The sequence below is a fragment of the Pseudopipra pipra genome, chromosome 27, assembly GCF_036250125.1.
Source record: "Pseudopipra pipra isolate bDixPip1 chromosome 27, bDixPip1.hap1, whole genome shotgun sequence".
NCBI classification, from domain to species: domain Eukaryota; kingdom Metazoa; phylum Chordata; class Aves; order Passeriformes; family Pipridae; genus Pseudopipra; species Pseudopipra pipra.
Window position 1 is genome coordinate 3153488 of NC_087575.1, and position 283803 is coordinate 3437290.

The following is a 283803-nucleotide window of genomic DNA, read 5'->3' on the forward strand; positions in this document are numbered from 1 at the left end:
TTAAGCCCAGAAAATTAGAAACCGGCCTAAATATAGCTGCCCAATGAGACTGGGAAACGAAAGGAAAACATCCTTCCAGCCGCCTCTCCCGCCCACCCGCCCGCGCTGGCAGGGAAATAAAAGCCAGAAATTCCCTTTCAAACTCCGCTTCCCCCGTGCACGAGCGAAGCGTCGGGGACCCGCGCGGGGGAGAAATTCCATCAGAAACAGAGCTGTTTGCAGAGAGGTTGGCCCCGTCCCCCTTCCCGCAGGTCCCTGGGACGCGGGAGCTTCCTGCAGGACGGGGAAACCTTCGCTTTGCTGCGAGGTGGGAGAGTGGGGAGCCGGTTCCCGGGACCGTGCTGGGAGCAACTGGGACCAGCCAGAGCTCTGGGGGGTCCTTGGGCTGACACGGAGCCAAATCTGCTGCAGCTTCTTCTCAGCTTCTCATCTGGGAGAGGACAACAGGAAAAGGGAGGGAGGGAAGGAAGGAAGGAAGGAAGGAAGGAAAGAAGGAAGGAAGGAGAGAGGGAAGGAGGGAATATAAATTTCTCCCTTCCTCTTTGAGACCAGCAGAGCATTAAGACCTCATTTGCTTGGCACAGGGATCACCGAGTCCCATATGGCACATCTCATCCAGCCTTAGTAGACTGTTTCCTATTTTATAGTCTGGATAATTTAACCCACTTCAAAAAAAAGCTTCTCTCCCCGCCCCAAGCACAGCAATTCCCCACAACACTCACACTCCAACGGGGCATAGACCTGCAAAGAGCCACCCTGGGGGACAGATCTGGGATTTTTTACCCATGGGATCATGTCGAGGATCATTCCCCTGTTAGATCCTACAGGACTTGTGCACACACACGTTTCCTCTGGATGGACTTTTCCCTAACAAGGCAGTGGCTTCATCAGGGAACTTTGCTGGACCACAAGCACTGGAGATGGTGCTGGTGAAGCATCACTTGCTCATGCCCATAGACAGTCTCAGCCAGCTGCCACCTCCTGGGAGGTGACACTACTCTGGCCTCAGTGCCTTAGCCTGGCCTTGTGCACGAGCTCCTCTGGTGAAGGGAGAGCCAGAAGAGCAGCCAGGATGGAGAGCTGCAGGCGGGCTCCCTCCTCCTGGGATACAGGCTGCCATGGTAATGAGGGCTGGATAAATATCAGGCATCAGTCGGCCATAATCCCCCTGCTGAGGAAAGCAGGGTGGTGGGTTAATGACAGCCCTCAGGGCTGGATCTTCAGCTGCTCCAGGAGGAGAGCAGAGAGGGATCCCCTCTCCTCCCTGTCGTTCCTCCAGCTCAGCAGCCCCGGGCTGTGTCTTGCCACACCACGATGTTCTGCCGTGGCCCATTGGAATTTATGAGCCCATTTCCCTTCTGCCTCCCTCTCTTCCAGCTTCCAGGGCCTATGAGGACAAACCCAAAAGTGGTGACGGGCTGAGTGACACCCACAAACGTGGCATGGAGGGTCCGAACGCCAGGTCCGGAGTGACTCAGCTTCCCAGGGACAGCAATACCTGAGTGTCTCAATTAGCAGCAGCTCCAAAGGAGGTGAAATGACTAATGACTAATCTCCCCACGCTGTTCCAACCAGTTTTGTTCTCATTTCCTTCAGACAAAAAGCCTCTGCTCCCTGCTCTGGCCGGGGAGGAGCAAGTATAGTGATGGCAATGGCAGGAATGGGGGTGGTTCCTGCTCATGCTGAGCTGCCCAAAAGGGCATTTTGGTGGCAGGTCCTTGGGGTGACCAGGCTGGATGGGACCTGAAGCACCCTGGTCTAGTGGACAGTGTCTCTGCCCATGGGAGGGGGTTGGAACGAGACGATCTCTAGGGTCACTTCCAACCCAAACCATTCTGTGATTCTATAACCCTGAGTACAGGGGAGGTAGGATGGGGCCACTGGAGCTGAAAGGGACTTTGGGATGCGGCAGGGAAAGGGATTTAGGACTGATTTGGCTTAGTCCTGCAGGGATCCTTCTGTGTTGAGCAAGGCACAGGAGCAAGCCAAAGGCAAGCAAGAAGGTGAGGATGAAACCTCCCTCGTTGCTCCCACAGGGTCCAGCTGGTGTTTGGGAAGTCACCCTGGGAGGTCCCCCACTGTGGTGTGGCTTCTCATCAGCTTTGGCTCATGGTGGGGAAAGCCAAACCCCAGCGTGGGCGTGAGTTTGGACCTTCCATACGGAGTGGGTTACATCTGCGGCGAGGCTGTTCGCAGCATCCCACTCAGCTTTTCCTTATTTAGCCCAGTCCATATTTATCCCAGAGGCTCCTCTCCCCACAACAAAACCTGTCTCAACCCAGCTATCCTGGCTCTCAGGGTGAACTCCAGCCCCACTGAGCAGCTGGGCTGGGAACATCCCTCCTGGAAATGGAGCTAGAGGAGAATCATCTCCTGGGTTATTTCCTCATGAAGAGATTTCTGTGTGTAACAAACTGTACCAGCACCAGGCATGAGGATGCTGCTGCCTTGATCCACAGTACCTGCCTTTGCACCCAGTCAGGCTGGAGCACAAAGAGCCATTTTTAGGCTTGGAAGCTCGAAAGATTCATCAAGATTTTATAGCTTTTGCTCTGCAGTTATGAAACAGTGACCACAAGCCAAATACCTCTGTCCTTTACCTTCCCACAGCACCGGTGACTTTGGTGCAATAGAGAGCGAACCTCAGCCTGTCATTTTTCACTGCAAAGACAGAATTCAGCCCGTAATGTTCTTGATAAAGCAGAGTACCGATGACACAGCTGAAAAACATCAGCGGAGCAAAGAGCGGAGAAAACTTCCCTGGGCTTCCATATGGCACCGCTCCATCTTGGACCGTGTTGTTATTATATTTCATCCAGCTTTAGCTGCTTTCTGTGTTATCTGACGCGGGGAAAATGTTGATGGGAGGACTCCGGTGCAGGCACTCGGATTTCTCTCCCGCCACATTTGTATTCTCCCCAGGACTGCGCCGTTTTCAAAATGTTTTGTTAAGTTAATTTGTATCCGCAGCCACTTGTGAATTTTTCAGATTATTTGATCTGTAACTGAACTAACATGAAGAGTAACTATTGTTCTGCAGGAGCAGGCGGTGCCACAGCGTCTTACGTGTTTGACGTGTGCCCGTCTTCTAATCCCAAATGAGGTCCCCAGGCACCAGCAATGCTGCTGGAAACCAGTCTGGGGATGGCACTGGGAGCATCCCTGCACTGCTCCACCCCTCAGACCCCAGGCAACACCACCCCCAAAAAACCCCTCTCTGGGAGGCATCTGACTCCACTGCAAATTACCCCCGGTGGCAAATGGTGCCTCAAAGGTGCTCCTGGCAGACCAGGGAGCTTCTTCGTGTCTCTCATGATGTGTGATTTTTGGGGAGCACCTGAGAAGGGCAGGTTTGCTGCAGCAAAGACTGGGTTGGACAGGGGTTGGAGCAACTTGGTCTAACAGAAGGTGTCCCTGCCCATGGCCGGGGATTGGAACAAGAGGAGCTTTAAGGTCCCTTCCAACCCAAACCGTTCTATGATTCTTTGAGCCTCGGTGGGTGCTGAGCTTTGTGGCCCACCCCCTGCCTCTGTTTGCTTAACACCAGGGAGGGGTTTTGATTTTCTGTATCAAACTTGGCAACTCTGTTGCATTTGGGCCCAGAGGCCAAGACTTGTGCTGGTGGGCAGCCCTGAGCCGGCCGGACTCACATGAGCTCCCCCCATCACCCCATCAATGGGAGAATTCATTCCTCACTGCTTTTCTATGGAAAACAACATGTTAAGGGCTTGGAAGCAAAGAGAAAGCACAAAGGTGGAGTGAAATCTGATGGTGAGCTCAGTTTTACCCCTTCCTGCTGCTCCATCAGCCTCCTTCTCTTGTCACTGCTGCTGTGTGGGAGCCAGGATCCAGTGGGATGACAGCAACAGAGAAGCTGTCTTTAAATTCCATTAGGAGATGAATTTCTGTCTCAGAAAGACCCTGGGATGAGGCTTTTTGAGTGATTTCTCAGCAGCTGCTGAGACCTTCCCTGGGAGGTTATGGCAGGCTCTGGAAGTCGGGGTTTGGTCGCTCCCCCACAACTGACCTGCCAAAACGTTCCAGTGAGTTGGAAGGAAATGGGAATTAAACAGGTACGGCCCCATTTGGCCTCTGGGAGAAGCAGAAGCAGCAATTACCATCTTTGGCCCCGGGTCACGGCGCAGGCTCCAGGTTTATGGATCAGCACCTGCCCGTTCAACCGGCAACGACCCGGCATCGATCGTGCGCCGCGCTTGTTCTTCGACGTGTTGTTTTGCCAGCGTTAATTTAAGAACTGAATTCAAATGCCATCAAGGGGGAGATCAATAGCTTTTTTCATGACCCACCAGTGACCGTGTCTGGGCACAGCGGCTGCAGCTCAGACTCTCTCTTCACGCAGCTTTTAGGTGGAGTGAAACCCTGCAGAAATAAAAAAGCTCGGAAAAGAAGTTGGGAGCAAAGTTGGCTCCGGCACAAACCCCAAGTGTTAAGGTCAAGGCCAAACCATTGATTGCCTTAAGTGATGGGAGGTGAGTGTGGGGTCTCCAGGATAGGGTTGCTAAAAATTCTTGTTACACTTAGGAGGACTCACAATATGTGTCCGCATGGGCTGGACCACATCATCGTGGTGCTACATGGCTCTGAGCAACCTGGGATAGTGGGAGGTGTCCCTGCCCACGGCAGGGGGTTGGAACTGGATGAGCTTTAAGGTCTCTTCCACCCCAAACCATTCTGTGATTCTCTGATTCTAGGAAGATGGTGACATGATGGTGTTAAGATGTGATCAGCCTTCCAGGGCCTAAAGGGGCTCCAAGGGAGCTGGAGAGGACTTTGGACAAGGACATGGAGTGACATGACAAGGGGGAATGGCTTCTCACTGCCAGAGGGCAGGGTTAGATGGGAGATTGGGAAGAAATTCCTCCCTGGGAGGGTGGGGAGGCCCTGGCACAGGTTGCCCAGAGCAGCTGTGGCTGCCCCTGGATCCCTGGAAGTGTCCAAGGCCAGGTTGGAGCAACCTGGGCTAGTGGAAGGTGTCCCTGCCCATGGCAGAAGCTTGGAATTAGATGGGCTTGAAGGTCCCTTCCAACCCAAACCATTCCATGATTCCATGGCTGTTTCACACTGCAGGAGCACTGCAGAAGCTTCTCTGCACCAACCACTTGTGAGAAGACGTTGTCATCCGCTCTGGCAGACTGATAAAAAAAACCCAAACAGGCAGGATTTTGGGGGCACATCTCCACAGGCGCCACGTGCACCTGAAAACTCACCCATTAGTCATGAGGATGGGCAGGAATTGCACATCCCTGCAGTCATTCATGGCTTTATGGCAAGTCATGAGATATTTGGTATTTTCCTTCAAGCAAACAAAAGCAGATGATTAAGGAAGAGGCGCAGCTTGCTCGCTTCCAGGAGGAAGACAGCTTGCAAAATGCAACTCTCAGAGCTTCAATAAAACTCCAGAAAGCAAATAAACAGCCTGGCTGAGAGGAGAGCGCTCCCAGCTCCCTGAATTTTAAGCCAGAACTGGGATTTTTGGGGGGAAGAATGGGGATTACCTCCTGCAAAACTGGCACCAGTGAAATGTCAGGAGAGCACGGATACTGAAATTCATGTCACAGCCCCAGTCTGATTTTTCAGGCTGTATAGACACCAGAAAACTTCCAAAACTTTGAGTGGGAAACCATTTCCAAATGGGAAAACAGAAAGAAAGCAGCAGAATTTCACCCTTCTTCTAATTTTATTTAATTAATTTATTTTTTTATTTTTTTTTTTCTCATTTCTAAAGCCATTTTTGCCTAAGGCAGTGTGTTTATACAAAATGCCTCACTCTCACAAGAAAATAATAATAAAGGACTATTCGCAGATGGAAAAATATTCTGTCAGAAATTTCCTGGCCACCTCTTCAATTCATGCCAGGGCTTTGAAGGGCTACAAATGGCTGTACAGCAGCAAATTTGGCCACTGAGGTTTTGAACCGTGGTGCAACAGCTCTCTATGCACAGGATTTAAAACCCCCCACTTATTTTATACTTTTCCACACACAACTATCTCTCTGCTATAAAATATGCATGGAAGCATCGATTGCTGTAGTGATCAAATACCTCCCCCTTCAAAAATACAGCCCCATCCAGAAACACCAGCGTCCTAATTAAGAATAGGTTGGAGAGTTGAATTGCAAATGAGTCAATCCCTTCCTCCAAAAAAAAAAAAATAAAAAAGGAAAAATAATAAAAAAATAAATATCCAGTCAAGCAAGACCAGAATGGGCTGGTTAATAATTGATATTTACATTTCTCCCGTGTCTGATCAAAGGATTTGATTGCATGACAAATGAGGAAATTACTGTAAAATATTATACATCCATTAAGGACAGAGATGCAGCTGATAGGACGTGGGAGCCCTGGTGATGTGGTGTTTGCCACCAGGCCCCGAGGCTGGTCGGGAAGGAGCTGGGCTGGGGGGGAAAGAGGATATTTTTCCGGATGTGGAAGAAAATCAGCCATGGATCCCTGATTTGTAGGAGATGGTATGGGAAGAGATGGGAGTGGGTGTCTGGGGCAGAGCCTGGGACTCTCTCAGGAGATGAGAAGGTGGGGCTGGACCCCACAGCAGCATGGTGGGCACCCCGTGGCAGGTCCTGTGGGTTCCTATGGGCTTCTCTGGACTCCTGTGGATCTCTGTGGGGTCCTGTGGGTCCCTATAGACTCCTGTGGGGTCCTGTGGGTCCCTATAGACTCCTGTGGGGTCCTGTGGGTTCCTATAGACTCCTGTGGATTCTTGTGGATCTCTGTGGGGTCCTGTGGGTCCCTATAGACTCCTGTGGGGTCCTGTGGGTTCCTATAGACTCTTGTGGATTCTTGTGGATCTCTGTGGGGTCCTGTGGGTCCCTATAGACTCCTGTGGGGTCCTGTGGGTTCCTATAGACTCCTGTGGATTCTTGTGGATCTCTGGGGTCCTGTGGGTCCCTATAGACTCCTGTGGGGTCCTGTGGGTTCCTATAGACTCTTGTGGATTCTTGTGGATCTCTGTGGGGTCCTGTGGGTCCCTATAGACTCCTGTGGGGTCCTGTGGGTTCCTATAGACTCCTGTGGAATCTTGTGGATCTCTGTGGGGTCCTGTGGGTCCCCATAGACTCCTGTGGGGTCCTGTGGGTCCCTATAGACTCCTGTGGGGTCCTGTGGGTTCCTATAGACTCTTGTGGATTCTTGTGGATCTCTGTGGGGTCCTGTGGGTCCCTATAGACTCCTGTGGGGTCCTGTGGGTTCCTATAGACTCCTGTGGAATCTTGTGGATCTCTGTGGGGTCCTGTGGGTCCCTATAGACTCCTGTGGGGTCCTGTGGGTTCCTATAGACTCTTGTGGATTCTTGTGGATCTCTGTGGGGTCCTGTGGGTCCCCATAGACTCCTGTGGGGTCCTGTGGGTCCCTATAGACTCCTGTGGGGTCCTGTGGGTTCCTATAGACTCTTGTGGATTCTTGTGGATCTCTGTGGGGTCCTGTGGGTCCCTATAGACTCCTGTAGATCCCTGTGGATTTCTGTGGGGTTCTGTGGGTCCCTATAGGCTCCTGTGGATTCCTATGGATCTCTGTGGGGTCCTATGGGTCCCTATAGATTCCTGTGGACTCCTGTGGATTTCTGTGGATTCCTGTGGATCTCTGAGGGGTCCTGTGGGATCCTATAGACTCCTGTGGACTCCTGTGGATCTCTGTGGGATCCTGTGGGTCCCTATACACTCCTGTGGACTCCTATGGATCTCTGTGGGGTCCTCATGAGCTTCTATGGACCCCGTGGTTTCTATGGGCTCCTACGGATCCCAGTGGGGTCTATGGGTTCTACAGGCTCCTACAGATCCCTGTGGGTCCTATGGGTTCCCACGGGCTCCTGTGGACTTCTAAGTGTCTCCTTGGGTTCCTGTGAGCTCGGTTCTATGGGTCACTCTGGGCTTCTGCAGATCTCTGTGGGGTTCTATGGGTCCTTATGGGTTCCTATGGATCTCTGTGGGTCCTATGGGTTCCCATGGGCTCCTGTGGGAATTCTAAGTGTCTCCTTGGATTCCTATGAGCTTCTGTGGACCCCTATGGGTCACTCTGGGCTTCTACAGATCTCTGTGGGGTTCTATGGGTCCTTATGGGCTCCTATGGATCTCTGTGGGTCTCTGAGGGTCCCCCACGAGCTCCTATGGACCCCTTTGGGTTTTTTCTGGGTCTCTCTAGAACCCTATTCAGCTGTATAGGCTCCTGAGGACCCCTACAGGTCTCTATGGACCCATATGGACCATACAGGTCTGTATGGGCCCCTAAAAGACCCCTGTAGGTCTCCTATAGACCTTTATGGGCTCCTACAGATCTCTGTGGCTTCCTACAGATCTTCAGGGGCTCCTATGGATCCCTGGGGTCCCTATGGATCCTCTATGGATCCCTAAGGTCCCTATGGATCCTCTATGGATCCCTAGGGTCCCTATGGATCCTCTATGGATCCCTAAGGGCTCCAATCCTTGGAAATGGCCCTTTCTTTTTTATTTTATTTTTTTTTTTGGTTGGAAGGTTCTTCCACCTCCGAGCATTTTCCCGTCATCCCTTCTCCCACTTTGTATTCCAAACCCTCCCATGACCAACAAACCGTCGGCCTTTGGCCCTGCCCTCACCAAACCAACCCTTTTTTGCCCGTTTTCCCAAGTTTTTCGCCATTTTTTACATTCGGTCCCCAAATTGGATTCGGGATTGGGAGCACTGCGGGCTCCAAGGAGCACCACAGGGGGATTGGAATGGAAAGAGGTGCCATGGTGGCCTCAGGTGGGTGGGAAATGGAGAAGGGGAAGGACAGGAAAGGGTTTAAATATTGGGAATATATTAAATATGGGGAATATATTGAATATGGGGAATATATTGAATATGGGCAATATATTGAATATGGGCAATATATTGAATATGGGCAATATATTGAATACGAAGAATATATGAAATGTGGGAAATATATCGAGTATGGCAAATATAGTTAATATAAAAAATATATTAAATATGGAAAATATATGAAATATGAAGAATTTATTAAATGTTGGGAATATATTAAATGTTGGAAATCTATTAAATGTATTTAATATATGAAATATGGGAAATCTATTAAATATGGAAAATAGATTGAATATGAAGAACATATTAAATCTGGGAATATATATTGAAGAATTTATTAAACATTGGGAATACAGAATAGGGGAAATGTAGTGAATATATTGACTGAATCAAATAAGGGAACTATATTGAATATTAAGGACTTATTAAACACTGGAAATACATTAAATAGGGGAAACACAGTGAATATAAAGAATTTATTAATAATTGGGAATATATTAAATGGGACAATATATTGAATATATTAAATATATTAAATAGGGGAAACAGAGTGAATGCAAAGAATTTATTAATCGTTGGGAATATATTAAATATGGGAAATATATTAAGTAGAGGGAATAGAGTGAATATGTTAATTATATTAAATATGGGAAATATATTCAATACAAAGATTTTATTAAGCATTGGGAATACATTAAATAGGGGAAATACAGTGAATATATTAAATATATTAAATATGGGAAATATACTGAATGTGAAGAAATTATTAAGCATTGGGAATATATTAAATAGAGGAAATGCAGTGAATATATAAATACATTAAATAGGGGAATATGAAATAAGAGAATACATTGAATATATTAATATGGGAAATATAGTGAATATACTAAACATATTAAATATGCAATGTATTCTGAACGTGAAGAATACATTAAACATTGAGAAGACATTAAATAGGGAAAATAGAGTGAATAGGTTAGATACATTAAATATGGGAAATACATTGAATACGGCAAATTTACTAAATACTGGGAACACAGTAAAAATATTATATGTATTTATACATTATATATTTATATATTATATATTCATATATCATTTAGAATTATATATATTGTATATTATGCAAATATTTGTATATATAATATATTTGTAAATTTTAATATATTTATATATAATATAAATATATTTATATATTATATATTTATATATTTATTTATAATATATATTCTATATATATATATTTGTGCATGATATATATTTTTATATATTTATACATAATATATATTTTATATATTTTTATATATTTATATACAATATATATTTTATATATTTGTATATTTATATAACATATTTTATACATTTTTATATATTTATATATAATACATATATTTATATATATTTATATACTTATATTATATATTTGTATATTTTATACATTTATATAAAATATATATTTTTATATTTTTATATATTTATATAATATGAATATCTTTATATTTTATATATTTATATATTTATATATCATATATATTTATATATAGTTATATATTTTTATACTTATATTTTTATATTTGATATATTTATATAAAATATATATTTATAAATTTTTATACATTAATATAAAATATATGTATATATATTTTTATATATATGTATATAATAAATATTTCATATCTTTGTATATTTATATATAACATATATTTTATACATTTTCATATATTTAGATATAATATATATTTTTAATATTTATATTCTTATATTATATATTTATAATTTTATACATTTATATAAAATATATATTTATATATTACACATCTCTATATTATATATATTTGTATATACTATATATTTGTATATTACGTATATATACAGGGGAAATATATCGAATACAACAAATATATTAGGAGGTCTTCCATACACTGACCACATCGGGGGGGGACCTCCCCCGCCCCCCTCCCTCGCGCCTCCTCTCCCCACGTGCGCGCGGCCCCTTTAAGGCGCGGCCCCGCCCCGGCCTCGGCCCGGCGGTGACGTCAGCGCCCCCCGCTCCCCCCCCGCCATGGATTTTTTTTTTGGGGGGGGGGTGTCCCGCCCCGCGGTGACGTCACGCGGCGGCGGCCCGGGGAATGACATCACCTGTGCGAGTGGCCGGCGGCGGGCGGGAGCTCGCGCCGCAGTGTCCCCGCGCCGCGGCCCCAGCGCAGCCGCCGGGCGAGGGCGGAGGGACAGCGGGGAGGAGGCGGAGGAGGAGGAGGAGGAGGGGGAGGAAGGCGGTGAGGGCGGCCCCCGCGGCCCCTCGCAGCCCCTCCGCCGGCAGCATGGGAGCGGGCGGCCGCGCCGGCAGGTAACGGCGGGGAGCGGGGATGGGGGGGGGTGCGCGGTATAGCGGGGCTCGCTCTGTGCGGGCGGGTCCGGGGGGCGCGGGCGGGATGCGCCGGGGAGGGGTCGCGTTATAACGGGGCGCGATGGAGGGGGGTCGCGGTGCGGCGGCGATGGGCGCGGGAGAGGGGCGCGGGGAATGGAGGGGAGGGGGTCTAAAGGACGGCGTTATAGCGAGGGGGGCGGCCGGGGGGCTGGTGGCCGGGGGTGCGGCCGGTGGCGATGGAGGGGGGGTCGCGTTGTAGCGGGTGGGTGGGTGGCACCGGAGAACGGGGGGCGTGTTATAAGGGGGGGGGGGGGCGTATGGGAGGGGTGCCGCGGGGGGGGAAGGGGCCGCGCTATAGCCGGGGGTGCGGGGAGGGGGCGCGCCGGACCCCCGGCACGTGCGGCGGGGGGATGCGGGGAGCGCCGGGGCGGCGGCCCCGGGACCGGGCGGGGGCACCGGGGTGCGCTGGGGACCGAGGGGGTGCAGCCCAGGCGGGGGGTTCTGGGGCACAGCCTCTGTCCCGGGGCGCGCCCCGCTCCGTCCCCCCGCCGCGCCGGGATGCGCCCCGGCTCCGTCCCACGCTCCGGTACCGATTCGCTCCCCCGCGCCCCCGCTCGCTTTAGGACCCCCAGCTCCCCACCGTTCTCTTTCTCTCGCTGCCACCGCGTCCCCTGCCCCATCCCCGCGTCCCTCCGGCCGCCTCCCACCCGCGGTCCCACTGGGAGCCCGGTGCGGGGCGCGGCCCCGCGGGGGATTTGAGGAGCTCCGGCGTCACCCCCGTGCTCGGGGCTGCGCTCCCGCGGGGCGGCACCGTGGGACCGCCCGTGCTGGCGAGGGGTGGCCGCGGACCCGCGTCCCCTCTCGGTGGCTTCTCCGGCTCCCGGCGCGCCGGGATGTTCTGGTGGCGGAGCCGGTGCCGCTCCCGGAGCAGCATCGCCGGGATGCGGGTGCTGGAGGAGCCGTCAAAGCGTTCCCCAATGTGATGCCGCATCCTGGGGACACTGCTGTGTCCCCCCGGGGTGTTGCCCGCGCCCACCCCAGGCACTGGTGGCACCGGGGGTGCCTTGTTCTCCCACCATCTCTGGAGCCCGCTGGCCAGTGGGTTTTGCTCCACTGCCCCCAGCTGTGTGCTGGCCCAGTTACGGTAGCGTGGAAGGGACACGGCTTATCCCAAAACCACCCAAGTCCTCATGTTGGGGAGGGTCCCCTCCCCTGCGCTGGGGGGGGCTGCACCAAACCTCCCCCTTCTACAAGAGGCAGCTGGCTCCGGGGCTGGGAACAGCCTTGGAGAGTCGCAGGGGGACGCTCCTGGGGTGACAGCAGGTGGTGTTTTCCATCCGCCCTCGGGGATTTCAGCTGAAATCCCGAGCCTTGGGATCATCCCACGGCAAGCGAGAGGTGGCCCAAGAGCCCCTGTGTCACCGACCCAAAATTTATCACAGGGAGGGTGAACTGCCCCCCCGTTCAAATAAGAGTAATAGTGTCTGTGCTTCCCCAGGAGAATCCAATTCCAGTCCCTCCTGGGGAAGCAAATGGTGCAAGTGTGGGATAAGGGGAACAGTGTGGGTGTAGAGGTGACACCCGTGGGAGGGCTGTCGGCTTCTGCAGGGACAGGGATGGGCGCTGGACCCCCTGGGGGCAGGGAACAGCTCCGTTCTTGGGGCGCTCTCCCTCTCCGAGTCCCGGAGGCTTTGCTCCTGCAGAAACATTTGCTGCGGCTGGGAGGAAAAAGCAGTTTGGGGTGAGGGGTTCCAGCCCTTCCTCTGAGTGGGAACACCCTGCAGAGCGAGGGGCTGTGCACCTGGAGTGTTCCCCATCCTCTCCCCAGGCAAACCCCCTCTGGATTTCACAGGGGATGTTCCCCGTGGGCACTGGTGCTTCTGCTCCTGCCCGCAGCTCCCGCTGTCAGCGCTGATCTCAGCTCCGCTCGGGCAGGGCAAAATATTACAGAATTATATCATTTTTTCCCTGTGAAGTGTGTTTTGGGGGTTGTGCACCTGCACCAGGCTGGGGGAGCTGCTTGTGTGACCCGAAGGGGCAGCGGGGGACAGGGCTGCTTGTCCCTGTGAGAGCCCCCAGTGAGGGGAGATGAAGTTGGACCTGGGTGCTGGGCACAAAGGCTGTTGGGTTCGGCAAGGCAAGGCATGTACCAGTACAGGGACCCTCCTGCTCTTGCCAGGGGGAAGGTACCCCCCTCTGCACACCCGACAGCGGGAAAACTGTTAATTGTTCCCTGCCAGATTGACTTATAAATTAACGGGTTTGCTGGCACTCTCCTCCTCCTTCCTGTGCGTGGTAAGGGCCCATATTTCAAATGGGAAAAAGTCATAAATACTTTGAGTAATGCAAGAGGAGCTTCCAGCTGAAGCTGTGCCACTGAGGAATGTGGGGGGAGAGGGGTCTCCTGCAGCAGAGCGTTCGTTCACTTGGGGATGGGGTGATGGAGGTGATGGGGCAGGAGACCCTTGAGTCCTGTTGTAGTTGTCTTCTGGCATTGGCCTCACTGGCAGGACAGGGTCAGGTCCTTTGTGCCCCCCAGGTCTCTGTTGCCCTGTTCCCTGCTGCTCACGGGGTTGAAAAATGCAGGTTTGGTAAATGAAGCCTCTTCCTGGGGTATCCCCTCTGTCTCATCCCGAGGGGAGTGGGTTTGCTCTGCCTTTCTCTGGATGCTAAGGAATCACTGGTGTGACACTTACTGTAAGGAGAAGAGGAAAACTGTGCCTTTGCTCTTTCTCCAGGAGGGTGGATTCCTGTTAGACCCTTAATTCTGCCGCTGCTTTGCGGGGAGAGGTGGGAATGAGGGTGAAGAGATACCTGAAGTCCCCCTTTGGCCACGCGCTGGGGAAACGGAGGCTGGAAGTCTTTGTGGTTCCTCATAGCACAGGAACAGCTCCTGCTGCCAGGCTACCCCAGGGGTTCAGGCCGTGTTTAGAGACCCCAGAGCTGTATTTGAGGTGGGAGACTCCCACCCGACGCTGCTTTGAGGGCCGTGTCGAGGTGGATGCCCTCTGCGGTGCCCGGCGGGGCGGTTCACCAGGGTGAAGGGCCCATCCAGCTGCTCCTCGGTGCAGAGTAACTCCGGGTAGTAAACTCATGTGCTGAACTGTTTATGCTCCTTCCACGTGGCAGAGGTTGCGTGGGCGGCGAGCGGAGCTGCCGCGAGGGATGCGAGCCGCGGCCTGTGGCCTCGCGCCGCACGTGGGTTTGATTTGAACTCGCTCCGTTCCCGACTGAAACGGTTTTTCTTTTGCATTGCAGAGATAAAATTGCGAGTGTAGGAACCCGAGATAAAGCGAAGCCAGATCTAACCCGAGTCAGTGTGGGCAGTGCGAGCGGATGGTAAGGAGAGAGGTTATTCAGTTGCATTAAAAAGATGCTGCTAAGTAGTTTAATCCACAGTTGCTGAACTTTGAGCTTTAAATTCTTCTTATGTGAGTTGATAAGAACATGCATATTATTCATAACTCTCTCCTCAGAAAAAGGAAAATCTGCAAATGACTTCTGTTAAATATCATTGCTTCAGCAGCGTGAAAAATGTGCCTGACTTGTACTTCAAATAATCCCTTCCCTTGGCCCAGCTCCTTCCATCCATGAAGCTCTTGGCTTCCTGCAGAGGGAGTGGGGTCGGGAGCTGGGGCTTCACTCTGGGGTGATGACTCCAGGCAGGACCCCCAGAACATATATTTTACTTTTTTTTTTTTTAGATTTGCAAACTGAAGAAGCCAACCAGGCTGGGCAGCTTCTGGCTATCTCAGTATTGGTTTTTAAAAATTGTGGTCGATTTTAAACCCATGAGCCCTGAAGTAGTAATGCTCAGGCCAGCTTCCTTTCTGCAAAGTTTATTACACAATAAGCTGAAACAATCTGGAGGCTCTGTTTGTTAGACCTTTTATTTTTTTGCTCTTGTCCTCTCTTTCTGATTATTTGCTTTATAACTTGACCGATTATTTTTTTTGCCTTGACATCAGCCCGGCAAACTGGAAATTGTCTTTTATTTTCCCCATCCTTCAGCTCATAAACCCTCTAGACTTCTGAGTCTGATCCAACATAATTCTTTTGGACTTTTTATTTTTTTTTCTAGCTTGGGTATCACTGTCTTGGCTTAGTAATTTATCGAGCTTGGCGTTCCCTTTGCAATAGCTGCCTGTGCTGTCGGATTATTTGCTTGTCTGACAAGCCCATGTCCTACACAGATGGCCGTGTCCCACTGCAGTGCCAGCATCCTCCAGAAAAAGGAATTTCCAGAGCCATGTTGCCTTCTTGACATCACTCCGTGGGGAGCTGGTTGGGAGGTGTGAGATTCTTTAAACTTTATTTATTTTATTTTTTTAATCTGTGAAACCTCTTGACTCCCGTCCTCCCACCAGCTCCCGAGGGCAGGTGCCCGGTGCAGCTGCCCAGGGAGGTGCTGCTGTGGCAGGGGAATGGGATAGGGATGCAGATTCCCCCTGGGTGTGAGCAGGGAACACACCTGAGCTCTAAAGGAGGAGCAGATCTGAGGTGTTTAGGGATGCTCTGCGCTGTCTGTGGAGACAAAGGAGTGATAATGAGGGTGAGACAGCCCAGCTCATGGGGAAGGGGGACACACCAATACCCAAAGCTGGGATTTCTCCCTGCTCCTGGAGCTTGCTGGCCCCTCAGGGACATGTGTCCCCCACCACAGAAAAGCGAGGCTTCGCCATATCCTAACCCTGCTGTGGCCCTGGGCTATTTGGGCCTCACCTGGGTTTGTGCACTGTGAGTATGGAAAGCTTTGGAGACGGCCTTTGTGCAGCTCCTGGTGTAGCAGTGTGGGAATTTGGGAGCCCTGTGCCATGGGCATGACTAGCCCTGGGAGAGATGGGATTTTAGCATCCTCTCTTCCATGTGTTACTATCAGTCAGTAACATTGATGCAGCGTGAGTGTTGTCATACAACTGAGGATCCGTCAGAGCGTCCGTGCTCCAGTTCCCTGGCAACATTTGCACAATTTGAGAGGGCTGCTCTAGATTAGAGAGCAGATATTAGTTTGCCTAAACAGGTTTAAAAACCTATCAAATTAAACTGGGCCAGGCAACTCGTACAACGCGCACACCTAAATTGGTTTAACATTTGCATAAATCAGATTAAATCAGGGCTGTGGGGTGGTTTAGGTTAGGAAGCCTGTGGCTGTTTGTGCCCGGCTCCTGGAGGTCTCTGCTCCTGCTGCCGTGTCAGGGCTGGTTTTGCACAGCAGCAGCTGAATCCCATGTTTTCAGCCCTGTTTCGTAGGTGAGTGCTCTGTCAGTTGTGGTTTACACCAGGCCAGGGGGCTGCAGTTTGGCTGTGGCTTTGCAAGCACCTACACAGGGACATCCTAAGGAAGGAGGAAACCTGAGGGTCGAGTGGCTTCTAACGGTGTGATTTGGAAGGTGGGAGGGTGGGTGGCAGCACTTGGCTGCAGGTTGGGCGTTGGGATCAGGGCTGATTCAGCTGCAGCCACAGTTTGCAACACATGGTGGGGTTTGCAAGAAGGGTGTCTGTCTCTGGGGGGGGGGTTTTAAGCCTGTTGGGGTTTGAGTAGTGAAGTGTTTGTGTGTAAATCTGTACCTGGGGGGCACAACACCTGGGGGTCCTGCCTCTCCCACTGCTGTCTCTCTGCATTTGTCCTGGAGCATCTTGGACATGGTCTGCAGGGATGTGATGGTGGGAATGTATCTGGTGTCCTGCTTCTGAGTGTTGAGCTTCCTCTAGTCAGCCTGTTTACGAGCACAACAGGTAAGGTCTGCTCAGACCTCAGGAATGATTTGCTCTCTGTCCCTGCTGTGCTCCTGGGAGGTGGGGGTTTACAAGCCCGATGGAGGTGTGAGTTGAGATACATCAAATCCTTGCTCCAGAAATGCCCTGGCTTTACCTAATGCTGTTTTCAGGGGTTTCCCCCGCTTTCACTGCTGTTTATGGGCAGTGACACGACGGGATGTGGAGTTACACGGGGTAACTGCTTGCTCTGGGTGCAGAAGGCACAAGGCTGGGGGCAAAGTGCTCTCCATCTTCCTTGCATGGAAACACCCAGCTGGGATGGCACACAGGAGGCAGGAGAGGGAGGACATGGTGTGTGTGTGTGGCTTCTCAAACTGCAATAATCCCATGTCGGGGAAAAATAGCTGCCTGTCTGGAATTTAGGGCCGTTGTCTCTTTGTGGTGCTGGAGTTGAATCCCGCTATCTTCCCCTCTGATCTGTTGCTCAGTTGTTTTCTTTGTGGTGTCCCTGTATCCAAATCAGTGTTGTGAGTAATTCCACGGCTGATTTAAATCTGAAAGGTTCTTTCCTTTGAAGTCTTGACCGTGCTTCCCTCCATTTTGCTGTTGTGAAGACAGCAGCGATGGACACACTGCCTGCTTCCCTTCCGACGCACGCGTGTGTGTGTGCAGCAAAATCTGCGGGAATTCGGGATTTGTATATTTTTTTTAAGCTAATCATCAGCTCTGACATCATCAAACGTTTGCTCTGGTTCCTGGGAATCATAGATGGGTGCTGCTTCGGGCTTGCACTGATCAAGGTTTCCCTCCTGCTGTGTCTCTCCTTTGTTTCCTGAGGTGCTGTGGCTTGCTGGCAGTGACTCTGACTCTTTCCCTGCCTTGCCTGTGGAGGTAGTTGGAAGCTGAGCAGCAGTTTCCACTCACCATACAAAGTTCTTGTGTCCAGCATTGTCAGGATATGTGGGAGGCAAAGGCAGAGCTGTGTCCTGCTGGGAGCTCCGAGGTGGGGTTGGCAGGTGGGGGCCGAACCTTCCTTCTCTCCCTGTGGGAAGGGATGTGCCCGGGATTGAGGGATGGCCCTGCACAGGCAGGAATGGTGACAGCAAGGATTTGGTGTGAAAGCACATCAAAGGCTTTTTGGCAGGGCCTGATGTGATAGGACAAGAGCAAAGAGTTTTAAACTAAAAGAGGGTTGATTTAGATTGGATTTAAGGAAGAAGTGCTTTACAATGAGGGTGGAGAGGTCCTGACACAGGTTGCTCGGAGAAACTGTGGCTGCCCCATCCTTGGAAATGGCCAAGGCCAGGTTGGACGGGGCTTGGAGCAACCTGGGATACTGGAATGTGTCCCATTGGGTGGTGGAATGAGATGATCTTTTAGGTCCCTTCCAACCCAAACCCCTCCACAATTCTATGAAAAGGGTTTCTCAGGATGCTGTGGTTTCCACCAACAACTGGTTGTTCCTTGGGATTGTTCCTGTCCCCTCTTGGCTGGTGAATCCAGGACAGGGGCTGAGCACTGCAGCCCATCACCCCCACCTGCAGACAGGTACCCAATGGGTCACCTGGGAGCAGGCAGGGTGTTGGTGGTGCTGTCTCCTGGCCAGGTGTGATCTGACCAAACTGAACACCCTGCAGAGAGCAGGGGGATGCTCTGGAGACCCAGAGACCCTGGGGCAGGAATGATGCAGAGGGCTGGGCATTGTGGCAGCCAGTGCAAACCAGTTCATGAACCAATGGTGCTTCTGTTCACCTGGCCCTGACATGAGGTGGCCAGCAGTGGCATGGACCTCAAATCAACCCCGTGGCATTTTGCACTGGACCATCACAAGCCACAGCACAGGAACCTCCCAGCCGTGCCCTTCCCTCCAAGTCGCCATTTTATTTTTCTTAAACATTTATGTATAACCGTACACTAACCTATAAAAATTAGTTTAGGATGGCTGCCAAGAAAATCTCTGCGGTGCCTTGTGGGTAACTCCCTGTGAATTACCATAAAAGCTGTAGTGTGAGGCTGCGGTGGCAGTTGTGAGGATGCCAGTCATCGTGCTCTGTATTTAAAATTCAGATGAATGTGTAATGCCTCCGTGGCTGGATTGCAGCAGCTCGGAGCGTTCCTGGTGTCCCTGCCCTGCGCTCTGCTCCCACTCTTGTTTCTTCGTGCCGCCTTACGTTCTCCCGGCGTTTTGCCTGATTGTAAAAATGCAACAGGTAGCAAACCGTGGGCAAGCCACGCTGGGAGGGAGAGTGGTTTCTGATAGCTTCCTCCCAGGAGGGCCCAACCTCCTGCTTCCATTGAGCCGGCGGCAATATTTCACTTAAGGGAAAAGCCGCTCCGTGACCCTTCACCTCCACATCCTGCACGAGCCATGGCCCGTTTCCGAGGGCGCTCTTTCTGGGTGTGCTTCACGCCAGGACCCGAACTCGGAGCACTCTGCACAGGGGATGCCTCACTGCCATGCTGGAGAAGGCTGCAGTTCCCTCGCCATTGAGCTGGTTGGTGTTGCTGTTTCTCTCCGTGCCCTTGGAAATCCAAAGTGCTTCTCTTTCTCCGTTGCGCTGCTTTCCCTCTGGAGCCGTGAGCCAAGGTGACTGTGGGTCTCCGAAGCCGCTCTGCTCGGCGCAGTGCTTGGCAGAAGGTGGTGCTGATCTGCTGGGCATGATGGATCATTTCATTTAAATTTTTCTGAAATGTAATATTCATCTCGGTGTCACTGTCCCACCTTCATTATAGCTCACTGATAAACATCTCTAATCTGAGAGCGATCCGCACCCTGCCAGACACTGCCTGGGAATAATGAGCCCATCTTTGGAGCCAGGAGAGGGTGTCTCGGGGACGTGTCCCTGCTCTCCTGGCCCTGGCCCATAAATAAAGCAAGAAGCAAATCTGTTTTTCCCAAGTGTGTTTGCATGTGGCTGTTTGGTTCAGGGCTCTAAAATGGTGGTGACTGGATATAACCTGGTGTCCTCGTTAGTATCCAACAGGGATTTCTGGATGCAGCCCCTGCCCTGCCTGTGGCTGGGGGTTCAGGGCAGCACCCCGATGAAACCCCCCCACGCTGGGCAGCTGGGCTGCCTTTTCCACACTGTGGTAAATCCCTGCCACTCTCCTGGGTGGATTTCAGCAGGAGGGGATGCAGCTTTCCCTTGGCTCTCCTGGGGTGCTGGGTTGACGATGGCCCTGCCTGTGGCAAGGCATGTGCCATGTACTGTTTTACCTTCTCCCTGCGAGTCCAGAGCAAGCACAGGAGCTGGCAGGACCCAACCCAGTCCCAGGAATGGTTCAGCCACAGCAACTCAGTGGGATCCTGGGGGCACAGGCTGATTTGTGGGGGCACAGCTACAGTGGCCTCTGCATCCCTGCACTGCTGACATCCCGGGAGCATCCATCGCAGTGCTGCTCGTCTCGTTCCTCTCCTGCTTGGTTTTACACCGAGGAAGGGCTGCTGCTTCACAGAGCTCTGACTGTGGGAACTCAGGGTCTGCTATCCCCACCCAGCATGGCTGGGTGGGTCAGTCCACCCCAAAGCCCTCCAAAGCAAAGGTGGCGTCTGCTGTGCTTGGGATGGATTTTTTTCCCCTCTGTGCAGCAGTGGGAGATGGAGGCTGCTGGTCCCACATGGCATTGGGACTGCCCTGCTGCCGCAGGGAGAGTTTGTCCTTTGGGGAAGGAATCATCCTTTGGGGAACCAGATCCTGATCATCTCCAGGGTTTTGACCTTCAGCATCAGAACCTAAACGTTGTGAATCCCCAGAAGCCTTGTACAGACCTGACCTCTTGTGCTGCTCTCCTGGAAAAGGTCTTTCCTCTCCCTGCACCTCCACTTGTGCCTCCGCTTCCTCCTGCGTTTGACCCAGAACAAGCGGAATTTTCCACTGGTTTGGGATTTCCTGCCACCTCTGTTCCTCTCTGGCATCCAGGCCTTGAGACTCGCAGCCTGTTTCTGTGGTATTGCAAAACTTGCCTGGAAGAGGAAAAATCCCTGAATTTGGAGTCTCTGAGCACCATCCATCCACACTGACTGGGAAAGTCCTACACTCAGAGCCCCGATGAGGACAGCCGAGCAGGATCCCTGCTAACTCTTCCCCTGGAGGGGGGGGAGTTGTTGCATTGTGCTGATGAGAAGTTTTAGATTCTCCAGGAGCCCAAAGCATGGCTTGGTACCTTTAAAGGCTGAGGATGAACCCACAGTTGTGCTCTGACTGGGGCTGGCGTGGGACAGGACGAGCCACCATCACTGTGTGTCCCGATTCCTTGGGAGAGGGATGAGGAGGAAGCTCTGGTTGCCACTATCACATTTCATCTCCTCGATTTTAGCAGACTGACCTGTCTGGAGCTGCGAGGTTGTGTTTCTGGCCCCCAGGGCTGCTCGTGGACTACGTGCCCCAAAGGCTGTGCTGCTGGTCCTGTAAGGGGATCTGGGTGCGGCTTTTTGGGAAAGACCACAGACCTCCTGTGCTCTCAGCATCTGCCCCCAAGCAGCAGGATGGCAGCTTCCATGCTTTATTCATTCATCCCTCTGCAAAGCAGCTTGAAAACCCCTGGGCTGAGCAGCTGCCCCAGTGGTTTGGGTAACACGAGCATCCCTTTGCTTCTCCTCCTGGTGGAGGTGACGCGGGGGACGTCACCCATCCGGCAGCACCGAGATGTGCTGGTCTAAAAATAGGTGTAAGGTTGCTTTGAAAAGGGGAAAAGAAGGGAGGTGGGAGGAACTAAAGTGTTTCTAAGAAGTAAGAGAGAAAGGTGAATGAAATCCTTCATGGCCCTCGCAGCTAAGGCTTCTCATCCCGGCTGCCTCGGGGAGTGTAGGTGTGGGGGCTCTGATCGGTGCCCATGTGGGTGCCATGGGCCTCTGGTGTGTGCCCAGCCTGACAAGGAGCTGGATTTTGGGCTGGGTGAGGAGTAGTGAGGAGGGGCTGAAGAGAGGACATGCAGTTTTCATGCCTGGAGGTGGATTTTCAGCTGGCAGGGTCTTCCTGGTCCAGGTGTGACTCACCTTGGACATCGTCCCCAATGTCCTGCCTCGTCCTGTGTGTTAGTTACTGGGCTGTCCCCTCTTATCAAGGGTGGGTGATGAGGTTGGGTCTCTCCTCTGTGTCTAGGGGAGCTGGGAGATGGGACTGGTGAAAGGAGAGGGGGCAGTCAGGTCCTGTCTGCCCTGTCTATGGGTGCCTCCTCAAAGGGGAGAGCTGGCCGTGTGCTCGAGTGCTTCCTGCTGCTGGAACAGCCTGAGCTGAGCACACGCTGATGGCTTGGGAAGGGAAACTGTGGGAAAAGTGCTTGCCCAGAGCCTTTCTGCCAAGCACTTCACAGAGGACTGTCCCTGAGGGGTCTGTGCCCTGGAGCCACTGTCCCCATGGTCTGTCTGGGTCAGCCCACGGAGCACGTAGGCTTGGATTTCACTCTTCAAACCCTCCCAGAGCCAGGCTGTCATTAGGCTGCATTGTCTTGTAATGGGATCTCCCAGCCTGATGCTTTGTTCTTGACTTACCCTTGACTTTTTCCCATGTCTTTGAGCAAGTTGTATCCCTTATCCATACCTCCATTGCTCATCCTCCATCCTGCAGACAGATGCTCTCGAGGCAGGGCTGCCCAGCAGCGTCCTGGGCAGTGTGTGTCCCCTGAGAGCCTTGTTCTCCTGCGGGACTTCTGAACCTTCTCATGAGGAACATTTATGGATGGCTCAATTGCAGGGTTTTCTAGGAAGTATCAGAGGAGTCTGTGATGCTGGACTCACCCTTGGAACACCCTGCAGAGAGCTTTAATCTTAAAATAAAATCAAAGCAACGCTTTCAACTTGGATTTTTCTTTGGAAGTCACTTTATTTTAAAACCAATTTTTTTTTTTCTGAGTAGTCCTTTAGGAGGGAAAAACCCCCATATCGTGAAATCTTGCCTATGTAAATGATTGCTGGGCTTCAGCTTTTTGAAGTCACAAGATGGCTGCGCTGCTCCGTGCCCTCGTCAAAGTGGTGGCATTGCAGGGAGTCCTGTCTCTCTATCCCATTCCATCTGTATATGCATCTCCTGGCTCTGTCTGTAGGCTCTGGATGCAGCTAATAGGAGCAGGAGGGTGTGGGACAGAGGTACCTTTGGTCATAGAATCCTAGAATACCCTGAGTTGGAAGGGACCCACAAGGATCATCAGTCTCTGGAAGTGTGCGCTTTGGCACAACTGGGCAGGAGCTGGGAAAACCCTCGTTACTGCCACTCCAGGGAAGGTTTGGGGGCTCTGGGGAAAGCTTTGGGGTGGGCAGGATGGGATGAGCCAGGAGAGCTCGGTGCAGTGAGGGGTTGGAGTGGGTGGCAGCAGACGGGAGGAGGCGGTGAAGGAACGCCGGGTGCGGGAGCGGTGGCGGAGGGGCCCCGCTGCTCAGCTTGGTGCCAGCTGTGCCACCCTTCCCAGCAGGGCTCTGTGCCACAGCCACCCCCTCCCAGCAGGATGCAGGGAAGCTGCCGTGGGAGTGGGAGCTCCCTGCTGCTGCGGGAGAGTCCAAGCTCCATCTCACCCCCACGGATGCTCACGGAACGTCTCCCACGGATGCTGCGGCACCGGGCACAGGGTGGGCGGCCGCTGCTGAGCCAAGCTTGACCATAGCCCTGTCTCCCTGTTCTGTCCTCCTGGGCTCTGGTCACCCACCACTGCCTGGCTCAGGCCCCCCTGGCAGTGCTTCTCTTGGTTTCTGTGTTCCCATGTGCCCCAGAGCCAAACTGGAGCAGCATCCCTGCTCTGCACCTTCTGGGGCAGAGAAGCCGGCAGCTCTTCCCACTGCTGGCACCAGGAATTGCTCAGGGAGTGTGACAGGCCGGTGTGGGAAGCAGCTTTTGGTACCTGCTGTGCTCTGGGATGGGACTTGGGCATTTTGGGACAGGACTGTGAAATCCCAGCGTGGGCTCTGGTGTTGCACTGTGTCGTTGTGTTGGGGCTGGGGCTGGGGCTTGGACCAACAATGCGTGGGAGGGGTGGGAGATGCCACAGCCAACTGTGGTGTTGACCCCCTGTGCTGGGGGCTGTGTGTGAGCAGAGGTGCCTTTTGGGTCAGAATCAGCCTTTTGACATTTGGGAGGCTCCAGCCCCGAGATGAGGCTGGGGCTGACGCAGAACCATGTCAGCAGCTCATCTTCTCCCCAGACTCCTGCAGTTACACACCCAGCCGGAGCAGTGTCTGCAGCAGAACAGCCAGCAGGGGTTTGGTGGCTCTGGGGACAGGCGGACACCGACCGTGCTGGTTTCCAGGCACTTCCATACCTCGCATAGCTGGGCCCTGTGCCGTGGGGTGTCCTGTTCTGCCTCACCTCCGGCAGCACCGGGGCTGTAACTGTATGTTCCCAGCAGTAATTCACCCGTGAGGGGAGGTCTCAGGTTCCCTCTGGGCTGGAGGGGTGCCCGGGAGCCGCAGTGCCCGTGGCATGTCCCGGCGGGGAACGCAGCCCTGTCTGTGCCCGTGGCCTCTGTGACTGGCTGGTGCTGTGCTGACACAGCTTTTGGGTCTCTCCAGTTTGGAGGAAGGGTGTCCTGAGCACTGCTCATGGGATGACACAGCAGGAACCCTTCTGGACATCTCTGCTTTGAGACCCAGCCCGGGGGGAGGCAGAGGATGTAGCAATGCCCTCCTCTGTGATTCACTGGCACATGCCTGGAGCTTTCCCTGCTCCTGGTAGGATACAGATGGCTCTGCCATGCTTCCAGTGCTACCACTGTGTCCTGCACTGGTGGGAGATACCCTAAATGGTGTGGGGAAAATTTGGCTTTGTTCATTCAAGCTCAGGGAAATGTGATGGTCCCAGCTGGCCCCTGAGTGCAGGGGAGTGGGGTAGAAGGGGCTTGGGGGGTCAAGGGGAGCAAAAGGGGCTTGTTTGCAATTGTGGGTGGGTGCTCATGCTCTGGCACTGGGCATTAACATCCCTCTGTGCTCTGCTGAGAGCTGGTGGGACTGGGAGCACTGGGTTTATATCTGGAATATGTGTGGGCTGGTGGCCTCCTTGTCCCCAGCAATGACAGTGGCCCCATCTGCCCTGTTCCCCTTCCCTTCTGACTGTGCAGGGGTGGCTCTCAGAGAGCTTCTCCCGACCTTTCCAGCTCTGTGCCCTCAGCTGCCACCAAGTGACACGGTGACATTTCACGTCTTGAATGTCTGAGCAATTTCGTGAAGAAAAAGCCAGCAGAAATGAAATGCTCTGGCTTTTTGTCTCCGACAAATTGGATTTGTTAACCTGAAGATTCATCTGTCAGCTGGCAGGGCCCCTCTGCAGCTGGCAGCCGATGGGACAGTGGGAAGAGGAGGGAAAGTGTGTCTGGGACACGAGGAGGAGGAGGAGGAGTGGTGTTGCCAGCAGTGTGTAATATTTGCTGCATTTTCAGCAGTGCATTTCTGGAGGCCTTTTTGGAAGAGATGGGGCTTTGCATCAGGCATGGGACAGGGACAGCTGAGCTACCAGTGCTGCAACCCAGCCTGGTTCAGGTGGCAATTGCTCTTTCTCTTACCTGAGACAGAAAAGTGGGGTCTGTACCTGCCTCCCTCAGTTGGGTGATGCTGGTTTGCCTCAGTGTGCTACAGTGGCAAAGCAAGATCAGTCATGGAGCCACAGAATGGTTTGGGTTGGAATGGACATTAAAGCTCATCTCATTTCAACCCCCTGCCATGGGCAGGGACACCTTCCACTAGTCCAGGTTGCTCCAACCTGGCCTTGGACACTTCCAGGGATAGGGCAGCCACAGCTGCTCTGGGAAACCTGTGCCAGGGCCTCCCCCCACTCACAGGGAGGAATTTCTTCCCAGTCTCCCTCGAACACTGCTCTCTGGCAGTGGGAAGCCATTCCCCCTTGTCCTGTCTCTCCATGCCCTTGTCCAAAGTCCCTCTCCAGCTCCCTTGGAGCCCCTTTAGGCCCTGGAAGGTGCTCTAAGGTCTCCCAGGAGCCTTCCCTTGTAAATCCCTTCTCAGTGCAAACCCACGCCCGGGCGTGTTTGGACAGGGCAGTGCTGGGGGAGCTGCCGGGCTCGGCGAGCGCGGCCCTGGGCACGAGCCCAGCGTGTTTGCACAGAGCAGGGCCCCGTGCCCTGGGGGGGGAGGCAGGCACCGGCCTGTACCACCACCCTGCAGGACTCCACATGTGGTGGGCAGTTGCACAGGACCTGTTTTTCAATAACATGTGCGTATCATGTTATTTATGGTGTGTGTAGGCATGTAGGAGAGGCCCCCCCTGGTCCCTTCTGCTGCCGCTAAGGAGCAGGAGGGAATGTGTGTGTGCAGGGGGAGGTCATTCCTTCTGCTTTCAGGCTCTGTTGGAGAGCTCTGTTCAGACCCAGTGCAGTTTAACCCTGCTCAGGGAACGGGCATGAGGAGTCCTGGGTCCCTGGAGAACTGCACAGTTGCTTCCCTGCCATTCTCTTTTATTCTAAGAAAGAAGGAAAACAAACAAAGAAGGCTTTCCATGAAGGAGCCTGCGTGGGGAGAGCCTGTGGAAAGCCAGCTCCCTGCCCAAGGGCTGCCAGCAGCCGCTGCTGCCTTGAGCTTTTGGGGACCTGCACTAGCCCAGGGCTGCTGGTGGACTTGGTGATCTCAGAGGTCTTTTCCAGCCTAGTTGATTCTGTGACTCTGTGGTGCTGGAGCTGCTGCTCCCACTCTCTGTCCCTGCATCCCCTCGGCTGTGGCACGTTCCTGCTGCAGCTCCCTCTGTCTGTGCCGTGTTCCCGAGCAGCTCCCTCTGTCTGTGCCGTGTTCCCGACCCTCGCCTGTCGCCGGCAGTGGTTTTGTTGTAAGCCCTCGGTAGATCCATTACTGCCCACGTGGTCCTCGTGGCAGCTTCCAGCCTGCTCTGGGCTTTTGCAGGTCTCGCTTGGCTGCTCAGCAGGCTCCAGTGTGGGATGGCTCCAGGCTCTGGAAGACTCTCCAGTGCTGCTCATATGGAAAACAGTCTCAGTAACCACAAAGAATGGAGATGGTGCTTAAAAAAAACACAAATAAAGGTCATCTGTAGGGGCCTACGGGATGGGGACAGCGGAGCTGCCTCGCGTGGTTTCTGCTGGGGTTGTGTGAGTTGAGAAACCCCTTCCCATGGGGATGTTGTTGCAAAGCTGAGCTGTGCAGGACGTGTCCCATTCTGTGGATGTCCTTGGACTGGGTGGTCCCTCCAGCCCGTGCAGCCCCAGGGAGATCACCACCAAAACACCCATCTGAGAGCCCCAGTGGTGTTTCCTCAGGAGGGCTGATTGGATTTTTGGTTGCACTAGTCCTTGTGCATCAGCTGCTGCTTGGAGCAACCCCACGGGAGGGCAAACAGCAAATCCTGAATCCTCCCACGTGAGCAACCACAGCCACTGGGACAGGAGAGGAACTTGAGCTCCGAGAGGGACCTGGGCACCTGAGCTGGCCACAGCTGGCTGCCAACCTCAAAGGGCTCCAGGAGGGCTTGGGCTCATGGCAAATAACTTGCTCAGGTCTTGGCAGGGTGTTTGAGGACTCAGCAAGGTGCTGAGCCACTGCCTGGTGTCTCCTGTGGCTGTGTTTTTCTGGGAGAACTGTTAGAGAGAGAAACATCTCCCGTGACCATTTGCTTGCCAATGTGCACGTTGCAGTGTTTTCTGTCCTAACATCACCCAGAAGATCCCCACGCCCTGGAGCACCAGGGACACACAACAAAGTCCAAGGTCAGGGGTGTTGTTTGAGGCTGAGGTGCCCAAACCCTCCCTGGGCTTCAAGCAGATCGAAGCTCAGGAATGGTGGGCAGTGAATCCATCGGGAATGCGGCTGCCAGAAGAAACCCAGTGGAGTGAAAATCCCTTTATCCACTTTCATGTGTCTGAAGTGCAAGTGGGAGACGTGGACTCGGCTTTTTCCCAATGCAGAGAATGTGGTGGAAACCTTCAGCCCAGGTGCTGGTCCCATGGTTGTGTGTGGCACCTCCATCTCCTTGATGTCAGGATTTGATGCATCCTGCTGTTTAAAAATAAACAGCGAGTTATTTTGGGCCAGGGAGGCAAACAAATCAACAGGCCAGTGGATTTCCTCAATCATCCTGGATGCTGCACGGGGGGAAAAAATTAATAAAGTACCTGCCATCCCCAGGAGTGATTTGTTAAAGCCAACGATAATGATGGGCAAAATTGAATGGCAAAATTGCTTATGAAGGGTTCCCTCACACCTGTGCTTCTGCTCCCTCTCCAAGGCATCACTATTCCTGAAAGTGCTGTGGTGGGAAAGGAGTTACTGATCTGCTGTCCAGGTCTGAGCTTTTCTAGTGTTAAAAAGAGCAGCGCAGGGCTCTCCAACCTCTCACTTGTACTCTGAGAATTGGGTTCTTTTAGGTGTTTTGGGATCCCTGAGAAATCTGGATTATCCTTAGCATCGCTGTCCTAGGGTTATTGTTCATTTCTTGGTGGGTTTGGGCCTTTGGAGGCCTTTCAGGACTTTTCAGGAACTGTGTCCAGCATGTGCCCAGTGAAAACCACTGTGTGTGGTGGTGGCTGTTGGAGGAAGGGTGGTTGGGAGCAGGCTCAGTTCTCTGCTTTGCTGCAGACCAAGCAACATCATTTTTCCAGTTCATTCCAGAACTTTCCCATCTGTGAAATGTGCACATGCAGGGCCATCCTTCATCAGGAGGCCAGGACGTTGTGAATCCAGGACAACCATGAACGTGAGAAGATGAAGCTTTCTTTGGGCTACTGAGAACTCCCTCAAAGGAGCAGCCAACATTACCTGGGCTCCTGAGGGCTATTGGCTGCTCTGTGTTTGCCCTCCAAAGGTTCACCAAAAACATTTGGCTTCTGACTTTGAGAATAAAACACATCATGGGAGCATCCACCATCTCAGTTGCAGAGCTAATGGTACAGGAAGGCTGAAGGAGCATCCTCACCTCCGGGTCTTGTCTCTGCAGAGCAAACCCCCTTGGGCACCTGGTGTCACGTGTCCCCTTCCCAACCACTGTGGCATCCAAAATACTCCTCCTGCAGCCTTGCAGCAGGGACTTCCCACAGCTTTTTGCAGTTTTGGAGTGGTGCCTTCCAGCTGCTGCCATTGGGTCTCCACGAAACTTTCCCTCTGGCCAAGTCTTTTCAGGAATATTTTGTGCCAGAGGTGATATCACTGAAGGGCCTCAAATCAAGAGAGATTTGGGGTTGTCCAGCTGGGAAACGGGTCTGTTTGTTTACTGGTTTAGTGCTGTGTCTTGCATTGCCTCAGTGGAGTATTAAGTGTGTAAATAAACTAACAGCAGGTTAAGCAGCCACGAGAGTAAGAACCAACCCCCAATACTCAGATGTGGAGGCCAGAGGGAAAGCTGAGCAGGTGAACATTCACACCCTGCACCTCGAGTGGACAGAGGTGCCTTGAGAAGAAACACCTTTCTCCCCCACCATTTTGGGTGATGCCCCATCCTTAACCTCATCCACAGGAGCCCTTTTGGCATCAGGGCGGCTGAAGGCGCTGTTTGCCACTCCATGTTTTGGGGTTTTTTTTTCTGTGATGAATGTTCTCCTCCCCCACAAAATCCCCCTCTTTTAGCTGTTTTCAAGTTCAAAGCAAGACGAGCGCGGCTCCTCCCGCTAATGAACCTTTACTGGTTGCCCCAGCTCGTGGGTGGGTGTGAAGAGCAGATCTGGATTTAGCTCACTGCTGGTGAGGGTTTGGGAAAAAGAGGAGGAAAGTCCCTTTGGAGCTTACAGTTGCCATAAGAGATTCAGGCTCTGTGGATGGGGAGTGTAAGGTGGTACAAAGTGGCCCTTGAGCTGCAGGTTTGACCCACGGTGGTGGATGGAGCTCCCAGCCCACTTACCAGATGTCTCACCAGGGTCCTGTCACAGCACCAATGAATATTTAAACCAAGAGTTGATCTGAGTTCAGAGCATTTAAATTAAACAGAGTGCAAGTTGTGTTTTTAAGCTGCTGGCGTCCTGCGGGCCCGTGGATGGAAAGGACCCAAGGTCAGTGGTGTCTCACCGTGGTGAGGCAGCTGCCCCTTTCCAGCTGGGTTCATTCTGGGGCTCTGGGTTCCCCTGTACTTGTCTCTGTGCCTCCTGCAAGCAGAGCCACACATGGTCTTTTTAGTGAAAAAAAAATTGGTCTTTTTAGTCCAAAGAATGTTGATCTGCAGTGATGGCAAATAAACTGAAATTTCACTGCTCTTGGAGGAACAGAGATGATGGGGATGCCTGTCTTCCAGGAAGGCCTCATCCCTGGACATGTTCAAGGCCAGGTTGGTTGGAGCTCTGAGCTACCTGGTCTAGTGGGAGGTGTCCCTGCCCATGGCAGGGGGGTGGGATTAGATGGTCTTTGAGGTCCCTCCAACCCAAACCATTCCATGATTCTGTGATCTGGTTCATGCTGGATGCAAGCAAGGGGTTGAATGCTCAGTCTCATCCTTATCTCATCTGCTTTCATCTCAGGGTGGTGGGTCTGAGACTGGTCTATCCCAAGGGATCCTCTCCAAGCTCCCTTTCAAGGGGTGGGTTGTGTAGGGTCTCCCAGCTGCCCCCATCCCAACGTGCAGGGACCTCACCACAAACACTCTCAATAATGTCGTGTGGCAGCCGCTGTGAGCGGCCCAGCCCTTCTCTGGCACAGAAAGGACAAATTAAATAAACATGCTTGATTGCTTAAACATTTGTTTTTTAAATTAGCAGCAGCTTTTTTATATTAAAGTCTGTGGATATGCTGCTGGGGAACACTTTAGCAAGTTGTTTTTTTCTTCCTGGTGCTACTTTTCCAGAGTGATTCGTGATTTAAAAACCAAATGCAAAATGCAGGCCAAGTTTGAGGTTTGATCCTGTAAAAGATGTCGATGGGAAGAAACTGCACTGCTTGGAGCTGTGGGGCCCTGTTTGGATGCGTGATGGGACAGGTCTTGAAGGCAGCAGCGTTTGCAAACATTGCTGTGCAAGTGCTGAAGAGAAGTGTCTGAATCACAGAATCACAGAACAGTTTGGGTTGGAAGGGACCTTAAAGATCATCTCGTTCCACCCCCTTGCCATGTGCAGCAACACCTTCCACTAGCCCAGGTTGCTCCAAGGCCTGTCCAACTTGGTCTTTGATAACTTAGGAATGGCTCAAGGTGCTTCATGGATGTCCCCTGCTTCTCAGGAAAAGTTTCAGTGATCCATAAGTTGTCCAAATGTTGAAATCTCCTGCAAGAAGGTGTTTGGAGGTGCTGTGTGTGGATCTGCAATTGTGTGCTTGCCAGGGAGTGGATCAGCAGCCCCTGTGCTCTTGGTGGGCTGGGCTTGGGCACCAGCTGGGCTTGGCATCTTCCCCTCCGTGCGTGGCACAGTCGGTGACCCTGTGCCGAGCTCTTCCCTGGCTGTGCCTCTGGTTTTATTTCCACTCTTTGGTCTCTCTCCTGTTCAGATGGCAGAGCCAGCCCAGTGTGAGGGTTACAGCCTGTTCAGCATTACAGGATCAGGGGGTTTAGATGCTGCTCTAATAGGAACCAGGGTTGCTAAATGGCATCTCTGGGAAGGGAAAATGCAGCCAGCGAGCAGTTAATGCTTCAGATTGACCTTGCTTGGAGCACATGGGGGGTTGGCTGTTTCCATAGGCTTGCTATCAGTGTCCTAAAATAGCAGCTGTCCAAGAAAATAACCCAAATAACGGAACGTGGATCCCTGTGTGTACCTGTAGGAGTGCTTTCCCTGCTGGGGCTTCAGGGTGTGGGGGCATTGCACATTAACCGTGTTCCTGTGATTGTAGAAAATAATAAATAGAGTTTCCACAATCCTGCTGGTTTCTCTGACATCCCTCTGGGTTATTCAAAGCTCCTGGCAGCCAGCTCAGGGACCAGCCTGACTTGGGGGAGCCCACAGGAGGACCCTGGGCTGGCGCTGCTCATTTTCCCTGTGCATGGACTCCAGGCCACATCCTTAATTTTTTAATTAGTGGATGCATCCCCCATGAGCACAGCTCCAGCTCAGCTGCCAGTGTCCATGCATGGATGGAGGATTGCCTCAGTCCTCTCCACAACCCAAGTAGGGAAAGGGATGGGGAGGCAGGGGCTGCTCTAAACCCTGGCTCTGTGCCCTCCCAAAAGGCAACCAGCAGTGGGTTTTATTGTTGTTTTGTTTTTACGTATTAAAGGTTTAATAAATGGAATTAAATACTGTGAAACTTAAGGTAATTAAATGTGGAAGCAGAAGGAAAAAAAAATTGTAAAGCATCCTCTGCAGGAAACTAATAGGCTCCATGCCTCCTTATCTTAATGATTTTCATAATTTAGCTGAATGCAGAGATAATGGATCTGATGAACCTTTCTGGAGCTGATTTGAGATTTAATGGGCGTCTTGCTGGGGGAGCAGGGTGGGGGCAGGTGCAATCAATGCGCTTGAGGATGGAGATGAGAGCAAGAGAGGCTGAAACACGGAGCCAAACGAGTCTTCCGTCCACGCTGAGTGCTCCCTCCTTCCCACCTGGAATTAACCTCGGAAATCATTTTCCAAGGCCACGTGGTTTCCTCCGGCTCCGCGCTGCCAGCGGGTTTTGCCTCCCTGCACAACCTCTGACCCTCCCCGGGCCGAGGGAGCTGCAAAGCCGGGATCATCTGTGTTAATCTGGTCTCATTGAGGCGGGATCAGTGAAACCACCTCGCAGATTCACTGTATTATGGAGCAGATTGAGGGACTTAGAGAGCAAATTTAATAAATATCATTTCGATATTACTTGACGGGAAAAAAAAATAAAAAAAAAGTCCCTCTGAGCGGCTGATGTTGAAGCACCCAGTGAAGGTGGTTAAGAGGGACGTGGTGCGTGTGGGGGTGAGGAAGAGGGGATGGGGACAACACTGGATGTGGATGTGGGGTGGTGGGACAGGGGGAAAGGATGTCCCTTGGGGCTGGGTCACAGCAGCACGTGTAAAAGCAAGTAGGGCTGAGTGTGCTTGGGGAAGGGGAGAAATGTGGATGTTTGCCCAGGGATGGAAGCAGGACCCACGTTTGGCTCTCTCAGGTGCAACCCCAAGTCCCCTGCTGCCTCCTTGGCTCTATCCATGGCGTGCACTGGGTGCTCCAGCAGCTTTAAGAGCAGGGCCAGATGTTGATGCTGAAGCTGACCCTGGACCAAAGAGCTTTGCTGTGTCAGTGCAGTGAAGGCTGCCTGGGATGCAGAGCCAAACCCAGGGCCAAGCCAGCAGCCCTCCCTGGGCACAGGGGTGGCTTCAGGGGTGGTGACAAAGCTGGAGTGTTGATATTGCTGCCAACAATTTGCTTCACTATGAGAGTGGTGAGACCCAAGAACAGGTTCCCCAGAGAAGCTGTGGTTCCCCCATCCCTGGAGGTGGTCAAGGCCTGGTTGGATGGGACTTGGAGCAACCTGATCTAGTGGAAGGTGTCTCTACTCACGACAAGGGTAGGGTAGATGAGCTTTAAGGTCCCTTACAACCCAAACCATTCTGGGATGATGAAGTTGGCAGGTGCTGTGTTGGTTTATGTCTGATTTGTGCTGGGGAGGTAGAACCGTGTGGTGCCACATCCAGGGAAGTTCTGGAGGCTCCTGGGACAGCTCTGGGCTTGGGGTTCCCATGGTGCCTTTGTGTCTCAGGGCTCCCAGTAGTTCCCAATGCCATCTTTGAACTGTGCTCTGACATGTTTGAAGCCTCTTCGGGAGTTTTTCAGTGCCAAAAGCAGAGCCAAGAGTATGAACTGGGGGGACATTGAGGCACCCGGGGTGTGACCCAGGGACCTGGGGTGGGAGCAGCTGCTGTGACCCCCACTCTGTGCCAGGTCCTGCTTGCAGGTGGGATCTTCTGTGGTGCAGCCAAGCCAAATCCTGCCAGTGGGGCCCAGGGAAAGCTCCGGCCACAGGGGAAGAAGGGAAAATGATTGCAGTGGGAAACCCCAAACCCTTTCTTCCAGGGCTGGTTGTGGCGAGTGAGGTTTTGGCTGTGCCAGGGCGTGGGGATGGGCACTGCTGCCTGTTGTCTCTTGTGGGAAGTGTCCTCAGATGGAGCACCTTCCCAAACCGCTTCCATCCCACGCCTGCACCGAGGACCCGTGGCAGAAGGTGCAGCACTTGCAGCCAACACACAGCCAAAGGGGCTGGTTGCCTTTGTCCCTGGCAGGACCCCCTGCCTGCTGGAAAAACACTTGGGTTAGGAGAAATGTGTGACCTCTTGCTAACCCCCTTCCCTTTTCCCTCTCGCTCTGCAAGATGTTAAAAAGAAGGAGGGGGGGAGAAGGAGGAAAAAAGAAAAAAAAAAAAAAACAGCCCATGCTGGGGCCAATCCAAGGAGGGTGAGAGCCGGGGACCATATCATTAAAATGCTAAAAATGAGCGTGCTGAAAACAGACACAATTGGGTATTTAAAGCTCTGAATGAAAAGAGTGTGTGTTAGCCGGCTTGCAGAGAGCCAGTCTCCCAGAGCCCCTGGAAAATATGTGGTCAAGCCCGCACCATTAACTTTTTGTTTCTGGTTTGTTAAAGTAGCTGTGAAATCCTGGGGGGGGAGACATGGACCCCACGTCCCTGCCAGGCCTGGAGGATGCCCGTGTTCTGCCAGAGGGGTGGCTGTGCCAGTCCCTTGATGTGTGTTGGGTAGTTTGTGCACGCCGAGCCCTTTGCGGTCCTGCGGCAATTTTTATCCCGAAATGGATAAAAAAATCACCCTCTGCATATGGACTTGTGTGTCCACTGTATCACCAGGGACCTCTCTGCCGCCTCTCCTGGGATTTGCACCGGCTGCTGAGGTGTGGGGTGTGTGGCTGGAGGGTGAAGCGGGAGGTGTGACCCAGAGCAGCCGCTGCTCCAGCCCTGCCTCAGGCTGGCCACAAAGTTACTCCTGGGTGAATCACCACCAAGTCACTTTGGGGCTCTTGTATCATTTGTTTGCAGTTTATAATCATCGAATTGTTGAGGTTAGAAAAGCCCTCTAAGATCATCAAGGCCAGCCATTCCCCCAGCACTGCCAAGGCCACCACTAAGCCACGTCCCCAAGTGACACATCCACAGGTCTTTTTAAATCCTGCCAGAGATGGTGACTCCTCCACTGCCCTGGGCAGCCTCTGCCAGTGCCTGACCATCCTTTTGGTGAAGAAATGTTCCCGATATCCAGCCTAAACCTCCCCGGGGGCCACTCAAAGCCATTTCCTCTTGTCCTAACCTTTGTTACCTGGGAGAAGAGACAATCCCAGCCCGGCTCCAACCTCCTGTCAGGGAGTTGCAGAGAGTGAGAAGGCCCCCCCTGAGCCTCCTTTTCTCCAAGCTGAGCCCCCCCCAGCTCCTTCAGCTGCTCCTCATCAGACTTGTGCTCCAGACCCTTCCCCACCTTCACTGTCCTTAATCTTGGACTTCTTAAACCTGGGCAGCTTGGGCTGCTGGAGGCTGCCAGCTCAGGTGCCCAGGGCTGTGCCAGGAGGTGTGAGATCCTCCAAAGTTTTACGGTGCCTTTTTTTTACATGAAAACGTGGATCTTTGCAGCCCCACTCCAGCGTGTTTCCTGCATCCTGCCTCATTCCTAGGTGGAGGCTATGGCCCCCGTGCAGCTGCAGGGAGGACGAAGGTGTGCGTGGGGTTATTTCCGTGCACGTACACGGGGTTCCCTCGTGAGCGCACGCAGAGGGATCCGCGTGGGTGCAAAGTGCCCCTAAAATGTCTCCTAGGGCAAGTATTAACTGCCAGGCTGGGCTGAGCTCCAGCAGGCAGGAACAGATGAATCAGACACTTAATGGTAAAATCAAACCCCTCGAAGTATTAAAAAACAACCCAGCTCCAGCGGGCTCCTCTCCGCTGACCCCGGAGCCCCAGCGAGAAGGAACGAGAGGGGATTTTAAACCAAACTGGGATTTTTTTTTGGGGGGGGGAGGGGGGGCCACCATATCTCTTGGCTGCCAGCCCCTCCGAAGGGAAGTTTCACCCCGCCTCCCGCGGTCTCGGATGTCAGGTTGGCAAGAAAAATCCCATCTGTTTTCAATCTGGATCCTCACTTCCATCCACCCAGCCTTTCTCCTCCCCGTGCTCCCCCGCTCCCAGCCCCCAGAGCTGGCGTGTGCACCAGGCAGGCCTCGGGGATGCTGCTTTTTTTTTTTTTTCTCCCTTCTCTTTTTTATTTTTTTTTCTTCTAAAAATGTATGTGGCCTCTTTTGCCCCCCTGCATTCCTCCCCCCTTCTCCGTGCTCCAGCACAGCCCTCTCCGCGTTGGGGCCTGCCAAGAACCTCTCTCTGTGCACGGCCCCGCTACGGTCGCTGGCTCGGAGAATTCCCAAATGACCGAGGATTTTCAACCCTGAGCTTTTTCCAAAAAAAAAAAAAAAAAAGCCCAGCAAAATATCTCTCTGTGTGGAAAAAGAAAAAAAAAATTAGGCAAAATCGAGATGGGAGGAGAGAGAAAAGAAGGAATTTTGTTGTTGTGATTTTTTTTATTTTCTGGTTGGTTCCAACTTTTTGGTACGGTTTGGAAAAGAGCGAGTACAGAGTGTTTTGTTCCTGCCCGGAGATAACAGAGCTGCTCTGAAATCCTATACAGAGTCGATGCAAAGGCGTATACGTTGCAATCGTGATATCCTAATCTCTGTCTGAAGAAACCCTTTTGTTGCACACCCCCCTCTCGCCGTTTTCTTTGCTGTCCTCTCACTCTGCGTTTATATCTTATTTAAACTCTAAAGTCCTCGGGCTAGGAATTACCTTCCCCCTTTACAGATGGCTGCAAGAGCTCAGCATGGCTGTGCAGCCCCATGAAAAATAAATGAAGAAGGTTGTGGCTTTTGTTGATGGTTTTATTTCCTTTATATATATTTTTTTTAGAGGTGAGAGTTTATCTCATCGCAGAGCCAGGCACAAGGTGGAAAGGATGAGTGGTGCCTTGTAGAGCCAATATATTGCCAAAAATCCCAAGGCAAGGGTTATCCCAGTGTCACTCCTGGCTGGAGTGGCCACAGCATGTCAGGGATGTTGGGGGGCCAGCGGTGCTCCTTGGCATTGGAGGGCGAGGGGCTTTTCCTTTTATTTTGAGGATTGCTGTGGAACAGGGCAGTGTGTGAGGGGACCCCAAAAGACCCAGTATGGGGGGACAGACCCCAAAGGACCTGGTATGGGAGGCAGGCCCCAAAGGACACAGGGGACAGAGCCCAAAGGGCCCAGTATGGGGGAGACAGACCCCAAAGTATCTGGTATGGGGGGAACAGACCTCAAAGGGCTCTATATGGGGGAGACAGACCCCAAAAAGCCCGGTATGGGGGGACAGATCCCATAGGGTCTGGTATAGGGGACAGACCCCAAAGGAACCAGTACAGGGGACAGACCTCAAAGGACCCGGTATGGGGCACAGGCCCCAAAAGCTCTGACAGAAGTCCAAGGGCAGGCTCGGGGTGACCCCGAGTGACCACACTGGGCTGACCGCGGGGCCAGGCAGGAGGGGGGCGAGGGGGCGAGACCCCCAGAGCGGGCAGTGGCGCCCGCAAAGGCTCAGCTCGGGGGTCCCGGGGGGTGGTCTCACTGTGAGGTTCCCCCCCACCGCGGGGGCTCAGCCCAGGGGCTGCGGGCCCTCCCCCGGGCCGGTGCCCCCCGAGCCCCCCGAGCCGCCCCCCGTCCGTGCCGCGGCTCCGCCCCGGCCCCGCCTCCGCCTCCCTGGGCCGGGCCCCGCGGGCTCCTCGGCGGGGTCGCGGCGCCCCTGGGCCCCGAGCGCCGCGGGACGGAGCGGGGGGGCCCCGCCGCTCCCTCAGCGCTGCCCCCGCGGGCACCGCCGCGTCCCGCGCCCCGCCGGCACCGCCGCGGCACCGGACGGTCCGTGCGATCGGAACATTTCGGTATTTATCGCATTGGTGAGGAGGGGAAACTGCTTCTCCCCCGCCGGGGGTGTCGGGGGGTGCCGGGCGGGCTCCGGAGGGGGGGTGCGTGTCAGACCCCCCGGCTCGGTGCGGGCGATGGGCAGCGGGGCTCGGCTGGGGCGAGGGTTGGGGGGCGGCCTTGGGGAGGGGTCCCCTTCCCTCTCCTCTCTCCCCTTCCTTCTCCCCACCCCTCTCCCCATCCCTCACCCCTTCCCTCTTCCGATTCCTCTCCCCTCTACCTTCTCTCTCCCCTTGCCTCTCCCCTCCTCCATTCCCTCTCCCCATCCCTCTCCCCTTTCCTCGCTTCCCACCCGTCTCCCCATCTCTCTCCCCTCTGCCTTGTCCCCATCCCTCTCCCCTCTCCCCATCCCTCTCCCCCCCCTTTTTCTCCGGCCAACGGCTCACAGGAGCTTTTTTGCTGCAAAACAAGGGGAAAAAAATGTAAACCCCACATCTCCAGCATCCCCCGTCTGTGCTGGGGCGCTCGCCTGCCGTACAAAGGACCAGCTCTCCAGCTCGCCCTCTTCTCCAAATTACCCCTCGTACTACGTGTTTTCTTTCGTCCTGGAAATGCCTTTTATTTTTTAATGAGTTGAAGGCGGCCCGGGGCCGCAGCAGTCGCGGATGCTCTCGGGGCAGGACACGGGCTCGGAGCCTTTAAGTAACGGACAGAATTTATTCACTGTAAACATTGCACAACTTCAGTGCTCCGTTCCCAGGATTAGAATATAACTCATTTTCTCGGCTTTACATGACTCGTTTGATAGTTATTAGGCTACTGCTCAAGCCCAAGATGCAGATTTGTCTAAAATATGTAATTTTAGAAATGTATGGGGAGGAGGGAAGTGCTCCATTTTGCTACGGGAACTGTGTAGCTGGAACTTTCTTAAGGAATAACCACATTTTATCTCTTTATTATTTTTTTCTCACTTTGGCAAAAGCAGAGAACTTTTCTGTTGCAGGTAACTTTTATGTCAAGGCTCTGACTTGAATTCTCAGCAGTTGGTCTGACTCGAGGCAGTTATAGGAACACTTGAAATTAAATTTAAATTTATATTGTTCGTTGGCGGAGAATTCTCCTGCAGTGAGGGAGAAAAGTGTAAAACTGATCATTGCTATATATGAAAAGTGGTTTCTAACATTAACATTATGGTTCTTCTCCTAAAAAAAATGGAAGAGGATTCTCTAGCCTGTGCTTTGTATAGCTGCATCTTGTTATCCTTTCGTTTCCCTTTTCCTGAAAACGTCACTTAGAGGAGGTAAAAAATCACAAATTCGAGTGCTCTGGGGTTGCCACACGTGGAACTGAGAAACATCTGCTGGAAAGAGACTTTCTGAGAATAACAAACCACCTGCACTGAGACATTTTTCTCCTCTGGTAACCAGCTCAGTGTTGGTCAGTGCAGGGCTGGAGCCCATGGCCAGACTGTTCCTGGCTGCAGAGATGCCTCTCAGCCCTGGTGTTTTCAGGGCTAATATTTATTTGCAGACTTACACTGTTGGTTGAGGTTTGTTTGGTGGGATTTTTTTCACCGAAAGGGAAGATGTGAAAAATGTGCATTGAAGCGAACGGGGCTGTTTTAACAGTTTCTTCGTGATTTACGTTTTCTCTAAGGCAAGGAGCGTCTGGAGGGGATTGGTGCCTTTGGAGCCGCCCTCTCGCTCCCTCCTTGTGGAGGAGTGTGTTGGGATGTGGGCTGGAGGCAGAGGAAGGCTGGCTGGGATGGCTGAGTGAGGTGGGACTGAGCTGGAGGAGGGGTCTGCACCAAGGACGTGGCTCCGCAGCTGCGCTTCCCTCCTTCTCCTTCCAGCCCTGGAGTGGAAACCATAACACCCGCCACCCTTTCGTGTTACTGCTCCAAGAACCAGCCAAGTAGAAGGGAAGGGAATGGATCGTTATCTTTCACCATCATGGGAGTCTGCTGTGCATCCCTAGTGCAGGGAGAGGTACATAATTCCCAGAAGTGTGGACGCTTCTTCCAAATCTTTCTGCCGCTCGCAGTGGAATCGAGGGAGAGAGGGAACGTCGGGGCTCCTGCTCTGCTGTCTGGCTGCTCTGCAGCCTCCTCCTGCAGCCAAAGCAGGGATTTATCAAAGGCACTGAAACCAGAGAAGGCCCAATTATACTTTTGACTTGGAAGAGATGCGTATCGGTTTTTTGGGAGGTGGAGGTACCAAAATAAACCGGCTGAAGGCTCAGTGTGCAGATGGAGAGTGAATTTAGTATCAGGTACTAAATTCCTGCAAGGGTGACAGTTGCAGCAGATATATGAGGAAATCCCTCATTACCCTGAAGAGCTGGAAAAGCAGGATATGGTGTTTTATTATGTTTCTTAACCTTGATCACAGCAAGTTTCAAACACCCTCTTTACCCTGGCTGTTGAATCTGCCCTGTGGGTACAGATTCTTGTACAGCAAAGCTATTTCACTAGATTTAATCTCTAAGGAGCGTGCCAGAAAAACAGCCTTTGGGGGAATGGCAATCTGCTGGCTTCCTCGTCTGTAAAATGGGAATAGCAAAGTGCAGCTCCTTGCTGGGAAGAGTTTTAGGGTCCACCAGTGGAAAGAGCTGAAGTTCCATGGGTTGAATCATTCAGCCAAAAAGAGAGGAGGCAGAAGCAGAGGCAAGGCTTGCCCAGCTCCTGTGGCTGCGATGCCAGGAATAGACCTGGTATCTCTGGTTTCTGCTCCAGCCTCCCTGTCTGTGTGGGCACGGGCCAAAAAAGAGCAGCCGCGCCGGTGTCACCCGGCTACGTGCGAAGGAGAAAATGGAGGCTGCACAATCCCGTCCTTGGCGCTTTTTTGGAGGCTGCCCTGCTGTGCCAGGTGTAGGAGTGACAAGTTGTCTGACACCGGCCGGCTCCGAGCTGGATTGAAGCCACTGATCCTCATTCCCTGCTGGCTTCTGTGCAGCCCTCGTGTAGGAGCAGCTCTGTAGGCGCTGCTCACCTGGGCTGAATTTTAACTGCTCTCCTGGAGATGAAAGGCACTCCATCCCATTACCGCTCCCCCCAAGCCATCCTCTGCCCTCTGTTTGAAGGCATTTGGAACCCCAGGTGTATTTTAGTCCCGTGCAAGGCTTTGTGTCCAGTGGCACCGGGGAAGTGTAATCTTGTTACGTTTGAATTTACATTTCATGCTGCGTTGGCGGGTGCGAAGAATGAACCGCTAAAATTGGGGGCTGTGGAAGGTGTGAGACACCGAGTTTGTTCAGATGCTGACGGTGGGAAAACATCTGCTGGAAAAGCTCTCTTTGAAGGAGCTGCTGCCCTTCCAGGACTCTTTGGTAGGAGTAATAACTACTGTGGTAGGAGAAACCTCCTGAATCAGGAGGCACCTGGGAACTGTGAACGTGCCCAGGCTGAGGCAGGGATGGAGGTCTGAGATCTATCAAACAGAACCCTACAGCACCTTTCATTTTTCCTTGTCTGATGCCGTTTCTGAAGTGACTTCTGGCTTTTGCATAAGCTTGTGTGCACTTGGGTGACTCTGGATTCTTAAAGAAGCTGTTCTGTCCTTCCTTTCTATTTACAGATCACTTTTATGGGGTGGGAATGGTAAAGGGTGTGCTTCCGTTTCTCCATGTACTGATTAGTGCTCTCGTTAGCACTTAGTAAGTGCATTGCAGAAATTCTTTATTAAATCTGAACAGAGGTAGATTTGTGGGGTGAAGCCACAGAGTGCTCCGTTTCACCACCAGCTCCCAGATCACAGGATGACTTACCTGCTAATTTTGACTTGCTGTCTATTTACGAGCAGGCAGCTGAGGGAACTGAGGCAGGGCCCCTGGTTATGGTAATTCTTGAGTAGTTCATTTGGGTGTAATGCCTCTCTTTACAGTTGGTTCTCTATTACAAACAGATTTTCTGATAATGGCACCTGTGCCATTCAGATGAGATCATTATTATAATAGCAGCAAGTATTGTTAGGGAATCGGGATGTGGAATTGATGTAGGATCGTTATAATGACAAAAGCAATGCCATAAATAAAATGATGCTGTAGCAGCAGCACTAAACTGGGTGGAAGAGGGAAGACTTCAGAATTCCCCTGGATTTGTGGCTGGGGTCCCTGCCTGTGGAGGAGGTGCGAATGTGGTTGTCAGGGGCTGTCCCTGCCACACAGGGATGCTCTGGGCTTGGGAAGGAGGAGGGAAACCATTAGCTGGAGCCTTTTCAGCAGCCAACCGGGGAGATTGTTGCAATTAATTAGTTGTAGAAACGGGGCGTTGCTCCCATCCTTGGGTGTTGCTCTTGGGTCAGCTCCATTAAGACAGATTTTTGGGGATGGCTTTCAGGGTTTAGCACGCCCAGCCTGTCCCTCCTGCACAGTGTTGGGATGGTCTCTGCCTGCTGGCACATTGCTTCTCCCGTTCCTCTGCGGGGAATGTGGGAAAGCTTGGAATTGCATTTGTGAAATAAGGATGGGGGTTGAGAGTGTTAACGGCCCAGTGGGACTTGACAGAGGAGGCTGATGTTGTAGCATGCCTGAATAATGGAAGCAAACTGAAGGAAAAGGGAAGAAAGGCTAAAAAAAATCAGTGCATTTGAAAAGTTACTGAGGGTGTGGAGTGGAAATTATCCTCCCCTCCACCTCTTTCTGTGAGCAAATCCCTGGAGATGGGTGTGTTGTCTTAAAGGCCGGGCTTGTGGTCTGGCTTAGCAAATACAGATAATCCAGATGGCTAATCTGGAGCGTGGTTTGGCGAGCAGAATCCTGCTGGCAGGCAGCGAGGGGGATGCTGGGAAGAGGTTTCAACAGTCGTCTTTAAACAAAGTCGTTGCTAATGCAGCTTCAGCAGCGTGTGGACGGAGCACAGATGTCTTGCTCAGGGTTTGATTATTTATTTTATTTTTTTTTTTAAATAAAATCCCTTTTATTTTCCATCGGTGACCCCTGGTTTTTAAATCCCTGATGCACGAGGGGGAATTATAACCCTTCGGTGGGCTCAGGGGTGGTGGTTTGTGCTTTGTCACCGTGTCCCTGGTGAGGGATGTGGCTGCTCCCTGTGCCCGGGGTGTGAGTGGCAGGGGGATGCTCCCTGTGCCTGGGATGTGAGTGGCAGGGGGATGCTCCCTGTGCCCGGGGTGTGAGTAGCAGGGGGATGCTCGGGATGCTGCTCGGGTTTTTGGGCTTTGAACTCACTTTTTGCCCGGGGCCCTGACGAGGGGTGATGGGGAATTGCTTTTTGATGCTTGGCCCTGCCTTTGTCAGTGGACATCTGGTGCCAGGATTGCTGCTGTCGGGGCTGGGGGTGGGCTGCAAGGCCAGGGAATTTGATGGATTAGTGTGGTTGGAGGGCTGGGGGAGGGGATGGGTAGGGTTTCAGCTCTTGCTGCAGGTAGAGAGAGAATTTGGGGATTAGGGGCACTTTGCTGCAAGCTGCAAAGGGAGGGGGATTCAGAGAGGGGGAAGGGTTGGGAAGAAAATAGTCTTTCCAGTTTTCCCAAAGAAATGACATTTGTTTGCTCCGTGAGGCAGCACAAGGGAAATGTGTGTGTGTGTCCAGAGCAGGGATGAAATAAATCCACGGCAAATCTGGTGCCGGTCTGTTCCTCCAGCTTTGTCACCCTTGGGAATCCTGGTTGCTTGTGCCTGGCCTCAGGGTCACTTGGTTCATTCCCTGCTGCTTCCTATGGATTCAATAACCTCCTTCTCTCCCCAGAGATCAGCTTAAATTAAAACTTTATCCTTTACTTAAGGAAGCAAGTGGCAGTCTCTCCCCATGCTCTGTTACAGGATCTGGGTAGTTTGCATGTCCCTGTCTTTCCCTGAGGTCACCAAATGGGCTGCACCTGGAATCACCAGCTTTGGAGCCACTGGAGCAGGAGGAGGGGGATGTGTGATATCATCTACCCCTGATCTCCTTGAGTGAAGGAGTAGGAAAGAAAATCCTGATTTTTAAAAGCCTCCCCCGAGAGCAGCTTTTTCAATCTGGGAAGGGGAAAATTGCTGGGTTTCCTGATGTAGGAGCAGCCTCCTGGGGATATTGCCAGGATGGATCAGCTTTCCTGGAGGTCTCTGTGCCCAGTGTCCGTGCATGGGTAGAAATGTCACTTGTCTGCCTGCAAGAGCAAGGAGGGTTGGCATGGCCATGAGGGCCACCGGGAACTGGCCAAAATGGGGACCTCGAGGAACAGCCACGGTGAAATCCAATCTGTGACCAGCACCGTGTTTGAGGATCAAATCCACGTGTAAAGTCTGCCTGGAAGATTTAGTGTCTGCTGGCTTTCCCTCCAGGAAATGCTGTAGCAGGGAGGTCACCTCTCCAGGAGGCACGTTCAGGCCTTTAATTCATGTTTTGGGGCTACACGTGTGTGCCATAAACATTGGGTTTGTTCAGGACTGGATTTGTTCCAAGTGGGAAGGACATGTGGAACATGTAGGATGTACCCTCCATGCAGCTCCTTTCCCCCTGTGCAGCAGAGACTCAACCCCAGCCAGGCAGGGAGTTCCCCCTTGTCTTGTAAAATAAGCCCTTCTGAGTGATTTTTAAACCCTTTTCCAGCAGAAATCGAGAAAATTAGAAGCCGGGAGGAACAGGAAAATCATGTGTAATGAGGGAAATGTTGGGACTGAGGTGAGGGAGGTACTGGAAAACATGAGACACTTGAGGAATGTTGGAGTGTTGGGACTTGGGGAGCTTTTGTCTTTCCTTGTGTTGCTGTAGCCATAATGTCAAGGCTGTTGAACTGCCTTTTGAATTTTGATTTCTTCTCCGTGTTGAACAAAGTGGTGGCCGAGGGCCATGGCAATGCAGGGTTTCTGAGGTCAGAAAGCCTTAAAACACTGGTCTGAAAAAAAAAAAAAAAAGGAGAATGAAAAATAAGGGATGAAGTTACAACTCCCATCCTGAAAATGTGTTTATTTGAACTTTTGCAGCAAAAGGCAGAAAAAACAGGGGGAGGGGGAGACGAGGAAAGAAGTGACTGTAAAAATGTGAGCAGGGAAGTGAACAGCTGTGTTGTTCTGTGAAATGGGAGCTGCTGGGATTCAAAGGATTATGGCACTAACCAAGACCTGGTGTTTGCACTGGGGCTGAAGGCTGGAGCCCCAAGCACAGAGGCAGGAGGACAAATCAGAGTCGGAGTGGGTCAGGTTGGAAGGGGCTCTCAGAGGTTCAGGCTGCCCCAGGTGGGTCCAGTCCTGATGGAGATGGGCCCTGGGACCAGGAAAGTTCCTTTCTCCCCAGCCCCTGTATTTTAGTGTCTTGTAGGTCCTCTTCTGGGACTGCTGCCTTGTACCTGGAGCATTGAGTACATGTGGAGGAGCAAAAACGTGGCTATTTGGCACCGTTTCTCCAGCATTTTCAGATTTGGTGTCTTGGATGCTCCAGGATGCCATAGGCAGGTGCTCTCTGCCCCACTGCACTCATCCAGCCCTGCTGCAGGTCCCCTGCCACGCAGTGGGGGCTTGGGAGTAGGAAAAACTTCACCCAGACAGGTAATTCCTCTGAAGCGTCTGCTCTTGGGTGCTGCCGGTGCTGGACTAGATGAATGGCCTGACGTGTTGGATGGTTCCAGCTCTGCCTGCCTGGAGGGGAAGGAATTGTAGTCCATTACCAGGAGTCCATTTCTCCTGCTGAAGGTGCAGCTCCCAGATCCTCCGAGCGAACCTCGCTCGTGTGCCATGAAACACTCGCCTGCCAGCGCGTTCCAGGGCAATATCCCGGCGTGAAGGATGGCCCTGCTCCCTGCTTTATGCACTGCCCCGAGAGGTGGGAACGTGTAAATAGCACCATCCCGGTGATTTAGCCCCGGGTAGGGTTGTGATTCAAGATGAATTTCTATCCCTGCTTCTCCCTCGTGGAGTAACTGCTCGCTATAAAGCAGGAGGGAACTGCAGCAGCCTGTGTGCTGGGGCTGTGCTGGGAGGATGTGGCTGTCCCCTCCTGTGTCCCCGTGGTCCCTGTGGGATGCAGGGTGTGGGTTTGATGCCAGTTTGGTCCAAATCCATGTCCATCCCTAAGCGCGGAGCCACGGCACAGTTTCCATTAGGCTTAATAGGGGAGATGAGTGGCGTGTTAAAAGTGGCTTTAGGTTTTATGCAAAGCCAATGATGCTTAAGAGAGCTGGGGGATTTTAGGGGTTTCAGCAAGTTTTGTTGGACAAAAAAATTCATTTGGAAGGGGTCTCGGGTCCAGTGTGAAATTTTCATGGAGGTCAAGGTGATGGGAGTGGGGGGTTTGTGTTTCACACCTTGCCACTCTGGGGAGGTGATTTTCTTCCCTCCTGCTTTGGGGAAAAGATGTCAAAAGTCATGAGAAAGACACCTTTTTTTTTTTTTTTGTGGCAAGGAATGGACATTAATATTAAAACTTTCGAGGATTTTTTTAAAAGATTAGTTTTGCTTCTTGACTGGTACCCTGGTTTAGATCTCCTATAATAGCTTTGAAAATGCAATTTTAGGCAAATACATAGAAAGATGAAGCCTGGATTCCACTCTGCCGTTTTCCTCACGATTTGCAGAGCTCTTCTAGTGCTTCATTGCTCTCCTGGCTCTGCCTGATGTCCAGGAGTTGGTTGTTCCTGAAAATGTAAAGGTCAGAGATACTGAGAATGGCTGAACCCCAAAGATTTGATCCCTGTTGGAGGCATTCCCTCTCCTCCTAACACAGACATTGTGTGGGTGCCTCCTTAGGGAATTCTTAAATCCACCTGTGTTCATTTCACTGTTTCAAGCTCTAGAAGTTAAAACATGCCTGTAATTTCTAGGGGAAAATATGCATTTGCTGTTCTTTGCCTGTGACCAAGCATGGTTTTGTGGATAGCCAAATAAAATTCTCAGTTCAAAGTGTTTCAGCAACGTGTTAAAGTTTATGGAGCATTTAACAAACTTTTTTAGTGTGCAATAGTTTATAGTGCCAGCAAACAGCCAAGTGTCACATCAAAGTTGTAGTCTTTTCTCACTTAATGGCTCAATGTTTAGGGCTTTTTTGGTTTATCTTGGGTGGCTTTTCAGCTCACAGCTCAGAATGGCTTTTACTTTCCTTTTTTTTTTTCCCCAGAAAAACTCTAAAAGTCAGATTGTGAATCCTGATTTAAGGCCCACAAGTCAAGCAGAGTGCTCGGATTTATTTTTGTCTTTAAAGAAAGAAAACCACCAAAGGCAAATAATCCCAGTGACTTCAGTGGAGTCCTCCACGGGCAGTTCCCTGCTGGGCTGGGAGAGCAGAGGAGTGAGATGGAATCTGCTCCCATCAAAGGCAAGGGGAGTTGGGCCGTCAACTCTTGCAGATCCCTAATGATTTTGGCTTTAAGCAGGAGCTGGGATTTGTCTCTGCAGCTGAACCTGAGCCCACTGACACCAGTGGGGCTGCACATTTGCTGCCTTTTGCCTGGATTTTGGGATTTCATCCTCTTCTGGGCTGGGAGAGGATGAGCTTCAGGGAACCCTGCAAGAGTTCTCCTCTTCCCCACTCATGTAGGAGAGGAATAAGGAATATACAGGGAGTTGAACCTCCTAGAGCGGCTGCTTCCATCGGGAATATCCTGGAGCTGGGGGTTGTCACTTCTACTAAATTTGAGCTAAATAGGTGTAAAAACTCCATAACAGTTTCTAGATAACGCATCATAAACCGTCTGATTTACTTTATTGTAGATTTAATTATGATAATGCACATACATATAATTATGTCCGCGCTCAAGATCTATTCAGTAGTAAAGGGTTTATATAACGTTATAAATAATGAAACCTGAGCTGTGTCAAGGGCTCCCTGTAGCATCCTTCATCACACCCTGCAAGTGGGAAGTCCACTTGCACACTCCTCTTCCGTGTGAACGACTCAGGGGTTGGATTATTGAGGTTTGGCCGTTTCCAAGAGGTTGGGGTGTGATTTCCATCACACGTTTCAGTCTTGGGCTTGCTTTGGAAATCTTCTACGGGGTGGAAGACGGAATAAAACGTCTTATTAATGCTGATGGGATCTGGCACGGGCAGCACCCAGCGAGTTGGGATACGAGAGGCACGTAAACAAATTCGAGACCAAAATAATCTGCCTGTTGAAGAAAACAAGCCAATCTGCAGCAATAGAATACGAGGAAATGCCATTTTGAGTTTCTCGCGACAAACCCTCCTCACGTTCCTCCCGTGATTTATGTAATTGCCGAATCGCTTTGATGGCTTGATGGAATTACAGCTCTGCATTTACACGATGGATAATCAATCAAAATAAACTGTGTTTACCCCCTTTGCTGCAGCGTGTGTATGAAACAGATACATCCGAGGGTGAATTATTCTCCGGCGCCGGCGTTCGCGCGGAGTTTCGGGTGTGATTTTGGGACCTGATATCTTGTGTGAACCTGACCTCACCTTGTAGGCTTCAAAATCACGCTGGCTTCAGCTGGGGCTGTAGGAACTTGCTTTTTCTGTGGTGCGTGCAGGAACATTTCTGCCTAAATATGCAGTGGGCTTGTTTGTTTAAATAGCATAGAAAATAAAACCGCAGCGAGGAGGGAGAAGGTGCCAACACCTGAGCTCTTTGTAAGGGCTGGGTAAGGCTTGTAGGCTGAAATTCTGCCTTTCTAGGCGAGCTTGGAGTTGGTCTTGGCTGATAATAAACAGGCTGTTCCATGCCTCATTTGCCGCACAAGTTATTGGAGTTTTAGTCTCTGGCTTTAGAAGAATTTCGTACCCTATTTACCAAATGTGCTGTTGTGAAATGTGGGAACCCTTTTTGTGCTGGGTTGCCGGAGTGAAAATTAAACCCAGGCTTTGTAGCGAGCGATAGCTGGGATAATGTATCCCTGGTTAATATTTGTATTTAAATAGAGGGCTTTGCAGGAGACGGTGCTGTTTCCTTTCGCACGGAGAACAGTTGTATCCTTAGTGAGTCTTTCCCTCTCGCCTACCCCCGTTTTCAGTCGGTTTCCCTGATATCAGGGGTTTTTTTAGGGAGGTTCTGGAGCTCGGTGTTTGTTTAAATGGCTTCCCCCGCGTCGCAGAGCCTTCGGTCCCTCCTCCACGGGCAAAACCTGCCAGATCCTGATGAGAGGAGATAAAATGGAGGGGTCGGGCAGGGATGAAGGCACAGCACTCGCTCCTTCCTCGCCGCAGCATCTCCGGCTCCGGGGTGGGATTTTGGGGTCTTCCCCCTGCAGGAAGGAGTCTCTCCCCGGAGAATCCCTTCTCCTCTCCCTCCTCGCCTCGCTGGAAGGGGATCACAGCTGCTGAGTAAATGTTAAGATAATGGTGTTATTACGGAGTAATTAGACTGCAAGTTATTGAATTAAAAGCGACGAGGCTGCCGGTGGTGCCGAGGAGGGAGAGGCCGGGTGGGAGAGCACCGAGCGGGGGAAGGTGGAGAGTAGAGAAAACCTAATAAATTTCCTCTTGTCGAGAGCCCCTCGCTGCCGGGACCGGGGACTGAGAATGAATGAAAGGGAAGCTCAAAGAGCTAATAAATAAACCATTTCCCTGAGAATAGAGGGTATAATTAGAAACCGTGGCCCTGTGGTTTTGTGTCTGCCCTGGGGTGGAATCTGCTCAGGCTGCGCCGTGGTGATAAAACAGGGAGACAATGTGCAGATGATGTCGCACAGTTGTTAACTTTTGAGGAGGGAGATGCTTTGTTCCTCTCTTTTTACAGGGGAAAAAAAATAATAATAATAAATAATTTAAGCTTTATGTTGCAAAACTTCAATAACTGACTATACCCTGGGGCCTCTCCATCAGCAACTCTGGCTGATCTTGCAGTTTTCCTTCTGTATATTTTCTTGGAGGGGAGGGTGGTTTTACACTGTAGACCTTAGAAAACTTCATTTTTCTTTTTTTTGTTTTTCCCCTTGAGAGAGCCAAATAAACCTGGTTTGTTTCTTCTTTTTTTTTTTTCTTTCTCAAGCTGAGATTTACCTACAAATTGAACATCTCTCATTCCTCTGCTGCGGTAACATTGGTATTGCTGTGCTGTTCAGGATGGTTTGCTGATTGATGGTACCCATTTTTCCAAGCTTTTATTTTGTCCTTACTGCTCAGCCCGTGCCCTGGAAGATCCCACCATCCTGCCTGGAGTTGGCCACAGGGGCTCCTGGTTTTCAGCAACAAACAGCTAAGATTTGCCCCAAAAGGGAGATAATGGTGGGTTAAACTCAGGTTTGCACTTGAGCTCAGTCTCCCCTTATGCCACAGGGATCCTCCATGAGCTTGGACAAGCTGCTGCCTCCTCTGAAGTGGTCACAGCCCCAAGGCTGCCAGAGCTCAAGGAGCATTTGGACAAAGCTCTCAGGCACAGGGTGGGATTGTTGCGGTGTCTGTGCAGGGCCTGGAGTTGGACTCCATGATCCTCGTGGGTCCCTTCCAGCTCGGGATATTCTGTGATTCCATTCTGCATCTTTGGGATGGGGATAACGAGTGTGATGGCAGAAGCACAGAATGTCACAGACTCTGCAATAAATGCAGCAGTAGCCATATACCAGGGATTCCTGGATGGAAAACCATGGGAGCATCAGAAGCTTTACAGTCCCAGGGAACAGAAGGAGAAGGGGACGTGCATGCTGCTCTCTTTGGGTCTGGACAGTCTTTAACAGCACCCAAAATGCACACCCAATAGATCAGGGTATATTCAGGAAACTAATACATGTTTGTCACGTGTCTATTACATATTCATTACATTTCCTTAATACATGCATATATGCTAATTATTTCTGTGCACTTATTTGGATATGAGTAGGGGTCTTTTGAGGGTCTTTCGTGGTCGTTTGGGAACATCCCATTCCCCAGATTTCCCTTTTTTTGGCTCTGGATCTTCTAATGAATCTTTTCTCCTTGAGGGGGTCTCAAATACCTGCTCAGGTCACAATGCACTTTGCTCTGACACACAACCCTTGTCCTTCTAACTAAGACATCTGCTGGTGCATATTACTCGCTGATACAGGTATCAAATATTATCGTGCTAAAGTTAAAAGAATTTTCCAACCTCTTCCCCCGCTTCTGCACAGGCTCCTTTTTAAAGAAATAGAACTTGTTTGGTAACACCCCCAGCGCTGGAGCCTCCTCAGAGCCACGGGCTGGGGCTGCACGAGGCCGAGGAGCTGCTCCTTTTGTTTGGAATAATCGGTGGATCTTTAAGGAGAGGAGACAATGGCTGGTGATGAAATCCGGGGGAGGAGGGAGGAGTTTTGCTGCCGTTCAGCCTCGGAGGATCTTGGGTGGCTCTGGATGAAAGGGGGATGATGTGCTGGGATGGGAATAGGACGGGTCTCCCCCCACGGGTGTTTGTGAAGATCAAGTAATTATTTCTGAGAAGCTCTTTGGTAGGTGTTAGAGAAATGTGGAGTGTTTACCTTACTTTACAGTCTAAAAAGACCTAATAAAATATACAACAGGAGTATTAACAATGAAACTATTTTGAGGATTATTAAGCTATTATAAAAGAATGGAAGGAAATCTGCCTGGCATTATGTTCTGTGCCACCAGATATTTAAATTAATGCCTTCCTACAGCAGCTCCTTCAGAAATCTTTAAGGCACTTAAACATCTTCAGTGAATTAGGTACTTAAATAGCTCTTCAGCATCCTCTACTCAGGTAGCACTGAGGGAAACTGAGGCAGGATGATTTGGCCTGTGCATTCCCCATGGGAAGGGTGAGGTGGGAATCTGATTCACATTTATTATTCACATGACCCTTTGGCATGATGGAAAATGCCCTTGTCCAGCAGTGCTTCCCACTGCCTGGGGGTACTGGACCATATTCCTTTCCTCTTCCCCACCTCTCCCTGCCCTTGTGGAGCAGAGCCATGCTTTGGGCACCAAGGAATTCCTTATGGATTTGCCTCTGGCTGAATAGATGCCGTGGTGGTATTTACAGCACTGCCCATGCCCATCTCAGGGAGGCCCATAAACCCTGATATAATGTTATTTACTTGTAAAAGGCAATTTGTAAAGATCTGTCCAGGGGCTGCTGTCACCATATCCATGGGATTTATTTCCTGTTTATTTATGGTTTGTGCTCATGGGTATGTGGCTCTGCTTTCCCATCACAATCCAAAACTTGATTGTCCCTTGGACTTCACTGTCACTTGCAGCATGAGCTGAGCAGGTCCCAGGGCTGCCTCTCTCATGCAGGTTGGTTTTTATTTTTGTTTTCTATTTTGGAGGATGGAGAGGAAGGTCTGTAGGCATGGAATCAACCTTGGCCTTAGAATTTGCTTCAGGAGGCTGCAGCTGCCAGGCTTTAGTGTGGAGCAGACCCCCTGCACCACAAACGTTGTGTGGGAAATTCTTGGCTTAGATCTGGGTTAATAAATGAAGGATTTCCTGGCTTTGATGGTTTGGTGCAGGAGCAGCTGATTTTAAGGGGTGATTTCTCCCTGGTCTCTGCAATCTGCTTGTGATGGGATTTGGGAACTCTTCTTCCTTTATGTGTCCTTACGAGCACTGAGTGTAGTAGGTCAATACCTGGAAACACTTTAAAAATCAGGTTATGGCATCCAGCAAAGGGCTGTGAGGCTTTAAATGTCTTCAGCTTCCAAAACCTGGCGCGTGCTCAAGATTTTTACTTGCTTTCGCTCATAATGATCCCACACAAGAGAAAGGCTCAGCTCTTCTCCGTGCTGGATATTCTTGGTGGAAGGGAACCTCTCTACCTTGAAAGGAAACAGGCACAGCAGACCTGCAGCTGAGCTGGGAATCGTTCCAGGATCTTCAGCATCAAGGTGCAATCCCTCGTCCGTTGAGGAGACCTTGAAACAGATCCCGGCACAGCCACGGTCCTGGGCAGACATCTGAAGAGTTGTTGTGGTGGCTGCTGACCCAGGGGTGCTTTCTTCAAGGAACAGTTCAGAAAAGGGACCTGAGCTGGTGGATTCCTTTGGTACGTGGAGGAACACGCTGTAGATACTCTGAAAAAAAAACCAAAATCAAATGGGAGAACAGGTAGTGGAGCTCTTTGAAAATTGTTCAAAGGGACTCTGTCAATGAGAAACTCCTATTTATGTTTCTTCCCTGCCTCCTTTCTTTTGTTGATACAATCTTGGAAGTGGGAGGAGGATTTACAAAAATGCTTGTGTTTTTAAGCTGCTGCCTCAGACACCTTTTTTCCCTCATAAATAGCGTGTAAGAAGCCGAAATGAAAAACGCAGAGAGCAAACATGGCACGGTCCTCATCGGACCCCTCCTCTGTCACTTCAGAACCTGAAAATCAGATTTGGATGTGTCATGAATGTGTCCCCACAGATGCACTGAGGACAGAGCAGTAAAACCATCGGTTGGACCCACCTTTGAGCCAAACCAGTGACTCCTTTAAAGGTCTGCTGGGACGGAACAGGGGTGCTCAGCACCACTGGGGCTCTCAGGGAGGGACCTCCGGACTCATCAGCCTCCAAGTCCTTCCTCAGGTGGACCCATCCAGCCTCTGGCTGGGAAGGATTACTTTGGTGTGTTGAAGGGCACCTAAAATAGCCCTGAAGCTGAAGGAAGAGGAGCATCCTTCAGCCTCCCCTGTGGTGGAGGAACTTTCAGACCTCCGTGTTGGAGCCCATCAGGGCATCCCCAAGGACGGCCATGAGGACTGTTCCAGCAGAGAGAGGGCAGCCAGCACTTCAAGCAATAAAAGTGAGTTTTTGGAAGGTTTTCTGCCTCTGGTTTCAGCAGCAGCAGCGCTGGGGTGGTGTGAGTGATGTACAGGCCTGGCACATGCAGCCAAGGGGAACCGAGGAAGCCGTGAATTTACTGAAATTAGCACTGAAAAAGCTCTGTGGATGCTGCTTTTTTCTCCTTCAGGTGCTCACTGGTTACTTGGAGGCTGTGCATAGGCTGAGCAATCTCAGAAGAAGGTTATGTCGGAGCAGACTTAGATTTTCATGTCAATTAACAAGTGAAGGCAAAACTTGTGGGGTCCCTTGGCTTCTCCCTCCCCACCTGGCTCATGGGAACTCCGTGTGTGCTTTGGCTGCTGGGTGATGCTCCAACAGGCTCACGCTAAAGCCACGCCAGCCCCGGGTTGGTGAGGAGCTGGGCTCTTAAAGGAGTGTTTTTACTGGGGATTTGCATTGGTTTGGCTGAACCATTTGCAAAGGTGCAAGTGAGCAGGGGAAGAGGGAATGGCACAGCTCTCCTCTGTGTGCTGGCAGGGTGATCCATGTGGCACACGCAGGCGGGGAACGAGCAGGCGATGAAGGACGTAATTACAGGGAAGGATGTGGAAACCAGTGCGCTGAAAGGCAACACGATCTGCCCAAGGTCGTGGGGTGGTGGAGCTGGGCTGGGAGCTCAGCAGCCCCGTTTCTCGTGCCCGAGTGCGGTGTCCAGGCCGGTGCTCCTGCCGGGAAGTGGTTTTGGGGTAGATTGCCAATACCTTTACCTTGATTTTTTTCTGGCTGTCGAAAGAACCGTAAAGGCCTGGAGGACTTGAGCTCAGATGACTGGTCTGGATGTCTCTCCCTGGAAGCTATGGAAAACAGCACTGGCAATCCTGTTTGAACTTGTTAGTTGACAAGTTAAAAGGTTGTTTTGACCCTTCAGGATATTGTTTTAAAAAAAAAAAAAAACCAAACCAAATATCTTTCACCTTCCTTCTCCCAGTTTTATGAGAGGGCCAAGCCAAGAGCTTTGTGTTTGGCAGTGGGAGTGTAATTACAGCAAGTCCAGGCGAGCGATTCTGCCCCGGGGCTGTTTCAGAGTTGGTTTTTGCTTCTCTTTTTTTATTTTTCCCCTCTCCCTGCTCCATGTTATTGTTCTCCTCCCTCTTCACCTCCCCACGCACGTGTGGTGCCGCAGCAGCTGCTGGACCCCACTCCTTCCCCCAGGACCCCACTCCTTTCCCCGGAGAGCCCCGGTGGGAGCGGGGCCTCTTGGCCGGGGGGACACAGCCCTTGCACTCAGGAAGCAGATGAGGCAAATTGGAGCTGGAAGGGAGCAGCAGCCAGCGGGATCTGCCGCCAACCCACCCCGAGCCATGGCAGGGGAAGGGCTGGATGGGGCCCAGCGCAGCTGCTCTGGCTGGGGGAGCCGGGCCCGGCGTCGGCCGCGTGTCTGTGCAGACGGAGCGGGGCAGCACCAGCGGGCACACGGACGTGGAGCTCTGCCCGCTCGGGATGCAGCTCCTCAATCCTGCTTCCTGCAGCAGGGGGGGCGTGCTGGGTGCTTGGGGAGCTCCAGCTTTGCTCCTTCGTGCTGCCCTGGCCCCGGGAGTGCCCGAGGCCAGGTTGGAATGGGCTTGGAGCAACCTGGTCTAGTGGAAGGTTCCACCCATGGCAGGGGGTTGGAATGAGGTGAGCTTTAAGGTTCCCTTCCAACCCAAACCATTCTGCGGTTCCGTAATTCTATTTCATGAGCAGAGAGGGTTTATTTTCTGGGTTGCCACTCACCTTTTGGAAAATGCCTGCCTCCTGTGCAGGCTTGTGTGCCTCGGTGTCTGTCAGCCCATGTCTGTCAGGCTCTCCTCTGGGAGCAGCAGGACAGGGAAAGCCCAGGGAGCAGCATGGCATGTCCCTGTCTTCCTGCTCTGAGCAGCTGTGGGTCTGTTTACACATCCTATGCCTGCTGCAATGATTGGAGTGTCCAAGGCCAGGTTAGACAGGGCTTGGAACATCCTGGTCTAGTGAAAGGTGTCCCTTCCCGTGGCAGGGGATGGAACGAGATGAGCTTTAAGGTCCCTTCCAACCCAAACCACTCTGGGGCTCTATGAAATATCAGACCTGTGTGTGTTGCCATCCAGGTGCCCACGGCAGTGTTTGGGGGGTCAGAGGTGTGTGTGGGTGTGCAGAGCCCCAGCTCAGTGCATTTTGAAGCTGGAGTTCTTCCTGCTCCCCAGCCCCGGGTCTCGCCCCAGATTTCTTTCACCTCCAGAGCTGTGCTTTGAGCCCTCTTGGCTGGTGGTGGCTGGAGAAGCAACAGTCTGTGTCCGGGACCCGCAGCATCGGCATCTCCTGCACCTGGGAAACGCCCTGGTTGGAAAAGTTCCTAAACCTTCAACTCCTCCTGGAGCTGGACTGCAGCCACAGCTTGATTTGTTGTTTTCCAGGGAAAAGCCAGTGCCTTTGGGGTCTGATATTCTCTTCTCCTGTGCAAGTGTGCCTTTCCATCTCATCTGGAAGACTGGATTTATCTTGGAATAAACTGGATGCAACCCCAGATTGGTTCTGCTGGAAGAGCAGTGATCATCAAAGTCCCCTTAATTCTCAATTAGTCTGTCTGCCCAAGGCTTTAAAATTGGTTAGATAAACCGCATTAGAAGTTAAATCTGAATTAACCTTTCCTTGCATAGGCGACCCCTTGGAGCAGCAAAGCTGGTTCCCCTTGGGGCAGCCCCTTCTTGGGGCCAAAGTGGGGGCATTTGGGTGCATTCCCCTCTCAGGACACCCATCACAGCAGGGCTGCTCCTCTTGCCTTGGCTCAGCCCTGCCACGAGCTGACCCTTGGCCAGGGTATTTTTAGAGAAGATAAGAGTGGTGGCAGGAGAGAGGGCTCTGTTCCAGGGCTCTCCGACTCTTTAATTATGTTTTTGGTCTAGAAAATTACATGGTTCCTGGAGCATAAATAGAGAACCCATGGAAGGTAATTGCACCTCTGGGTGCAGATGTGCTGGTGGCAGGGAGAGGCCTGTGGTGGAGTCCAAGATCAGCGGGAAGAGCTGCAGGGAGAGGGAGAAATGGGCTCCTTGGGGAGGCTGCACCCCCCTCGTCCCGGGCTCCTTGTGCCCTGTCCTCTCCATGCTGATTATGGGGGACCCACAGCCCTATAATGGTGGGGACCAGTCCTGTGAGTCACCTCACTGCCATTAGTCCCTGCATTTTTGGACCTCCTTGGGCCCCCCCGGGTTATCTGCAAAGATCATATTTGTTGTGTGGTGTGCAACAAGCCAATAATGACAGACCCGAGAGAGACACTGATTATTTATTTCAGAGTTGCCCAAGCTGGGTGCTCAGTGGGGTTCCACAAATCAAGCACTCCAACTACCAAAACTTTTTACTATTTATACATTTTAGCAAACAGAGGAATTAGCTTTGGCTACACTAATTACACTAACCAGGAATTACTTTGGCTACAGGTTGTGTAGTCCTCTTATTAATTAGGGTTCTATCTTCTATTGGTTAATGATTCTCTTGCTTCTCATGCTAATTAGTCCCCATGCTCAGTCTTTCTCTTCTTTTGGGTCAGGGATTTTCTTGGGTCAGTGGTCTGTGAGTTGGTGGTCGTGATCTCCCCCTGTCAGAATTACCATTTACCCCTTTGGAGCTGATTTCAGCACAATTGCAGAGTTGGCTTTATTAGTTTCTTCCTTATCTTGGGAGTTCTGCCAGATGTCCTTGTGGCCCGTAAATTATGCATTCTTTCTGTCCAGTAGTGGTACATCCTTCTTTCTAAGCTTTATTAACCTCCCCCTAGGTCTGAATCATTGAAGCACGTCCAGCCCTAAACCTTAAATAGGCAATTCTACCAGCAAGTCATTTGCTTCTGCAACACCTGGACATCACTTAGAGCTTGTTGGCTGCTCTCTGTTTCATGGGTTAAATCTCCATTCTTGATTAGGCTTGAAAGTTTACCAAGGTCAAAGATCAAAGAACATCCTTTCTTAAGGAAATTTTACTTATTCCATGTTTTGCAACACTGGGACCAAGGCTGGTCCAGGTTTACTGGAGATGGTGAAAATGTGCTCCTGCTTGTGGCTGCTGTGTGCCCTGACCTGTGTTTGGCTCCATGGGGAGGAAAGACATTTAAAAAGTGTTTCCATGTTTGTGCCTTCCACCCTGCTTAGGAGTGGGGAACCTGCAAGGAGAGCCTCAGTTTTCCCTGCATTTTCTTTTCCCTCAGAGCAGCCTTGGTTCCAGATGTAATCCAGAGGTTCACGGTGTGGGATCTGGGCCTCGACGTGCATCCCTTGTTGCTGTGTGCTCCTCAAAATGATGCTCTCATTCTACAGCAGAAAGGGCAAAAGCAGGAGCTTTTTCTTTTAAGTGCCTTTTTTTACATGGACAAGCTTAATATTTGGTGTGTGCTTTTCCTTTAAAGCATTAAATTAAAAACCACCCAAAGCTCTGTGTTGGTGGCGGTGATTTTCTGCGTGGTTCCCTCTCTCTTCCCTCTTTCCATGAAGAGGGATGGAGGATCCTGCAAAAAGAGGCAGGTGTGAGGTTGGGCTGTGCCATGTGTGCCCGGGAGGATGGCAGAGGGTTTGAATTGGCACTGCTGAGCATGACTGGGCTTGCAGAGCCGAGATCGAGGAGCCCAAACCTTCCTTAGGTGCAGAAACGCGAGCAGGAACCTGGGGTGACCCTGTCCCCACGTTTGCACAGTTCCCTGTGAACACACGAGGAGGTTTCTCCAGGTGGGACCTCATTGTTCATGCACTTCCCACCCCATCCCTGGGGTCCTGATGTTCTTGGGATTTGGAGCCTGTATTTATTGGGGGCGAGTCCAGCCAACTCTTCGCTTGAGAGGGAAATCAAAGGTCTTGATGATGGGAGGAAGCCTGGCAGCTGGAGCTGGGAGATAGGAAGGGGACTCTGGAGAAAACAACTGGGATTGGATAAGGACATTTGGGCTTCAAATCCATCTCCAGCTGCAGTTTGTGGAGCAGTTTTGCAGAGCCTTCCCCCAACCTCCCTCCTCTGGTTTAACCCTCCACCTGGCCTAGTGCTGGAGAAGGGGGATCTTCCCCCTCCTTCCTCACGGCTCCCAGTATAAATACACGGAGCAAAGCCGCCAGCTCTGTTTATTGAACACAAATAGAAGATAAAATAGTGGAAAACTAATTTTTTCATGCTCATTGGTGGGAAAGATTAAAATTATGCAAATCCTCGGCAGCGAGCTTGGTGCAGAGATAAGGGGATGTTCGAGTCAGCTGGCTGCCTGCTAATTCACTCATTGAAAACAAAATGAGCAGGAAAGCTGTGATCAGCGTCACCGGCACTCACGGGGCTGGGATTTCTTTTGCCGTGCTGGGAGGAAGCTGAACAAAGGAAACCTGGGTTTTTTGGAGGTGTGCAGGATCCGTGCGGAGACGCTCACCCCGAAATCACGTGTGTGGCCGGCGATTGGTGCCCGATGAGCTCCGGGGTGCAGCACCTACACCTTGTTCAGGGTGTTTCTGTCAATCTCCAGCCAGTTTGCAATGACCTGAAGCTCCCTGATGTGGTGGTTCCGGGGGTGAATCAGGTGAAATCTGCCATCTTGTTCCCTCCATTGAATCCCATAAGCAGCAAGGCTGGGAATTCAGTGAGAATTCCATGGGAAGCCACCAAATACGAGCGCTGCTGATCTTGGTACTCTTCACTGCACCAGTGTGGCTCTTGGGGGTCTACAGGAGGCAAAGTAGGGTTCAGCAGGAGGTTTCCTAACCCAGCACAAAGGGTTCTGCAAGGCAGGGGGAGGGCAGGTCCCTGCTGTGTGCTGGATCTGGGCTATCCCCCCACAATCCCAGCGCTGCCGTCGAGGAACCGGTGCCCATCTCTCCCACCCCTCTCCCCCGGAGATGCCCGCTTTGTAGTGGGAACCAAGCCTCGAAATTCCCCGTATGGGCACGTTAATTAATTTTTGCAAAGCAGCAGCGCTGGGGGGGTTTTCCCGGGATGAAAGGCCCGTGTGTGTGTCTGTGGAGGATCGGGGTATGCGCAGATGTGTTTGCGGTCAGGAAAAAGCGAGTGGAGCAGCAGCCCATGGCCCTCTGACTCTGGGTCTGACTCAGCCCTGAGCTTTGGCTGAAGGAAGATTTAACTCCTTCAGACCAAACTGAGCCTGTAGGGCTTGGAGAGCGTTAACTGGCCATCTCTCCCCTCCTGGAGAGATATTAGGGTGAATAGTGGGGTTTTTTGCTCGCTTTGCCCAGCACAGCCTCCCCAGTCCACGTTTACTTCTTGAGATCTCTCAAGACAATGCCAGTGCCTGGCACAGGGGACAGGGGACACCAATAAACCCCACAAACCAAAACCCTGAAGCAGCTCAAACTGCCAACTGCGCAAAGGCACCCATGAAATGATGACGGCTGCTCATTGTGCTGGGAGAGGGACCTGGTGCCAGCGAGTGTTTTTGGAAGGGTTTGTCTCACTTCCTGTCAAATCAATATTTATTCACAAATCTATTTGTTTGCTTTTGTCACTGAAAACTCTTGTGGGTTGTTTTTTTTTTTTTTTGTGTGTGTGTGTATGTGTTGTTTTGTTCCCCTTGTGTATTTTTGGCTGCACAGTGCTGGCGAGAGGGGCTACTGCAGCTTTTCCTGGCTCCGGCCATTCCAGCTGCTTCTCCTAACCCATGGTTTTCAGCCTCTTTTGTAAGGAGGGACCTGGCTGGCAGCTCTCCTCTGCCTGGGCATGGCTTCCTCCCCACTCCCCCCCATGTGCCCTTGGGCTGGAGATGATGATGGATTGGAAGAGGTTGACCTTAGTGAACAGGAACAGTGTTTTTCCATGGTAGCGTTATGGATCATGGTGGATGAGGGGTGTGATTTTTGCAACCAAAAATCACAGAATTGTTTGGGTTGGAAGGGACTTTAAAGATCATCTTGTTCCACCCCCTGCCATGGCCAGGGACACCTTCCATGAGACCAGGTTGCTCCAAGCCCCATCCAACCTGGCCTTGGACACTTCCAGGGATGGGGCAGCCACAGCTTCTCTGGGCAACCTGTGCCAGGGCCTCCCCGTGTTTCAGTGACAGTGTTGCTGCTGGCTCTGCACCTGTGTGCTTGTTCTTTCCTTCATCTCCAGAGCTGCAGCCAAAGCCATTGCTGGTTTATGGGCACGATGGGACCATGCTCAGGGTCCTGGGGTTGTGGAATCCATGTGATCCCACCGTGTGCAGGAGCTGCCTGGATCACCACGTGCCACGCCAGCCTTCCCCCAGCCCTGCAGTCCTACTCAAGTCTCCCGATCCCCACTAACCTTCCTCTTCATTTATTTTCCATTTTACTGTGAGTGAAACAAATAATGGCTTGGAGCTTCACCCTCCCTCAGCTGCTCTCCCCCTTCCCTCCTCCTCCATCCCCTGACTGATTCCCGACCACCCAGGCCCATCCCACTTCTGTGTTCCCTCCCTGCCCGACCACCCAGGCCCATCCCACTTCTGTGTTCCCTCCCTGCCCGTGCTCTCACCTCCTTGCTGGTTTATTTGCACTGCCATGGTGCTCAGTGTGGGGATGGGGATGCAGCACCTCTCTTTCCCTCCCAGCTTCCCCTCCCTGGCTGTTTGCAGAGCTCTTTACGCCTTCCAAAAGCTCCAGGATGGAGACGGTGCCATGATGGAGGCGCAGCCTTGGGCCAGGGAGATGCAGGTGGAACAAACCAGGGATTTTTAGCAGCCAGCCGAGGACCTACGATGCTCTGAAGCCCCCGGGGTGTGGGGAGAGCTTTGCCGCCTCCTGGGTTTGTCTTCAGAGCCCCATAGCTGGAATATTATTTATCTGCCCCCAGCCAAATCACGCAAAGCTAAATTGAGCTGTGGCAGGCGAAAGTGTGAAGCGTATTATTAGGAACAGGGAGCTCTTGTTCCACAGCTGCTGCTGCTGCTGCCGTTGGTAATTAATGTTTGAGGAATTGCAGATCTTCATTAGGAGAACAATTAGATTAACGAGAGAACTCGAGCTGAGGCTGTAGTGGGAAAGGGCTGGTGGGGGGAGGCTTAAAAAACAAAATAAAATCCCTCCCTGGCACCCTGCCTTGCTGCTCCGGAGACGTGCCGATGCTCTTGGAGGCACTGGGAGGAGACTGGTGCTTTCTTGTGTTGGGGAGGGAGCACGTGAGGGCATCATTATGGGGAGGAAAGAAGCAATCTATGATTGTCATAAATATTTAAGGCAGCCCAGCACCCGTGGCTCGGCCGCAGCACTGGGTTATTAGCAGAGAGAGCTTTGGGCAGAGGCAGCTCGGGGCTCAGCAAGGTCCTGGGCTTGCATCGTTAAAAGCTTTAATTGGTGTCCTTGTTGCTGGAAAGACTGACCCCTCCAAGGCAAGAGTGCCCTGGCCACGAGGTATCGCCTTCAGGGTCTGGGCTTAATTCAGGCCAACAAACAGGCCCGAAGTTGTGGGATTTAAGATGCTTTTTCACACTGTTTTTTCAGCAAGAGTTGTTTGGGGCTCCCCCCACCCCTTATTTTCTGCCCTGTCTCTGCCCCTGTGCTGGGTCCATCTGTGCACCTGCAGCAGCTCTGCCCTCACACGGTGTGGCTGGAGGAAGGTGCTGCCCAGCTGGCTGATGAGCAGGATGCAGCAGGAATTCACTCAGGATAAATGAACCGTTTAGAGAGGTTGTAAAATCATAGAAAGTAATGACAGAAGGGAGGTTGGAAGGTCAATTGGTCGATCTCCCTGGCCCAGGGCAGCATCGTGTCTTTGGAAGTCGGAGGCAGATCATGTCTGGCCTTCCTAAAAACCTGCAGGGATGGTGTTCCCATCCCTGGGCAGTTCCCTGGGTCCCTGCCTGCCTGGCTCAGCCCCAGATGGCCTCTCCCATGGAGCACCAGCAATACCCTCCCACTGGGAGATGCTCCAAGTGCCCCTCTGGACCAGCCACACTGTGCCCAGCTTCTGGTGAAAGAGATAAAATGGGGGGTTCTCAGCTCCTCTGGTTTTAGGAAATTTAAGCACAAGACACTGTGTTTTAGAGCAAGATGGAACCCCTGAGTGGTGCTGACAGGTCTGAGCTGGGATGGCTTCCACCTTCTACTGGAAGATGTCCCTTCCCATGGTAGGGCTCTGGAACAAGGTGATCTTTAAGGTTCCCTCCAACCCAAACCATTCTGGGATTCCAAGGTGGAGGCTGTAGATTGTCTCCCAAAAGCAGAGACAGTGGGGCTTGTAAATCCTGAAGGTGCTGTGGGGGCCTCAGCTCTTGTTCACCCACCTCTTCTCCCTGGTGCCGGGAGAAAGTGGGAAGTTCTGCCTTTCAGGGGACAGCAGATTTCTCCCTTTGGTAATGGATGGGGACAAAAAAAAGTTGCATTTCCTGGCGACTCCAGATGGTGCAGTGACAATAAAGGCATTTTCTGCAATATGGTGGCTCCTGCATGTCCGAAGGAGAGATTTGTTGTTGGACCCATTCCCGTTTGGCTCGATGCCTCCGAAGATGGACGAGTCATTCCCGAGCGCTGGCTGAGCAGGCAGAGGGGTCGGAGACCTTGGAAACCTCCTGCTCAGCACGAGGGAAAGCATTTGCTGTTCCAAGGCTTGTCCTGCTGAAAATGGAGGACACACTGCGTGCTCCTCCCCGGCCAGGCAGAGCCCAGTGCGTGCCGATGGTCCTCACCTGCCGAGTAAATATTATCACATGTTTAATTCATGGCCCGCTCCTCGCGGGCGCTGCTGCTGCTCGGCATCACAAAAACATTGCCGTGAACACTCAGCCAGCCTACTCGGAAAAAATCTCCCTGCCTGATCCTTGTCTTGATTGACTGCTGCAAAGACACCGAGATGATCTCAGCAGCTTGTCAAAAAAACCCCTTATGCTGGTTTGAAGTGAAATAGGAAGCGACGTGCCGAGCAGGTGGAGGCTTCTTGAATCCTGGGTAATGGGAAGGTTCTCCCATGGTGCTCTCACAAGCTCCTTTCCTACAGCCTGCTCCAGGAGGGATGTTATCAATCTCTAAATGCTTATAAATGTTTTAAACCGGCTCTGATGCGTCCCTGGTGTGGCTGGAATTGCTGTATCCCCTCCAGTGGAAGCAGCCACCTCTAGGCTGGGATGTCTGTTGGCCTGGCAGGACCATGAAGCTACAGCTGCTCAGAGCAGAAAGGGAGGAATATCATGTTTAATAGAAGTAAACCGGCCTAGGTGAGATCACAAGGGTGGTGTTACTCCCAGTTTCTGCCTATTTTGCAGCCTCTTAATTTTGCATCTCATATGGAAGATGAAAATGGCAGCAGAGCTCTGCCTGGCTGAGCCGCTTGGTTCGGAATCGCTCCTGGCTTGTGTCATCCAGGCATTGCTGCACGTTGGTGTGTTTTGTGGGGCTTCAGTCAGTGCACGAAGGTAACTCCTGGAGGCACCCACTGCAGCCAGGGCTCTCTGCAAAGATGTGACAAGAGCCAGAGGCTTCCCTAGACAGACAGCCCAGAATTAAATCGCAGGGAAAGCAAGCACGGAGCGTGGATGTGGCTTCCTAACCCCGTTGCTGACCTTGAGCAGTGCAGCCTAAGACTCTCTCCAGTCTGTTCTGGTGTCTGCTGGTCTGCAGGGCTCCACCAGCCCAAGCAGTGACCCAGCATCCTCCCAGCTTAGCTCTTAAATTCAGATGAGATCACGGCAGCAAGTGATGGATGGGTTTTTTTCTTTCTCTCCTCCTTTCTTAATCTCCCCTGGCTGGTGGGTCTGAGACACAGGATTCCTGCCAGAGCAAGGGAAGGGATTTGCTCATCTTCTGTCTTGCAAGCTCAAAACCAAATCCTCTTTATGGAGTTTAACCCCCTGTGTTGGCTGGCAGGGCTGGAGCGCCTGGCAAGGAAGTGGGGAGAGAATGAATGCTGAAGGAGAAGGCAGGGTAAATTAGAGAGGGGAGGCCAAGAAGTGACATTCCTGTGTCCTTGGTGCCCAAGGGGTGCACTCTGTGTGGGGCTTGATGGCAGCACACTTGATCCTGGGGTGGAAAAAAGACGTCTGGAGGCATTGATGGGCCGGTGGCTGTGGGAGCCACATTGCCCTGTGTCCTCCCGAGGAGGCAGCTGTGAAACCCAGGGAAGGCAGCACTTCCTAATAACCTTGATTAGCTTTCCTTGCTGGTCACTAATCAGCAGGATGCAAGCTGTGGTGATGAAGCCAGCTCTGCACTGTGGACAAAGAAAGACAAGCCTCTTTATCCCTCTTACTGCGGCTCAGGAGCCCGTCCTTGCTGGCAGGGGGATTTGAGCAGCCACTCACCCTCCTGTCTCATCTATCCCTTCCTCACACAACTCTCCCTCTTCCATGGGCTGTGAGGAAACCAAACAGCTCATCAGCCGCACTGTTGCCACAATGATTTTCATTTACCACCAGATAGCAATTAGGAGAAACTTTGCGTGTTTCCTTCACTACTTTTATTTCCTCTCATTTGTTTTTCACTGATGTGCAGAGCGTGTGTGCAGCTCCCTCCTTCCCCAGGGACTGCAGCAGTCCTGTGGCATCTCCCAGCCTGGCTGCCTGGGGGTTGGCAGACAGCAGTGACCATGAGATGTACAGGCCATAAGAAGGAAATTTCTTTCTTTCTTTTTTGTTTCCCCAGGCTCTTGGCTTGCCTGTAGGTGGGCTTGAGGTGTGGCAGCCTCTGGGGTTTAATTGCCTCTTCCAGAATGAGAAAGCAAGGGCAGTTCCTCTGCATCTCAACCATGGGTGACCCTAAAGATGATCATCAGGGAGTCACAGTTTCCTCTGTCTTAGTGTAAATTCAGAGCAGCTTTGAGATCCTCACCAGGAGCCCCCCTGGGTTCAGTGGGCTGTGTGGGAGCAGGGGCCTTGCCTGGCTCTGTAGTGGCTGGTTGGAATTTCCCAGGTTGTGGTGTTTTGGAGAGAGTTTGTATTTTGGTTTTGGTGCGAGGTATGTGCGTGTCATTCAGGGATTTTGGGGGTTATTTCCATAACTCATGTTACTGGGGACTGTGTGGGGATAAGAAATGAGCCTTGCAAAATCTGGGGCTGTTCGTTCTGCCCTCCCTGGAGGGATGCTGGTGGCGGAGGGGGGTGAGCTCTGGTGGGAGCCCCAGGAGGGTCCCACTGCCACCCCCTTCCTCAGCTCCCATGAGGCTGCCTGGTGTCGGGTTCAGGGGAGGATCTGAGGGCTGATGAAGATAACAAACGGAGGCGATCGATCAGCGATCGCCTGTAATGAGAAGGTCGTTCTTGCACGAGGGCTGGTGACATCCTACACCCGTCCAGCACTCTGAGCCGGAACTGATAAAGCACCCTCGTGTTCCTAATTAACTTTCTGGAATGTTTTTTCTTCCTTTCGATTTTTCATCTCTCTCTTTTTTTTTTTTTCCCCCGTTTTCTTTCTGCTCTGGCTGAAGGCTGGTGGAAGATGCTTTGCTTGGACACAAGCTCACAGCCAGCAGTAGGTGGGCAGGTTGCCTTACTTGGCCAAAGTCCTTCCTGCAGTGATGGACCTCTGTGGGGCAGGGACTGGCCTCCTGTGCTCCTGGCCTGGCTGCTGGGACTTTTGGGCTTTTGGAACACACTGCTTGTCCTCAGGAGAGAGTTTGCAAAAGACTTTTAAGTAACAACAACCTATTTTGTGAGAAAGCAGCTAAAGTTGCTCTCAGAGGGCAGCAGAAAACTGTGGAGGAGCTGGAGGAAGGCCAGGCAGGTTCCTCTCAGCAGCTGAGCTGCTGTCAGCAAGGAGCATCGATGTCACCTCCAGGAATGGTGTTTGACCCCCTGTTTTACAGGGTTTTTGGGGTGGAGGAGAGGGCCATCACTCCTTCCTGCTGCTGACACAAAGGGAGTCCCCGTGCAGACCTGGCAGAGACATTTGGAGGGTGGAGAAGGTCGCAAGATGCAGCAGCATCCAAGTTTCTGTGTGAAGGGAGCAGTAAGCCAAAGCTGGAGGGATTAGCCTGCTCAGAGGGACTGATGCCATCTGGATGGGCTCTTCCCAGTGCAGGTCATCTTTGTGCCGTGCTGTAGGTCAGGAGAGCACCGGTTCTTCGTTGTTCTGTGATTTTCTCCTGTGTTCTTAATTGGACACACACAGATGTGAGTCCAGGCAGTCTTTCCAACCCCAGGAATGTGGAGCTGATCTGAACCTGCATTAGATCTGGGGTGAAAAAAGGCTTTTCCTCAGCTTGGACTGCAGACGTGAGAAAGGCTGTTGCAGTTTGGCTGGTGGTGAGTGGATGTTTGGTTGGGCTCTTTGTTGAGCTTTTGTCTTTTTTTTTTCTTTTTCCCCTCTGCTGTGTTTGAGTGGTGCATTGTATCTCTGATTTGGAAAAGGTCCAGTGATGGTTATGGCTACATTGTCCAGGTTGGAGAAGGGATGGTGTGATAGGGAGAGGTGTTAATGCTCCTGCCAGTGCAAGAGTTTCAGAGGGAGGATTTGTGTAATAGGACACGGACCTGTAGGTTGCCAGCAACCAACGTGGCTGTGAGTGATGTCACGTCTCCTGCAAGGGACAGTGTGTATCTGAAGGAGCTGAAGGCTGGTGCTGTTGGTCAGAAGTTGGGAGTATGTTCATAGAATCATGGAATATCCTGAGTGGGAAGCGTCATCAGTCCAACTTCTGGCCCTGCACAGACACCCCAACAATCCCACCCTTGCCCTCAGAGCGTTGTCCAAACCCTCCTGGAGCTCTGGCAGCCTTGGGGCCGTGCCCACTGCCCTGGGGAGCCTGGGCAGTGCCCCAGCACCCTCTGGGGGAAGAACCTTTCCCTGAGATCCATCCCGACCCCCCTGGCACAGCTCCAGCCCTTCCCTGGGTCCTGTCCCTGGTCCCAAAGCAGAGCTCAGTCCCTGCCCCTCTGCCTCCCCTCGGCAGGAGCTGCAGCCCCCGAGGAGTCTCCCCTCAGTCTCCTCTGCTCCAGCTGAACCAGCCACTCCTCTTATGACTTTCTGTCTAGATCCTTTCCTATCTCTGTGGCCACCATTGTACACTCTAATAACTTCAAATCCTTCTTATATTGTGGCCTCCAAACTGCCCCAAGACTTGAGGTGAGGCTGCACCAGCACAGAGCAGAGCCCTGTGTTCCCCCGCCGGTCCTGAGCAGGTCGCAGCAACTCAGCATCACCCATCAGCCTGGCTCCCAGGCTTGAGGTGCAGGTGCTCTGGGAGGGGGATGCTGGTGATTTCAGCATTATTTGCTGGCAGAGGGTGGTGTTTATTCCCCTCGCTGAGCTGAGGATGCTGCAGGACGTGGCTGACGGGCGGTTATTTACCCAGCGCTGTCGGTGTGCGCGTGGCAGGCGCGGAGACGGGATGTGCCCCAAGGAGCTCCCAGTCTGTCAGGCAGCTGAGCTGGGGCTAATGATGAATGACTTCCTAAATAAATAAATAAAGCTCTGAGGCCTGCAAGAAGAAACGCAGAGTATTACCCAGAACCACAAGGCAATTTAGTTGACGATCGCTGATGCCGTCGGGCGCCCGGCGGAGATCGTGAGGGTTTGTTGGGAATTGCTGAAGGATGTGTTTGTGTGGGAGCGAGGGGAAGGGGATGGGGTGGAGGGGAGTGTGGTCCTGTGTCAATCCAGTCCTTCCCTTAGTGCATCCCAGAGGATAGCCCAGCCCTGCCCTGTGTGCACAGAGGCAGAGGAGAAGCCACATCTTCAGCCCAGCTCTGGAGGATGCTCCTGGCATTTCTGGTGGTTCCAGCATTGCCTCCTTCTTGCCGGTGCTGCCATGGTGCTGCCACTGGCTTTTTGCAGGGGAGGGTCCTTTGGGGTCCTCCTGTGGCTGCAGCATCCCAAAGCGTGGATGGGCTTGGGTTTATCAGGGTGCAGCCAGGCCATGGGAGCTGTGCTTCCTCCTCCTGCTCCTTGTCCTCCTCCCCTCGCTGCCGCATCCCTCCGGCTGCGGCGACGTCCCCTCTGCCCTGTCCGTGCTGTGCTGCACCTGCTGAATGCTCTGTGATACATCACTGCCTGTCAGAGCTGTCACTGCGGGGGACAGGCTGGGGGGAAATTAATTTCTCCTGACGATTGGAGCCCAACTCGGAGCTCTCCTGTCTCATTTCTCCTGCAGCCACCACAGCTTAACCCTTAGTGTGCCATTGCACCCCTGGGCAGGGAGTAACATCTCTTGCAACACCTGCATTGCTACGCCTCAAAATGCCCCTTTTACCTGTTGCTTGGGCACTTCACACATGTGAGAGGACCAGAAATGGTGCAGGAAGGAGGAAAAATATTGTGTGTGTGTCTGTGTGCGTGCTAACACAGTGAGCTGTCTTACTGTGCAGTTTCCTCTGGTTTCCCACATTGTAAAAAGGGATAATACTGTCATATTAAAGCACTTGGAGATCTGGGGATGAAAAGCAGCGAGTAGGACCGAGACAGTCCTGATCAAAGCTCTTTTTTTTTTTCTCCATCTGTGTTTGTTTCCCCATGGAAGATAATACTCTGCCTCTTTCTTGTAAATATTTTTTTAAGATCTAAGTAACTCGGTGATAGATAAACAGCCGTGCTTCACTCTGAAGGATCTCTGCTGCCTGCTCTAATTGTGTTTGCCAAGCCCATGGCCTGTGTTTTGAAGTGGGTTGGGGAGTTGCAATGGAGCCTAGAAGAGCAACTGTGTCCAGCAGCTTTGGAGGGGGAGGGACTGACTTGGAAATGCTCCAACGCCTCGTTTTTTGGGCAGGATCAGGCATCTTTTAGGATCAGTCCTTTCTGCACAGCCCTTGGAACTGGGCAGCTAAAGCCACCAGTTAGTCTCGAGGTGAGCTTTGCTGCTCATGGGGGTTGTGTTTGTTTAGTTAAGGTGTCTTGAAGCGCTGTGGGAAGGGGATCCCACGGGATATGGGAGCACCACAGCCCCCTGTGCCCCAGCCCAGCCTGGTCCTCTCAGCAGCAACAGGCTCCAAGGCTCCACAGAGCCAGGGTGTCTTTGCTGAGATGAAGGGGCCCAGAAGGCAGAGTTATTTTGGGGGCTTTGCTGGCCTGAGGAGCAGGATTCAGCAGGCACAGGGAGGGCTGCAGGGTCTCCCTGGTGTGGGGAAAGGATGTGCACGGCCCTGGCACTGGGACTTGCTGGACTTTTGGCACTTTGTTCTTGTGGTTGGCAGGTTTGGTTGGCTTTTCCTCTGCCAGGAGCTAATCCTGGGAGCAGCAGTGATGCTGCTGTGTGCAGACCTGATCTCTGGGTGAGTGTCCTTGGGGTTTTCCTGTCTAACCAAGATCTGGGGTTGAGCTTTTGGAGCAGAGGCAGCATCTCCCTCCCTGCCACCAACACTTCCATGGCTGTGCTCTCTCCCTGCCCATTAAACAGGGCTGGGCTGGTCAGTGTGTTATGAGTTAGGAGAGGGAAATAGGTGTCAGAAACACATACTTTGAAGCTCCTCTCTTCATGCTCTGTTTCTCCAGGAAGGAGCCAAACACTTGCCAACAAAGCAACCTGAGTGTGGATGTCTCATCCATGGAAATATTCAAGGCCACCTTGCATGGGGGCCCTGAGCACCCTGATCCAGTGAGTGGCATCCCTGCCCATGGCAAGGGGTGGAACTGGATCATCTTTAAGATCCCTTCCAACCCAAACCATCCTGTAATTCTATGACATGGGCCGTGCAGGCTTTCAGAGCCAGCACTGCTCCCCAGAACCCACGGGAGAGGTGCCAGGGTGGGCTCCTGGGCCAGGTCCAAGCAGGCAGGACCCACCTTGAACAAACCACCAGTGCCAAGTTTCCTCATGCCAGCCCTGGTGAGGTGGGGTTTGCCGAGGGCAGGGTGTTGGGTAGGAGCAAGCGGGAATTGTGGGGTGGTGAATTCAAATTTCATCTCTCCCCTCCCCAGGGGAGGTGACAAATGAGCTGGTGGTTGTGCTAAAAGCTTTTTTTTCTCCCTTTAAAGAGGTTGCTGGGAGGAAATGAAGTGACCCACTGACCTCTGTTAATAGGCAGCACAAACTAAGCTGGTGCTGCTGGAAGGAAGAGCCCTCAGTGCAGCCCTCTGCCTGCAAGGTGTTTGCTCCGATTGATGTGCCTAATGGGAGCAATTCTCCCACAGCAGCTGCTGAAAATGAAGATGTTTAATAATCTCCTAGATCTGGGTGGAACTTTTTGCAGAGAATTTCTTTAAAATCCCCCTTCTCCCCTTCACGGGCAGGTGGAACAGAAGAGAAGCCCAAATGCTTCTTTGTGATTTTTTTTTTTCAAGTTGTTATATTGTAATGAATCCAAAATGAAGGCAAGGTCCCTCCCTCCTGTTTGTTGGTTTTTTTTTTTAATGCAGAGCAAATGTTTCAATTACCAGCTCCATCAGGGCTGAGAAAAAGTAACAAAGGGCAAAATGTCACCCAGAGAGGTTGTGAATTCTCCAACCCTAGAAGTGTTAAAGGCCAGGTTGGACAGGGCTTGGAGCAACCTGGTCTAGTGGAAGGTGTTCCTGCCCATGGCACAGGGTGGAACGAGATGATCTTTAAGGTCCCTTCCAACCCAAACCATTCCATGATTCTGTGATTGTGTGAAAATCCCTGCACGGCCCTGACCCATCCCAGTGTCCATAACTGTGCAGACACTTGTTTTTTAGTAGAGTGTCCCCCTGTAAGCAGTGAGGACCAAGGTAATCAACTTGGTCTGTAGATAAAGCCCCCTCCTCCTATATCCCCTGGGATACCTAAAGTAGCTTAAGGGCATAAGGTATCCAGCACCCTCTGAAATGGGAGTTACTGGGGGGAAAATCTTCAAAAGCATCTTACAGCAGCTTAGATTAAGTCCCTTTGACTCTCAGTGGAACTTAAGCTCTTAAGAAATGTAGGTGCTTCTGAGCACTTCACCCTCTGTGCCTTGCACCCTTGGGTCCCTGCAGATCCCTGGCTCCATCCTGGCTGGAGGAGCTGCAGTGAGAAGCTGCTTCTTGCAAACACTTCTGAGTTTTATTATTTTTAATAATGCTCTTCAAGACCCCGGGCTCAGCTCTTACAAGCTGCACACGGGGCCATGCTCAGAGCTACAGATTAGGCAGCACATAAGAATGAATGTCTTACAGGAGCTCTTTTACTGTAAGAATTAATCTTATTCCTGAAATGTGACCGTATCTAGCACAAATCTGACCCCACTGGGGGCCATGGCTTCACTTAATTGCATTCTTTAGCAAGGATTGAGGTCTATTAGGTGGTTTGCTTGTGTTGCAGGGGATCCCATGCCAGGGAATTTAGTGTGGGTTTGCAGGTCCGTGGAGCAGCACAGGAAAACTGCCATTATGTTGGTTTGGCTGGTGCCAGGAGCTTGGCTGGGTGCTCAGGGACAGGCAGGAGTGAGCAAACCTGCTCCAAAGAGCACAGACAAGGTAAGCTGTGCCATGGGGAGGGCAGAGGATGGGTGACAGAGCCCTTCTGATTTGAGCTTCCACCAGAACAATTCCCACCTTTTCAGGCCTGCTGGGAGGGCAGGAGGGCCTTGTTGAGTGGCAGCTGGTTCCAAACATGGCATGTTCTGCCCTGTAGGTGGGAATCTTGCCGTGGATCAATCTGTTTCCAGCCTCCCTATTGCCAGGGCTCTCCCAAGGGAGCAGAGCAAACTCTGTCCCAGCTTGTCCCCGGCAGCCACAGGGGAACCAGGTGGGGGCACATCCTGCTGTCCTGAAAATCCCATATCCGGGGGGGGAAGACAGCCAGTGATGTACCTGCTCTGAAGGATGAGTTGCTGGATTGAAGCTGACATGTCCTAATATCTCTGCCAGCACTTTCTGTCTCCGTCAAGGGCCCGGGAAGCACATTAGCACCGGAGCGGAAGTGTCACCCTCTGGCATCTCCTTCTCCAGTCTTGGAGCTGTTGCTGTATCCCCTTTACCAGACCTTCTCCATCCGAGCCCATTATATGGCATGAAAAGCCATGCTGGAGGTGGGAGAGTGGAGCTGCCAGGCTCTTCTCTCCGGAGGAGGCAGAACATTTCCCTGACATTCCTGCATTCAGCTCCATCCTTTGGAGAGCAGCACATTCTCTTGGCTGCTCTGAGCCGTGGAAGATCATTGGTGCTGCGTTTGGAGAGCAGACAAGGCTCAAGGAGATGTTTGGTGGCACTTTTGGGGGACTGTGGGGTGGTTTATATTGCTCTGATAAAGAGAAATGTTTGGAGAGCAGACAAGGCTCAAGGAGATGTTTGGTGGCATTTTTGGGGGACTGTGGGGTGGTTTATATTGCTCTGATAAAGAAAAATATTTGGAGAGCAGACAAGGCTCAAGGAGATGTTTGGTGGCACTTTTAGGAGTGGGGGGGAGGATATATTGCTCTGATAAAGAAAAATGAGAGGTTCTGAAATGGTGGCTGAGCCAGCACTGGTTTGGTTTGTTTTATTTTAGCACAGGGAACTAAATATTTGGGTGGATAGTTGCTCTCTCCAGCTCTTGTCCTCTCCCTTCCAGCCTTGCTGGTGGGAACTGGGAGCTGTGTGACTGAAGCAGGAGGGAGGGAGAGCCAGTGAGCAGCAACACGGCTCCATTTGTTGTGCTGGCATCAGTACCACATCCCCAGTTTAATTAACAGTTACCATCGCAGCTATTCATGATGTTCCTGCTCTCTGCAGCAACAAAAGAAACCCCAGCGCGTTGTTCTGCGCCCTGGAACCCTGAAAACCACGAGTTGAGGCTGGCTGGAGCCTCTGTGTTTCTCTGAGTGTGTCTAGAACAAACATTTGAAGAGATTCCCAGTGACAGAATCCAGATCTTTTCTCTTTTTTGTATCAGTATTCATGCTCGGTTTTCATGATGGATCTGGAGGAGCACAGAGCACACAGCAGAGGCTTTGTAATCCTCAAAGTGCAAGTCCAAAGCGTCTGTCTGAAAAAGTTGCTCTTTAGGGCTGAGTACATATGGGGACTTCTTGTTTATCCTGCCTTTTCTTTTAATTCTGTACAGCTCAGCCTTGGAGAGTTAATGGGACAGAAAAAGATTAAAATGCCCCTTCACACTGCCTGTCCTGACAGTCTCCCACCCTGATGTGTATCAGAAAGCCTAAACAGCCTCACTATCCCCCTTAGTCCTTTCCAAGCCTTTGATCATTGTACAATATCTCCTACCTGGCTTTTTTCCAAAAGGTGATAAACCCTGGGTTTGATTTCTAATTGGCGTAACGATAGCGGGAAGGAATCTGTCAGATCTGAGCATCCTTCCACAGCTCTGGGCCATTATCCCAGAGCTCAGTCTGGCTGCTGGGAAACCTCTGAGCTGCCGACCCTGGGAGGAGGTTGTGGCTGAAGTTTTCACTCTTATTTTTGGCCCTTCTGGGGCAGAGCTCACCTCTGTGACTGAGGGAAGCGACACTCAGGACTGGGGTGGTGGCTAAGAATACAGCTCCCTTAATGCCATTCCAGCTTTGCACAGGGATCAGGATAAAGCTGTAAGCTCCATTTGGAGCCAGGACTTGTCTCCATGGAAATGTGCTGGCAGGATGAGGGGAGCAGGCGGGTGCTGAGCTCCCTCTGCCCCATGGCAGCAGTGCTGATGTGCTGGTTGTGTCCTGCAGCCACGCTCTGCCACATCCAGGGCAGAGGTGATCAGAAGAAAATCTCTCCCATAGCTGTTAGAGGTTGTGTTTACTTGATCCATCAGGATCAACTGTGTGATACCCCATGCTCCAGGTGTTCTTTCTCTCTGTTTTGTGTAGCTCAGTAAAGTGGTTCCTCTGTGTGTTGCAAGTGGGGAAACTGAGGCACCAAGTGGAGTAGGGTCTCTCAGACATGTAGTGAAAGCCATGGAAAGAAGCCTGGAATCTCTCCAGCACGTGTTTCCCATGCAAGAGGGGCTCTGGGACACCCATACTGATGCCAGGCTGAGGGTCAGGGTTGCTGTGTTGGGTGAGTGCTGCGCAGCACAGAGGATCCCTCCCTGAACCACAGCAGATGAAAGGGGACCCGGGGAAAACATCTCCTGCTTCATCTTCCCTCTTGGTGGGGGATTTTTTTTTCTTCCTTGCTGGGTTTTTCACATGTGAGGTTTCAGTTTTTCTTCTTCTCCCTGCGCTTTTGTGGAAAAATCGCCCTTTCAGAGGGTCCCTGGGCCCTGTCGGGTCACATCCCTTCACACCTCATTGCTCAGCGCTGCTCTGCCGGCGCTGCTGCATCTCCCGGGCTGGGGAGGGAGAGGAGCTGATGAGTGTTAAACTTTAAACGTGGGTTCTGGATGGTTGGTGCCTCCTGATTCCCGTTCTCCTTCCTGCGCCGTTCCCTCCCTCTGTGAGTGCGAGTGCTGAGATTCACTTCATCACCTGCCCAGGCAGGGAGCCAGAGCCCACCAGCCTCGTGTCCCCACCAGTCTGCTGGGCCATGGAGCTGGTCAGGTCCTCGTGGAGCTGCCTGGGCTCCCCACAGGGACCATGGGCAGCAACTACCTTGGGCCCCCGCTGCCCCTCAGGCTCTGCTCAGCTCTGCCCACCCAGCTCCCCCTCAGTGCTCTCCTTGTTGTGCCCCCTCTGCCCACCCAGCTCCCCCTCAGTGCTCTATCCCTTGTGCCCCCTCTGCCCACCCAGCTCCCCCTCAGTGCTCTCCTTGTTGTGCCCCCTCTGCCCACCCAGCTCCCCCTCAGTGTCCTCTCCCTTGTGCCCACCCAGCTCCCCCTCAGTACTCTCCCCTTTGTTCCCCCTCTGCCCACCCAGCTCCCCCTCAGTGCTCTATGCCTTGTGCCCCTCTGCCCACCCAGCTCCCCCTCAGTGCTCTCCCCTTTGTGTCCCTCTGCCCACCCAGCTCCCCCTCAGTGCTCTATACCTTGTACTCCTCTGCCCACCCAGCTCCCCCTCAATGCTCTCCCCTTTGTGCCCCTCTGCCCACCCAGCTCCCACTCAGTGCTCTCCCCTTTGTGCCCCACAGGTGCTGACAAGGCTGGGGAGACGTTGTGAGTCCCGCTGACCCGGAGCCTTCCCGGCTGGGGCCGAAGGCCAGTGCAGAGGATGAGGATCCTTCCCAGCCCTGGGATGTCTTCACTGGTCTCCCTCGTGAACCTCCTCTCCGTGCTGCTGATAGACTGTGTAGCTGAAAGTAAGTGACTCTGCTCTTTCCCCGCTCCTTTTCTCACCTCAGCAAAGTATCCCCCTCTCCTTTCCAGCATTTAAAGAAGTGTTCAATACCTGACCATGTGTTTCATTTTCTGACTTCTTCAGCTTTCCACTGGTGCCTTCCCATTGTCCCCAGTCCCACCTCTGGGGGACACACAGGGCAGCTGGGCCCTCACAGCCCGCTTTGAACCTCGGGTTGCCCCCAAGCCTGCAAAGAGCTGGAGAGAAGGGAGGGAGCTGCCTGACAGCTCTTACCAGAGCCCTCCTCCCCCTTCTCCTGGCCCCATCTCCACTCAGCTCGCCCATATTGTCCTCTCCTGCTCCTGCCTTTCAGGATCTGTCAGACACTGGTGACCGTTGTCGTGTTACTTTCTGGGGCTGGATTCCAAACAGCATCATGAAGAAAGAGTATTATGTTCCTCCTTCCCCCGAGTGAACCAGTTCCAGTTTAACACAGTTTTTATCTTTGCTGCCTTTCAATTCTGGCTTTAAAAAATGAAAAAGGGGAAGGCAAAAAAAAAAAAAAAAAGGTGAAAATCTTCAGCGACTTGAATGTAATGTTCCTTCGACATGAAGGCTGATCGCTTGGGATCAGTGGGGAATAGACTTTTCCAGGCTGATTGAATTATGACTTTTTTTTTTTTCCCCTCCCCTGCAAAGCTGCTTGAAGCTGGTGAGAGGGCTGCTCTGGTCAGCGTAGCCCTTGACAGCTTTTAACGTAATCGCTTCGTTATCAGGGTTTATTACGATGACGCCGTCACCGGGGATTGAATGGACCCACGACCTTTCGGTTGCTGGGAGATTTTTTTTGGAACAAGTGCTTTCTATCCTCTCTGCAGTAGGCAAGTGGGGGGTGTGTTTGCCCTTGCCTCACTCCTGAGTTTTGCTGGGTTCATGCTTAATCCTTCTTTGCAGGGAGAAACGCTCATGTGCAGAAAGATAATGTTTTATTTTATTCTTTTTCAATTTCTTAAGCCTGGGAAGGGAGCTGGGCTTCACTGTAGGGCCAGAGCTTCAGTTTGAGCTGTCCTGAGTAGCAGGAACAGTGCAGTGTCTGGCAGCAGGGAACCTGGCACGAGTCTTTTGTCCAAGGATTTATCCAGGGCCCTACTTGGGTGTTGCAGCCAATGCTCTTGCAGGGTCTTTATGAGGACCCAGGGTCAATGAGTGCTGCTGTGTTCCACTGGGCTCAGGGTGGCCTTGTTGGCTTGTGAAAGGGGGCACCGGGAATTTCCATTCCCGACTCTTTGTGCAGTGGAGTCAGGAGAGGGGATTCAGTGGAAAATCCAGTGTCAGGGCTCTGGGGTCTTGTTCTTGCCACTGGTTTTGCTGTAACACTCCTGGCAAAATCACTGTTTGCAAAGCCAGCAGTGCAGCTTTGCAGGAGTGGATGGAGAGTTCAGGTGTTTCTGTGCTTCTCTGTGTAAGAAGAGCCCTGATTCATTCCCCGTGATACCCAAGTGCCTGTGAAAAGTGGGGTCCATTTTAATTTTACTTGTACACCAAGCCCTGTGTGCTCATTGCAGAATCAAGGCTTCTCAAAATCGTGGCTGTGTGACCTCAGTTCTTCTGTGGGTTTTGGCTTTTCCTGAGAAGAAATGAGCATCTTGTCTGTCCATCATCTCTGGGGTGAGGTTTGCTAAGAGATTACAGCAGAACAGGGAGATCCCACGTGCTGTCTGACTGCTACCAAGCCCTTTTGGGGGGAAATGTGCCCTCAGGGGGGCTGATGCTGGTCAGATGAGGCAGAAGGCACCAGTTCTGTGGCCCAAGCCCTGCTGAAATCTGTCCCTGCTCTGCAGACACCTCGCTGCTTGCAGCTGAATTTCTCTCTCCTGTAGTTCTGCAGTGTCCTTGGATCCTGAACTCTGAGGTTTTGTATTCTTTTTCCTCTTGCTGCTCACAGATGTCCATGCAGGAACTTTGCAGGTTGCCCAAGCTGGGGCTGCTCTTACCTGCTTGCTGTGCAGATGAAATTGGGAAGGTGGTGTCTCTTCTCTTGACCTGTGGAACAGCTCAGCACCTCCCTGAGCCGTGCCCTTGGGGTTGCTCCCTGTTCCCAGTTGCTGGAGTTGCTCTGGGGCTGTTGCTGTGCCTGGTGGTGATGAGTGGACAGAGAGTTGGTGGCTCCTGGTTTTGGAGTGGCTCTGGAGAGATCCCCTCGCAGTCAGCAGCACCCGGGCTGGTCCGTGCTGCTCCCCACTGAGCCTTGCAAACAGCAAACAGCTTTGTCTGTCACAACTGCAGAGGCTGTGTGAGGAGCTGTCACTCTGTTCTGACAATGTCCTCTCCCATCAGATGGCCCTGGGCTCTGTCACTGCCTCTCCCGTAATCCCTTGGCCAGTTTCCATTTGGCCGGCGCTCGCCACGGCGCTGACCCCATTTCCTGCCCTAATTCACCAGAGGGGCTGCCCAGGCCCTGCAGCCCCCCGGGCACACGGGGGTGGTGCCCCTGCCGTGCTGGGAAGCCTACATTGGAGATAGGAAACCCCTGGGATTCTGGCTTTTGGAGGGCATCACCCTCCCAGCTTCACAGGGGGAACATCTCCCCGTGCAGCAAAGCCTGGGCTGGAAGCTGGAACTTGCCTCCTCTCCCAGTGCAGCACTGGAGGAGCTGTGGCCTCTGCAATCAAAGGACCATTAAAATACTTCCCTTGTTTCCGAGGCTAATTGATCTCAGTCAGTGATTTAAATCTTTCTGTGGCAGGAGTGTTCTATTTAAAGGAAACTGCCATTTAAATTAAAAACCCAAAGCACCACACTACTTTCTGCCTGCTGTTCCTCCTTGGGAAGCTGAAGAGGACAATAATGGAAAGGTGTAAAGCAGACATGTTCCTTCTCTTTTTCTTTGGTTGCATATGGACACTTTGTTTCTTCTGTACAGTCAAGGGCAGCCATAGAACTGGAAATTGCTAATTCCGTGATTATTTTCATTAAATGGAAAGTATTATCATTTTGTTAAGGATTCAGCTGTTTGGGCGAGGACCAGGAATTGGCATCACTGCAGGGAGTGAGGGGAGACCTCCCCAAGAGCTGCACAGCCAAAGAGGCAGGTCTTGTGCCCCTTGGAGCTGAGAGAAAACCACACAGCAGAGACAGATGGATATGAGTCCAGGGTAACAGTCCCCAGATTGCTGATGGACCTGGGCACAGCACCAAGCCTTGGTGTTCCCTGTTCGTGCCCCCAGCCTGAGCCATAAAACCTCTGTGGCGAGCACCCCAAAACACCTCGGTTTGTGTGTGCACAGAATCAGCCTCATCCTGCTGGTGAACAGGGCACAGCAGAGCTGCTTTTGGGCTGAGGGCAGTGGTCAGGTCCTCCTGCCCTCCTCTGCCACCTGAAGGAATGACGTGCCCGCTCTAAGTGCTCCTCAGCTGCAGATAAAAAGCCACTTACTGTATAGAAATGTGCCCATTTTTCTGACTGGAATCAGCACGCTCGCTGTTTTCAAGTGGATTTTTCTCATTGATTAAACCTTTGTGCTTTACAATAGCACTTTGCTAATTGGTACTTTGCATACACAGAAGGCTGGTGTGTGGCTCTCTCTGCCCCAGCAAGATTTAATGGCAGCAAATGTTACTTATTACTTAGGTTTCCTTCCTTTTATAAATCATGGTATAGAACTCTTTACTAGCACACTCTGAAGTATTACCATAAATAATTAAATCTAAATTGCAATTGACAAAATAAAAGAATAAAGCCCCTTTTATGATGCATTACCCTGGCTTTCTTCCCTTTTAATTGCTCTTGCACCATCATTAATTTGCAGAACAGGGGAATTCATGGGAGGTGCATGTGTGGGAGTGGGGGGGGCTTGTGCTCCATGAGCATCCATGGGGCTGGGAGAAGACAGCAGCCAGGCTTGCACCAGGCATGTGGGACTCATGGACAGGATGGAAAATGTGCTGGGATGGGAAAGGAGCTCCTGTAGGTCCCTGATTAGGCTGGCAGGGCGGGGAGCTGGTGCCATGGGAGGTGTGTGATGTGGAAGGTGTGTGCTCCTCCTACAAGGTGCAGGAGGTGGTGGCAGCACAGCTGGGCTCGCTGAGATCCTGATCACAAGGACTTACAGGTGCATCTGACTCCTCTCCTGAGCCCTCCCTCCTGTGCTCTCATTCCCAGAGGATTAGCCTCTGGCTCAGCTCACAGCTTTTAGCTCTGGAGGTCCCAGCTTTGATCTGCTTTTGGCCAAGACAGCAGTTGTCACGTAAGATGGTAGTAAAGATCAAGGAGGCTCCATCTTAGGACTTGATAGACATGTTAAGTCGACATCAGTGGGGAGGGAATCTCTCTCCAGTCAGAGGAAGCTGCTCTGGTTTTAGGTGTTTGAGGTGGATCCTGACAGCGCTGTCCTGAGAGAAGGAAGATGTCAAAATGTGGTGAGGCTGAGGTGTCTCATTGTTTGTGTCATAGACCCCAATTAACTGTGGCTCCCCAAAATGACAGTGAACCTGCTGGGGGCTGAGGAGCCAGGGGAAGGCTGCAGAAAGGCTTTTTCTCCTTGGTGGGTGGGTTGGAGGGGGAGCAGAATTTAAGGTGGGAGCACAGGGGAGGTTGTGTGGCCGGTTGGTGGGTGGTGGAGTTTCTACCGGGTGTTGCACGTTGTTCCTTCAGTGAGTAGAGTGTAATGGTGAGCAAGAGGGAGGCAGCAGCTAAATTGCATCCTCCAGAAGGCAGAGATCCCTGTTTCCCTCCCCAGATCCACTTGCTGCTCATGTTCCCCACGCACCAGTTGCCTTTGTAGCCAGGAGACCCCTTGTTGTCCTTGTTCCTGAATTGCCCTTTCCTTTGCTGCCTTCTCTGTCTGCCAGTTGTGATCCAGGCTGTGGCTGCTGAGGGTTCTGGACTGGTTGTTGTCTCACTCAAGGACACTGAATTAAGCTTCTATGTCACCTTGTTTAAGTGCCTGATTAAATTAAACCTTGCCTGACTGGATCGAGTGATGTATCTCTTTTCTTTCCTACTTCTTTTTTTTTTTTTTTTTTTTTAAATATAACTCAAATTGGAAAGTTTGTGCCTTCTGTAGGACCCGGGGAGGAAATCAATCATCTGTCAAAAGAGCTTCCTCGGGGGCAGGGGGGGCTGGCAGTGCCCAGGCCTCAGCTGTGCCCCACACTGTGAATGCTCATTAGATTAATCTCTGCTGAGGAGCACCTGGGGACAGCGGCAGCCACGGGTGTTTGGGACCCAGCCATGGGTGTCTCCTGGTGAAGGATCTTTTCCCACCCAGAGGTTCTTGCTGCTCAGCTTCATTAGATGTTTAAGTTAGGGGAAAAGAGCATCTGTTTGTTGTGTAAACAAGCAGCTTGTGTGAAAATGTCATGTGCAGAGGGTTTGTGAGGCAGGAAGTGTCTGTCTTCACCGTACCTGGATGCCAAAACTGGGGCTGCTCCTCTGTGTCAGGCTTTGCCAGGAAGCCCAGACTTTTTTCTTTGTGACTTTTCCCCTTGGTTGTCCTGTTCACCCTGGCAGTTCTTGCACATGCTGCTGGGAAGGACAGGATCTTTCTGGTGTCTCACCCAGGCCCTGGGTCACATCAGCCTTCCATCTGTCTGACAGGGCCCGTGTGCTTATGTCTTTCCAAGACCAGCAAAATACGAATCTCCTGGGTCACTAAAGGGAATCTGTGAGGGTATTCCCACCCTTTTTGTGGCCTGGCAAGCCCAATATTATTCTTAGAAGGTGAGCAGAGTGTTTTTCAAGGACGCTCGACCGGAGGAATGTCGTTCCTCGGCGCGTGGGATGGAATCTGGGCTCGTGTTGGCCTGTGAGACACAATCTCCCAAGAACAGTTTTATTTACTCTGTGCCACTCTTCCCCTCCAGTCAAGGATGTTCTCTTGCAACATAATTGGTCCCAGTTCCCACCTTAGAAAGCTGTGATGTTCCCTGCACTGCAGCTGCTTTTAATTTTTTGGGGATTGTTAAAAGTTCATGAAAATAGTCACGTTTTGCACCATCTGCCGTGTGCAAGGAGATAAGCAGCGTATGGGCTGAGGGCCAGGGGCTGGGGCAGGAGTTGGGAGTGTCCTCACACTGTGACTGCACCTTCTCAACCCTCCTTTTGCTTGTCTAGATGGCTTTTTTGAGCAAGGACTGCTCTTGCCGTGTTGTTGTCCGGTGTGATTAGTCCCGGTCTTGAGTTGGGGATCTGTCCTGGTTAAACCACGCCAGGTTCTCCCCCTGCAAATGCTAAACAGTCGTGTTGGGGTTTGGCAGAGGAACCTCCTGCTCCATCCAAGGGCACAGCAGTGACTGTGGAAGAGATCACAGCTACCTCCAGACCTGAGGAGTGCCAGGAGAGAGCATTATAAATACATTTTGGACGTCTGCTGCAAAGACTTTGAAAGGGGATCTTGAAATGAATGATTCAAACCATTGACATGAGGGACTGTGGGTTGACCTGTTTTCACAGTGGAGGGTTTTGAGCATGTCCCATCTTGGTTTTGCAGACATGAAACATTGCTGCTTCATACGAGCCTGGCGAAAACCAACGCTGCTCGTTTCATCTGCAATGCACAGAATCATTTCTGTTTCCTTTTGAGGCTGAGAGCAAAAGCAAAGCTTTAAAGAAGAGGAAAAAAAAATAAATAGAAGGAGCTGCAACTGGTTTAGCATTCTACAAAGTTTCTCTGAGTCCTCCAAATCTTTAATTGACTCAGGAGCATAAAATTGAGAAGGGGAGAGAGTGAGAGAGCGTGTGGAGTGGCGCGAGTGATTTGAATAATTTATTGTCCTTTGAAGTTGCAAGAGAAATTTCAGCTGCCTTGGGGAGTAATTTCTCCCCCTTCTGAAAGGGTTTCTCCTTATTTTAAGCTCATTCAGAGGCTGATAGTTTTGCATTTTCTGCATAATTAATGACCATAGCTCCCCCCACTCTCACACAACCTCTAAAGAATGGTGGGGTGATGAAACTTGGTGGTTTTTTTAATTAATAAAGTCAAATTAATTTGGCTGTGTCCTCTTCTTCCCTCACCTCTGTTGGAATTCATGGATTTATTCTTAAATTAGTCTGAGCATGCTGCTAAGATTTACAAATCTTTAGCCTGGACTTTGATTTGTATGAATGGATTTCTAAAATGGTGGTGTGGGTTTTTTTTTCAGTTCAGCTCAAAGATCACCTTGAGACTGGTTCCAGTGGGCTCCCAGAGAGCCAGGAAGATCCTTCAGCTCTTGTTTCTCTTTGTCTGGGGAGCATATGCTTGGTTTTGAGGGCTTTCTGTGTGTGTTATTTCTGTATGAGTGCTATGAAATGCCCCTTTCCTTCTAAGATCTGCTAATTGGGGCTAATTCCAGTGGCTGCCCCTTGAGGGATTGCCTTTCCCTGATGAAAGGGGAGAGGATTGCCTTCCTGGTGCCTGGAGGGACTGCAGGACAGACTCCTGGTGAGAAGCCATCCCTTGGCAGGTGTCAAACAGGAACAGAAACCTGTCCTACTCAAACGAAAGCTCACCTTCCTCAATTACTGGGATAGCAGAATTTAAGGTGGCATCGCTGCTGCTTTTCCATGTTTCCATTTCTCTCTCGCTCGTGTCTTGCACTGTTTTTCTGGCTCACTGAGTCTCTAGTTATCTCAAAGCTGAACCCATCACGTTCCCACTGCTGTCAGTTCTCAGCAGTGTTGTTGGATTCTCCCTTTTTTTTTTGATTCTTTTGTGTTGATGTGCCCACTACAAATCTGAATGATGAGCAGTGTGGCTCAGAGACAGAAACTGCAGTGACTCGTGTGGTAGGAGTCAAAGTTCATCATTGTTAAAGGTTGTGTTCATCCATTAGTCATGGCTTTATTAGGTTCTGGGTTCTTGTTTTCAAGATCTCCCATCTTGAGTTCCCTTGACATCCCAGCCTCAATACTGATAAGCAATACAGGCTCAAAATACACTGTTAAGACTCAGTGTTTCAAGCTTGTATATCCCGAATCTCCTTTTGTTCCACGGAAAATGGGGGGTCAGATAGGAATGATGCAAAAAACTTCTGAATACACCCCAAATTCTGTGCTGTAGGAGCTGTACCTTTCCCTGTTCTTGTAGACCAGGAACCTTCTTCTCTTTGAGCCTGAAGGGAAGAAGCAGACAACAGCTAATGGAAGTAATACAGCTTTTATTTACAGGATTAGGAGAGCAGAGCTTTATCAGAGGATATTTCATTTGCCTGGTGTGCCTTTCACCCCCAAATGATCCCACGTATGAGCTGGCAAACCTCGACTGGGGTCATCCATCCCGTGATCTCGTGCATGTAGAGCTGCAGCCCCTCCTGAGCTGGTGATGCAAGACAGGACTTAACTGTGTGTTTACAGTTTGCAAAGCTCTGTGTCACATCCCAAAACCCAGGGTTAGGGCTGATCTCCCTGATCACATCCTTGGGGCTCCCAGCTCTGCTCTTTCTCGGAAGGACCATGAGCTGCAGGAGCTTGTAGCGGTTTGTTTTCCCCGTTGTGCTGACTCTGCTGTCACTTTGTGGTGGTGCAGGACTGGGGCTGGGCTATATTAAGATGGCATGGCCCCCTGGGAGCTGGATCTGGGCTCGTTAAGCTTTTCCTTCTTGCAGGCTTGTCCCGTAGGAGATGGTTTTTTCATGTTCTGGTGTCCCCCCCTGGACTCAGATTCTTTAGTGACTCAGAGCAGTGGAAGTTGAGCAAAGAGCCAAATCCTTTCTAGCTGGGTCTTTTCTCAGTAGGTGGTGAATCGAGCTGCTCCAGGATGCCATTATCAATGAGATGGCTGAAGTAGAAGCTGTCTTAGCAACTTGGCAAGGGCAGGGAGAGCTCCCTGCCTCAAGCTCGTGATTGCAAACAACCTGGGATTGCTGTCGTGACATTGATGGACAAGGGGCCCTCATTAAATTGCCAGGACAGCTCCTTGGGTCTCTGGCTCTGCTCTGGGTTGTTATGCCTTGTTATGGGACCTGTGGACAGACATGGAATGAGATGTTGCTGCAGCATTTGTGTACCCCCAGGGTCCACGTTGCTGAGGCCACGTGTGCTCCTTTGTTTGCTGGAGCTTCCTGGCTGATCCCAGGGCTGCCATCCTGCATGACAGCAGTGCTCATCTCCTTCAGCTCTTGCTGGTCACAAGGAGCAGCTTCCTTCCTGTGTTGTAATGCCAGGAGATGAAGGAGAATCCTGGCCAGAGGACCATCTGCATTCCCACCAACGTGCTCCTTTGCCCCTGGGTTTGGTCTGTGCCAGGGAGGGAGGGTGGGAGCAGAGAGCAGCAGTTGTGCACCTGCAGTGCTCACCATCTCAACTGGGGAGAGAAGGAGGTGGGGAAACTGAGGCACGGGAGGAGGATCTTTGTGGGATGTGGCCACAGAATGTGTTGAAAAGCAAACTCAGTCCTGCATCCTCCAGATCATGTTCCCTCCTGCACGTATTCCATACCCTGCTTAGTGCTGCCTCTTTTCCCTCCTTTCTTGCCTTGTGTGCAGGGTCTCATTCTGATGCTGGGCACCAGCTCCCTGCTGCATTTGCTGTCCTTCCCTGCCAAACGCAGACCCCTTCACCCCCAACATCAATCCTCCATTTCTCATTCATTGAACACAAGCCCAGGTGATGCTTTGAGCCCTCACCGTGGAAGTTCTCACATGGTGGGTGCTCTCTTCTGTGTGCTCACTACATGCTGTGAGATACCAGGCACCAGTTTTCCTGTTGGGGAAGGAAGAAGAAGGCCTGGAATACCACCCCACTCCCTGCAGAACAGGGACATCTCCCTGTGCTGGCCCATCATCTGTTTTCATCCTGTGTATGTGTATCATTACATATGCCCCATTATCCCTTTGTACAAATCCCAGCTGCAGGAATGTTTTCCTTGGCTGTATCAAGGTGCCACTTGCTGGAGCTGGGAAGTGACAAATACCCTTTTTGCCACGGAGTGAGGTGGATCCTTTCCATGCACAGGGATGTGGGATGGTAGCCTGGAGGATTCCTGCTGAAATGGGATAACTTCATCCCAGTGCTGTTCCCAGGCGATAAGGAACGGTCCCATCCCTGGAAACCAGCAGTTTAAATAGACCAGAAGGAACCATTATGCTTTCCCCTCCAGCAAGCAGGTTTTTCTCACCTTGCATGTCAGAACCAGGAATAGATTTTTGGTAGCCTCAGTCTCCTCCTGCCTCACTGCTTCAGGCTCATACCTCCTCTTCCAAAGGGTCTGTATCCCAGTGCCTTTCAAATAGGAGCTTGAAAGCTGTATGGATGTGCCAGATCCCCAAAATTACAAGCCTGATGGCAAGAACAGCTTGACATGATGCTGGCTATGAATGGACTGCTGCCTCATCCTGGCTGGGGGAAGAGGTGGGAGCTGGCAGCACAGGCAGGTGTTGGACAGCCAGGGCAGTTAAAGGTGTATGAAATGAGTTCTTCATCTTCCTCACCCATTTTCTGCCTGTGTTAACTCCTGTGCTTGGGTCACGTCCTTCATCGCTGCCCTTCCTTCTCTGGGGCCTTTCAGGAAAGGAGAAGGGATAATCATCCAGGTGACATTCCCCTATGGCCAACAGGGAACAGCCTGCACTCGCCTGTGGTAGCACAGCTTTTCTGAGTCAGGGAAGGGCTTTGGTGGCTCAGCAGCAGGGGAATAGCAAGGTGGAAGTATTTCACTTCTCAGAAAATGTCCTCGATCTTTTTTTACCCTCCTTTGCCCAACCTTGCCAGTCCCGTCTCCCTGAAGGGAGCCAAGAGCTGCTGACAGTAAGAGGAAGTCTCTGTCTAAAGCCTATAATTATCCTGTCTGCCTTCCCAGAAAAGGCCAGTTGGGGAGCGAGCGTGCTCCCGTTCCACGGACCAGCCCTGCCTTCTCCTGCCTCCCCAATTACTGCTTAATGGACTTTTTATGATGATAAGACGACTGGGCTGGGGAGAAGTTATTGACGGGGAAATGGAAAATAATTCACTCCCTGTTTGTTTGTTCTGTCAGAAAACCCTCATTTTGCTTTTATTTGTGAGGCACCGAGAAACAGCCCTCGGAAAGAAAAAGTGCAAAATCTGTCCCCTGGATTTCACGGGGACCTGGGTCTCTGCAGGACCTCTCCAAGGGGTGTTCTCAGTCTTGTGGAGTGTCTCCACAGAGACTCCTCCCCGGTCCTGCGCCCAGTTTGCAGCTCTCACTCTTCTCCTGAGGAAAGATGTAGATTCTGGAGCTGTCTCCCTTGCCTCTATCCCTCTCACAAGCTCCCCCGCTCCCTAATGCCACTGCTTTGGAATACAGACCCATTCCAAACAGAGCATTCTTGCTCCCCACTCTCCATCTGTGTCAAATTTGGCTGCTCTCTCCTGTTTTCATCTGCTCTGTGGTTTGTCTCCTCCATCTAATCTTCACTTCCTTGCTCTGGCTCTGAACACCTCCCTTCTCTCCAGCTTGCTCCAGTTCTCTTGCACAGAGTCATGGAATATCCTGACTTGGAAGGGGCCCACAAGGATCATCAAAGTCCAACTCTTGGCCCTACATAGGTCAGCCTAGAGAACGTGCCATTTCCCTTGTTGATCTCTTCTCATTCCCACTGATTTTTCCATCCTTTCTACCTTCTGCTCCACGTTTTGTCTCCTGATTCACTGGTGTGGCAGAGCTGCTCCTCTGGCTGTGCCTCCACACTCCCGTCCCCATCCTTCCAACACAGGGCATGGATCTGTGTGCAGTCAGACCACAGCAGCACGTGCGTGTCAAACACACTTCCTAAAGCAACCAACAAACAGTGGGAGCGTGGCTGGACCCCAATCTCACATTCCTGGCAGGGTTTTCAGGAGGGCAGATGAAAGCACAACCACCCAGGGCTGTGGTTGGGGAGTACCTTGGGCTCCTTCTCCGATTGTGAGCCCGTCAGCAGTTGTGGGAAAGGGAGATGGAGTTTCACTAGATCAGCAGAAAGGTTCAGCCCAGAAACCAAAGGAAGAGGGAGGAGGAAGAAGAGGAGGGGGGGGGTTAACTCTGTGCATGGCGGTGGGAGCACCATCAGATTCCTTCCTGGTGGCTCTGCAAGTTAGTGGGGGGTGAGAAATAACAGGGAGAGATGTCTCATTCCAGCTGACACAAACTGGTTGTTGGAAGATTCCAAAGCTTTTGTCTGGCTTTTGATTTTTACCTTCTTCTCTTCCCAAGAAGTACCTGTTGGAGAAGGTCTCTGAGTTCCCTCTGGTGATGTTTTTGTGGTTATTTTGTTTGTATTTCAGTCTTCAGAGGCTGCAGCTGTGTTCAGTGCCACCCGGGGTGCTGAGTGCTGAACAGAGCCGTGCCGAGACCATCCCTGCTCCAAACTGCGTGTAGTGTCTAGACCAAGACAGACAGGCAGGTGTGAGAAATGAGGGTTGTCACCTCCCCGCTACGTGTGGCAGCCTGAGGTGTGGGGAAGGGCGAGTTCCCAAGGTCAGCCGACTTTGCACCAGAGCCAGAGATCCGAATCCCAACTATGGGAACGATCTGCAGCCTGGAAAAGCAGATTGGGGTGTGCAACTAATGGCAAAATAACATTGACCACAAACGGCTTTGTGGTCTCAACTTTTCCCTTTGTTTTAAAAGGTGGAGTTGCCTATGTGTGTGTATATATGCACAAAAAAGGGTGAGTTTCCATCTGCTGAGTGTTTTTGAGCGAGGATAAAGGTTGTCACTGGCTAACATACCCTGAATCTCTCCTGCAGCGTGGGCACACTCACAGTGGGCAGATCCACGGGGAAATGTTGGGCTCAGCACCACGGGGCCGTTTGCTGAAGGTCGAACAGGAGCGGTGAGCAAAAGGAGGGTGTGTAGGAAGACTCATAAACCGGCCAAGTGGCAGGAAAATGGCCTTCCTGCTGTGCCCTTGCTTCTGCCTCGGTTCCCGTGGCACTCTGGGGTGCAGTGGAGAGCGTGCTCCTTCCCCAGGGTGGGATAATGAGGGTTTACTCACCGGAGAAGGAGGAGCTGGAAGCGGCGCTTTGTGTGCCGGCAGGATGGGCCGCGTGGGCTTCCACGGAGCTGTCAGCGGGGACTGAGGGCTCCAAAAATGGAAGCAAAACCTTTTAAAATCCGTGTTTTGTAGCTGGCTTTCTTTTGTCTCCGTGGATTGCTGCCGCTGTGGGCGAGGGGCCCTTTCAGCCGGGCTCCCGCTGCTCTGCGCTGCGGCCAGATGGGAGAACAAGTGGCTTTGTCTTTATCTGAGGTCCATTGTTGAGGTGCTTTCCTGGGGCTGGCAGGGGGTGGGGGGAGGTGGTAAGCACAGAGGTGGGGTTTGCCATCTGAAATCGGCACCAGGTCCCTGCTGTGGGGCTGAAGGTGCAGGGAGAGAGCTGGAATGGGGGTCAGGAGGATGCAGAGGTGCAGAGGCACTTCTGCAGCCCCCGCGGGGGCAGCCTGGGGCACAGAGGGACAGCATCACACACACTGGGGCAAATACACAGTGATGGGGTCAGGGACCATCCTCCAGCCTTTTCCTTGGCACCTGTGGGGCCAGACAGGTCTGTTACTGTGATGGTGGCACGTCCAGGCCTGTGGGAAGTGGCTGGAAGGGGACATGTCCCTCTCCTTGTGGGAGCAGCTTTGTGCTTGGACTGCCCCACAGCTGGCAGGTGTAGCTGAGGAGAGAGCAGCAGTTTTGGGGCTGGAATGTACTGGGGTGGTGTGGAGAAAGCTGCCCCTGCCTTTGTGTGGTCTGTGAGGCTCAGTGCACCCCTGACCTCCTGGTCCCTCCATAACCCTCCTGTAGTGCCACAGGAGGGACACCCTGCTCCGACCAGGCTTAGGGAAGGCAGCAGAGGGACCCTGGTGCACCTTCATAACTGGCTTTTTCTTCCCCTTCCCCCTCATCCCGCTCCCGTCAGCTGTCAGCTCCGATATGTGGAGCTCATTTGTGCTCCTGCCTCTCTCCCACCCCTCAAACCACCTCTGGGTTCTCCACCCCTTTCCCTGTCTTTGGCATTTGATGTCTCAGACAGGCATATGGTGGCCAGCCTGTCTCCCTCTCTGCTCGTCCATCACCCGCTATTCACCATGGCAGCCGTTCCCAAGGGACATTTGGGTTTAAAGGCTGAGATGTCCCCTCCTTTCCCCCACTCCTACATCTTTCCAGCTTCCTTGCTGTAGAGCTGCTCAACCTGTTGTGTCATCTGTGTATCGTTAGCAGGGAGATGTTGGGGTGGTTTTAACGTGACTGCGTTCGAAGAACTTTTCCTGCTTTGGTGTCACATGAAAGAAGGAAGGAGGGGAGAGGAGAGGAGGCAGCAGCATCTTCCTCTTTGGTGGGGAAACTGCCTCAGTGTGCAGCCCTGGCACGTGGGCTGATTCCTACCATGTGCCTGAGGGATGAGTAGAGACCCCCACTCTTTTCAACTCGCAGCTTCTTCCCAAAGTCGGCAGTAGAATCCCAAAATCCCTCACAGGAAGCATTAAAAATATCCATGTTTGATGTGGATACCAAAAGACGTGTGTATACACTGCTCAAATTTAGGGTGCAATATTCTGCTTTAGACATGTTTCAGATGCAGCTTTAAACTGAAAGAGAGTAGGTTTAGATTAGATATTTGGAAGAAGTTATTGCCTCTGAGGGTGGGGAAGCCCTGGCACAGGTTGCTCAGAGAAGCTGTGGCTGCCCCATCCCTGGAAGTGTCCAAAGCCAGGTTGGATGGGGCTTGGAGGAACCTGGGATAGTGGAAGGTGTCCCTGCCCATGTCAGGGGGTGGGACTGGATGGGACTGGGATTCCATGATTCTGAGCAGATGCCAGCACTGCCTGTGGTTCTCCAAGCCTGTGATTTGGGAAGTGACACCAGCAGGAGGTTGGTTGTCTGTGTGGGGTGACGGGAAGGCGAGCGCGGGGTCCCATCAGCTCCCGGAACATCCATCGGAGCCTCGGGGCAGGGTCGGAGCAGCTGCCAGGGGTGGCAGAGGTGAGGGCAGAGGGCACTCAGCGTGTGCTGGTGCAATTACAGGGCACAGGATGGATGAGGAATATGTGGCAGCTCTCCAGCGTGTCGCTTGCCCTGGCTGTTGCTTTTGGGAAATGCGTGGGAGGTGGGCAGGAGTGAAAGGTTCAGCTTGACTTGATGGCTTTCCATTAAGCTGTAAAGGAGGATCACAGGTACACAGCAGCCATCCGGTCTTTTCAACCTTCCCTCCGGAGACCCAGACCCCGCAGGAAGCCTCTTGTAGTAGGAAAATTCTTTTGAGCTCCAGATTTTTCCATTCCTGGCTTGATGCTGCACAAAAAATAGGTTTTACTGCTTGGCAAAGCGGAGAAAGGGGAGGAAAAAAAATCTCTGTGACCATTGGACTGGTGGAGCTTAGACTCAGCCTTTTCAAACCTGACTTGTTTTCAGCTCTCCATGCAGGAAGGTTGGTGAAGTGATACAAAATCCCCTGGACTGCGAGTATGTCGTCCGGAAACTGTGTTGCTTTGATTTTTATTTATTTATTTAAAACCGAGGTCCCGCATTCTTGGCAAACGAGGGGAAACACCTCAGACCCTCTGAGTGGGCTGACAGTGTTTCACATGGCACCTTGTCCCTGCTTCTGGAGGCTTTTGAAGCCGTTTGCAGAGCTGAAGGCTCAGCTCTAAGTGTGTGTCTCCCTGCAGGCTGGACCTGGCACGGCAGAGCTGTGCGGGTCCCACGCAGCACCGAGGGATTGGTCTCAGCTTTGGATCCATCACCACCTTGGATCATCACCACCTTGGATCATCACCACCTTGCCTGTGATAGCGCTGGCTCTCTCTTCCCAGAGGGGAGAGGGTTGCTCTGAGCTCGGCGTGGGCTGGTGACAAGTTCTGCAGTGACTGGGGGTGCAGAGGTGGAGAGCGCGGGGAGGGGGGGAGGAATCAAATCTGCAGCTCAGAGGCTTGGGCAATTTTAAAATCAACAATTTAGCTCTGGTTTTCACCTGTTTTTTCCAAGTGAGTAGTAAAATCCAATGGGTTGTTTGGTGGGGGTTTTTGTTTGGTTCCTTTTGTCTCTCGCTGTCTAACGGTGAGTCTCTCGTAGGCAGCTGGGAATTGCAGGGAGCTCAGGAAAAAACCTGTTCACAGACAGCTCAGCTTCCCCATCACCACACACTGAGGTGACACGGGACCTCAAAAAGGGATGCTGAGCAATGACTCCAAGCTCACTGTTTTTTGGAGCACCATCCCTTTCTTCAGGGTGGAAATAGAACCTTGTTTTTCTCCTCAGCTGAGCTCTCATCATGCTGCACCCATTTAAATGTATACCTGACATTAAGGTTTATTAGGGGCTTTTATTTTAGGAAATGAACTTGCATCAATAAAGTGTTCTTAAAAGCCCTGGATGTTTTTAGCTGTACCTTCAGAATTGACTTCTGCAAACTCCTCAGATATCGAGCGGAGGTGAAGGGAGGAAGGAAGTCAGGCTGTGGGCAGAGTGAGCATTTATATTTTAGCCTGAAGCAAAGTTTGGGTTTTACCTTTCTCAGATGGAAGACAGATCCCCCAGTACCAGTTCCTCCAGTGGGACTTGCTTGATAACCTTTAGCTGTAACATTGCAAAGAAGACTCTGACCTCCAAATATAGATTTGGATATTTATAAAGGCGATGCTTTGTACACACAGCATTCGGTGGGACGTAAACAGCTCCAGCAAATTGTATTTACCTCCAGCGTGGAAACAAATGCTTGATTGCATCACATGAGCTTGCTCAGTGCCTTTTATTTATATACTGCTGGCCATGCCAGGCAGGGAAGGGGAGAAGGCTTCCTTTTGTCTTTTGACCCCTAAAAGACCCTGGAGACTTCTCTCCAGCAACCATTTGCCCTCCTGTCAAGCCCTGTGGGAGGCTGTTTGCATCCTATTTTATAGACTCTGAGTATGTACAGATAAATACACTCATTTCAGAGTCACGTGCTCTGCTTTTCTCAAGGAAAACAGACGGCAACTTTATGATCTGAGTGATTTTATTTGAACACAGCTGTGGCCTTGTGATTTAAATATTTCAATAAATTTTAAACTAACTAGATGAGAGGAAACCGCGCAAGGAAAACAGGTTAGAGCACGGAAGGAGGATTCCCAGGGGGGAGAGGCAATATGGGCTCTGCATGAACGCTCCTGGCCTCAGCTTCCTCTCCTGAGCAGCCCCTTGACACCTTCCTTGGTCAGAAAGCCCATCCCAGCATCCTCCCATCCTTGCCAAGATGCTCAAAGGTGGTGGGACATGGGTGGAAATCAGTGGATGGGCTGAGGGAGAGGTGCTGTGGGACCAGGTGTTGTTCCTTTGGGCCTGGGCTGGCCCAAACAGCCTGTGTGTGTTTGGGCATCGCTGCACCTCGGAGCAGCTGAGAGGAGTTTGAGGAGCTCCTTCCTTCAGCAGCGTGAATTCCGTGTTTTTCTGGGCTCTCTGATGCTGGGCAGAGGGGAAGGGGAGCTGCAGGAGGGACTGCAGGCTTGGCTCTGCTCTTGGGCTTGACAGCTGGGCTGTTTTGAAGAGATCACAGCTTGGGTTTGTTGGGCTGTGTCCTCTCCACCCTCCTGTTCCAAGGGATGACGTACCTGTGTGAATGTACCCGTGAGGGCCACGGGGAAGATTTGCAGATGAAGGCAGAGGTGCTACAAGCCAAGGAGGTTTCACATCCTAAAGCCACTGGCACCAGCCTGTTTCACACCATCATCCTCAAGATCTGTTTGTGCCAAGTCCTGCTTCATCCATTTCATGGTCCTCCTCCCACCTTCTCCCCCTGCCTTGGCCATGTTACTGTAAATCTCCCCCATTCCTGGGTGTTTTGGTCCTTTTCTTGGACCTGGGGAGTGCAATTCAGTGTTTCTAGATGTTGTTTTCAGCTCTCCCAGCTTTTGGTGATTATGGTTAGATGGGCTTTGCAAGGGCAATTTCCCCTGTGCAAAACAATTTTAAAAGTCCACTTTTCAGGAGTAAAAGAGGCTTTGCAACATTGAAATCTCTTTGTAGCATCAGACCCTTAATTATTTCTTGCTGGAGATTCTTCATTTGTAAAAAGAAGGTAAAGACTTTGTTCCTACAAGGCCAAGAGGTTTAATTTCATCTGGGATTATTAAGAATAGCAGTGACAATGTTATTATTAATTACAAATGGTGTTTATTAGAGTTTGTCTTTCCTTGTGCCAATGATGATATTTCTTTTTTTTCTTAAAGGTCCCCCTGTGTTCATTAAAAAACCTGTGGACCAAATTGGTGTGTCAGGAGGGGTGGCCTCCTTTGTGTGCCAAGCGACTGGAGACCCAAAGCCACGGGTCACCTGGAACAAGAAAGGGAAGAAAGTGAACTCTCAGAGGTTTGAGGTAAGAGATGTCCTTGAAATCTGTGCCTGTGTGAAGAGAGAGACTGACACAAAGCAGCCACTGCTCCTCTTTGGCCCTTCTCAGACCTGATAATAAAGGGAAATTTGGAAGGGGAGGAGTTTTAACAGCAGGAGGAGTGAAATGCAAGCTCTTGGCCATGTCAACAGCTGGGTTTGTTCCAAAGCAAGAGAGAACTTGGCTCACTTATGTTACTGGAGTTTTTCCTTTTGTTTTGTTGTTTTTTATCCCCTTCCTGGGATATAATATAACTTCTTCCTTCCCTAAGAGACCCCAGCTAAGCTGGTGGTTCTTCATCTCTGTAAATGCACCTTTCATCCCCATCCATGGCTCAGCATTTTAATCCTGGGACAATCTGGAGTAAACATCACAGTTGTTGGCAACCAGACCCAAGCAATTGGCATTGCTTAGATAGAAATGAGGGTGGAAGAACAAGGACTGGGAGGTCATCCTGTGGAATTTGCTGTGGGACTCAGCCCTGCCAGGCAGCTGCGTGCTGAGAGGAGCTCTGTGGTGTCAGCTGCCTCTGCGGGTGGGGGAACAAGGCAGGGGTTCGTTTTTATTTTGTTTTCCTTTGCTCCATTTCCTCCTCCCTCATCACAGTTGTGCTCTGAACACCCACCCCCCACCCCACCACCGAGGCTCGTCCTTTCAGAGCCCTTGAGATGCCCGTGGTGGGACATGTTCACAGTGGGATCCATCACGGTGGGACCCTTCAGCTTCTCCCTTCCTCCAGCTGGGTGGGAAGGCTGTTAAAAAATGGGGGGCCAAGGCACAGAGCCCTCCTGTTTCTAGTTTGGTGGGTCAGTTTGACTGACCCACAGGGTTTGACTGTGACAGTTCTGTCACCTGGAGGTCAGGGCAGAGCCAAGCTGACCATGTTGGTTCCGTGTAAGGGTTGTGGGGCAGCTGCTGGAGTGTGTTTGGGGGTGTGTGTGTGTCTCCTTAGAAGCAGGAATTCACCTTCTGCTTGCAACCCAAGGAGACTTACTCTGTGTGTGTCTCTCTTCTCCCCCAGACAATTGAATTTGATGAAAGTGCAGGTGCTGTTTTGAGGATCCAGCCCCTCCGGACTCCCCGGGATGAGAACATTTACGAGTGTGTTGCTCAGAACCCTCATGGGGAGGTCACTGTCCATGCCAAGCTCACCGTCCTCCGAGGTAAGGAGCACCCTGCCTGCCCTGTGCCAGGGTCACAGTGGGACCCTTCAGCCTCCTCCTTTCTCCAGCTGGGTGGGAAGGCTGTTAAAAAATGCGTGGCCAAGGCACAAAGTCCTCCTGTTTCTGGTTTGCTCCGACCTGTCAGATCTGTTTGCTGTTCTTACCCCGGAGAGATGTAAAATTGCTGTGTAAGAAACAAAGCTGAAACTGGACCACTTCAGGAGGTTTGACTGGATAATGTATTAAGGTTCCTTCCAACCTGAATTATCCTGTGACTCCTGTGATCTTCCCTCCCTGCCAAAAATTCCTTCCCCAGGTTTAGGAGCAGCACCAGAAACTCCTCATTATTCTCCTCAGAAATGTGACACCAAGAAAACCTTTTCCATTGAGGAATCACTTAATGGACTGGGGTTAAGATGATGTTTCATCTGCATGGGCTTTCACACAGTTGTTAGCAATGGCAGCCTCTTTTTCTTGTGCTAGATTCCTTCTGGGCATCTTTCCTCTTTCCAGAGGTCTTTTGCTCCATGCACTCTGTGAGAAAACAGTTCCCCCTCTCCATTTTGTTCTGATTCTTTTTTCCACTTGTCCCCATTACAGAGGATGTTTACATGGATGCCTCCTTCATGTCATCTGTTTGAAATATGCTCCCTGAACTGGTTGTGGGGGAGGGAACAATATGCTGTTGCTCTGGATGCCTCTGGATGTTTGCTGTTATTACCCTGGAGATCCCTACAATGCCTGTGTGAAGGGCTGAGTGAGGTTGGGTGCTAAAACTGACCCATTTTAGGGTTTAGAACACTCATCAATGATGTTTTCTGTTCAAAGCACAGGTGATCCTGGCAGGGGGGTGGTGGTGGATAACTGCCTGAGAGCTCCCAGAGGAGTTTAGCTCGGGAGCATTGGCTATGGATGAAGTCATGGGCTTTTTAGTAGGGACACCGGCAGTGAGAACCTTTCTTTCTGCAGTGAGCACATCTAACAACAAATTTAGGAGCTCCAGGCAGTGTGTGACCCTCAGGCCAAGTGGTAGCTCTGCCTCTGGGGCCGTTGCTTTTTCTTCAGCAATTTCAGTGTTCGTCTTAAATCCTTTTGTTTGAACAGAGTGAAACTGGTGTGCAAATCCCAAATGTGGAGCAGGAAGCAGAGACCAGACATGAGGGCCACATGGCAAAGCCCTCAGCCTCCCCTCAGAGCAGGGAATATCCCTTCTGCTGCCCTCCTGGCAGGCTCTGTGCTGTCAGGATGCTGCTGCCTTGGAGGTGGGCCCATGGTCCACTCATGCCTGACAGATTTGTGTAGGTGCACTCAGATCTCAGCAGCTCCTCTGCCTGCCGTGGCATTTAACCTTCTGTTAGAGAAATGTGGTGGGATGGATCTGTCAAGAGCTTGGAATGGCACAGGATGACAGGAGTGTGTTAACTGTGGTTATCCCAGAGGACTGGGAGCCTTATTCCTCACACTTATTCCCATATATATTCCCTGGGAGCTGTGACAGTTTGGGAGAAGTGCCCCTGCAGTCAAATTCAGTTTGTACCCCTTGAATGTAGCTACGAGCAGTGTCCAGGGAAGGTTCTCCTCCAGCTGCTGCCCTCACTGATCCCCTGGATTCTCACAGTGGTTTTAAGGCTCTCTCCACCAAAAGCAAGCTGCAGTGTATGGAATCATAGAATCATTAAGGTTGGAAAAAGCCTCCAAGATCATCAAGTCCACCCTGTGCCCCATCCCCACCTTGTCACCCAGCCCAGAGCACTGAGTGCCACGTCCAGTCATTCCTTGGACACCTCCAGGGATGGGGGCTCCAAACCTCCCTGGGCAGCCCCTTCCAATGTTTACCAACCCTTTCTGTGGAGAAATTCTTCCTGATGTCCAACCTGACCCTCCCCTGGCACAACATGAGGCCATTTCCTGGTCTTGTTATGTGGGAGAAGAGAGCAACCCTCACCTGGCCACAGCCCCCTGTCAGGGAATTGTGGAGAGCAAAATGGGAATGCTGAGCTGAGCTCAGGGACTGTCCTTAGGGACCAGGGCTCTTTGTACGTGTCTTTGTGCAGCTCTTCCTTCTGGGATCAGCATCATCCATTTGTCAGCCAGGGGGACAGATGACAACACAGGGGCTGCATCTTCCCACTGCCTGACTAATTCCACCCTTTGCTGATCCCACCAGGACATTCTGACTGTGTGCTGTGCTCTCACAAGCTCTCCTGTTCTGTTTGGGAGCTGGTTTGGGGTCTCTGTTTCTGACTGTCCTGCAGCAGTGAGGGTACCCATCCGTGGAACTTGAGGGAGCAGGAATTAACTGCAGGATGGGCTGAGATAGTGTTGAAGAGCATCAAGGAAGCAGATTTTATAGCAGACCCTCCCCTTCCCTGCTCAGCTGGAGTTATTCCATCCTTAATCGTTCCTCAGCTTTCACACAGCTCCTCTTTATCCACATTTTTAAGTGCTGGGAGAGTTAAAAGCACCAAGCCCAAATGCACTGATCTCCACAATGACAAAGTGAGCATGCTGGCAGCCAGGCCTCTCCTTCCCCTCCCCTCTTCTGCACTCACTCACTCTCCTGTTTGTCTTTTCTCTCCTTCCCTGCACGGCCCCCTCCTCCTCTCTGTCTCTTCTCTCACTTGCAGAACTGATGCTGAGCACAGAGGGGGCTGCTCCACGGCTGCTCCACAGCCTGGAGATGGATGGGAGCTGTCATTTGCAGAACCTGGTACCTTGGCACACTCTGGAGTGTGGAAACCTGGGCCCCAGCTGCTGCAAACTGCACGAGGGGCTTTGGAGTAGCTCTGCAGCCCAGTGTGTGTGTGCTGTAATCAGACAGATGTGTCTGTACCTTTGTGCAGGAACATAAGAGGGTTTCCTCAGCACCAGGGCGGTCCCATGAATGGAAAATAACACAGAAAATATTTTCTCTATTCAGAATAGAAAATGAAACATTCTTCCTTACTAGATGCAGCTGCAGAAGGGATTGGGAGTAAACCCATTTTTGCTTATCCACGTGATTACTCCTGGATCAGACCCTGATAGAAACCCCTGTGCCTTCACTTAAAAACAGGAAACTGCAGGAGAGGAAACCTTTGGGAGCTTCTGAGAAGCAAAGCTGTGATGGACAGCATTCAACTCACACAGAGTCCCTTCACACCAGCTCTGCTGGCTTGTTTGTCCTTCCTGCTCTGCTTCTCCAGGGATCCCAGTTTGGTAGGGTTGTGGAGACTGGCTGTTCTTTCCACAGCTGGCTAGACATAGTGCCTGCAAACCTGACTCCTGCAGAGCTCGAAGAAAAAGGAAGACTGGTTTTGGGAAGCGTTTTCCAGTTGTTGTTGACTCCAGCTGCTGTTATTTTTCGTTATAACTTGGACAGGAAGGAAGGTCATTGGCACAGACACCCCAGCTCTCAGTTGATGGGGTTTCTCTAAGCTCCCCACTCCCAGGAAAGACATTTGTATCTGTATCTGTGTGTCCTGGATAGATACAGACACAGAGAGGTTGTGGACTCCCCACCCCTGGAAGTGTTCAGGTGGGGTGTGGTTTGGAGCAACCTGGGATAGTGGAAGGTGTCCCTGCTCATGACAGGGGGTGGAATGAGATGAGCTTTAAGATCCCTCCCAACCCAAACCAGTCTGTGATTCTATCTGTATCTATCTCTGTCTACATTTATATCATCTTTATCCATAGATCCATATCACGATGATTATTATTATTTCCTGTATACAGATTATACTTTCCCTCCAATTCTTTAGTAGCCTGTGGGAGTTGGTAGAGTTCTGTGGAGGTTACCCTTGTGAGCTGTTAGGAAATGCAATATGTTCCCATAAAAGCCAGTGATTAGTCCAGTTCAGTGTCACGGAACAGGATTTACCATGCCCTGATCCATCGCTCGCTCCGTGCTGGCCAGTGCCTGCTGTTCCTGAGGGCTCTGCACTCTGGAAAACTGAGGAGAACAGGCTGTTAGACATGTCAGGACTGCTGGAGTATGACTGAGGCTGTTATGGACACACTTTCAGACCTACTTCTTCTAGTGATTCCCTCTTGATTTTGTTTTAGGAGGTATTCAGACATTTCACTACCAATTGCAGCCCGAAACATCCCTCACACATTCCTCCTCCAAGAACACATCTGGTGTGGGCATGTACAAAGTTCTAGCAAGATCCCTGCTGTTCTGTTGGTTTCTGTGTAATTGTTGGCTTTAAATCAGCCAAAGGTAAACAACAAGCAGCTCTGGATGCTCAGCAGAGAACAGCGAGTCCCAGGGGAGCACATGGGAGAGGGAAGCTGCCCCCTCTGAAATGTTACCTTGCCATTTGGAAAATTCCTGGCAGTCTTTCTTCAAACTTGACTTGTTTTGCTTTTCTTGTAGTGACCTGAAAATTGGACAACGTTGACAGCAGATTAGTTCTGTAGCTTATGAATAACATCAAAGTAATTTTAACTCAGATGCCTGTAGAAGGAGGGCACGTAGGGACACATTAGGGAATACAGGCATTACCTGCACTATTTTGGAGTCCAACACACATATCTAAGTGTGTATTTATTGCCTGTAAGCCTGCAATTCTTTAATAACATTGTTAGGCTATTACTGTTTTCATAGTAAACCTTTCAGCTCAAAAGAAATGGAGTCAACAGAGCGTGTTAGTGAGACTCCTCCCTGCATTAGAGTTGTCTGGCTGGGAAATAACAGGTGCTTGAGGCACAGGTACAGACACATGGGTGGAAATAACTTGTTGATGTAGTTTCACAAGGTGTATAGTGCCAGGATACCTGTTGGAGAGAGGACAGCTGTAGCTGTTCATAAACTTAATGACAAGAGCAGTGATAAGTTCAGGAATGCTGGCTTTTGATCCTCATTCTGCTTAAAAGTCATGTCACTCAAGCTGCTTCGTCTCTGTGTTCCTGCTTTTCCACCCTGAACGAGGACAGTCAACTGTGTAGAGACCATCCAGCATCCAGATCTCCAGAGGAGAGGGAAAAATCCCTCCTCCTCTTCCCTTCAGAGCATCCTCGTGGCTTTCTGCACCGAGTCCATGGCACATCTGTACAGGCTCACACCCTCCTTCTCCTCTAAATTATTAACCAGCCGTGCACACCCTGCGGGGGAAAAGAGCGGCAGCAACATCCGCTTTATCTTTCTTTATCATCCTCTTTTCCAGCACAGCTAATTAGCTAAACCCAGAGCTGCCACCTTCCAGAGTGACAAGGAGACAGGGAGCACCCCTGTCCCCTCGCTGGGGCCAGGGACCCTTCTTTGTGTGCCCAGGTTGGATCCGGGCATGTCCTCCAGCACAGAGTGTGTCCTCGGGTAGGATTTATTATAAATGAGAGCTGAAGTGCTCTTTCCCTGCCTCTCTCCATCCCTCCTCCCCTATCCTTTCTCACTCTACTTTGTTCAGTGGCCTTGAGGTGATTCACCAGCTTTGGGGGGGTTTAAACTGCCAGGTCCAAGCTCAGGTGTGAACGAGGTGTTGGGATGCTCCATTTATGTGGCAACTGCAACACAGGGAAGTGTTTGCCTGCATAAACCAGCACAATTTCCAGCAGCAGCAGCTGCCCAGATGTGCCCTTGAAGCATCTCCAGCTTGTGTCTGGTTCTTTTGTTCCTGCAGTTGCCTGAGCTGCTTTCAGAAAGAGAATTCACAACCCAAACCGTTCCTTATTTATTCGGGAACAGGCTTGGGGTGGTGTTTGGGGATTGATGGGGAGGGTGGCAGGGCTTGTGTGTGCATGTCTTGTGGGGATTGTGCTGAGGTTGTAATTGCATTATTACAGGGAATCCAGTTGTTAGGGGATGGAGGCAGTTTCACTTCCCTGACAGGAAGGAAATCTGAGCACTTGAATCAGAGCAGTGTGTGATGTTCAGAGATGATCTGATCCTCAAATCTGATCACGCCTCTAGTCGCAGTTGTTTTAATTAAACTCAGAGGAATTCTGCACATTGTGCTGCGAGATTAACATTTTTGTTTAATTAGAAACACTCAGTGATAATAGTTGTACCAGGCCTCCCCCAACACACACACATGTGCAAACACAAACACACACACACACACACACCCTGCCAGGCAGAGGGTTGTTCTCTCTGTGGATTAATTGGTTCATGGAAGGAAGGGGCTGGGGTTGGAGGCAGGTGGAGCAGCATCACCAGGGAGCAGGATAAAAGCAGTGATCAATAATGATGTCATCTGCAGCCAATGCGGCAGCGGCTCCTCACCGCTCAGCACGGCTGGGGAAGGAGCAGGAGGGAAGGGAAGAAGATGTTAAAAGCCTGGCTGAAAGCTGTGCAGAGGCACAGCAATTCCCTGGGCCCCCCTGTCCTGAGCTCACTCCTGGGGGGGCTGGGGGTTTGCAGCACAGGAGGTTTGGAGAGTCCTGCAGTGCCCGAGCACAGCCTGGTGAGCTCAGAGGGCTGGGTCAGTCCCTGGTTAAAGGGGGGTGTGTGTGTCCACAGTTCAAATTTAGGATGCAATGTTGTGCTTTAGAGGTGCTTCAGGTGCACCAAAATGGCTTGAAACTGAAAAATGGCTTTAAACTGACAGAAGGCAGGTTTAGATTAGATATTAGGAAGAAGTTGCTGCCTCTGTGGGTGGGGAGGCCCTGGCACAGGGTGCCCAGAGAAGCTGTGGCTGCCCCATCCCTGGAAGTGTCCAAGGCCAGGTTGGACAGGGCTTGGAGCAACCTGAGATAGTGGAAGGTGTCCCTGGCAGGGGGTGAAATGGGATGAGTTTTAAGGTCCTTCCCCACCCAAACCAGTCTGTGATTCTGTTTCTTGATGAAATGACACCCTTATACAAGTGTTTGTCCATCCTGGCAGATCTGCATTACTGGAGCAGTTCTAATGGGACGTGGTTCTGTTTGTGGTCAGATTCCTGTGCTCCATGAGGAGAGGTGTGGTTAATACACTTCAATCTCCAGTGAGTCACAATAGATCCTTTATAACTCTCTAACAATGGTCAGAGGCAGGAAACAATGCACATTTTTAAACACACAATTGAGACATTTATCCTTTTTTTTTTCCCTGCAGTAGCTGTGAACTGCTAAAAATGGAGCTGGACAGAGTTTCTTGGCCTCAGGTATCAGAGCATCACACACACCTTTAGCTCTGCCTTCAGGATTTCATAGATTTTTAGAAGCTGAGTGTGAGGCACAGCAGTGTGGAACAGCTCTTGCCCAAATCACATGTGTTTGGAGCTCACACAGAGCTGGGATCTGGTGATTCTGCTTCTCTTACAGGATGGAGCTCTGAGCACCCTGGTCTAGTGGGAGGTGTCCCTCACAGTAGGGAGCTGGGATTAGATGATCTTTATGGTCCCTTCCAATCCAAGCCATTCTGTCAAAATGCCCCCACCATGGCAAGGCCACTCTTGTCCCACGTCTCTGGGTTCAGCCATATGTAGTTTGGCTCCATTCCTCCTGATCCATCATGTACCAGCCTTAGGAAATGAGCTCTTGGTGTGTTGGCAGTTGGCAGGGTGGCTCCCAACCAAGGCCAGGGGCTCCAACCCCATCTTGGTGCTGCTGTGAGACCTCCCACCGGTTTCAGTAGGGAGCTGGTTGTGATGTATGTTGCCTTCTTAAAAAATCCCACCATTTTTAAATCCTCTGTGTTATTTCCCTTCTGTTCCCTCACCTGCTTTTGAGATGGATTCAATGCCACAGACTCCCGAGGCTGTGATTCCTTGACACGGCTCATTTGAGATGATGGAAAATCCCTCTCAAGTCTCACCCTGGTTCTGGCATCCTCCTTCCAAGCTGCCCTCCCCTAAACACTCACTTTCTAGGGGGAAAAATGGCATGTTCCAGAGCTGTATCAGCCAGCATAAGACAGATTTTTTTCCATTCCACAGGAGTTAAGAAGTGGTGACAAATATTACAGGGGAAGCACTGGGGTTTTGTACGAGTTACCACAAATTAGTCACCGTTGGTCAGGATTGCCCTCCTCACCCTCATTAGGGAAGGCAAAGGCAGGGTTGAGAGAAGCAGGAAGCTCAGTTGAAGCTCAGTTGAGCCTCTCTGCTGGGTGCTGGTGCCACGTCCCTCTCCTGGGAGGGCAGCAGCACTTGGAATTAATAAATGTAGAAATCACACCCTGGCTGACAGCACTTGGCGGATTGTTGTTCGTGTGTCCCCTCTGGTCACTGCAGCTGGATGAGATTTTCCTCTCCTTTCTCTCCCAGTCCCACTGTGTCTTTGACAGCCCTTTCCACGTGGGTTCTTTCATTATTTCTCCTGTGTAGTTTGTTTTGTGCTGTGAGGTTTGGAGGGAGAAGGTGAACCCTTTCCTTTTAACTGTGACTGTACAGACTGTTCTCTGCAGTGCAGGGAGCTTTGCCACCCCTGTGCACAGTTCTGCTGTAAAAACCAGTTAAATGCCAGTCACTGACCTGACAGAGCTTCACCTGGAGGAACTTTGACACGATGACTCGAACATAAATCCTGGGAGGAGCAGCTGAGGGAGCTGGGGGGACTCAGCCTGGAAAAAGGAGGCTTTGAGGGGGGAACCTTCTCACTCTCTGCAACTCCCTGACAGGAGGGTGCAACCAGGAGGGTGGGTCAGGCTCTGCTCCCAGGGAACAAGGGACAGGACGAGGAGAGATGGCCTCAAGTTGTTCCAAGTTGTTCAGGTTGGATATTAGGAAAATTTTTTCACTGAAAGAGTGGTTAAATATTGGAAGGGGCTGCCCAGGGCAGTGGTGGAGTCCCCATCCCTGGAAGTGTTCAACAAATGGGTTAACATGGCACCTGAGGACATGGTTTAATGGGCAGGTGGGACTCGGTCGAAGGTTGGACCTGGTGATCCTGGAGGTCTTTTCCAACCTTAGTGATCCTATGACTCCATACTCCTGTGCCCCAAAGGGTTTTAAAAATGGCATTTAAGTGTGGAATCTTCTTGTGGGAGGTTAGACAATCACATAAAATGGACAAGCTGCTACATTTTACTGTATCATGTGTTTTCACAGCCCATATATGGACCACTTACTGTTTTAACTTGCCTGGCACAGGGCAGCAAGTCTGCCTGATGCTTTCCTTGGTGCATTTTAACAGCTCCATTTCCTGCCCTGCTCCCTGTTTAACCCTTTCCCTTCGTTGTCCACCTCCAGAGGACCAGTTGCCTCCCGGCTTCCCGAACATTGACATGGGGCCCCAGCTGAAGGTGGTGGAGCGGACCCGGACGGCCACGATGCTCTGTGCAGCCAGCGGGAACCCCGACCCAGAGATCACCTGGTTCAAAGATTTCCTGCCCGTCGACCCCAGCGCCAGCAACGGGAGAATAAAACAGCTGAGATCAGGTAAGGCCTGGCTGTGAGACTGGAGGAGTTGAGACCAAGAGGTTTCTGAAGCACAGGAGGGGCCTGACAGGCACAGGCCCCACTGCTGTGGATGGGGCCGTTCACTCTTTTTTGTTGTTTTGGGACTCGTATTCTTACACATCCTTTCCACTTGGAGCCCTCCTGGCCTTCCCCACTGCCCAGCTGACATGGAGGGAAGCTGGTGCCCATCCAGAGGGCACTGTAACTATGATCCCTGGATCTTGGTGCTCTTGGAGCTCAGGGGAAACCAGGGCCTGGATGGGAGCTGAGGGTTTGCTCCTCAGCCCAAGAACTGGGCAAGGAAGAGAGAACCACTGTGGCAGACATGGCTTTTTAGGCCACACACACCTGGTGTAGGGCCCGTGGCTCAGGCAGCCTCTTGCTGTCAAGACATGATGGTGTCAGTGGAGCCTCTCCAAGCTGGTGTTGAAGAACAGCTCTTGCAGGATCTCTCCAGTGTCACATCCCTGCAGCCATCGCTGTGGAGCCGTTGGGAATGTTCCGGAGTGACCCCTCAGCGCTCGGTGGAGTCCATCCCCACCAACAGATGTACCCCAGCTCTGTGGCTCTTGTCAGTTTTCCATCTTTCCCCATCTGCTTGTCCATCTGTCTCTCCTGTTTGTTTTATGTTTGCTGTTTTGTGTGTGTGTGTGTGTGTGTGTGGCAACGTGACATCTCTTAATATTCACGTTTCGGGAGCTGTTTTTATACTTGTTAAATCTGCCAGTTTTGCTGGGTGAGAGCGTGCAAGGAGGGCATAGGTGGATTTATTTTTGAGTACTACTGATAAAACACTCCCATTGAGAGCTGCAAAAATGAAGCAAGCTTTGGAAGTTTTACCTCTTGACAAAAACTAACCCAGAAAATGATCCTTTTCACATACTGCTTGGACCGACTGCTTAGACCCAGCCTAAAGAAAACATGTCCAGGGTTGGACCTAGCAAAGACCAGCATCACTTCAACTGCTCAGAAGATTTCTTTGGCCAAGAGAGATGGAGCATTTTTAAGTCTTTTTTTTGGCAAAAAAAGGCATTGTTGTAGGCAAAGGGAAAGCAGAGGGTTCAGTGAAGCCACTGGGGTTGCTTTGTTTGTATTAGACCTTTCACAAGGTGTCCAGTTGAGTAATAACCAACTGCTTCTGCCCAGATCTCTGCTGGCTCTGGAAAAATCAGTTTTGACTGTGTCCTGCTGCATCTGAATATCAGAGCATGGAACCACCAGGTTTTTGTCTTGCCCTTTTTGGCAATGACTACTAAAAATATAGATTTTTAGTTCATTGGGCCACCAGTGGAAAAGCTTCAGCATAGCTCCAGTTTAATGCAGCTTTTACACACCTGCATAAATGCTCCTTATTCAGTGTAGCAAAGTTACAAGGAGATCCTTAAACTGCTTTGTGGCATTAGAATGGCTTGTTGAATCCCACGAACGCAGATGAGATTGACCTCCCTGTTTTATCATAACAGCTGAGGCAACTGCAAATAAAAAAAATCACTCAGCATAAATAATGAGAGGTAAACTAGAATTATATCATGCTCTGTGACCGTGAACTGAAGTGTGAGTAATGCACAGGCAGATTATTTTTAATACATTCATCATCTTGCTAGAATGCCTTCGGATTTGATCTGGTGTTTTCCTCAGAGCCACCTGAGTGCTGCGTTTTTATTCCAGTGAATTGCTTGGCCTCAGAGTGAACCCTTGGCCCTTCTGATAAATCAGAAGATACCTGCTGAGATTTAATCTCATTTACAGCTGCTTTCAATTAGAAAACTGGTGAAACCCTGAAGCATCCCTGTTGCCCTTCGGGGCAGGAACCTGTTGCCTGTGTGGCAGGGAGTGCAGGTCCCTGGGCAGTCGGGGCTTCCCAGTTCTCCAATTTCTGCTTTCATGGCCTTTCAAAACTTGCATGTTCTGCAAGGAAAGGCCTGTGAAAGTGCAAAATATGAACATTAGGGTCATCTGTACTGTGCCAGCACTTTGACCTGTGGAAAAGGATTCTTTAACACCATGGCAGAGCAGATTCAGGCATGGATTTGTGACTGAAATTCAAGGTGATGACTGTTTGAGCTGCTAAAGTCAGAATTTAATTGTAATACATTTATCTTTCCAGAAAACAAACTTTGCTGCCAGAAGTGTGGCACTAGCACACAGCAGGGCATTGGATGCTCCAGGACACTGCTAATAAGCTTCAGTGTCTTTCACCCACAGGTCACCAGTGGGACTCCAACCAACCTTGGGGTTACCAGTTACACCCAGCCAAGGGTGTTTGCCCAGGTGGGCAAACACAAGGGTGTTGTTCCCTCTGGGAACAGGGGTGCAGGGAGGGGCAGTGACCCTGCTGCTAAATCACAGCTTCATCTCTGCACTTTGTGCTAACAGATCTAGGAAGATTTAGGAAGAAATTCTCCCATCTGAGAGTGGTGAGGCCCTGGCACAGGTTGCCCGGAGAAGCTGTGGCTGGAATTGTCCAAGGCCAGGTTGGACAGGGCTTGGAGCAACTTGGGCTAGTGGGAGGTGTCCCTGCCCGTGGCAGGGGGTGGAACTGGATGGGTTTAAGGTCCCTTCCAACCCAAACCATTCTGGGGTTTAGTGACTGTGCTGTCCCCAAACATATACCTGTGTTGCTCCCTGATGGAGTCTGGGACAGGCTGAGGGAGCAGCAGGGCATGACAGTCCCAAATTCCACCCTGGAGATGAAGTCATCAGGATGGCAGCCGTGCTGCTGCAGTACAGAGGGTGCTAAGAATTGGATTTTTATCAATATATGAGTTAGTGGTAAACATGCAAATGAATTCATTAAAAGGAACAAGTGAAATGTCATACAGGGAACTCTGCGAAATCAGGAACCGTGTCCAGATTTGGTTCTCATTTATATTAAATCTGAATGTTTGGCTGCCAATATAAACAGGCCCCTGAGACCACAGTCATTATATTCCCATCATCCTGGGGACCCATTTGTGACACGGGTCTTCAATCTAATCAAGAAACAGGTGATATGTCATTAAGCATAGTGGCTTTTCTCTGGTATTTCTGCTCCCCCTTTCCATCTCCAGATAAACTTCCCAACCAGCTGGAAACCTTTTAATGCTTGGGGGTTTGGCTGAGTGAAAAGCTGAATTGTCAGGAGGAGGAGAATGGGAAGAAGCTCTGTCCGGGCTCCTGCTTCTCTTAGACAACGTGAACATCTCAACCTTAGAGACCTGGGTTGTACACGAGTTTAAATGGTCTTGGAAAAGGGATATTTCTGCTTATCTCGGGACATTTAAAGCAGGAGGCAGAGCCAATGTCCTCTGCTCAGCCATGCCATCTAGGGGGGACACTGGAGGCAGCCTCCAGCCACCTTCCTCACCACAGAAATACTAAAACCTTTTGTGTCTTGTGTGTGTCTTCTGTTTTCTAAATAACTGGCTATAACAAGCTTTTCTTTTCTTTTTTTTTTGTTTTTGTTTTTCACTTTTTTTTTAACATTCAGAGACCTTTGGTAAGTTTGTTCAATTAAAAAAAAAATTAAAAATCGAACCAAAAAACCCCAAACCTGCTAATGTGCAGATTTGTAACCCTTGCCCTTTAAACTAATTCCTTTGTAACAGCTTCTTGAGAGGCATGCTCTGCATTTCTTCTACTAACTCCTTTCAGTAGGGATGTTCTGCCCTCTAAATTAATTTCTGCAGGGGTATTGCAGGCTACAAAAAAAAAAAAAGAATAGTAATAACAATTCCAATTAATTTATCTGTATAAAGAGATAACAGCTAAATATAAACCTCCTAACATTGGATAGATTTTTTTTTTTTTGTCTCTTAGCAACAGTTGTCCTGGAATTCCCCAATTACACAATAGCTTGTACCCTGGAACTGTGATAATTGTGTTCACACCTGCAGGAGGTCTTGGAGTTCCACATCTAACGGGGTTATTGGCATTTTTCAGGAGGGAGACGTGGGGGTGCAGCATTTCCAAATTGAAGCTGTAAATCACAGGTCGGTGGGGAAGGGTTGAGGATAAGAACCCCCCCCCACACACCCCTTTTTTCCCCTCTGGATCATCTCCATCCCCAGAGAGGGCAGGAGCCTGTCTGCAGAGCTCACGTCACGTTCCCTGCGTGTGCCAAGTCCCCTTTTGTTGCTGGAGACGTAGGAATTGCAGCTGTCAGCCCGGATCCGGCGTTTTCCGATTGCAGGAGCCCCTTGATGATTTGCCTGCTTGTTTGGAGCAGAAAGCTGCGTCCAGCCCTCGGGAGAGCAGCTCAGCACACACATGTTCCCACACGTGGCCCTGACAGAAGGTGGGGATGTGTTTTCTGGCATTGCCATGGCAATGGTGACTGTCCTCCTCTCCCTCTTTTCAAGGCGGGGAGAATCCGGAGGCGGCACAGCATGTGGGAAATCAGAGGGAGGGGTGGTGGAGAGCAGACCCCTGTCCTCTGTCACAGAGGGGGACACCTGCACGGGGAATTCTGCCTGGCACCATCTTGGGCATTTATAATCCAGAGACAAGGCCTTTAAGCTGCCTTTTGCCTCTGCTGCTAAACCCTGGGCTGGCCATCTGGGCTCAGGCAGCCTCAAAATTTGCCCTAAATAGGCAGATCTGCAGATCCTGGGAGGCTGGGGAAGGCAGTATGAATAGTTTGCACGTGGCATCTCAGAACCAGCTTTTCCCTTGGAAAATCAGCATCCAGTGTGAGCTGTTCCTCCTTTAGTTCTCCTGCAGAGCTGGTGCCTTTGCTCTGCCCTGGACACTGGGCAGCCTCAGGCAGTCCCTGGTGCTCACCAGGCAAGTAAGGTATTGAGCACAGGGGCCTCCCCTCCCACCCCCACGACCCCGTTTCAAACCTTACAGGACCTGTCAGAGCACCTCAGAATAATTAATTAAGTTCACACCCTCTTCCAGCACCATTCCTGCTGCCCCTGTGTTGAACATGACGCTGGTTAGATGTGAAACTCCAACGCTGAAAATCTACCATCTGTGCGTGGGCCACCACCCAAACTGCTGCTCTTGCCGTGCGAGTTAATCGAGCTCATTCTGACTGAATCTCTGTGTCCCTCCCACCTCCTATCCCTGGTGTGGGGCATCTTCCTAAACCTCTTTTGCTCCTCACCTGTGTGCCAGAGTTAGACCTGGAAAGCCCGAGGTGCAGTTGCCTGGCTCACCTTGCTCTCCCAGAGCTCTGTCTCCAGGACAGTCTGTCTCCAGGAGCTGCTGACAGCCCATTTCCAGGGGCAGTGCTGATGCTCAGAGGGAGCAGGGAATGACTAACCTGCAGTGACACAAGAAGGTAACACTGCTGTTGTGTCTGTGCTTGCACAGCTCTAACTTCCAGCATGTTTCTCCTGTCAATTAGAGGGAACTTTTCAGGAAACTGCCAGGCTTAGCCAAGGCCAAAGAAGCTTTCGAGTTGTGGGTGATGTTGGGGTCTCTTCCCCTCCTCTACCCTCTTCCCATTAGCCCTGTTCCATATTGGTGCCACAGATGGCAGATTTTCACTCCAATTTTGAGACAGAAGGATGTATCAGAGGCTGTTTTTATTTCCACTGAACTCAACTATAACCCTTTGCTGCTTTCTCTCTCTCTCTCTTTCTTGCTTTTTAAACCTCCCTGCCACCTCCTGGGTGGGGATCTGCCCAAGTCCTTGCTCTCCCACCTCTTCCAAGCGCTGTCTCTCCAACCTCTGTCCTGAGAGCTAACCAACCTGCTTCATTAACCTTAGCTAGTTCCTAACCCTAACTAGATGCTAACTTTTCTCTAGCCAATGACCTAACCTCTTAACTAGAAGCTGAGTCTAACTAGAGTCTAATCCCTAACACTAGAATGCCTCTCTTCCCTCAGCTCCTTTGAGAAATAAAGATGAACTGTAATCAATATCTCTCTATTTTTACCTTCTATCCTGAGAATGGAGGATTGAACCGCAGCAGAAGGATGAGCAGGGCTGAAGGATAAGGAGGGAAGGGGGTTTTTTTGGTGGTTAAGGCAGAAGATTGGCACGGAGGAGGTTTTGACTCCTGTTCTTGCCTCTGCCACAGACTTCCCTCCATGACCTTGGGCAAGTTGCTTCACCTCTACCTCGGTTTCCCCGTGTGTAAAGAGGGGTAATAACTCTGCTGTACCTCAGTGGGGGAGAGGAGAGAGGGAGAGGCTGATATTTATCATTGAATGTGCTCCACAGCCCTGGCTGGGAGGTGCTGCAGAGTGGCAGCAGTGTCACCCATTGCAGAGGAGCTCCTGCATTTCTCCCCAGGGAGAGGCAACACTTGGCACTGCGGGATCTGCCCCGTTCTCAGGATTGGGGTAAAAACCCACCAACTAAACCCCCTTCTTTGATAAGCTGTGTGACACTTCTGAATGCCCCCGTGAGCAAAAGGACCTGCCGTGTTTTCAAAGGAAGATGGTTTGGTTGCAACCTCAGGAGGTCAGATGGGGGGGACAGTGATTTTTGCCCCTGACTGTGGCCTGGTTCACCCACCACAGCGTCACTCCCTCTCACCTGGGAGACCTGAACACTTGGGTTGGGCTCTTAGACACAACAGGAGGGGGTTGGAATAAAATAACCCAAGGAAGATGCAGTCAGCAGGCAAGTGTAGCAGGACTGCTCTCTCCATACAGCCCCCTCCTCACTGGCATTAGGGGTCCCAGAGCAGCTGCAGGAGGTCCCCAGGTAGCCCTGTACCTGTGCAGCAGCCTGGCCTTCAGTGCACAGCACCTGCCTTCAGTCCCTGTGCAGAGCTGTGAAGGATGACTGAAGGTCCTGAGCAGGACATGTACTGAATTCCTTGCACATCTGTGCCAATAACTAAAGTTTGGAACTGGGAATTTGCTAGCAAAGGTGGGATCAAACCTGCAGTTTAATGTGATGCAAGGTGTTGGATGTCCCTCTCCCTGTCTGGGCTAACAGGGCCATAATGCCAGCCCTTTTTTTCCCAGGAGTGATGAAGGTAAATGCAGGTCCATCACATGTTCTGCAAGTAGCAAACAGTAATGTTAGCTGAGAGCCTGAAGATTATCTTTGCATTCTTAGCAACAAAATGGAGCCAGTTTTAAGACTTTCCAAGCCAGGTGCCACAGAGGCTCTGCAAACAGCCAACTGAATTGGGCTGCTTACAAGGGCACCCCTACCCTGAGCACACCAAGCCCTCTTCAGTGTCCCTGTTATTTAAGATGAGGTAGAGCAGGAAGTTTCCTACTGGGAACTGTCTTCCTTGACTCAGGTCCTTTTCCCACGGGCAGTGCAGGTGTTTGGGGTTTTACAGTCTTTTCACTTATTTTCTTTGTTTTCTTTGCAGAAGGTACACCGATCCGAGGTAAGACACCCCCAGCTCACTCACTCACCCACTCTCCAAACACTTCTCTCCACTCAGATCCCGTTCCATTGCCCTGTGCTCAATACAGATTCGTGTTGTTGTTATGTTTTCTTGTCCTGCTTCACCTCTGGATATTTCTTTTTTTCTACCTGTCTTTATTTTATCTATGGTTATAATGTCCTTTTTTGTTTGCTGGGTGCACTTGGTAATACTGATACTGTTATTCTAATAACGTCTCTGGCTGTGCTGCCTCAGATTTATGGCAGAATTTTAAGAGCTAATCTCTCCAGGACTATGAAGGACTGAAGTTTATCTCGAGCATTAAATGTTATCAAGGCTTGGTAAATACTTAGGACCTTCTCTTGATTGGTGCAAAGTGCTCCCAAGCTGCTGATGGCGATGAGAGTTTTCCAGTCCTTTGCTCAGGCAGATCTTCAGCACTTACCATCTCAGCCTATTCATTTGTTTGGCTCCAGAGCCTCTTTCCACTTCCTCCCCACTCTCTTACCCTCAGGTTTCTCTGGGAAAGATCCATGGTAAGTAGCTTCTGCACTGTCTCTTTAATGGAGTCAAAAAATACTTGACCTCAAGCTGTCATTGAAAGGCAGAAGGAATTGGGTGTGCACCCCTTGGAAGACCCTGCTTTGGTTTTATCTCCACTGGCACATTTAAAATTCCATAATTCTCTGCTGGTAAAAGCAACAGGAGGTGCTGTAGGTGAGATTTACGTTTTTCACACATCATCTCTACTGGCTCCTGACAAGTGCTGAACAGTCCTTGCCCTCTCTGCAGTGTCACTTCTGCCACTGCCTTGATCAGCAGAGCTGCAGAGGGCAGGGTGGAAGGGGTGGGCAGTGGGCAGAATGGAAGGGATGAGTCCCTACTCCCCTTGGGAAGCTGCCCAGAGCAGTCCATGGTTCCCTTCCTGCCCTGCAGCGTGGCTTCCTCTGCCCTGTGTGCACTCAGACAAGTGATGCTCATGAGCCTTGCAGAAAACCTATCTGGAACCAGTGGGAACAACTCACAGATTTGTCCAAATTACAGAAATTTCTGGGAGAACTCACTGACCAGCTCTCCACCCAAGTGAAGCTCTCTGAGGCAGAGCTGGAGCTGTAATTCCATATGAAATTCGCTCAGCTGGGGGCTCAGTGTGAAGCTTCAGTGAGTTTGGGTTTTAACTCTTGTTATGCTGAAAAGCCCCACAGATTCTTTTGGAATTAATTTCGTTTGGTTTAGTGGCTTGGATGGGGTGGGTTTTTTTTGGTTTTTAATTCTATCTGTTCTGCTTTTGGGAGCTCTGAGGCACAATGGATGCTGGTGGGAGTCTCACTCACACCCCATCCCTGTCCTAAATACTCTCCCAGCCTCACGTCCCCCCTTACAGGATCATTCCCACCCACGCACACGCAGAGGAACGTGAGCTCCGTGTCCTCCTCATGTGAACACACTGGTTTTTCCTTCCTGAAAAGGCTGTATCTGCAACCAACAATGATCTCATTTGCACTCTTCTCACTTAAGATTTTATCAATACTATTACACCGAGCTGGAATTGTTTGGTTTTCGTATTTAGTTTTTTTTTTTCCCAGAGATGGGAGTTAAGAGTCTTACCACATGTGAGCTCTGTCCATATCTGTAGTATAATCATGTACTCCTAATACATAAAACATTTGAGAGCCTGTTGAATAATTTATGTAGTATGTATTTTAACTGGAGTTTTGCAGGGATGAAGCCTTCTGAGGTAAATGAGGCAATTTTCTCCCATGTACTTCCGTGCTGCATCTCTCTGCATATTTGCTGACAGGAATCTTTAGTTTGGGCTCTGGGTGTATTCTTGTAGCCTGCAATAATGTACAGGTTTAAGAAAAACCTTAATCCTTTTGGCCCAGATGATGCAAACCACGCAGGCAATTCTGAAGTTCCAGTGCAGTATTTACGGGGTTTTCCCTTGGGAATATTTGCTATCAGCGAGGTGCTTTGCACAGGGACTCAGCAGGCTTCCTGGGAAGCAGGTATTTGAGCACAAAACAAAGGCAGTGGTGATAGAAATTCCCCAAGCAGTGGGTGACAAAGCCTTTCGCTTTTATGGTCACTGCTTCAAATTGAGCAAGGGAAAGTCAACTGCCTGCTGATGGATTTCCGGGGCTCACAGTAATATGGATTATTGAGGCTGATTTCAGGAGTTCTGGTGCAGAACGCCTGCATTGCAGAAGCCACAAAACTTGGTGCTTTTGCTGATGGGTTCAGGACAAAGAGTAACTCCTGATAGAGCAGGGGGGGATTAAATTTTCTCCTCACGTTGGGTACGTGTCCAGCCACAACACTGAGCCCAGCCACGAGCTGATGCCCGCAGGGGCTCGGCGTTCCCGGCCTGCATTCCCAGGGAGGAAACAGCAGAACACTGAGGCTGTTGCAGTGTCTTAAAGCAAAGTGGTGATGATGGTGTCTGTGCTGCGGTGTTCTTCTCTCCTCAGGTGGGCTGCAGATCGAGAGCAGCGAGGAGACCGACCAGGGGAAGTACGAGTGCGTGGCCAGCAACAGCGCCGGGGTGCGCTACTCCTCCCCCGCTAACCTTTACGTGAGAGGTAGGGAGCACATCGGCTCACTGGCACACACCTCCCTCCTCCCCGGGCCTCCCTTGTCCCAGCTGTCCCATTCCATCCTGGCCCCGAGCAGGGGAGATGCTGGTGGTGATCCCGGAGCCTGCAGAGGGATCCCGCTGTGCCCCGATTTCCTCCCCGCAGCCGGCGGCTCCTGCTGCCCTGCCAGCAGTGCAGGGCTGTGTCACCCACAGAGGAGTCAAATGTGACCCAAAGCAGTGCCCCCCAAAATCTGCCAGCGTCAGCCTGCAGAGCCCAAAGGGGAATGAATCACTTTGGCTGCAGAGAGGCCCTAATCCCCCTTTCTCCCAAAGGATCCCCGCTCTGGAAGTGGGAAGGTTTCAGTTCTGCTGGTGTGGGTGTGAGAGGAGGGGAGGACCCTCTCAGCCTCCTCCACAGAGCTCTGTATCCCCAGATCTCACTAGGTTGCATTGTCACTGCTCCCCTCAGTCCCAGCTGGTTTTCCCTGTGCCAGCAGTAAATTGTCACTGGTTCCTTGGGAATGAACACTGGGCATGGAGAGCTGGAGAGGGCCAGCCCTGCCTCAGTGACAATCCCTTCACCCATGACAGGGGGAACAGATGACAGGGGGATTGGCTTCTGCTCGATGCCCCCTCGATGTTCTCCCACCCCTTGGGCCAACAGCCTCTCTGCTTTCTCCATTATTTTAATCTCTCTGACCTGTAATATTTCGTGTGTAGCTTTGGTTTAACATCTTTCCACAGCAAAATCCCTTTTGGTAATGAGAGAGCAGGGCTGGTCCTTCTCGCTTTTTTAGAAAAAAAAACCAAAAAAACAAACGAAACAAAAAAAAAAACAACCATTGGGAGGAAAAAAGAAAAGTTACATCCCAGCAAACTGTTCCCATTTCCATCCCATCGACAGAGGAAGCGCCTCCCACCTACACTCACGTTACTCTGCAGCCCAATGCAGAGCCATGCTCCTGTGTGCACTCCTTTCTCTCTCTCTTTCTCTCTCTCTCGTGTCTCACGCTCACTAAATCACATGCACATGGAGAGAAGGCTTTTAATAATTTAATGTTTCCAAGCTAAATTTTTAAAATAGCCTTTTGTGGCCAGCTGGAAAATTGCGTTTGAAATTTTTTTGCCCCGTCGCCCGGGCCCCGAAATTTTGGGAACGTAAATCTGGATCTGATGCTAATTCAGGGCTGGATCCTTTGCAGGCAGCTTAGCTGGAATGGTTTGGGTTCTTTTTTTTTTAAAAAAAAAAAAAAGCAGGAAAAATGTGGGGATTTTTTATTATTCTTTTATTTATAAATTTCCTCTACTTTTCTGGCCACTCGGAAACTACCCAGGAGACAAAGGTTGTAACATGGTGTTGTCTCCACACCTGGATGAGTGGGCTCCAGGTATAGCCCTCTTTCTATCCCAGTTAGCCTGTGTGTACCTGGGCCTGCCTGAAACCAGCACTAACCAGCTGAGAGAGTGCAGAAAACAGCGGGTACCAGCTCGGCCTGTGGTTTGGGTGTTTTTCATGCTGTTTAATTCCTTGTTTCTTGTGTGTTAATATCGTGGAAAGGTAACAAATTTCTGAAATGGATTTGCTTTGGTGGGAGGGAGAGTTCATGCACATTTTTCTTCCCGTTTTTTTTGTTTTAAAAGAGTCTCGAACACTCCTGTGTTTCCAATTGACTTGTTTCTCCCATAACATGCTTGTCTCTATAGACCACCTGGGATAGGAGTTGTAAGTTTGAACATTGCAAGGAAATGGTTTGGTTTGGTTTTGCTTTTCTTTTTCTTCTTCTAATTATTTCTTTTTTTTTTTTTTTTTCCTTATTCAGTCCCATGGTGGAGTCAGTGTGAGCAGGGCTGGGTGTGGGGCTGGTGGGAGCACGGGGGCCGGGGGAGCGGAATTCCAGCCTGGGGGCTCCTCCGTGTCGGGTCTCCTGCCCGGCACAGGCTCCACTCCCCCTTCTCTAAGGAGCAGAAGGACTTAAAGAAGGGAGAATCCTTCTTGGGGTCAGCACCTCTGTGGGGGCTGATTCTGAGCTAGGATTGCTCCCAGCCTGACCTCCATACGGAGCTTGGTTGGTCTTAAAGGTACCCAATGGGATGGGAGGGGGAGCGTTAGGAAGGCAGGAAAGAGGGTCGTTACTATCTTCATTTTTTTTTCCTTTCCTTTTATTTTGGTTAAGAGAAAAAAAAAAAAATCAATCAATTTGCAGCTGACAGCCTTGAGAAGGCCTTTTTTTACTCTCTCTGTGTTTCCCCTATTTTTCTCTTCTCCTCATGTCATTGTGTTCCGCATCAAACCCCCTTAACATCCCTCAGAGCTACGAGAAGGTTGGTGTGGTTTTTTTCTTTTTTACTTTCTTTACCCACATTTTTACATTCGTAAGAGAAAATAAAAAAAATAAAAATGAAAAAAAAATGGAAAGAAATTATAAAAAAAAAAAAAAAAAAAGAAAAGAGAAAAAGCAAGAAATCTTTAAGATGAGCGAGACCCGCGCGTTCCCGGGTCTCGCGGAGATGAGTTGAGTTGCATTGTGGGCCTCTCTATGCATCCTTTGGTAATGTTGCTGAGTTCTTGCACTTTTTTGTCGTCATGGTTACCTTGCCGTTTGGACATTGGGCCTGATGCATGATAGGAGAATGTAACGAATCTTCTTTGCATGCCACTTTTTAAATTAATTCTGAATTCTTTTTTTTCGAGATATAAAAGATGTACAGTTTTTTGGTTTTCTTTCCGTTATACGATTCTGGTTTCTTTGAAGTGAATTTACTGTTACTTTCCGAATTTTTTTTCGGTTCTGTTGGGTTTTTTGCTTTCTCTTGATTTCCTGTTTCTGTTTCGATTGGTTATGCTGTGCTGTAGTTTATTCCAAACGCATTGTGAGAAGCCAGTGTTCCTGCCCACCCGGTGGTAACTGAACTCCTCAATCCCTCCAGGAGGAAAGGAGTCACACAGCTCTAACGCCTGTCCATGGAAGCCCTGCTATTTGGGACAAGCCTTTGTTCTGGGGGGAGGGAGGGATCTGGGAAGTGGAAAAGATGGTGAGAACCCAGGGGGGTCGTTCCAGGAGTTAGGGCAGCCCCCGGGTCACGTTATTACTGACGTGTCTCTCGAGGTGTGGCTCTTGTTCCACATCCTGCACACGAAGCCAAACCCTGATCCCTGCTCCGAAGGGATTCCCCAGCAACGCAGAGCTCACTCACTGGGAACTGCCCATTTCCCTCCAGCAACACCAGGAGCTCACCTGCTCTCAGAAAGGTTCCTGCTGTTCCCAAACCCCACGGTGTTGTCTCTCCTGGAGCACCCATGTGTGCACGGAGAGCCCCATGGCCAGGCAGTGCCCAGCTCCTCAGCAGAGCCTGCCAGAATTCCTTGGAGGAGGGTGACCCCTCGTCCTGGTAGGGAAGGGCAGCCAGGCAGCTGCCTCCTGGCTCTGCCTCTCCATATTTTCCCGCTCCCTTCCCTGTCATTTATCCATTACTGCCTGGTAAAGGCACCTTGAATCCCAGCCAGGTGCAGCGAAGGTAGAGCCCTCCTTCCCAAAGGAGCGTGGGAAGAGAACTGCAGCTGTGGCAGCCTCTGGAATGGGCTGCTGGGGCACATCTGGCAGCTGCAGCTACTGCAAACAGCCACCAGGAATCTGACCAGTGACATTGGAGCTGAAAATGCCTCTTTTCCCTCTTCTCATCTCCCTGTTTATCCCCACGAAGCCCCTGTTGCCTCCCATGTGTGCGTCCTGGGCCACATGGGAGAGTGAACAGGGGGTTTGCAGTGTGTCAGTGGTACCCGTGGTGCTTGGTGCTTTCCCTGTGCAGAACTGAATGCCAGCCCTTTCCCTGGATATGCCTTTCCCTCTGCCCATCAGTCCTCACCTCAACCAGCTACCAAAGGAGTGGCTTTCCTAGGGCACAGGTATTAAAGCTGTGTGATTTTTGAGAAATCCAGTGCAGTATTGACACAGTATCTGTCTCTCTCTTGCTCTATCTCTCTCTTTCTCTCTGTCTGTCCTTCTCTTTTTTCTTAAAATGCTGAGATTTCAGTGCTCGGACCCTCAGTGCTGGTATTCTCCCCTCCCCCTTTCAAGTCTCTCCCCCCTCCCCATAGGTACGAGGGTTCCACTCCGAAATGCTGCGCTCTTGGGAATGTCTTTGGGAAGAGACCAGCTGTGGCTCTTCTGACTTGGATGCCAACATTAGCCAAAAAACAGCCCCCAGCCCCAAGGCTCTATTTAAAGACAAAAAAAAAAAAAAAAAAAGGCTTGTTCTATATTAAAAAACAACCAAAAACAAAAAAAAAAGAGAAAAGGAATAGTGTTCCAAACAAGGTTTTCCCATCCCACCTCCCTCCTGCCTAGGACTAAAAGGTGATAATCACTCCTAATTACAGGATTTTCCTTCATGACTAGGAGTTTAAGTTTCAGGATTTAGGTGCAATTAAAAAGGGATTTATACACCATTGTTTTTTATTTGTTTATTTTCTCTTTCCTAAAGTATTTCTAACGTGGCCAAACCGCACTGCTGCTGGTAGAACCTCTTGTGATCTGAGAAGGTTTGAAGATTAAATTCTTCCTTAAAAGCCAATAAAAATAATAATAATAATATCAACAACAATAAACTCAAGCTAAATGGGATGTAGTCATGATAGGCTGGAATGACACTGGGTGAGGAAATAGAGACTTGATACCTGGCTAGAAGAGCTTGTGCTTTGCTAAAGTTACAGTCTCTGAGCAACCTGGTCTAGTGGAAGGTGCCCCTGCCTGTGGCAGGGGGTTGGAACAAGATGATCTTTAAGGTCCCTTCCAACCCAAACCAGAGGCATGGTCTTGAAATTATTGGGTGAGGATTTGCCTTGTGTTTTATTATAGGTCAGATCATGCCATGGTCCAAAATAACAGAGTTTTCCAAGAGGGAATATCCAAGGTCAAAGGCAGAAGTGTCTTTCTGGAGGCCCACAAAAGCAGGTCAGAAGCAGGTGAGGTGAACTCTGCCACCAGCCTAGGGTGTATGGAAGTTTCTAGGCTGAGCCAGTTGTCCAAGTTTCACCTGTAGGCAGTGAAAAGAAGGACACAGTTCTAGTGCAAGTCAGCACACCCTCAGGTGGAAATGCTGATTTTATGGGAGCCACACAAGTCACTTGGCTTTCAAAAGTCCTCAGATGCTTCTCTGTATCCCTAGGGACACAAATGCCATCAAACCTGTGGCCCATAGTGATTGTAGGAAGGGATGGATTTGAAATCCTGCAGCTCAAGAGCTGTCAGTCCGTGGTGGTGTTTGAGAGGCTCCTGCCTCTCCTTGCACAGCCGTGGCTGCCCCATCCCTGGGAGTGTCCAAGGCCAGGTTGGACAGGGCTTGGAGCAACCTGGTCAGGTGGAAGGTGTCCCTGCCCATGGCAGGGAGGTGGAACTGGATGACCTTTAAGGTCCCTTCCAACCCAAACCACTCTGTGGTACCTGATGGTGTTTTGCCTGAGCCTCAGGGAGTCCCCATATGTGGAGCTCAGTTACCCCAGTGAGGACAAGGATCTGCTCATCCAGGACCTGTGGCCATGGATGTTTTGCCCCCTGGAAACAGAGCCATTTGCAGGTCTCCTCTTCATTTGGAAAGCGTGACTGCCACCTCAGTTGCTCTGTTTTGATCCCAACAAGCAGCTGCTTGGCTGGGGATGGAGCACTGTGTGTAAGGACCACGTGTCCCTGTGCTCCTCCATATCCCAAAGGGAAGGAGGAATGAGCCATGTGGGCTGTGCTTTGGCGTCCCCTGACTATGCAGAGCTGCTGCTGCTGGTACAGGACGTGTTGTCACGGTTGAATTTACCAAAATTAAAATTTTTCCCCTTTTTCACGCAGCGGGGCCCTGACAGGAGATACAAAAGGCAGCAGTTGGGATGCTGCAGGGATAATCCTTTTTTCCTCTCCACTCGAGCTTCTTGTGGCTCTGCTCTTTACCAGCCCAGGGAGCTGTAAATGGCTCAGCAGGAATTTAAACCAGCCCAGTGCTGCTGTGCCTGCTCAGGCCCTGCCTTTGCTGCTTGTCAGAGGCAGCTCAGTGCTTAGTCACCCCGAGTCAGGTTCTGCAGTCCAGGTCATGCTGAGAACATTCCCAGTTATTCTCAAGGCTCTCAGGAAAACCTCAACTCACTGAGAGGCCAAAGATGAAACCGGGCCAGGGCTAAACATGTAGGAGCAGAACAAGTAGAAATCAAACGAAATAAAACCCATAGAAAATGCAGGAATAGTGTGCTGAGCACCTCAGAAAATAAACTTCAAAATAGATTAAAATGTGACTAATATAAGCAATAATTTAGCCTCTAGCCTGGGTTAAGTTTGACTCATGTGTAATTTGACCATCAAACCAGAGCTGCTGCTTGGTTCCAAGTGGAACCAGTGCTGAGCTATTCCCTTTCAATGCCATTTAGAGGTTGAAGGAAATAATTCCACTTGCACTAGAGATTTAACAAATAGCCATGAGGGCAAAACAGTCATTGGTATTTTTAACTGTAGGAATTTTAAGACCTTTTTAGACTAGACTGATAAATTCTTGAATGGAAAAGGAGGGAGGCAGACCCACCACTGGGTTGTACAGCTGCCTCTGCAGTGCCCAGTTTCCAGGTGCTGGAATTTAGGGATGGAGAGTTCTGGGATAGCTTTTCAGGGTTGTTTTAGCATTTCCATGGGTGGGGGAGCGCCCTGTCCGTGTTTGGGGTGTCCTCAGCTCTGAAATTCTAGTTCCAAACCAAACAAAGCAAACAAAAACTTCACTGTGTTTCTGCAGAAGGATTTCTCAAGGGTATCAGGAAATGGAAATGGATACAAAAAGCCACCCCCCCCAAAAAAAAAAAAACAACCAAAAAAATTCAAAACTGTGTATATATCTATGTATATACATGACTATCTCTCTATAGAGGGCACTTTGCAGGAACACTGTGCTGTACTGATCTCGAAATCTCTGCCTGCCTGTGTCTCTTACACCTTTTGCATCGCTGTTCTCTTTGTTTTAGGGGAAAAAATTAGATTACACCTTGTCAAATTAAAATAACAAAAACTAAAATAGTCGAGTCTGTGTTTAAAATTGCAGAGCTGCTTGAAAAACAATTGGATTTCGATGATTTTCTGTTTAATCCTGTAAAAAGCAACAGGAAAAAAAAAAAAAAGAATTACAAAAGACCAGAGATGTTCAGCCAGCCTGTCACTCAGCTAATGTGGTTTTTTAAGTGAAAAGTAACAATTATTGGGAAGGTAATGGATTTCCTCCAGACCAAATCCAAGCCTTGGGCTCATTCTTTATTTATCTACCTGTTTACTCATTTATTTTTATTTACCATGAAGGAAATGAGGAAGGAGATGGGCATGAGGAGGGGAGTATCTCGTCCTGTGGAGGGACGGAGGTCGGAAATCCAAACCCAACAGCGTTTGGCCCCCGAGGAACGAACCTGGAATTGGAATGGGAGAGGGAGGAGGAGGCAGAGGCGGCTGCACGGACACGCAGGGGCAGGGACACACCACCTTTTGGGAGGGGAGGACAGGTGTAATCTAAGCTTCACTAATAATGTAGAGGCTGCACATTATTTTGGCACCCTTTCCCTACCCCCTCCTCATTTTGGAGCAAGACGGAATGACTCCTGTCTCACCAAAATGGCCAATAATGTCCGCCTTCTCACCTCATTTGGAGCAGCAGCTTGCTGAGTGTCAAAATGTTCAATACCATTTGGTTTTGTTTGGTGCTTTCAACCAGTCACTTCACTTTCTTTCGTTTCCTTTTCCCAATTAATTTCTTCTTTAAGGTATGAGAACGTGTTTTCACTTTGAGTTGGTTTAATGTGAATCGGGGTTTGAAGTGACGGGTTCTTGTCCAGAACGTTTCTCCTTTTCCCCACCTCGCTCCTCCTCCAACATTGCTCCTCCCTGAGGGAATCTGGAAGGGGCTTAAAAAGTGCAACTGGTGGATTTCCTCAGCACAAACTGGTTGGTTGGTCCTCAGATTTCTCTCACTAGCAGCGTCCTGGGAACGCATTTTAAGGATGGATTCTGGTGTTGCAAATGTCAACCCTGGATCTCACAGTGTCTCTTCCGACCAGGTCTGTAAATCTGTCCCTTGCAAAAACACCTCTCACCTTGTGGACCTCTTCTTTAACAGAGTGGTGGTGGTGGGGAACCTTAACTGTGCTGATTGGGACCAAAAAAGCCGAAAATGCCACTCACACAACACAAACTGGGTTAACCTCTGCCTCCGTGAGCAGCAACAAAACCAATTGGCTTTCCAAGGGTGTGAAAAGTTATGGATCTGTTCTGTTTCTTAAAAAAGCCCGATTTGGGGTGCAGATTTGCAGTGTGAAATGCTTATCCAACAGCCAATTAAACAGACTCATAACTAACTGCACTTCAGAAATCTCCCTGTGCCTCAGAGGTGGCTTCTCTGCATCGAGATAATTCAACTTGCATCCCAAACGTCCAGCTCCTGTCCTGAAATCTGGTTCTATCAGTAACAAGCTGTATCCTTGTTTGAAAAAAGCTCCTGGGAGTTTTTTGGCCGTGGAAAATGTCTGTCTGTGTGTGCCTGCTTGTGTGTGTGTGTCTGTCGGGAGCTGCTGCACATGGAGCATGAACGTCCGTGTCCGCATGCGAGGTCGGCTTCGTAACCCAGGTCTGACAAAACTGTCCTGGAAACCAAAACATCCCTGGAACTCAGGGAAGGTGCTCCTTGCAGCAGGAACTGGGAGAAGTGTTAGAGAAGTGTCTGTAAAGCAAGGCTGCTGCCCTATCCCAGTGTTTCATTTCCAGACAGGGCAGTTCTTTTCTTCCCGGTCCTTTGAAAGTGTTGGAAAGCAAAATGGAAAAGGAATCTCTTTCACTACGTTTTTTGCCTGTAAAATTTCCCTCTTTCAGCTGCTGTGTGTGACACCCAGCAGGACCCAGAGCTGAAATTGGTCTTGATTCCACCTCTAGCTGCACTTCCAGCTTCCTTCCCACCACTGCTCTCTTCCTCCTGGACCTTGTCGTAAAGGCTGACCCAGAGATTCTCACCTTGACAAATTCCATGTCACCAGCCAAATCCAAGTGGTGCAGCAATTAAAATAAACAGGGACATGGTGGTGGGGAGCCAGAGATGAACCCTGTAACTACTGTGGTTGTCACAGCCCTGAGCTGTGGCAGGGATGTATCCAGGGCCTCTCTGAGGTCTCCAACATTTAACTGGAGTTATTTTCCCATCCTAGACCGGTGTGTGGATGTTGGTAGACTTGTGCACACACAGGAATGTGTAGCTTTTTTTAAACCAGGATGCACCAGGGAAGTGCTGCTGCCTGTTTTGGGCTCACCTGAGCCCTAATCCAAATTAAACCAGCCCCAAAGTGCCCTGTGACCCCACGGAGCTGACCTGCACCCCTGGGAGCTGTGAGGAGGAGGGGAGGGTTTGCTCTGCAGTTCTTTGGGAGCTTGTGTTTTGTGAGTGGATCTCTTTCTTCCCTGCCCAAAACCACAGCCAGGAACAGTCTGCTCCCTTCAGACTCCGATTCTCAGCACTCCGCCCTACATCAGATAATGCTTTTCAGTTATTAAATTCTGGTTTGTTCTTCCTTTTTCTTTTCTTTTCTTTGTTTGTTTTTGTTTTTTTCCTTTCTCTTTCGGTTCGTTTTTATTTCTTTGCGATTAGCTTCGGTTTGAATTAACTGTCTTGTTCTGTTCCCATGACAACTCAGTGTTTGCATCCCACCTGCCGTTGTTTGTTGCTGTTGATGCTGTTTGCTGACCGGATCCTGTCCGGATATGTCTCCCCATTCCTCCTCACCTTTCCCACCTTGCCTCCCCCTCTCCAGAAGGTTACATGCCAGCCCCTCCTCTAAAGAGTCATCCCCACCCCAGATTTGTCTGCATGTTGACCCCACTTGTTTCTCTCCAAGTTCTCTCCATCTTGTCTCAGACTGTGACAGGTGTGGTTTTCACCTGGCTCCATTTTCTGAATTGTGGTGCCTCCAGAAGCAGTGGGAAGAAGGATGGAGTAGGAAACAGGGATGTACCCTCATTTTTAGGGCTGAAAGGCCTCTGCAGTCACAGGAGGGAGGAAGGAGCATGTTGCCTGATCCTTTGAGCCAGTGCTGGTCCCTGAGGTGGTAAAAAACCCTCCTTACACCTTTCTCCGGGTAGAAAGTCACCTTCTAGTGTCAGTGGCCAGGTGAGTTTGCAGTCTCTCCCTCCACATGCTAATTCTTTCCCCAGCTGAGGGCATGCCACCCATTATCCCTGCAAATCCATGCATGCAGGAATTCTCCTCTGCCATTCCTGAGCTTCCAGTGCCACAAATCTGGAAGTCTTCTCTTCCTTGCCTCCCAGTACTGATTCCTGGCTACTGGTACCTGCAGAAAAGAGTCTGACAGCCCAATGGGGAGACCAGACCTTGTGTGAAGATGTCCCTTGTCACCTTGCAGGACAGTGCAAGGGCTGTAGTTGGCTTTTGTTTACCAAAGCCCCACTAAATGGCAAACAGCCACTAGCTGTCCTGGCAGCGCCCTTCCCATTGGAAAAGATCCATAAAGCTGAGTGACAGCCAGGGAAGGAAGATAAATACTAGAAGACCCCAAGACATCAGTTCCAGGGGACATCTGAAGGCACTGGGACTCGGGAGGGGTGAGGGCAGGCTCAGCTCTGCTGTCCTTTGCTTTTGCATGAGGCAACGGCCACTGAGCCCTGGAGAGGTTGTTCCGAAGTTACCTGGGAATAGGACAGCAGGGACAGGTGGTTTTCAGGCCCCCAGCACTCCAAACTCTCCTGCCCCCTCACCCACCCTGCCTGAGGGAGTTCCTGCATGGCTGTCCCTGGAGCTGGAGGAATCCTGCACTCCCACTCCCCTCCGGCTGCTGCTGTTCCTGCATTTTTCCCGGGTCCATATCCTTTTGTCTTTGCCTGTGGGATGAGACCCTGCCCTCAGCTCCCTCCCTAGGGCCTCTCTGATCCACACATGTTCTCCTTTGTCCATTCTCCTGCTTTTCCCCCTAAGGAAAGGGCCCCCACAGTTCCTCCAGCCAGCCCGGGTCGTTCAGAAAATGGAGCCAAGGAAACCACAGCCTCCCCCTTTGCGTCCATGTTCTTCCTGTGTAAGGTCTGGAAGCTGCATCCACCTCTCTGCTAAGGAGATGCACAGAACATGTCACTGTTTTCTCAACGTTAAAAGTTTCATTACCTTGTTTTTCTTATTAATTCTATTCTATTTATTATTCCGCCAGGGCTGAGATGTGACAATGTGAGCCACCACATTGGGTCACATCAGCTAGAAAAAGTATGCAGCATTAAAGTGGGTTTCCCCCTTCCCCTCCCTCTCTCTCTCTCTTCTTTCTCCCTTCCCCTCTTGTTCTCCTTCTCCTGGTCTTCCTTCCTTTCTCTGTCGCTCACTCTCTATCCAGTATCCATGTGGGCATTTGCTAGCCGCCCAGAAATTATATTTCTCTGCATTTTCCTCTCTCCTTCTCTCTTTCTCTCTCTCTCTGTCTCTCTTTTTTACCTATTTTGCATGATGTTTGTGACTCTGAGAGCTGCATCTATCGATGGAACCGTGTCAGATCTTAAAGAGGCTTCGTTAGGGTTTCTATACCCGAAAACCACAAAAATTTCATTAGAGTTTCTCATCTTTTCCACACTCTCTCTCGCTCCAGGGGGACCGTGTTCCCCTGGACGCTTCTCACACGCAGGCACCAACTAAATTCTGTCCCACTCCGGGGACTCCCTCTCCTCCCTTGTTTACCATTTTGCCTTTTACTTCTCGAGTGGTGTGTCTGGAATTTGGGGATGTGACACTTCTCTCTTTGTTGAATTCTCTGGGTCCAACAAGGCAAAATGTTGAGAAGTTTCCATCTCCATCCCAACCTTCTCCTCGCCCCCACCCCACCTCTGCAGCATCCCTGGGTGGGAGAGGGCCCCTCTCTGGAGACAGAGGGGGCACCTGGACCACGCTGGGCCGTGGTGGTGGACGGGCTGTTCCCTTTGGGAGAAGGTGATCCGGGGTCAGACTCCACTGGGAAAGGGGAGGAGCAGGTTCCCGGGGTGTGGAGCGGGGAGCTGGGGGCCCCAGCGGCCACGGAGGAGATTTTTGGACGCTCGCCATGCCAGCTCTTGCCAGTAAAGATGAGAAATTGCTAATAAATTTTTGTGTATTTATCTGTGCTGTGATGGGTCTAATCTTGATCAATGGAACCCTGTTGCTATGAAATATCGCTTTTATGTCTATATTCTATATATTGTTTGTGAAGTACAAATTTATTTGGAGTTTAGTTTTTTTTTCGGTTTTCGGTTTTCAATTTTTTCATTTCTTCGTTTTTTCGTTTCGTTTTTAATGAAGGAAGAAAATAAACGATGACAAACCCCATCTGTATTTAAATTACCTTTTGCTCTTTTTTCTTTTTTCTCCCTTCTTTTTCTTTCCTTTCTTTCTCTCTTTTTTTTTTCTTTTTGTTTTGTTTTTGGTTTTTTGTTTTGGTTTTTGGTTTTTTTTACTTTATTTTGCTTTTTCGGTTGTGTTTTTTTTTGTTACCTCTGTGCGTCTCGTCCACAGTTCGCCGTGTGGCCCCTCGCTTCTCCATCTTACCTGTCAGCCATGAAATCATGCCCGGGGGCAACGTCAACATCACCTGCGTGGCCGTGGGTTCGCCCATGCCCTACGTCAAGTGGATGCAGGGAGCGGAGGACCTGACGCCCGAGGATGACATGCCCGTGGGCAGGAATGTCCTGGAGCTCACGGACGTCAAGGACTCCGCCAACTACACGTGTGTGGCCATGTCCAGTCTGGGAGTCATAGAAGCCGTTGCCCAGATCACGGTGAAATGTAAGGGAGCGTGAGCACGGCCGGAGCGAGCGCGGGGGCCCGGCTGCACGCGGGGGAGCGGGCACGGGGCGGGGGGCGCGGGCAGGGCACGTGGCAGAGGGTCTGAGCATGTGGGCACAGCACGCCCGGGCACTGTGCCTGTGCATGGGAGCGTTTGTGGGATGTGGCACGAGTGGGAATGTTGGGTCCTGTGTTGTCGTGTGTCTGCACGGGGAGAGCCTGGGGCTGCCCGAGCTGCACGAGAGGAGTGTGGGGGCACAGTCCTGCATGGCCAGCTGCTCGTGCACAAGTGGGTGTGTGCATGGAGAGGGACACGGTTCTGCATGGCCAGGTGTGTGTGTGCATGGAGAGGGACACGGTCCTGCATGGCCAGGTGTGTGTGTGCATGGAGAGGGACACGGTCCTGCATGGCCAGGTGCGTGTGTGCATGGAGAGGGACACGGTCCTGCATGGCCAGGTGTGTGTGTGCATGGAGAGGGACACGGTCCTGCATGGCCAGGTGTGTGTGTGTGCATGGAGAGGGACACGGTCCTGCATGGCCAGGTGCTCGTGCACGAGTGGGAGATGGAGAGGGACACAGTCCTGCATGGCCAGGTGCTCGTGCACGAGTGGGTGTGTGTGTGCACGGAGAAGGGCACAGTTCTGCATGTACAAAGGTGCTTGTGCACGAGTGGGGGTGTGTGTGTGTGTGTGCACGGAGAAGGACACGGTTCTGCATGTCCAAGGTGTGGGAGATGGAGAGGGACACCGTGGCTGCATCGTGGGCGTGTGGGTGCCTGGCTGCACGTGTGCAAATCCATGTTTTGCTCCCAGCCTGTGTGTACATGTGGAGGTCCATGGCCATGGGCAGGGACACAGACTTGTGCACCCCCAGTGCCGTGTGCTGCGATCTGTGCATGTGTCCTCAGGGATCCCACACACAAGGAAACCCACAGTGAAGGGGAAGCTGGTGGCTTGAGACCTTCCCTCGCTTTAGGACACCTGAGATGTTTGTTGTGAAGAGAAGTGTGGCTCCAATCCCTGCATGCTTGTGTCTGTCCTGGCATATGAGGCTGGCTGGGCACTTTGCAAGGAGCCTTGGATGGCTTGGAGCCTGCATGCCATCCTGTTCCAAGGTTAGAGATTCAGCCAAGGCCCTGAGGATCTCTGGCATGTGAACCCTTGCAGTAGAGCTTAGTCCCAGCATCTTAGTGGCCGTTGTTGCCTCAACAAGACGGGGAATAACCCCAGCTTCCAGCTAGTGATTCCCAAGAGGAGCACGGGTGCCATCTTCAATCTATTCTATCCTCAGCAGGGGAGTATTAAACCCAAGCAGGAAGCCCCTGAGGTTGGGTGAGTGTAGAGCTCTGTGTGAGCTGGTGTCTGCTCCGAGTGCTGGTGTTGCCCACGAGGGATCTGGGAGAGACGGGGTGGGAAAGGATGCGGCGGGTGGGGGATGAGAGGAGAAACACACTGGAAGAGGGGAGGGATAAAGAAAAACAATTGTGTTGTATCAGTGATCTGCCTGTGGAAGGTCTGACAGGAGAGATGAGCAGGGACTAGTGATTCTTGGCATGACACTCATCCTGAGCTTCTGCACAGGGAGTGGGCTCTCGTGCCAGCAGAAGGATGCCTGGGGCTGGACTCAGGTCCTCTTTATTTTCCTGAGTGTTTCCTTCCTTCCCTGTCTTATCCTCTCAATTTAAAAAGCTATTGTGAAGGGTAGATTGCTTCTGCTTCCAACTCTCCCATCTCCTCAGATAGGGAATCTTGCCCTGCTGGTGCCTTCTGCCTTTTGTCATTTTATTTGAATCCTGTTCTTTCTTACGTTGCTGCATGTGAGCATCCACAGCTCTCCAAGGCAGAAGATGAAAGGAGAAATGAAAGTTTTATTGGTCTAGAGAAGACTGGCTTCAAAGCCAAGTTGGACAGGGCTTGGAGCAACCTGGTCTAGTGGAAGATGTCCCTGCCCATGGCAGGGGGGTGGAACTGGATGGTCTTTAAGGTCCCTTCCAACCCAAGCCAATCTGGGATTCTGTGGTAAGATGAGGTTGGAAAGGGTCTGAAGAGTGTAGTGAGGACAACACATAAAGCTTGAGGACAGGTAAAGCTAGAGAAGACTTAACACTTGCTGTTAAAGCTGTTGAGCATCGTGCAGTCCCCAACAAGCTCCAAGGGGAGTCATCTGGCTGAGGGAGAGGGAGATGAGTATTAACACACCTTTGTGGCTTCAGAGGAAGCACTCCCAGAATTTATGGGGTTTTGTTCTGAGGAGCTCAGCCCACGCTGTGCCGCTGCCTCCTGCTGAAGAGGGGGAGGTTCCGCAGTGGCAGAGCCGTTCGGAACATCTGAGTGTGTGCTGGGAAGGAGCTCCTGCGAAGCTGCTTCCCCTCCCTGCCATGTGAGCCGGCGGATGTGCAGCTGAAGTCTGAGCTAATGATTCCAGATGTTTAGCTGAACGCCTTCCCTTTGATGGAGCAGTTTAAGGAGGATAATAGAGTGTATAACTAGGTTCATAATATTCCAGCAGCACTCTCCCGAGCTGCCGTGATTGGTGCTGTGCCTCCGGCTCCCGCAGCCCTAACCAGCCCAATTAGGCACCATTTCAGCATTTGTGTTTGTTTTTTTTTTTTTTAAATGCCTGTTCTTCCTGATTCTCAGCACTTCCCAAGGCTCCCGGCACTCCAATGGTGACAGAGACAACAGCAACAAGTATCACCATCACCTGGGACTCTGGAAACCCAGACCCCGTGTCCTACTATGTCATTGAATACAAGTCTAAAAGCCAGGACGGGCCGTACCAGATCAAGGAGGACATCACCACCACGCGCTACAGCATCGGGGGGCTCAGCCCCAACTCCGAGTACGAGATCTGGGTCTCTGCAGTCAACAGCATCGGGCAGGGGCCTCCCAGCGAGTCGGTGGTCACTCGTACTGGGGAACAAGCTCCTGCCAGCGCCCCCCGGAACGTGCAGGGCCGGATGCTGAGCAGCACCACCATGATCATCCAGTGGGAGGAGCCGGTGGAGCCCAACGGGCAGATCCGCGGCTACCGCGTGTACTACACCATGGAGCCCGACCAGCCCGTCAGCAACTGGCAGAAGCACAACGTGGATGACAGCCTGCTGACCACGGTGGGCAGCCTGCTCGAGGATGAGACCTACACCGTGCGGGTCCTGGCCTTCACCTCCGTGGGAGACGGGCCCCTCTCCGACCCCATCCAGGTTAAGACGCAGCAGGGAGGTGAGCGCCTGTGTCACTGCCCTGGGTTGCAGGAAGGAGAGGTGTTGGTTGGGTTTGGAAGTTTAGATTAGATGTTGGGAAGAAATTCTTTGGCTGTGAGGGTGGAGAGGCCCTGGCACAGGTTGCCCAGGGGAGCTGTGGCTGCCCCATCCCTGGAAGTGTCCAAGGCCAGGTTGGACAGGGCTTGGAGAAACCTGGGCTAGTGGAAGGTGTCTCTGCCCATGGCAGGGGGTAGCACTGGAAGATCTTTGAGGTCCCTTCCAATCAAAGCCTTTTTATAACTCTAAATGTCTTTGATAGACCTTAAACCACTCACTGCCCAGGCAGTGGGAACACTTGACTCTCCCTGAAGTACCCAGAAACTACTTTGTCAGAGATGAGTGGGAAACGAGCCTTTTTTTACTCTTTTCTGCAAGAGGAGCAAAACAAAGCCCTAATTGTCACAGCAGATGTGCTGAGCTGCAAACACGAGGTGTTTTATCAAAGGCTGTCACCCAACATTCTTTTCAGTGCTTATGGCATGGGGTGCTGGTGAGGAAACCCTGAATCCTCATGGGCTTCCTACTTCCAGAATCGTGTAATACTGGGAATTAATGCAAAGGGCTGTGTTCCACACTGCCGAGAAAGAGGAATATGATCCAGTGGGACACTTCATCTCCAGCAGCTCTGCACATGCTGGAGTCCTGCAGTGGGATTTAACTCCACCGCTTTAGAGGCAGGACCTGCCCACACTGCAGTGTGGCATTTTGCTGCTGACGTGCTCTTCCCACACAGGCTTTGAAGAAGAGAGGGCAGGAGCCTTCTAATTAGCCAAGCTAATGTGTTTCCTCCTGTTTCTTATCTTGCCTCCTCGGCCCCATCCGCTCCTTCTCCGTGCCAGTTCCTGGGCAGCCGATGAACTTCCGAGCAGATGCCAAGACCGAGACAAGCATCGTGCTGACGTGGAGCCCTCCACGCCAGGAGATCATAGTGAAGTACGAGCTCCTCTATAAGGAAGGAGACCACAGCAAGGAGGTGAGTCCAGACAGGGGCAAGGCTGCGGCTGGGGAGCATCCCAGCCCCTCCATTCCCGGCGAGAGGGGAGCAGGGCAGGAGTCTCTGGGCAGGATTCACCTCTGCTCCTTTTTGTTTGGTTTTACTTCTTTTTCTCTTCCCGCCTCGCCCACCTCAGGTGCTGAAGAACTTCGAGCCGACGACCTCCTTCACCGTGGAAGGCCTGAAGCCCAACACTGAGTATGTCTTCCGGCTGGCCGCCCGCTCGGCTCTGGGCCTGGGGGCCTTCACCCCGGAGGTCCGAGAGCGCACCTTGCAGTCTAGTAGGTGTCTCTCCTTTTCCCACCCTTCTCTGAGGGGACGACAGTCAGGGAGCCAGAGATGGTGGGCACAGGGGTACGGAGCTGGGGGGGGGGATGCTGGCGATGTTTCGCTGCGGGGATGGGTGAGGGGGGGACACCCTTTGGGACCTGCTCCCTTCTGTCTCGCTTTGTTGGTCCAGGTAGCTGAGATGTGAGCGAGGAGCATTTTGGGGGGGGGGCAGGTAGCACCATCCACGTGGGGTGGGAGCAGCGAGGGGCTCGTGGTGCTGAGCATGCTCAGGGAGGGCAGGACCCACCAGCCTGTCCCCACGCAGCCCGAGCAGCAGCCGTCGGGAAGGGGGGCACAGGCAATGGAGCACGGAGATGGTGGGGAGTCGGAGGGAGAGGAGAAAGGGAGGTGATATTCCCAAGTCCAACGTTTTCACCGCCCTTTGGGGAAGCAGTCCTCGTGCTCTTTTTCGTGAGCAACTCCACAGCTGTGGGGAGGAAGATCTGCTGGCCCAGTGAGTGCTGGGAATGGTCCCATTTGGGCTCCAGCAGAGTGGGAGAAAGGAGTCATGTGGAGGCAGGGAGGGGGGATATTGATGATACCAGGGTGGAGTGTATGCAACAAAACGTGCTGGTTTTAGTTTAATGGATTGTCTCCCTTTGCTGTTGCCCCGGGGACAATAACCCTGGATGGCAATATTTCAACCTGGGCTTTTCACAGATCTTTGCTTTTAAATGAGGTGTTTTTTCACTGCATGAGTGGCTGTGGCAGCTGTTCTTTGTGTTTTCTGTCTCCTCTCATCTCTACTAAATCACTCCGCTGCAGTTTGGAGTAGCCGGGAGCAGAACTAACTCAGAAATGGCTCTGGTCACCAGTGTGAGGAGGGAGAGCACCCACTCCCATCCCTCAGAGTCCCTAACAAGGGGGAACAGCAGGCTCTGGGCTGGGCTTTTTAATTGTCACATCCTGCTGTCTCTCTCTTTCCCCTTCTCCTTCTCTTTCTGTCCTCTGAGGAGTGGGAAGAAAGGGGAGTCTGTTTCTGCACAGACAGAATTCCTCACTGGGGCTTTCTCAGGCCTCCACTCCATTCAAAGATTTTTGTTTTCTTCTTTCCTTCAAATGTTTTTCCCCTTTTTTCCTTCTCTTTTTTTTTCTCCATACTCTCTCTGCGTTTCATAGGAAAATCCTTTCCTGACTCTGCTGCACATCTGCTGGTTCTGATCCCAGTGTGGTACTGTCAGAGGGAGCATCACTGTGGGAAGGGGGAAATGAACTGAAAAGACCTGAAAAATAAGTGTTAAACTTACACTCTGCTTCTGTTTTCCAAGGGGTTTCTCTCCTTGAGGTCTGTGGGGATGGGAGGAAAAGAGGGTCTGGGATTTGTTCTTTCTGGTTCAATAAAACAGGCTGGAAGAAGGGTGTGGGAGCTGATGGCAGTAGGGCTTAGTGATGCTGAAAATTTGTCCCTAAAGGGTGAGGAGAAGGGGATCTGGGCAAGGGGAAGGCTTTGGGGCTTTTTCTAACTTGGCACCTGCCCAGAACAGGGCCGGGTTTCTCTCTCTGTAGCTCAGCTTTCATAGGGAGAGTTCCATTAATTTAACGCTCTTAAGAACATCAGCTGGGAGCTGTCAGTGTCCTGTAACACGGTGAAACATTTTTTCCTGGCTGGCTGTTGGAGGAACGAGTCAATTCTCCCTGGTCCAGGCGGCATCCTTCGGCTCACAGACCTTCTGGCTCGGGACAGGCTTTTGTGTCTTCCCTCCGCAGCTCCTTTTCCGTTCAGCTCCTCCTCGGCCCGCTCCATGCCTCTTCTTTCTTTTCTCTTCTGCTCTCTGCTTGCCTGCCTGCATGCTCTGCAGCCTGATGAACCTGCTCTCTCTGTCTGTCCCTTGCTGGGTGATGTCACACCACGATGGCATCTTGTCCCTAGAATGCCAGATCCCCTCCCAGCCCCCTCGCTGCTCCCCCCTCCCCGCATGTTGCAGCCCCCTGCACTGCACCCCCTCCCTGCACCTCCCTGTCAGGGTGGCTCCTCCTGAGCATCATAACCAAAGTAAAATCCATTAAACTAAAGGTAAAGTATCTTTTTCTTCTTGAAGTAGCTGGGTTTTAACTCTTCAAGTACCAGAGACGTAGAGTGTAAAACAAATTAACAGAACTCTCATGGCTGGAAGAAGCTGGTTTGCCCTTTCTGAATAGCCATGACCTTCCCAGGGCTCCCTGGCAACTGTTCCTACTTGGAAATTTCGGGGTGAAAAGCGTGGGCAGCAGACAGGGGTGGCAGGGTGGGTGCTGTGAGGCTGCATGTGCAGGTGTAGAGGAACAATGGGACTTTCTCACCCTCTGTTCCTGCCTAAGAAAGGATGTTCCCTCCCCCCCATTAGCTCTGCTCTCCTTCCCGTCCCCCTTCCTCACAGTACATGAAGTGAATGAAACTTATCCAAAGTCTATGGTACCTAAAGGGTTAAAAAACATGATATATTGTACAAGGTCAGTAAGGGTCATTCTTGTGGCTTGGACAGTCAACTTTAAAGCATGTAAAAGATGCAGCTCAGGTGAGTAACTGGCTGGTCTCAAGCAGATTCACAAATACAGTCCACCCTGTTGCTGCAGGCTCACCCACAGGTGTGTGGCTCTGCACACACTCACAGATGTCCTGGATCCCATGGGAGGGTGGGGAGGGATCCCAAAATGCTGTCTGCTGGTTAAAACAGGCCAGCAGACAAAGGTGGTGCTCTCCTGGCTGGGGGCTCCTGCCCGTGCCACGGCTCCCTGTCCAGCGAAGGGGCTGGTTACAGATGTGAACTCGCAGCCCCCAGTTTGGGCTGTGGCTCTTGGCCTCCTGCAGCAGCTCCCCGGGTCCCCGTGCTGTCCCCACGTCTCCAGGGTCACACAGGTTGGGCTGGATTGTGAAGGAATCTCAGTGCCATGAGCTCCCCGGGCGCGTCTCCAGCGTCAGCCAGCACTGGGCGGCTCTTTCCCTCCAGTGCTGCGGCCGATGAGAGTGACGGGGAGGGGGCCCGGGGGGGACCTGGGCCTTCTCCCATATCACACCCCCCAACCCCTCCTTTTTGACCAGAGAAAGTGCAAACCATCCCAAAAGGAGGCCTCACCTCAGGGCCTCTCGGTAGGTCCCTGTGCTGGAGTAGAGGGTGAGTGAGCGAGCGAGACACGCGCAGCAGCTGCGGTGCAGTGACCCCAGGCCCGGCTGGAGCTGAGCTCTGCTCGCTGGGGCTTTCAGAATGAGGTTCAGGATGGAAGGGTAGGTCAGGTCAGACCCTCTCTGCAGTGGGTTTCTCGGCTGTGGTGGCTTTGGCTGGTGTGAGTAAGAGAGGTGGATTTGAATATGACCAGCCTCTGCTGGGGAGGAAAAAAAAAGAAGGGAATGGCATCCTGGCTGCAATGGGAGAGGGCTCAGCCTTTCCTTCCATATCTTGAAACGGACTTGAGTTGGTTCTGGGGTGTGGGAGGAGCAGTGACCTCTGTTCTGGGTAAGGTGCTGCATCAATCCCGGCAGATGGAGAGAGCCACAGGGAAGGAGATCCATCAGTGGGAATGTGCCACCCTGCTCCCTGCTCTCTGTGCTGATAGCTTAGCAAAAGAGAGCAGATTGGGGTCCAAAATTGCCATTTCTGCAATAGCTGAGGTTCTGCTGGCAGGGGGAGGACTCAGGATGACTAGTCATGGGCAGAGTGGCATTTTAAAAGCCAGTCATGTGCAGAAACCCACCAGGAGCTTGGTCTGGCCTCGTAGCTCAGTTCCTCTTGCTCTCTTGTAAGAAAGTCTTATAAGTTAGCAGTTGAAGCGTGGAAGGTAGGTAAACAGACTGGGAATGTTCTGGAAGGAGTCACTTTTTATATCAGTATTATTTTATTATTATGATTTTCTTTCTGATGTTTTTTTTTGTTTGTTTCAAATTACTAGCCTGATTTATGTTTTATTTTCCAGTTTGTTCCTTTTGGTTTTGTTCATTTGACATATTCTGTGTTATTTTGTGTGGCCAGCCATGGCTGGGGCACTCAGCCTCCTCACTGGGAGTTGCTGAGGAGAAGGGGGTCATTCTGCCAGGTTAAAGGCAGCAACAAAGCATAGAAATAGGAGGAAAACACCCCAAATATCCTGCTGGGCAGGGTGCTCAGACTACAGAGGAAGGAGTATCTTTGCCCTTTCTGCAAACCCACTTCCCTCTGTCTTGTGGAGGAATGTGGAAAATGTGTGGCTCTCACTCCAGTGCAAACTGGCCAAAGGATTCAGCAGAGTCCTCAAGGCAAATTGGGCCTAAAGATCTGCTTGTGACTCAGGATGGAGGTACAAGGTTTGAAAACAACCGTTCCTCAGTTAAAGAGCTTTTTGTTAATTAAAAAGCATCAGAGGAATGAGGAGTTGTGACCAGCTTTTATCCACTGCTTCTTCCAGGTGATACTTGGGGGGCTTGTAAGCTCGCCCCAGTTTCTGGCAGCGTCTGCAGAGAGTTAAAAGCTCTTTATTGCAGTTGGGTGAGATTGGATTTATAGATTTGCCTCGAAAATGGATCACACTGTGCTTCCCCGGGCTGATTGATTGTCATTAGGGATGGACAGAAGTGTGATCTAATCCCTGGAGGTGTCCAAGGCCAGGCTGGACAGGGCTTGGAGCAACCTGGTCTAGTGGAAGATGTCCCTGCCCATGGCAGGGGGTGGAACTGGATGAACTTTGGGGCCCTTCCGACTCAAACCATCCTGAGATTCCATGAATTCCCCCAAGTGCCCAGGCTCAGGCTGGAGTACAGAAGTGACAGACCCTTTGTCCAGACTCTGCCAAGGTCTCAGACCTGTGGCATCTCCATTAACAAACCCACATTTCCTGCAGCTCTCCTGTACCTCAGGCACAGCCCTGCACGAAGAGCTGGAGCTTCCACCTCCCCCACCTCCTCACCACCCTTAGCCAGGTGTCTGCTGCCACCCTGAGAAGGTGGCTGGGCAGGGCCACACTTCCCAAGGTTTCCTCACGAGATGAACAGGAGCTGTGTAGGGCCACCCTTCCCAAGGTGCCCTCCTGAGATGTTCAGAAACACCCTGGTGTAGTTCAGGCAGTGGGAGTTGGACCTGCTGCAGCTTTGGAAAATCCCACTTGGTGCCTGAATACCTCACCAAACCCCGCTGCCTCCCTCCTTCTGCAAGTGTTTTCTCCAAACCCTCCTCTCTGAACACACCATGGGCTCATTGCTTGGCAGTGTCCTGGGCATTCCCACCGTGGGATTTGGCCTCCTCCAGTCTGTGGACAACTAATCGCTTCCATCTGGAGGTACAAACTCTTACATTTAAGCCTCCTGGCAAAAGATTTGCTTTTCTTACCTAATTTTCACAGATCCCTTCAAAGAAATTCAAGATGCCAGAGACTGAGGTTGGAAAAAAGTACTTTCCCAGCCAGGGCAGGATTTGCCAGACTGATGTAAAACAGGGAGCCAAAGGAAAGGGCTTTTATAGGATGCAGCTGGGTGCTTAGTTTGTGCCAGCCATGCTCAGTGGAAGCAGCAGGACCCCTCTTGGCGAGCCCACTTGCTGCTTTAGTCCTTTGCTTTGCACCATTTCAGTTTTGATGCCCCATTTAATTTCCGTTGGCTTTTTTTTTTTTCTAAAAAAAAAAACCCTCTTCATTTCAAAAAAAAAAAAAAGGCAACAACGACAACAACAACAACAACAAAAAAAAAGCTCTCTCCTCTTTTAATTTTATCTTCCTAAACCAAATTTTCGTACGTTTTATTTTAGATTTTTTTGTTACCATTTTTTCCTTTTTTTTTTTCTTTTATCTTTCCCATCTTTTGTTTGTTTTTTTTTCCCCCCTCCTCCTCCTCCTCCTCCTCCTCTTTTTTTCCCCCTTCTCCCCCCCTCCTGAATTTTCCCCCCCCCCCTCGTAGAACCGTCTGCCCCCCCTCAAGATGTAAAATGTGTCAGCACTCGATCCACCGCCATTCTGGTAAGTTGGCGGCCGCCTCCGGCCGAGAGCCAGAACGGCGTCCTGGCTGGATACAGCGTCTACTATCGAGCGCTGGACTCGGAGGACACGGAGCTTAAGGAGGTGAATGATATCCCCCCAACCACCAGTCAGATCCTTCTGGAGTCCCTGGAGAAGTGGACGGAGTACCGCGTCACGGTGGTGGCTCACACGGAGGTGGGGCCGGGCCCGGAGAGCTCGCCGGTTATCGTCCGCACGGATGAAGATGGTAATTGAGCTGCTTCTGGGTTTCCCCCCCCCCTCCCCAAGTCCCCTGGGGAATTCGTGGCCCTGGGAATTCGTGGCCCTGGTTCCTGTGCCAGCAAGTCCCTTCCCATGGCTCAGGTCCCTTCCCATGGCTCCGGTCCCTTCCCATGGTTCAAATCCCTTCTTACGCCTCCGGTGGTGTGAGACCAAAGCTGGAGGGGGATCACACCCAACTTCCAGTCCCCAGCGGGCCCATTACTTTGTGTTGGCACACCAGGCAGACCCAGAGGAGGTGTTAAAGTCCTTTGCCCCTGCAGGATGTAGCACTGGTGAAGCTGTTTGTGCCGTGGCAATAGATGGGTAGCTGGTGATGCCCCAGGGAGGTTGGGACCACTGGGGTGATGAACACAAAGCTGTGAGTTGCCCTTTGCTGCCATCTCCCCGAGCCCTTTGAGCACTGGGTTGTGGAGGGTTGTCCTGCCCTGCTTTAGGGCATTTCTCAGACTTCTGGGGGGCTTTTTTAACATCCAGCTGCACCACTGTCCCTGAAAAGATGCCCTTACTGAGCCAGGATCAGCTGAGGCAGCAAGGCACCAGAATCAGAGGAGACCGCTGCTGCCAGAAACTGGTTTCATAGAATCATAGTATATCCTGAGTTGGAAGGGATCCACAAGGATCATCCAAGTCCAGCTCTTGGTCCTGCACAGCACAGCCCCAAGAATCCCACTCTGTGCCCCAGAGCACATGTTTTAAAATATTAAGAGTTCTTCCCACACATTCCCTGTTACTGGCTCCTCCTTAAGTCAAAGTTTTGGTTAGTAGTAGAAAGGAGGAATCTGTTAAAGTTTCCAGAAACCTTCAGTGATAACAGGTCAGTGGCCCTACTCAGAGACTTGAATTTCCCTGGTATTTCTACAGTAAAATAAAACCAGGAAAAAGCAGGAATGTGTGCATGAAGGGAGAGGAGCACCCTCCCTGTGAGGGTAGGACCTCAGATAATATAGGTCAAGTAAGTAACATAAGGAAATCTCAAACTTCTCAGGTGTTCTTCCTCTGTCCCAAATCAAAAGAATTTATAAAAAAGCATCAGGTTTGTCCTCAGTGTTGATCCTGTTTCTCTGAGCCTCTGCCCACACCTAACTGGACCCTCCCAAAGGAAGTGGGGTGTTCTTGCAGATTAAGCTCTCATACCCTGTGTTGTAGTTGTTATCACTATTATTATTGTTATTATTTCCAAAAAATCAGCCCAAATTCTATCCAAGACATCTCTTGTTTGCTGTCCTGAGATTCTGCAGTGGTTATAACCCACCTGCCCTGCTTGAGAGACTAGGGAGCTCCAAGGGCAAGTCCCCCTCCTGATCCTCTCCACCCTGGCCTCCCACAGGCAGGATCACAGCTTTCCTGACTTGTTAGAAACTGCCTTTGCCCTTGGAATGGGATCTGGAACTGTATTGGTTCCTTCCATCTGAGCAAACTGGGCACAGAGGAGCATGTGGAAGGATGGCTGGATGATGAGGTGGACCTGTTCCCTCCAGATCTCCAAGCCATGCAGATTAGGTCCCCTAGAGCTTCTTCCCTGTTTCACTGGGTAGGACTGGTGATGGATGATGAGATATCTGGTTGGTTGGGTCTCCCCTTCCTAGTTGGGTAGGTCTCCCCCTCCTAGTTGGGTAGGTCTCCCCTTCCTATTTTGGTAGGTCTCCCCTTCCTACTTTGATAGGTCTCCCCCTCCTAGTTGGGTAGGTCTCCCCTTCCTAGTTGGGTAGGTTTCCTCCTCCTGGTTGGGTAGGTCTCCCCCTCCTAGTTTGGTGGGTCTCCCCTTCCTACTTCAGTAGGTCTCCCCCTCCTAGTTGGGTAGGTCTCCTCCTCCTGGTTTGGTAGGTCTCCCCTTCCTAGTTTGGTAGGTCTCCCCATCCTACTTTGGTGGGTCTCCCCTTCCTAGTTGGGTAGGTTTCCCCCTCGTCTCTGGGCTGCAGATTCAGGCTGTGCATGTCCTGTAGGTGCACTGACAGGCTCCAGCCAGGAATCCCTGAGTGACTCTTCCCACTTCCTTCCCTTCCTCGCAGTGCCCAGTGCACCACCTCGGAAAGTGGAGGTGGAGGTCCTGAACTCAACTGCAATCCAAGTGTTCTGGCGCTCTCCAGTCCAGAACCGCCAGCACGGCCAGATCCGGGGATACCAGGTGCACTATGTCCGGATGGAGAACGGAGAGGCCCGGGGGCTGCCCCAGATCAAGGACATCATGCTGGCTGATGCCCAGGTAAGGACCCACCTGCTCCAATCTCCTCTGGAATCCTTGAGGGGGTGGGTGCTGCGGCTGCCGTGTCTCATCCCGAGCACTGTAACTGGAGAAGGCAGATGAGAACCTGTGACAAGGTCTGTGTTGTCTCTCTGCAGTTCATTTGTGCTCCCAGGCAATAGTTACTTGGAAGAGTATGAACTGCTGTCCCAGCGCTGAACTAAATATCATCCATCCTCCCCGTGTCTGGGAATTTTTTTAATTCAGGCAGAGGCCACAGTGGAATCTACTAATTTTTCCCACTCTACTTCTTCCTTCATGCTGGCCTGGTAACTTCTGACCTTGTGTGGCTGCTTGCTCAGGGACTCCTTCCTCATGCTGTGTCTCTGTCTTTCCCTTCTTTCCCCTCTTGTATTCTCACGTGCCAAACCTCTCTTGTTCTCTGCCCAGTGGGAAACAGATGACACTGCTGAATACGTAAGTAAACCAGTAAAAATCCTCTCCCATCCTGGTTCTGTCCCTTCCCTTCTCCCACTTCCTGTTGTGGTGTGATATTTTCCTTTTCCTTTATTTTTTTTTGCAGTGCCTGTGTGCCTGTTTTAGAGCCTGTTGGTGGTGTTCCCATGCATTGTCCCCACCCTGTCACTATGATCTGTGACCCTCTGTGATCGTGTCGTTTGTCAGCACGCTGCAACCCCACAGGGTTTTCCCTTTGGCTCCAAAGGAAAGATGGATCTGCTGCTGCTCCTCCATGGGGAAGCAGATGGGATCTTGAATTTGGGACTGCCTTGAACATGTCAGTGTCCTAAAATGGTTTGGGTTGGAAGGGACCTTAAAGACCATCTTGTTCCACTCCCTGCCATGGGCAGGGACACCTTCCACTTGACAAGGGTGCTCATGTGGGCTGGTCTGCAACACCTCTGTGTCTGGAAAAGATAGTTAGGCTGGGAAGCACTGGGAATTCATAATCCATGAGTCATGAGCTGTAAACAAACAGGGCATAAACAAACACTTTGTGCCCTGAAAGGGCCAAGATTCTTAAAAACTCATTGATACAAAGCACTGAATCACTATTGGTGCTTTTACTTGTAAGTACCTTAAAATCAGCCTGGCTGTTTGGCATTTGCTATTTCTGCTAAAATGATAAATGTTTTCCATAATCTTGCAGCTACAAAGCAGCAGGAGAAAGCATTTCCTCCTTGGAATGACAGGGTCCTAAGATAACACACGACTAAACTGACTGTATTTGTGTCTCCTGGAGACCAAGTGCCCTACAGAAGCGAGGGGGCCTCTTGTTTTTGTGATGGAGAAACTGAGTCTCCTGAAAGGCAAAGCCCCTTGCCTAAAATCTTAATAAAACTCAGTGGCAGGTGTGAAAGCAGAACAAGTTCTTGACTTCCAGAAGACAGACCTGTCCCTGCATCCTACAGCTTCCAGACCCATTGATCAAAATCCCACAGTTCTGAAGTTCTGCTGTTCCACTCCCTGCTCACCTTTGGGGAAATAGTTATTTTCAGGACTAACAAATTCTTCCCAAGTGCTGCCCTGAGATTTAATATCAAAAGCATGAAGGGGTGGTAGAGGAAAGCCATAAAAATGCACAGTATTCCCATCTCCCTCCTTTCCGAGGCCTTGGGGAAAACCCTGCTGCATGTGCTGTCATCCTGTTTGATTTAGCACGGGTGTTCCTTTTCCAACACAGCCCTTTGAAGGGCTGGGTCCCTCCTGGAGAAGGGCTGTTCTTCAGGCCAGTGTTCCAACAAAAGCTCCTGGGAGCCAGGTGTGGGAAGGCTGATAGAGGATGGGAAGGAGGGGGTGGGATTTAGGAGGGAGCTTTAGTGGGCGAGCTGAAAACGTTGTCTTGCACTTTACGTTCAAGCAATCCCTTTAATATTGTGAAGGCATTAAAAATATCTCTGAGGAGAGAAGAGAGGGGGTAATGGTGAAAAAAATGTAATCTCCCTGAAACCTCTGAGCCCTCCTCTGAGGCTGCACAGTGGAGAGGAAAGCTTTGAAGGGAGCGACGGCGTTTGGATGCTGAAGTGGTTTGTGTAGAAACAGGGAATGTGTGAGAGGTAGATCTGGAGGAGAACGCCTTGAACAGGGCCCTGTAGAGCCAGGCTGTGTTCACAGAGGTGTGTGTGCCTCATCCTGTGGCTCTCACTCTCCTGCCAGTTCCCACAGCTCCAGTCGCCCCAGAGTGTCTCGTGCTTTCGGATTCAATGTTTTCCTGCATGCTGGAAAAGGGCTGAGACTCCTGCAAGGAGGAGAGATCTGCCCGTGTGTGTGGACCCGAATACTGACAGGGTTTTCCTTTGGAATCTTGCAAACAGGAAATGGTCATTGCTGGGCTCCAGCCAGAGACTTCATATTCCATCACCGTCGCCGCCTACACCATGAAGGGAGATGGTGCTCGCAGCAAGCCCAAGGTGGTCACCACCAAGGGTGCAGGTGAGAGCCTTTTCCTGAACCACTGGGATTCACCCCTTTCCTAAAGCCAAGGTGCTCTTTTCTCCAGGCTCACCTTCTTTTCTCCCACTCCCTTCTTGAAGGACAGACTTGCAGTAAGTGCCATGCTGCCCCAAATTAATTCCAGCAAAGCACAAACCCCTTCATTCCTCACATGCAGCCCTCACCAGATGTCACAGTTTTCTGCCCAGTGCTGCAGGAAGCCCAGGCACACCCAGAAATGCAACAGGGGATGAATTCATCACTTTTAATCTCTCATTCTGTAACTTCCAGTGCACCAGCAGTACAGAGACTCTGCCTGGTGTGACACTGGAGGGACTGTGTAGCTACACTGGGGCCAGGAGAGGCAGAGCTCTGCTGTTGTGGTGGGGACTTTCAAAGATCTGAAGAGCAGCAGGAGACAGTGGTGGCTTGTCCTCCCACTCTTCTCTTCTGGCATCATGTCTGAATATACATCCCCTGTGTTCAGGACTAGCAGAGGGAGAAGTAGTGACAGTATTGACCTTTCCTGGCTCACATTTCGGGGACCTGGGCTCTGCCTGCACATACCCAGGTTCATCCCTCCTTTGACCTTCCTGGCACAGTCCCTGCCAGCCTCAGTACAGACACTGGTGCCAAGCCAGGATGGCAGGGCCTGAACAGAGGAATGACAAAGGGCAGCAGGGTGCCCCTTGCTCCCCCAAACAGCTGTGCAGCAGGCAGAAAGGATGGGTACACACATCACCTGCCCTCGCAGCATCTGGGGGTTCTGCTCTCATGACTTAAACCCCTGCTCTGCTTTGCAAGCAGGGCTTTGTGCAGTGAAGGAAGACCTGGAGCTGTCCCTCACCCAGCCCATCTCTTGTTGGATTGTGGTTACCTTCTTTCATTCCATTTTGCTCATGCTCTTTCTTTTTTTCCTGCTTTCAAGTGAGGGCTTTCTCCCCTTTACACTTCTCTGTCTGTAACTTCCCAACCCTGGTAATCTGTTTATTCACTTCATAGTTCTGGAGCTGTTGTCTTCACCTTGCCCGTAGCAGCTGCATAAACTGACATCATCCCTTGTTTCTGGGAGAGCACTGCTGTGCCTCTGCAGGCATCTAAGGCCTCTGCCAGCACTGCAGAATTAAGCTGGAAACCTCTGTCCATGCTCCAGAGGCAGCTCAGACACTCAGCCCAGTGTGCAGGACAGAGAGCTCGGGAGCCCTTCCTGGAACACACAGGGCTGGAGCTGCCAGTGCCCTCCCTGTTCTTGCCTTTTCCCTGCCCTGACTCAATCCCCATCTCATTTCATGTGCTTGTTTAGACAAGTGGGTGGGATTTCAGCCTTTCTCTCCCCTCCTGCCTCCCCTGCCCAGTTCAGAGACTGGTTCACAGGAGAGGGAGGTTGCTTTCCAGGACACAGCTCCTGCAGGTGTCACCTTTGGTGCCAGCTCTCAGGCTCCTGTGCTCACCCCTTGCAGTGTCACTGTGCTGTGAGAAGCCTTTTGCTTCACTCACCCTCTTCTCCTTCCCCTCCAGCCATGCCCATGTTTCTCCTCACTAGTTCTCTGGTTCTCTCCTCTCCTTTCCTTCTTCCAAAGCTCTCCAGCCTTTCCATTTTCCTCTCTCAGAGCCTTTCTCTCTGCCTTGCTTCCTTGTCAGTCTCTCTTGTCACCCTCCCTCATCTCTCCCCATTAGGATTTGCAGTGCAGGTGATCTGTCACAGAGAGATGTTTTCTCCAGCACAGCAGCTATTACCCAAAACTCAATTTCCCCCAATCTGAAATAGCTATTTAAAAAAAAAAAAATCTTCCAAATGGCTCTGTAACATTCTTACCTTCTTTGCAGTGTTGAGTCAATACACCTTCTGAGAGGAGAGATTTCTTTCTTTATCATTCAGGGCTGGGGGCTGAATTTAAATACAGTAATACATCCAATTTTCTCCTTTACTGTCCAAACCAATTGCAAAATAAAACACTTCCCCCCACTGCGCTTTCTTTTCACCTTCCTTCCAAACAATATTTGTTGTGCAGATGTAATACTTTCAAGCTCAGCTGATTATAGTAACATTTGTGATAAAAACTGAAACATAAAGGTAATGGCGTTGTTTTTCTCTTTAATGTGTTCCTTGGGCATTCCCAAGGGAGGAGGCTGCCTCTCCCAGCTCCTTCCCTAGCCATCCTTTGGCAGTTTGGAAGGAGTAAAGCATTTGTTTCAGAGACAGACCTTCATCCTCGTGTTCAGGTGTCAGTGGAGGCATCAGACAGAAGGGGTTCCCCAGTTTTTCCCTGTCAGGATCCTGCATCCTTCCCTGCTCCCTCTGTCAGCCACTCCAGCATTCCAACCCTCACCCCTCAGCTGGGCTTAAGCTGGGAGAGCAGGATGGGGTCCCTCCCAACTCCATTCTTCCTTCTCCTGCCCGACCAGGAGAAACACCAAGGCGGAGAGGAGGGAATTGGGTCTCTAATAGTGGAGCTGAGTGTCAATGACGCGTGAGCTGCTGGAATTAATGCTCTGCTTTCCCCGCCTTCGGGAACCTCTGGGCCTGCACGTGTCATTTAACTGTGGCTGTGGGCTTGCTTGGCAGTCAGGCAGTGCCAGGGCTCATTAGGCAGAGACATGGCACTGCTGAGCTCCCCCAAATCCCCCCAAATGCGGAGGAGCTCCCTGACAGGTTAAGGAGGAGCTCGCTAGAAACACCCCAGCACTTGGAGGGCTTCTCACTTCCTCTAGAGGAGAAAAACCACACGGAGGGAGCAGCAGCTCTCCCTGCCCTCTGCCTTGCACAGATTTTGGGCTCTGTTTCCACTCTCTGTGCTTCCTTCTGTACCCAACTGGGCAATGAGCTGCCTGCCAGCCTCGCTGAGCTGGCCCTGTGCCTGCTGCTCGGGACCTGGGGCTGCCCAGACTTCCTTCCCCATCCTTCATTACTTCACCCTCAGCTGCTCTGGACTTCCCAGCCTGAGCCAATCTGTTCCAGTCTCTTTCTGCATGAGTTGGGCTGTGTAATGGAGAGAGAGAGAGAGGACAGGAGTTTGGGGACTCCAGGTTTGTTCTTCCCTGCTCTGGGAAGCAACTGGGACAGGAGGCTGGGAGTCAGGACTCCTGAGTTTGTTCTTCCCAGCAGTGGGAGGGTGTGTGGTCCAGGGATACGGGAGGAGCTGTGCACATCTTTCCATCCTGAGCACAGGAGAGAAAATAAATCCAGAAATGTGTCAGTACCTCACAGCTGACATGTTGGCAGTGCTCCTCTTTTCCTAAACTGGATAGACACCATCCACCTGCACAGGGTGGGTGAGAGCAGCTTGGGTTACACGGGAATACCCTATGGCACACAGAGCCCAGTTGGAACACTGCCACTGGCTTCAGGACCCTGTTGCTGCAGCTGAAGAGTCTCTTCATCCCCTCTCCCCTTGTCCCACCTTTGGCTGAAGGTGTCTCTCTTCTCTCTCCTAGTCCCAGGAAAGCCCATCCTGTCTGTGCACCAGACAGAGGAGAACACTCTCCTGGTGAAGTGGGAGCCTCCGTTGGACGCGGAAGGCCAGGTGTTGGGCTACCGGCTCCAGTTTGGCCGCAAGGACGTCGACCCTCTGGCCACCTTGGAGTTCTCGGCGCTGGAGGATAAGTACACGGCTCCCAGCATCCACAAGGGCGCCACGTACGTGTTCAAGCTGGCCGTGAAAAGCCGGGCTGGCTTCGGGGAGGAAGCTGTGCAGGAACTCACCACCCCCGAAGACATCCCCAAGGGTTACCCCCAAATCCTCGAGGCGAGCAACGTCACTGCCATGTCGGTGCAGTTCGGCTGGCTGCCCCCCGTGCTGGCCGAGCGCAACGGAGCCATCGTCAAATACACCGTGGCCTACCGGGAAGCCGGTTCTCCCGGCAACCTGCTGGAGAAAGACCTGCCCCCCTCCCCAGAGAACTCGTACACCCTCAACGGCCTCAAACCCAACACCGCCTATGATGTTAAAATCCGTGCTCACACCAGTAAAGGCCCCGGGCCCTACAGCCCGACCGTCCAGTATCGGACGTTCCAGCTGGATCAAGGTAGGACTTACCGGTTTCTCCTCCCTCTCTCCCCTTGTATCCGGGGCTGGTGCCGGGAGGCAAGAGAGCTGGAGAGGTCAGGCCAGGCTCAGCCAGGCTCGTGAGTAAATGCAAAGCATTGTGGTGTCACACTCAGTCCCTCCGCTCCTCTCTGCCTTGTGCCAGGTAAGTCCCTTTTACCACTTTCTTCTAAGTTAAGTCCGGACACCTTCTGTCACTGGCACCTGGAGGGGGGGGCCAGTCGCTACACACAGGTGGGAAGAGCCTTTTCTTCAGCTTTTGCAAACAGCCAAAATTAAAGAGAAAACTAAAAAAAAAAAACAAAAAACACCACACTCAGACCGTGAGCTGGGATGGGTTTCCTCACCTGAGCATGCTCAGCCAGCCAGCACCTCGTTCCTGCAGCAGCCACCCAGGCCCAAAAGTGTGGGGGCAAAGCCACAGGCCCTCCCTGGGGTTAGGCAAGGGAACAGGGAGCACTGGGAGATGGACCTTGGCAAAACTCAAGCACAGTGTGGAGGAGGGAACAATCCCTTCCATTCCGGCAGCCGCAGCCAGACCCAGCCTGGCAGAGCCCTCTTCCAGCACCTGACATTCTCTTCCTTCTCTTTCCTGCTCTTCCTTCCCTCTGCTGCCTTTTCTTCTCCTTTCTCCCCTTCCTCCTCACTTTTTTCTCCGCAGTTTTACCCAAAAACTTCAAGGTGAAGATGGTGACAAAGACATCCGTCCTTTTGAGCTGGGAGTTCCCTGAGAACTACAACTCTCCTACCCCATACAAGGCAAGTGGAATTCAGGAGTCAGATCCGTGTTTCTTCCCAGTTTCCTGGAAATCTTGTCTGTTGGGTTGAATAAGAAGTTGTAAGAGGCAAGAATTCTGGATTCCTGCCTCAGATATGGGCAGGTAATGGTTGATCACTACCTCAAGGAAGTGGGCTGAAAATCAGGGCTGTTGGGTTGCATTCCCATCTCTGTTACCAAATCCTCGCTTCCCCAGACAAGTTACTTTTCGGTCAGGAAGAATTTCCTCATGAAAAGGATTGTTAAACTTTGGAAGAGGCTGCACAGGGAGGTTTGGAGTCCCCATCCCTGGAGGTGTCCAAGGAATGACCGGGCATGGCACTCAGTGCTCTGGGCTGGGTGACAAGGTGGGGATCAGTCACAGCTTGGACTCGATGATCTTGGAGGTCTTTTCCAACCTAAATAATAATTTTTCCATTTTCCATATTCATTTCTGGATAAAAACTGCTCTTCCCAGAGGAATCTGAAGGCTTTGACCTGCATCTGCCTCGTGCAGTGGGCACAAGAGATCAAGAGCTCCCCACTCAAACGCTTCTGTTCTCTGGCACAGCTGAGTGCCCTGTGATCCCTGCAAACCAAAGCAATGGGGAGGAAGGGGAAGGAGTTTGGCTGTTTGAGCAGTATCAGCCTTGCTTATGGGACAACCTCTTCCCCTCCTACAGATCCAGTACAACGGGCTGCACGTGGACGTGGACGGACGCACCACCAAGAAACTCATCACCCACCTGAGGCCCCGCACCTTCTACAACTTCGTGCTGATGAACCAGGGCAACAGCATGGGGGGGCTGCAGCAGAACGTTGCTGCCTGGACTGCTGCTGACATGTTGTCCAAGAAGCCAGAGGTGACCCACAAGCCTGATGCCGATGGCAACGTGGTGGTGATTCTCCCTGACGTGAAGAGCTCTGTGCCTGTCCAGTAGGTCCCTGTTAAACTGCTGGTTGGGGGGGTGCTCAGTTCATGTTTTGGGGTTCAGCTCTGATGGCTGGAGGCCACGGTACAAACCCACGAGTGTTCCCTCCATTTTCAGTCTTTTCCTGACTCTTGCCTTTTGGAGGTGCTTCCCAGAGCTAACAGGGAAAGCCAAAGAAATGCAAAAGGAATACATAAGGGAGACATGGGGTGGCCACTGATTCCAGCTCCTTCCAGGAGCTAAATTAAAAATAAGGGGCTTGCTGGGTTGAGCCAGTGGGGCAGTTTGGGCAAACCTACATCAGTGTGTGCACTCTCTTCTTCTGTGGCTTGTGGAAGGAGTTTAATTCCTTCTGTTCCTTCTATTTCTTCTGATTATTTCCAACTCTTAGGGCTTTCTACATTGTGGTGGTGCCTCTGAGGAAGTCCCGGGGAGGACAGTTCCTCAACCCCTTGGGCAGCCCTGAGGAGATGGACCTGGAGGAGGTGAGTGTGGGCGAAACCAGAGCCGGCTGTGGGGAGAGAGCAGGCATCTGTAAGGGGTGGGATGGTGAGCTGAGAGCTGGGAAGGGACCTTTGGGGTTCCTGTTCTCCACATTCAGAGTAGCCAAGGTGTGGGCAGTCTGGGAGGGATGGATTGGCTCTCCTTGCCGCTCCCTTCTTGGGGTTCAGAGCGTTCCTCTGCCTCCTGCAGCTGGTTCAGGACATTGCCAGGCTCCGGCGCCGCAGCCTCCGTCACTCCCGACAGCTGGACTTCCCCAAGCCCTACATCGCTGCCCGGTTCCGCTCCCTGCCCTCCCACTTCATCCTGGGGGACATGAAACACTACGACAACTTTGAGAACAGAGCCCTGGAGCCGGGGCAGAAATATGTCATCTTCATCCTGGCAGTGCTGCAGGAACCTGAGGCCGTAAGTTGTCCCGCTCTGCTCTGCACTGGTGAGGCCTCACCCTGAGTATTGTGGCAGTTTTGGTCACCATAATATAAGAAAGATATGAAGCTCTTAGAGTGTCCAAAGGAGGCAATGAGGATGGGGAAGGGCCTTGATTTGAAGCCGTGTGAGGACACTGAGGGCACTTGGTGTGTTCAGCTGGAGAAGAGGAGACTGAGGGGAGACCTCACTGCAGTTACAACTTCCTGGGCAGGGGCAGAGGAGGGGCAGGCACTGATCTCTGCTCTGTGGGGACCAGGGGCAGGACCCAGGGAATGGCCTGGAGTTGTGTCAGGGCAGGGTTATGTTGGATCTCAGGAAAAGGTTCTTCCCCCAGAGGGTGTTTGGGCACTGACCAGGCTCCCCAGGGCAGTGGGCACAGCCCCAAGGCTGCCAGAGCTTAAGGAGTGCTTGGATGATCCTCTGGGGCACAGGGTGTGACTCTTGGGGATGGTCCTGTGCAGGGCTGAGGGTTGGAATTGATGATCCTTGGGGGTCCCTTCCAACTCAGCACATTCTGTGATTCTGTGAAGTGCTGCCTGCTTTCCCCTGCCCTCTCCAGATCCTTATGCCCCTCATCCCCCTCATGGACCAGAGGCAGCAGCTGCTCCCATGGGAGCTGCCAGCAGCCCTGCTGCCCTCCTGGCATTCCCCAGAACTTTCTCCCAGGAGATCCTTCAGGTTTTTATTTTGTAAAGACCTTCCACTCCAGCTGTGAAGCTTTTGGATGTGGCTCTTGGAACTGTTGGTGCTTGTGGCTGCATTACACAAACATGCTCTTCCAAGCAGCCAGGCCAATGGCACAGGCAGCTCTGATATTCCCAGTCTTCCTGGGCAGGACTTGTATACTTGTGGCTACAAATTGGAGTCCAGAATGTGCAGGAACACTGAACTGTCCCCTCAGGACTTACACTCGAGTTCAGAGAGCCCTAGGTCAGACCCCTTTTCCTTTAAAGGCTGTCCTTTAATTCCTCAGAACAATGACCCCAAACATCCCGCTCTGGGAGCATATCACACCCCCTGGTCATTGCTAAATTTCCCACCACACACAAAGGGGAGGGGTTTTTTTTTATGGAAAACTACATGTGCTCTCTACCACTGCAACATTGCTGCTGCTTTCACTGGGGCTGTGTTTGGCTTTATGAAAACAACTGTTTTAATATTTACCTGCCTCCTCCCTCCTGCACAATGGCAAACAGCCTAATGCTCTGTTGTTCTTAAATCCCCCTGTGGAATTGTAGCAGGGAGCTACTGGAAATTAAGGGTTTTCAGAGGGTTTTTTCCCCAATAAATATTTGGTTGTGTACTTGATATTAAAGGCTTAGGCTGACACGCTTCTGAATGGGTTTCTCAATCGGATTACTGCAGCTTGTGGTAATTTCTGCTTTAGAACAAGGTGCTGCAGACTCTCTCTCACAGCAGCCTGGATCCACAGCAGTTCCCAAGTATGGAGCAGTATTTCAGTCTGCTCAGGGCTGATGGAGTCCAAGGACTCAGAGCCACTGTTCTTGTCCTGTCCCTGGCTCCTCTCCGAAACCAGCCATGCCAGTTCTCCTCTGTGCAGTTCGGTTTCTGGAGTTTCTCTGTAAGGTGGGAATGCATCCTCCCTGGAATGGGCAGATTGTAGTGCTCTTGAGAACAAGCAGTGCCCTTTAGTCAGGATTCTGATTCCTCTGATTCTCCTCAAGAGCCCAGTTCACTGCAGAGGGAACAGAACATACTGCATTTTATTAATTTGTATTTAATTGTGGGGGGTGGTTTTTTTCAGTCACCAGGCCAAGCGTTAATTCTTGTTTTAATCCCTTCCCTTTCGCTCTGTAATCCCATCTGACTGTCAAAATCCAGATGGTTACATGAGAGCTTGGAAAAAGTTTTTGGTTTTTTGTGGCAGTGGCAAGGGCCCAGAGATGTGGTGAAACAGAGGCACAGCCACCTGGTTCTCTGAAAAGCACCTTCCTGGCTGCAGCATGAGGGGAGCCACAGGCCCAAGGCAGGCTAGAGTTCACATGAGTGTGATCCTTCAGTGTTCTGTGTCACCTGGAGCACTGTAGGATGAAGATACCCTGTCCTATGGTTCTTCCCCCTGAGGGACACTGGAACAAGCTCCCCAGGGCAGTGGCCACGGCCCCAAGGCTGCCAGAGCTCAAGAAACATTTGAACAACGCTCTGAGGGACAGGGTGGGATTGTTGGGGTGTCTGTGCAGGGCCTGGAGTTGGACTGATGATCCTTGGGGGTCCCTTCTAGCTCAGGATATTCCATGATATGGATGCTCACAGAGAATGGCCTTTTCCCTGTTATTGTTTGGTTTGTGCTGCAGAGAGCTCACATCCTCTCTAGCAATTCCTCCTGTGGAATTCTGTATGCTTGCCTGCTATTTTCAGTCCCCATTCCGCCTCTGAGCTGTGCTCCACCACCTTTCCCTGTCTTCCAGACCTTTGCTGCCAGTCCCTTCTCCGACCCCATCCAGCTGGACAACCCTGACCCGCAGCCCATCATCGATGGAGAGGAGGGGCTGATCTGGGTCATCGGGCCCGTGCTGGCCGTGGTCTTCATCATCTGCATCGTCATCGCCATCCTGCTCTACAAAAAGTAAGAGCTGCTCATTGCCCAGATCCCAGCCCCTGCTGAGTGTCCCCAGCCCTGGTCCCTGAAGGGAATGTCCTCCCTGGTCCTGCTGTGGTCAGCTGAGGGAAATCCTTCCACTGGAGAGGGGAGCCCTGAGGCACAACGGAATGGAAGGGTGTGCCTGGCACAGGAGGATTTAGCGGTGGGTTGCAGGGACTTGCTGCTTCAGAATCTACCTTGTGGCACTCTCAGGAAAGCTGTGCTTGTCTCACAGCCACGTGTGCAATGAGTGTGTCAGGACTCTTGCCTGCCTCCTCCAGAATTGCTGCTCACAGCCTCAGGCCCCCGTTCTCTGTGTGTGGGCACAGTGAGGGGGATGCAGAGAAGGCATCTTTGACCTGTGGCTCAGCAGAGACCTCCCCTCCTCTCGAACTGGTTTTCTGCTGGAATTAGGAGACAAGAGCAGGGTGTGAGTCTGCAGGAGAGAGGAGGGAACAACCCCTGGAAGTGTTTCCCTTTTCCTTGGCTTTCTGAGCAGCTCGTGGCATGTGGATGAGAACTGGGGGTCCCTTGAACACACACAGGCCTCACTGTGCAATAGAAGGGGACAGGAAGGGAAGGAGAAGCTGAGCAAAATAAATGATGGCAGCAGTGGCCAACACAAGGGAGTCCTTAGCTGGGACATCTCATACCCAGAGTGGAGGGAGCTCTCCTAACCCAGCTCCATCTTTGATCTGCACAGGTGTGTTCACTTATGCAGGTGGGTGTGTCCTCTGCATCCCAGCAGGTGTGAAGCTGCTCTGGGCTCAGGAGACACCTTGTTGGTGCCCATTAGCTCTGATCTAATTGGGTGATCTTTGCTGGGCCCACCTTCCCACCTGTGCTGCCAGGGTTAGAGCTGAGCAAATGCTTCCCCTTTTCCTCTGCAAGTCCTTTCTAACCTGAACATTTGTCTTGTCTTGTCTTCTCTCCACTTACTGCTTTCCTGGACAGCAAGCCAGACAGGTAAGAGCATCAGATTTGCCATTTATTCAGGTTCTTTCTTGCTGTGTGTTAAGCAGTGTTTGCTGTCTGTGGTGATGGGGCTTTTTTGGTGCAATTCCTACCCTTAGATCTGTTCTTACAGAAAGCCTGTGTCAGGCTAGCATGGGACTGTGTTTGAACTGGAGCAGAAAAAGGAAAGCAAGCCCAGTTTTCTCCTGCTTGTCTATTGCTAAATGTAACGGCCCTTTCTCAGGCTGAGCAGCAGGGACAGTAAACGGCTCATAAAGTGGTGGGTTAATGGAGCAGAGAAACTCTCATTTGTGTGGCAGTCAGAGGTGAAAGTGGGTTTTCTCCGTGTCTGGCTGCTCCATGCAGGCTGTCCCTGAGCTACTGGAACTCGAACTGGAAGCAGAATCTCACCAGCTGAGCTGTCCTCACCCCACTGCAGAAGCTGTTCTTGCCCCCTCAGCCAAGGGCTTCTAACAGAGTCTGTTTATGGCTGCAGAAATGAGACTTATTTCCAACCATTTCCAAGACTGGGAGAGCTTTCATTGGAAGTGACTGAGGGGTTCAGTCCATGAACTATTTACAGCAGTTTGAGAACTGCGGCAAAAATAAACTGCTCCCGAACTGCAAAGTGGTGTCATTCCAAAATGCTGCCCCATGCAGTGCTGGCAGGGCTCATGCCACTTCTTCTGGCTATTAATGACATCAAGAGACAGCTAAAAATGTCCTGAATATCTTCCCCTCTGCCTAAGCAGTTACCATTACTGCTGCAGGCAGATTACTGGAGGCTTCTGTGCACCCTAAGCAGGAGAGGTGAGAGCTCCACAGCCACCTTACTGAAGGGGCTGGGACCACATTCCCAAGCCTCAGGGTGTGGGTCCATGTTCTCTGCTCGCTGGAGAAGTTCTGCTCCCACAGTTCATAACTGTTCCCTTGCCAGAGGTTATCACATCTTTAGATCAGCACTGGGCTTTTGCTTCCAAATTCTTTTCAAGGAGAATGAGCCAGGTCAGCAAAGACTTTTCAACTGCCTCAGCTAACCTAACCCATTTGGAGTAAAATATATTAGGAAGCACTTCCATGTGGAGCTCAGCTGGCAGGTTGGAGCAGGCTTTGGGTTCTGGCAAGGAGGTGAGGTGGATCTCAGCAGGCACAGCTGTGCTGGGAGAGGATGTGTCTACACTGTTGAACCCAGATTTTTAAGGTTCTGCAGTTCAAAAACGATTGAAAACTGCTGCTCTGACTTCTCTGTCTGCAGCAAGGCAGCTCTGAGAGCTCCTAAAGCAGCCAACAGCAATATCAGTGCTTTGTGTCCAAGGTCACGGCCAGGAGATTCTGTACTTTTCCAAATGATTCTGTTGGCTCTGGTTCTTTCAGACTGGAAATGGCTTGGCCAGAATTGGAAGGTTTTTGCTTGCAGAGCTCTGCAGTGTTCAGTGGAGGCTGGTCTGGGCAGGCAGGTGTGAGTTCACAGCTGCCTGTCTGTGCTGTGAGAAGAGGGGAACTTCCAAACTTGCCTGAAAGCTGCTGAGGGGCTGCTGGGCCGTTGTAAACCCCTCAAACCTTCCAAACCTCATCCCTTTTCTGATGCAATTCATACACTTTTACCCTTGGCTGCACCTTTGATTTTCGGCGGGAGCTTTGCTCAGGTCTGAACATCAGTAGCTGAGAAAACTCCAGGGGACCACGAGGCCCATGAGCTAAGCTGCTTTGTCTTTCTGTTCTTTCTCCGTTTCTTTTTTTGTTTTGTTTTGTTCCAAAGCAAACGGAAAGATTCGGAGCCCCGGACAAAGTGCCTCCTGAACAACGCTGAAATCGCCCCCCACCACCCCAAGGACCCCGTGGAGATGAGGCGCATCAACTTCCAGACTCCAGGTAACCCTGGCTGCTAACTGGGAAGGCAGGAATGGAGCACCTGCCCCTTCCTTAACCCCTTCCTGCCTGGCTGAAGGCTGCAGCAGCACTGCCTGGAGACCCAGTGCTACCCTGGGGTGCAGCCAAGGGACCCTGAGCCTTGTCTGTGCTGAGTGGGATTGCTGAGAGACACCTTTGCTGGGAGCCTCAAGGACCTTGCACAGGCTCTTCCCGGTGCTGGCAAGGTGGGAAGAGGGGTTTTCCTGGATTCCCAGGTGAATTGGTGCATTCTGGGCTGAGGACACAGCTGCGAGAGCTGTGGCTGTGCCAGATGTGCCAGAGCACCCTGTGCTCCACCCTGGGAGCTCCCGGGGTGGTGAGGTGGAGCACTGCAGGCTGCCCAGCACCCAGAGCTCCAGCCACATCTGGAATTGGTGCTTTCTGGTGCCAGGCCTGCCTGTGGGCTGTGCAGGGGAAAGGGGAAAGGTGGCTGGTTGCTTGGCGCAGACAGGGCAGCATCTCCTTGCTTGGTGCAGATGCTGTCATGAAATCCCAGAATGGTTTGGGTTGGGGAGGGACCTTAAAGTTCATCCAGTTCCACCCCCCTGCTGTGGACAGGGACACCTTCCACTAGACCAGGTTGCTCCAAGTCCTGTCCAACCTGGCCTTGGACAATGGATGGAGCAGCCACAGCAGCTCAGGACAGCCTGTCACTGGGAGCGGCTGTGGGGCGAGTGGATAACAGCACTGAATTCCTGGGCAGGGAGGTTCCCTGCACCCTCCTTCCCACACACACGTGTCCCCATGTCCATGCATGTCCCAGCTGCCTGCATGGCACCTCTGCAAAGCCCCCACTGACACGGCCCAGGCACAGCCTCACGCAGATGGACACTGGGCAAGCCAACCAGCGCCTGCCCACACCTCTGCCTCCGAGTTCCTGGTGCTTGAGGATTTGGAAGGGAGTTTATTGTGCTTTTTGGGGGCTGGCTGTTGTTTTCAGTTCGTTTGTATTTTTATTTTGCTGGTTTGTGCTCGTTAATAATGTTTCTGTAGCTCCTGTTTGCCCTTCCCATCCCAGTCCTGTCCTTAGCGTTGTCCGAGTTTCCTTAGGGTGAGGTTGGCAGTAGGTACCCAGGGGGCAGGGATCTATGGAACAGCACTGAGCTGAGGGCTTCACATCAAAATGAGTTAGGAAGAACCCACTGGGATCGGCCCAAGCTTAGGAATGTTGCTCAGTGGGTTCAGTGCAGCCTGCAGGGACCGAGTGCAAAGCAGTTCAGCACAGGTAGGTCCCTAAATCAGCTCTTAGTGCTGCTCTTGCAGTGGAGTCTGAAGGTGTCTGAGTGTCCCCAGCTGCAGCCCAGCAGCAGTTTGCACTTGTCTGGGCACAATGTTATCCTGGGTGCACACAGGAGCTCCCTTTGGGAGCATTCCATGGGCTTCTGGGTGCTCCAGGTGGAGGTGAGGGACCCAAGAGAAAGAGCTGCACTCCCCCAGGTGAAAAACCCATTGCTGAGGCAAAAATAAAGAGAAAAGTTTGTGGTCTCGCTTGGTCTTGGTGCCAAGAAGCAGCTGGAAGTGCTGGTTCATGTGTTTCCCTGACTGAGAATTCCCCCCTGTCCCACAGGACAGCAGAGTCAGCTCGGGGTGCTTCCATCAGGTAATGGCATTGATGCATGAGTGAGCCAGTCTTCTGTTGACCCCACTGGTTTGGTCATGCTGTGCCTCTGAGGCACAGAGGGGCTGAGAGGTTTGTGAAAGGGAGCTGAGACATGCAAACCTGCATCAGGGCTCTGCAGATCCCAAAGGCACTGCCTGTGTCCAGTCTGGCTGTAGGAAGATGCTGCCATTTCCTTTCCAAGTTTGCCTGGCCATGGAGTTGACCTGGCTGGTTTATTCTACTCTGTAATTTGTAAAGCAGTCAAATGTTTTAAAGGATTTGGGAGAGTTGATCACCTGCCTCCCACAGAACTTTGCAAACCGTTGGGTGAAAATGGAAATGGGTGGAAAAATCAGCTTGGAGTGTGTTGGTGGTGATGGAGAGACAGTGGTGCAGTTTGCAGGGGAAGACTCCACAGGTGCTGTCTGAATTAAAGGCCTTTAAATTCAAAATATTGTGGTTCAGAAGGGGCTTGTAGGCTCTTCTGCAGCCAGGTGACCCCAGGTAGAACCTCCATTGTGCCCCCAGCAGTGAAAGAGAGGGGGGACGTGGGAATGGGAACATGCAGCTCAGAGAGGGGAAATCATAGCACCTCTTAGATATCCTGTCCTAGCCTAATCAGCACAAGGAATACCTTTCTTTTCCTCTTTAGATTTATGTTGGTTTTTGGTTTTTTTTTAATTAGCATGAAATTTTTACAAAAGTGTATCTTTTATTTATTTATTTTTTACTGTTTTCTGCAGATTCTGGTCTGAGCAGCCCTCTCAGTGACCCTGAGTTTGACTTGGAAAGTTAGTTCCTGTGTGTTTTTGTTCCTGTTGGTTTCATTTTTCCCCCCTCTCCCATTATTATTTTCTCTTCTGTCGCTTTCCTTTCCGATTCTCGTTCTGTTCCTGTTACTATATTTTGATTTTTTTTGCCGAATTCTCCGTGTCCCTGCCGTGTTTGCCCATCTCATCCCTTTTCTGTGCCATCTGTTTGTCTGAACTGCGCTTCCAGTTTTACAGTATCCCAGATCAGGCCTCTGGCAGGACAAGGGGGGCAGCAGGAGATCAGAGCCCGTGGCAGCACCGCTGTCCGTGCTCCGGTGTCTCTCTGCTGTCCCAGGAGAAGGACTTGGCTCCCCAGGCTGCCTTTACCCCCTTGTGGAAGATGTTTCATTGCTGAAGCCCTGCTCCATGTCCCTTGTTCTCGTTCCTGGGCACACTGTGAGTGTGGGGTGTGTGTGTGCTTTGCTGTTTGTAACGCAGGCAAAGGGAAACGGGAGCCACAGCTGATGATCCCTCCCTCTGGAAAGAGCCACACAGGCACCTTCTCATGTCAGACGAGGAAAAAAGGGCCGTTTCCCATCTGTGGCAGGTGTCTTTTCCTTGGCACTGACTTGTTCCAGGAACACAAAGAGCAGAGGCCACTCCACGGGCCTCCACCCCCCTGGTTTCACAGAGTGCCATCCAGCCACGGTGACTTTGTGGGATAAATGGGCTCTGGCCCGTGGAACAGATGTTAGGGTGACGTTTCTGGCTGGTGCACAAAGAATCAAGTCTTTTGTGATAAGATTAGAGAGATTCAAGTGATTGAAATGTTAGATGAGACTGGCTCGGAAAGACTTCATCCCATTAGGAGCCAAGATCCCAGCCTTGCTGGGTGGTTTGGGCTGGATTTTTTTTAGGGCTTTTTTTTAATACTGGGCAGGGAAGTAGATGTGAGGTTTCAGCTGGAGAGTCACAGATGCTGCTTGTGCTCAGAGATGCGAGAGCTGGGATGTTTTCCTGAATAATTCAGTCCAAATATTGGTCTCTCTGGTATGGAATACTCCTGTCACTATTGTCCCAGTTTGCTGCCACCCTCCTCTCAACCCCATTATTGTAACAGGGGGGTTGTGTGTGTTTTCCTGGCTCCCACTGCCACCCTGGCTGAGTTCCCTGCAGTAGCCCAGAGGCCACTGAGCAGAGGAACCTGTGAGCCATTTCCCTTCATACCTTAAAATGAGTTATTAAATTAAAGCAAAGAGCAGCTGCTCAGCTGACACAGCAGCAGGGCTGGTGCCACTGGAAGTGCTTCTGCCTCATTTAATACTAAACTCCTGGATCTTAATGGAGCCCCCATGCACTTGGCATTTTGACCAGGGAAGTGTTTATCACTGCAGAGGTTTCTGGTCTCCTTTTATTCTAAAAAAGCCCTAGAAATCAATCCCACAAGGAGATTCTGTCCTTAACAGCAGCAAAACAAGGCAAGTTCCCATATGCTCCCAGCCAGTGCCAGTGCACAGGAGGTTGGAGGGGAAGCAGGATGTTCCCCAGCAAAGGGCAGGGTTGATTTTCAGGAGCTGGTCACACTGAAGATTTTTTTTTTCTGGAGCTTTTATGAAGGAAACTTGTGAAATTCCTTCAAGAGGAATGTGACTCCTCGTTCCAGATTGGCACAGTGGGCCTTTCCCATGCAGGCCTCTGGCTCAGAGGGAATAACACATGTTGCTCCAGGACTCCTGAGCCAAGGAGAGTCTGAGGTTTTTTCTTGCTCATTATTAGTGGGGCTTCTGAGCGTTTATTTTTTCCTTTTAACCTCTGTGTCCATTACTTGGGACTTCATGCTGTGTTTCTCAGCACATAATCTCTGGCTTTTTGGAGTCAGGAGGTGGCAGCTGGGCTGGGAGCTGCCTGGGGGAAGGAGTCAGTGACTCCCAGGGATCTGGAAAAAGCTGATGGAGGTGCCAGGAGTTGCTCTGGGTAGGGTTTGGCTTTGCCCTGAGGCTCCAGCTCAAGGTGTGTTCATTGCCCTCCTCAGCCCTCACTTCCAGGGGCAGAAGGACTGACCCTGAGGGAAGTTTTGATGGTGTTAAACTGGTTTGATGGTCTCTGATCTGGAGCAGCTCAGCCAGGTTGGCCTTCCAGTCCTACACAAATGTAGAGAGGACCAGCTCCTCCCAACTCCCCCAGTCCACATCGGTGCTGTGGTACTGGGATGGACTGGACAGCAGCCTCCCTCCATTCAGGTGGAGAAATCCTTCTCCAGGTGCAGTGGGACAGCACAGCAAGAGATGAACTGAGAGCTTTTCCTCCAGGAGAAACTTCCTGCCCTGACCCCCAGCAGACTAAAATGGAGCCAGTGCAGCCTCCAGAGCACTTTGGGTTATTTTTGTGAGCTTTTTTTGGTCTATTTTCAGCCAGATTTCCTTGTACTGAAAGCAGATGTCCCATTAGCTTAGGAGAAACCTGTCCAGGTATGACAGACTCGTCCCGTGCCCAGGCCTGGGGGAGGCAGCACCTCTCCCAAATCACTGTAAAACTGAGGATGTCATGCTTGCTTTGCCATCTCTGTGCTGAGTTTTCAGAGTATCTGACCATGCTGCTGCCACCGCCGCTGCTTTGTCACCCACCAACACCCACGGGGCTCGAAATTCTCCCTGGCTTCCATCTCTTCCTCACTCCTGTCCTTCTCATCGGGGGCACTGCCCAGGGCTTCTCAGCATGCTGCTCTCCCAGGCCACCCAGAGCAGGACTGGCTGGCAGACAGCATGGGAAGCCTTTGGAAAAACATAATCCGATGCAGATGAGCAGAGCACGGAGCGCTTTTCCACCTGGATTTGTAGCGTAGCTGTCTGAGATGATAGGAAGGGAGGGATCCCTGCTCTTCCCAGAGCTCCAGCTGCCCCTTTCAGGACTGAGAACCGAGTCAGCTGTGGCTGCTCACCCCGTGGGTGGCTGAGATGTGCCCCAGTCTGACCAGTCTGACTGAGCAGGACCCCCAGTATGGCTCAGAGCCTTTTCTCAGGGGATCCAGTGTGTTCCTTGGCAGCTCTGGCTGCCTCAATACCAGCACACCCAAGCGCTGGGGAGGGTTGCAGGGGCAGCAGGTGACCCAGGTCAGGAGGCATCAGGCTCTGCAGCAAATTGTTCCCATGCCCCTGGCTGAGAAGGGGCCGGAGGATCTCCTGCCTCTCCATCCCGGAAGGTAACGACATTCCCAGCAGAGCCTGGGTGGGGTTGGCACAGCCTGACCTGGTGGGAGGGAGGGCTGTGCTGTTGAGGGAACATCATCCACGAGCCGTGGGTGGGGAGAGGAGCCGGCGCTTGGCGTTCCCGTGCCCGGCTGCACTCTGGGAATGGGGGAGGCCAGACCTCAGGCTGAGAACTTCCAGAGCCGATGTTGTGCCAAGGACAACTCAAGAGTCCTTGAGGTTGGAAAAAGACCTTAAAGATCATCCAGTCCAATTCCTGAAAAGCCTCCCCTGCCTCCCCACATCTGCATATTCCCATCCCCTGCCCCACATCTCCATGGTTGGCTGGATCCTGCCCCTTCCCCCCTTTTCTGTTGGAGTTGGTTCCTGATCCCGGCGGGTGCTGTGCCATTTGCTGCGTAGGTTCCTCTGGCAGCGTTTGCTCATTCCAAGTCCACTATTGGAATTGCTAACACGCATCTGCTCTTTGGATTTTCCTTTTTGTTTTGCTCTGATTTACACATTGAAAATGGGGCCATCATGGGAACACTCTCATTTTACTGTTTTTTTTTTATTTCCTTGATATTTTCTTTTTTTTTTTTTTTTTTTTACTTCCAAGGACACAATTTCGAGCCCTGAATTCTTCTCTTCTAACCTCCCTACTTTCATTGCAGATCTTACATTGTAATTTATTTTCTTTTCTTGTTTCTTCTTTCTTATAAAATGCGCAACGGTTGTGAATTTTAGTTATTATTAAACGAGATTCTTTTCCTGCTGTCTTGTCTTTTAGGTATGCTCAGCCACCCACCCATCCCCGTTTCCGAGCTGGCTGAACACACAGAGCATCTCAAAGCTAATGATAACCTGAAATTATCCCAAGAGTATGAGGTATGAGCAAGAGTGAGTGCTGTGCATGGGTTTGCAGAGCCAGGAATTAGGGAATTCAGGCAGGCCCTCATCCAAATAAACATTGCTTAGTTTATTTGGATCTGGTTAGTTGAAATTTAAAAGTTATTTATGATTAGAAGTTAATTACTTAGTGCTTCGCTGGGTTCAATTCCAGGTCATAAAAAGAAAGAGGTTTGGTTCATGAGCTGCTCCTGCCCAGGGAGCAGGGGCTGAGCTCCCTTGGAGAAGGGGGATGCAGCTCTGGAAGGTGACTATGGGATGGGATGGGATGGGATGGGATGGGATGGGATGGGATGGGATGGGGAGCTGTCCTGGGTCTTCCTGTGTTTGGAGAGGACCAAGCCAAGGAATGTGACACCCAGTTTCAGGCAGCTGAGACGAGCAGGGAGTCCTTCACAGCTGAGCTAAAGCTGGGAAAACAGGGGGATTTGCACCCTCCTTGTGCAGAGGCAGAGCTGGGTGCTGTGGGGCCCTCAGGGTGTGGGAGGCTTCCAGTGCAGAGGGAACACAGGATCATAGAATTCCAGAATGGGTTGGGTTGGAAGGGACCTTAAAGCCCATCCAGTGCCACCCCCTGCCATGGGCAGGACACCTTTCCCTATCCCAGATTGCTCCAAGTCCAGTCCAACCTGGCCTTGGACACTTCCAGGGATGGGGCAGCCACAGCTTCTCTGGGCAACCTGTGCCAGACCTCCCCACCCTCACAGGGAGAAATTTGTCCCAAATCTCTTCTAAACCTACTCTCAGTTTAAAGCCATTTCCCCTTGTTTTTCCACTCCGTGCCCTTGTAAAAAATGTCTCTCCACTGTTGGTTTTGTTGTTGAAAGACATAAAACGCCCTGATATTTTTAGCCTAATAACTAGTCTAGGCTGCCTAGGTCTGTTTGCAGGGGATATTTTCCAAACAAAGGGATGCTTTCTCCCTGCTCCTGAATTCCAGACATCAGCCCGTGGGAAGCAGCGCCGTGCTCTCAGCTCTGCACCCCCGGGGCAGGGGGTTGCATGTTGGAGAAGGCCTATTTTGCCCTGCTGGGCTCTCTCCCCCCCGCGTTGGGGTGGCACGGGGTGGGCAGCAGCAGCCCGTTAATGTGCTCCATCCAGATTCCAGAGGCTGATTTGCATAATGCCATATCCCAAGTGCCCTGGCTCCGCGCCAGCCCAACCTCCTCCAGTGGGAGAGCCAGAGCTGAACAAACATCGCTAATGAAGTGAAGGCGAGGCATGATTAGAGGGATGGAGAGCAAACAGACACATTACAATAGTATAAATACCCATTAGTTAGGAATTCTCCGCAGCGAGAGCGCGCGGGGGAGGGGTTTGGAGGAGGGTTTTTCGGGTGGTTTTGGACCAGCGCTGCCACCACGGGGCCCGGGGAGCTCCAGGGTGGGCACAGACAGGGAGGGCAGAGGGTGCCAGGCAAGAGTCAACCCCTGCCAGCTCAGAGGGATGGATCTGAGACCCTCTCCTGGCAGGGAGAGGGAGAGCAGACAGCAGGAAACAGCTCGACACGCTCCTGCCAGGCCTCCAATTGAGGCAAACCCCAAGGGCTCTGCAAAATGATGAAGGAATTAAGCCCTTGTTTTATTTAATTCTCTGGCTGAGGATTTAGAGGTAAACGTAATTAACCTAATTTCCATATCTGGGACAGCTGGACTTTAGAGAGAGGGAAAAAAAAACCTACCCACCAAACCTGGCATAAATCACTAGGACAGGCAGAGGGGATTTTTCTCTCCAGTGCATTTCATTGTTTATTCCTTCATCCCTTCTAGGAAAACTCCGTGTTGATTGAATGTCTTAGGGCTGGAGTCCTTACCCTTGCTCTGTGCTGGGAGATGCACTCCTTGCTCTGTGAGCAGGAAGCTGCCTCCTGCCAGGCTCCTGGGGGGTTTTCTCCACCCTTTGAACTGGGACACCTTTGGGGCTGAGTCCTTGTGGTCCCAAGTATTGCTGTCCCTGCTCCATACAGAGCAGCCTGGTCCCTTCCTTTTGCCCATGAATGATTTTTGATCACAGAATCACAGACTTGTTTGGGTTGGAAGGGACCTTAAACCCATCTCATCCCACCCCCCTGCCATGGGCAGGGACACCTTCCACTAGATCAAGTGTCCAACCTGGCCTTGGACACTTCCAGGGATGGGGCAGCCACAGCTTCTCTGGGCAACCTGTGCCAGGGCCTCACCCCCCCCCACAGGGAGGAATTTCTTCCCAATTTCCAATTTAAATCTACCCTCCTTCAGCTTAAGGCCATTCCCCTTGTCCTATCTCTACGAGCCCTTGTGAAAAGTCCCTCTCCATCCTTCTTGGAAGCCCCTGTTTCCCCTGATGGTTCATATCCCATTTTTACACATGGTCATAAACCTTGTCCTGGCTTAAATATCTTCTTCCCCAGGTATTAGCACTCACCAAGACACTGGTACATTCCTGCCCTCCTAATCATGGTGTAGTTTAACCATGCACAGATTTGGCCTCTTGATCACTCCCTAAATCCCCTGATGTGCTCGTTCCTGTTATCTCCCAGTTCCCAGCATTTATTGGGGTTGGTAACATGGGGCTGTGACTAACCCAGTGCAGCCCGGAATTGCACTGATGCTTTTGCCACGAGGTTGCATCAAGCCAGAGGGGGAATTACCTCAGATATGCCTCTCTGGGTGGCCAAGGGAGATGGAACAGGAGCTATGGCACCAGGGCTTTTCCACAGCAAAGCTGGGGGGAACAAACAGTGATCGCTGCACTCCTCAGCGAGATCTCCAGAGCCACGATGTCCCACGTGGAACAAGGGACTCAGAGCTTGATTCGCTGCTTTGCTCTTCACTGACTCTTCCATTTTCTTTCCCAATTCCTCCAGTCCATTGATCCTGGCCAGCAGTTCACCTGGGAGCACTCCAACCTCGAAGTGAACAAGCCCAAGAACCGCTACGCGAACGTGATCGCCTACGACCACTCGCGCGTCATCCTGCTGCCCATCGAAGGTAAGGAGCCTCCCCTGGAGCATCCCTGCTCCCACCAGGTAGTGCTGGGGTGGAGTTGCTGCAGGGAAGCACATCTCACATGCTCTTCTCTGGTCTCTATTTATATTCTTCTCTTAACATCTCCCTGGGAGTTTAGCGAGCAGGAGATACCCCTGTAAACCAAACGTTTGTTAAGTCCCGGTGACTGACATATTCCCTGGAGCTGCAATCCCTCATTTCAAGGGCTGGTTTATCAAGGAACTGTCTTCCCTTTGCTTGGAGATGCCTGTTTGATACGTCTGTGACTAACAGGAAGAATTCAGACCACATAATGCTTTAGAGAGAGCAGGGGATGGGGTGGTGGGTGGCAGGGAATGCGGAGCGTGGCTGTACAGGGATGAATGAGAGGTAACACAGGGCTAATTGTACAAATGTGAGTGGCAGCAGCAGCACAGGCAGAGAGATCACTTGATATGCAGCTCTTGCTGCAGCCCTGGCCCCTAAAAGGCTCGGGATAAGAAGGGGTGAGCGTGAGCCTTGTGGGTCATAAATTGTTTCCTGAGCCGCTCCTGTGAGCGATGGTGCAGTCAGAAAATTTACATTAAATTTCACAACTCATGGCTCTTGACAGAGCTGCTCCCGTGCACGCCAGGATAAAAGGGGCTTGAGATGGAGCTGAACAGGGCACCTGCTTGGGCTGCTGCTGCTGAGATAAAGCTGGAGTTTCACGGGCTCGGGCCGTGGCTGCGCCGCGGGGATAAAGCGTTCGAGGCCAGTCTTGCGTTGCCAGGAGCTGATCATCGGAGCAGAGAGGATGTGGGATGTCCTGGTAACTGCCTGGTGAATGGAGAGGTTAATTCAGGCACCTTTGTGAGCAGGGAATTGTTGGAATAATCTCCCTCTGCCGTGGTATTTCCGAGGGACATGGAGAAGGGGAAGAGCTGGTCCTGAGGCAGCAGCAGAGTGTGGTGACTTGCCAGAAAACTGCACGAATCTGCATTAGTCTGGTCTGCTGTTAGAGGGCTTTAAGTGTTTCTCCTTGTGAAGCTGACTGTGTTCTGGCTTGGTTTAATTCTGAGATTAATATTGTATGAGCCAAGGAAAGCAGAGGCTTTAAAAAGTTGCCTTGTCATTCAAGGGAAAAGAGAAGAACACAAGTGTAGGAGTGAAGGACACTTGGGCTGGTCTTGGATCACGGGGTTGGATGCAGGCAGCAGTCCCAGCTCTGCCCAGGGGCTCTGTGAGGGACCAGTGGTGCAAATATGATGGACCAAGGTTGAATTTTCAAGCATCTGAGAGGTTCTGACATGCCTTGGCTGGTGTGCTCCTTCCTACCAGGCTCTCGGGGCTGGAAGATGAAAGGAGCTGGAGGAATCAATTCTTGCTTTCTCTTTGTTTTAAATCTGGATTTGTCAAGGCTGCAGAACGTCACCAGCTGCTTCGTCAGGAAGAAGTAGCAGCTTTAACTGTGTGACTCCTCTGAAGCTGGGCCTGTCACACAGCAGAGCATTGAAGGAGCTTGTGGCCACCCATCTTAAATCACACAGTGGACCCGAGGGGGCTGGAGAGGAGATTAATTCCTGAAGCTCTGCCTTGATCACATTCCTGCCTCCCTTCCCTCCTGAAACTTCAGACTGGGAGGGAATGGGGGCAGGGAACCCTCCAGAAATTTAATCAAAAGCCCTATCTCCCAGCAGCTGAAATGCTGAGTGCCCTTGAGGACTGGCAGGCGGTCCCTGGGTTTGCACCTCGCCAGCAGCACCGGTGCCTTTTGCTGCGGCCCAGTTTTGTGTTGGTGCTGCTCCCCAGCCTTGGCTCCCCTCGAGACAGGAGGGAAGGGCTCTGCACCGAGTTAATCACGGCTCAGCAGATCCTGCCAGCCTTGCCAGCCACTCGGCTGGAATTAGGAACGGGCCAAACCACCCCCCAGCTCCGTGCCAGGCGCAGCTCTCTGGAGCTGAACCTGAGCAGCACTGCTTGCCAGGGTCCATTTTAACTTCAGAGCAGCTTTCTCCTACTGTGTCCCAATCACCCTCTTCACTCTGGCAGTGCCTCCTGCTCATCCCAAACCCTCAAGCAAGGACCCAGGCGAGCAGCTGTAACTCAATAGCCTGTAACTCATGCGAGTAGAAAAAAAAAACCCACTCCTAAAAATGACAACGGGCAATTTACAGTGAGTCAAAGCCTGTAATTTCAAATCCTTCACTGTCTGAATCAAGCCTGGTTTTATTCCTTGCTCTGTCCAGCTGCCTGCTATTGAGTTATGGACCACACAGTCATCGACCAGGTGCATTTGGTGCCTGGGCTCGGGGCGTGCTGGGACAAGGACTTGGGTTTGTCCTGTTGGAGGCCATTGCAGCAGGAGCCCTGGGCCAGGACCTTGCTCCTGTTGGCCACAGCAGCAGTAGAAAGCCCATGATTTCAAGGCTTGATATTCAATCTCTTTAATATCTTTTGCAAGGAGTTGCTTGTCTCCCTGCAATGCAGGAGCTCGAGCTGGAAAAAACACACCAAGAGCCCGTTTCTCCCAGCTCTGATTCTGAGCCACCAAGCCAAGAAGGTGCTCCTGCAGGGGAATTCTCTCTAACAACATCCCTGCAAAGATTTCATGCTTCCAGCTGTATGAAGTCCCGTGCAGTTCCCTGATTTTCTTGGTTTCACCCAGGAATTGTGGGCAGTGATTACATCAACGCCAACTACATCGATGGCTACAGGAAGCAGAACGCCTACATTGCCACTCAGGGGCCTCTGCCAGAGACCTTTGGAGACTTCTGGAGGATGGTGTGGGAGCAGCGTTCAGCTACTATTGTTATGATGACTAAGCTGGAGGAGAAATCACGGGTAAGATGCATGAGAGGGATGACTGGTTAGTCATAATCCTGGGGGATTGGAGGGGAAAGTTGGGGAACAGCAAATCCCTTTGATGTGCAGCCAGTGGGGGATTTCTGCCTGCTTTGCCAGCACCCTGAAAGTTCATTGCTTTTTAAAAAACAAACCATCCACCCTGGAAAGCTGCAGCCTCCTTTGCAACTCCAGGAGAAGATCCCGTTGCCTGCTCCGTAGTTCTGTCTCGGAGTTAATCGTGTGGCAAGTTTCACATCAGTTCTCTTGTTTAACAAGCCCAAGTACATTCCCTCTAATCTTCAGGATCATTCCAGTCTGTTGTCCATGGGATTGATGTGGCATCAAAGCTTGTGCTTAGTTCAGTGGGAGCTTTTCCTCCTGGGTCTGTCCCTGTCCTGGTGCTCTGTAAAGACATTTTTTGTGCCTCCTCTTCCCTTCACCACCCGTAACCATCAGGGCAGTTTGGGATTGAGCTTCCCCAGCAGCGAAGGGTTTGTCCCAGCACTGAGCCATCCCTCCTGTCTTCCAGATAAAGTGTGACCAGTACTGGCCAGGCCGAGGCACGGACACCTACGGGATGATCCAGGTGACGCTGCTGGACACCATCGAGCTGGCCACGTTCTGCGTCCGAACGTTCTCCCTTCACAAGGTGAGCTTGCTCCTGCTCCTGTTCTTCCCTGGAGGTGGGCTGTGGCACACTCCTCGCACACCCTACGGGCAGGTGGGGGGGTGCAGGTACCCCCCTGACCCCTGGTGCTCCTCTGTCCCTGCAGAACGGCTCCAGTGAGAAGCGGGAGGTGCGGCAGTTCCAGTTCACGGCGTGGCCCGACCACGGTGTTCCCGAGTATCCCACCCCCTTCCTGGCTTTCCTGAGACGGGTGAAAACCTGCAACCCCCCCGACGCCGGTCCCATCGTGGTGCACTGCAGGTACCAGTTCCCTTCACCTGGCTCTTGCACAGGGCCACCTGCGAGGGAGGCAGAAGTTTGGGAGGGTGTGGATTTGCTCCTGGCAAGAGCGTCCTGGGAGGATTCCCAGGCAGCATCTGAGGAGGATACCTGGGGATTCCATTGAGCAAATCATTTCCCGAGATGGTGAGGGGTGTAGTTGGCAACAAACCACCCAGATCAAGTGTCCAAGGCCAGGTTGGACAGGGCTTGGAGCAACCTGGTCTAGTGTCAAGTGTTCCTGCCCAGGGCAGGGGGTGGAACAGGAGGAGCTTTAAGGTCCCTTCCAACCTAAACCATTCTGGGGTTTGATGGTCTTGTTAAGCAGTGGGAGGTGCCTGGTGCTGTCCTGGTGTCTGGTTCTGCGTGATGGGGTTGTTTGAGGTCACAGTGGGAAAGGAGGAGGATCAGGTGTGACCTCTGAGCTGTGTGGGGTGCTGGGGAGGCAGAGCTGCCTCAGCTGTCCAAGGCAGAGCTGGCAGTGATTGACAGGGGGTTTCTGAGCACTGCAGCCACTGTGATAATGCCAAGCTGAAGGCAGGTAGAATTCCCTAATTCAATTTACAACCCAATGAAGCCTCAGTGCAGATAAATCCCTGTGTTCCTCAGGAGGATGTGGAGGAGCCTGCGGGTTCCTCAGCACTCAGGGAAGCTCTGAGTTGTGCAGGCTGCTGGGGAAGCTAATCCTGCCTCTGCTAGAGGATGCCACTCAGTCTTTGTGAGTGGGCAACTTATCACTGCCCTTGCAGATGGCAATTGTTGTGCACCTCCGAAAATGAATAAAGAGGAGCTGTCAGTTCACAACCAGCTCCCAGATCAGCTGCTAAATTCTTGCCAAAGCTCCAGTCACCTGCTTGGTTCAGGTGTTAGGCAGTCTAATTAACAGAGATCAAGGGGGCTCCATGAAGAAAGGGGCAGCACTGGAATGGTAAAAGGAAGCCCTTTATTAGCAGTGGCACAGTCACAGGGCACTGAGCCCTGCTGGGGTGCAAATGCTGTTACACACAGGTCTGATGTTACCCCGATGCACAAAAACGTTTAGGAAGAGAGGTGACGTGTGTTACTCGTTACCACACCAGTGCTTTCTCAGCTGCTCAGAGATCTGAGTGATTAAAGAGGCTTTTTCAGCCTTTACATCGTGCCAGCCCTTTGCTCAAGCCTCGAGCCCCAGCTCGAGCTGGCACAGCTGTGTGTGCCCAGGGTGTCACAGACGAGGAGCCACGGGCAGAGCAGTGTGGAGGGGCAGAGGCACCTCACCAGAGGCAGCTTGTCCTCTGGCAGCCTGTCCTTGGGTGACATAAAAGCTGAGTTTGGGAAGTGTTGGCCACACTGAGCTGCTCAAAGCAAACCTCTGCATGTCACAAACTCCTTGGGGCTGAGCCCAAGTGCTGCTGTGTGGGGCAGAGGGGCTTCTCCATCCTCTGCTCTGTCCCAGCAGCCCCTCCCTGCTGGTGTGGCAGCACTGGCCTGAGCAGAGCTCAGGTAAATGGGGTTTTAGGTTCCAGTGCAGGCTTTCCTGGCCTCAGTGCAGCACTGTGCTCACACACCAGAGTGACACAGAGCAGTGGTGACTTTGGTGTCACCACTGTCCTCTCCAAACCCTCCAACACGGTGTTTCTAAACTGGATCAAGAGCAGCACATGGAGGTGACTGGGCAGGGACTCTCCCAGCACCAGTTCCAGCCATCAAGTTCCTTTAGTTCAACAAAAATCATCCTGTGGCTGAACCCACACCCACAGAATCTCCTGAGTTGGAAGGGACCCACAAGGATCGTCAAGTCCAACTCCTGGCCCTGCACAGGAAAGCCCCAAACCCCCACCACTCTTGGCTGGTTGGCCAGGATTTCCTTTGCCTCAGCCCATCACCAGCTGTTTGCCAGGGCTGTGGTTCCTTCCTAATCACCAAATGTGTTTGCTGGTCGCCCTCTGCCTCGTGCATCTGCTTGTACCCTGCGTTTGTGGCAGTGGGAAGATCCTTGCTCATGGGTGGGGTGACCTTCTGATATGGTTTGAAGCTGGCTCCCTGCCAAGTCCCCAAACCTCACCACAAAACTCCCCCCAAGCAAGGTAGAAAACGAAAAAAAACCAAGAGAACCGAAAGGAGAGACACACAGCTAAAGCAATATATATAAATATATTTCCACTTATATTACAGTTATATACAATTGAAATATATATACAATTTCAAAAGGGAAAGGGAAGGGGGGAAGGGAAAAAGGAACACAAACAAAATAAAATATACACGATCAATAGACCAAGATCTAGCAGCTAAAAGAATTAGCAAAAGAATATCTCACTACTCTCCTTGGGACAACAGAAAGTAGTGCTGGAACAACCTCTGTCTCCCAGGGTTGGCAAGGCCTTACCAGGCCTCATTCCCCAGCACGACAGACTCAACAGCAGGGAAACCCACACCCTCAGAGCCAAGGGAAGGAAAGAGAGTGAAGGCCTTTCCTCCTTTCTTCTTATACCCCGGCTTACATAAAAATCATAGGGGATACCGGGTAAATCTGGGCACTTCCTTGGTTACAAACTGGTCACCGAGGAAGGCCCAGACCAAACTACCACCCCTTCTGAGCGGCAGAACAATCCACCCCTCCATCCCTCCCCTCTCGTCCCCAGCGCGGGCGTCGGGCGGACCGGCTGCTTCATCGTGATCGATGCCATGCTGGAGAGGATCAAACATGAGAAGACGGTGGACATTTACGGGCACGTCACCCTCATGAGGTCCCAGCGCAACTACATGGTGCAGACGGAGGACCAGTACAGCTTCATCCACGATGCCTTGCTCGAGGCCGTCGCCTGCGGCAACACCGAGGTCCCCGCTCGGAACCTCTACAGCTACATCCAGAAACTGGCCCAGATCGAAGCCAGGGAGCACGTGACGGGCATGGAGCTGGAGTTCAAGGTAAGGGGTGCTGGCTGGGGGCAGCAGTGGCTGGGGAGGGCTCAGTATTCCCCACTGGCACTCGGGCAGAGCAGACACGGAACCTTTATGGGGCTGATGGGAACTTTCTGGTTCCATGTTAGAGGTAATTACTTTCCTGAGCTGAGCTGCTGCAGTTCCCGGGGGAGAGCTGCCTGTCACTGCCGGAGGCTCCTCTGGTCATTTCCAATCGAGATTGAATTTGCTCCCTCTTAAATTGTGGTTTTTTCAACCGGTTGGGTTTTTTATTATTATTCTAAAAGTTTCGCTTGAGGGAAAGGGCTCAGACTCTGTCCCCACCCCTCCCAAAAAAAAAAACCCACAAGAGGTGGTGGAACAGGGAGGGGCAGTTAAGAGGGCTGGCACGGGGGTCAGGAGAAGAGCAAGGCTGAGGGGATGGTTGTGCTCTCTGCCCTCAGCGCCTGGCCAACTCCAAAGCCCACACCTCCCGCTTCATCAGCGCCAACCTCCCCTGCAACAAGTTCAAGAACCGCCTTGTGAACATCATGCCCTACGAGACCACCCGGGTGTGCCTGCAGCCCATCCGGGGCGTGGAGGGCTCCGACTACATCAACGCCAGCTTCATCGACGGCTACAGGTACCTCCTGCCCCGGGGTGTCCTCTGATGGGCTGTCTGAGCCCTTGGGATGGGGCTGGACTGGGGTTTAACACTTGGTCTGTTCTGTGTCATCACAGCAGTGCCACAGGTAAATTCCCACCCCCCTCCAAATCCAGCCTGCTGATCCAGCTTTTTCCCCCCCTGTGGTCTTAAATTACTGATCCCCCGAAGCAACTGAGCCCTTCTCCAGCTGCAGGTCCTAAACACAGAGTGGCAGTGAGGGGTTTTGCCTCTGGGAGGTTTCTAAGTGTGGATTAGTCTTTTCATTACATTTGTGATCCGGGGCAGTTTCATTATGTTTGCAATGCTGAGAGCTGCCCCAGGCAGCACAGCCCTGTGCTCCAGCCCTCCAGGGCTGGGTTTGGAGCCCAAACTGAGGCAACAAAGCAGCCCCATGTGCAGGTTCCCTCACGTGCTGGCCCAGGCTGTGGCACCAGGGTTAGGGCAGCTCCATGGCTGGTGATTGGATTCTTGATGCTCAGAAAACGTGGATTCTAGTTCATGGAATCAATCCCAGAATAGTTTGGGTTGGAAGAGACCTTAAAGATCATCCTGTTTCACCCCCTGCCATGGGCAGGGACACCTTCCACTATCCCAAGTTGCTCCAAACCCCGTCCAACCTGGCCTTGAACACTTCCAGGGATGAGGAGTCCACAACCTCTCCAGTTCCAGGGGAGGAACCCCTCCAGTTCCTGGTTCCAGGAACCTCCTTGCTAGTTCCAGTTCCTCCACAACCTCTCCAGTTCCTAGTTCCAGGAATCCAGAATCAAGCATGTTACACCCTTTCCCTTGTAGGGCACCATGGTGGAGTGAGCTCAGTTTACCCCTTGGAAATGATATTTAGGGAAAGCTTCACCACAGGCTCTTTTTTTTTGACCATTAGCACCAAAGACACCCACAGCCCTTTCGACCTCGCGCTGTTCCAGTTCTTCCCCAGCCTTTCCATGCATTTCCCAAAGCTCCTGCCCGGGCAGTTCAGCCACCTCTTGACCCTCTCCTTGCTCTGGGCTCTCCCCCAGGCAGCAGAAGGCCTACATTGCCACCCAGGGGCCGCTGGCAGAGACCACCGAGGATTTCTGGCGGATGCTGTGGGAAAACAACTCCACCATCGTCGTGATGCTGACGAAGCTTCGCGAGATGGGGCGGGTGAGTGGGGGCCGGGGGGGTGCAGGGTTGGGGACAGTCCTGCAGGACAAGGGCTAACAGGGACCTGTCTTGGCCCCGGGCAGGAAAAGTGCCATCAGTACTGGCCCGCGGAGCGCTCAGCACGGTACCAGTACTTCGTCGTGGATCCCATGGCAGAGTACAACATGCCCCAGTACATCCTGCGGGAATTCAAGGTCACGGATGCCAGGGTGAGTGCTGGGATGGGGCAGCCTGAACCCCTGCAGTGGGGGAGGGGGCTGGCACAAAACACGGGGTTCGGTGGGTTCGACTCCTTAAAGAAAGGCTGAGGTGAAAATGCTTTCCCTGGGAAAGTCTGGGATCATCAAGGGAGGAGAAATTATAGAATACCCTGGTTGGAAGGGACCCACAAGGATCATTGAGTCCAACTCCTGGCCCTGCACAGGACAAGGTGGGGGTCAGCCTCTTTTCCCAGGGAACCAGTGGCAGGATGAAAGGAAAACAGCCTGAAGCTGCACCAGGGGAGGCTCAGGTTGGAAATCAGGAGGAATTTCTTCATGGAAAAAGTGGTCAGGCACTGGAAGGAGCTGCCCAGGGAGGTGGTGGAGTCCCCATCCCTGGAGGTGTCCAAGGAAGGAATGGATGTGGCACTCGGTGCTCTGGGCTGGGGGACAAGGTGGGAATCAGTCACAGCTTGGACTCAATGACCTTGGAGGTCTTTTCCAACCTCAGTGATCCTGTGACAACCCCAAGAATCCCACTGTGTGCCCGAGAGCTCAGCTGTGATGAGGAGCAGAACACACACACACAGACACACAGACACAGATTGTGCTTGACTATTTGTTCTCACAAATTGAAAGTGGTTTCTCCGCTCTCCCACAGTCGTGAGTCACTTTGTTAGAGGCGTGCCCGGCTTTTGGCTTTGCTTGAGATGAAAGCAGAAAATATTTCCCCCAAAAAACTAATAAAAACCTTGCAAAGAATTCTCTGTACCCTACAGAAAATGTGCACTTGTCTGGCTGTCATTCATGTTCAAAGGAACACATTCACTCCAATAATCTTCGATTTGCTGTCGGATTTCTCATCCAAAGGAACATTTCAATACCTCCTCAAATTTGTTTAGCAAATGTAACCCTCCCTCTCACAAGCAGAGCCGTTGCTTTTGAGGTTGTCAAGAGTATTCCAGAACCTGATAATTCAATTTGCAAGGTTGAGAAGGAGGATGCCTCATCAGTCCTCGTAGAACAAGATTTATCTTCCTGTCAGCTGTAATTCTGACACTGTGGCAACGCTTTGTGAAGATTGATAGAGAGGCCATCACCTCACCTTGAATGTTCCCTCGCTGAAGACTCCATCTGTGCTGTCTGCAGTGGTCAGAGCTTTCAGCACCTGCCAGGATATGGATCTGTGCTGACAGGCCGACTCTGGGAATGTCAACTGCAACATAAGCAGCTTCATCATGGTGGATCTGGATAATAAATACGGGTGCACTTGGCTAGAACACAGACTTGGCTCAACTTCTTGTGCCCTTTAACAAACTAGCAAGGAATTTTTTTTTTTTTATTATTTTTTTTTTGCCTTTTCTGTTTGTTCTCCCAACTCCAGGATGTTTTAAAACTATTCCTGTTTTCTCCCCCAGGACGGTCAGTCACGGACTGTTCGGCAGTTCCAGTTCACTGACTGGCCAGAACAAGGTGTGCCAAAATCAGGAGAAGGTTTTATCGACTTCATTGGACAGGTACACAAGACCAAGGAGCAGTTTGGCCAGGATGGCCCCATCTCTGTCCACTGCAGGTAGGCAGGTGCAAATGGGAACACCTCGTTCATCTGGGGATGCAAAAGGAATTAAAATCCAGATATCTTCCCCCCCTTTCCCACCCCATCCTTGCAGGCAGATTTCTCGGGGGTGTCAGGGCCAGACACTTGTTTCTGCCACCCAGATTCATTTCCCTTCAGCCCTGGGCACTGCCCACAAGGCTTTTGAGCCTTTGTATATAGAGGAGAGGTATGAAATGCTGGTACTCTGGAGGAGATGGGAACTTTAGTGTTACGTATATAATGTATGTAACATATTTAATATTTAACCTGCAAAATCAGATATATTTTTTTACCACTTTCAGCCCAGTTCTGCACCACTAATGCTTGCTGACAGCAAGAATCTTTTACCTCCCTACCCCTGGGCAGGAGAGGACGATCCATTCTTCAAAATATTTAATTTTAATATTACACGTTACTAATAATGTTCCCACTGAAGGCTGTTTACCACTACCCAAAGCTTTTAATTTTTTTTTTATTATTATTTCACCTTCTCAAACGTTTTTTTTTGGGTCACACTCTGGCTATATCTGGATATTTATCCTGGAGGACTGACCCTCCACTTCCACCACGTTCCCAAGACACAGCTGAACCCTACCCCGACCTCGGGGTTTACAAGAGCATTTGAACATTGTACCATACAATTCCCTGGGTTTTCTCTGCCATTCCTGCAGCGCTGGCGTGGGCAGGACCGGAGTGTTCATCACCCTGAGCATCGTCCTGGAGCGGATGCGCTACGAGGGGGTTGTAGATATTTTCCAGACTGTAAAGATGCTGCGAACACAACGACCTGCGATGGTGCAAACAGAGGTGAGCGGGGTGGGGACCCTGCCCTGGGCTGCCCTGGCCAAGCCCAGAGTGCTTCCTGCCTTTGGAATCATGGAATGGCTTGGGTTGGGAGGGACCTCAGAGCCCATCCCATGTGCAGGGACACCTTCCCCTAGGCCACGTTGTTCCGAGCCCTGTCCAGCTGTTACCAAACAGCTCCTGATTTTAAACTTAATAAATGCAAATTCCTATTGCTCTAAAGTCTCTTAAAGATTTTCCTCCCAGCCTGGCAGCCTCAGTTCTTATCTCATCCCCACCTCTGGGGTGTGGGGGGACTCACCTGCCCCCAAGCACAGCCCACCCTGGCTGTGGGGAGATGGTTGGTGCCTGAGAGACTCAGACAGAAAGGGCAGGGCTGGGCTGGGCTTTCCTCTCCCAGGAGAATCAGGGAGGTTCCTGCTCAGCTTTGTGCTGTCTGGAAAGCAGGACAGGGACCCCAAGGAGCCATTTCCCACCTCTGAAGCCGGTTCTCTTTGCTCTTGGCAGGATGAATACCAGTTCTGTTACCAGGCAGCTCTGGAGTATCTGGGAAGTTTTGATCACTATGCAACATAAAAAGCCATCGTTGTGCAGACTCTACCAACCACTTCAGTCCTGGAAGGCCTCTTCTGACCCAGGAGGAGCGCTTGAACTTACAAAACTGACTCAGAAGAAGTACCTTTTCATCTGGACAATGCATCGGGGAGCAGGGGGGAGGATTGGAAGGAACAGCCCTTCGGGAACTCCATGGTGTAACCTGGCCCGCCCAGAGGCAGCTCGGGAGGTGCTTGAGGGGCTGCTTGAAGTGGTGAAACTGCTCTTGTTACCTCAAGTGGTGTTCGCTGTGGAGGACGTGTGGACGTGGTGAAAACAGATCCAAAAGCTAAAAAAACACGCCTTGGGAAACGTTTCTGCTGGAGAAGGGAAGGAAAAACAAAAAAAAAACAACAACAAAACGACTTTGGTTACATCATTAGAGTTCAGTTTATTTACTAATATAGTTGGCAGTCTTTAAAGGAAGTCACTTGCAGAATTGAAGGTGTTCTGTGAAAGAAAAGGAACTTAAATCTCAACACTTGGGCAAACTTAGGGTCAGGAGTTCTTCTAGCTGGAGTCTTAATAACCTCAGCATCAGCACTGGGAGGATTCTGGGCTTGCAGGCACCTTGCAAACAGCACCCACGGAATGCCCCTGCCACACCAGAGGTTTTATAGCTCACATTTTGAATACTTGGAACATTCCTCATTTCTTCTAATTCCAAAATTTATTTTTTAGGATATTTAAAAGGATAGAGAAAGAGAAATATCAAACCCCAGAGCTGGCTGTGTGGGGTGGCCCCCTCCCCTGGCACAGTGGGGGGACCTGGGCTGGGGTCACTGACTGCTGGCTCTGGTCCCCTTTCCAGCACATCTGGCTTTCCTTGGAGCAGGATGGGACACCCCAGGAAGAAAGGCAGCCCCTTCCCCAGGCTCTTTGCACATTCACACCCCCCCATTCCTGCTGTGAGCAGTTGTGCCCCCCCCCTCAGTTCCTGCTGGGAGCATCCCCCTGCCAGGAGCCCCAGAAACGCCCTCAAAGGAATTTATTTCCAATAAATTTATTTCCAGTATCCAAGTGGTTCTTGCTGCCAGCCCCTCACCTCTGGGAGCCATGTGGAGCTACTCTCAGGACTATCCCAGTACCACATCACAGCTCCCACTCCCACCTTGGCACAGCTCCCAGTCCCACACTGTCCCCTGGCACAGCTCCCAACGTGCCCCAGCTGTAAAAGAACTGGGAAAGATCCAGGAAGGTGCATCCAATGGCAAATACTGTGAGTGGCTTTCTTTAAAGTATCGATGTAACTGTAACAAGTGACATTACCTTTTTTTTTTTTTTAAATAGTGTATTTTTTCCTTTTTTTTTTTTAAAAAAAAAGACAAAGAATATCAGTCAATGAATTTAAAAGAAAAAATTTGCTTATTTGTTCATATTATGTTCAAAGACAGTCTATTTTTTCACTGTAGAAATGTTACGTGTAATGGCTGTGATATATAAAAAAATGCAGTGCAAATTGCTACTTCTACATATTGCTTTTCTACCATTTAAAAGGTTTAACTTGCTCATGTAAGAACAAAATGTCCTTTCTGGATTTTTTTTTTTTTTTTTTTTTTATTATTTTTATGGATTCCTTTGTTTCCAGTCACAGACATATCCCAGGGAAGGGGGGGAGAGCAGCAGGTCTAAGAGGTGGTGGCAGTGCCAATTCCCTCCCCTTCAGCTGTGGCCACACAGGGCCAGGGCTGAACTGGGAGATTCAGCAGCACCAGTGGCTTTATGAGGACTGGTGAGACTTTCTTTTGGAGCCTTGACACCCATCAGGGGTTTGAACATCACAGGTGCATTGCCCAGGTCTCTGTCTGTGTGCTGGGTGTAGCTGAAATGCTCTTCCAGGAGTTTTCCTGCACAGAGGACAGGATTCCTGGGAAAACACCCACTGCCTGGAGCTCTGCTGGCCTCTGACTTTTCCCTTATTTTTTTTTTTTATTTTTATAGAAGGGGTAATCATGGCCATCAAGTGCTGCCCAGAAACCCCCACACAACCCATTTCCTGTCTTTAACCCAAAAAAAAAAAAAAAAAGAAAAAGAAAAAAAAAAAGAACCGACTGAAAGGCTTCTTCGAGATTTTACTTATTTGTGTGAAAGTTGCCCAAATTTCTAAGTATGTTGCAGCAAAATCTTACTGGACAAGTTTGGGGGAGGGGGGGGAGGTTTTTTTCTTTGTATGAGAGCAAAGTGCTGTTGCTTTCACACTGTTATTTCAAACTGAAACAGTAAAGTGGTTTTCATACCACGGTGTATGTAGATATATTGACTTTGTATTAAAGGAAGATTGTCTGAAGCCTGGCTGCAGCCCCTTGTGTTGGGGGGAGAGGGCAGGGAATGAAGCAGCTGCTCTGTGCAACCCAACCAGCCTGGAATCCTCCCTGCTGGTGCCCAGGGCCAGGTAACAGGTTGCTCTCCCTCTGCTCTGCTTCTGCTCCTGCTAAAAATAGGCCCCTGTACGAGCCAAACATGTGGCTGCAAAGAAACAGGCTCATTTGGGAGCTTTGGGCCAAGCAGTGCAGTGACACAGGCACCAGTTTGCTGCTGGTTTGGTGATGGATGGGTGTGGGAGTGCAGCCAGGACCAGCATGGACCACAAAGGTTCTGCCTCCCTGGAGGTTTTAACCTTTGGTGGTTGTCTCTGCTGCCCTGACAGTGTTTCCCTCGTGTGGCACAAAGCTCAGCACCCCTGTCCCTGCTCAGGGGGGACAAGGGTGCACAGTCCAGGGGCCATCCTGGCTCAGGGTGGTGGCTCTGAGCTACAGCCAAGGGGTGGGAAAGCCCTCAGTGGATAAAGAGCCTCCCTCAGAGCAGGAGCCAGCAAATGGTTCCATGTGAGGGTCACGGCCACAGCTGAGGGAGGTTCCCATGCCTGCACTGAGATAGTCCAGGAGGAGAAGGCAGATCCCTGGAAAAGCCCATCCATCACCTGCAGAGCAGCAGGGTGGGGGTGCCAAAAGCAGAAGGCTGAGCTTCATCTCAGTGACAGCCTGAAACAGGTTACCCAGAGCAGCTGTGGCTGCCCCATCCCTGGAAGTGTCCAAGGCCAGGTTGGACGGGGCCTGGAGCAACCTGGAATAGTGGAAGGTGCCCCTGCCCATGGCAGAGGGTGGCACTGGATGGTCTTCAAGGTCCCTTCCAACCCAAACCATTCCCTGATTCCATGAGCTGCCGAAAACCTCTCGTCCCACTGAGCCAGACCTTGCTAAGCCAAGCCCCAGGCTTTCCTAGGTCTGTGCCAACCATGGCTCCTCCTCACAGGTAGGCTGAGCCCAGCCTGAGCCTCCCACCTCACCCACCTTATGCCAGACAGGAGCACAGCAGGAGAGGCTGGCGAGGACACTTTGGAGGATGATGGAATTGTTCTGCATCAGGGATCCTTCCCTCCCTCCCTCCCTCCCACAGCTGGGCTGGACCAGCACAGCCTCCCTCTCCCTGCTACACTGACACCACCAACAGCAGTTGGAATCAGGCTTAAAGAAAAGAACAAAAGATTAATTAGTGAGTTCACCCAGAACCTGATGAGCAGTGGGGTGAGCCGAGATCCCAGGAATTGCCTCACCTCCCAAATGTTGTTACTCCATGGGAGAGATGGAACAGGGAGACAACCAAACATCAAACAGCAACAACCCTGATGGCTCAGGAAAAAAAGGAGAAAGGAATAAACCCCAGAAATCTCCTGGTTTATTACCATGTCTCATGTACCTGCCTCCCTCCAGGCAGCCGTGGGAACAGTAACGAGGTTTGAAAATTCATAATCTGGATTCAAAGATAATTTGTAGCACGAGTGGCTCCACGGCTCAGCCACACCACACAGGACAGACACCTCTCCCCAGCCTTCCAGTGGGTGATTTTTGATGCTCACTTTCTGTTCTCACTGAAGAACAGAAAGGAAAAACTGATTTTTCTGCTAAGCTCTGCTCCTCCCCCTCCCTCCTTCCCTACCTGCTCCCCTGCACTCCCAGCAATGCTATTCCTGTCTCTCTGTGACGTTAATCACTCCCATCATTGCTCTCCAGGCTCTTATTTTGGTTCCATCCTTTTCTGAGCTGGTGTGACCATCCCCCGGGTTGAGATGCAAAACCCTCACGGAACTGAAATAAATTCCACGCGGAGCACAGGAAGGTGAGTGACAAAGAGAATTGGAACAACAGCTGGGAACTAAGTAAATCTCTCAGAAAAACTCAACCAACACCACAGGAAGCCAGTTAGGGAAGCAAATATAGAATGAAATCTCATTGAAGGGGTGAGGGTCACTCAGACTTACAGTGAGTCCACCTTGGCCCTGCAGCTGTGATGGTCCTACAGCAGCTCCTCTCAGAAGGTCAAGGAACAGAAGCAGCATTGCTGGGAAGATCTCATTCCCATCTTTGCCTCCTGGTTTCCTTTGCATCTCTCCTTGCAAGTGTAAAACCCATGAGCAGAAATTCCAGCAGAGCCTGTGGCACCATTAACAAACCTGGCTCCCTCCTTTTCTCACACCATGAGATGAGGAAGAGCTTGTGGGAGGAAAGAGGCAGAAGGGCCCTCCATCCCCAGCTGATGGACACACAGGGATGCTCCAGAGAAAGATTCTGGCACAGAAAAACCCACTTGAGGTGTCCTGATTTGGGCACCCAGAGACACCTCCAGTGACAAGGAAGGGACCAGAGGTGCTCATGGCCAGTAAACACCCCTGTGGTTCCCTGCAGCTGGTCTGGATGGACCCCAGGGAACACAGGTCACATCACTCAGGGGCTGACTGAAACCATCAGGACCAAACTCTGCCAGCCCTTGCACTTTTACATCCCCAAAGATTCCAGCAGCAAAGCCAAAAGGATGGTAAACCAAGAGCAGAGACCACAAACGAGCTCCCAAGGGCAAAGAGGGGTAAGGGAGGACCTGCTGTGACCTGACCTCAGCTCCACAAACCCTCCTCACTGGCACACTTGCTCCTTTGGCTCAACTCCATGTAATTCATCCCACAAAGCTTCATTTGATCACACCAGGTAAGAGCAGGTTTGATGCTCTGTCCCTGCTGAAGACCAGGACACCCTCAGCCTCCGAGGCACCACATGGAAAAATCCCCATGGAACAGTCTCAGTGCTGCAGCCTCTTACTGGTGAAAGAAGCTGCTGGAATTACATCCCAGTTGTGCTTCATGGATGTGACAGCCCAACGTGCTGGAGCTGTGATTAATGAATGAGAAGAGGGATGATAACAGGGATGATTCCAGGCTCTGGGATGTGCCTGGTTCACCCCAACTGCCCACCCTGGTGCCCAACCCGGCTGCAAGGAGTAAATGAAACAGGAGCTGTTGCTCCAAGATCAGTATTCCAGGGCTCCCTCTGCCAGACAGCACCAGCCTGAAACCTGGCAAGTGGCTGACTTTCATTTTAATTAACCACTAAGTGATGGCCCATTAATGCCCGTTTTCAGCAGGGCGGGAGGGGAGGCTCTTGTTCCTCATTGATCCCAGGAGTTTTTTCACTCTCTGTCTCTCTCTTTTCTTTCTCTCACACAAGCTCTGACAGCTTTGACAGCGAGTTTATTAGAGGTGTGAGCAGGGCTGGAAGGAGTAAATCATTGCAGGTAATATTTTTATAGAAAAGGGCTGTCACAAAGCCTCTGGATCTACACGGACACGATTCCTGCCAGAGGAGAGGGGTTAAGGCAGGGACAGTGGTTTTACAAGGGAATCTTGGAGCCTTCTGTTATTAAAGATGAGGACACTGAGAACTGAGCCAAACCCACCCCTCCAGAACAGCCCACAGCGCTGGTTTTCCTTAGGGAGCAGCATCCCACAGAAGGGGATTCAGGCAGGAGCATCCCTGGTGGGCTTCAGAGCTGTCCCCAGCCCTGGCCAGCACTGGTCCCACCTCCAGGGCAAGCACTTCTATCACCCTCACAGCCCTCTCCAGCACCTGGGGATCCCACAGCATTCCTGGCATCATTTCTGTGCAAATCATGCAGGGATTCCTCTCACAGTTTAATAAATGTCTCCTTAAGCCCTTCCCTCTCTCCTCTCCCTTTAACATAACCTTGTGTACATCCAGAGGTCAATCCTGAATGACTCTGCTCAAGTGCAGCTGCTGAAAGGCCACCAAGCCCCAAGTCCCCCTTGCCAGTGCCACCTGCAGCCCCCAGACCATGTCCTGGCATGGGGTAACCCCACCCTGCCCACTCCAGCCTGGCCACCTCCTCCCCAGCCAGCAGAGACCCTGCATGTCCATCCCTCCATCTGCCACGGGCCATCCCAACAGGGATCACCCAGTGAGGGTCATCCAGACCCCCACAGCCACCCTGGGGCTGCCCCATAAAGCTCAGAGCAGCAGAGAGCCCTTCCCAGGGGCTCAGAAGGAACAGGCTTGTCCCAGTTCCCCTTTTCCACCACACTGGGCAAAAGCAGTTTGTGCCTCAGTCCAAATTTGCAGCAGCCTGGATGCCAAACCCCTGAGGGATTGATTTGCAAAAGCCCCCAGGCCTCTGCACAGCCCTAAACCAGGAGCCCCTCAGTCCCCTGCAGCAGAACAAAGGCTTTTAAAGTAGCTGTAACTGTAATTTACATTCCAGAGGAAAAGGAAGAGCTTTTCTTGGTTTACAGAATTACCCAAGTGGCAAAGCAGTTCCCAGGCCAGGAGAAATTCCTCACGTTGCAATATGCTTTAATTATACCAAGAGCAGCAGTAAGAGACCGAGAAATCAATTCCTTCTCCTAAATAAGATGGTTGCAAATTCCAAGTCGGTAAGTGAACAGATGTAGAACTGAAATGGAAAAAGTAAATACCCTCAGAGGCACTGAGAAAATTGTCTGACAATCGCTACAAGTTCATGCACCGGGAAAGGGATACAGGGAACCTGCTCCCAGATTTCCTGAGGAGGAAACCACGAGTTCAGCCACTCTCATTGCAGTGTCACATGAGATGCCACAGCCCCTCCACTGCACCCACACCTGCACATCTCCCTCCTCTCAGGAGCAAATCCCACCTTGGAGCACAGTGGATGCCACAGCCCAAGAGCTGCCACCCTGCAGACCCCTCTCCAGGGTCTGAAGGAAAAACCCACCCCAGCTTCCACTCTCCTACCATCAGCTGCTCCCCCCTCCTGCTCTTGGCACCACCCTCAGCCCATCCAACACCAACTCTCTGCACAGCTGGAGCCATCCCAGATCCACAGGGCAGCTCCTGCTCTTCCATGAGGCCAAATGTCCCCCCAGCCCAGAGGGAGCCCTGGGAACCCCCACTCCCACTGGCACAGGGTGCCCAGGGAAGCTGTGGCTGCCCCAGCCCTGGAAGTGCCCAAGGCCAGGTTGGAGCACCCTGGGATAGTGGGAGGTGTCCCTGCCCCTGGCAGGGGGTGGAAGGACCTGGGAATGTGGCTGAAGCCTAAACAGCAGCTTTTTAATAACACCACTCTCTCTCCAACCATTTAATGTATTCACTCCAACCCATCTTTAATCTCTCTATTTTTCCACTGTCTGCTTATCCATCCATCCATCTGTGGAGTGGGAACACCAGAACCCTTTGCAATGTGCCAGAGATCAGAATATGATGTTATGATTTTGTCCCACCTTTATCTCCTGAAACACGGACACACACAATTCCCTGCAGGCATCAGAGGGGGGAATTCCTGACACACACAATTCCCTGCAGGCATCAAAGGGGGGAATTCCTGACACACACAATTCCCTGCAGTCATCAAAGGGGAGAATTCCTGACACACACAATTCCCTGCAGGCATCAAAGGGGGGAATTCCTGACACACACAATTCCCTGCAGGCATCAAAGGGGGGAATTCCTGATTAAGGGAGTTTGGGCTCCCTCCATCTGCGTCCCTGCATCCATACAGGCACACACACACACATGCAGATGGCAATCCCAGATTAATAAGTTACACAAGGGGTTTATCCCAGGCTTACTGAGGATAATAAACCCCTCAAAAAAAAAAAAAAAAACAAAAAAACCAAACCCAAACAAAAAAAAAAAAGTGTCCAAATGATTAAGAAAAATAAAGAAAAAAACCCCCTCTTTTCTTTAAATACATAACATTCTGCCTGAGCTGCATGTAAGGTGTTGTCCAGGAAATTGCTAAATGTCCCTAATTCAGGTTCCACTCCACCAGGCCCTTCTCCCCCCTCCTGGCTGGGAGAGCCCCGGGCACTTCCCAGAGGGACAACTGGCAGCCCAGGGCAGGATGGGGATGGCAAGCTGGTATTGCTGTGAACAAAGAACAACCCACACTCATTCAATAGATATATTTTTGTATTCTTTTAAGGCAACAAACCCCCTGTTAAGGCTCAGACTGGCCAGGGCTTGGAACACCCTGGTCTGGTGGAAGGTGTCCCTGCCCACAGCAGGGGGTGGGAATGATCTTTAAGGTCCCTTCCAATCCAAACCACTCTGGGATTCTGTGAGGTGTCAACCCACGTGCCAAGGCTCAGGAGAAGGTGGGTGGGTGGTCCTGGTGCCTTCCTGGATCCGTGGAATCCCTGGAGGAGGCAGAGCTGAGGGGCTGAACACCGACGGCTCCCGGCAGCACCGCAGAGCTCCCGGCCCCACCTGAGCTCCTGCATTCCCAGGATCCACCAGCAAATAAACAGATGTCCCACCTGTAAATCAAGGGGCAGGTAAAGGGGAAGGGGGAGCTCTTTGCTGTGCAGCTTTTTTAACCCAGCTCAAATGCTTTGGGGCTGGCTTGGATAACGAGCTCCCGGTCTGGGTTCCCTGCTCCTCACCCTGACTGTGACACCAGGACTAGACCAGAGCAACTTCCTTCACTTCCCACAGCCCAACAACAACCAGGGGCAGACAAACAAGCCAGTGGAAACGTGAATTTTTGTGGTTCCTACTTTTAATTCAGGCCCTTGCAGACAGCAAAGGGAGTTCCATTAATAAACCTTGGCTGTGGCTTTCCAACACAACTCACCAGGGCACAATCCCACCAGGACACCTCAAACAAGGCCAGATTTTTGGAAGGCATCCCCAGTATTTTCCAAACCCACCCTGATGTTCTCCCACCATCCCCTCCAGCATTACTTCAACATCTGGGGAAGCAGGAATGCCAACAAAGGGCTCAAGTGCTGCCAGAGACCTGCAGCCACAAGTGACACCACGTTGAACAGCAGCAGAAACCTTCTGCTTGGGTTGTTAATCCACACAATCAGTTTAAAATAGATAAAACCGAAGTAACATTTTCCACACTGTTATATTTAACAAACAGAAGGGGACACAGCAGAGATTTATATGTATTCTCCCAAAATCTGGGGGAGGAAGGACGGTGCAGTTTGGGTACAGAACACATCCATCTTCACTTCCTCCAAAACACACAATGGAATGAGCTGCTGGAGCATTTGCCTCGGGGGTGAGGTGCAAACCCTTCCCACAGCCCGAGCAGAAGCAGCACCTCTCTGAATCACACAGCCAGAAATACAATGAAAAGGACAAAAAAAAAAAAAAGGCAAATGAGTTTAAAAAAAGCCGCCTTAGGCCCTGTGGATATTGGACTCGGGATATTTTTAGAGGTTGGGGAGGAGATGCTGAAGATGCCTTCAAGGAAATGGTGCCACTGAGTCACCAGCAGCAGCAGAGTGGAGCTGAGTCTGCCTGGGAGGTGTTGGGGTCTCCCTGATGCCATGTGGTCACCACAGCTCTGGAAAAACCTGGAACTACATCAGCTTTTCCAAACCACCAAACCCCCTCCCAGCCTCCAGGAGTGTCCTGGTGCTTCACACCAGCAAGCAACAGGGATTTGGGGGGTGAGACACTGATATTTCAACCCTCAGCCCTCCTGCACCAGGGGGACAAAGAGTGGGAAGGCAAAAATGTCTTAGAGGAGGGACAAGGGAGTAACACCAAAGCAGAACAAGCTGGGAGGGCTGTTGCTAAGAAGCCAGTAGTGCCTCTAGCTGTGGATCAACCACAGAGAATCACTGATGGTTTGGGTTGGAAGGGACCTTAAGCCCATCCAGTGCCACCCCCTGCCATGGGCAGGGACACCTCCCACTAGCCCAGGTTGCTCCAACCTGGCCTTGGACACTTCCAGGGCTGGGGCAGCCACAGCTTCTCTGGGCAGCCTGTGCCAGGGCCTCACCCCCCTCACAGGGAAGAATTTTTTCCCAATATCCCATCTAACCCTGCCCTCCATCAGCTTGAAGCCATCCCACCTCATAGCACAGACACCACTGACCTTGTCCTGCACCAGCCAATCTCCATCCCCAGGGAAAGCAAAGCCTCAGGGTGACTCCAGACCCCTGCCATGGATATCCCAGGGCAGGCACAGCCAGGATGAAGATGAAGCACAGCAGGACCAGGGATGATCAGGACCCTGGGTCCTGCAAAGTGGCATCAGGTGTGTGTGGTTTGGGCAGCAGCAGCTGGGTGGAACTGCTGCTCCTCTCTGCAAAGAGAAAATCTGCTCCAGCTGCCACACCAGAGAAAGGAGGTTAAAGATGTTAGAGAATAGTATTCCAAAAATGTTTAAGAATAATATTCCAAAGTGGTTTTTTTTGCTTTTCCAAAATGAAAACTGCCCTCAGCTCTGGAGGCTGCCATGTTCAGGAGATGCTGCTCAACTTCATGCAACTCCAACACTCCCAGGTTGTTTGTCTGGCAGGTGGGAACGTTGTGCTGGTTGTGAGGACAGGAGGGACATCTGTGCTGTCCCTGCCCCCCCCAGGGTGAGTGAGGTGCTGGGAGGAGGGACCTTGGTGTCAGCAGTTCTGCTCTGCCAGGCTGAGCTGGAAAGGGCAGAGTATGAACCATCTGTGCCACTGCCACGTGGATGTGGCACCTCGTGGCTCATCCCACGGGGCAACACAGGAGGAATCCCTCCTTTGTACCAGAGACAGGGCTTCAACCAAATCCCACTCTGCTTCCACGAGGAACACTCTGCCCAATCCTTGCCATTTCAAGCTGAACCTCTGCAAAAGCCACACAAAGCACCATGGCTTGGTTTGGTCTTGGAGAGATTTGGTCTTATCCTTCTATTAATTGTCACAAAAGCAAATCCAGCACTACCCTGGTGAAGCATCAAGGTCTGGAAATCACATTCCTCCAAGCTGGACATTTATTCCACCAAGGAGACTCCAAGCTACTCTCCCAGTTTTCCACACAGACCCTCCCTGAAGGCACCAGTCTGACCCTAACCCACCGTGCCCTTTCCCTGTGCCAGGGCAGTGGTTTTCCACCTTGGTTGGCATCCACGGCCTGTACTGCAGTGAAATGGGTCCAAGGGAATTTGGGACACAAGGATGAGCCACAGGGCAGTGCTTGTCCAAGAGAGCAGAGCTTTGGAAGAGACTCAAACAGGTGTTTTTGAACAAAGAAATTGGAAGGAACTCGCTCCCCTGGGAATGGAATCGTTAAGGCTGGAAAAGACTCCAAGATCATCGAGTCCAAACTTCGACCAAATCCCACCCTGCCCACTATTCCAGGCCCTCAAGTGCCACTTCTACTCATTATCTGACCACCTCCAGGGCTGGTGACTGCCCTGGGCACCCTGTTCCAGTGTTTAACTTTCCTTCCAGTGCAGAAATTCTCCCTAATATCCAACCTAAACCTCCCCTGGTGCAACGTGAGGCCATTTCCTCTTGTCCTGGGACAAACACAGACCCCCACCTGGCCACAACCCCCTTGCTCCCCCTGGCCATGCTCACCTGAAGAGCAAAACCCCCTTCCCCATGCAGTTCTTTGCATGTTTTCAGCATTTCTGGGGATGGGGGGGATGTTCAGCCCTCCAGGAGGAGGATCCACAGCTCCAAGGACTCGCTCCACCTGCACAGAGGGTGGGAGAGGCCCAAACAAACCACCCACGGGTCCAACTCACGAGACAGGGGGTGTCAGAGGGGGAAACTTTCCACAGGTGTCATCTGGGAACACAAATTTCACTGTCTGGAGCAGGAAGAAACACTTTCACAATTTCTTACCCTCCAAAGTCTCACTGTCCATCTCCCACCACCATCTCATCCCACCCAACTCCCACCTCCCTCGCCTCAGACCTCTTGGACTTGCAGGAGGTATTTTGGGATATCCCCTTTTAGCTACAAAGAATATTTTTAGGTTGAAACCCAAAGATAAATCAAGCCAAATTACTATTCCCCCAGGAAAAGCAGATTCAAATTGCTGCTCAATTTTTTATCTAAATAATGTTTAAATTTTAAAAAGGGAGGGGGGAGAAAAAAACTAATTACATCTTTGTGTGAAAGATCATAAATCACATAATTACAATGGGAACCTCTGCATCTTTCCAACACACCAAAAGCAGACTACACAAGTTCTTATCTCATTACTGTTTAATTAAGAATTATGTTTGAGCATCTTCTTTTTAATTATCACGGAGCCCAGATGACTTCTAATCTCCTTTTTACCCAAAATGAGGGAAGGTGCAGTCCAAAAGGGGCACTAATGAATTTACAGTTTGCTCTTCGGGGAACTTTAATAAAATTTACTTCACACAGAAGATTAACACTGATAAAGTGAACTTCCAAAGAGAACATTTGGTTCCTTTCAATTAACATCACACCACTGTCAGGAGCTCGTGAAGGGGATGCTGAGGTGTTATTTTTTTGGAAGAATTCCTTCCCAACATCCCATCTAACCCTGCCCTCTGGCAGTTTGAAGTTCTATTTCCCTCCTCTAAACATCAGGAGAAACTTTTCCCCACCAAAACATTTCCCCACTGAGGTCTTTGCCCCGTGTCACCTGAGGTGACAACCTGCAAAGAACACACACACATATATATGTTTTTTCAAGCCCAGCACGCAGCAAACACCTTTTAATTCAATTGGTTGAATTGACACAGAGAGATTATTAGTTTTCAGTAAGATTTGATTCAATTAATTAGCCTGAAAATATCAGCACAGCCAGGCAAGCAAAGAAAAACAGAGATAAATCCCTGCCATGGTGCTGCTTCATCTTTTAAAGGCAATTAACTCTTAGTTATTAGCTTTTAATTAGGGAATAATAATGACACCATTAATACAGTTTATTATACTTGTCAGCAGACAGCTGTTCCAACCAGATTCTATTATCAGATCTTGGAGCCTTTTGTCTGCTCCTTGTTCAGGGGGGGAAGCAGAGACTTCCCAAGCCCTGGCTGGGGGCCGGGGGTGAAGCCCCAGCACAGAGCTCTGGGCTGTGCCCTCGCAGGGATCTGCCTCTCACCCCACCCCCTTCCCAAGGAGGGATGCAGAAGGAGCATCAGCTCCCTCCCAGGCTCCAAAGGAGCCTTGCATAATTACCAGGGATTTTAGTGGTCTGTTAAATAACCATCTGAAATGGGTTTTTCTCTCTCGGAGAATCCTGGTGGCAGCAGGATCCAGCCCTGACTGTGCATTCCATGTCTCTGCCGGGTAATTCCCGTGCCTTTCCTGGAGGGGGCAATGCTGGAGCTGTGCCAAAGCTGCTTTTACACCTCAGCTCAGAACATCTGAGACGGATCCCGAACGTTCCCGACGCCAAAAAATCCCCTGGTTTGTTTTGTTCTCCCCTGATCCCTTCGGAAGGGCCGCGCAGAGCAGAGATGGTTTGGAAACAAACAATCACTTGAAAGATATTCAGCACTTGGAATAATTCTATCCATTCCTAATCCCATTCCACCCCACTGCTGGGTGCACGTCACTACACACAGGCAGCTGCCAAGGCTGCCAGAAAAACCATGGAATGCTCTTTTTTTGTGTGTGTGTGTGCCCCAAATTTACCCTGAAACTGTAAACTTCAAATCCTGCTGGAAGAGCAACCACCACCACCTTGGCAGTGCCAAATGCCTCGAGCTTTCACTGAGCTTTAATTCTTTCAGTGGCTGCTGAGTCACTAAAACCAAATCTCCAGAAGGCCAGTGATTACCCAGCAAACCACATGTTCCCAGTATTTTTCCCTTCATCCTGTTTCCCTGTGTCCCAGGCAGAGCTGTGGTATCCACCCAGCAGAGCCTGGAAACCATTCTCAGGGCACAAGCCTGTCTTCACTGCTGTTTATTATTCCTTTATCACACAGGAATTAATCTTACTCCTAATTCTGCATGCAGGATGCTACAGCAATACAAAAAATGCAATGCCATAAATTTCCCCCCTCTACTTTGGAGTTAATAAATCACAAAAACAACTGTAAAATTTTCTGTTGGGTTCCCCTACCTGGGTTTTAATTTGTTTTCCTTGCTCTGGACTGGAGGAAGCCCTAAGGGAAACACCAGGAGCTTCTTGAACCAACAGCCTGCTCATGGAAAGAATTTTTCTCATCCTCTCCCAACACAGTGCAGGAAAGAAATGAACTTGGGGTAGGAATAAAGCAGCTGGAAGAACCTATTTGCAATTTTCTACAGGAGAGCACAGAGTTGGTAAACTGAAAGGAAAGCACAGAGTTGGTAAACTGAAAGCAAAGCTGTTCAGAAGGAAAAACTCCCACTGATAATTGAGGTAAAAATAAGAAGGAGAAGGGTGGCAGGATTATAAAGGGTGGCAGGATTATAAAGGATGGCAGGATTATAAAGGGTGGCAGGATTATAAAGGGTGGCAGGATTATAAAGGGTGGCAGGATTATAAAGGGTGGCAGGATTATAAAGGGTGGCAGGATTCAGGATTGCAGCACAGAGATGCTGCACTGAAGGAAAAAGGAAATGGTAGGAGGAACATCAGTGGTGGGAAACCACACCAGGACACGGCAGCTCTGGGGGCAGATGGCCTGGAGTGCTCCAGAGCCTCCCAGGAGCTGATTTTATCCCAGTTTTACCCCTCCTGACAGGTCCCAGGTGTGATGCTGGAGGCGTTCGGCTCATCTGTGTCGGCAGCTCCCAGACCAAGTTCCCTCTCCCTTCACACCAGTGACTAAGCCTGAATATTTTAGGAGAAGCTGTTGTAGATGTCTCGGTGCAACTATAAAAACTTCTCAGCTGAGGGATTTTTTTTTGTGCTCTGGGCAGAAGCTGGGAGAGGAAAACCAAGGGAGAAATAGAATTTCAACAAACTTCACCTCTAAAATTCATCCGATGCCTGAGATCAGGAGACACTTCAGGGCTGCTTTGCTCACACAGCTCGAGGTGAGGGTGTGCAGGAGCTAAATCAGGGCCCTGGTAGCACAAGGAGCACCAAGAGCTTGTGGGAACTCACCTTTAATTTAAACCCCATCACTGGAGTGGCACAGCCACGCTGGGAGGGCAAAGCAGGTGCAGGTCCCCAGAGGAGGATGAGTTTTCCTCCTGTCCTTTAGGGAGGAATGTCCATCAGATCCATCCAAAAGGGATCCCCAAGAGCTTGGTGGCAGGAGGGAATTAACTCACCTGGAGCTGTGCAAGTGCAACTTCTCTGGGGGTCCAGCTCCCCTTCCTGGCAGTCCCAAACTCAGCTGACAACCACCCCATGTCCCTGGGCAGGGCTGGGGGTCCCATGTCCCTGACCTGGACACACGTGGGTGTCTCCCAACAGGAACACCACACCCCCAGGGTGGGCAAATCTGTGGAGAGGAGCAAAGGACAGCACAGTTAATGCTCTGCTATTCTCAGTTTTAAGAGGGGATAAGGGAAGGAAATCTCTGTGCAGCCCAGGGCCTGCAGGGACCCCGGCTGAAGGAGAGGGGGGCTCAGTTCCTGCCCCCCATTCCCATGTCAGTCTTGCACCAGGGGATTTATTTCCAATTTTACTGCTGCTCTGATTGTTATGTGATAATTAGGGCAGGAAATAGCAGGTTATCAGGGAGGATACACCACAGGAAAGGCCCAGCCATGCCATGGGCTGGACAAAATAAAAGGGATGGTCCCTTTTATTGGGCTTTTGGTGATGGGAAAGGGAGGAGTGTGAGATTAAAAATACTCCAGTCTAGGAGCAGGAGCACCTGAGCCCAGGCTCAGTGGAAACTGTGCCCAGAAAGCCCAGAGGGAAGAGGGGAGTGTTTTGTTTCCTCTCTTTGCAGTCGGTCACCTGCTGAGAGTGAAACAGTGCAGAGGTTGTGGCAGCGCTGTTTGGGCTCAGTGCTGGGAGAGGAAATCTTTTAGAAACATTAAATTACATCCTAAGCCAAGGGAAGCACCTACAAGTGTAAATCCCAGCAGCGTTGGGAGGCTCAGTGTCGGGGTTCCCTTCCCAGCTTTGTCACACACACGTTGGGAAATCCCTGGGCAATTTTCAAATAAAGGAGCTTCAACGTTTGCTGCTTATGAGAAATAAAAATACGTTTTTTTATATAAATAGGTGTATCATGAAGCTGTAAGACATCCAAGTTCCAACACTTGAACTTGGGTATCAGGGTCTCTTTCAGCAGGACAAGGGAAATGAGAAAATTCTTAAAAATTAAATCTTTTAGGGCCATTTTGTACACAAAGTTCCTTTTCTCTTTGGGCTAAGAATAGAGGAAGATCCATCACCTTTGACAGGAGATGGCTTGCAGGCAATTGGGGAAAAGGGAAAGCCCCTTTTCAGAGAAAAGAAACCTTTTTAGGTAAAAATGAATCCGTTAAAACTTATCTGAAAAGGGTGGGATTTTGTGAAACTGTAAAATGGATGGAATTTAAACTGAAGGTCTCTTTTTCCCTGGAAACTTGGTGAGAGAAAGACCCAACACGTTGAATAAATTCTTCCTTGTTTCTTTGTTCCCTAAGTTTATGCCATCTTTCTAAATTTAAAGAGAGGGATATTTCCCACCCTGTTGTATCATGGAATGGTTTGGGTTGGAAGGGACCTTAAACCCATCCAGTTCCACCCCCTGCCATGGGCAGGGACACCTCCCACTAGCCCAGGTTGCTCCAACCTGGCCTTGGACACTTCCAGGGATGGGGTGGCCACATTTTCTCTGGGCAGCCTGTGCTGACATCAGTCAGTGCTGCTGCTCCCAGAGCTCCACCAAGACCAGTCACCTGCAGGTATTTCACCACTCAGGCCTGAGCACAAACATCTCAATCCCAGCCAGAAAAAAACCCCGAGAACATCTCCTACTACCCAGAAAAACTGCAGGGAAATTAATTTGGACAAAACGGTCCTTGATTTGGGAATATCACAGAAGTGAGAGGAATCACAGCCTTTAACAAGCAGCCACTTGTCTACAGGCTGAATTAGTGCAAAACGTGATGATAAATTGCTCCTGTAAAGCAGAACCATCCCTGAGCAGTGGGAGCTCCCACAGTTGTGCTCAGGCAGATTTTTCACTACAGGCTGACAAAAATCTCACGCTAATCACCCGACCCAGGCCACAGAGCTCGTGGATTGCAGGGCTAATTCCATGGCACAGCTGAATCCCAGATTAATCAGACACACCACGTCCTCAGCTCCAAGTGGCTCCACACTTATTAAGGTAAGAAAAAGAAGGAAAACCTCATCTCCAACTAGAGCCACGAGGAAATCAAACTTGCACCACAACCTCGTGGCTTCTCCAAGGATAAAATCATCCAGCAACCCTTCTGTACCTACAATCCACCCCAATTTGATGGTTTTAGTCAGGCAGATGAATCCCTGCTCTTCTCCACGGCAGCAGCATCTTGGCTTGGATCGTGGCTAACTGACCATTCACTCCTAATCAAAGACAATTTGCTGTGTTTTCCAGAGATGGCTCCGTTAAATGAAGCAGATGAGCAGTGGATCTGGCCATTTATTTATTTTTAAACCCTGATCTGGGGCACAGGGGAGGGTTTCACTCCTGTTTCAGAGACAGCTTGGCTACGAGCTCGTTTGCTGGGGGATATTAGCAGCTGGCATCTGAAATGGCAGGGCTGGGGTGTAGAGGTAAGCCAAAGTCAACTGTGCTGAAACAGAGCCAAATTCCTATTTATTCCACAGGAAAAGTGGTTAAGCTGTGGTGGCTGTGTCATTCCAAGCACTATTTGCACAGTGACCTTTCTATTTCCCCTCTTGGAAACTAAAAATTTAATTGTTTTGCTGCTCTCGCACAGAATAAATAACTCCCCAACGATTTTCTATTGGTGAGCAAGTAACCCAAGGACTTCTCTTCTTCTGCTATCAAAGCTGCCAAATAATTCTGTGTCAACAGCTCCAGCTCATTTGAGTCTTGGTACTGTGCCAAAATTGCCTTTTTTTGTGTGTGTGTGCCAGCACAGTTGTTCATGGGACAAGGAGCAAGAGATGATCTGAACGTGGGGCTGGAAATCAGGAGCCCACAGGAACTTCTTTGGAGTGTTTCTGCTGGAGTCTTGAGTGATTTGTTCCATCTTTATTCCTGCTGGCAAGCTCCAGGAGCACTGCAGGTGTCCCCTGGATCAGGTACTCTGGAGCACATCCCACCATTTAAATTTCACAGGGTTAAACTCATTTTCAGGGTCTCCTCGCTGGTGAGCAGGGACAGGACCCCAGGGAAGGGCTGGAGCTCTATCAGGGGGTTTTGGGATGGATATTAGGAAAAGGTTCTTCCCCCAGAGGGTGGTTGGGCACTGCCCAGGCTCCCCAGGGCAGTGGGCACGGCCCCAAGGCTGCCAGAGCTCCAGGAGCATTTTGACAACGTTCTCAGGGACAGGGGGGGATTGTTGGGGTGTCCTGGGCAGGGCAGGAGTTGGACTGGATGATCCTTGGGAGTCCCTTCCCACTCAGGATATTCCATGTTTCTATGATTCTCACTAATCTGTAATGAAATAAGGGGATAAACAGTCCTTCTGACCCACAAAATACAGAACTGATGGCACAGGGAATACCAGGGATCACCAGAGGTGCCCCAAACGTGGCTCCTCCGTGCACCCCACACAGACACACAGGGGCTGCCCTGGGAAGCAGCAGTGACCTGTCAGCTGATGGAGAGTGTGCAAATAGCTGTTCTCACACCTACCTGGTGCCAGGGCCAGCTCTGCCCTTGGCAGGGTCCATGCAGACCTTGCTTTAACCCAGGTACAATCACATGCCTGGGAAAGCTCTTCCATGAACCCGCACTCCCTCCAAGTCTGCTCGCAGGTCGGGGCTTTGCAATCATTTAATTGCTGCAAAAAGGGTGCAAAAAGCTTCTTTGCCCACCTTTAGCTGGATGGAGGGCAGGGAAAAGAAGCCCAAAGAAGAAAAGTAACGAGGACTTGCCAAAGGAACCTGCTGCAGGAAAGGCTGTGAGGAAATTCAGACAGAACTGACACCAACAAGGTGCTGATCCATCTCCACCTTCCCCCCAGTGCCCCTGGAATGCTGCCACCACCACCACAGCAGACACATCTTCATGAGAAATTCCACGAGCTCAACTCAAATTTAAACTAAACCAGCACCTTCAAAGCCAAGTTTAGGTTAAAACAGCTCCTGATTACCTTAAAATAAATGTCCCCGAGTAAACGGCTCCGACCAAAACATGGGAACGCTTCCAGCAGGGAATTGCACCTGTTTAATGAGGAGTTTTATTAAACTGGTGCAATTTGTTCAAGCTGAAGGAGAACTACTGATGAAGAACTAATACAAACAGCAAGGGAAGAGGAACAGAGCAAAATCCTCACGGAATAACCTCAAGAAATAGAAGTTCTGCCAAACTGGCCAAAGCACAGATGTCTGCAGCACGTGACAAGGTTATTCCATCAGCTGCTCTTTCCCTGAGCTGAACAGTCACAGAAGTCAAGCAAAAAGGGAAGGGGTGAGCACCTGAGAGCCCAAGATGTCCTTCCCTGTGCAAACAGTGATGCTGGGAACCAGGAGAGGCTGAGGGTGGGAAAGCCACAAAATCCCACGTGCGGACATGGGTCTGCACCCCGGAGATTTGCACAAATGCTTTGGCAAGAGGAGTTGCTTCCATAGGAAACCAAGATGGGAACCAAACTTTTGGTTCCACGGGACCAAAGTGAGAGAAGCAAGACCCAGCAGAGGACAAAGGAGTGGACACCTTGGGGCTTCAGGGAAGCTGGGGTTGTCCACTCAGCCCCACCACTGAACAGCCTCACCCAACCAACACTGCTGGGTTTAGTTTTCTGTATGATCCTGTCCTTCACAAATTAAAAAAAGGAGTTGTCTCTTCCATTTTTCCTTGCCAAGCTAAGGATCTTTAGTCAATGAACCTCCATCCCCTGTCCCACTCTCCAGGCACACGGCGAAAAGTCTCCGCTGCCCTCGGAGGAGGAACAAGCTGTTGATCCCCATCTTCCCACTGCTGCCAGCAATTAGCACTAATGACTTTATGGAGTGTGTGACAGTTGGTGACAGTGACCCAGGGAGTTTCATCAGCTTCTGTTCCACAGGTTTCAGAACATCTGCTCGTGTGCCAGGGCCCTGGTGCTCCCCAGGGAAAGCGCAGCCCTCGGAGCCGGGGAAAGCACCACGGGCAGCTGCCTCCTCCCTGCCTGGGCACCCCGGTTGGGCACTGGTGCTGAGCACAGTGCCCTGCAGGGCAGGGGCAGAGGCACCAGGCAGTGGGACCAGTCATGGACACCTGTCCAGGGCTGCAGGATCTCCAGTGGATGGAGTTGGCACAGAGAGCATGGAAAAGCCAAAGGAAGAAACCGAAACGTGCTTTAGCAGGAGAAGCAGCTCAGCTGGGCAGGTTGAGAGAGATCCACAACCTTCTCCAGGGATAAGAGAGGTTGGAGAAGAAGGGGAATGAGTCATAGAATCACAGAATCCCAGAATCAGCTGGGTTGGAAGGGACCTCCGAGATCATCAATCCAACCCTTGATCCAACCCCGCTGTGGTTCCCAGCCCATGGCACTGATGCCACATCCAGTCTCTTCTTAAAAACCTCCAGAGACAGAGAATCCACCCCTTCCCTGGGCAGCCCATTCCAATGGCTGAGCACCCTCTCTGCAAAGAAATTCTTCCTGATATCCAACCTAAACCTCCCCTGGCACAGCTGCAGACCCAGCCCTCTTGTCTTGCTGATGGTTGGCTGGGAAAAGAGACCAACCCCCCCCCGGCTCCCCCCTCCTGTCAGGGAGTTGCAGAGAGTGAGGAGGTCTCCCCTGAGCCTCCTCTTCTCCAGGCTGAACAGCCCCAGCTCCCTCAGCCTCTCCTCACAGCACTTGTGCTCCAGTCCCTTCCCCAGCCTCGTTGCTCTCCTCTGCACCTGCTCCAGGACCTCCATGTCCTTCCTGAGCTGAGGGCCCAGAACTGGACACAGCACTCCAGGGGTGGCCTCACCAGTGCTGAGTCCAGGGCAAGAATCACTTCCTTGGACCTGTTGGCCACCCTGTTCCTGAGCCAGGCCAGGATCCAGTGGCCTTCTTGTCCCCCTGGGCACACTGCTCCTCCACACTCCCCCATCCAGCCCCGACCAGCGCTCAGCCAGAGGGAAGCGCAGGAAGCCAAGCTCAACATTCCAGCACTCACAGCATTCCCATCATCTCCCTGAGGACTCCCTGGGCCCAGCAGGATCTCCTCTAACCCCACCTCATCCAGATTTCAGCACAGCAATCTCAGCTGGACACAAACCCACGGTGACTCCGGGGGTTGGGTGGAAACCCCTCTTCCACCCTGCCAGGGTGATTCCTGCCTTTTGATCCCGGATCCAGGCAGTTCCTGGGAAGCTTGTGCTGCTTCTTAAGACACCTTTAAAATGATATCAGTTCTCAGTACAGCAATAGAGCAGACCTTAAACCCCAAGGTCAGCTTTGTGTGGGTGCAAATTCCAAAGGAGTTCCCATCAGCAGCTTCTTCCCATCAGGACCATTCCTCAGATCATCTCAAGGAACACTATTAAACTGCAAAAAAATGGAAGCTGGAGATTTCTTTCACATAAAGTGCAACATCAGCCTCATCCTGCAATAGCTGGAGAGGAATTTGTCAAAAAGTATCAGGGCTCAGGATGGGAAATCAAGATGTTCAAATGAAGGTTGGGGAAGATGCTGGTTTAGGAGGTCCAACATCCTCCAAAGGCTTGGAAAGGGTAGGAAGCAGATCCCAAAAAGGGAAGTAGCAAAGTGGTGATTTAAGGATGAAGGATTTTGGAACCACCTCTGGCTCTTCAGCAGGCACAGTTCTCAATGAGCCAGGTGGAGCAAATCCTGGACCTTGGACAAAAGTGCATTGCAAGCTTGGTTCTTAATTTTGGGAAGGGGTGCACTGACAGACCTCTGCTCCTGCACAGACCCCAGAGAGGAAGGAAAAGACCTTCTTCTTCCTCAGTCTCAGCTTCTCTTGGCTCAGTTTTATCAGCCACCTCCTCCTGCTGTACAAGAAACTTTTTAAAGTTAGAAATGAAGAGACTTCAACCCCCCAAAAAGTGTTATTCTGAAATGCTCAACAGCCTTTAATTCATTTTGAACCTAGAGGCAAAGAAAAAAATAGGCAAAAAATACATCACAGCCTTAATCTAGGGGGAGAAAGAAAAAAAAAATCATTATTTTTATAGCACATAATCAGACACTTACAAATATATTTCACTGGAGGAAGGGGTAGGAATGTGCATTTCCTATTTTCAAGAGTCTGATGCCCAAGGGGCATCAATATGGTCATTACCCCAAATCTGCACGTCATTCCTAATCCAAAAAGAGGGATTTAAAAATCAACAATTAAAAAAAAAAAAAAAGAAGAGGGAAAACCCCCTGTACCCAGGAAGGGCATTTGACAGTTCCAGGGTCATGTTTCAACATAACTCAGCATCTGAATATGGGGGGGAGGAAACACATTTTTGTTTTTACAGTATAAATAGTATTTTAAAAAGGTAGTACTCATGGATACAGGAATGGTGCTATTGCAGTCAGGATTTCAACATGCAGAGGAAATTCCCCAACAACCACTCATCCCATCCCACCCTTCCCCTCCCACCTCCAAAAAAAAAAAATCCTCTGCTGGTTAAATTTCTCTTTCAATTGTTTTAAATATTTCTCTCGTAGCCTGGCAACATCTTTAGTCTTTTATACAAGCAAGTTTTCTATTAAATCATATTTTAACGGACAGGAGACAGCTCTGGAGGAGGAACAACTGAGGCTTGGAAGAACCTTGCCAATTTTTTGAAACTTTTATTAGTCTCAGTTTGGTTTTATTGGTGGAGACACCTACTGAAAACGTCAAAAATTCAGAAATTAAAAAAAAAAAAACAAACACAAACAAAAAACCCCCCCCAAAAAACCAAAACACAACCCTGTTTTTCCAAGGTCTTACGAACACGCACGCGCAGCCACGCAACACAGAAAATAACCCGTAGCAGAGGCAGGAAGGGAGGGCTGGGAACTCCAATTCTCAAGGGAGAACCAAACCAAAGTTTGAAAACAAAAAAAAAAGAGAAAAAAAATTCAATTGCTTTATTCTATCTCCACTCTTTCACTAGGACAGTTTAATACCCACGGAGTCTCTTAAGATGCTAATCTACCATCTGCCAGCCCACAAATCCTTCCCACTTATTCCCTTCAAGATCCAGCCAGAGCGTTGCTTAAAAAGCCTCTCTCCCCAGAACAACGGCCACCTTGCAAAGGGGCTTAAAAAAATAATAATGAAACCCCAAGAATATTGTCTCTCTCTCTCTCTCCATCCAGTAATTTCAGGGAATTAAGTGGAAAAGATTGCAGTGCAGCGTTCCGGGGCAGGAGGGGAGGGTCCGGCTGCCCTCGCCCACCTCCACCCCACCCCTCTCCAGCTCTGTCCTAGCACTGCCTTCTTCTCTCCCTCTGACTTGATTGAGGTCCTCCAAAGAACGTGGAAGACTTTCCAGTGACTTCAGTTTGGATCAGGCTCTTTCCCCAAACGCTGCTCCACGACAGCTCTTCGACCGGAGGTGATTCCCAAGCGTCCAAGTGGGAGCTGCCCACTCAATACTTTAGGGTTTGGTTTTGCCTTTAATGCTCCTTCAATCCTCAGGGAATTGAGTCCAGTTGAATGCAGGGCTTGCATTCCTCTTCCCTGGGAGTAACTCAAAAGGCTCAGTCTTTACTTAAGGAAAGGATGTCACGACAATCAAAGGCGGTTGGGGAATTTCTTCTTTAATAGGATCAAAGAAAAAACATACAAACGCCTCCCAGGCTTCTGTCATGGAATGATTCTCACACTGTAAGGAGCACAACTCAAAAAAAAACCCCAAAAAACAATAATAATAATAATAATAATTAAAAAATAAAAATAAGGAGACAAAGAAAAGGAGAAGGTTCCTAAGGGAGAAGTGCCTACCAGAGGGCCGGAGCAGCCCTCGGAGCTCTCGGCTGCAGCAGGAGGGGGATGGCTCGGAAGGAACTAACACAAGCAGCAACAGAACACTTGCCAAAAACAGAGTGGCATCTTGGAACTGAAAGCCATGCTGATCTCCATCTAGAAAGCAACTGTGATGGCAAAGATGGGGGAAGGAAGGTGACAAGGACGACCCAAACCCGGCCATTTCTGCCCTAAGCGCCCTCCTGGTGACGTGGCAGCGACGGCCACGTCTGTGCCAGGGCTTTAGGAGTGCTCAAGGTAAGAAACATCCCAGCTGTGAAACATTTCTTTCCCCATCTTCCCCAGCTTACAAAGAAGATAGTGTTTCTTTACAAAAAGAAAACAAAAAAAAGAACCCAGAACGTTCCAGGACATCTGTTCTCGAGCTCCCTCTCCCCAGTGTAACATCAGTCACGATTCATTTGGAGGGGAGGAGGAGGAGGGGGGGGAGAAGAGGATTTCATTTCTTTTCTGTTTTTTTTAAAGCCATCATCTAGAAAAATGCTTTGTGGAAACTTTTTGTTTTCCTGTTTTTGCTCACGGTTTTTCTTTTTTTTTTTTTTTTAATAATGCTCATTCATAGAAAACTTCACAAAGGTGACGTCTATGTACAGAAAACACGATTCCAAAGGCTGCTTCAGTAGTCAATGTAATAGCACCTTGAAAGACAAAAGTTTGACAGGTTTGAAAAAGTCTTTTTTTTTTTTTTATGTGTGTCTGTGTGAAATTTTAACCCTTTCCAAGCCTCATTAAAAAAAAAAAAAAAAAAAAAAAAGAACCAGTCACAAAACTCCATCTGTAGAAACTCTTCCAAAGTCTCCGTGGGAAATGCTGTCTGAAGGGTTTTGTTTTTTTTTCCAAGCTCCCCACTCTCTTGGTCAGCAACACCTGGCAAGGTCGAGGTAGCGTGGAGCCAGACAGGGTTTTCCTGCAGTCCAAACCAAGAGGAGATGAAAGAAATTCACAGCAAACTATTGCACAGGGCTGGTCTTCCATTCCACAGTTTCCCATTTATTTTTTTTTTTCCACGATCTCAAAAAAGGGTTAATTTAAGATTTTTTTTTTTAATTAATCCTGGTTAAAACATGTTGCTCTGAGTCCCAGGCTGGTACTGTGTCTGCAACAGGCTCTCCATAAAGGCCAAGTAATCTGGGTTCTGTCCATACTCTTCAGGATTTCGGGAATTCCCCAGCCGGGGACGCTTGGCCGCTCTCACTTCGTCTCCCGAAAATACATCTTCCTGAGGGGCCCCAGTGCTGAGGGACTGCAGGGGACACGAAACACAACCATTAGAGGCACAGCAGGAAAACAGGGAGGGAATCATGGAGCACACCTGTGGAACAGGACAGCAGGGAACAGCCTGGTCCAGGGCATTCCTGGAGAACATGAACTCCAAAGCATGCAAAGCACCCGGCTGGGATTCGAAATTCTCGGCTTCTGGAACCAAACTGGAAGGAGAAACCCTCAAGTTGCCTTTTTTTTTTTTCTGCTTCAGAATATCTTTTCGCTTCCTTGCCAATCCTCTCTTTATGCCTGCTCTTCCTCTGCCTCTTCTCCCAGTAGCAGACACAAAAGAAATTGGGGCTTCCCTAATTGCCTTTAAAAAAAAAGACCCAGAGGAAGCATTTGGGGATCACTGCACAAACAATTCCTTCTGCTCTTCCTGCTCTCACACTCCACTGAGGTGCATTTCATTTGCTTCCACTCAAATGAGATCAGGTGGCACCACTGTGGTCCCTTCCAACCTTTTCCTTTCTGGGATTCCTTGGTAGAAATTATGTCCCATAGCTTTGTCCCTTTGTCCTCCTGCTCTACAGCATCCCCTCCACAGAGAACAAACAGGCTGAAGCTCTGGCAGCAGAAATACAGGAGAAAAGCTTTAGCTTTCAACCAGACTTGAAGCTTTCTATTCCCTTTATTCCCTTTCCAGCTTGCATTCCTTCCTCTGGAACTGTTATAAAGTCTCCACTGCACAGAATGTGCTTCTTTCCAAAATCCTGGATTTCAGGGCTCCAATATGTTGTCTTTATTATTAAACAAGCTTAAATAGACTGGAATATTGTGCATGTCTTAGAAATTACTGCTGTGGTGCTTCTTTGCCACCAGAAATCCTTCAAGGATAACGAGGTAAATTATTATTAACCTCTAAAATTTAGGCCACGAGGTCTCACAGACAAACAACCTCAAACGAGAGGGAGAAGCCATTGGGGCTGTATCACAGAAAGCATTTTACATGTGGGATTTTTAGGCTAAAACCCCTGAAGATTTCATGGAAAAGGGAACAAAAATTTCCTCTAACTTGTGCTCGGTCCCTCCCCAGAACTGCCTGTCCCTGGGCTGTTTCTGACTGGTTTAACTGGGCATGTTATTCTTAAGGGGAGGTTGAATCATCCTCCTTTTGCCTCTTAAAAGAGACAAAAAGGAGCCCAGAACCTTGTCACAGGTTGGCTCTGGCCCTGTCCCTGTCCTGCAGTGCCTGCCAGGCACGAAGGAGAAAACTGTATATCCTCCAGTCTCATCATTTGTTTTAATGAAATGGCTTTAAAGGTTAAAGCACCAGGTTTGAAAACACCCAACAAGTATGGAACCAAAAAAAGCTATGAAATAAATCCCTCATCTCTTCTAGGCCCAGTAATTCCACTGTATGCACTTAAAGACAGCCTGATCTTGTAGATTAAGAGATTTATAGGTAAGAGCTACGTTCTAAATCTCCCATTCGGTGAGAAAAGGGGGTTTGGTCCCAGGTTGATAATCAGTTCTCCAGAAAGCACTGAGCTGTAGCCAAATCCACCTCTCATTTGGACAAAATGACTCCAATATAACTAAACTCATCTGGTGTAAAATGATCTGAACATAATCTTTTAACCAGAGGAAATAAAAATCCGATCCCAACACGTGCAAGGGAAAACCGTTTCTGTGCTTCTCAAGCATTCCCAGCAAGGATTCCTTCTACTTTATGCATTTGGGGGAATGACAAGTGGTTCTACAGCCACAGAAACTGGAGGCTGCATTCACTTAATGTCTAAAAAGCACCAGAAGATGATGTGAAGGGAGTTCTGCAAGTACAGTTGGTTTAGTGTTGCTATTTTGGTACCCACCAGGCGAGACTTCACTCTCTTGGGAAGCTCTTCCTCCAAGGTATAAATATCTCCACGCTTCACCATTAGCTGAGAACCATCTTCAAACTCGACCTGCAGAGAGGCAGAAGATGAAATCACAACTAGCCCTTGAATGGTCCATTCCCAGCCTGTCCCTCCAGGGAACACCAAGGAAGCATCAGGGGCCAGATCCCATGGATGATCTCGTTCTTAGCACTGCAGGATTGCTCTGGAATGAGCATTCCTAAGCTCTGCCAAGGATGCTGAACCCACAAAGTGCTGTTTTCAGTGCTGTCCAGGCACCTCTGTCTTATCCAGCCCAAGGGCTCCCATGGATCCCAAAATATCTGCACCCCCAGCTGGCCCAGCACCTCTGTTCCCCCCCCCCATTACATATTCCTCCTGATTTTTTATTCAAATCCTCAAAAAAAAACCCAGCAGCTTTTCACTCCTAATAAAAGCAGCCCTGTATTCAGGCCAATATGGTAATAAGAACTTCTTTCATCTTAAACAAAGCATTTTCACAGGTCACAAGGAAACAATTCCAGCTACTAAAGCACATTTGTATTTCAACCAGCAGAAACAGTCAGCCAGGTACAAAAAACTCCTCCCCATCAGCCCTTTTTGCTAAGCACTGATTATATCATGAATTATGCATCAGATGTTCCAGGAACGTTTATTCATGGGAACGTGCACGGCAAAATGTTAAAACTATTAAAAGTTTTTAAAGAGATTCTTATTTCCTTTGCTCCAGGCTTTAATACAGTTTTCTGGATGAAGCAGAAGGACACAGCTCAGAGTTTAATAGGGGTGTCAGGTTCAGCCTGGACAAATTCAGAGGGAATAAAGCATCTGTGCTCCCAAATCCTCCTGCTCTGTCCAGCTCCAGCAGCTCATTCCTTACCCAGGCCCAGCATTCCCATCATGGAGCAGCATCCAGGAGCTGGGATAATTGTGCAGGTGGGAGCCCTTCTGGGGAGGGTTTAAGATGCTACTTTATTTATTCCCATTTATTTCCACTTATTATTCCCTATGTTATATCCCACTTAGTCCCTGGTTTTGCAGAGCCCCACTATGGAACAGAGTCAGAAGGGAACAGGAATTACAAGGTGTAAGAGCCAAGGCACCAGCAGATCCCTGTCTGCCTCTTCCATGTCATGAGCTCAACTTGTAGGAGAAAGGCAGGATTTGGAACTGAGGGCAGGGTCATTTTACCTGTCAGAGTGGTTGGACCCTGATAATTTAAGTTCCAAATCACTGCTCTGGGTTAGACCCTTGGTGGAGCAACCCATGGGTTGGACCCACAGGTTCCAAGTTCCAGGACAGTCATTTGGGCTCAAGTTTTAAAAAATATACACATCTAATCTCAGCAGGCTGGAGATGGGAACTGGGAAGCTACTGCAAAATAAGCCAAGTTTAAAATGCAAAGCTAATCCCTGCTGTCTTCCCAGGAACACACTTCTTTCACAGCAAAACTGGTTTTGTGGTTTCAAATGGAATCCTGCTGCACAGTGTGTGCAGAGGGAAGCAGTGTGGAAAACTGTGCCAGCTGTTCTCCCCATGGAGAAGAGCTCTGCTCACAGGTAACTGCAGGACTGGAAAACCACAGGCTCCTCGTGCATCTTTTCCTGTCACCTGGTACTATCCATGGAACAGCCCATTCCAAAGGAGAAATCCAGGAGAATTTCCTTTGCTGTGATTCAGCTGGAAAGCATGGAAAACCATACAGCTTTATGGAGCTCTATATTGTCCTTATTCATAACCAGGGGCACCTCAGATCACATCTCTGAGGGAGTTACAGCCACTGAGAGCCCCCCAGGGCTTGTTGGGCTCTTCCAGACACAAAACACTCTGTGCAAAGTCTTGCTCAGAGAATTTGTGGCTGTCCCTGGATCCCTGGAAGTGCCCAAGGCCAGGTTGGATGGGGCTTAGAGCAACCTGGGCTGGTGGAAGGTGTCCCTGCCCATGGCAGGGGGTGAGACTGGATCAGCTTTAAGGTCCCTTCCAACCCAAACCATTCTGGAATTCTGCGAAAGGACAGAAACCAGAATCCTGTTTCAAACACATTCAAGCTACAGGACTTCCATTGTCTTTTGTCCAGAGGCATTAATCTCTTCAAAATCACAATTATTTGCTAATTCCAGCATGTGTTCTTCAAAGTATATTTTTCCAGCATGTATTTTGCAAAGTATACTTTTCAAAGTATAGTTTTCAACTTTTGGTACCATTGAAGAATTATTTGATCAAATGAATGCCCTGCATTTTTTAAAGCCTTCTGTGCTGAAACACTGACCCAATGTACCAGGTTAAAGCTTCCTTTACTGACCATTACAACTCCCCTAAACAAAATTCTGCATGTGGAACAAACTCAAAGACCAAAAAAATCCCTCAGTGCTGTTTTACTCACCTTAAAACCAGAGAAGGTGGGAGTGAAGGTTTCCAACTCCTCACACAACAGCAGCAGGAATTTCCAAATGCTGCTGCTGCTGCTCCACAAAGCACCTTCCCATAAGCAGAGGATTATTCCTCATTCTCCTGACCCTTCATATCCCTCCCTCTCCCCTCAAAGTGCTGGTACTGCTTTGATGGTTGGACTTGATCTTATAAGTCTTTTTCAACATTAATGATCCTAAAGTGTTGAGGAAAGTTATTCTAATTATGTAGACACTGATTCATGTGGAACTACACATGAGGAGCTCAGCTCCAGCCATCAGAGCACTTCAAGTAGGGCACTTTTAGCCTGATCTATAACGAAAAAGGCAAATTTGGTTTACATTTTAAAAGCAGGTCCAGTCTAGACGTGTGTCTACCCTACATCCACATTCTGCCACAGAAAACCTTCACTCTGCCCCTGTTCAACACCCTGTTTCTCTTTACCCTCCCAGCAGGAGGGAAATTCTCCTTCCTGACCAAGTGTTCAACACCAGGGAGCTGCACAGTGCCAGGAACCATCGGACACGTGGCCATGGGGGTCCTCTGCCACACTCACCTGGTAAATCTGACTGATCTGGGCTGCAATAAACTTGGCTTTATAGATGATCCCATCCGTCCACTGCAGCTGAACCAGCTCCCCCTCCAGAGGGGGTCCCATTTGGATGCAGTCCCTGCTCTGAAGACAGAGGGAAACAGGTCAGAGAGACAGCAAAGCTCAGGAACCAGAGAGGTGTTTAAATCACTGCTCGAGGAAGCTGCTACACAGCACTATAATTAGGTGGAAGATGTTTCTGCCCTTGGGATTAATTGTGGGCATCTCAAACAAAACCAGCGTGAGAGGCCAGGAATGACAGCACCCAGTTCTGGGACATTTCTCATTACAAATCCCAAAACACCAGATCTGCTGTATCTCAAAACCAAGCAGGGCAGCTCAGTGAATCAGTGGCACAATCAGGAAGGGAATGCATGAGTTGACAAATAAGCCTCTTCTAGACATTCCCTCTATTAAGTGAACTCCCTATTCTGAAGCAGAAGCAGCTCACAGACAATCTGCTTCCCCCATGAATCACACTTGTCAGTTGAAAAATAAGATTATTCAACCACAAAATAAAGAGGACGAAACTTAAAACAAACACTACTTTCTGTGAAGTCATCTGCATTCAGCAAAATCACATCTTTGTCAAGGAACCAAAAAAAATAAATGAGATAATGTCAGAAACAAGAACTGCAGTGAAGAGCAGGATGAGATTTTCTAAGCGAGCAGCGACTTTTTTAATTTTAATTATTTTTTTTTCTTAAATTTACTTTGCTGTTCCAACCCAAAGCACACGAGAGGAAGGCACAAATCACACTTGGCACTCATCTATAAAGTCCCAGCCTCCACAGAGCTGCTTACAATGATGCTTTCGGGGTAAACGTTGTCGCTGTAGGAACCGTCGTCAAAGTTGACCTCGTAGAAGGTCTGCGTGGTTGTGCCGATCACTCTGCACCGGTAGTAGAGCCCATTCCGGTTCTTTGTGATCACAGTCTGCCCCAGGGCCACCTCCCTTCGGAATGGGATCTGTGGGAGAAGGAAAAGGGAAACATCTGCAACCTGCAAATTGGAAAAGCCGCGTCAAAAATATCACAGAACCGTGGAACGGTTTGGGTCGGGAGGGAACTTAAAGCTCGTGGAGTTCCAACCCCCTGCCATGGGCAGGGACACCAATCTTCAGCAACATAAGAAGAGAAGATCTCAGGAAAGCTGTATCTGATGGGGATTTGCTGTCTCTGGATAATTGTGTCCCTCTCCAGCAGAGCAGTTCCTCAGTAGTGACGGAGCGAGAGGCAGCGGGTTCCTCCAGCCCCTCGGGTCACACAATCACCATGGAAGGGTTTGGGTTGGAAGGGATCTTAAAGGTGATCCAGTCTCACCCCCTGCCATGGGCAGGGACACCTTCCACTAGCCCAGGTTGCTCCAAGCCCTGTCTAACCCGGCCTTGGACACTTCCAGGGATGGGGCAGCCACAGCTTCTCTGGGAAATCCATCCCAGTCCCTCCCCACCCTCACAGGGAGGAATTCCTTCCCAATATCCCATCTAAACCTACTACCTTTGAGATTAAAGCCATTCCCAGTACTGCCTTCCTGGATAATCTTTCTGCACTAGCCAGAAAAGTGTAACAAGTCTTGAGCCAATACAGGTGCAGAGAAACAATTCTAAAAAAAACCCCAAAAACCCCAAAACAAGCTGACAAAAAATAAAATAACCCAAAAACCAACCAAAAAAATCCCTGACAAAACAAAACAAAACCACCATCCAAAAACAATCTTGGAGACCTCATTGCAGTTACAACTTCCTTGTGAGGGGCAGAGGAGGGGCAGGCCCTGAGGAGTCAGGGACAGGACCCAGGGAATGGCCTGGAGTTGAGTCAGGGCAGGGTTAAGTTGGATCTCAGGACAAGGTTCTTCCCCCAGAGGGTGGCTGGGCACTGACCAGGCTCCCCAGGGCAGTGGGCACAGCCCCAAGGCTGCCAGAGCTCCAGGAGTGTTGGGATGACACTCTGGGGGCACAGGGTGTGACTCTTGGGGATGGTCCCGTGCGGGACCAGGAGTTGGACTCAACGATCCTTGTGGGTCCCTTCCAGCTCAGCCCATTCTGTGATTCTGTGATTCTGCAACCTAAACCCCCCAAAACAACCCCAAAACCCCAAAAGCCCAAGCCAGATCCTTACATTCTGGTTTGCTGCTTTGTGTTTGAAGCAGGTGATGGACACCACGTAGGGCCAGTCGTCCGGCTCCATGGGCACTCCGGCCGCGTGCGCGCACGTGACGTGGAAGGAGGTGGAGCAGTGCTCGTAGGAGCACTGGATGCAGGCACCCGACACCTTCTTCATCCTCTTCCGACAGTAGACACATTTCTGGAACAAAAAAAAGAGGTTGGGGTTCTGCAGGCAGGCAACAGATCCAATGGGATGCACGGCACCGGTGTCTGGTGTTGCTGAAGAAAAAAACCTCCAAAGCAATTTAATTGGAGATGAGATAAGAAAAGGGTTTAATTTGTGCCCAGGCATAAGATTACAAGACGCTCACGCTGGCCGGGTACAGGTGTTACAATTTATAATACAGAGCCACAGTGCTGTCTACTCTTAGATGGATCTGAATCATGGGTCATCTACAGCCACCCCTGCGACTCCCAGAACGCTCCATCAACGCTGTCTCTGCACAATCCTAAACATCCACTGGTCAGGTTATGTGACCAACACATCTGTTCTAGAACAGGCAGCAGTCACAAGCATTGAGGCCATGTTGCTGAGAACACAGCTGTGCTGGGCAGGGCACGTCTCCAGGATGAAGGACCAACCACCCCCTCCCTAAGATCCTGCTTTATGGTGAACTTGCCACAGGCTGCTGCAAGAGAGGAGCCCCAAAGAGGAGATACAAGGACTCCCTGAAACAACATCTCAGCCTTGGCCACATTGATCATCATCACTGGTCTACTCTTGGCCATATTGATCATCATCACTGGTCTACTCTGGCCTCCCATCGGGAGGCCTGGAGACACCCCATCTATAACGCTGCTGATGCCTTTGAGAACGCAGCAGGGTCACTCTTGAGGAGAAAAGACAACGCAGAAAGGATCACATCTTGCAGAATATTCCACCTAAGGAGTCTTTCTGCTGTGCCTTTTGCAGCCAGACGTGTCTATCTCATATTGGCCTTTTCAGCCACCAGCGTGTTTGTAACAAACGTGGGGAGAGCCCTTCCCAAATCTTCGTTCCCGAAGCCCGGCCATGATGATGATGATTGCTTGTCCAATCCAAAGTTCTCCCACCCTGATCCTCCCCCATCCCACCCCCTCAGAATTAGGGCTGGGGGCTTTTCTTTATCATCTTCATCTTCTTCAGAGCACAAAGGGTACCCGGTCACCTGGTTTTTGACTGTACTTTTGTGGTTCAGGCCAAGGCACAAGTGTTCTTAAACAACAGGCCTACTGTTAAAGAGAGACTAAACATTTTCTACTGGAATTCAGGGGATATTGATATGGGAGCATGGAATGGGGTATGTAGGGGTTGAGGGATGTGTAAACTACTGTGCTAAAGGGTAAAGGAGTAAGGGCTGCTGCTTCTAAAATCTACTTTTACTCTTTAATTACTTAAAAAGCTTATAAAAATTAGAAAAACCAAAAAACTAGAAGAATCTTAAGGCATCACTGGCAGGGCAGGAAGTCTGTGGGGTGTGTCCAGGGCACGGGAGCCACGGGCAAAAATGGTGTTTGGTGTCAAGAGGTTGGTTCCACACTGACAGAATTGTCTATAGACACCTCCCTAGAATCACTTGGAAGCCAAAAACCTGGGGGGAAATTGGGTTTAGGAGGGGAAGTTGTGGGAATAAGTCAGAGGGGAAAGTCCAGGAGGAAAAAGTTGCAGGGAAAACTCACAGTGGGGGGAAACAGAGGGACTAAGGTGGGGGGAAAGTCAGGGGGAAAAACTTGGGGGGGAAAACCTGGGGGGGAAACTGGGGGGAAAACTTGGGGGAAAACTCAGGGGGAAAAACTCACGGGGGAAAAAACTTGGAAAAATAAGTTGTGGGAGAAAAAGTCCAGGGGAAAAAAGTCTTGGGGTGAAAAATTCAGGGTGGAAAAATTCAGCAGGGAAAAACTCACAGGAAAAGCTCAGAGGAAAAACTAGTGGGGAAAACTCAAGGGGAAAAAACTTGGGGGGGGAAAACTTGGGGCAGAAAAATCTGGGGGGAAACTCAGGGGAAAACTCGGGGGAAACACTCACAGGGGAAATAACTTCAAGAAATAAGTTGTGGGAGAAAAAGTCTGGGGGAAAAAAAGTCTGAGCTGAAAAATTCAGGGGGGAAAAACTCAGGGGGGGAAAATTCATGGAGGAAAACTCAAAGGAAAAACTCATGGGGAAAAATCAGGGAGAAAAAACATGAGGGAATAAGTTGGGGTGAAAAAGTCCGAGGAGAAAAACTTGGTGTGGGGGGGAAACTCATGAGGGAAAAATTTGGGGGGGAAAACTCATGGGGGGGGAAACTCAGGGAGAAAAACTTGGTGGGGAGGAAAAATTCATGAGGGAAAAACTCAAGGGGGAAAACTCAAGGGGGAAAAAAACTCAGGGAGAAAAACTTGGTGGTGGGGAAAAACTCGGGGGGGGGAACTCAGGGAGAGGGAAAACAGGGAGAAAAACTTGGTGGAGGGGAAAAACAAAGGGGTAAAAACTTGGGGGGAAAAAACTCAGGGAGAAAAACTTGGTGGGGGGGAAAAAACTCATGAGGGAAAAACTTGGGGGGAAAACTCATGGGGGGAAAAAACTCAGGGAGAAAAACTTGGTGGGGAGGAAAATTCATGAAGGAAAAACTCGGGGGGGAAAACTCATGGGGGGGGAAACTCAGGGAGAAAAACTTGGTGGGGGAAAACTCATGTGGGAAAAACTCAAGGGGGAAAACTCAAGGGGGGAAAAAACTCAGGGAGAAAAACTTGGTGGGGAGGAAAAATTCATGAGGGAAAAACTCGGGGGGGAAAACTCATGAGGGGGAAACTCAGGGAGAAAAAGTTGGTGGTGGGGAAAAACTCGGGGGGGGGGAACTCAGGGAGGGGGAAAACTCAGGGAGAAAAACTTGGTGGAGGGGAAAAACAAAGGGGTAAAAACTTGGGGGGAAAAAACTCAGGGAGAAAAACTTGGTGGGGGGGAAAAAACTCATGAGGGAAAAACCTGGGGGGAAAAATCTCAGGGAGAAAACCTCATCATTCCCTTGGCCATGACAGCACCTCCCAGTCCCTCAGCCCTCCAGAGCCACACTGGGTAGTGATTTAAGCCCAGTTTAAGACTGTTCACTGGAGGGTTCAGAGAATGGGAGGGCAAAGCAGGCAAAGACCCCTCAGTGCCAGCAGAGAACTGCTACAAGTCCACCCTCCCCCTGCTCAGACACAGGAATGTACCCACATCAACTCCTGAATCAGCTGGATCATCACAGATGTGCTGCTGGAAAAGGATGTTTCCTTTTCTTTTTTTTTTGAAAGAACAGAACACAATAACTGGGGAGTAATTTGCCCTTATTATATTTAATGGAACATTCTATCGATTAGATCTAATAGGATATAATTTTATAGAATGGGAACAAAAATATCGTGTGTTTATTTTAGATGCAAGAAGCCCATCAACCATAAATATTTTATTGGCATCCATGGCAGATGAGTCATTGGAGGTAATTCAGGCAGTTTTGCAAACAAAAGAAATAAAAACATTGTACCAAACAGCAGAATTACGGGGGGGGGAGGGAAGGTCTGAAATCTTTCAGTCATTTTTACACTCATTTTCTGCAAAGCAGATCCAGTTATTAGGTAAATCAATGTAAGATGTGTGGCTATTTTAAAAAGAAATCACATTTTTTTCAAAGCTAAAAATCCTGAGCCTGATGGCACTGAGAGTTGGCAGTGAGCATGAGGTGTGGTAGGAACAAGATACTCACTCCCTAAAACAGCATCAAAACAGCATCAATTCTTGTTTCCAGCCCCTCAAAAATACAGAAAAGCAGATTTTGGGAATCCCAACCGAAAGAAGTTTAAGTTGGATGCTTTCATAATGTTTCCAGGGAACTACTGGGAACATCATTCTTAGTTTTCAGCATTTCCACTCTGGGGAATCTGTTACCGATCATCAAATCCAGACTGGTTTGGGTTGGAAGGGACCTTAAGGATCAGCTCATCCCACTCCCTGCCATGAGCAGGGACACCTTCCACTAACCCAGGTTGCTCCAACCTGGCCTTGGACACTCCCAGGGATGGGGCAGCTTTTTTACCTTATCTGAGGCTGGGACAAGGCAAACCAGGGCAAAATTAATGTCACCCCCCAGCCAAATGTGCACTTTCCTTGTTAAGATGAACAGCCCTTAGAAATAAAATACTGAGGAATATTTGACGTCCAAGAATCTGAACATACAGCTCTGGAAGTTATTTATCACAAAATATGAATTCCACATAAAAGGAGGAACAGAGGGAAGCAGGAATTTTTAGTGCCTGTTTCCAGCTGGCCATCCCCAAAACACACCACTGTCCCCTTCCCAGTCCATCCACTCATCTGAACATGAATGTCCTCTAAACACATCAGGAATGATGGATTCATTTTGTCTCTGCAGCACCTGATATCCAACAGAGCCCTCCTTCCCCTCTCACCCTCCCCAGCCTCTCCTTCCCTCACTCCCATTAAAACACTGCTCAAACTATCACCAGTACAGAACACACGACCTAAATTTTAAGATCCATATGAATTACTACATCCCACAGGATTGGGAATGTAACATAAGCTGCCTGAGATCACACAATAAACCAACACAACCCCCAGAAGCACAAGTTCACTCTGTTTCTAGATCTGAGCCATCTTAAAAGTGCACCCTCAAAAAACTTGAAGGGTGGTTCCATACTATAAACTATTCATAGTTTAGAATGTAAAATATATACTGCCAGACATAAAATAGGAATTGCCAAATTTTAATGTTTGATTTGAGTTCTCACAGCTGAGAGCAGAGGTCCCACTGCACTCACTACAAACCACTGCCAAGACAAAAAACATTCCAATGCCTTTAAACTGACAGAGGGCAGGTTTAGATGAGATTCTGGGAAGGAATTCCTCCCTGGGAGGGTGGGGAGCCCCTGGCACAGGTTGCCCAGAGAAGCTGTGGCTGCCCCATCCCTGGAATTGTCCAAGACCAGGTTGGAGCAACCTGGGCTAGTGGGAGGTGTCCCTGCCCATGGCAGGGGGTGGGACTGGATGGGCTTTAAGGTTCCCTCCAACCCAAATGTTCCATGATTCTGCCATTCCTTCTCCAACATTCTCTCTCTTCCTTGAAAGCCAAAGATGCCAAGGAAAAGGAGATGTGTTATTCCCTATTCCTGTGCAACATCCCCCCTCCCTGCCTGGGCTCTCTCTGAAATAAATAAGCCACATTCCTCCCTGTGAATCAACTGAAGTCAGTTTGTTTACACCAAAGATTAATTTGGCCTTTTTACACAAATGAACAAAACCCAGGAAATTCAAAGCCAGAGCCTCAGTGCTGCCAGAACGTGGGTTTAGCCTTTAATAAGCTGAGCCTTTATCACTCTGCAAACCATGTTCCAAAGGCAGATAAGCACCAGGAAAGTGCACAGCAGGACACAGCCTGAGAGCCAGTCAATAGAGATCCCATTATTAACCTGTCAATACCCAACTGTCCCAGCAGCACAACAACTGCTGATACATGGGGGGCTCAAGGGAGAGTTAACCCTCCTGGGTCAGGAATCTGCCCTTGCTGATGCAAACAGGATTTTTCCAAGGGAAAGGATTAGCACACACCTAATGCCACCCTCGTGCCAACACAAACTCTGTGTGACAGGAGGAAGGGTTGCCACAGTGAGGGGGATGTTCAGTGCAAATAGGATCAAAAATTAAAAAAAACGTGAGTTACAGTGAGCCTGAAGGGTAGAGAATGATGGAAAAAGTAAAAACTCTTCCCTGGGAGGGTGGGGTTGCCCAGAGAAGCTGTGGCTGCCCCATCCCTGGAAGGGTCCAAGGCCAGGCTGGAGCAACCTGGGCTAGTGGAAGGTGTCCCTGCCCATGGCAGGGGTGGAATAAGAGGAGCTTTAAGGTGCCTTCCAATCTAAAGTGTTCTGTGATCCTGTGAAAATGCAGAAGAGCTGGATGTGTGGGAAAAGGGATGGACAGAAACACCAGTGCCAAGAGCTGTGGCAAAGCAGCACATGGAGATTTAAAGCCGCTTTCTGTGGGAGGGAAAAGAGAAGGTCTGAAAACACAGGAGAGAAATCTTTGGAATAAATGCACACCAGAGAGTCAGGTCACAGCTGAGAGTAAGAAATGGGCTGTCTCCTGCATGATGAACACTGCAATTCATTTACTCCACTGAGGAATGACAGCTAATTATTCCAAATTTCCACGTCATAAATAATTTACGTGCAAGAGCCTGTAATATGCCATCAATCAGGGAGCATGGAAACTGCATTCCTGAAAATGATGCCATACCCACAAATGGACTGAAAAGTCCCTGCTTCAACAGGGAGACCTGGTACAAGCTTAAAGAACAGGATGTACCTTTAACCACTGCAATGCTTTGGTTCCTCAGCCCTCTCACAGTAACTTAAAACAGTACAAACATATTAAAAAAATCAAACAATAATCAGGGATAAACCCTACCCCCTCTTTCCTCCATTACCTTCATCTATTCACTTCAACTGTCCTCAACCTTCACATCATTCCTTCTGTCCTTTTCCATCTTTTTCAGCCACAAAGGTCACCTCTCCAATTTTACCCAGGACTGCATCACCTCCATCATTCTGAAGTCATCAGATCCAACACCAGCACCTTTTGGTCACCCCCAGTTTATCTTCCTGAATGCAGCTGCTCACCTCCAAAGCACAGACACAGACACAGCTCCTCCACTGACTCCTCATGCTCCAAATTCCTACAAAGAATCCTAGAATTCCCCACTGTGGTTCAGGAGTGTTTCTCCACACAATCGTGTCCAATTTAAATTTCCTTTGTACTTCACACCCCCCCCACACTGCTGCTGCTGGAAGTACCTCTGCCCCTACATTCTGCCCTCCAAATTAATTGTTCCATCTTTATAATCTAGTTTATAACCCTAAAACTTTCCAAGTGAAGGGCTTAAAGCCAGGCTTTGACATTTGAGCTACAAGCCAGGCTCTGGCTAACATCAACATAAGGAATATGTGCCTGTAAATCCCAACATTGGACTGTGTAAGTCAAGGTACTTCATACAAACATTCTCTACCTCCCCTGAGACAGAAAGAAAACAGGAGGTGCAAATGGAACACAACAGTGAACAAATCAAACAAAATTCCTTTCCAGAGCTCAAGGAGTGTTTGGACAATGCTCTCAGGCACAGGGTGGGATTCTCGGGGTTATTCTTTGCAGAGCCAGGAGCTGGACTTTGATGATCCTTGTGAGTCCCTTCCAAGTCAGGATATTCTATGATTCCATGAAAATATAAAGTTTTAATTCAGGAATGAAAGAGAAAGGTGTGCAGCAGGTCCCTGCAGAGGCCCAGCCAACACTTTTGAGTAGGATGAAGCAACAGATTTGGACGTACGGTGACAGTGCCCTGGCTCTGCAGGACTGCAGGGCAGCCAAAGAAGGGTTAAAGAATTAAGCCATGTTTCCTTGTGAGGCTCCATTAAGCAACACAAGTGAGTCTTGTGTAAAAGGATTTTAAGTTCAGCGTTACAAGTGCTGGTAATGAAGAGGATGCAGGCTGGAAATGTCAGCTGATCCATAAAGAAGCGCCGCGGCAAAGATTTATCGCCCTCGCATCGCTCTGCTCCAGCACTCCTCCTGAATAATGAATGCTTTTTACATCCACATTTGTGTACAAAACCCATTTGCACAACAGAGAAATAACTCTGGAGGTAGGGATAGATCCTTCCTAATCCCTCACTCGGGCTCCCTGCACTAAAGAGCAGCTCTGCTAAGGAATCCATCAGTGCTATCCCATGTATCACCGCTCCAGCACCTTCCCTGTCCCACACTGTGTCACCCAGCTGACTTCTGCACCAAAAAAAGCAGCAAAAGCACAATTTATTTTGCAATAACACAGTGTAGTGATGGAGCATTAACTAACATTAAGATTAATTGCTCTGAGCCTGTGAATCATCCATTACTAATCCCTGGGATGAGGCCACGCAGCTGAATAACAACCTGTAGCTGGACTGGTATTAAAATCTTCCCAGTCTTGCCTTGCAGTCAGGGTCACAAAATGTTTATTCATTTCTACAGGAGATTTCTTGATAGAAAAAGAGAAATATTGTAAAGAAAGATGAATCAATTCAGAGATGAACAAGTCAGCTTCTCTCTAGTCACCACATCCCTTCACAGTCCCGCTGTGCAGTACTTGGAGTAAATGAAGCTTTCAGGCAGTTTACACCTGATTGCAGGTGGGGAAGGGTCCTGGGCTCTGCCCAGGGTATGAGCACATTCCCAGAGAGTAAAGGCACATCTGGAACTCACAAGCTGTTCGTGTATCAAAGCACTGAGACAGTGCTCAGCAGATATCAAATGCTGCAGCTTCCCACGGCTTTTGTTTGGAAATAAGAGCGAGATCACCTCCAACCTCAGCTACTTTATGAACCCACACAACGTTTTTCTGTCTAGTTACAGCTTTTTCCTTTGGCTCTTGTTCCCAAACACTCTCCCCAGGTAAGAGACACCCACCAGTTTCCATCTCTGCTCTGGAATAGCGCTGATATCCACAGGATGACGCTCTATTACATTGAGGAAACGGGCCTCAGGGACAGCAATAGCACAGATTACATGGACCCACCTGGGGAACAAAGCAAAGAGACAAATCAGAGTCTGCCATTAGTTGAATTAAATGCTCAGGAGGGCAGTTAACATTTCCCTGCCTCCCTCAGCATCAAGGCATATTTATATGGGTTGGCAGCCTTGGCAACGTTACCGACTGTTAATTACGGTCGCACGAGGTAAATGTCTCTGCAACAACAGGGATCAACCTGCTCATGCATCTGATTTTGCAGGATACTAAACATTCTCTGAGAAGACTTTTCTCTGAGAAACAACCATGATCAACAAGTGTTCAGAACTTCTGCTATGGAGCACCTGGTGTGGTGTAAGACAGCACAGGCATTGAGGCTCGTCCTGCCAAGTGCAGAGCTGTCACCTCCAGAGCACCAAACCTTGCTGGTACACTGAGCATTAAGACCCAATTCACAACAGCAGGAGATTGGATGGCATGTGGGAGGAAAATATCCCAAAATACAACACTCACCGCCCATCAGTGGTCATCTGAAGAGCTCCTCCCCTGAGATTGCACAGGCAACATTCCTGCAGGAACACAACTCCTTCAGAACCGGACGGGAAAGCTCGGCCCATCTCCCCCCAGGAATGACTGCACCCCATCTGGGATGTCCCAGGCACACTGAACCCTCCCACCACCCATCTCTGGAGAAGTATCTGGCTGGGCCCAGAGAGTGGTGGTGAACGGGGCTGCATCCAGCTGGGATCTGGTCACTAGTGGTGCCCCCAGGGATCAGTGTTGGGCCCAGTTCTATTTAATATCTTTACAGATGATTTAGATGAGGGGATTGAGTCCATCATCAGCTGGGGGGGAGTGTCGATCAGCTGGAAGGCAGGAGGGCTCTGCAGAGGGACCTGGAGAAGTTGGAGAGTTGGGCTGATTCCAAGGGGATGAGGTTCAACCAGGCCAAGGGCTGGGTCCTGCACTTTGGCCACAACAACCCCCGGCAGCTCCAGGCTGGGCCAGAGGGGCTGGAGAGCAGCCAGGCAGGAAGGGAGCTGGGAGTGGGGATGGACAGGGAGCTGAACAGGAGCCAGAGTGTGCCCAGGGGGACAAGAAGGCCAATGGATCCTGGCCTGGCTCAGGAACAGGGTGGCAAACAGGTCCAAGGAAGTGATTCTTGCCCTGGACTCAGCACTGGTGAGGCCACCCCTGGAGTGCTGTGTCCAGCTCTGGGCCCTCAGCTCAGGAAGGACATGGAGGTCCTGGAGCAGGTCCAGAGGAGAGCAACGAGGCTGGGGAAGGGACTGGAGCACAAGTGCTGTGAGGAGAGGCTGAGGGAGCTGAGGGGGCTCAGCCTGGAGAAGAGGAGGCTCAGGGGAGACCTCCTCACTCTCTGCAACTCCCTGACAGGAGGGGGGAGCCAGGGGGGGGTTGGTCTCTCTTCCCAGGCAACCATCAGCAAGACAAGAGGGCTGGGTCTGAAGCTGTGCCAGGGGAGGGTTAGGTTGGATATTAGGAAGAATTTCTTTCCAGAGAGGGTGCTCAGCCATTGGAATGGGCTGCCCAGGGAAGGGGTGGATTCTCCATCCCTGGAGGTTTTTAAGAAGAGACTGGATGTGGCATCAGTGCCATGGGCTGGGAACCACAGCGGGGTTGGATCAAGGCTTGGATTGATGATCTCAGAGTCCTTTCCAACCCAGCTGATTCTGTGATTCTATGATTCTATGACTCCCAGAGTATCCCCTGGGAATTGTGTGGTCTGCAGAGGGGCAGGTCCTCACCGCTGCCCACGCGTTGGCTGAGCACCGCGAGCAAGACCAGCTCTCGTTCACCAGGTCTGGACGAATTCCGTAACAGCCTGAAAGAAAACAGTTACATCCTCATCAGGTCAGAGTCCTCCCACCATATCTGTGCTATTGACTTGTTGACTTTTCAGTTAGAAGCATCTCTGAGAGCAGGTGCAGCGTTTGGATGATTATATTCAATAGGCTCAGACTAAAGTCTGAGGGGGCAGAATTTGGGACCAGCAGGTCTAAAAATAAACAAAAAATCCACATATAGGAAACTCTCAACATTTTTTTTTTTTACTTTTCTAAGGATTACAATAACAGGACTTTGATCCTTCAGGCAGGAACTGGGCTCCAAAGTGATGCTATCACTGCTGGAAGGCACTCACACAGCAAAACAGGTAAGGCCACTGAGTTTTGGCAAGGTTGAAGCAATTCTCTTTGCTACATGGTGCTATGAGGAAGGACAAACCCAATAACACTGCAAGGAAATTAAATACCTGCATTTCACATATTTAACAGTATTTAATTTATGGTTATATAAAGTGTTAAAAACATCTGATTTTACAGAGCATCAACTACTGTAACATGCAAGCACCAAATCCTCCTACAGCAACACCAAAATAGTAAAGTGGCATTAAAGCCATAATAAAGACAGAGAAATAAGAACAAAAAAGACCCTAAAATTCTGGAAAAGGCACTGAGGTTTGTCACTGAAAACAATGGGGGAAAGAAATAATTTTGAAAAAGTGGATCTATGTGATTCCTGCAAGCTTGTAAAGCAAGTGGAAAATTAAATACAAGCATCCCAAATAACACACAGTTCATCCCACCCAGCCTTTACCTATCCTACCAAAACCCCATCCAGCCTTCACCTATCCTAAAAAGCTGAACAGAAAGTTTCAGCTGGGAACAACAATCTCAAATTACCGAATTAAACTTAAACAAAGTCATTCAGAAAGCACTGGGATTGCCACCATAACCTGATTTATAAATATCATCCACTTAGCCAGATAAACAGCATGTCAAAAAAAGTCAATACTATGGATCTGCAGCTGTTCCCCACAGCTGAGATCTCTTTTCATCATATGGCAAATCAGGAAAGCAGATTCCACCCAGTCCTAGAACATGGGCAGGGTGTTCAGTCCAAAAACTGAGCTGAGACAGAAGCAGACACTGAGCTGGAATAGTGCTGGACCTCACAGAGGTGGGAGCAGGCTGGGATTTCAGCATGGATTTCTTGCTCCAGGGCCACAGGCAGCTGGAATTTGGGATCTGGGAAAAGGAGACTGAGGGGAGACCTTATTGCTCTCCACAACTCCCTGGCAGGAGGTTGGAGCCAGGAGGGGGGTCGGGCTCTTCTTCCACATAAAAAGCAACGGGATGAGAGGAAACAACCTCAAGCTGTGCCAGGGGAGGTTGAGACTGAAAATTAGGAAAAATTTCTTCATGGAAAGGGTTGTGAAGCATTGGCACAGGCTGCCCAGGGCAGTGGTGGAGTCACCATCCCTGGAGGTGCTCAAACAGCGTGTGGATGTGGCACTTGAGGACACGGTTTCGTGGTGAACCCGGTGGTGGTGAGGGGGTGACTGTGGGACTTGATGATCTTAAAGGTCTTTTCCAATTTTAATGATTCTATGAGGGGAGAACAATCATATTTACCAAGCCCCAGACTGTCCCATAAGGACAATCCTAACAGACCAAGAAAAATATGCTCTTTTTATGGATTTTGTCAACGCCTCAAAAGCCCAGAAACCTTCACAAAACCTTCCCCCTCCGTCTGTTCCGGCTGCTGCCGTAACCCAGCACAGTTTGGGAGGACACTTCTCAAGAACACTCAGGCTGCCAACTGGTTTTACAGCACAGATTAGCCAAAATACACCCCTCAACACTGCAATCCTGCAATAAAAGCAAATGGATCCTCTGCAGCAAAGTCAAAGGCATGTCACAGACCCGGAGCACAAAGAAGGAAACAAGAATTCACTGGAGACTCCAGCAGATTTAAGGTCTGTCCTGTCCTCAAGGGGAAAGCACAGCCAAAATAAAAAGCTGCTTTTCTCTATACCTTGAGTGTGCAGATTAACATCATCTTGCCCACATCCCTCTGTCCCTAAATAGAATTTGGCCACTGAAACCATTTGGATAGGTTGGACTATTGCAGACATATGGATGGACAAGATGCAGCATCTCTGATTGCTACAGAGGCCACAATTTGGGAAGGAAGGAACATCCTCACTGTGCTTATTAGCCAGGAATGACCATAATCAGGGATTCAGCACAGAAATAAAAGTTGCCTTCCAGTTCTCCACCAGAGCCAGCCCTGCTGAGCTGCATGGGGACCTGCAGGCTCTAAAATTGGAACAACAAAAGTAATTCCAGCTGATGCAAGTCAAATAAGATTCCCCATCTGTCAAGATCAAACAGCTGAGCAGGAATTTGTCACATCTCCTACGAGCCCAAATGTTAACTGGATGTTGTACAATCCACACTGAAGGTACACACTCCACCAGGATTAATCAGATCTCCTTTTAGACATAACTATCAGGGAAGCAAACAGACATATGTTCCCTCTTGTAATCAAGTGCCATTACTACAAACAGTATCACAGACACTAATAAAATGTATCTCCAGCTCCTCCATAATCTCTGCTGCACGCAGGAACAATACAGCCTCACCCAGCAGAGCAATTTTGGGAGGAAATATTTGAGAGGAAACAGTGCAATAAGCCTTGGGAGCTCTGCTTTATTACAGAAAATGAAAGATATCGAAAGAAAGAATCTTTTCTCTGAGACAGAAAAAGGATCAGCCAACAAAACAACCCCTAAAAAGAATATTGGTGTGAATTTTTAGGATCAGTGACTGCCGAGGTGGACTTGAATATACAGATATTCCTTCTAGTGGAAGGTGTTCCTGCCCGTGGCAGGGGGTTGGAAGTGGATGATTTTTAAGGTCCCTTCCAACCCAAACCATTCTGTGATTCCAAGATACACTTGCACCAGAAAAGGAAAAAAAAATAGGAATGACAGGTGTAGCAACCCTGGAACTCAAATACAGGCAACACACAAATAAACTCAGGAGTTTCCCAATGCCCCAAAGGCTTTGGGAAGGAGGGAACACTCACTGGCATGGACCTGCAGGCAGCATTTGGCACAGGATATCAAGGGACTGGTTCCATCCTCTCCAATGTAGGAATTTGAAGGAAGGGGCTCTGTGTTTTCCCCACTTGAGGTAAAGCACATCTCTGGGATCAGGGGCTTGGTCTTCTGGCCACACTTGGAAAGGTGGATGAAAGAGGACGGTTCCCCTCCGGAGACCGGGCCAGCTTCCTTATCCACCTGTAAGGACTTGGAGAGGAAATGTCAGCACATGGAATCACCTCCTCCCTGGGCACAATTTAAACTTTCAAGGCTGAGCAGTCCCCTTGCAAAAAACCCCCCAAGCACCTGCCAGCAGACAGCCAAAAACTGAGCCTTAAAACCCAGTTCCCAGGCACAGCCCACCCCTGCCTTGCTCCTCTTCCTGAGGTCTCTCCTGGGACCTGTAATTTGGTTGGAAAAGCTCAAAGAAGCTTTAGAATAATGAGCAGCTTTTCCTGGTTTTCCTCTGTAAAAAAATCTGAATTCCTAAATTGTGGCTGAAAACACCGAGGAAAAATAAAAAGGAAAATCTTATTTAAAGCAAGACCTTCCCTCCCCCTCTCCCACCCCTCTGGCATCCTTCCCTACTCTTCCTGCAAGAATTCCTCCTGAAGGACATTTCAAGGTTTCTGGTAGCAGGCAGAGTTAAAAGCAATGGATTAAACCAGCCCAGCTGCACCCAGTTTTCCTCAGAACCATCAAACAACATCCAGCAATCAGAACAGATATTTTATTTTCAGTCTCTATAATAAATCAAAGAGATTTTATTGAAGGGGGGGGGGAGGTGGGTCCTGCTTTTTCTCAGAAAAAGCTCCCAACACATATCCAAGGAATCTAAGGCACATATTCCTGGTGGACACACAAAGCCAAATCTGGCTTTCTGGGAGAACAAATCAATACACAACTGAGCAAATGACTAATTCATCTGATGAATTTTTGCCTTTCTGCTCATAACATCTCCCAGAGCATATTGGTAGTTTCCAAAAGAGATGATGGATGTGCTTACTCAGTAAATCTTGATTTTGTTGCTTGTTTGCATATATTCAGCAGTCTGGGCCTGTGCTGAAACACCAGCAATCACCAGTTTGATGTGCAGAGTTTTCTGCACATGAAACAAGTGTTTGCAAAGCTCTTTAAATGTGTGATTTTAAAAAATGAACACTGAGAAAGCCAGAGAAGCCAGGAAAAAAAAAAACAAATACAAAAAAAACCCCAAAAAGGCTGTGCCAAATCCAAACACTTTCCTTTGGGGTGCAAATTTGTAGGGGTCTGTCTTTATTATAAATGTCTACATCCTAACTCATCCATCTGAGCAGTATCAGAAATTTAGATTAGATATTAGGAAAAATTTCTTTATGAGAAGCATGGTCAGGTATTGGAACAGGCTGGAGTCTCCAGCCCTGGAAGCATCCAAAAAACATGGGAATATGGCACTGGATTTAGTGGTGAACGTGGGGCTGGGGCTGGACTGACAGCTGGACTTAATCTTAGAGGTCTTCTCCAAGTTTAATGATCCCATGTGAGGAATTACCTGGTTGTAGGGGTAGAAGAGGGTGCAGACAGCACAGTATGGCTCACTCAGGGCAGCAGCTGCATTGAATTTTCTTTCAGCTGGGAAATTAAGTGCTTTATTCTTCCACTGGAAGGAAAGTAAAGATTTCAAAGCCTCTGGATCGCTCATATCTTCCTCTCCAGAAAATGGAAACGTTTCTGGAATGAAAGAAAAAAAATCCCAAAACAATGGACAGTCAGGAGAGGTTTATAGACAGAACAGGTGAAATGGCAGCAAGGTTGAGTAAACAGCTCATTCTCAGCAATACAAGTGCAATAAATAAAAACATTCAACTCATCCATGGTTCCTCATATGCCTTAAATACTTCCTAAATGGATATAATTCCTACTGTATGGGTAGGATGGACAAGAGAGGGACAGAGATGACTTAATGGAACTGGCCATGAGAAGGAGGAAGAAGAAAATCTGGATTTACTGCCCTCACAACTCCACTTTCTGGCTGTGGAAACCTATTCCACCCTAATGAAGCTTTAATTTGAACTTGAGTAAGTTCAAAACACATGATGTGTCCCTTTGCTCTCTCCAAGTGGGAGCTGCATTCTCTGGAAGATGTGGATGCAGTTGGTGCTGGTTTGGTCAGGACAGTTCCCAATTCCCACCACTCAGTGTGTTCCAACCTTCCCAAGGTGCCTCCTGTGCCTGTTCCACCAACACAAACCTTGGCTCTGGGATATCCTGGGTTCAGGTGTTCCTTTCACAGCCATTCCAGGGAGGACACACACTAAACCCTCCCTTTGCTCTCCCCACCATCCCTCCCCCTGCCAGAGCTCTGCCAGGTCCTGCTCCTGCTAATTAGTTTGCTAATTCTTGCTTTTCATAAACCTTTAAAAGGCCCTTGGCCTTTCAGGATTAAACCACTGCAGGATCCCTTTGGGGGGCCAAGTTTCTTACCCTTCCTTAAGGAAGGAAATTTGAGTCACTGTAAGTGTTAAAGACATTTTCCACACAAGCCTAAGTGTAAATCAGTCCCTGCATCACCAATCTGCAAAGTTTCCAAGAGAACAGGGAAGTCAAAAACATCTTGGTAGAACATTATCCCCAGAGCTCAGCACATTAAGCCAAATTGTTCACTGCCTCACTGTTAATTACTAGAAATAAGCAGTTAATGTTCTGCTCTACAGGTCTTAAGTCTCCTCCCCAATTCTCCCTCCCTTTGAAGATTTTCTGGCTCTCAGGTTACCTGAAAGGATAAAAGGAACTTGGAGTAAAACATTAACAGCTGAGTTCACATCTCAGATTTTAAATGTTCCCCTCGACTAATCTAATACAGAATTGCCAGACAATGTGGAAATTTGATTATGTTTAATTAATCACTCCTCTTTGGGAGGTGATGGATGCTGTCTGTGTGGCTCTGTCATACTTCAAAACAAGGTTACTTCCTAAAAAGTGCCTTTTCTTTTTAAGACATGAGTCAAAAACCTCATGTTTCTCCAAATTTTAGTTGAGGCACATCAGGTGACAGGCAGGGATTTATGATACCAGTGAAATCAATGCAAGCAGCATCCTAATCCAGAGTGACAGAGGGAGAGAAAAAGGGAATGACTGCTGTGTGTTATCACCTTCTCTCCTCCCAGGATGGACCCTGGGGGACACACAGCTCCTACCCTGCAAGTAAGGAGGGACAAACAATTTGTCTGGACTTAATCTTAGTGTAGCATGTGCTTAATTTACATGCTCACTGTTCCTCTTGCAGCCTTCAGATCATCCTGGTACATCATTCCCTGCAAAAGCAGGGAGTGCAGAGAGCTGCTTCTATTCCCTGGTGGGGAGGGAAGAATCTGTTTGATCAGACTGTGCCCAGCAGGGCTGTAAATCAGCCCCCAGGAAATGCTCCTGCTCCAGCAGCCAAGTCCCCAAACACCATCCAACAAAAGTCAGGGCACTGGGAAGAATCTGCCTAATGAGGAGCCTCCAGCACAAAGTTGGCTGCAAGGTCTCACCCCAAGAGAAGGTAACGAGTCCCTGCTGCCCCTCAGCTCTTCACTCCACCTCACACACCCCAAGACATCAAAGGCATCCTCCAAGGTGAGGAAAGGGGTGTTCAGGATAACCCCTTCCTGCAGGGAGCTTCTCTAAAACCAAGGGATGTGTTCTCTGAAGGGAAGGGAACAGGGAAGGTGTTGTCCTTTGGAATGAGGAGCTGTGAGTAGGGACTGGCAGCTACACCCACAGCCCTGCCCCAACACACAGAATTTACTGTGGCCTTGTCTATATTCATGGGGAAAGACCCAAAAGTGGGAAATTACACCACAAAACAGAGTGAGAGGTAGGAGTCTTTTTTTTCCCCTTGGTCCAGACTGTTGGGGTATTCACAGGGACTGGAATGTGGGAAAAGAAGGATCAGTGATGTGCAGTTAAGCACTGACAGACTTGAATTCTCATTTCTGCATCTGCCAAGAAAAGTTGGGCCCCAACACTGACATGAATTAAAAGCCTTTAAAAGGTTAGAATTAACTCTCCCCACACACACAAGAGCAGGCCTGACCTCCACTGCCTTCCAAGATCTCATTCCACTCCAATATCCAACACGGAGCTTTTCCTTTAAGATGCAATTTTCTGTGAACTCTCTTTTCCCTTTGCCCAAAATGCTGCCTCACTTTGCAGCCAGCAAAATATTTTTCTTGAGAGGAAAAAAAAAAAAGGGTGGGAGGTGAGAAGGGAACACCTCCCACGGAGGAGTTTTGTTTCCAGCTGGGTTATCAAAATGGGAACACACTGCATTTTCCACCAGTGAAGTGGAACACACAAAGTTTCAGGGCACCCAGTTATGGGAATGGCTTCAGGAATTCTGTGGATCAGGCAAGACAAACATTCCTGGTGGTGCTCACTCACCCTCATCACTTGAGGTCTCCTGTTTGACCACGGACAGCGGGGAGCGGGTCGGGGGTTTGCCCAGGGGGTGACGACGACTCTTCTTGATCTCCATCTTCATTTTGGAGAAAGCAGAAGCAGTCTGGAAGGAAGCAGAACAAGCTGGATGGGCCTCCCAAAGGAGGGAACAGGACAAGAGAGGCAGAACTCTTGTCAAAAAGGGTTCTGAAATCCACACAGCAAACTTTTCAATGCCTTTTGGCTGAAACGCTTCAGTTTTCTGAGCCAGTTCCTGTAGCTGATAAAAGCCAACACTAACTCTCCAGAAGTTGGGTAAACTACAGAGTTTTCTTCCAGTCAGAACAGGCTCAGAACATCTGCAAGCTGCCAATTCAATTTGCTAATGAAAAGTCTGGTCAATCACATACACAGCTGGGAACTTCATGAAAATTATGGATCATCAAATCCCGGAATGGGTTGAGTTGGAAGGGACTTTAAAACACATCCAGTCCCACCCCCTGCCATGGGCAGTGACAGCTTGTGCTATCCCAGGTTGCTCCAAGCCCTGTCCAACCTGGCCTTGGACACTTCCAGGGATGGGGCAGCTACACCTTCTCTGGATAATCTGTTCCAGGGCCTCTCCACCCTCACAGGGAAGAATTCCTTCCCAATAACCCATCCAACTCTGCCCTCTGGCAGTGGGAAACCTTCACCCTTTGTTCTATCACTACATACCCTTGTGGTGTGCATGTACAGGGCACACAGGACCAGAAACATTTTCCTAGAACATTCCAGCATATTTACATTGTACTGGACCCACTGCCCCATTTCCCAGTCAACACTAAGTACATTCACCCTCATCCCAGGAGCTCCCCATCCTGAACTGAACCACAGACTGAACTGTGAGAAATTATTCCCTCTCCCCCTGTAAAAGCCCTCATCCCAGGAGCTCCCCATCCTGAACTGAACCACAGACTGAACTGTGAGAAAACATTCCCTCTCTCCCTGTAAAAGCCCTGTAAAAATATTCCCTCTCTCCCTCTCTCCTGTGGCTCCCCAGCACGGCACTATTCCACTGGAGGCTCAGAAACAATCATGGAATCAGAGAATGGCTTGGGTTGGGAAGGGCCTTGAAGGTCATGGAGATTCTTCAGGAAGAGTAGAGAGACCTTTCACTAGACCAGGGTGCCCCACCCAACCTGGCCTTGGACACTTCCAGGGATGGGACAACAACTGTGGACTCCTCTCATCACAACAAGTTACTGCTTCAAACCAGCAAACCTTACAGTGCTTGCTCATGGAAAGCTGCCAATCACTGACCTCTGCAGTGACCTCTGGGGCTGCTGGCTCTGCATTCTCCTCCTCCTTCCCAGGGCTCTCCAGGGGCACTGCCTGCTCCCTCCAGCCCAGGCTCTTCTGGGTGGCGAACTGCTCGAAGGCCTGCTGGCAGGACATGCGCTCCTTGTCGAACACCACCTTCTTGGTCCTGGGCACCACGTAGAGCATGGGGATGATGGGCCTGGGTTTGAAATCCTCCTCCTCCACCGGCGCCTCCGAGGGCTGGATGATGTTCAGGGGGCCCGGGGGCAGGTTCTTCTCCGCCGTGGCCGGCGCCGGGGGCACCGGGGGCACCGGTGGCCGCGCTGCCACCGCCTCGCCCTCTGCCAGCTGCTGCTGCTGCGGGGCTGGGGGTGGCACTGGGGGCTGCACGGGGGGCTGAGGGGCTTGCAGGTGGTGCTGGTGCTGATGGAAAAGGTGCTTCTTCTTCCTCTCGCCTTTCACTTTGGGAGGACGGGCCTTTGCTTTGCACTCCCCTGTTTCAAGAGAACAAGGCAACAGTGAGCTCCTGGGCCAAGAGCCAATATTTACTGTTTCCCTCCTTTCAACAAAGAGCTCCAGTGCTGGGCTAACCTGTCCCACCATGGCACTATTGCTCTAACATGTCCCATCATTATTGTTCCAACATGCTCCATCATGGCATTACTGCTCTAACCTGTCCCATCATGGCATTATTCCTCTTATATATCCCATCATGGCATTACTCCTTTAACATATTCCATCATGGCTTTATTCCTCTAACATATCCCATCCTGCAATTATTCCTTTAACATATCCTGTCATGGCATTATTGCTCTAACCTGTCCCATCATGGCTTTATTCCTCTAACATATCCCATCACGGCATTATCCTCTAACATGTCCCATCATGGTTTTATTCTTCTAATATATCCCATCCTGCAATTATTGCTCTAACATGTCTCATCCTGGCATTATTCCTCTAACATGCTCCATCATGGCATTATCCTCTCACATGTCCCATCATGGCTTTATTCTTCTAATATACCCCATCATGGCATTATTGCTCTAATATATCCCATCATGGCATTATTCCTCTAACATATCTCATCCTGCAATTATTGCTCTAACATGTCCCACCATGGCATTATTGCTCTTATCCCATCATGGCATTACTCCTCTAACATGTTCCATCATGGCTTTATTCCTCTAACATATCCCATCCTGCAATTATTGCTCTAACATGTAACAATCCTCATATTATTGCTCTAACATGTCCCACCATGGCATTATTGTTTTAACATGTCCCACTATGGCATTATTGCTCTTATCCCATCATGGCATTATTCCTCTATCATGTCCCACCCTGGCATTATTCCTCTATCATGTCCCACCCTGGAATTATTCCTCTAACATGCTCCATCAGGGATTATTCCTCTCCAACAGGCCCCCTGAGAGCTGCAGACATCCAGCTGTGCCTCAGCACTGCCCTAGAGAAGCCCACATTACAAAGAAAAGACTTGTGTCATTTCTATGGACTATTAAATTCTTGACTGGAGCAGAAAGGCTGCCAAAATGAATGTTTCCTGGAGGGAAAAATATCTAAATCCCTAAGAAACTGGACAGTGTGCCAGAACTCATGTCATTTATTACATTAGCCCTGACTCTGTATTTCAAGTATTTTGTATCAGCAGCCTCCAAAGTTGGGGGCACAAAACCATCCACTGGGGTGCAGGAAGGAAATATTTTTGTACTGTTAACAAAATAAAATATATCTCTAGAGTAGGGTTTCTTTTATCTTTAGGTCTTCCTTTTTTAAATCTCTGCTTTTCTCTATGTCTATAACAGACATATCAGCACAGAAATACAAGTGTACCTGGGTATTTCTGTGCTATATATAAAGAAGTAAGTATATAAATAAAGACATACATCAGGAAGTGTGCTCAATTTTTGTTTTGCTGATAAGGAGGTGCAATCAAAAAAGTTTGGAGGCCCCCATTCTGTATCATATTGTGCTAAACCTCTGGTCCTCCCTTTATTTGCAAGCCCAGCTCTTATCTGGGTAATAGTGTGTGTCAACGTGCTCAACAGCCCCAGGAAATGAAGAATTGAACAAAGACACCTGAATCATTATTACCAGGAGATTTCTGCTGTAAAGTCTCTTTAAAAGATGCCTTTAAAGCATAAATCAGGCAGAGCACTGAGCTAAGCCTGTTACAGACCCCACACCAGCACGGGATACTGAGACATCCTTTACACTGCCCCTGTTTCTCCCAGCTCACTGTCACTCATTTGATCTGTACAGGTCTCTCACATGGCTCTGACAACACTTCTGGAACAGATAAACATCCCAATATCATCATAAAAGGTCCATAAAAGTCTCCCCACCTCTCTTCTCAATGGAACTCTGTTATGGGAACCACACACTGATTTTCCAGCAGTGGTTAAAAGTCCTGTTGGCCACTGAGGGAGTGTCTCAGGTTAGGAGAGGAGCTGCCTTCCCCTCTTCCCTCTGCCATGATGTGTGTTCCCACTGCCCAGCTCCTCCCTCACTCCAGGGATGGAGTCACCAGTTCCCCCAAAGGCAGGGAAACCAGAGATGCTCACAGGCAGAGGCCAGGGCTCCACTGATTCCAGAGGAGATTGGTTTCCACCTCCAGATGCTGTGACAAAAGGTCATTTCCCATAACAGGATGGGAGGAAGAGCTGGTGACACCCCAAAAATGATGTTTCACCAACCCCATCCTACTAAGACCCTTCCACTACTCCCCCAAACCTGACCAGTCAAACCCAGTAAATGGAAAACCAGACAAACCATCACACAAAAACAAGGTGTCTGCAGGAGGAAGGGTGAACAACCCAACAATGAGATAAAGTGCCAATATCCCTGCTGAAATCTTCCAGGGAATACCTCAGCCTCAGCATTTCCCAGAAGTCTGCTCTGGGATGACTTTATTTACACTAACTTATAAACATGGGAACAAGTCCAGCCCAAATAATTATAGCTGTGCTTGTGTAGGCAGTCCCTCAGATAAACTGGTTTGTTCTATCACAGAGAAAGGAATATTGAATTTCCTTAGAGAAACAAACCCAGTGAATGAAAGGCAAATTGGATTTCTCCCCAGTTGCACAAAACCAGATCATATTTACTCTCTATACACTCTGAGAATTCTCTCCCCAACAACACCACAAATGCCATTCACCAGCTTTATTGACTTCTAAAGGGTAATTTGACAGCAGCTGGCACGTAGAACTGGGCTTAAAAGTCTTTGCATTAAGATGAACAAACGAGTTTGCAAGTGAATCTATAGAATCAGAAGCCAGGGGAAAGGGAGGTAAAATTCCAAGTGCCTGTCTTGGCTGTCCTGAACATTTCTAGGAAGGAAAGGGATCTGCACAAATCCATTGTAGGTTAACAGAGGAAGGTCTTTGCTGTCCTTCCTCGTGTAGCAGAGCTGGAAAACACGTGTGACAATGTGGGGTCATGGGGAGAAGTGTCCAGGGATAATGGGAAATAATGGACAGAGCTCAGGAAAGCTGAGGAGCAGCTGAGGGAGCAGGGGGGGCTCAGCCTGGAGAAAAGGGGGATCAGGGGGGACCTTCTGGCTCTGCAGCTCCCTGGAAAGAGGTTGGAGCCAGAGGGGTCGGGCTCTGCTCCCAGGGAACAAGGGACAGGACAAGAGGAAACAGCCTCAAGCTGTGCCAGGGGAGGGTCAGGTTGGACATCAAGAGGAATTTCTCCATGGAAGGGGTGCTCAGGCACTGGAAGGGGCTGCCCAGGGAGGTTTGGAGTCCCCACCCCTGGAGGTGTCCAAGGAAGGACTGGATGTGGCACTGAGTGCTCTGGGCTGGGGGACAAGGTGGGATCAAAGGTTGGACTCCATGACCTTGGAGGTCTTTTCCAACCTCAAAAATCCAGGGATTCTGTGATATCTTTGAGGGGAAGGGGTTTTGGTGAAGAAATCAAACCCCTTCCATAGGACCCCACACCACAGCTTTGGGCAACAGGATTATAAAAAGATGCTACAGGAGCCTGGAATTCCTCCATTGCAGCAACATCTGCTGGGATGGGGCAGAGACAGTTAGAAATGGATTTCAGCACCAGAGGGAAGGTTTGTAGCCCAGTCTGCAGGACTCTTACCAGGCACAGCACCACAGGCAACACCTGCTGACTCACAGGAGAGATTTCTGCTGCTCAGCACCCCAGGAGAACAGCAGAGACTAAAGACTCTCCTTTCTCGTGTCCCAAGACAACCTGCTAAGAGTTCTGAATATATTAATAGCAACATAATAAATTATGAATGTAAAGCTGAGTCACAAAAACCAAAACAAAGCACTGTTAAGGGATCTGGGTCAGAAATCCTGAAAACCTCGAGTTATAAATACTCAGCTTGTCCAAATAACCAGCACGAAGCACAAGACGTACTTTGAAACCCTGATTACTCTGAAATCTCCTTCTTCCTCCTTTCTCAAGGTCATCTCTACTGGTGTAAACAGAAAATCAAGCCAAATTAAAACTAGAGAATAAAGAAAGGAAGGGAAGGAGGTGGGGGGGGAGCTGAATTGCCACGAGCAGGACCATCCAAGCAGATGCTCTTTTCTTTTTTCAAGATGAAACCCTAAGACACTTGTGAGAGGCAGCAGGATGTGGAAAACTAGAGAAGCCATTGGGATTTAATTGCTATATTGCAGTGAGAAAGCTGTATATTTGCTAACAGCCACACCAAGCCTGTTCCAGTGGCACTTGCTGCAGTGGTGCTGAAAATCAGCTTTTCCCTCCTGAGCTAAGAGTTAAAGAGCTCTTAAGATGTAGTGGAAGTGTATGATTTGGAACCTATTCAGCTAGAACAGAGTTTTTATTGTTCCTTGGCCATTCTAATGATCTCAGATCTGTCCCTGTCACTTATCTCTTGTCTCCGAAGAAAAATCAGCATTTTCGGGCCATTTATTCCAAGCATCAAGTGTTAAACTTGTACAAGAGCTCAGAGCAGACAATTTAACACACTGCTGCTGCTTCCAGGCTCAGGGCAATAGAAATTAAGTGTCTGCACTGTGCTGCTGCTCTGTGCAACAATGATTCTCCAACCCCTGATTCCCCCTGAAAAGAGAAAATACACTGTCTAGTTAAGAGGCTCTGGAACTGAACAAAGCCCTCAATTCTCTTCCCAGAGCTTCCATAGATTTCCTTTAAGATCATTATCAAGGTTCTCTAAACACTTTGCAGCATCAGTTTCTCCAAGTGCTAAACAAATAATGGAATGTACACAATAGATTAAAATTAATTCACTTCTCGGAGAAGCCTCAAGGAGGGAGTGGATCAGACACAGCAACCACTCAACCACACACGTTAGGGGGGGAAAAAATCAGCTTTTTCCCAGCAAAAATTGCAACTTTTGCTACACAGCCAAGAAAAAAGGTGTCACAGAAAGAGCCTCCTGCTCCATGGGTGAGTTCAGGCCTTGGGAATAACCATGTGCAGGAGAAATCCCAAAGGACTGGGAGCTGTCATGGACTGGTTTTCATTTCAGCCAGGCAAAGAAAGCTGAAAAGCTTCCCTGCTCCAGCTGGACTTGAAGAAACCCAAGTGGGACTCGTGTCAGCAGCTGAGGATCCCTCCCAACCTAAAGCTCCCTGGATTCAGCCTGTGAGAAATGGGAATAAAGGGAGGGAAAGAGGAAAGATGAATTGCACAAGGCAGTGCACAAATCAATCCTCTCCACCAGAAGGATGCAAAAATATATTTTATTTGTTTCCCTACGAAATATTTTTTTAAAATATTCCTCCCATAATATATATTTTTACAAACCTCTCATATTTTCAAACCTTACCAAGAAAGCTATTGGGACTGAATCCTTAAAGAGAGGGAAAAATCAGCTGCTGCTGTGAGTGATGGTGGATTGCAGGGAGCACAGATTTAATCCTGGGAAAAACTCTGCTGATATTTCAACAGAAATAAACAGCAGCACAGAAGTTATTTACAGAGGTGTTTTTAGAGAGATAACTTGCCCCAACTCTTCACTACCAGCAGTGAGCAGGGCCCTCACCTTCTCCCTCAATCCCTTTGCTTCTCTCCTCTTCCTCCAGGTCTGTCCCTCTTTTCAGCTCCTCTTTTACTTTCACGTCTTCCAGGGCAGTTTCAATGGCCATGACATCCCCCAGAGACTTCTGATCCTCTGTTTTGTGTCTCCTGTGCTGACTCCTTTTTCTGTGAGACCTGGAAGTACAAAAGTGGGATTTGACATGAAAGCACAGCCTTCAATACAGAAAACCATCACTGCCTTAAAAAAGCTGAATCCAAAACAAAAGGATCTTCTTTGGAGTGAAAACAGAAGGTAGTTAAAATAGCTACAGGGCAAAGGAGATATCTGAAAGGGAGCAGATGAACCTTGCATAACACAACATTTAAGATCCATTCTTGCAGCCATTAATTGTCTGGGTTTCCTGAAGAGCTTTTTCCCACCATCACTAATGTAAGCTCACAAGCTGCAGTCAAAGTGATTTTAATTGTGGTTTTAAATCTATTTTGCTTGTATTTCAAAATACAGAGGAAAACTTGTTTAAATCTCTCTTTCATCCTCTGCCTCCATTCCATTATTTCAGTTCATTCTGGCCATGCTTCCCTTTGGCAAACTGCTGGAAGCCTGCAAAGCATCATCTCCCAGCACTGCCAGTTCCTAAAAAACACACTATAATGAATGTTCAGAGCAAAATCAATAGGCAGACTATGATTATTCAGTGGTATAATTCACAAGGTCCAAGGCCTCGAAGAAATCTAACTAAAAAATAGGTATATTAATGTGATCAGACTAATACTAATGAGCCAATAGCAGTGCTGTTCATTCTTTTTAAAGTCAATGCCACTAAGAAAAAGAGATTACAGCAGCCACAATGCAAAGAAAAATGCAAATTCAGAAGTCAGGATGAGATTTTTTTTGGTTGGGAACTGAAGGAAGCCAAGCACCCACCCAGACACTCCCTCCCCACTGCTCAAGAGGGTCAGGGAGGGAAAACAGGAAGAAAAAGAGCCAGAAAACTTGTAAGTCCAGACAAATGCAGGTGAAGGAAAGAGGGAAGGATGAAAAGAGAAAGAAATAAGCCCAGGAAATGCACTCACCGTGTCCCCCAGGCAGAGCAGTGCCCAGCCAGGCTCCAAACCACCCCCACCCCAGAAGCCAAACCCCTCCTTCTTCCTCTCTCCCCCAGTTTTTATTGCTCCCCATCCCATTTTATGGCACAGAAGCTCCCTTTGGCCACTCTGGGCCAGCTCTCCCAGCTGGGTCCCCTCCCCATCTCTCACCCACCCCACAGAGGGGGGGAACATAAAGCCTTGACACTGTGCCAGTGAAACCAAAACCATCAGAGCCTTCTGAGCAGTGGTGTAGCCACAATTCCCAGCAACTCCATCCCAGCCAGTCCCAGTCCAATGTTTTTACAGAACCCATCCAATAGCTCCTTGAATTTTGGGTTTAAGTCTAACATGCTCTCTTTTCAAAAGAGGCTGATCCAGAAACTTGTCATTTTTACCCCATTTTTAGCATGGAGACACTTTTTTTGGGGGGGGGTGTGACAAACAGTCAAACACAACCACTGCCTAAAAATGTAGAAAAGCTGAAATTCAGCTTCCCATCCTCAGAGCCCAGAAATTCAGCTGCTAATTAGATTTGCAGCACAACAGAATTAAGGGCCCTTAATCAGGTAACTGCCAAAGGAGGGAGAAAAAAAACTTCCACCTGAGATGGAAGATGAATAGAAAAGCAGGTTGATCCATATGCACAGAGATTTCTAATTGCCAGACTCTGAGCATATGGTGGCTCTCCAAGTATAGATGTTGCCTTCACACCTGCAAGACAGTCATTAGCAGGAACACAGAGCTGAACCCAAAAGGATCAGCTTTGCTCTTCACCCAGATTCCAAGTCCACATCACCTTCCCTGGAGGGGGAGGAAAGGCAGGTGGGAGGAGAAAATAAAGCTGTGAGACTCTGTCATTGCAGCTGGAACTTTTTTTGCAGCTGCAGAAAGCATCAGAGTGGTGGCAAAGGGTGGTTTTAGGAAAGGGGGTTTTATTCCTGTGGGGTGGAAATGCCAGGCAAAAATGACAGCACAAAGCTTTATGCTCACAGGAGATAAAATACTCACAGGAGCCAAAAAAGAAAAAAAAAGATCTTCTGGCAGTGCTCTTCTCACTCTGGAGTTGTGGGGAAGAGAGGCAGGAAGCTCTACATTTAAAGAAACTGCTTCCAGAACTGCAGGCTGAAGGCTGAGCAGCTTCCCAGGTGAAGCTGTTCTGGGTCTGCCAGAATTCACACACCAGAAATGGGCTGTGGGGGACTGGACTGGACTAAAAACAGTCTCTTGCTGAAGCCACAAAGTAAACAAAGTTGAGTTTTTCAAGGTAACTAAGTCTGACTGACCTCAGAGAAGAAATAACACATCTCTGCAGAGTTTAAAAGCTCCATTTTCCAGGAGAGCTGACAAAAAAGCAGCGTTTGTACTCTTTGAAGAACAGACCACAAAGTGACTTAAATTAAGTAGCTACAACTGTGAAGAGGTTTGGGCAGAGGTGAATCCCTTCCCTCCATCCTGCTGAGAAAAATCAGGCTTCAAGTAAAATGATGTCTTGGAAAGACATAAGCACAGGAGAGAAAGTACTGCTAAGGAGTATTGAACAGCTTCAAAACTGCTTCAGGATAATACTGAAATAATCCAGGCAACACTGAAGAGATAAGGAAAAAATGTACCTGGATCTTTTGCAATAGGCTCAAGTTGAGAGAGAGGCTTCTCTGCTGAGGGAAAATAATCCTTGGTGTTCATACAGTACCTTACACTGTGCAAATATTTAGATATATAAGTAACCCTTAACAGTGACAGGCAGCAAAGAGATTCCCAATTTCCAGATGAGGAAGGAAAAGCTCCAGGGACCCACTGGAGTTCAGTCATTGCCCAGAGAGCACAAATGGCAACTTTCTGACTGAGATTGCACTGCTTTTCCTGAAGCTCATTATAGAAGGAATAGCTGCAAACATCTTAGGAATATAACCTGTGGGGCAGAGCAATATTGCAGAGGTCAGACATCTGCCAAATGCCATATTTATTGTGTCTTTGGGAGCATGGATTTAGTGGGGAACACACCTTTCCATTTCAGCATTTGTAAAATAATACTGGACAAAATACTTCATGTAGGGAACACAAGTCACAGGAGCCCCAGTCCAGGGCTCACTGGGTGACTGAAACTTCTGGAAGATGAACAGCAGTGATGGAGAAAGAAAGATAACACACTACTAAAAGTGTCTCTTTCTCTGATAAAATGCCTAAAAAATACATCAGCTATCGTCCAGTTATTAGGTTTTTAAATTGTTACTCAGAGTCCACATCAAAGATGGCCCCAGGAACTTATTTAACACTTTTTTTCCCCCTGGATTTCCAAGCAGTGATACTGGAACTGAAATTACCAGCAGAATATTACAAGTGGATGAAGCAACACAATTTCCAGAGCCTGCCAATGCTCTCAACCAGGAATTCAACAAATGCTAGATGAGAGCAGAAAGAAAGCATGTGCTGCACTGTAAGTGGGATGAGAAAGATGTAAAAAAGTAGGATATGGGAGCATATGGAAGGGCACACACTTTACCTCAACACCTTAAAATACAGAATCTCATTCTTCAAGTAAACTTGAGGAGGAAGGGAAGTTCTCCCACCACCAGCCAATGTTCAAACCCCTCCAGTTCAATTCTACTCTGAGTCAGCAGCAGCATTTTTATGCTTTTATGAGTTGCCCTCATCCACAACCAGTTATCATCACCCCCCTGCTAGTTCAGCAGATTAACTCCAGAATGAAAACCAGAGCAGGCACGAGACAGTTGAGGGTCTCCAATGACACAAGAGGTCACAGAAAACTACACCAAACCAAGAGAAACCTCGATGCCCAGAGATTTCCTGGGGGCTTTCAAAGAAGGTGATGTGAAAAAACTCAGGGAAAAAAAGGCAAACACCTCCAAGAGTTACTATTTTAAGAAGAACTTGACAGGAGAAAGAATGAAGTGATTGAAGGTGATGAGGGAAGTCACCTACCGGTGTTTGTTGTCCTCTTCCTCATCTCCTATCCTATAAAAGCAAGATTCCAACAGGAAAAGGTTAGCATGCCAAATTTTCCACTCCAAGCATGCTGTTAACACACAAAACCCACAGACTTGGAGAAAATTAAGACAGATCAAAGGAAGCACAGAAAGGCATGCATAAAATCCCTTTTGCAACCAGGGGGGCTTTTTTTTTTTTTTTCCCTTCCTGCCTTCTGATAAGTGAAGCTCTAAATGTTTACCATAGATTTTTTGTCTTCCAGGAGAAGATGAGATGTGAGGGGGCACCCGGTGTCCTACTTTGGAGAATATGTGCTTTTATAACATTTAAAGGGAAGAGAACAATGAGGGACACATTACCCACGACAAATTACAAGAGGTATTGTATAAAGAGAACAAAGGGAGGAGAAAAAAAAGAGTTTGAACTATCTCAAACTAAGAATTATGGCATTTAAAATCTTAGCAATTAGAATCAAAGGGCTCAGACACGACGACTGTTTTCTCTTTACCTGCGGAGCAATTTTGCCTTCAGCTCTGCCTTTGTCTCATTCCAGGCATCCAGTTCTGGGCTGGTCAGAGCTGTGGGTTTCATGTGGTCCAGGACAGCAATGTCTTTGCCTTGTTTCCATAAATCATATCGTTCTGGCTGCAGGACCCTCACAAACACATCCATGGAGATCTTCACCATGTCCTTGCGGCACGTGCACTGCAAGAGACCCCCCAACACAGGACACGTCACTCTGAGGGACTTCTCTCACCTCACCAGCCAAAGTTTCCCTTTCTCCAGAGGTAAATTAACCCTCCCCAGTGTTGGCTGTAAGGCCTGCAGAGGGTTATTGGGAAGGGTCAATGCCAGGAATCACTTTGATGGGTGTTGGGTGTTCCAGCTCCATGGAAAGCATCGACTCCACCTGCTCTTGGCAAAGCAGAGGCAGCAAAGCTGCCACACTCTCCAAGGGGAGTTGAAGACTTTTCCCAAGCATTTTGTTCTCCCTCTAAGGCCACCAACAGGCTTTCTGGTGGCTGACACTCTGCTCATCCACTGTCCTGCAGTCATTAGACAGCAATTACTTTGTCAGATCCAGACCAGGCCAGAGTGTGACCTGGCACCCACGTCCCCTCCATTAGCCTGTCTCTGGCTGAAAAGATATTATTGATATCACTTCATAACTGGGGGAAAAAAAGCCTTAGAGGAACAAAAGACTAACCTGGAGAACAGGGCAGTTAAACTTCATAATGACACATCATGACATGGCACATCAATCCTGTGCAAGAGCTGAGAAATAAAGCTACAACAAGAAGCCCAACCTGCACCTAAAGCATGTGGGTAGTGGGAGAAAATGGACATTATTCATCTCAACTGGCTTATGTTCATTAAAACTAACCTGGAACTGCACCCTGGCCATTGCACAAGCCCACATAAAGCTACTCCCAAGTGGTTTTCCTTGGATATATCCATTTGCTGGGATGAAGCCCAGGGGATTCTCAGCCTGGACACCAATCTCAGTGTGAATGGGCATTTAGTCTTTATAAACTTAATCAAAGGAAGGTAGAGGATGGGAAAGGACACAGGAAGCCCTCAATGCCCTCGTGGCTCTGGGGGCTGCAACCACAGCTCTGCTTTTGTGAGCAGCTGAGCCCCTTTTTAGTCCTGCTCTAAGGTGCAAAGCTTGGCAGGGTGTGAACTTGCACCAAATTGAGCTTCAACTTTGAGGTTGAGGTAATTAGAGCCACTTTGCAGGACGGGTTTGGGGGTTTTTTCACCCTTCCTTCACACCTTTTCAAAACAATTCTACCCATTCTCTTCACAGAAATGCCTGAAATTAAACCTGTTTCTCCCTTTCTTCCTTCACTTTTCACCACCTTTATTAAAAGATTTATGGCTGTAGTTAAGAAGCCCCTGAGAGAGAGAGAAAAGAGCCTTTCTGGACAGTTCTCCACTATCCCACTTCCTCCCAACTCCTGTTTTCCATTTTGCAAGGACCTCTGGCTGCTTCTGCTGCTCCTGTAACCCGAGTGGGAAGGAGTATTTATGGACAGGAATTTTCAGGAAAATTCCATTCATTTCATGAAAAATAGTGCAGGGCAGAAAGGCTGGAAATGCAATTTGGCCAAAGCATGGCAGGAAAACACAGATGGCACCTGTGCTTCAAATTCCAGCCCAGGCAGGAGCTTCCCAGCGGCACCTCCATCAATCCTGGCTTAAGGGATTTGGATTGAGCAGATTTTCAGTTCATTTTTCCTTCAGAAATTTTAAAAGCACCTGTGCAGGGCTACAAAGAGGAACACAGAGGAGCAACCCCAGCACACAGCAGCAATGAGCTCTGGGGATTGACCTCCTCAGCCTCCACAGAGGATGAAAAGCGGCTTAAAAGGGGAACACGGGTCCATTTTGTGACGCTGACCCGGAACCAACAGGTCCTCACACATGTCATGCCTTCAAATCCAGCCCAGCAAATCCCAAGGCACAGGGGTCTAAAGGTCTCCAGAGCAGTTTCCAACCACCAGCAGCTTAAGAGTCTCCCAAAAAGTGTACACAAGGATGAGGGAGAGCCCACACCCGAGCTCTCGGAGCGCTGACTCCGTGGGCTGCATCTGCCACATCCCACCCCCCCAGCAGCCTCTGCAGTAGCTGAATTCCTTTCTTTACACAAATCTACCATGATGTATGTTTATCCTTCAATTTTAATTTAATTCTATTGCTTTCACACCAGCAGGCATGAATAATTTACAAAGCCTCTTTCCTCTGGGGCTTCTTCCGGCCCGCACGGTTTTATTTCCTCAGCTGCTGCAGTTGTGTCATATCCATGTTCCCATCATGGGCAGGAGATTTTTCCATCCCCTCCCCTCAGACAGCAGTGAAATGCTGCTTGGTACAGCAGATGCTTCCAATACAGCTGGAAAAGGGAATGTGCATGTGGGTGTGAGGGGTGGCAGAGGGACAATGGGGGGATCAGGAGGAGACTGGGGGTAGAGAAGGGCAAGAAATTGCCTTTGCCATTAATTCCCTGCCCCAATCCATTAGAGCAGGACAAAAAGGGTAAGGCTGTGTTTCCTGGCAATGACATCCAATTCCCCATATTGCCTTCCCCCTTCCATATCCACAGAGTTATATTTCTTTCCAAGTATTTAACTGTGGTCATAAACACATGTATTTCCCAACAGATTTTATGTCTCCACCCCCCATCTCTGTCTATCCCTATCCTAATTTCTGCAGAACAAGTCCCTCCATATTCCCTCAAACTCCAACACTTTTATATCCCACTATGATTAAACTTTATAGGAAAAAAAAGAATAAAATTGAACATGTCTACACTTAAACACCATCGTTAGGGAGAGACACAAAACCTTGTTTTCTTCACGTGAGCCAAAAGCAAATCCCAAAGCCCCAGTCTGGGAATTCACAGAATTCCTACAGACCAGCAGCCCTGGGAAGGATTTCAGGGTGACTTGGATCACCCAAAGCACAGCCCTGCACTAAATGGCCACATGAAGGATCCACCTTCCATGTCCAAATGAGAAATTCAAGGATCTCTGGGATCTAATCAAGTCTCATCCCGTCTCTTCTTCGTCCTTCTCCAGTTGGCAGCCAGACCCCCACTCCAGGCTCCTTGGGAGCAGCAGAGCCACAGCTCCAACAACACAGTGAACAACAGAATATTCATAACTGGCATCTCCAAGGAGCAGCTGCAAGTCCTGAAAATGGGAGTGGAAAAAAAAATCCAAACTAAAAATCAACCCGGTTTTTGAGTTGCCTTTTTGCCTTTGGTCACAGGGGAACAAGAGCAACAAGACAAGGTTTTCCACAGCCACCAAATCTGCAGGAACTTCACTTCCCAACTTGACTTCCCAACCTCCCCTCTCCTTTTCCATGAGTTAATGCCTTTGCTAACCATAAGCACATGCAAAGGCAACTTGCAATCCAAGCCCATGGAAAAATACTGTAAGGAAATGCACCATTAAGTCCCTTTTCCAACCCAGAAACCCAACATTCTTCTTCTCCTTATTATTTTATTATCTGCTGCTCGAATTTGGAGCCTGTGGTAAAATGTGTGACCACACCAGGAGACCTGTCCCATCAATTCTAACTCCAAGACTGATAGTGGGAAATTTGTGGCTGTTGAATGCACAACCATTATCTTATTTGCAGTAGTCTCTACCATAAAAAACCACAAATAAAATATAAAAAACTATATAAAATAACAGTCACATAAAACTACCGTCTCCTTGAAGTAATAAAATTAAATGATATATGGAAAAATGCACTAATTCAACTTCAACCACCAGCATTATTTATTTAAGGATATTTCTCTCAATTCCCAGCTATTAACATTAAACTGAACCTCAGCACTTTCATCACATATAAAAAGTTAATGTAAAATAAGCCTTTTCCATAGTCCCCAAAATTATATATTTGAAGTGGCACCTCTGGCTCTGCTGGAAAAAAAACCTTCTTATTTAGATGAAATCAGTTGATAAGACACAGCTGAGTCTTTTTTGCCTTAATGGAAATTTAAATAGAAAGAACCCCACCAGGCTCAGAGTTGAAGTTCTTACAGCTATTAAATGCCAGAGGAAAAATCTTTGCTTAAAGCTTTTCTATCAGCCTTTCCTAACAATGAAGCCTAAAAGCAAGCTCCTGGGAAGGAGAGATGGTTCTGCTCAAAAGGCAGCTGAGAAACTCACTGTGTGTTACAGGAACACACATTGCTAAGGCAGACAACACTCCTAAGCTTTTCTCCATGCATTTCCAGGAAAAAAGAGAGAGTTTCAGCTTTTGGGAGGAGCACAGAGTCCTCCCAGAACAATATTCTGAAGCAGGAATCCAGTTTGTCACCACATTCCAGGTGTGTTGTTGAGATCTAGTTCAGGCTCATCCAATAGGACGGAACAAACCAGTTTGGGCTCCGCTTTCCTTTTCCTTCCACTCAGCCTGAAAGATGAATGGCAGGTATTCTGCAAGGAAATAAGGAGTTAAACTTGGAGGAGAAGAAGGAAAAACCTCAGCTGCAGAGTTTGTGTGTTTAATGGTTGGTAGTTGAAAGCTTGTGGGGAGGAAGATGAGTCTTGACCCCCCGTTTGCAGCGTAATTACCGGCATCGTCTCAACAACAAACCAGTTCATTAGGAAACCCACTGGAAACCCTTCCCAGAGCTTCATAAACAAAACAATTAGGCAAAGATTTCCATGGACTCCCCCTGGTCCCTGGCTGCAGGGCACACTTTCTCCTTGCCTGCTTCCTTAACGTGCTTCCAGGCGGATTTCTGTGGGCAGAGGAGTCGGGTAAGTGGCAAGTGGGGAGTGAGACTCATCCCACTCCTAATAAGAGGATTCTGGTTTAAGACATGATATAAATGCTGTGTGACTTGTTTCATTGCAGGCAAATAAAATAACAACCCATCCCAATGGGAATCAGGCTTCTGCTGGGAGAGGACGTGGAGATTTCTGCTTTTTCCTGTTTGCAACCTCTGCCGGAATCCTTTATGTTTTACCATTCCCTTACACCTGTAAGGATGCTCCTGAATCCATCTCCAGGACACACAAGACAAACAGGGGGGCAGGGGGGAGGATCACCTCCACAGGGACCTGAGTTCTGTGTCTCTGAAGAGGCTGGAAGAGCACAGGAGGAGGTTCAGAGCTCGCAGCACTGCAAGAGGAGAAGTCAGTGAAGCACCAGCTCCTTCCTGCTTTGACAGACTCATCCCAGCACAAGGGATAAACAAATTAGGACTTTTATCCAGTGCTTTTGACACAGTCTATGGTTCATCTCCAAAGCCAGATGCCCCTTGGCACAGGAATGATTGGGGCTGGGACTCCTGTGAGGGAGAACCAGAGGGAATCAGCTGCAGGGAGCACGTCCTTCCCATGGGGATTTACTGATTTACTGGCACAGGACACACAACCCACACTGCCCAGAAATCCCAGGGAGGGACTGGGACACTGTGCCAGCCCTGCAACATCAGATTCCAGGGGTTCAGGGCAGTTTTCCATCCTGGAGAACAGCAGTTCCCATCCCGGAGAACAGTAGTTCCCATCCCAGAGATCAGCAGTTCCCATCCCAGAGATCAGCAGTTCCCATCCTGGAGTTCCCATCCCAGAGAACAGCAGTTCCCAAGAGATCAGCAGTTCCCATCCCAGAGATCAGCAGTTCCCATCCTGGAGTTCCCATCCCAGAGATCAGCAGTTCCCATCCCAGAGATCAGCAGTTCCCATCCTGGAGATCAGCAGCTCCCATCCCAGAGATCAGCAGTTCCTATCCCAGAGATCAGCAGTTCCCATCCCGGAGAACAGCAGTTCCCATCCCAGAGAACAGCAGTTCCCATCCTGGAGATCAGCAGTTCCCATCCCAGAGAGCAGCAGTTCCCATCCCAGAGAGCAGCAGTTCCCATCCTGGAGTTCCCATCTCAGAGAACAGCAGTTCCCATCCCAGAGAACAGCAGTTCCCATCCTGGAGTTCCCATCCCAGAGAACAGCAGTTCCCATCCTGGATAACAGCAGTTCCCATCCCAGAGAACAGCAGTTCCCATCCCAGAGATCAGCAGTTCCCATCCCAGAGATCAGCAGTTCCCATCCCAGAGATCAGCAGTCACCCTGGGCTGGAAAAGCCATGACTAAGCAGCACTAAAAACAGAGCATCCTTTACACCTTGCAGTAATTAAGCTCAGTTAAATTAGGCTGAGGAGCATTTAAACCTGACCTAGTCTGGTTAAAATAATCTGTCTGAAAGCCCCCAGTTCAGTGCTCAGGGTTAGGCCAAGCTCTGAGCAGGAGGGAGTTGAGGTGCCTGAAGCCACCACTGTCCCCCTCCCTGTCCCATTCCCTGTGAACAACGTCCTGAACAGTTTATAATATATAATATATAATAACTAACAACAGTATATAAGTCTGGATTTAAACCCAGCCTCTCACATGCCCTTTCTCAAGGGCAGGACATCTAGAAGGGCCAGGTACCTGCTGACACTCATCCATCTGCTCCAGCAGCATCCCAAGGACTGGAATCCTGGAAAGCTCCAGGTATTTATTCTGCTGACAGAACCCTCAGTGTTCTCCCCTCATTAACAGAAATCATGAGCAGAACGTCCCAGTCAGTCCTTCAGAAGAGGAGCTCAGAAAACAACTCATAACACAAAGCTTCAAGACAGTCCCTAAAAAAAAATAACCATCTCCTTTCCACCTCAGCAGGAAAAAGCCTGTAAAAATTCCTTTTTATTGCACAGAATCAGTGCTTTGCCCAGAGTGAGGTATTAGGAGTGTTTACAAATAATACAAGAAAACAAGTAGGAAAAAAGGTGGAAGATTTTGTACAAGAGCAACTTTGAATCCATCTGACAAAAATAAACCATGGAAATGTTATTCCATAATAGATTTTTTTTTAATGTATTCTAAGCTTAAAAGGTCTAATTAGAGTAAAAGAGCAATTCTGAATGTCTGACAAAAATAAACTATGGAAATGCTATTTCATAATAGATTTTTTGTATGTGTTCTAAGCTCAAAAAGGTCTAATTAGAGTCAGTTAAGGCACAGACACAAAGTGATGCAAAAATACAATTCTGATGTCTCTTATTTTGGGGAGCAATTTTACAGTATTACCAAACAGTTTCTGCAAAAAAAACACCTCACAAATTTTACTTTCTTGGGAAATATTGGTGTTTTACTAAGATCTGAATAGTAAGAAGAAAGCTTCAATTCAGACAACTTGAAATCACAGATATTCCACATATAAATTTGAGATTATTTCAATAGTATAAATATATATATATATATTAAAGCAAGGGAGGAGAAGGTTTAGAAGCAATAAGCCACGTAAAAGAGCACAGGCTGAGATCCAAAAGGTCCCTGTTTTGAAGATGCCTTTGTAGAGCAGGAAAATCCAAATGGAAAAGTCTTGTTTTCCCCTTCCCTAAATGACTGAGCAGCAGAGCAGGGAGGGTTTTATGGGAATACTGCCTGGGATGAGATAAAGGTTACTTATTTCAGAACCTAAAATGTAAGATTTGGGAAGGAAGGGCAACTTCACCCTATTTTATATCAAATAGATAATTCCAGATAACTCCTGGAGAAAAGAGGAGGTAAATGAAGGTATGGAAGTGTTGACAGGAACCCAGAAATTATCCAGGAATGTCTGTGCAGGAATTGTTCCCCTCCCATCCACTTATTTCCAGTCCAGTTTCCAAAAGAAATTGAAAAGCTGACCTGGGAACTTGAATTTCTGCTCAAATTGTACCAAGACTGTATGAAAAGAAAGGAGCTTTTTGTACAGCAGATTTAGAGGCCACCTCGACTTGGGGAAGGACATTTCACTGAACCCCTTGGGTTTAAAGGGGTTGTAAGGTCAAAGACACAGCTTCCAAAATCCTCTGTGGTGGCATCCAAGGGTCTTCAGAAACAAAAAAAGCAGGAATGCAGAAAGGAATGCAGGTTCAGGGTGCAAAAATAAAAAGAAATAATTAGTTCCCCAGAAACTCTGCAGCCATTCTTATTTTTTAGCTAATACTGACAATTGTTCTACAACTGGAGCAGAACCAGCACCTCAGAAGCTGATTCTTTCCACCAGAATAACAGGCTGGTTATTCTGTATTTTTTACAGCCTGGGCAGGTTCTCTGTGGTCAGAACATTCCACCCATCTGGCAGGGAATTAGCAGTTTCTCCAGGGTGAGCCATTCCCTTCCTCTCTCACCACCCCACTGCCGTGCATCGCTCTCAGGAGAGCAGAATCCAAATTTCCTCCCCAGGATGATGTCCAGGAGAACAGTACAAGTGGCTAATTATGAACCTTGCCTTGTCACCAGTCTCAGAAGTGCTGGCAGGACAAGAGAGCCCAGCTGATCACCCAAGGAAGGGAGGGAATCACCTCCAGCCAGCTGGTTTAGTGCAGGAACAGCAGGTTCCTGCAGAGCTTTGCCCAGCTGAGACTCCCCAAGAACTTGATCAGGGGGTGTATGACCAGGAAAAAACCAAACCTGCTGGATGTGAGCAAGGATAATCCAATTGTGCCTGAGAGCACAGAAATCACACACTGGAGGATCAGAGAATCCCAGAATGCTTTGGCTTGGAAGGGACCTTAAAGGGACATTACACTTGTAATATCTCCTTCACTTCTTTTTCTTCTATCAACTCAGCTTGAGTCTGTAACTTTTGTAATGCAGCCTAATGCTTTCTTGTTCTTCTAAAATAAGCAGATTTTATTGTTTTATTGGGCCCTTAAAGCCAATCCAGTCCCACCCCCTGCCATGGGCAGGGACACCTTCCACCAACCCAGGTTGCTCCAAGCCCTGTCCAACCCAGCCTGGGACCCTTCCAGGGACTGGGAGTCCACAACCCCTCTGGATAATCTGCTCCAGGGCCTCACCACCCTCCCAGGGAAGAACTTCTCTCCACGAATTCTCTCCCCACAAACACCAGGCAGCTCCAGTTTCCACCTTCAGCTGGTATTTCCTTAAGCCCCTGTTTAACTTCAAAAGAGATTCAAACAAACCTTTTGCCCTCAGAGTGTGACAACACTCACACCTCACCTGGAGCACAACACCCAGCCACCCAAGGGTTAATTAACACGTGATTTGAGCAATATTAACCTGAAAGCTCAGAACAGACAAGTGGCACTGAGTGCAGGAGGAATGAATTGGGCATCTCCTTCCACACTTCCCCTTCCTCTGCCCAGCTTTGCTCAGAGCTCTCGCTGCTGCTTGTTCAGTAATTTCACGCTCCGCTGCTCGACAATGTGAGCACGGAGGCTCCATCTAAAACTGCACTTCCCAAATGTCACTTTGTTTGGGAACACATGGCTGAACCCAAAATTGCTTTTAATATTTGAGCTGGAGCTGCTGTAGTGAAGGGGCTGCCCGAATTTCTCTGATAAAAGCCCAGTTTCTGGGGTGTAATACCAGGACCGTTCGCTGCAGATAAACCTGCCAGACAAGGTCACAGCACACAAAAACCATTCTTTACATTTCTAAACCAAGTCTGCTTGGCTGTTTTTTGAGTTTAAGGTTTTTCTTACCCTTCCTTTAACTCCAGAACAAATTCAAATGGAAGACCCATCCCTGGAAGGGTCCAAGACCAGGCTGGACAGGGCTTGGAACAACTTGGACTAGTGGAAGGTGTCCCTGCCCATGGCAGGGGGTGGGACTGGATGGGCTTTAAGGGCCCAATGAAATAATAAAATCTGCTTATTTTAGAAGAACAAGAAAGCATTAGGCTGCATTACAAAAGTTACAGACTCAAGCTGAGTTGATAGAAGAAAAAGAAGTGAAGGAGAGAGATTACAAATGCTATTCTAGGGGGAAAACTGAGTCTTTCTGCAAAGGAACATTTAAGGCAATTTTCAAGTGCCACCCCTTCTGCATTCATTTCTCTTTTGCTCTGTGTGGAACTGATCCCTAATTTAAAAATTCACAGATTCATTGAATGAGCTTTGCTGATCAGTTATTCTCCAGACTCCAGGAGAATGTACGAGGTGAGTTGTTGCAAAAACAAAGTAACAAAACATAACAGAAATTTGCCCTAATGAGAAATAACCACATATTTCAGCCTGACTCTCCTCTCCAAATGTAACTTGAGTGCACAGATTAGAGGAATTCAGGTATTTTCAGAATGTTATTACCATAGTCTTATTAAAGCTTAAAAGTATTTCCAGCTTATTCCTTCCCCTCCAGTGTGCACCTAATGAGTTGTGCTTGGTTACATCAGTCACCCCACTCACTGTGAAATGCAGTTTGGCTGCATCAGAAAACTAATTCTGAATTACCAACCTGCAAAGCACCTGCTCACAAGGTGTTTGGGCTGAGAAAGTCCTCACTACACCCTCAGAATGACAGGAACCACCAACAGGAATAAAACAGCCCCAGGGGACGGTGACAGAGCACATCACAGAGGCACTTCCCGTCTTGTCCTGAAGTCTCCCTCTCTCATTCCTCTGTATTTCATGAGCTGGGGGTTTTAAATAACACTTCATCCCAACTGACACCTACTTGGGTTGCCATTTTTCCATAGTCAATCCATCTCAAAGTGGCAAAGTTGGTGGACTCAGCACAGTTGAAGCCGTGGTTGAAGCCGGCGTGGTATCCATAAGGGAATGTGATCATGAACTCTCCAGCTTCCTGGGTGATCTGGAAAACAAAGGCAAAAGGAGGAGACATCCCACAGGTCAGTTAATGTACAGAACAGAGACCTATTAAAAATTCCACCAGTTAAATCTCTTCCTTTCAATCCGGAGGTCAGCGGGACAGTCGCTGCCAGCTCCTGGTTAAACCTGGAATAATTCCTGGACAACTGCAAAAATACTGAAGCATTTCTCCTAAGGAAAAAAACCAGAACAGTGGATGGAAAGGGCACAAGCTCTGAACTATTTACACCCACATGTTCTAGTTCAAAGGCTCTCAGGCTGCAGCATTCCAAGAGATCAATAAATCCTCAGACTGTGACAACTTTGGCTCATGGCAGGTCCAAACCCACACTCCCCCCACCAGGCCAGAGGAGCCAAGAACTCTGGATTTCCCTCCTCTAAACAGCAGGGTCCTACTGAAGCACCTCCTGCCTTTCCCTGGATTTATTCCCCCACTCACATTTATCAGCCTCACTCCCATTTGTTCACCCAAAAGTCAAACACCTTAAAAATTACAGCCCATCATTTGTCTGCTTTGGAAGTTGCCCAGAGAAGCTGTGGCTGCTCCATCCCTGGAAGTCTCCAAGGCCAGGCTGGAGCAACCTGGGATGGTGGAAGGTGCCCCTGCCCATGACAGGGGTGGAACTAAATGGTCTGTAAGGTCCCTTCCAACCCAAACCATTCTGTGATTCTGCTTTATTAAAATTAAACAACAATAAGCATTATGGCCACCATTAAAGAGGGTTAAACTCTACAGCTGGAACCAGAGGCCAAATAAATTTGTGATGCTTCTAAAAAAAATCCTCTTTTTACATCTTATGCAGAGAAGCCATTGGGGAAACAAGGAATTTAATTGTAAAAGAGTTTGGAATGACTCCTGAGGGCAAACTGGGTGTACCAGAGTGGGCTGGGAGCAGCTCCCCAGCTCAGCAGGTGTGTGACAGCACCTCCCTTCCATGGATTAGCAGAGAGGCAAAGCTGGACCTTCCCTGCCTTTCCAAGCCAGAAGTGCTGACAGACCTTTCCCAGCAGGGAATTCCATGGCAGGCAATTCCATGGGGATCCCTTCCCACAGCCCAGGAGCTCAGACATTCCAGAGGACTTGCACTTCCAAACACAAGGATGGGCCCAAGTGGGAAATGGAAACAGAGGGAAGTTCAAACACTTTTCACTTGGCTGGGCCAACATCTGAACTTGCTGATGTCGTTAACATTCATAGAATAATTAAAAAATAGGTACTAAAATCTGCTGTGATAACACAAGAAGCTCCTGCAGGATTTCTGGAGGAGTTGCTCGAGTCCAGCCTTCACCCAGAGCATCCCCCCATCCATCCCCTCCAGAAATCCCGGCAGAGCTCCAGCTGTAACTCCAAAAGACACAAAGATGATGTTTCTGTCAGTAAATCTCCATCCTGGTGTCTTCATTTCGAGCCCACAGTGTGTGTCAGCCCTGGCACTGCTGTCAACATTAGCCCACAATAAATTAGAAAGCCCTCCAGATGATGGATAGGCCATGCAGAAAAGTAATAACTAGTGAAGGAGAGCCAGCACAAACTGCCACTCATGGAGAAAGCCCCAAATTTACTGACTCCTGCAAGCTCTTGAGGAATAAATGGAGAAATCAATAGGAGATTACAGAAATACACATTTTTAATTATTAAAAAGCCCTCGCATTGATCTGGTTCTTTTTTTTTCCAGAACACCATTCTAGGGATTTATAAATGCTGCCTATTCACTTCATTGAAATCTGCCAAGAATTCAGATGGAGGGATCCTATCTCTATTCCCAGAGAAAAAAATGGCACTTGTTCCCTGTTTGTGAATAACAGTGACCCTCCTCCAAAAGCTCCTATTTCAGGACAGGAGGCTTCAGACACAGGTTGCTCAAACTGAAGAGATCTCCACCTTTTTACACCTAAAAACAGCTTTCCAGGGCAGTAATTATCATAAAAACACATTATAAATCAGGATTAGGAGTTATATTTAAGTAAGATGCTATAATAATTATATTTAAGTATATTTAAGTGACATTTTATGTAAGTATATTTAAGTCATTAGCTTTAAAAAAGGAAGTTTGGTGTTGACATTAATATTGTCCTCTGTGTACACTGGTCTCTCCTTTATTTTGGTAAAAAATAGGAAGACAAAAAGCAGATTTTTAGCATTAAGACAACTACTTACACCCAGCAGGAAGGAGACACCAGCCATCAATCTGCAAACATCCTTCATGTCACAAATCACAGGATTCAGAGGGGGACACCTCACTCAGCAGGTGAAGACTTTTTACCAACCAATAAATTGGCAACTCCCTTATTTAAACCACTTTGTAGCCCATCCCTATCAAATACAGCTCAGCAAAGATGACTTGGAATAAGTTTGGAAGGAAAGTTTTTTCTTCTATTGCCTTTTTTTACAAACTCCTTTGCTGCCCCTGCTTGGTTATTGATCAGAAATCACTCAGTGATTATATTTATATATAAATATAAAATTACTAGTCAGTGCTACTTTCCTCGGACAAATGGAAAAACAAATATATAATAATGTTTATTCTGGAGGAAAATCTGCCCACCTACAGCATGCAAACATTTTAAGTCCTGCAAGAACTTCCTTCCCCTTCCAACCTCTGGCACAGCCAAGATCCTCAAATTAGATATTTTCATTATTATTTGCAACTCTGTGGAGCAGGTACCTGTATTTTCCCACTTGGGAATCAGGTTCCACTGATGGAATTACAGGAAAAAAATGGTTTTTTGTTCTCTATGAACAATTTAGTATCAACTAACTAGGCCAAGTCCAGGCAGTGATGTTGAAGCAGAAGCACCACATTGGTCCATGGAAGCTCATCTGATGAGCCAGATGATCCCATTTCAAATTTCATTCATCATAACCCCCCACCAGGAAAAATCAAACAGTCCCTGGAGCAGTGAATTGAATGAATTCATAGGTTTTTTATGCTATAGAAGAGCCAAGATCTTTTACTTCCATCTCAAAGAATCAGCAGGCTCAGCAAAGAGGTCTCAGGTGGATTAACTCTGACTAAACTAGGCCTAAAAAATATAATTAACAGAATGTGAGAGTTCTTGGAAAAATGTGGTCATATAGAGGTGATGATGCAAAAGGGATGGGGAAGGGTAGAGAGGGACTTTGGACAAGGGATGGAGGGACAGGACACGGGGAATGGCTTCAAAGTGAAAGAAGGGAAATTTAGATGGGATAATGGGAAGGAATTTCTCCCTGGGAGGGTGGGGAGGGACTTGGATGGAATTCCCAGAGAAGCTGTGGCTGCCCCAGCCCTGGGAGTGTCCAAGGCCAGGCTGGAGAAGAGAAGGCTCCAGGGAGACCTGAGAGCCCCTTCCAGGGCCTGAAGGGGCTCCAGGAGAGCTGGAGAGGGACTTGGGATGAGGGATGGAGGGACAGGACACAAGGAGTGGCTTCAAAGTGAAAGAGGGGAAATTTAAATGGGATATTGGGAAGGAATTCCCCCAAGAGGGTGGGGAGGCCCTGGCACAGGATGCCCAGAGAAGCTGTGGCTGCTCCAGCCCTGGGAGTGTCCAAGGCCAGGTTGGAGCACCCTGGGCTAGTGGGAGGTGCCCCTGCCCATGGCAGGGGGTGGAACTGGATGGGCTTTAAGATCCTTTCCAACCCAAACCACTGTGGGATTCTGTGAGATCAGTTTGGCCCAGGAATTCTTTGACACTTCCCACATGCCAAGGCAGGCCGGGCTCCGTGTGCCGGGAACACGCAGCACAGCAGAGGTTTGACTGATCCTGCCCAGATACAAATCCCTGTAAGCCTGGCTGAGGAGATTTACTTCAGAAGACTTTAAGAATAAGCACATTAAAACGATCATACCAAACAAACATGACCCCTCAGCTGAAAAAAGAGGGTTTAAGAGACTCAGGGATCCTTCCAGGCTTAGAGCACTTACACAACAGGGAACCAGCACGTCCAGTTTGGGCTCCTGCTGCATCCACAAGGGAAAAAATAAGTGTTCCTGACTCACCAAAGAGCTTTGCTGCCTCGAGCACAAGTGCTGTGAGGAGAGGCTGAGGGAGCTGGGGCTGTTCAGCCTGGAGAAGAGGAGGCTCAGGGGAGACCTCCTCACTCTCTACAACTCCCTGACAGGAGGGGGGAGCCAGGGGGGGGTTGGTCTCTTTTCCCAGGCAACCATCAGCAAGACAAGAGGGCTGGGTCTGAAGCTGTGCCAGGGGAGGTTTAGGTTGGATATCACGGAGAATTTCTTTGCAGAGAGGGTGCTCAGCCATTGGAATGGGCTGCCCAGGGAAGGGGTGGATTCTCCATCCCTGGAGGTTTTTAAGCTGAGACTGGATGTGGCATCAGTGCCATGGGCTGGGAACCACAGCGGGGTTGGATCAAGGGTTGGATTGATGATCTCAGAGGTCCCTTCCAACCCAGCTGATTCTCTGATTCTATGATTGATAAGCCAGAACATCTGGATTAGCCTGTCTCTCCCCACCTGAGAGGCTCCTGAATTGCCAGAGTTTGTTCAGTGGAAGCTTTTTTTTCACTTCCCGGTGTCTCGGCAAAAACCCAAATGCTCCTTTCCTGGTTTGAACCAACGGGACACACTCAGCATAACAATGCACTTAGGAATTAAACCAATCTCTCCCCAGGGAATTTTTCCCTCAAAAGAGAGGTGCTGTGCCCTGTGCACCCCACCACCCTGCCAGTGTGTTCCCTGCATCCCTGGACGTACCCGGTCGAAGGGAATCCCGTATTTCTTCAGGATGGAGGGAGAAATGAGGGTCATCTTGTGACGGAGGAAAGCATCACATCCCTGAGAGCTCCCTGGGAAAAATCCTGTGGAGACATTCAAAGGAGGAATATCACTACAGGGGTGTCACAGCCAATGGATTTGTGAAGCAGAGACAAGGTGATAAATGAAAATCTGCCTTATTCGTGCAGATAAAACAAAAGCAGACAAGCAGGATGGCAGGAATTAGCACGTTTTTTAAAATATTGCATAAATTTTGTGACAAAAACTTGCACATGGAGACACCTAAATCATAGAAACATGGAATATCCTGAGTTGGAAGGGACCCACGAGGATTGAGTCCAACTCCTGGCCCTGCAAAGGACACCTCAAGAATCTCCCCCTGTCCCTGAGAGCGTTGACCTAAGCCTGAATTCCCTTCAAAATGAGAGTCTGCATCTAAGTCTTCTCTGTCTGGGTATAAGTATCTTGGCCAAAATATCAGTAAACCCCTGAAAATTAAGAAACATAACCTATCTCTCTTAGATTTTGGCTGGTACCCCAAACCCTGACCCCCTTTTTTCTGAATACAGACAAGGAAAAAGCCCCAGCCAAGCACTCCCACACCCTTTTTATACCTCCCCTGGTGGGCTGCTGGAATATTCTTGGGAAAGTTATACAGTTTGTTAGATTCCAGAGCAATCTGCCCTACAGACCACTCCCTGAAGGGAAAAATCAGCATGTAAATGTTAATATTCAGGGAAAAGAAAGGAAGTAAAACATCTCCCTCCCAGGCAGGGGCAGGAGGGACACGTTCAGAGGTCACTAAGAAGTGGCAGAGACAGCAGGACCTGACCCAGTCAGGACCTCAGCACCACCAAAGCCCACCTCAGTTACAGGATCCACAACCCCAAATAATTAAGAACACTAAAAACAGTGGTAAAAACTGAATAAACTTCTCAATGCCAACAAATGCAACCCCATTTTCTTCAAGATCATGTGTTTTCTCCTCTGAGTGGGTGACTCAGTGACAAGTTGTGTGTTTACAGGGATTCAAACCCATCCCCATTTAGGAAAATAAATAAGCCAAGCTCTGGAAACAAAAGTAATTGATGAGACAGAATGGAAAGGGTCTTGGAAAGAGAAAAGGATTACTGGATTCCAGGTTTTCTTACCATTTTTGTACTAAAAGCATTTCAATTAAAATGATGACTGTCTGCTACCCAGCCTGTCCTTCCTCTCTGCAGTCCCTCTTTTTAATGCACAGTTTAAGTGGCTCTCATTAAAGCCACTAATAAAGAAGCCCATTTTAAGTGATTAGCACCAATAACATGGCAACACATTACCATGCTCTCCCTGGGCTCCCCAGCTCTCCCAGGGAGCCCATTTCCAGCTCAGCTATTCATTTTCCATATTAATTGCACCCTCATTTCTCCAGAGTAAACTTGGCCCTGGCACAGCCCATGGATGGGGAGGACAGAGGGAATGGCCAGGGAGCAAAAGGGCCTCTTTGGAGCTGGAAAACATCCCCCATCCCACCTTCCAACAGGCCAGAAAACTCAAATAAAGACCAGATCACTAAAATAAAGACCAGATCACTGATAATTTCCTTCTGGTTTTATGTCACAAACCCTCCAAAAATCGATCATCTGTAAAAATTAGTTACAGACAGCAAGAAACTTAATTATCAATTCTGTCAGAGCTGGGGGGGATTTCAGAGCCTGCAGAACACAAGTCCTCTGGACTGACTGACTTCCTAGAAAAATCACTTTTTTATCTGTTAAAACCTGGCAAATGACTGAAGGGCAGCTTTGAAATGCACCATTTCTCAGCAGACAGTTCTAATATTATTTGGTTTTAGGGATCAAAGAGCTCAGTGCACAGGAACACAACACTACCCTGCCCTAGGAAATTCATGCCCAGTTGTTCTACATTTATCCCACACAATCAGCTGAACCCCTTGGCACTCTCTCCTTTTTAAATTACTTTAAAAATTATATGATTTTGTTCTATTACTTTATTCTTTTTATTTTATTATTATATTTATTACTTTTATTCTATTATTTTATTATTTTTATTCTATTTTTATATTTCTTCTTTTTATTCAATTATTTTATTATTACATTTATTCTTTTTATTCTCTTATTTTATTCTTTTTATTCTCTTATTTTATTCTTTTTATTCTATTTTTATATTTATTCTTTTTATTTGATTATTTTTATTCCTTGTATTCTATTTTATTATATTTATTCTTTTTATTCTCTTATTTTATTCTTTTTATTCCATTTTTATATTTTTTTTATTTGATTATTTTTATTCCTTGTATTCTATTTTATTATATTTCTTCTTTTTATTCAATTATTTTATTATTACATTTATTCTTTTTATTCTCTTATTTTATTCTGTATTCTATTTTATTATATTTCTTCTTTTTATTCAATTATTTTATTATTACATTTATTCTTTTTATTCTCTTATTTTATTCTTTTTATTCTCTTATTTTATTCTTTTTAGTCTCTTATTTTATTCTATTTATTTTATTCTATTATATTTATTCTTTTTATTCTATTATTTTATTCTTTTTATTCTATTTTTATATTTATTCTTTTTATTTGAATGCCTCAAAACTTAAGGCTTTTCCAAGCAATTTTAGCCGGGGTCATGGTGTGCCACAAACAGAGGCTTTGAGGAAAGGAAAAGCCCCTGCCAAGTTTTTGGGCTCCACCAAGGCAGCAGGTTCCTCCAGCAGCTCTTGGCAAGAGGAAATCCTAACAGTCAGTTCAGTGCCAGCTCTTTGTCAATCCCTTGAGAACTCCAAGCTCACCTTTTGCCAGGCGTTCCAGCCGCTTGCCGTGCTCCGGAGGGATGGCATACCTGGGAGAGATGAACAGGGAATTAAACACCAAAATGGAAAATGTAATGTCTGCAATGGAAAAACCAGCTAAAGAAAAAGGCCAGGAACGAGTGGGGGAATAACCATCAGCACAGCACACCTTGCCTGGAAATAAACCCAGATTTTATACCCCTGAAAGGCATCAGGAACACACAGTGCATGGGAGAAACCCTGGATTTTAATAAAACTCCTTAGAGGTGTGTTATTTTCTAAAAGAGCATCACAGGATTTCACAAGGTAGAAGGAAAATCGAGGAGACAAAGTGATGATCCAGCACTGGAAAACCAGAAATAAATCAGTGCAGGGAACAGCAGGTGTGTTTTCCATTGGAAACAGATCTGCAAAAATAAAATTGTGCTGAAGATTAACAAGCAAGAAATGTTGGATGGGCTGAAAAAGGTGTGAAGGAGGTGTGCTTTGGAATACAACTATTTTCTGTGCAAATAGTTTTCATTTTGTTCCAAAAAGTAAATATTCTTCCCCGTGGCTGAAGCAGTTATGGCTCAATCCTCATGTCTGTGCTGCATTTTATTGGCTGATGGGAATAATTGAATTAAATCATTCAATAATTTCTCAGTGAGGTGAATGAAAATGAAGGGCCTGCTGAGGAAAAACAACTTTAAAGGGTACAAAGAACAAACTTCTACACTTCTTAAAGTTTTGTAAGATTAGGGGTAAAAAGAGCACGAAAGGATTTGGCTGAAAATTTTTTTTGGAGTGCAAATTATTGAACATAAAACTGGAAAAACAATTAAGTGCCTGAAGTCCCAGAGGTCACAAAGAGCTGTGTGTGACCATCGTGTCCAAAAACCACTTTCCTTCCTCTTCCAAAAGCTTTCAGTTCCCTCAGTGCTTTGAATATTCACAGGAGCAAAAAAAATCAGGTGACTGAGATTTATGTGTTCAGGTTCTAAGGAGGGAAGGAAATACCCTGACAAATGATAAATACTTGAGTGTGTTTAACATGATGCCCCACGTAATCTTGCCAATGGAAATTTGTAAATCATTGGTTACACAGTGCAGAGAGTGAAACGTGGCTCTCACTGAAGAATTCTGAGAATTTACATTTGGGAGAATGGCATTTACTGCCAGCAATAAGTTCTCTTCAAAGAGAACAATAAAAAATGCATTATTTTTGCTATTTCCAATAAAGATGTCAAAGCCATCAGGCCTCATTACAACAAGCTGCAAACAGGATATTGCAGGGGGGAATTTGCACCATCTCAGCAGCAGGTGCACACATTGCTCTGCTTAGGACAGAGCTCAAAATATACCTGAGTTGAGAGGAATTTCAGCCAACTCCTCGATTTTCAAGTCTAAAACTCGAGTCTGCAATGTAAGGAGGAGCAGATAAAAGCCATCTCTCCTGTGTTACAAAATCCAAATGCACCTGCTGTGGCCTGGCAGGGTGGGAGGATAACACAGGACAGAAATCAAACACAGGGGGCTTCAAGATTTAGACATTAAGCTGATTTCAACTGATGGCTTAAAACAAAAATTTCAGGCAAAACACCGTGTAGCCCCTAATCTTGTAAAATAATAAATCCAGCAATGGACTCCCAACATCCCCTGACCAAAGTTTGACAGTGCCTTAAATTGCATAATTATCAAACAATTCAATTCCATTTGTGTGGGACAAAGCTGGGGGCTTTTATTTTACAAAGACCATTCATCACTTACATAAATGTGATAAAACTAATCCCGATCCAAAGCTCCTTTGTGGGATTAATGTCCCTTAAAACAGGGAAATGAGACATTCCATTCCTTCTGGGAAAAATGCTGAAGGATTGGGAAAGAACTAATTTATGGCTACAAGGCTGCTGATGATTAATGTAATATCCCCAGTCTACAATGCAACCTTCACTTAATTAGTGCCTGTAATTGGGAGTTGTAAAGATAAGATTAATTGAATCTTGAGGATGTTAAAAGTTTAATACATTGGAACATGGTTATTGTGTTATCTGAAACTGCAGCCTGCAAAAAGCCAAGCCAGGCTTTAGAGAACAGCCCGTGGAGAGACAAAGGAAAAGGACTTGCTTGGATAGAAACCAGCCAGAGAGGAGGAATTTCCAGCTTATAAAAAAGAACTATATGTAATAATAGAGAAATGAAAATAGCCCAGCACAGAGTGGTAAGAGCTGACTCCCACTTTAGAAACTCACTTTTTTGTTTGGGCCGGGCTTTAGGAAGCTGAGCCCACCACACATCCCCCCCTCTGCACTTCTTTTAGAGGATTCACAAAATTAACAGCAGGAGAGGATTCAAAGTAGGTCAAATTGTGCTTTGAGTTCTGCTCACAGATCTGAGTGATTTACACAGAGACAGGCAATAAAGGCAGAACTTGGGCTGCTGTTTAGAGCCAGCAAGAGGAACAGAAGGCTGGGAACGTGTGGCACAGATTGAGCTCCATCTACACATCAGCTGATGGACTGGGAGGCAGAACAACAGTGCAAACATTCACAATTGCTGCAGTCAAAGGAGTTGCTGCAGTTTTGGAGCAATAAATAAAATTTTTTGGTGTCCTCCTGCTTCCAGTGGGAAAAACATCCAGCACGTGGCAGGGACAAAAGTCCTGGTGTGGCTCAGCCCCCACAGCTGGGGCTCAGCTCAACTGCAAAGCTTTCATTCCAGGGACAACCCCCAGGCAAAAGCACATCCAAGAATTTCCTTTTCTAGATGCACAGCTTTGAATGCTTTAACAATTTTTTTTTTTTTTGGTGGTTATTTTTCTTTAAATCTCCTGGCTAAAATATTAAATGTATTTTCTCTAGAAAAATACAAAAAAAACTCCTCCACCCTATTAAAAATCTTGAAAAAGAAAACTAAAAAATTAAGACACGTGTAAAACTCCTCCCCTCCTCTGTCCCATTCAGATCACAGACAAATGCTATCCACAAAGACAAGGACAGAGAAGGAAAAAAAAGACTTCAAAACAAGCAAAATACCACTTTTATATCAATTGGCCAAACCAGACTCAGTCTCCATGGACTGGGATGTGTCAGGACTGAGAACTGCCTGAGGCTTCCAGCCCTTGGCAGGGGCAGTTTTGGGTTAGGATTGGAGCAGGTGTGGAGCAGGACTCACCTGGATGGAGAAAGGATTTTCCACTCCCCCAAACAACCTCAAGTAAAAAGAAGTGATGGTGGCAGCATAAATATTTGAACAGCCTTTCTTAAGAGCCATCTTTTTATAGACTATTTCTGCTGCAGAGGAAAACCCTGCAAGAGCCACCAGAGAACCCAACAGTGCTGGAAACACTGACCTTGAGCCAGGGCAGAATTTGTCCCCTCCTGGTTCAACCTGGTCCCCCCAGAAAAGCCAAGTTTCTGTTGATAGTGCTAAAGCAGCAGCTGTTTGAGGGTAGATCAAAATTCCAAGGAACTGAGCCTGCAAACAAACCAAGGGACTAATTCCAAGGGTCAGCCTTGCAGTGGTTGACCAAGACAAAAGGCCAAGCTTCCCCCAAAAAGCTGCCACTCAGCAATTTGTGGGATTGCAGGGTGAATGATGTGCTGCTGCTCTGCCAGGGAACAGGAGATTTACAGGGTGGGGAAAGAAAAAACCAGCTCAGGATAAAAAAAAAGTTATAGTTACACGACTCAAATGTCACCTCACCCCAAAGTCAACAATCTTAACGTGATATCCTGAGCCTTTCCAATCACCTTTTTCTGCTTCCTACCAAAACAACACAAAGTCCCTGAAGGGGATCAAGTATCACTTGTACTCAAACAGAACTGACTGTTCTACATGAAACACTCTCAGCTTCCAAACTTGTGTCCTGAAACATTAATTCCAGCATTTCTGCTCTCTACCTCCATGTGATTCTCTGAGTTTCTGAGTTGGGGTCATAAGTTCAGAAGGTTTTGCCCCAAAGCTACAAATGTGTGAGAAAATTATCTCCTTATAATGCTAGTTTGCTTTTGTTAATATGGAATTATGGAATGGTTTGGGTTGGAAGGACCTTAAAGCCCATCCAGTGCCACCCCTGCCATGGGCAGGGACACCTCCCACCATCCCAGGTTGCTCCAACCTGGCCTTGGACACTTCCAGGGATCCAGGGGCAGCCACAGCTTCTCTGGGAATTCCATCCCAGCCCCTCCTCACCCTCCCAGGGAAGAATTTCTCCCAAATATAAGTTTAACTGGACAGTCCCCTCTTTATCCTTAACACAAAAGAAAGATCCTTCCTCTTTGCCATCATAGGATGTCATTAATAGTGTAATTTTCTTGGTGTTTTGTTTATTCCCCTGGAATGGGGCTTGATGGATGTGGATAATTATCAGACTATAAAAGCCAGCAAATGTGCTATTTTCTATCGCTCTAAATCATCAAACAAATAAAGTGTGAAACAGCATTTCTGAATACAATTTTCCCCTCTAATGGCTTAGAATTATTATCAGGAACAATGAAAATAAATAAGCAAATGTCTTGTGAGTTAAGAATTAAACAAGTGTTTCAGTAAAAAGCAGCTGACAGGCCATGCTGGGATCCAGGGATCAGTCTGGAGGCCTTGAAGGAATGATGTCACAGGGAATTCACCATGGCAGGGACAGCTTCCAGCACCAGCTGCTCCTCAGGGACCTTCCAGTCTCAGATTCTCCTCTTTGCTGCTGCTTCAAAATGGAGGAAATTCAACTTTTAGCTTTCAGTGGCCAAGAAGACATGAAAAATCTGTTCCATAACAAGCTCACACCTGTTCTCTCCCTGTTTAAGAGGAATTCTTCTCACCTGGAGCCATCCCTGCCTTTGGCAGAGGACCAGACCATCCTGTCCCTTCATCCAACCTCCCCCCAAAGCTTCCAAGACCTTTCCTTGCCACAGTTGTCACTCAAAGAGTTTTTGATAGTTACACCTTGTCTCCCCACTTAATTACACATCAGCCCCAACACAGAGCAATTAAGCAGTGATTAATTCACCAAATCCAACAACCCACTCTCTGCTGGAGTTGGGGCTCCAAGGCAGGAGGATCAACCCCAGGACTTTGGAAATGTCACTTCAGTCCTGTCCATGTGAGAAGGTAAGAAAGTTCATTGCACAGAATGTGCACAAGGGTTGCCCAAACAGGCCCCACACAGTTTAACAAACCATAATTCCTGAAATAAGGACCAGAAGCAGAACAGGAACAGCACAATGAAAATGCCCAAGCCCACGTGTCGAGCTGGGGTTAGTTTTCTGTCCTCAAAGCAGATTTAATTGTGCCAAGAACACTGACCCTCTGAAGATTCAAATGCCAACCCACTCTCAGCCACAGCAGGGATGTTGAAAAGCTGCTATTTGAATCTCTGCAAGGCAAAGTGTGTCCAGAAATGCAGAATCTGAACCCTGACCTTCAACATCTTTAGCCCCTGTGACAGCAAAGCCTCCAAAGAAAACTCCTTAGTCCATCAGGGAGATTTATCAGCCAGTAAAAGCCATTAAGGGCCACCCTTAATAGAGGGTTGGTCCCTCACTGCAAAGTTCAGATCCTGATTTTTCTAGAAGGTAAAATCTTTACTATATTCCATGTCCTCACTGTGTCAAAGCAAAGCTCAGGGGAAAAGTGGGGTTTTCCCCATAGAATATCCTGAGTTGGAAGGGACCCCCAAGGATCAGAGTCCAGCTTCTGTCCAACACTATTTTTAAGCTGGTTTGCAGACTGTATGAATAAAAAAAAAATAATAATTCAAGAAGAAGAACAGATTGTTCCTTTGTGGATAGCATTGTCACCTCCCTTTCATGGTCACCTCTCTTTTCCTCACCTTTACATTTCTCCATATTTAACCTTCCTTCACCCCTCTCTCCCAACAATTTGCTAAAATACAGAAATCAACTCCCTCTCTCCTTCTCCTCCTCAAACCTGAGCTTGGACCACACTGAACTGGCTGGAAATATCCCATTTCCCTTCTCAAGGCCGTGGGTAGGGAAGGAAATTCTCTGGCTTCCCTCTCCTGTCCCCTTCTATTGTGGCTCCTTCCCATCAGGAATGCAAACACATGCTCTGGAGATAAGATCACACATGGATCAGAGAGCTCCTTGTTCCTAGCAAAGAACCTTTATCAAGTGCCTGCAGCTTTATCTTTAATGGATCATTTCACAGGACAACAGCCCATGGAATTCAGGCTCTTTAACCACCGGTGTCAACGATTTCAAATAATGACATTTTTATTGAAATACACACAGGGAGAAAGATAAACACAGAGGTTGGGGAGTATCAGCTCCAAAAGCCATAATAAGGAGTTAATAGGTAATGACAGGACAAGATTACAGCCCCAGAACACAGCAGCTCAACCCGGGCCTTTGACAGCTCCGAAGAACACGAGCCCTGCACACAACTGGGCACATCCAACCCTCTGGGAACCAGCACTGGGAGAAAATCAGGGCAAACCCTGCCCAGCAAAGCCTGGGCAGCACCAAACACGCTTAGCACTCACCCCACAGGCCCCACCTCACTCCAGACAACCCCTTTTCCAGGCACAGAACTTCCTAATTCTCCCCAGTATGAAGAGACGGCAGCGATTTCGCTGCTGCCAGAACAGCAAGGTGAGAAACTTTTCTCCTTCCCTGCAGAAACTCCAGTTGCAATTGCAAACTCTCCCTTTGTTTTCCAGTCACAATATCTGGAGCAGAACTCTGGAGTTGGGATCAAATCCTTAGGGATTGACTGTTGCAAGATTAAGTCAAGCCCAACTTGTGCCAATCATCTACTTCTAAAAGACTCTTCAAACCCTCAAAGTTGCCATGAGCTAGAAATAGGATTAAAGAGCCATTAGTTTCAAGGAGTGACACTAGACAGGAGCTTTTTAAAATTCTGATTTTAAAGCAACATTAATTTCTAAGAGGCACAACTGAATTCCAAGATTTGCACAGAACTGAGCAATTTTCACAGCGATTCACTAACCCCAAACTCTGTGAATACAAAAAGAGATTATTTTTTTTTCCCAGAACTCCAAATGCAATTTTTAAACACTATTTTAAAAGCAGAGCATTTCAGATGAGCAACCATCTGCTCTTGGAAAGGCTCTCACTGTCCCAGTCCAGTCAGCTCCAAATGCCAGGCACAAAGCACAAAATTACAGCTCACACTGGAGTGACTCTCCTTCCACATGCAAAAATAAACCCACAGTCAGCCCCTGCCTGCAGTGAATGAGCAGCATGAAGGAGGCATTTTACTAAGAAAAGGTGTTTGGGGAAAAACATTATGAAGTCATTTATTCATTCAGTTTAGCCAAGAAGATAATTAGTATACAATTCAACAGAGATGAATGACTACAATATTCATCCCCTTGCCATCCCCTGTTATTTGTTTTGAAGAACCTGTTCACATCAGATTTATTTCCCTCAACTGGCAATCAGGTTATTAATTACTGGTTGCTTTTTGTAGTGGATACTGTAGAAAGGGGAAAGAAAAGCAAAGATTAGACTTCAAAGACCTTGTATTCTAAAATAATAGCTCGTTTCAACTGCAGAAACAAGGAGAAAAAAGGGAACCAAGGGAGATCACAGATATTTGTGTCTTGTACCAAGTGACCTGTGTGAGCTGCCTCCTTCAGCAGGCACAGCAACACGTATTCCTGAAAAAAAAATATGGATAATTGCCTACAGCAGAACAAAAGAAATCTGCTCACCTGTAATGAAAGATATTTTTAGATTAGGAAACCCCAGGTGCTAGAGGTGCAATGCCTCCACACACACTCTTCTGGGTTTTTTAAGGAGAAAAAAACCCCAGCATTCCAAAGGTTTAATTCTCCTCATCCATCAACTGCACCGTTTCAAACTCCAACTGCTTTGAAGTGAGGGCCTGTGTTCTTGTCGACATCAAAGCCAAGGGTGTTGTAGCTGAGATTTGATGAAGATCACTGAGAAAGTTTGCAAAGTTTCCTTTATTTCTTCTGTTTGATCCCCTTGGTCTGGTTGATTGGGCAGTTAGAAGTGAAGTGGGTGCAAACCCAGCCTATTTATCACTGAGAACATTAAAGAGTTAACAACTGCAGGCTCTCAGACAACACGAGTGCTATTTAAGTGCTGTCATTACCACAGGCTTCTCTTATTTTAAACCACACTTGTGCTGCACTTGCCATCACCCGACCACAATTTTCTCTGCTGAGCAGAGGGGGAAAAAAAAAAAATCCCCGCTGATTTTTGCCAGTTTAACAAAATGTGAATAAAGACAAAGCTCTGCAGCACCACCCCTGGTGCCTCCTGGCCTTCCCAAAATGTGCAAGCTCATTCCCCCCCAGGGCCCAAGTCAGATCAGGCTCAAAGAGTGGGATGGAGCAGGGAAGAATGATAGAATCACAGAATCCCAGAATCAGCTGGGTTGGAAGGGACCTCCGAGATCATCAATCCAACCCTTGATCCAACCCCGCTGTGGTTCCCAGCCCATGGCACTGATGCCACATCCAGTCTCAGCTTAAAAACCTCCAGGGATGGAGAATCCACCCCTTCCCTGGGAAGCCCATTCCAATGGCTGAGCACTCTCTCTGGGAAGAAATTCTTCCTAATATCCAACCTAAACCTCCCCTGGCACAGCTTCAGACCCAGCCCTCTTGTCTTGCTGATGGTTCCTGGGAAAAGAGACCAACCCCCCCCAGCTACAACCTCCCAGGTCACCATTTCCACCTCCAAAAACAAGGATGTGATCCCAGGTCACCATCTCCACCTTCCAACACGGGAATGTGACCCCAAATCATCATCTCCATCTTCACAAACAAAGATGTGATCCCAAATCACCATCTCCACCTTCCAAAACAAGGATGTGATCCCAGGGCACCATCTCCACCTTCAAAAACATGGATGTGATCCCAGGGCACCATCTCCACCTTCAAAAACATGGATGTGATCCCAGATCACCATCTCCACCTTCACAAACAAAGATGTGATCCCAGGGCACCATCTCCACCTTCAAAAACATGGATGTGATCCCAGGGCACCATCTCATCTTCCCAGATCATTATGGAAGGTGCAAAGAGGACCCACAGATGGGAAGGGGCTCCACTTTGCTGAGTTTGCAAGCCTCAAAACTGAACCCCAACCTCAAAAATTTATAATTTCAACAAACTAAACAGGCTCAGTAAAGATGGACAGAAAATGCACAGACTGAACACTAAAATGGCAGAGAAGTCCACACTGATTCCATGCCTTTTGCAGTGGATTTAGATGGGAATAAAAACCCAAGAGGACTCTGGAGGGGAAGCACAAACAGCACAGGGCTGAGTGGAAGGGGGTCTGAGCAGCTGAGCTCATTTCATCTGGGCTCTTCCAGAGTTGATTCCATCAGTCCCACAGCCTGGCTTGCTCTTCCTGGCATTTTCTCTCACAGGCAACACAAGTCCTGCCTCCCCAAAATGCTGTGCCTCCTCTGCAGCAGAAAAATGGCCTTTTAATAATCTACAAGAGCCTAATAAAAACCCTAAGTCTATTAAAAAGAAAAATCTCCATTTATTCCAATGGCAGCACCTGACTGGGAAGACAATCCCCGTCCCCAAGTCAGAGTTCATTCAGGTTGTGGACAACAAGCTGATCCCAGGATTTTTAAAGCAAACCACCAGTAGCACTGTCCCCTTCCTGGTGGGATTTCCCTCTTCCCTCCCCCACATTCCCACCCCCAGGATGAAGGGGCTGGGCTGGATCTCAGCAGCAGAGTGTGGTCTGTATTGATTAACTAATGACTGCAGTGCACGAAGCTTGCAAGGCTTTATTAATAACTCCCTGCTCTCAGTTATCAGGGAATTACAGGGGGATGCAATTCTGCATCTCAATATATCCCTCCTTCCATGGATCTCCCAGCAAATCAACATGCACACGGATTCTCAGGGCAGAAAGCCCCTTCCAAAGCAGCTTTCACCTCTGTTTTGGAAGAGATGGCAGAGTGAAAAGCTCTTCTGCCTGGCCATCCTTTATCTCCCTTTCCTTTTATTGCTTTTAATGAATATCACCCACTGTTCCTTCCTCTCTCCCTTTTATCAACAGAAAAGGGTCTGGCTTTGCCAAATCTGCCTGAGAGCAAATGGTGTTGCAGTTAATCCATAAATCAACCATCACCATAAATTCTGCTCTTTCTCCATCCAAAACTGCAGAGCTGTAAAACAGATTACACGGGATAGCAGAGGCAGGAAGGGAATTTGTGAGCTGTGAGGAGCCCACCACGGCCAAATGGCCTTCCCTGCCCCTCCTTTCCCCCCACTCCACCCAACAAGCCCATAAATCTCTGCTGGCAGGACCAGAACACACAAACAGCCAGTGTGGACAGTGCCTGAGAGCAAGGCAACCCCACACACCTCACGTGGAAGGGATTGAGGGAGGAAAGGCTGCAGAACCTTCTCCTGAATTCCACAACCCCAAGACACAGGAAAAGTGAAACTCTGTAAAATAAAAGTTCTCAGTATGGAGCATCAGCTCCCTCAGGGCAAAACTCAGCTGGGATTCCAGCTAATCCAGCCTGAAGAAATTCGGGATCTCCAGGGTGCCAGGGTTAGTGGGATCCCAATAACCAGCACTTACAGTCACATTTGATCCATTCAGTGATTCCACCCCCTGGGCAATGCCCTCCCAAGGAACTGAGATGGTTAGGAGGCAATAAATGATGCAAGGGACAAGTGCCCTTCCCCCCTGCTGCCACACAATTGGGTATCAAACATTAAACCAGCTGCTTTAAATGAGATTACAGCGAGCTCACGAGGAGCTGCAACACATGGGAGGGTGTGTTAAAGCCCAGAACATCACCCAGAGGAAATGGGGAGGAGGGCCCAGCATCCTGCCTGGCAAATGGAGAGGGAGAAGCTGGAAGAGTTAAGCTCCATGACTGTATTAGGTCATTTTCTTTCTCCAAGAGAGTTTTCCAGGGATTAACGTGTTCTGTCCTGGGGGGGGAAGGGGAGGACAAGAGTTCTGCTCAGGGAAAATGCAGCTGTTTAAAACAACAGTGAGAAATAAAATCAGAGTGAGATCCTCAGCATCTCAGAGCTGCAGCTGCTTCCCAAGATGCTTTCAGCCAAGGACAGAGAGGGCTCCTTGGACAATCCCCTCCCAAGGGAACAACCATGTCCTGCTTTAAATCTCCTCATCACATCTCTGGCAGAAGATGGGAGGATTCCCTGGTGCTGGTGGCAACAGTAACAGACACAACAAATGTTATTAAACTGTAAATGTTCCAAGGAAGTCATGGAATCCCAGAATGGTTTGGGTTGGAAGGGACCTCAAAGCCCACCCAGTTCCACCCCCTCCCACTATCCCAAGTTGCTCCAACTTGGCCTTGGACACTTCCAGGGATGGAGCAGCCACAACATCTTTGGACAAGTCTTCCCATGGCCTTGTCCTCCTTCACTGCTAAAGACAGACTTACCCCACACTGCTCACCTGGAGGGAAGAAAGGAGAAATTCTAAACTACTTTAACCAACAAAGTTCTGGGGTAACTCTGCACCTTCAGGTTTTCAGGCTTCCACAAGGCAGAATTCCACTGTAATTGTGTCTGTGACCAGTGCTTCCAACTAATCATATTATTTTAAAGTTCCTTTGGTAATTTGTCCTTAATTCCACATAAACTGCTGCTCTGGCATAAAGTGTACTTTGTGATATCAAAGTCAAACAGATTAGGCATGATCCACTTCCAGAGAGGGAGTGTTTTGGAGAGGAGACGATCTAACTTAAGAGCTAAAGCTGGCTCCCTGTTTTAATTAAAGGGGATTAAACATCCATCATGATAAGGAAAAAGGGACATTTTATAAAAATCAATTACCTTCCTCAGTGTCAGCCTGGTTTAACACCTGCAGTTTCTGAGAGAAAGAACAGTGTAACAACCCACCAGTACTTGGAGATAAATTAAATACTGTTGCTGTACAGCAAGATCAGTCACAAAATAGCCAAGAAAAACAACTTTATTACCCAGTCAGGTGTTACACTGTTGACAAAACAAGACCTTGCACTTCCAAAGTGTAACATCAAATTCACAATATTGAGGTTTAAAGCTTCCCCCAGCTCTTCCCCACCCCGGGAAGCCTCCAGGTAGGGATTGTACATCTTTATCAAGAGGAAACGAAGCGATGTGGAGCATCTCAGTGTTTAAAAATATGCTTTTGGAGTTGCAAGGGCTGAGCCACACAAGTTCCTCAAATAAAATGCCATAATAACCATGAAGAATGAGGCCTGGCATTCAGTTTTGTTGCTTCTGTCATTATAAAAATGAGTTTCCACTTGACAATATGCTCAATTTTAGCTCTCAGCATAGGAACGCACGAGGTGATTACACATAATATGTATAATTGATACAGCAAAAATTCCCACCACCAGAGGTTTAATACAGGGCTGCAAAATGAAACAGATTTCAGGTTTTTTTCAAAAGTTGGAGACCATGAAAGGGTCGTAATTAAACTCCTAATGGGAGAGGGACATTTTATTGTAATTTGAGGGGGAAGAAGCAAGTCAAAGGCTCGCTCTGGCAGCTGCCTGAGGGGCTTCACACGAGGTTACACAACAGCTCCCAGCTCCTGGGGTGTCTGATGGGAAGTGCCCACACCTTCCATAATATCTCTTCAGCCTGTCAGAGCGATTTTCCAGCTAAAAACAACAGCAGTGTGAGCACAGTGTGGAGCAGAGCATGTGCCTGGGAACAGCACATCAGGAGGGATCAGCGTCTCTGGCAGGAGGTGAGTCCAACCCAAGGGGCAGGGCAGGTCCCTGCAGCACAACCAGGGCTGGAGACACACCAGTACTCCTCCTTCTTGGTCCAGCACAACAGAATTTAAGAACTAAAGGCATTGCAATCTAAATTATTTAGTGAGAAGCAGGAAAAGAGCTTGTTTTCCATTACCCCTTTCCTCTCCCTCATGGCTGGGTGACCCTTTGCTGCTCGACTGCTTCACTTTTGCTGAATAATTTTTGAAGCTGCATCCCAGGGACACAACCCTGTGCAGACACCTCTGACTGCTGCAGCCTGTCCTGCCTCTGCTGATGGAAAGGAGCAGCACCAGGAGTGTTGGCAGCAGCACTTCTCTGCAGTGACAGAGACACACATTAATCAAGGAGCTGCACGACCCAGCAGATGCTCATTAGGTCGCAGAGAGAAGCCACTTTGAGTTGTTGAGCCACAGACATTTATTTTACCTGCAATCCCAACAGGCCCCAAAGCACCTGTTTTGTAAGAGGGAACATTGCAAAGACAGGAATGAAAGGCACAAAACACTCAGTAAGAACCCTCCCTGACCCAGGAGACAGATTCCTTGTCACCAAGGTGTCAAAGTTGTCCCAAATACCACAAGAGCTCCATGAGAAGGTCCTTCAGCTCCTGCACAGCATCTCCCCTGTCAGGGGGGACTGAGGGAGCTGGGCCTGGTTAGTTTGGAGAAGATTGAGAGGGGATCTTATCAATCTGTATAAATATCTCCAAGGGGTGTCCATAGGACTGTGCCAAACTCTTTCCAGTGGTGCCCACTGACAGGACATGGAGCAGTGAATGGTCAGAAACTAAAACACAAGAAGTTCCACCTCAACATGAGCAAGAACCTCTTTCCATGGAGGTGGCAGAGCCCTGGAACAGCTGCCAAGGGAGGGTGTGGAGTCTCCCTCTCTGGTGACATTCCAAACCCACCTGGACACATTCCTGTGCCACCTGCTCTGGGTAGGTGGGATTGGACTGAATCATCTCCAGAGGTCCCTTCTAACCCTAAAAATTCTTGGGTTCTGTGAAATAATAGAGATTTTTTTGTAGAACCCACTTGAAAGAGGTCTGGGAGGGAACCTCAAGGAGCCCAACTCCTTTCTCCCCTTCCCCTTGGATGGAGACAGGGCTGGTGGCTCCTCAGCCTTCCCACAGAGCTTCCCCTGCAGAGCTGGGCTGTGGGAGACAGCCTGGATCAGAGATAAAGATAATTTATGGGAGACACCAAGGGAGAGTTATGGTTTTTAACAGGCAGTTTTGAAGCAGAATACTACCAATATACAGAGTCCTTGGTTTCACTATATAAATATCTCTGACAGCCAAACAATAACTCTGCCTCTTATTTTAGAGCTCAGAACCCAAACTGGTAGACTTCCTAACTCTCCACACTCCTGCTGTTCCCTGAGGTGCTTCCAAGATGATCACTGTCAGAGTCACAGAGTCTATAAAAAGGATGAAGGAAGCTGGGAAATTTCCACAGAGGTGGTGCCAGCAAAACAGAGTGAACATCTGAGCCATCCTTGAGCAAAGCCAGGCTGCACCACTGGAATTGCAGCAGTGCAGTCCAAGAGCTCCCCCAGCTGAGCTCTGGGATGGCTGCAACCACTTCCAGAACACGGTGAGCTGCTCAGGTACCTGGAAAGTTCCAGATCTGCTCCAAGGGATATTCAGATTTACTTTTGGAAGCTTGTTCAGGGAAGAGCTTGAGAACTCATTAACAGGAGCTGTCACAGTGAAGAACAAGGAAGAAATGACTTGGGCAAGTGGCAAACTCTTGCCTTATGCTTAAGGGAACAGCAGGGAGGCCCTGCCAAACCAGCAGTGGCATCTTGTCACAGCCCATCTAGTTCTGTGTCACACACTGGCATTTATATAAGAAAAACTCCATTGAAGGGGAAAACACTTTGCTCAGAACATGGTCTGTCCTCAAAATCCTCCTTTTCCCCCCAGCTGGGGGAGGTTCAGAGAACCAATGACTCCCAGAGAACTGCACAAACACAGAATCACTGCATAAAAATCCTCCTCTCCTTTTTTAAATAGGGGGGAAAAGTGCATTTAAAAACCAACAAACAAAGCAGGTGCAGAGCAAGTTCCTGCTTGGGTTTTTAAGCAGCGACACCTGAGCTCCTTGGTAAAAATTTCGAGCAGATTTTATGATTTCTCTTCTCTACTCCCACTCTAAGCAGCAGTGACTGAACTCCTCAACTCCTCTCAGGGGGATTTTAGCTGTTCCCCAGCTTCTCCCCAAAATTCTCAGTAGATCAGATAAAAATAAGAGCTCCCAAGAACTTCTGAAATCTGGTACTTGCCAGATGCAGTTTTGCATCTATAACTTCCAATTCTTTCTGATTTTTAACCTCTTCACCCCAACGTGCCACACAAAGGTGCTTTGAGTTTTACTCTTGGGAGGTTTGTTTTGTTTCTCTGTACAATCCCTATTTTCCACAGAAACAAGAGCAAATATAAAGATATGGCAGGAAGTTGGAACTTGATGATCCTTGAGGGCCTTTCCAACCCAAACCATTCTGGGAATCTATGAAAAAACACTCTTTAGTAAAGATGAGGCAACAGCTTCATGCAAAGAGTTTCTCATCCTTATGATATGATATCATATCACATCCTTATGATATCCACATATCAGAGCTACAATACTCCAAAAAAACCACAAAAAAACCACTAAACACTAAAAAACTGCCATCAAACCCAAGGGAAAAAAAAGGAAAACAACAAAAACCACCAAAAAAAAAACCAAAAACCAACCAGCATGAAGTGCAAGAAGAAAAGCAGTTTAAATGAGGCTACAAATACTTTGTGTATACTCCATTTAGCAGCTGTTCTTTTAAGTTTTACTCACACTGTGGGTTTGTAGAACAGCCAGTGATTTCCTGCTGCTTTTCCAGCTTCTCTTTTAAGGGTGAATTTGCTCTTATTTCTACTTTTGGAAAGTGTTAACCCTCCATTCCAGGCAGCACACGGGGTGAGTCAGAGCCCATTAACACCCAGGGGTGGAAGGAGCAGAGAGAGGGAACAGGAGGGAACAACCCAAGGCAGAGCTCGGCTCAGCTGCTCCCACAGCTCCTGGAATAAGCAGGGCTGGGTGGGACACCAGGGGAGGGAGCTCCTGGAATAAGCAGGGCTGGGTGGGACACCAGGGGAGGGAGCTCCTGGAATAAGCAGGGCTGGGTGGGGACACCAGGGGAGGGAGCTCCTGGAATAAGCAGGGCTGGGTGGGGACAGCAGGGGAGGGAGCTCCTGGAATAAGCAGGGCTGGGTGGGACACCAGGGGAGGGAGCACCGGGCTGGAGGTGACACTGTGGGATGTGGTGGGAGGGGATGAGGAGCTTCCCGTGTGCTGCGGCACCACCTGGTGGAGATGGGAACCGGGAAAGGGGCTGGAACGGGATGATTCCAGAGGAAAAACTGGCAGGATCTAAACCCAGAGAGTCCTGGAATATGCTGAGCTGGGAGAGTCCTCCAAGGATCACCAGCCCAACTCCTGGCCTTGCACAGACACCCCAACAATTCCCCCCGTCCCTGAGCGTTGTCCGAACACTCCCGGAGCTCGGGCAGGTTTGGTGCTGGAACTTTGGTGTCCCCTCTGAGGGAAGAACCTTTTCCTGAGAGCATTTCACACCCCATTTACAATCCAGAAATCCTTTTCTTCAACTCAGGCTTGTTCAACAGAGGCACCACAAGAGATCCTGCAAAAACCCACCTGAAGGAGGGAGATGAAGGATTGGGAACATCGGGAAACATCTCCCGACGTGTCAGAAGGAGTTTTAAAATTCACATTAATGCTACAGCAGATTCAGCCCCTCCTTCCACCCCTTTCCAGGGCTGGAAAAGAGCATTAGAGCCATTCATTAAAGCCTCCTGGTTCCTGGGGGCTTTTATGAGCCCACAGGCACCAACATTCCCGGAGATATTCGGTGTCACCAGGGACTCATCGGGCTGAGGGATGGGATCTCACCTGCCACTGCCAGGGCACAATGACAGCAGCTCCACTGTGACATTTAAGCTCTAATTTGCAGGCAAATGTCAATATTTATTAGTCACACCAAGATCTTCAGCAAGGTCTCTGTGGTTATACTTTTAAACTGCTCGAAAAAGACGGATATTGGCTCCTGGGAACTTATTCCAGACTTCTCTATGTTCTTAATTTCACCCTTAACTATTGATTACTTTTGTGGAAAGTTATTTTCAACCAGCCTGTGCACCAACAGTGTTAAAAGATGCTTGCAATCGTGCCAAAAATTGACTATGGAAAAATAACCCTTCGCCCTAGTTTGTCCCTGGAGCTGTAAACATATTTATGGATTTAAATAATGGAAATTTTAAAGCAACAGATGTTTCCTGCCTACAGCACAGTGCAAGAACAACAGACTTTCACTATGACAGTGCATCTGAAGCATCCACACACTCCCATCACCACTTGCTCTGCTGTGCATTAGTTTGCAAAAATCCCCCAAGTGTTGAAATCTGGTTTTAATCATGATGTCAACAAGTCTCCCTAAAAGTCAGGAATCAGGCCCTCTGAGCAAGGCAGCACGAAAGAAAGAAAGTCAAACTGCTTTTAAATGCAGAGGAGGAGAGCAGAGCAAAAAAAAGGGAATGGAGAGGTTATTAATCTGATGGAATCTGGCAGACCTGGAGAAAAGGATTTTTCAGGGCTCTCCAAGCAGAGGGCAACAGCCCTCACTTACCAGGATTTTGGCTCCCCAAAATGCAAGTAGTTGATGCTGTAGAGATCCATGTCCTCTGTGTGCCAAGCAAAAGTTGTCTTCCACATCCCAAAGTAGAGGTAGGGAGTGTTGACACCCTCTATGATAATGCCACACTCGTGTTCCACCATGTCCAGGAGGGTGTTCAGGTTGCCAATGTTCCATTCATCCACGTCCTGGAATTCAGGAGAAATGGTTGGAACTTCTCAGGAGGAATCCCAGCCCACAGCTTCCTTTCAATGCCTTAAAATGCTGGATAGAAGGGTGTTATCACCTGCATTCATTGAATTCCAGAAAGCTTTATTTCATGTTCAGTACTGACCACAGGAAGGCTCACCAGCCCCTCACTAATGTGTTCTTTGAAGAGGCATTTGCACTATAAAATACCCCACTAATTAATTAACTATTCTGTGAATAAACACAAGATAAACTCAGGGTAAAACACATTTCTCCCAAAGACACTCCAGGCAGTTTTTCTCCACCTGATGAACTTCATAATGTGACCTTAATGTGGCCAAAGAGGCAAAATCTTCCCCCTCAGCTCAGTGTTTCAGGGAAAGAACAGGGGTGACAGCCCTGGTTTTATCAATAAGACAAAAAAAGCAGCAGGTAGTTCTAAATCTGACACTTGCTTTTCTCTGCTTCAACATGAATTTGAGAATTTGAATTTCTACCATTAACTGGAGAAAATCTCAAACCTGAAGACTGATACAACCTCCAAAAGGAAACTCAGAGCCTCCTTCACTCCCTTTTTTCCAAGTGCACTTGATTTGTGAGGAGGAAACTGAGAGGGATGGGAGCATTCCCTGCTCCAGGATGCTGCTTCTGGAGCAGCAGGACAGTGAAACTCAGTCTTGAAACTTTCCAAACCCTTTTCTCAGGCTGCTCAGTCTTGAAACTTTCCAAATCAGCCTGAAAAACAACCAAACCAGGGGCAGGGAGGAAAGGGCTGAAGGAGGGAAGTGGCTGAAAAGTGAGATGATGCAGAGGGAGAAGGACTTTCAGGGACTCTCCCACCTCAATTCTTGCAGCAGTGGCAGCAGTTTGAGAACAGGAAATGATCTTTAGGTGTGATTGGTAACTCAGTTTAATTTCTGCTCACAGGAACTTGAAGGAAACCCAATGTATGTGGAGTTCAGTGCAGGAGCTACTTCTCCTAAAGAAGGAGTGTCTCACTATGTCACCTGCCCTGATCACACCAGGGAAAGAACGTGGATATTAAAAAACATTATCATTTTATATTGTAATTTATATAATTTACATTCTTTATATTATATAGTCTATCTACTTTATAGTGTAATTCTAATCCTATATTATAACAGAATGAGATACTCTCATCCAAGCACCAAATCCTAGGGATACCTGTGATGCCCATGGCTCTGAAGGCCTCAGATACCTCTGCTTATTCCAATTAATTCCACATTAAACCCCACTGATAATAAAAAGACACTTTTACATTAACACTTCCACACTCAGACAATCAGAAAACACTCCAAAAAAGAGCCACTTTCCACTCCAAAGAAAACTACAGAGGAGAGATTTAAATTATCTGCCTAAACAGGGAAAGAAGAGAAGAACCTTTATCATCTCCAGCAGAAGAGACCACGGCAGAATTACTTTAAGCAGAGGATGAAATTTCACCAAGGAAAAGCTTAAACCATTTGAATTGTGAAATAATTCAGTGTGCAGGTGCATTGTGTCCTAATGGAGCTGCTCACAAAGAAAAAATCCAAATGCAAATGATTTCAAATCCAAACACAAATAATTTGTGTTAAGAATCAAAAAAAACCTATTTTTGATGAAGCACCAATTCCTTGAAATGCTGGGAGTTTTTCTGGCTCTCTAAGGAGCTTCAGCAGAAATCTCTGGTTTATTTATTCCCTTAAAAAAAGAAACAAAACCCAAGCTATACATAATTTTTGGCCATCCACTTCATAAGAACTTGTTTAAATCATATTTTTCTACTAAAACTAAGCTTTTCCCATCTTCCTTTATGCCACCATTATCCTGAACCTCTGAAGAAGGTGGAAAGTTCAGTCTCAGTTTTGTAACGAGGGAAAAAATACTAATAAAGGCATTATTTTTTCAAGGGCGGCTCAATCAAAGAAATTATTAATTAATGAGAAAAGAGCAATCAGGAAGTTATAGAAGGAATAAAAGAGGAGCATTTCACTTACTGCATCATACAGGGAGCCACTGATGTCAGCCCCATAAATTGGAGAGACAAAGGTGAGATTCTTCCAGTACTTGCGCTCCAAGTCCTCGAAATCCTGGTGCCGAGGAGTGCAGTACCTGGGAGGGACATGGAGGAGATGGGATGTGAGAGATCCTAAGGAATATTCCCCCAGATCAACCCCTGGGAAGCAGCAGGGGTGTCAGAGCAGGAGCTGCTCAAGGTGCATTTCAGTTTTGATTTGTATCATTTGCTGCCTTTCCAGCCTTTCCACCAGACCCCTCAGGGACGGGAAGCACCAGATCCCCATCCCAAGGAAATGTGGGATGAAGTTGTTTCACGGGGAGCTGAAGGCAGGGAAAGCACTCAGGGATCAGAAAAACTTCAGAGCTTCCATTATCATGGAGTGGTTTGGGTTGGAAGAGAACTCAAAGCTCATCCAGTGCCACCCCCTGCCATGGGCAGGGACACCTCCCACTAGCCCAAGTTGCTCCAACCTGGCCTTGGACATTTCCAGGGATGGGGCAGCCACAGCTGCTCTGGGCAACCTGTGCCAGGGCCTCCCCACCTTCACAGGGAGGAATTCCTTCCTGATCCCCAATCTAAATCTCCCCTCCTTCATCTTAAAGCCATAACTGCCCAATGTCAGCATTGATTAAAACCCAGGGCACTCCAGACCTGTGGAAAAGTGACTCTGGAAACAGGATGGAACTGCAGTTTGCACCAGCTGGCTCATCCCAGCTCACTGAAGTGCTCTGCAGGGTCCCCGGGCTCTCAGGAGAGACTCGAGTCACCCGTGTGAGCTCAGGAGACATTTGTGTCACCAATGTGAGCTCAGGAGACATTTGTGTCACCCGTGTGTGCTCAGGAGACACTCCTGTCACCAATGTGAGCTCAGGAGACACTCCTGTCACCAATGTGAGCTCAGGAGACACTCCTGTCACCAATGTGAGCTCAGGAGACATTTGTGTCACCAATGTGAGCTCAGGAGACACTCGTGTCACCAATGTGAGCTCAGGAGACACTCGTGTCACCAATGTGAGCTCAGGAGACATTTGTGTCACCAGTGTGAGCTCAGGAGACACTCGTGTCACCAATGTGTGCTCAGGAGACACTCGTGTCACCAGTGTGAGCTCAGGAGACACTCGTGTCACCAATGTGTGCTCAGGAGACACTCCTGTCACCAGTGTGAGCTCAAGAGACATTCATGTCACTTGTGTGAGCTCAGGAGACACTCGTGTCACCAATGTGAGCTCAGGAGACACTCCTGTCACCAATATCAGCTCAGACACTCCAAGATATTTGTATTTCTACCTCAGCAATGGAACACATTTTCCAGAATGACCATTAATACACCAAGAGCTCCTTTTTCAGTCCCAAGCCACTATTTTCAGGAAGACTCTCAGGCAAATCTTTGAAGAATTCTTCTACACCAACTCCCAGAAAAAGCTCTGAGACGCACCAAAACCCGGCAACGCACAGACATTTTGAGCCTCTGGGTGTAAGCTTTGAAGAAAAAGCACTTTCCTCCAAACCACTTCAAATTTCACAAGGCTGCATTTCCCTTTGCAGAAGAAAAGCTTTCCCTCCAACTCCCCCCTGCCCAGTTTTGAGCACACCCCTGGACAGCACCGTACTTCTCGCTGTTGGCCAGGCGCCGATACTCCCCCACGGTCATGGGCTTCTTCTGGATGTTGTACTGGGTGAACAGCCCTGACTGCCCAGTGACCACCTGCTGGATGGGAGCTGGGATCACCATGTCATCGATGTCGTCGTAGGTTCTCCGGGGCTTCCATTCCTTGGGAGGAATCACCTGGAATTGGGGGGAGAAAAGGGAGGAATGACACTTGTTCATGACGGGCAAAAGGCAACTGCTGAGGGAAGGGCTGGGGAAGGGAAGGGATCTCATCCCAGTGCTGCAGGGCTTGGATAACAGGACACCTGCTGGGCTGACAGAGCTGCAGGGGGGCTCACAGCCCACCCAGAGCAGTCACAGAATCACAGAATCAGCTGGGTTGGAAGGGACCTCTGAGATCATCAATCCAAGCCTTGATCCAACCCCGCTGTGGTTCCCAGCCCATGGCACTGATGCCACATCCAGTCTGTCCTTAAACACCTCCAGGGATGGAGAATCCACCCCTTCCCTGGGCAGCCCATTCCAATGGCTGAGCACCCTCTCTGGGAAGAAATTCCTCCTAATCTCCAACCTAAACCTCCCCTGGCACAGCTTCAGACCCAGCCCTCTTGTCTTGCTGATGGTTGCCTGGGAAAAGAGCCCAACTCCCCCCTGGCTCCCCCCTCCTGTCAGGGAGTTGCAGAGAGTGAGGAGGTCTCCCCTGAGCCTCCTCTTCTCCAGGCTGAACAGCCCCAGCTCCCTCAGCCTCTCCTCACAGCACTTGTGCTCCAGTCCCTTCCCCAGCCTCGTTGCTCTCCTCTGGACCTGCTCCAGCCCCTCCATGTCCTTCCTGAGCTGAGGGCCCAGAACTGGACACAGCACTCCAGGGGTGGCCTCACCAGTGCTGAGTCCAGGCCCACACAGGATGGTCAGTGCTGATGGAAGACACAGAGTCATTCCAAGGAAATGTGCTGCATGCCAGGGGGACTGCACACCCCTTCCCTCTCTCCCCTGCCATCCCACAAAGCTGCACAGACTCCTGAGCAGCAGCTTTATCACCATGTGGCATCTCTGCAAGTCCATAACCTTTTATAGTGGCCTGAACAACCATTCCAGCAGAAGATCACTGACATTTGGGATTTCTTGAGGCTGTGAGGAGCTTTTTTGTTTCATTTGTTTGGGTTTTTTTTAACTAGAAAGGCCCAAAGGACCTGAGGGAATGGCTGGAGCTGTGCCAGAGGGGTTGGGATGATCTCAGGACAAGGTTCTTCCCCCAGAGGGTGGTTGGGCACTGCCCAGGCTCCCCAGGACAGTGGGGATGGCCCCAAGGCTGCCAGAGCTCCAGGAGGGTTTGGACAATGCTCTGAGGGACAGGGGGGGATTGTTGGGGTGTCCTGATGGTCCTTGTGGGTCCCTTCCCACTCAGGATATTCCAGGATTCTACAGAAATCCTGTTGCATCACTGCTGTTGACATTTCTGTATTTGTATGTGACAAATCAAGCCCCAACTCCTTAATTTAAGAGGGGTAAGAGGTGGAGAAGAACAAAAGAAAACCAGGGGGAACATGCCCAGAACTGTTCCCTCAGTTCTTGGAGGCTGCACAAAAAAACTGCTGCAAAGCAGGGCTGAATGGGGAAGAAAAAGCTGAAATTTTAAACCAAAGAGCTGCCACCCATCCCAGGCTCAGGAGCAGAGAACCATCACTGGGATGAAAAAATATGATATTTGCAATCTAATTGGAATTAAGGATTGACCAAAAAGAGTTGCAAAAACTGGAGGCCAAGTTGCAGGCAATGGTTCCTCCAGGGTGGGATGAGCTCAGCTTCCCTCACAAGGCTCTGAGCTGCAGTTACAAGAGAGACACGAATGAAAAGCTCAGATTAATCCTAAAAGTCAAGTGATTTCTTTACAACATCTGGAATTCACCAACAACCCTTATTACAATAATCTCCCTGGCAGACTCCTGGCAGGTAATTGCTTGTACACTTGAGTGGACAAGGAAACATTTCCTGGGAGCTCTTCATCAAGAGCCAGCTCTCTTTAGAACCGTAATAAACCCGGTAAGTGACCTATGTTTTAGAAGAAATAAGAATTATTTCATGCCTAACAGCTTTATTTCTCCTCTGTGCTTTATTAAGCCCTGCTAAATACCACACCTAACAGCTCCTTGTCAGGACAAATGATCCCAACAGCCCTGTGGTGACAGGGCCACAGAAATACTCCCTCTAATCACTGAGTCCTGGGTTTTTCCAAGCAGTTGTACTGGAATTTAGAAGCTTCACAGGAAAAGTTCTCACAGTGTTTCTTGACTTTGAGTGTAAAGATAAGGGTGGGAAGGAACTTGTTCCAGGGCCTCACCACCCTCACATGCAATAATTGCTCCCCAATATCCCACCTAACCCTGCCCCCTGGCAGTGGGAAGCCATTCCTGGCACTACAGAGATATCCAAACCTGAGATCCTTCTTTATCCCACACTCAGGGGGAGCTGAAAACCTCCCACCTGCAGCCCTTGAGGATCATGGCCACCACAATGTGTGTCCTCAGCAGAAGAACCAGGCCACAGAAACACCCTCAGCCCATGTCTGAAAGCAGAAGGGATATCCTTGCTTTCCATTTAGGGATCAGGGAAAGACATCCTGCAAGTTGACACGTCTTTATAGGACTGAAGGGAAGGGCTGGAGCTGTGCCAGGGGGGTTGGGATGGATCTCAGGGAAAGGTTCTTCCCCCAGAGGGTGGTGGGCACTGCCCAGGCTCCCCAGGGCAGTGGGCACGGCCCCAAGGCTGCCAGAGCTCCAGGAGGGTTTGGATGATGCTCTGAGGGATTGTTGGGGTGTCCTGATGATCTTTGTGGGTCCTTTCCCACTCAGAATATTCCAGGATTCTACAAATCCTGCTGCATTGTTGCTGTGGATGTTTCTGTGTTTGTAGGTGACAAATTAAGCCTCAACTCCTTAAATAAAGAGGGGCAGGGGGTGGAGAAGAACAAAAGCAAACCCTGGGGAACATGTCCAGAACTCTTGGACATGCTCTGAGGGACAGGGGGGGATTGTTGGGGTGTCCTGGGCAGGGCCTGGAGTTTGGCTGATGATCCTTGGGGGTCTCTTCCAGCTCAGTGTCCCATGACTCTACTGGAACTCCTCTGCCTCTCCTCTCTCCACAACTGAAGCAGAGATTCCAAGACCAAATTCCCAAAACACGACAAGAGATCCAACTGCTGCTGAGCAAGAGAACTTCCCACCCCCCCAACATCATCCAGAGCTTCGGGAAGGCACCTCCAGGCAGCTCCCAACTCACCTTGGCCAGCCCTGCCCGGTGAGCTCCTTGGGATTCCATGTGGGCGATGTACTTCCCGAAATCCCGGAATTCCTCCAGGCTGGGCCGGAAGGTCATGATCTTACAGCCAGGGTTCTGCGGGCTCGGGTTTTCCGACCCCATATTTCCAGGGGGGCAGCTGGGGAGGGGAAAACACAAAGGGAGAGGGGAAGAAGAGGGGCAGGAAAGAAAATCTCGGTTAAAAAATGTCGGGTTTAGTGAATTTCACAGAAAAGATGGGGAGATTTGAGAGTTTTTCTCCCCTCTGCTCCCCCAAGAGGATGTTTGTAAGTGGGGATATGAAGAGGTTCTGACCAAAAAATCCACTTAGTCAGGAAGTCCTGATACCAGGATCATCAAAGAGATTGGATATGGGCTAAATATAGACCAGGGGCTTAACATCTGCCCCCCTTCATGGCACAAAGCTGTGTCTCATCAGGATGGGGGTCACAAACCTTCCCAACACCTTCAGCATCTATTCAATGGGTAGAAGTTTTCCATCAAAATGCTCCATCCTGTTCAGTTTAGGTTCAAAACCAACAGCTTTCCCCCATGTTTGGTTTTTTTTTTCATGTGCTAGACAACATCAAAAATTCAAAAATTAGGGTTTTTTTTAAAGGTAGCTTCATTATCCTCTGTATTTGCAATGTATATAGATAAAACAAAGCATCAGATAATTCTTTAAAGAAATACTGATGCAAAATTTCAAAACATCTTGTAATGTGAAAAGCTAAATTGCTCAATTTACTTCACATTTTCAAGGGGAAAAAAAATCTCAAACAATTCAGGACGAAATCACAATTTTTAAAATGGATTTTTATTTTTAAGGTTATGCTGGAAATTTGTAAGAGAAAAAAAATGGTTTTGTGGCATTTCAGCTGCAAACATAACTCTGAAAATATTCTCCATGTCAGAGAAGCAGCACAGCCAATATCCCAAACCCTCAGGAGGTGGCAGTGCTGGGCTGTGAAGGAATAAAAAGTGCAGCAACACTGTCAAAAGTGGCTTTTAAATCCAAGGAAAATACGTGTTTGGATTTAAATTGATTTCAAACTAGCCAAGCAGTATTCCAGATGCTACCAGAAGTACTCACTGTGTCAGGGAAAACAAACTAAAACAGGGAGAATAAAATTAAAATTAAAATTATCAGTCAAAACGATGCTAAATCTGTGTTTTAATGGTTGAGTGTGGCAATGAACTCACTGCAGAGACAGCAAGTGCTCTCACCTTCTGGAATTAAACCCACTAATTTGGACAAATTCCATACCCAGGGCACCAAGGTTGCCTTTCCCATTTTTAACTGGGTAAAACCATTTTTCATTTCAGAGGCAAACCAACAGTTTTGCCTTGAAATTTTAGAAACTCCAAACTTTTAGGATTCTTCAGAGGGACTTCTGTGGAGATTTGTTTCCAAACAATGAGCTGCAAGTCTGAAGCTCTTCCCCAGGGAGCCTTCAAAGGAATTTTAGGCGTAAAATCGCAGCCTCCCAAGGCCCACTCCAGGATAAAATCCAACTGTAAATCCCAGTATTGCACAATATCCCAGAGCAAAACAAATGGAGGGAGAAGAGGTACCATTTTCACCACAAGAGCTGTGTTTCCAACTGAAATTGTTGCAGTTTTTAAACAAAAAAGCCCTTTAAGCAACCCCTCCACCCTCAGGGCGGCCCTGCCCGAGGAGATCCCCGGCCTCGGCACCCAGAACCAAAACTGCTCTTTCAGGATCAGGATTTGGAGGGAAGCAGCACACTGATCCAAAGCCATGAGAAGGGTTTGCTCCACAAATGTTTTGCAGGAAGACAAAAAGGAAAAGAGGGTCTCCCAGCCCTGAGATGAAGCCCAGGAGCCAGAGGTGCCAGAGCAAATATCCCAGAGCACAATATCCCAGAGCAAAACAAATGGAGGGAGAAGAGGTACCATTTTCACCACAAGAGCTGTGTTTCCAACTGAAATTGTTGCAGTTTTTAAACAAAAAAGCCCTTTAAGCAACCCCTCCACCCTCAGGGCGGCCCTGCCCGAGGAGATCCCCGGCCTTGGCACCCAGAACCAAAACTGCTCTTGCAGGGTCAGCATTTGGAGGGAAGCAGCACATTGATCCAAAGCCATGAGAAGGGTTTGCTCCACAAATGTTTTGCAGGAAGACAAAAAGGAAAAGAGGGTCTCCCAGCCCTGAGATGAAGCACAGGAGCCAGAGGTGACCGAGGTTTCCTCTGGATCACCCGGGAAAAACATCGTTCGCCGGGAAAATCGGGCTGGAGGCCGGTGGAGAAGTGAGAAATCATCCCCAAACTTCCATCCCAACACAACCTCCCTGGGAATACTTCTGCTATTTTTAAGCTGGGCCTAGAAATGCCACCAAAGTTCAGGCAGCAGGACACGCCGGGAGGAGCTGCCTCAGGAAAGGAACTCGAATTCCGTCCTGAGGGGGATCCGTGCCAGCACCATCTGCTCCAGAGAGGCCTTCCCAGTATTTGCAGCTTTCCTCACACCCAGGGAGGGGAAAAAAAATAACCAAAGCCAGGTTTTATCCTATCTTTTCCTCAAGATTGTCTCCAGGTTTTATCCCACCTTTTCTTCAAGGTTGTCTCCAGCAATTCCAATTTTTAGCCAATAAACTGGGAGCAAAGAGTCAAAATACATGCTGCATCAAAAACTACTTCATGCAAAGCTTATTCAATTAATTAAAAGGTAAAACTACTTCAGGCAAAGCTTAATCAATTAATTAAAGGGTCTTTTGCCTCCATACAAGTGACATCACCCAGAACTCTGGAATTCTGCAGAGCAGAGGCAGCAAAACACAAAATTTTTCCACGTTTAATCCCACCTAAAGGAGATTTTAACACCTACCCTAGATAATGTACGTTCATCTAATTAAACTAATTAAGGTTCTAATACAAAATGGCCAAGGAGCTCATGGGAAGGGAGAATCAGTCCAAGTATCTCAGGGAGACACATCCAAAGCCGCTGCCTGTCCGACCGTCCCCCTCCAGCTCCAAGGAGCTGGGAACACCCAGGCAAAGCTTTGGGACAAGGGAATTTCTTTCCCAGCTACTTCACACCGATGGATTTTGGATGAACAGTGGCAATATTTCCTGTCACCTCCTTCCCAGCTCCTGGTGTCCCACAGGCCGGGAGGCAGCGGGACAAGCCCAGGGCTGTCACAGCCCGGCCGAGCTGCTGCTTCCTGATGGAATTCTGAGGAGAAGGCCTCAATTAAGCAGTGCCCTAACGAGCTTCCCTCCCTCAGCATCACTGAGGGACATTTCACAGCAGAATCTGCCTGTTCTGAGCACACTGAAAGCCTCTTTCAGTGGCAGCTCTGCTGTGCTGAGGGTGAGGATGGGAACCAGCTCTTCTCTGGGCACCGTCAATGCTGAAAGGGAGGATTCAGCAGAGTCTGAGCCCCCATTAGTTCTTGAAAAGAAGGGTGGAGGTATTTGGCTCAGCTGGGCTCAATCTGGGTCTTTGTGAGAGAGTAACAACCTGAAATATTATGAAAACCTTCTAATTTTCAACCATTGTGAGGAAACACTAAACTTGTCTCCAGAGGGACGATCTCGGTGCACACAAAGAGCTGAGCTTTTAATTGCAATGACTTTTACAGGAGACTCTTCCCTCCAAAACTGAACTGAGACACTACTGTGACTGAAATCCTGTACCTGTTGCCTGAAACCTTTGTATGGCAGAGAAAAAACCCAAGACACCCAGCCAAGATCAATGACTTGTGCTTGCTAAAGGACTTCCAGGACCGGGAATCCTTCCTCCAGGAAAAGGTTTGGGACTTTCAAGTAGTTCCCCACTGCTCCCCCACTATTGATCTGGGAGGAGCAGATAATGCCAACCCTTTTGAGTCAGGGGTGACTTTGATTGAAGTTGTGACTATTGGTGGGAACAAACCTGCCTTCAGGCACCAGCACTGGAGCCAAACCCTGTGCCCACCCCCAGGGCAACGCTCAGCCATCGATCCCGATGGGAACAGTGAAACACAGCAGGATTGATCACCCAGGAGTCACTTTGTTTACTCAGGAACACCAGAAAACCAGCTTTAATCTTGCTAAACACAGTTAATACACTCACAGTTTCATGATAGACCAGAACACA

General features: G+C 49.6%; 2 protein-coding genes across 24 annotated transcripts in view; one reads left to right on the forward strand and one right to left on the reverse strand.

Annotated features, from left to right (window-relative positions):
* The first annotated feature begins 11015 nt into the window (after positions 1-11015).
* On the forward strand, positions 11016-177392 carry PTPRS (protein tyrosine phosphatase receptor type S). Of its 19 annotated transcripts, XM_064636952.1 has the most exons (37): positions 11076-11157; positions 14437-14517; positions 74964-75131; positions 93220-93365; positions 94402-94543; positions 103633-103821; positions 113600-113710; positions 116017-116028; positions 126235-126504; positions 129145-129726; positions 130607-130740; positions 130898-131042; positions 136928-137233; positions 139278-139471; positions 139901-139927; positions 141784-141901; positions 145337-145927; positions 146609-146706; positions 147388-147641; positions 148028-148121; positions 148330-148545; positions 150999-151156; positions 152126-152137; positions 153885-153997; positions 156380-156427; positions 160364-160461; positions 163328-163451; positions 166096-166271; positions 166804-166923; positions 167048-167202; positions 169842-170127; positions 170565-170743; positions 171784-171910; positions 171994-172119; positions 173529-173683; positions 174379-174514; positions 175019-177392. In XM_064636952.1, exons 3-37 carry the CDS (start codon positions 75044-75046, stop codon positions 175085-175087), a joined length of 5799 nt encoding a protein of 1932 aa, XP_064493022.1. In that variant the 5' UTR covers positions 11076-11157; positions 14437-14517; positions 74964-75043; the 3' UTR covers positions 175088-177392. The 19 variants fall into 19 exon arrangements, with proteins under 19 accessions (XP_064493023.1, XP_064493022.1, XP_064493025.1 ...); XM_064636953.1 differs by lacking the exon at positions 14437-14517 and having other exon boundaries at positions 11016-11157; XM_064636955.1 differs by lacking the exon at positions 152126-152137.
* Positions 177393-197897: 20505 nt separating this feature from the next.
* Positions 197898-283803, reverse strand: part of KDM4B (lysine demethylase 4B) — a 94615-nt gene continuing 8709 nt past the window's right edge. Inside the window, exons 2-23 of one of the 5 annotated variants that reach the window (XM_064637460.1) lie at positions 279685-279841; positions 276410-276585; positions 274777-274891; positions 272582-272775; positions 255179-255228; positions 252358-252461; positions 247509-247646; positions 237050-237246; positions 236536-236568; positions 232511-232680; positions 226492-226985; positions 225193-225313; positions 222320-222498; positions 220773-220995; positions 217646-217722; positions 216393-216448; positions 215819-215927; positions 207323-207508; positions 206007-206171; positions 205167-205286; positions 202178-202270; positions 197898-200343 (exon numbers count right to left, since the gene is read on the reverse strand). In XM_064637460.1, coding sequence (XP_064493530.1) covers positions 200158-200343; positions 202178-202270; positions 205167-205286; positions 206007-206171; positions 207323-207508; positions 215819-215927; positions 216393-216448; positions 217646-217722; positions 220773-220995; positions 222320-222498; positions 225193-225313; positions 226492-226985; positions 232511-232680; positions 236536-236568; positions 237050-237246; positions 247509-247646; positions 252358-252461; positions 255179-255228; positions 272582-272775; positions 274777-274891; positions 276410-276585; positions 279685-279825 — 3327 coding nt within the window. In that variant the 5' untranslated portion in view covers positions 279826-279841 and the 3' untranslated portion in view covers positions 197898-200157. Of the gene's footprint in view, positions 200344-200378; positions 200931-202177; positions 202271-205166; positions 205287-206006; positions 206172-207322; positions 207509-215818; positions 215928-216392; positions 216449-217645; positions 217723-220772; positions 220996-222319; positions 222499-225192; positions 225314-226491; positions 226986-232510; positions 232681-236535; positions 236569-237049; positions 237247-247508; positions 247647-252357; positions 252462-255178; positions 255229-261362; positions 262797-272581; positions 272776-274776; positions 274892-276409; positions 276586-279684; positions 279842-283803 lie in introns of those variants that run through there. The other 4 variants (XM_064637458.1, XM_064637462.1, XM_064637459.1 and 1 more) reach the window with 4 other exon arrangements.

Bases quoted from the DNA above. Each gene is read 5' to 3' on its own strand.
- PTPRS (XM_064636953.1), top strand. From the start codon at position 75,044: ATGAGGATCCTTCCCAGCCCTGGGATGTCTTCACTGGTCTCCCTCGTG. The intron at 139,928-141,783 runs GTAAGTAAACCA...TCTTGCAAACAG, and splicing joins CAGATGACACTGCTGAATAC to GAAATGGTCATTGCTGGGCT. The intron at 141,902-145,336 runs GTGAGAGCCTTT...TCTCTCTCCTAG, and splicing joins GGTCACCACCAAGGGTGCAG to TCCCAGGAAAGCCCATCCTG.